We start from the raw sequence: 262,500 nt of genomic DNA on the forward strand, positions 1-262,500 counted from the left end.
GAGGGCCCGACGTCCACAGGTGGGGGTTGTGCTTACAGCCCAACACGGTGCAGGACGTTTGGCATTTGCCAGAGAACACCAAGATTGGCAAATTCGCCACTGGTGCCATGTGCTCTTCAGAGGTGAAAGCAGGTTCACAATGAGCACATGTGACAGATGTGGCAGGGTCTGGAGACACCGTGGAGAACGTTCTGCTGCCTGCAACATCCTCCAGCATGACCAGTTTGGCAGTGGGTCAGTAATGGTGTGGAGTGGCATTTATTTAGGGGGCCGCACAGCCCTCCATGTGCTCACCAGAGGTAGCCTGACTGCCATTAGGTACCGAGTTGAGATCCTCAGACCCCTTGTGAGACCATATGCTGGTGCTGTTGGCCCTGGGTTCCTCCTAATGCACGACAATGCTAGACCTCATGTGGCTGGAATGTGTCAGCAGTTCCTGCAAGATGAAGGCATTGATGCTATGGACTGGCCCGCCCGTTCCCCAGACCTGAATCCAATTGAGCACAATTGGGACATCATGTCTCACTCCATCCAGCAACGTCACGTTGCACCACAGATTGTCCAGGAGTTGGGGGATGCTTTAGTCCAGGTGTGGGGGGAGATCCCTCAGGAGACCATCCGCCACCTCATCAGGAGCATGCCCAGGTGTTGTAGGGAGGTCATACAGGCACGTGGAGGCCACACACACTACTGAGCCTCATTTTGACTTGTTTTACGGACATTATATCAAAGTTGGATCAGCCTGTAGTGTTTTTTTCCACTTTAATTTTGAGTGTAACTCCAAATCCAGACCTCCATGGGTTGCTAAATTTGATTTCCATTGATAATTTTTGTGTGATTTTGTTGTCAGAACATTCAACTATGTAATGAACAAAGTATTTAATAAGAATATTTCATTCATTCAGATCTAGGATGTCTTATTTTTGTGTTCCCTTTATTTTTTTGAGCAGTGTATAAATTCATACACAGCAGCCAGTCAGGAAAAACAACTGAGTTTCATTGGTAATTTAGATCTCCCAAACCAGAAGATCTTCCTTTCAGGCTTTCCTTTCCTTTCTAACCTCCTATACATGTTGGCCAGGAGCCAATCTGTCATGGCTCTTGTGCCAGGTTTACCTGGCACGAGCCAATCAATAATGCAGGGTTGAGGAAAATTTAAATTTATCACTTTATTTCCGATCAGAAGCAAAGAGGCTCTCTGTTAAGGTCAGAAACAAAGGTGGGGGGTGGAGTTGGGAGGAAGCACTGAGCAGAACTGTCATTCTATTTTTATACCTCAGGTTCCAGGAAATTCAAAACAGCAATGATAGGTTGCAAATTTCTTATCAATATAGCACGTGTACAAGTAATGCTGTTGAGCATGGAAAGCACGTATGCATGTCAAGCTGTTCAGGTGTTCTTAGCATGGCCTATTCCATCTAGACCCCTGCTTTCCTCACAGCCCAGGCTGCAACAAGCTTCTAGATACTGTTCTAATCGCATCTTGTGCGTCTAACTATGGTTTCGCTGTAAGGTCTCTTTCAGTGTTATTTATCAAGTGTGCAGATCTTGTTTGTGATCTGATTAAAGTGCTGGCAGCTTCCTGTTCTTAGTTTCTGTGCTCAAGATGAAAATAGACTGAAAAGAATTGAAAAGAATATGTTCCTTTTTAATAAATGGAAGAGCTTTCAAGGTTGGACTCTCAGGTCCTCATTGAATTGCCATTCTTTTTTGAAAACATGCTTAGAGAGACTTGTGGATTTTAGACATAACTTGATTTGCTCCAAGAATTCTACTAGAACTCCAGAAAGATTTATCTTTATGTTATTTAAATAAAAATATAAACTGCCCAAATAGCTGAGGCTTTCTGGGCAGTTTATAATAAAACACACTCAAAATAAAATTTGGATAAAAACATATATAATATAAAATCAAAGGAAATGTACTATGTAAAACCATAGAAACTAAACAGCAGCATGGCAGTAATTGAAAATCTGAAAAAAAATATGGATTTAAATGTGAATTTAACACTGATTTAAAAGTCCGGGGAACGGGGGGAATCTTCACCTAATGCCAAAATTATACTAATGCAGGCAACCAATCAAGGAAGGGAATTCTATAAATGGGGTGCCACCACACAAAAGGTTCTCTCCTTTGTATACCACACGTTCTTGGTACTGCGGGAAGGGGGGAACCAGGACGAGGCTCTTAGAGGATCTTAAAGTTTGGGTAATTCTATGCCACATTCTTTCAAGTAAACTGATCCTCAGATGTTTAGGATTTTAAAGGTCAATAACAGCACTTTGAATTAGGTCCAGAAACGAAGTGGTAGCCAGTATAGATGGCAAAGTACAAGCATATGTTCATACCAGTCATACCAGTCAATCCCAGAATCAATTTATTTTGAACTAACTGTACATTCTTTTCAAAGGCAGCTCCATATATAACCCATTGCAATAATCCAACCAGGAAATTAACAGAACATGATTAGCTGTGGTGAGACTGTCTCTGTGCAAATCAGGTCACAATTATTAAATAAGCCCAAATACGTTTAGTATTAAATTGGAAGAGTGTCACTGCTTCCTCAAATTAAGACGTGGCAAACAATTTGATTGCAACATAACAAACAGACTGGTAGAAGTAGCTAAGGGACGACACTCTAACCTTAACTTGAAATGAACTGGGTCAGTGCTTCAACACAGCCAACACTCTCGAATTACAGACATATTAAATTGACACAGAACTCTTGTATGGAAGTTACCAATCATTAATTGTGCTAAAGAACATTGATTTTGAAGAGCTAAAATATCTTTGGCTCCTACTTTTAAATCAGACATTCACAGAATGTATTGCATTATATAACATGCAATCAATGTCAAATGAAAAAATATTGAACTTTAAGGAAATGAAACATTAACCTTAATATGCTTTTCATTGCCGCATTATAAACAGATCCAAATCAGCAAATGCTCAGATTTCCTTTTCTCTGAAGTCTAGAAAAGAGTTTCAATTGTTCCCACACCCTAGTTTTCAGCAAAATGAATCTCATAATTGCAAAATTCTATCAGAAAGCATATTTTGTGGAATTAGCATCCTTGAGATTTAACATCGATCTATATTAGACAGGATTCATATTTTGTCTTTAGGAAAAAGGCAATATTTGTCAAAAAAAATGGGGTAAAGTGTTTGTTCAAATAGATATTAATGAGTTTGGAGTTTGGGGAGTGATGTGAAGAATCCTTGATATTTTTAAATTAACTTTTTAATCCTAAAATAAGTTTACATATACACCAATAGATGTTAGCCTCCATCTTGGATTTTTCCAGAAGAATAATGTGGAATCTTTGATGTTCTCTGAGCTTGTTTGCAGATAACAGATAACAGATAATCAGAGTTGGAAGGGACCTTGTAGGTCATCTAGTCCAACCCCCCCCCTCAAGCGGGAGACTCTACACCATTTCTGACAAATGGCAGTCCAATCTTCTTGAAAGCCTCAAGTGATGGCGCTCCCACAACTTCCGAGGGCAAGCTGTTCCATTAGTTGATTGTTCTCACTGTCAGAAAGTTTCTGCTTATTTCCAGGTTAAATCTTTCCTCATTCAGTTTTCATCCATTATTCCTTGTCTGGCCTACAGGCGCTTTAGAAAATAAATTGACCCCTTCCTCTCTGTGGCATCCCCTCAAATATTGGAAGACCACTATCATGTCTCCCCTGGTCCTTTTCTTTACTAGACTAGCCAAGTCCAGTTCCTGAAACCGTTCATTTTATGTTTTAGCCTCCAGTCCCCTAATCATCCTGGTTGCTCTTCTCTGTACTTTTTCTAGAGTCTCAACAAATGTTTCATTACCCAACTAGGTAACATTATCAGTGCTGATGTTACTTAGGCAGGCAATGAATTGTCTGCAAAACAAACAAACAAGCAAAAACCCAGCCAAGCTCAGAGAGAGTCAAGGACTCCACCGTTCAACTCTGAGCTATAAATGTTATTTTCTATTGGCAAATGAATAATGTTCTAATTAAGTAATAACTATTTCAGCTGACATCCCTCCCCCCTTCAATCCTCTAGCAGCTAGCTAGCTATTGAAATGTTAGTTTTTTGGTGCAAACATTCTACAGCTATTCAGCATTGTCTTAAAGCAGACAAGGTAATGAAATCCCAGCCGGCATTAATAAAGGGATAGACCCAAGATTACATGAAATTCTAGTACACTTTACAGAGCCTTAATAAGACCACACTTGGAATATTGCGTCCAGTTCTGGTCACCAGAATACAAAAAAAAAAAGTCAGGACTCTGGAAAAAGTGTAGCGAAGAGCAACAAAATTGATTAAGGGGCTGGAGGCTAAAAGGTACGAAGAACAGGAATTGGGTATGTCTACTCTAATGAAAACAAGGACTTGGGTGGAGGAGGACAACGTGATAGCACTGTTCTAATATTTGAGCAGCTCGTACAAAGATGAGGGGATCAAACTTCCAAAGCACCAAAAGCAGGAGAGAAAAAAATGGTTGGAAACTAAGCAAGGAGAGAAGCAACCTAGAACTAAGGAGAAATTTCCTAATGGTTAAAGCAAACAATCAATGGATCATGAGAGCAATTAATCAATGGAATAACGTGTCTTCAGAAGTTACGGGTGTTCCATCACCGAAAGCTTTCAAAAAGAGCCTAGACAGTCATTTGTCTGAAATGATATACTCCCTCACGAGCAGGGGATTGGACTAAAAGATCACTGAGGTCCTTCCCACCTTTATTATTCCATGTTTTATATTCTACAAATATTTTCCTTGCTTCCCTTTTCTTATCTGTGCAGGTGTAGCCCCGGATACGTATATAAAGTAATCATATTTTTTTCTCTTGGTTAGATCCAAATATAATATTTCATTCCACATATGCTAAAAGGAGGATTGCTATGTAATCAATTCCAAAGAAATATCATAGAAGAGAGAAGAAGAAAAAGTTACAAGTGAAGAAAGGTAGCAACTGGACTATTGTAAAAGATACAACCATTATGTGAAATAATAGTGATAGACCATGCATTGCAATCATAGACAACATATATATCCCTCTATCTTGATAATGCTTGCTCTCAAATTGAAGTGATATGAATACTGGAGGATTCAGTGAATAAACAAAGTACAAAAAAGAGTTTTCTATATAATGGATGGGTCCAATTTAACCCATGTTTTGTTCAACCACAGTTTATTGAATAAACTACAATTGACTGAGTTCACAGAATAAGCTAAAGCAAACTTTTAACAAACCATAGTATTTATGTCTTAGCAAGGTATGTAAATCCCACCAGTTTTTAGATAGTTAACTAAATAGGAAAATTATAATTCTCATTAATTAATTAATAATTAGTAAGAAAAATGATAAAGGATTCCCCTTGGGTACTAATGAAGAAGAAAATTTGTCTACAGACAATAATATTCTAGAGAGCCAGTTTGGTGTAGTAGTTAAGGTATCAAGCTAGAAACTGGAAGATTGAGTTCTAGTCCTATCTAAGGCACAAAGCCAGCCCTAGGACAAAGGAAATGGCAAACCACTTCTGAAAAACCTTGCCAGAAAAATTTCAGGGTCTTGTCCAGCTGGTCTCCAGGAATGGGACACACTGAACTGAAGGGGGGGAAAAGTACCTATTAAAATAAAGGCATATTCTACTAAAGTATTTTTTTACAAAATGACTATCAAAGTGATAACTTTATTTAAATTTAGTGCCATTTAAAACTTTTTTTGCGTGCTTGCCATACTACAAAATACAATCCTAAATGATGTCATGCAATTAATATTCCCAGGGGAAAAAATAATGCACATCAATAACCCTAATTTATCAGCTAGATCAGGGCTGTCAAACTCAATTTCATTGAGGGCCACATCAGGGTTGTGTTTGATCTTGGGCGGGGAGGGATCAGTTCTGTTTTCACTGACAGAGAGCTGCAGGAGGCCGTCATGGCCAAAAATGGGGCCCAAGGGGCCCCCGCGTGGCCCTCCCAAGCTCTATTTTCATTGGCAGAGGCATCGCGGGCCAGTTGTTTGCTGTTTCTGGGGCAGCCGCACGGACCAGATTTAAGCACCCCATGGGCCGGATTTGGGCCGCGGGCCTTGAGTTTTACACCCTTGAGCTAGATGATCAATCTTTTCCAACATTTGTGGTGAGAATTCCAGGATTGAATGACAGAAGAATATTTTTTTCCCAACAAATTTACTTTTTTGTGATGTTTTAATGCATGAACTTTGAAATGTCAAAAGGTATGTCTTGCATATGGATGATACGTCAAATAATAGGATCATAATTATTGATGTGTTAGTGCCCAAGAAAAACCTGAGAAAAGGGAAGTTAAAATTCTCAGCATCTTGAACCACAATAAGGTTGCAGATGTTGATATCACTAAAAAACAAAAATAAAATTAGAACATGGATTGTGATTTGCTTATCAGGTCATTGTGTAACTTGTTTACTCTGTGTGAAACCTGCACCCGTGCATGATGATTGCATAAAAGGAACAGCAAAGGCATTCTTCCAAAGGGAAGGGTAGCAAGAGGAAGGAAGGAAGGAAGGAAGGAAGGAAGGAAGGAAGGAAGGAAGGAAGGAAGGAAGGAAGGAAGGAAGGAAGGGTGTCCATCCATCAAAATGGAGTTGGGGGATTTCAAAGAGCTCTTCATCCCAATGAAATGGAGATGAATCCGAGTTTTCCAATACCATGGGTCTATCTTTGTCAGAGCTTCCATGCTGGTTCTCACAATAAGTATTAGTTCTCACACTTTGAACAGGTTTCACAGATTTCTTTCCTCTTTGCTTGGTTCCTTTCTGAAGGAAATAAAGCTAAGTTTATTTGAGCTAACCATGGAAGAAATATGTTTTCTTTAGCTTGCTTTCACTTATCAGCAATAAATGACAGTTACACTTTTGCATTCTTCACTCCAGAAATAGATACATAGGAAATAATAAATAGAAGTGAACAATAGTAAAGGTTTATATTGGTCAGGGATATTGGTGCAGGTACTTTTTTCAGCCAAATACTGTGGTCAGACTTATTGGCTGAATGCTTGACTGATATGTATAGAATGTTAAAGAGAATATAGAATACAACAAAAGGTGTGAACTTGCAAAGTAATATGTCAAAGTCCAAAGTAGATTTATCTGCTATGGAGAAGATATAGAGAAGATTTATGTATAAAACGGTAAAAAATAGAGCAATTGGATGGGTTTATGTATCTTTGCTTAATGTTTAGTAAAGAACTGGAGAGAAAACTTTAAGACATTGTGCAAATGTTAGTAAGAAAGTGATAGATAGTATATGATTCATTGTGAGAAATGAACATATATCAAAAATTCCTCTATATATGGATATTTTATTATTCTCATATTCTTAAATGAAAATAAGAGTTGGGTATGTCAGGACCAATATAAAAGTAAATTGAATGCAGTGGAATAGATAACATAAAAAGGATGTGTGATAAAATAAAAATAGATCAAAAGTAAAAAATGATCAGGTGATTAATAAATATGGACTAAATACAATAGCAACCAGAATACTAAGCAGTATGCTAAGATGGTTTGGTCACATAGGGAGAATTAATTACAAAACCAATATAAGAAGGAATAATGAATAAGGAAAGAGAAGAGGAAGACTGGGAAAGTCCTATCACAGTGATGGCTCACCTTTCCGTCCTTGCGTGTCCAAAGTGCATGCATGCGCCCATAAAAGTGCATGCCAGCACCTATAAGGCAATGCATGCAAGGGGGCCATGCCCCCTGTGCATGCATGCATGCATGACCCCCTGCATGTGCACCATGCATTTCTGCACATGCACGTGCATCTCCTGCATGTGCCTTGCCCTCCCAAATGTGTGGCAGCTATCAAACGATCAGCTGGCGGGCAGCATACACGCCTGCACAGTAGACCTACTCTGGGGTGACGGCTCGCATGACGGCAGAGATGGCTCTGAGTGCCACTTCCAGCACACATGCCATAGGTTTGCCATCACGATCCTAACAGGATGAAATTGCTAAAATCTCAAAAGAAGAGAGGTAAGCAGTTTAAGGAACGAGATGCCACATTTGAAGTATCCCCATATATATGAATGTGATAGGAGCAAGGGTGGTTTGCAAACTTTGAAAGATGTAAAGAAGATTAGTGAATCGTTGGTGTAAGATTTAGTTAGATTTAGTTTAGTTAGTGATCCAATTCTTTCATTTCCAGTCTTTAATTTCTTCAGCGTTTCAAGGTGCTTTTAGTATAAGACTAGAACAGGATAGGACATAGTGCAACATCAATAAATACAACACAAAATCTAGATTTAAAATGATATAATAAAGCAACCCCCTCATTGCTATATTTTTTAAGGATCCTGATCATACTGGATCTTTGAAGTTCCATGAAGACACTGTAATGGGGAAACTAGTCCTTTAGTATCCTGATCTGAAACCATAAAAGATATTGACCCTTGAAATAAAACAGAAGGCTAGAGCATTTATTTCAAGTTGCATTCCTGCATATAACATAGAATAATAGCATTGGAAGGGACCTTGGAGGTCTTCTAGTCCAACCCTCTCTCAAACAGGAGGCCCTGTGCCATTTCAGACAAAGGGTTGCCCAGATGTTTTTTTTTTTAAAGCCTCCAATGATGGAGCACACACAACTTCTAAAGTCCATTAGTAGTCCATTGGTTGATTGCTTTAACTGTTAGGAAATTTCTGCTTAATGCTAGATTGCTTCTCTTTGGTTAGTTTCTTGTCCATTGTTTCTTGTTTCTTGTCTTTTGGTGCTTTGGAAAATAGTTTGTCCTCCTCGTATTTGTAGGAGCCCCTCAAATATTGGAACACTGCTAACATGTCTCCCCTAATCCTTCTTTTCATTAGACTAGATATACCCAATTGCTGTAATCATTCTTCATGTTGTAACCGCCTCCCCCTAATCAGTGTTGTTGCTCTTCTCTGCACTCTTTCCAGAGTCTCAATATCTTTTTTATATTGTGGTGACCAGAACTGGATGCAGTATTCCAAGCTGATCGTATTAAGACTTTGTAAACCGGTACAAGAACTTCACGTGATCTTGATTCTGTCCCCCCATTAATACATCCTAGGATTGCATTGGCTCTTTTGGCTGCTGCCGCGTATTGTTATCTCATATTGGAATGCTTGTCCACTGGGTCTGCAAGATCTCTCTCAAAGTTATTGCCACTAAGTCAAGTTTCTCCTAATCGATACCTATGCAGTTGGTTTTTCTTGCCTAAGTGTAAAACCTGACTTTTATCAATGCTAAATTTCATTTTGTTAGATAGGACCAACCTTCAAGTCTGTCAAGAACTTTGGGGATCTTGAGGTTGTCTTCTGGGGTGCTGGCTATTCCTGTCAGCTTAGTGTCACCTGCACATTTGATGTGTTCCCCTTCTATTCCCTTGTCTTGATGATTTATGAAGCTGTTGAAGAGTACTGGGCCTAAAACAGAACCTTGGAGTACCCCACTATTTACTTCCCTCCGTGTGAATGTAGGTCCATTGAGGACTACACATTGTGTATGATTTGTCAACCCGTTACAAACCCATCTGGTGCTGTCTATCCCACATTTTCTAGCTTGCCATGCAGTAGGTTGTGATGTACTTTATCAAATGCTTTACTGAGTATACCTTGTCCATAGCATTTCACTGATCCATTAATTTAGTCACTTTGTTGAAGTATGGAGTAAGATTTGTTTAGCATGACCTGTTTTTGACAAACTCATGTTGACTTCTAGGTGTTATAACTTATAGCTTCTAGGTGTTCGCAGATTTGTTGTTTGATTATTCTTTTCAAAGTCTTCCCAGGTATTAATGGCAGGCTGTTTGATCTGTAATTTCCTGGATCTGTTTCCGCACCCCCACCCTTTTGGAACATGGGAACCACATCGGCTCTTTTCCAGTCCTCAGGTAGTTCCCCTGTGTTCCAAGAACTTTAAAAAATAAGTTTCAATGGACCTGACAGGTGTTCTCTTATCTTATTTTTGCATATTTTAATTTGTATTCCTAACCTGTCATTTACATCTCTGTTTCTGATGAGAAGTGTTTTCTTTTTGCATGAGAACAGATGCAAAGTATGAATTAAGCAGTTCTGCTTTCTCTCTGCTGCCTGTTCCTTCTTTGCCCTTTCCTGCCATTAGTGGACTGATTGTTTCTTTGACTTTTTTTCTTGCTTTTTGTGTTTTGAAAGAAACTTTTTTGCTTTTGATATTTCTTGCACGTTTTACAAAGTCTTAGTTTTCCTAACTTCTTTTTGCAGGTACAAGCTATTTATTGGTATTCTGCCTTATTTATGTGTCTGTCTTTCCTTTTTTTTTTTACTTATCCCTTTTTTTTCTCTCGATTGGTTTGAGTGTTCTTTGTGCAAACATGCTGGTTTTTTTTTTAGTGATATTGAACTGGACTGGGTTTTATAATAATATTTTTCAGAGTTTCCCAAACTTTTTGATTTCCCTTTTAAGATTTTCATCCATTGGATTCTTCCCAAGCTTTTTTTTTTAAAGTCTAAGATACTGGTTTGATTATGTTTTGTTGCTTGTGTCTGTTTTATATTGAATTTTAATATGACATGGTCACTCTCCCCTAAACTTCCTGCAACTTGAATTCCGTCTATCACTTCTTCTCTATTGGTAAGAATAAGGTTCAGTATAGCTTTCCTTCTAGTTGCCTCCTCTACCTTTTGGGTAATGAAGTTGTCAGCTTGGTTGGTCAGGAATGTGTTTGATCTTTCATCTTTGCAGTTTGCCTCCCAGTTGATGTCAGGGCAGCTGAAGTCCCCCATTACTACTGTGAGGTATTTCCTAACAGGTTGGTTAACTAATTAGCAAAACATCCATCTATTTCTTCTGCTTGTTGGGTGGCCTGAAATATACACCTATGGCAATATCATTTTCCCCTTTTATGTTGACCCATATGCATTCTAGAAGGCCTTCATCCTTTGTTGTATACATCTCTGTAGAGAGAAAGTGATCTCTAACATTCATTTTATGTTAGATCTGTTTCTTTTGAATAATCCGTATCCTTCTATCAGTACATTCCAGTCATAAATTTCATCCCACCAAGATTATGTAATGGCAACTATATCATACTTGCCCTTATGTACTAGTATTTCACCCTGTTTGTTGCCTAAACTTTTGAGTCTTAGTGTATGTATGCCTCCTGTATCTCCTAATTTGCATCTGAGGTTTTTTTTCTTTACTCCCTACCTCCTTATTTGACTGGTTATCTAGTGATTTTTGCTTGAAATTAGGTCCTAAAGGTTATGCAGATTAGTCACCTTCCCCCCCCCCCTCAATTTTATTGTGTACTGTATGTGTGTTTCTTGTGTTTCTTGTATTATTTGTGTACGTTGTTAGTATCTGCATGTTTATTGCTCCTATGATTACTATTAACAATTTTGTTGATACCTTCTGGAAGAATTAAAGTTTCCAAGTTGTCTCCAGAGATAGCACACCATCCAAACATAATGCAACCAAGCACATCTCGCTGCAGCTAAATGTTACATCGATCTGCAGAGTACAACAGAATGGCTTTTACACATCCAATCACAGTTTTAGCAATCAGCCAAGCTCTTCCACAGGATAGTACATTTCATACTTCCCGTTTCCTTCCCAACAGATGCCAAACGATTGCTTTAATCCTCATTTAGCTATAGGGGATGGGGCTGCATTATCTATATCATTAGTTTTGACCCACTGGATTTCTTCTTACAACTTTAAAAAAAAAAACCATTTCAACTTTTAGTGTGGTTCAGTAGTTGGTCACATACTCAAACTATCTATGATAACTCACAGTCTTGCAAAATGTGTGCCAACCTTATGTCCAGCAGAAAATTCATATTCTCATTGCTCAGCAACTGAAACAGAATAGCCAGGATTCGAGGCTAAGCGTATTCTTTATCTCAATTACTGCCACAGCGTATGGGATAAGGCGATGCTGGTTGTTGGGAGGCTAAATAGTTGATTAAGCTATTACAAACCAGGTGCCATTATCAGCAAATTTGATTAGCCAAAGCAAATGCTTCAGCATTTTAAATAATCTTTCTACAAATCTTTTTCAGCACAAAAGCTATAGTGCTAACCAATCTGATAACCAGCTAAGGGATTATAGGGCACAATGCCATTTTCACACATTTGTAATTCATCATTGCAAATGCCTGTAACTGTGCTTTTTTTATCTGTATCCAGACCTGCTTGTATTGTTATGTTATCCAATTTCCTGTTCATTTTGCAAACCCGGATCTTTTACAGGCAATCACTGAGTCAGTTTCCCAATATTTTATTAAAGAACCAACTGAGTTTCTGGTGACAGAATCTAGCAGCCTGAAAACCAAAAGGTTTCATCATTTAAAAATTGCTTCCACAATTTATGGTCCATAATTCATGATTTATAAATAACAGTGGCAGTGAATAGATGTGCACAATATGCTAAAAGCAAATAAATATGTTAGAACTTCTGATGTGGGAGCCAAACAATTTTGTTTGCAAATATGAGCAACATTAAGTCTGCTTGACAAATTTGGAGACAGCTGAGTAGGATGAAAGTTACAATTACCACTGAAACTTTTAGAAGTAGAATTATTATGTTGCAACAGCCCCTGCTTTTTCAACCCCATGAATAGTGGGAGTATAATTTATTTAAAATAATTGTATACTTCCAAACCAATTTAATTTGCAGATTGTTTAGAAGGCCTTTTGGATAAATTAGTAAAGTAATAACATTTAATAATTATTTATAACAGCATTTTTACTGATATTTGTTGATTTAGTATCTTTAAAATACCTGCCCATATTTATATACTTTTCCTAAATATATAGTGAAGGGTTATTCCAACTCTTTTACTTTCTTGCCAAATATTTATTAAATAATATTTTGCCTGAATTTGGCAATTTACACACCAGTAAAGTTTCATTTAAAAAGTCAGACACTGGGGTTTGGGGGAGGCAACAACTTTGATAAAAAAAATCATGAGTAGAAATATGGTAGCTGTGGCTACTTTGCCTGAGAAAAATAACATCTATAAATGCTCAGAAAAGCGCTTTTTTATTTGTACTACTGAAAATAAGTTTGATCTGTTTCACCGATTCAAGGATTATTATACATCCTTTTTTTAAGTTTGCTGAGAAATTTTCTTTATCTTGCATATTTAGATATAAGTTTTAAAATATTGTTTCTTGAAATTGCTTAACTATAACAAAGAATGCCTTAAGTTCTGTTCCTAAATGCTCAGGAGATTATGAATTATATGCACGTGCAATACAATAAATTCTTGTTAATCTTTAAAAATGAATTAAGAACATTAACATATAATTACAATTTGGGAGGAAAGAGCTGTAATTCTGCACATTTAAAATATTAGTAGAAAATTAATAAAAGATGGATGAAAAATTAAAGGGAGTGGAATAAACAATATATTGTATATTGTTGCCCCAAATCTATACTTATTTGGAATTGAACCAAGAAAGCTTATTTGGCTTTCTAGAACCAATACCAACTTGATATTTTGCTAAATGTGCCAACTGCAGCTTATTCTGGGTTTGAAATAACATTTGGAAATACATGTCTGGGTTTTTAAAGATATGTCTGCAGTCTTTTGAAGGGGAGATAGAGAGAAATAGTGATTCCATACCACCATATCTGTGGCTGACATGTTTGATTTCTTGCCATTTTTCATAGGACTTCTTTTAATGCATGTTGTGTTTTCAAGGTAGTTTGTATGAATTCTGTAATCCTTCTTATGAACTAGTTAAAGCTCTATTGTAATACCATCTGCAGTTGTACAGGGATTTCTGAGGACGGGAGGGAGGAAGGAAAAACACTCTTTTTTTTTAATTCCAAGCAGAATCAACACTGAGAAAGGCATGACTTCTTTCATTAAAAGCAAAGGAAGAAACAATCCCTTTTTGGTGGGGGGATAGGAAAAGGCTTTGTTCTTTTAAAATCAGAGCTAGAACTCCAGCAAAACAGGGGAAAACTTTGCTGAGTCCAAGCAGGGTATATCATTCCCCTAACAATTTTATGAACGTCTGAAATACCGTAAGAGGCTGGGGGAAGTAGGAAGGGGAAAAAATGGACAACTTTGTTTTGAGATTCAGGTTACCTTTAAGAAAACAAGGTAAATCAAATGTTCAGTTCTTCTGTGTGTGCTTATCTCTTTATTTACCAAAAACCCAACAGGGTGTGGGAGCCTTCCCCGCCCCGCTCTCATTCTCTGGAGATAAGGGAAGGACCGAAAGAGGCATCCCCTTGGAAGACAAGTAGTGGCAGCAGAAACTCCTATTCTGAACAGGATTCAGGGCCACTGTGAGCAAACCCAAAGGTTTTCTAGAAAAGGATGGGTGAGACCTCCAATCAGCTACCCGGTGATCTCACCCCCTGCTCACTCCATAATAAGGTAATGGGGTAAGTGGAGAGTTGAGGGCAATCTAGAATGGAGAGAGAGAAAAAATTGCTATTGATGCTGGAACACATAGGCAAGCCTCCCTTCTTCTTCTTCTTTTTTCTTAATATTCTCTTTAATTAGGAGACTGAACAGTGGATGGCCTCATCTGAAACCAATTCAATAAATGTCTATAGAGGGCATGCCCTCATCCAGGGCATGTTTGTGCTTTTCACTTCTCATCCAAGATGGTTCATCATTTCTGAATTGAAAACAATTCTTGGATGAGAAGCAAAACATTTTCAAAGGAAAAAAAAAAGTCCAATTGCCTTTTGGAAAAGCAGATTTGGGACAACCAGTCCAATAGTCCCAGCAGCTCCCAAGGAAGGGTGTAAGTTTTCAGAATATAAAGTGGTAAGGATCTAGAGCACTTTCTGGAGAACTGTAAAAAAAATTGACCATGGCTATTAAGATGGGGATAAATTAGTATGTGTGATGGTGGAGAACGGCCCATATGCTATTCCATTTGGAAATGATTTGGTAGAACATTTTGTATATAAGAGACAATTCCATCAGGAGAGAAAGTGTTCTGACCCAAGCCTTGTTCAAATTAAACAAACACAAACTGTGTATAAAGGCAAACCTTTTTTTTAATGCAGTGATGGGAATTCTGTGAATTCCCAGCCAAGAATCATTTAAACCTAATTGTCCAAGATAAAAGCAAGCCCTTTCAAGATTGTAAAAGGCTTCCAAGAACAGAAGTCTAATTACTGATAAACATCCACTGACACAAGTTTCAAAAACAAACCGGAATTAGCAGGGCTTCAACAAGGACTCAGAGTCTAAAGAACTTTTTTGCTTCCTGCAAAGAGCAGATTCCCGAGGGCTGGTTTTTATCCCTTATGGGAGGAGCCATCTTCTTCCAGCCTTACTCCCAAGTGGCTCTTGCTGCTTCAGCTGCTCTCTCCTTCAAGCAGCCCTGTGCACACATGCACTGGGCATAGGCTCCCCAGGGTCCCGCTTTACTGCTGCCAGATTCCAAAAGCTCTGAAGGCAGCACCCCATTCGCCAATAGATCTGGCTCCATCCCTGCATCAGATGCAGGACCCTCGTCCAAGTCCTCGCCAGACTTCCTGACTGGTTCCCTTTCGTCCTCGCTGTCAAAGACCTCTGCTGTCTGCACCTGCTGCTGGTGAACCACAACAGAAGGAGTCAAAATCAGCCAAAATGGACCTCCTGACACTGGCAGCAAAAGATCACCCAGAGCCTTGGAAATCCCAAAATTAGAGAAAGCCGGAGCAGGGGAAGCAGATCCAGGCTCCAAGTGAGTCAGTGAGATGAAAAGGATAGCGTGTGCTTCTGTTACTGTCCTCTTGCAGACAAAAGTAAAGGACTAGTAGGCGGCCTAAGCTTGCTTTAGGAAATTGCTTTGCAAAGATGAGGTTTGAATTTGCCATCTTTATGAACAAACAACTTTATGGCACTCTCAAAATCAGTGATGGCAATTCAAATCTCATCTTTGCAAAGTGACACATAGACAAGTTTCTTTCTGTGGTGATCTATGCCTAAACTGGCTTTTTAGGGGCCGCTATGGCTCACCTGGTAAGACACTGGGCCTGAGCATTGCTGAGGTCAGCAGCTCAATTCCTGTGAGAGAATAAACTGCACAGGCATAAGAAAGGAGCTTCTCCCAATTGCCTACCAGCATTCAGACATCCCGTGGGTAAAGATAACACCACCTGAAAAAATTCCTTGCACAGAGGCAGCCAGCCATCTCAGTGATCTCTAGCTGACACGCACCATACGCTAAAAAAACCAACAACAACACTGGCTTTTAAAGTCTTCCAATTTTTTTCATCTCCATTCATGGCCAACTGTAACTGAGTCCATCCACCTTGCTGCTGGTCATCCTGTTCTTTCCTTATATCTTTCCCAGCATTAGAGCCATCACTCAAAATTCACGGCCACCATGCTTACATTTTCTCATGTAAAGGATGGAGGGTCACAATTTAAAGAACTCTTAGCTGGATAATACCAATATATTTGTCAACAAACTGGATCAGTGCCATTAATACCGGTTGGTTGAGTGAGCCAAATGTCAGGCAACAACTATAGGGTAATGGCAGGGAAACAAGACTGTTTTGTTACTCTCTTTTCTGTCTGGAATACAATGGGAATACTATTAAACAGTAAGAAATGTACTGCTAACAAAAGAGGTATTAAATAAATCCATTGGGCAAAATTATGATTTGTCCATTCCCTGAAACAAAAAAGCTTTTTTAAAAACTCATATGCATTTGAAGAAATGAATAATTTATCATCCCTAATCAGAATAAGGGTGGAAAATATTATCCCTATGGTGCTATTCATAAAGAGGCATATTATCTGTTTGTTGTCAAGTAATCTATTTTGGCTCCAATATCCCTTTGATAATCAGTTTTAAAGAGGCAATTTGTTTCTCATATAGTGTCATTCAGCAGTTCCCAGGATTTAAATAGGGGAAAGATAGAACTTTTCAGCACTGATAATTAAGGTCATCCAAATGTGAATTCAGTGTTTCTAAAAAAAATTGGAAGCAATGATATCTTCATCAGATGTAATTTATAAGAGCAGGATACAAATTTTTATTCAATAAAACTGTACATAAAATTAATTATATTTGCATGTAATTTTTTTATAATTGAGTTAATAAACACGAGAATGGTTAAACCACCCTCTGTTCTGCTAGTTTATAGATTTCAGAACATAATGTTCTATTTTGTTTTTTTCTTAAAGGATAATTAGTAACGTTACTGAGTTTAGACTACTCAAACCTGGAATATCAGAAAATAAAAACTTATCTGCCTTCCATGACGATAGACCTAAGAAATCTAAAATGCTCCTATTTTAAAGGAAAATTATTTGGCGAAAAAACTAATCTTCCTTTCAGGTTACATTTAGTCACAGTTTAAATAAAGCACAACTAGCTGAATTGATATTAATGTGGTAAGGCACGGATCAGAATAAAAGATTATCATACTAAGCCAAAACCAAGTAAATCATATTTTGGCTAGTGCACTGGGCAAACTGGACCAATTCTCTGGTAATACTGGAAAGCAAATTTTATTCAGGCACTTCTGCACTTCCCTTATGTATCAAATGTACCGGAGTCACAAAAAGTTTCTGAATGACACACTGTCCTTTATCTCTCATTTCTCCTTAAGCCTCTGTTATTAATTAAACACCTAATGTTTAAATCAAATACTGATTCTGAGATCATCTAGAAATCAGTCAGTGTACAAAAAAAAAAGTAGAGTTTAATGATGAATTAAACTGAGAAGCCTTTTAAAAAAGTAAAATATGATTTAGGCCTGTCACTTGATGAATCACTTAAAAGATAATTGTAATCACAAGTTAAAGTTAATTAATCTACATATGAATAAAACAATTATTCTGGGGGAAAGGCATTTTGTCTTTGGTGATGATGTGCAGATCTTCATAAGCACTATTCCCTCCTCATATTCAAGGATACTTTCTGAAGGAGCCACCAGATTTGGGATTACAAGAATTGTAATTGGTGGCCTAACATCTTCAGCCCTATTCTGACTTGCTTAGAAATAACCACCCAATTCTATGCAGGAACAAAACCCACAACAAATTTCAGCTTGGACTATACTATAGGAATATTTTATTTTTTCCATTGGGAATATTTCTTTCTTTCTTTTTCTACATCGGAAATGGTCATTGGAAAGATTCACAAACTGACCCAAGAGCCCTTTGCTTATGTCAATGTCACTTATGGAACCCACAAGGCTGAGCAGTTTTCTCCATCTTCTGCATCACCCTGCGACCAGGTGAAACAAATCTTCTGCGCAGTGAGTCCCAGGCCCGTGGATCTAGAAGAGATTGGACTGCCCTTTGTCAGAAATGGTGTAGGGTTGGGGTTGGACACTTGGGGTTGGACAAGATGACCTATAAGGTCCCTTCCAACTCTGAGTATCGGTTATCTACACAAAGTGTGTCATCCTCTTCCTCCGATAACCACTAACTTGATGAGCCCCCTGATCGCCGTGGCAGGAATGCCATATCGGCGCCCCACAATTGCTCCCCAGCATTTGGGAGCGGTCAGTACGGAGCCTCCATTCACGGCTCTTATATCCGGACAAAAAAAGTTGCTTAACTCTTAAAAAAAAACAAAAAAAAAAAACACCACGCCGCAGTATCATCTAGCACGGCACGGCCAAATGCTGCACTGCTTTTTAAGGACGGGCGCCGTCGAGATTCCCAAAGAAAGGCAGTTAGAGCGACAACTAACATCTTTTAGCCGATCTGCTCCTCCCTCCCCTCAGCATTTTTGGAATACTAATTCCAAAGTAGGAATGTTGCCTCTCTTTTGTCCACGCGAACTTCACACTCGGAGCGGGGAAACCTATTTATTTTCGGAATTACTCCGCGTCCTTCAGCTCCTTTCCGCTCACAAGCGCACCCGCGCCGAGTCAGAAGTCTTCTTGCTGGGCGGCGACCTCATGCCGGGAGCGGTCACCCGGCTAGCAGAACCATTGTCAAGGGGTGGCGGCCCGGGAAGGCAAAAGCTTCCTCGCTCTTTGACGGGAAAAGGCGCGGCTTTCCGTCCTGAAAGAGTCTCCCCGGGAGTCACAAGCCAGCGCCGTCTCAGCCTGTCAGAGTTAGGCTGGGGAGGGAGGCGAATTTGGGCGCGAACTCGCGTCGGGCGGTTGAGGCGGCTCGGGAAGGTCTGCCGGTCGTCCTCTCTGCACTTCAGGCCGCTGCTGATTGGCTAAGCAAACCGGCCGGGCCTTCCAGCTCCGCAACTCTTTCTCCCCCCCACCACCCCCCCACCCCAAGCGCCCAAATCAACTCTTCGAGGGGACCCACTTGTGGCGCCGTGCAAGGCTGGCTCGCCTGCCCGTGAGCAGAAGCGGGGTGCGCGGTGGGTGGGAAGGGAAAGTCGGCAAGAATTCCAGAGGGCAACGCCGACTGTTCACCCTTCTTTCTTTCGGGCGCGCGGAAGGCGGGTCTCGAGCGCGCCGAACCCACGGAGGGAGCCCCGCGGAACTCGAAGGGGCGAGGGGGAGGGTTTAGTTTGAACCGCGCCGGGCTAAGGCTCGGTGCCTCCGCGTGGAATGGGCGAAGGGTGACAATTTAACTTAAGACAAGTTCCGAGAAGGACTGCTAGGGCGAAGCTCTCCCCCACCCCCACCCCCTCCACCCCCACCCCAGGGGCGGCGGCGGTGGCGGAAGAAGAAGTGGTTGGGGTTGGGTCGGGCCACAGCGGCTCGGTCGTTTCGGAGATGGAGTGGGGCAGCCTGGGTACTGACTCCCGCCAGCCCAGCTGCCGGGAAAGGTGACTCTATCGCCGGCCAAGTTCGAGCGGGACCGCTGCTCTTCCACCGGGAGAGCCGCCGCTTTGCTCCCAACTGCGCAAAGAAAGAAAGGAAGGAAGGAAGGCGAGAAGGCGCTCGGGCGGGAGAGGGCCATGGGGGACAACAGCACGAAAGACCTCTCTTTCAACAGCACCTCCCATCCTCCTCAACGGGACCCGGACCGCAACTACGCCGCCTTGGTCTTGGGAATCTTCCTCATCCTCTTTATCATCAGCGGCAACTTGCTCGTCTGCCTCAGCGTCTGCACGGAGAAAGCGCTGAAGACCACCACCAATTACTTCATCGTCAGCCTCGCCGTGGCCGATCTTCTTTTAGCCATCTTGGTGCTGCCTCTTTACGTCTATTCCGAGGTAAAGACACCCCCCACCACACACACACACACACACACACACACACTCCGGAGCCCTCTTTAACTTCTACCAACTCTACTGATGGTTTATGATGCGGTCGTTTTTTTCTTAAGAGGGGGAGGAAAAAAAAAAAAAGCTTCCTCTACGGTTCGAGATATGTTTTGTATCTGATAATTGAAGCTTTTAAGGTGCCCCCTTTTGACCCGGTAGGGGTAATCTGATGCAATTGTAAATAAGCATGGGATAGAGAGAGAGAGAGAGAGAAATAACTAAATCCTAAATATTTCATTGTGTAACTATAACTAAATAACTAAATCCCCATGTGGTTGTAGATTCCATTGAATTTACTGGGACTTGGGGAAGATGTATACTTAGGATACTGTACATCATGGCAACCCAGAATTGAAAAAGGGCTAAGTTGCTACCTTCCTTAAAAGGGTTGGTGGTTTTAATATCCAAACTCACATAATGTAAACATTATTGTTTGATTACATTTAGTGTGCGCCACTACTTGTTGGCTACTGTGGTTGACAGACAGAGCTACCCTGGGCTATATCGTCTTTGTAATGTGTAGGCTGCTGCACTCTCGGGACACCTGTAACTTTAAGGGAAAACAATGGGACATCAGTATTTCTGTCAATCCAGCCTTGGTGGAAACTACAGTATATCCTTGGAAGGTAAATCAACCAATGGAACAGGTTGCCCTCTGAAGTTGTGGGAGCTCCATCACTTGAGACTTTCAAGAAGAGATTGGACTCCCATCTGTCAGAAATGGGGTAGGGTCTCCTGCTTGGGGGGTGGGGTTGGACTAGATGACCTATCAGGTCCCTTCCAACTATGATTATCTCTTATCATCTGGCTGGTTAGGCAACTAGGCAGGGAACCAGCCCAGAGTGATTGTATTTCCAAATAAAGCTTTTCCCTAGCAAGTACCTTGTCTCATTCATGATGTTTACAGGGGTCTTCATCACATTATATTCCTTTTAAAACCCCTTCAGGTTTTTTCATTACTTCTTCCCTCTTTTATCTGTTCCTACTAAAAAGGTCACTAAAAAGACAGAGGTAACTGAACAAATTATTTCATTGGTATTTCTTTTTATTAAATTTATATGGCCATCCAATTCATACACAGGTGAGTTGCCCATAAAATTGCCACAAAAGACACTAAATACCCCCTATATAAGGACCTTTGTATCCTGGAAGTTGGTCTATTATTCAGGATGTCTCCACAATCTAAATGAAATAGCAGTTCTTTTTCTAGACTAGTCTAATTCTACAGAATAAATGCTGCAATTCTGTTGGGTCCTTAATTTGTTTTATTTTATAGTTTCTGTATGATGGCTTCTCCACCATAAAATATATTTTTCTTAAACATATTAAGTACATTTGCTTCCTACACAAGGACTACAGTTTGAAGGCACATGATATATTATGACCTTTATGTCAGAGTTAGACAGGTTCAGGTTTGGACTGTGCCAGAAGCTCCTGACAAACAAAGATGTGAATGAGCTTGTTCATCAGGAGATGGAAGGTTGGGTACTTCTAGCATTCACTGAACTCTCCCAATGGACAAAGTGATGGAAAAAGACTTGGCCAGCATGATTGTATTCATTACTTGACTCTAACAAAGGTTATGTGAGCAGAGTTGCTTACTTATGGAGAATAATTAGAGCAATGGACTGAAGTGTCAACTCAAAGTTGGAGAAATCTCTTTCAAAATTTCACTTGATAAAGCAGCTGTAGAGATAAACTTTGGTCATTCTGTCTTCATCCTTTCATACCCTGAAAATAATGTGAAGGAGTGCATGTGAATGTGAAACTGCACTTGGAAGAAAGTTAAGATATAAGCACAGTTCAATAAATACAGTTAGAACAATAATTAAAATGCCCACAGAAATAGTGTACCTATGGTCTTGGAAATTATATTAACAAAACATTAACTGGTTTAGGAGGAGGAGTTGGACAGATATATTATGGCTATCTTTTTAGATATGAGAAATTGAAGGTTTAAAGGTTTGCCTTAAGTGACCTTACTGTTTAGATATTTTTGGGCCAGGTGCAGTATTGCTTAAGTGCTAGCTAATCTTAAATAGCTAAACTGCAGTAATCTTTCCATAGCCTGTTGCACAAGCTTCCATTAAGTAATTTGAAGAAATGGGTCTCATAATACAAAACCTAGACCAATGGGTCTTTAATCAAGATTAAAATGCTGTTTCATAGAAACATGACTTAGTCCAAAACATGTTTACTCAAAAATAAATGCCACTCTAGGAAGTGAGGTGCTAAAGGATGTGGTCTAAAATTTCCTGATGATGGAACGAACATAGGTCTAATGGGAAACACCTGGATAATTTGAAATTCAGAAAAATTAAGAATCCTGTCGGATTCTTAATGATAATTATGATTAAGTCAGCGGGCTGATACATGAGATGTTTACACTAGTTGGAGATTAAGCATTCTTTAATAAATCTGCAGCAACAGGTGACTCTAATGTTTGGCAAACAAAATATGTCAAATGTTACCTCTAGCTATAGAAGACATCTGGTTCCAAAGATGAGCATTTGTAAGCCATGTAAGGGAGTTTCAGAGATAAAAGATTGTGAGTAGCTAGAGTGACTGGGGGAAATATAGTTGCCTTTCCTTTCTGATGTTCATTTTTTGGAGTAATGATAATTTTGTCACACTTCAAAGTATGTGCACATAGAAGGTTTCTGTTTTCAGCCTCACTAAAAATATGGTCCAAAATAGATGTGCCGATCCTTCTTTGATCTGATTCAGAATCATTTGAAGTTAATGGAAATCATGTGAGTAGATTGAATGTCAAGAATATGTATCAGAATGTGAATTAGAAACAATGATGCCACATTCACCGCACCCTATTATTATCCATTATCTTAACAGGCTGTTATTAGATGAAAAAAGCACTCATGTTTCCAAGGGTACATCTCATTTAAAGAAGAAAAGGAGCTCAATGAGTGCTAAAACATTATTCTGTGCATGTGTTTAACAAATGCCGGTATTCTATGATGATGTGACCTTTGATGTGGAGAGCAGTCTCGGATTCCATTTAAGTAAGCCAAAAGATGTAGCGACCTTTGAGTCCCTGTATATGTGTTTCAATGAATTTGACTCTGGCTTTCTGCAGTTTCCAAGGCTAAAGAAAATCAATACAAAGATCTTTGCTTACCATGGTTAGAATATACCACTTAGCTTTATTATAGCAGTGGATCTTTGAATCAATGCCTTATTTGTAAATGATATTTGCATGATGGTGAACACTGCAATGGCTAAGATAGAATAAAACCAAATCAAATGCTGCTTTGTAATTTTCAGCCAAAGCCAAATGCAATTCTGTACATTTAGAAACCAGCATGAGGACCAGAAAGATTTGCTAAAGGTTTAGGAGATTAGTGTGTCCTGGAAGTAAAGTATCAACAGCAAATTGGAGACTATAAAAGACAGAAGTGTGAATCATCTTGGTATTTGTTAGTTTATGCTGCAAATCTACTTTATGTCTATGCTGGCAAATTTGAACCATCTGTGGTTCACTCAACAGCGTGCAACCCATCAACCATTTCATTTGAGTTTTTGATAGTCTTTTAGGTTTCGCAGCCTTTGAAAAAAGAACTTTATTAAAATGCCCATGTTCAGTTCAGCAAATAACATATATATCTGTCCATAAAAATGCACCAGTACTTAAGTGGCCAAAACAAAGGAAGATTAAGGAAGGGAAGCAGTTGTGTTTTGGTTTTTCCTCCTAACCTTTAGAGAATATTCTAGTCTTTTGGAAACCTCAGTGCTCAAGTAGTAGGACTTCATGTCCCAATGCGAAGACCAATATCAGATAACACGAAGGACTGGTGGCATCATTTAATGGGGAAGGCAGTGAATACATTTACAAGAATATCTATGAGATAATTTATACCATCCTACACTCTTAAGAAAATACTTTTAATTCTGTACCAGTGGACAAATCGAGGAGGTTGTTTTCATACAGTGTTTTGTTTATTAAGGAAAGAAATAAATTCTGTTTGCAGTGCCTTCTCTAACTGATGGATGATGGTTGTCCCCACTTTGCCATGTGGATATTTCCAGAGGGAGTGGAATGCAGGGTGCATCATCCCAGGTGGCTTGTGGTTTTATGGCTGATGGCTGGTGTACATCCCTTGTGTGTCTGCAATTTGAACTGAATATTCTTTTTGACAGGGAAAGTACAATAAACTATAGCCATTTTTCCTGCAACTGGTAGCTGTATCCAGAGTAGTTTCTTCCCTGTCCTTTTTCTGGGATGCAGTTTATCTTCTTTAGAGAATTTACTTTTGTAACCATTATGTGTGAGAATGTTCTCCTTTTTTCTTTCAGAATAATTATACAGTATGAGCAAGGTGCGCCTTTTTTCTGCTGCAATGTTGTATAATATCATGGTTTTTTTTAAATTTGTAGAGACTCCTTCCCATCCAGAGTGGATTTCTCATTTTATACAGCTTTGTTTTTAAATATAGATTTTGAATGTGACTCTCTCATTTACAGGGCTGGGTTATTATCTATTGTCTTTGAATAGAACATTGGGTGGTTTAAAAGAAGTCTGTTTATATTTTTATTCATGCAGAATTGTAGCTTTCACAGGCATCAGTGAATATTATAAGCAACAATGCAACCTTGTTTGGAAATAGATGGATAAGTAGACTGACCTGGGAGTAAGAGTGTCCATTGGATTTTGCTCTCAGAGCAGTGAGCAATATATAATTGCAAGTTTCATGGTCAAAAATAACATATCAACTAAAATTACATGCTTATGCTGTGCTCTGGTATGTAGCACTTATTTCAGCAAGAGCAATACTGATGTTTAATCATCTTAGATGGATTTTCCCTCCTGAACAGATTATCTGAGCTAGCAGATTCAGAAGGTTGGCTTTTCATCACATTGCTGCACTGGGTTCATTGAGCAGCTTCCCCACAAATAAAATCCTACTTGATACAATAATTAATTTTTATTGGCTTGATTTGAGTTTCTTGAAAGAGTAAGCTTAGACCTTATTATACGTAGATCTTCCCAGTTTGGAATGATGTTTGTGAGAAAGAGAGAATAGAATCAGAACATTTCACAAGAGATATATCATTCATTGGTTGCCCCAGTTAATGTTGGTGTATATGTGAAACTGTAAGGCCCACACAGAAAAGGCATTTGTGCATTGTGCAAATTCCACTGCCTTTAATGCAGTTACCATGGTTAAGAGTGTCAGTATTCAGCATATTTCAATTTCAGAAACTTTTAAAAGTGTATTATTTTCCTCTCATCTGTGAGAGCTAAAATGTAGACTTTACACTGGGTACCTCAGCTTGGTTTGTATGTAGATGTGTGCGCTTTTCTTAGATAACACTCTGGGTCTTTAAATACCAAATATTACTGGCATTACAGTTCCATCTATAAGGGTTGACAGCTTTTCTGGTATCCCCAAAGTCTAATTTATTTCTTCGTGTCAGAGTAGACAAATTCTACTGCAAGCAATTTGGCGTAAGCAGAAATACATGATATGATTTTTCTCTATTAAGATCCTAGTAGCAATTTTTTATCACTGTACTGTGACTTCTATTAGTATTGGATAAAAGGTCAAGCCAGTGGGTGGTCAATTTAATACAGTCTTTTCCCTGCTAGGCTGCTACTTCCTATAGAGGCAAGTTTGGGTTAACTACTTAGGAAGTTATTTTTAATACAGTTCATTAGGAAAAAGAGGAGTGAATCATAGTGATCAGCTAAGCAATTCCCTTCTTGAGATTTTTAAATCTTTGCTTGCTAATAAGCAATGGACCTGGTTTAATTTGTCATTCAAAGGGAAAGTTTGATCTACCCAGCAGGAACTTGCTGGTTTTGTGAAACAGAATACAGGTACACTTAGTGTCATATATAAGCCATCACACTTTATCCCCCCCCCACACACACACACAAATGTAGTTTTATTTTACTCCATTTCTGGTACATCAGAGTTACTTTCCAAATAAAATTCTTACTAATAAATAGTTTATCTTTTGATTTCATAGGTGGGAAATGGCAAAGCAGATGTGGAGGAACTGGTGATGTGGAATTAGAGACTCTGAATTTGTTATTCAACCCAAAATACCCTAAGTTAAAGAGTCTTCAATCTGGGTCCCCAGAGGATCCAGTCTTAGAACTTGGTTCCAGAGAGACCCTAACATAAATTGTCTAAATTGTCTTATGCCATTTTCTTGATGGCGATACAGATCTGGTTTATTATCGCCGCCTTCTGAAATGTGCTTTTCAACTTTCCAATCTAGCCAACAGCTTTGAGAATCCCAGGCAGTTTTCCAACCAGCTATCAACTAGAGATTAGCTTCTGAGATCAATCTCTGTGTAGAAACACAGTAAACTTATTTAAATATTTAAAACAAAATACTTAAATATTTTTAACAAAACAAAAATATTTTTAAAGCAAAAAACAAAATCCTTGGTTTTAACTAAATTCCACCTTGAATTCTGGGCTCTGTCCAGGGTCCTGAAAATTTTCTCTTCCTTCACATATATACACAGAGCATTCCCCTTATCTGTTTTCAGGAAACTTTATCTTGACTGAGCACTGGCCATTTTTTGCCCTAGAGTAGACTCTTGCTTGATTGTACCTTCCTGGCTTAAATTACATTTGGACTGTCCTTTGCCAGGATGGATAAATATTTCCCTTTGTTAGCATAAGATAGAGATATTATGTCTGTAATCTAAGACTGTGTTAACTGTACCAATACTCAGAATTTTCAAGTCTCCAAAGGGGTTGAACTTCAATTTCTTTGATTTCCCATTGCATGCAGCTGGAGTGAAACCTGTAGAATACAGAGCAAATTATAAAATAATCATGGAAGAAGGAGGAATTTAGAACATCATAGACAGTTGACCAGAATTTTCTGGGAATCCACTCTTTCTTTCCTGGCTTATATTCAGCTTTCCAATTTAGTTCTCACCAATTAAATAAAAATAACTATTAAATGTTTTGCTTAACATCAGAATATTTGTGCAGCAAAATGGCTAGACATTCAGATATTTAAGGGCTTATTTGGTGGGAAAGTTTGGAAATCTAAAGTTTAATTTTAATTCTGTAGAAATCACTGTGAATATTCTTATCGTGTCTGACACCTTTCATCCCCAAAATATTTTAGGAGGTTCTTAATTTTCATTTAATTGAGCAGTTGAATCTAATAGTAAATAAAAGTCTGGAGTAGAATAAGGGTATTGGATATTTTATACGTGTGCAATTTCAGTTCCATGAGTTGGAGAACGAGGCTCTACTTGTTGTGCCCACCTTCATAATCCCTGTCCAATCTGTAACAAACAGTAGGTGACTTATCAAAATAAGCGTGTGTGTGTGTAATTTTTAAAGGAACAACCAGCTTTATACATTTTTCTTAACATTTGACATGTATAGAGTAAAAACAGTGCAAATGAAAAAGATGGAACTAGATGTGCTGCCTTACCCCCAATACTTAGGATCTTTTGGTGTTGAGTGAAGGAGTCAAAGGATTTCTACTTTCATTTGCAAGAAAATGAGTAGAAATAGTTTCATTTACATTATTTACATTATAGAACACTCCGTAGGAGAATGCAAAGTGACTATTTTGGAAAAGTAGGACTTTAATGGCCCCACTGAGTGAAAAATTGTAGAACTCACATATATCAAAGGGTTTTAGGAGATAATCCCAGAAGGTCTTAACAAACAATGGACATTTAATCCATCAATTTATTGGTGCCATTCTTTTTTTTTTACTCCTAGCAACTACATAGAATGATTTTTCCTATAATGATCTACCCCTGACTTGTCCCTTCAGATCTTGCAACAGTTGCATTCACCAACACTGTAATTGAATCCATTCACCTTACTGCTGGTCAACTTTTTCTCTTCCATCTTTCCCAGGATTAGAGCCTTTTCCATAATGTATCTTCCCATAATGTATCTGAAGTAAGATAATTTCAGCCTGGTCACATCTGCCTTGAGTGAGAACTCTCTGTTTAACGATCCATTTGTTTTCTGGTCTGTTCACTGTGTTCTTATAGTTTAGTCCTCAGTAGCAAACTTCCTGTTTTCAAACAAGATAAATTTGGGGATGTAAGAAATGGTATTGACATGCACAGCCTCCTTCCTCCCTTTATCTGGATTATTTTTTATTTGTTTGTGTTTTTTATCTAGAATGCTGCATTTTTAATTATGGTATGTTTTGAAAATTTTTATAGAGAGCCCCCAAAATCTGTAGTTGAGATAGCACACTTATTTAAAATGATTTTTTTCACTTCAAAGAGTTATACTTCTTTGTTACATATATTTATCTGGGTTATTTTTACACAGTGCAAGCACATACCTAAATAGAGCTTGATCAAGCCCTCTTTTGAACCTGCACACAAAAAAGCGATTGAGAGAATGGGTACCTACATCTTTGATAGCTGTATAAAGCAGGAATCTCAGTCACTGGGTTTTCCTTGTGTACCTATGCACAAGCCAGTTGTCTATTTTGTATAACTGTTATAGTACAAGAAGTGTTGTAGACTTTTTTGTATGTGATCATCCTTTTATCACACTTTTTCACACATTCAGAGGCAAATAGCCAGATACCAAAATCTAGCAGTTACCAAAACAGATAACAGGGTCACTGTCTATTCCATCAAAGACAGATACATCTAGTTCTTTGCTTTATGTGGGTAAAAGAAACAGCTGCAAGAATCTGGACTTAGATTTCACAGTAAATAGAACTCCCTTTGGATATACCAGTCTCTGGAATTCTTTTGGCTTTCTACTGTAAAGATACTTGTCAAAATTCTTGGATTCTTATGCACCTATTGAAATGTTTTCTATCCAGTCTATCCTGAAAATGCCTGATGGTGTTAATGGAAAGGGATGAGTGACAGCTGCCAAAGCATCATGCTCCATGAAAGGCTGCCTCCAGAATGCTGCCTGAAATTAGCTAAAAGTTCCCCTAGCCATCACTTCCATCTGCTGTCCAACCAGGAGCTGCAAGTGCAAGAAAACCCCAGATGGCATACTTGTTTCTTCCAGGGGAATGTGATGCCTTCCAGTGAGAGATCTAGCATAGAGCCAAATATTTCCAAACAGGCATAACATATTGTTGGAATTTAATTTAAACTGCCTAGTCAGAAGGAGCAGAGATAGTATAAAACAGGCCCTCAAATGTTCAACACCCACTGATTATCCCAAATTCTGCTAAGAGGTCAAGAAGGATCAGAAGGGTCATTACTCCCTCCCTCCAAGTCCTATAGTAGGTGGCTGCAAGTGTGATCAATGCAATTTTCATTCAATGCCCAGAGCTAAAACATGCTAATTTGCTTCACCCAGAATCTTTGAGTCCCCTGCTGCCTTTTCAACAACCTTCCTAAAAACACCAAGTTGAAAAAAGGACTCAAGTTGTTCAACTCTGCTTGGTTGACAGTTGTCTTCTTCATGAGGGAGTCCACAGCTATCTTTTTCAAGGAAGCATAAAAAGTAAGACAAACATGGTGATAATGTCCAATTCAGGCATGCTATTTCCTTAAAAGTCTTAAAAGGAAGATCATGATTGGCATGTGGTAATCATATTTTCAGCCTCAGTTTGTACATTGTCTTGTACTGACATAGTCAACAATCAGTTAACCATTTCGCCACCATGGTATTTTGTGCCGTCTCATTTTACTGTGAGATACAAAACTTACACAAAATGAATTTATTTGCAACGGCAGATTTCCTTGGACATCAAATCCCATCACTATGAGTTGGATGCAGATGATGAACAAATTATGCATAAACTGATGCATCCTTCTTATCACAACTCTGAAAAATCAGTTTTTCTCGATCAATTTAAAGCTGCAGTTTTGGGAAGCTGCTAAAGGAAAATGTGATACCATTTTCTTTTAGCACTGTGACACTAAAAAATATGAAATCGATTTGTCTGAAAGGAATGGGCTGTGCTCTTCACTAGAAGAATTGGAAAAAAAACTAACAGTTTTGTTGGTAGGAAAATATGCAGGCTTTTTATGTACCTAAAACATGAAGAAATTAAATGATGGTTTGAATCTATGCATATTTGTACCCAGAAAGTAAGGTTTTAAAAGGTTATCCATGGCAGCAACTGTGATCTGCGACTGCAGAGCTATTTTCGGGCTCTGAAAGTCATCATGTGTGCTTCATGCTCACCTTCCAAAAAAAGAAAAAAAGCAATCATGTATTGTATTGGTTGACATACTTACTGAGAAGCAATTGTACTTTATGGCTTCCACATGAAATACAATATTCTCCAGTATAGAAACATTTCCTAGATAACAAGGATGCAGGGAAGATACTTACAGGGGAAACTGGGATTTGAAAACAAGGAGATATCCTGGTGGCTGAAGGCTTATCTCTCCACAGCAATTTCTGATCACCCTATTTTTATAACAATAGGGAGGAACCAGGCTTCATAACAGTACACATGAAACAAAATTTAGGCATGTGAACCACAAATGCAGTTTGAAGTAATGCAGGTTCCCTATGGGGATGGGCAACCTGTGGTTATTGTTTGCCTTTTAATTTTTTTAATTAATTGATTTATTTTTTACAGCTCTCAGAATCCCTTCTAACTATTATCACTGAAAGCATAGCTGTCTGTCACCCCCAGCTTGGCTGGAAAATAGGTGAAGATTGTGTTGTATAGTGCAAAATAAGTCTATCACATTAGAAAAACAAAACAGGTGCCCCAGAGACCTCTGCACACTGAGCCTGCTCATGTGATCCCACTGATTCTGTGGCCATCCAAAGGTTGCTCAATTCTTATTTACCACCTCAAAAGAAAATTGGGAGGAAGGTCTACTGAGTTCCAATGCTATCATCCATGGAGAACAACACTGGGACGTTAAAATGCTGTGCATTTCATTCAGGAGACCAGAAACCAAAAATAATGAAACTCAGCTTGACTTGAGCAATAATTCTGAACCCAATGGTCTACCAGCATTTCAAACAGGAAATAATGTGTAATTTACCAAGAAAAGGAGACTGGAGGTGCCAATATAGTCACAACATTCTTTAGAACCACTCACAGAGGCTGATGTAAGCCTGTTGGGTTGGACTAAAATGATTAGGCCCAGGTCAATTTGTGTTTGATGAGGCTGGAAAAATCTTTCCTTGTTGAGTACTTTTCCATAAAGTTCAGTGCAAATGAATCAGCAGCCATGCAGATGACTTTTTAGGTATGCCATTATGAGTATTATGAAAGATAGTTGAGTGGTTATTTGCTTTGGAAAAAGAAACAAGGGAACAATCAAAATGAATGATGTTCAGTTAAACACATTGGTTCTTTCATATACCTTAGCCTTTCCTCTTTTTTCCCCAAATTCCTCAGAAAAAGAGATTGGTACATATTTGTGTGTGTGTGTGTGTGTGTGTGTGTGTGAGTATATGTATGTATCAGTGTTTGAGTATTTAACAAGCCTTTTGTTAAACTTTCTTATTGGTGGGCATTTCCCATTAGTGATTGGTAGCATGTCATTCCAACAGCATTGCCAAATAACATGCATAAATAAGGGCTTTTGTGTGAGAGGGATCGAACAGTTCAAGATGCCTGGCATCGGCAAAGTCTTTCCCCTTTGTATATGTGTGTCATGTCCATGCATGTTAAAAGGGACAGAACTCTGATCAAGCTTGTTAGCTCCACTTCTGTAAATTCCCTTGGAGACACTGTAAGGATTAGATTTTTGTAACTTGGCTGTGGCTGGGCGAAGCTATTAGTGGAATCAGGGGTGGTATTCAGCAGGTCCTGACCAGTTCTGGAGAATCGGTAGTGGAAATCTTGAGTAGTTCAGAGAACCAGCAAATATCACCTCTGACTGGAGATTTTAAAGTAGCCTTCCCCTGACATGCCCACCAAGCCACGCCCACAGAACCGGTAGTAAAAAAATTTGAATCCCACCACTGAGTGGAATGTTGTGTGTATTAAAAGCAGCAGCAAGCAAATTCTCTGCTTAAGTAATGAGATGATAAAATATGATTTTTAAAATTTTGACTTTGTGCAAACTAATTCATTTCAACTAATAAAAACCATACATTCCAAAATGTATGATATAGCCAATGAAGACTTATTCAATGAATTATCCCTAAACAAAAGAAGCAGTTAACCTTTTCAGGAAGAAACTCAGTAAATGTGTGAAGTGGGGCAAGTGTACTATAATTTTAAATTCTCAAGTTGAACTTTAAAAGTTGGTTGATCTATACCAAGGGTCTTCAAACTTGGCAAGTTTAAGACTTGTGGACTTCAACTCCCAGAATTACTCAGCTAACATGACTGGAGGAGGAATTCTGGGAGTTGAAGTCCACAAGTCTTAAAGCTGTCAAGTTTGAAGACTCCTGGTCTATACAGAGACTGCTACCTCTTGCTGTATTAAAGGAGAAGGCATTGCAGGTCATATGGAAATCGTAACAGATGATCTGTTAGAATGTATACAATTGCCCATATTAGCACAGTCAACATTTATGGCACTTGGTTCTAGCACAGATCTGCAGCATCAATTTCCCCCTGCCCTGTTTCTAGCATGTTAATAAAATCATCATAATAACATTTAACTTATTTCAATCAGAAAATTACATAAATACAATTCGAAAGAAAAAACAAGGGTATTCAGTATATCAACCACTGCCCCAATTTCTTCGCAGTAACTCAATACAGGTAATAAAAACAGTAACTTTATACAGGTAATAAAAATTTCCCGCTGGGTAGCATCACAGCAGGAGTAAGATACAACCACCTGAATGTCCCTATGAAAAATTACGTTAGGACAGCACAGGCTGAATTGTTTCAGAAGACCTATCCTGCAAATGTGCGGAGGGAAGGAAGCTATCACAACCATGTGGTTTTATCCTCTCACTTTGCAATGTGGTAGGAAGTTGATGCAAAACCCTCTCCCCGACTTACATGAGCCTTATAGCCCAGCAGTGTGATGGAGAGTCCTTTTTAGAAAACAGATGAATATACAGCACTGTAGGCTTTGTTTACCATATGTACTGTATGTGTGATAGAAATTTATAGCTGTATTGATGCAACATATCAGTAGACCCTGTACCTGCTAGGATGACAATGATTTGTGCAATATATTAAGCCTAATTATTTTCAGCCTTGATTAAGTTTTGTGTACACTGTATGCAACACAAATCCTGTCCATTTGGTTAATCTGTGATTCAGACTACCTGAACTAAAAAAACTTCAGTCACTTGATAAATGTATTGTATGAATGATCTAACACAGCTATCCTTATGATGCTATTTTCTCTGAAAACTTTGTTCCTCTGCCTTTGAACAGGACATAACTAGTATGAATATGTCAGTACAGCTGTTCACCAGCACAGAGATAGAAGGATGGAAGAAAAAAATGCATTTGTTTCTTTTCTTCAAATTGGGCAAATTGGAAAGGGTCTAAATTTCTTTTAGAAAAGATATGCTAACCTCAAATGGATTCGGTTTAGAAAGACAGTATGTAATTTGGCCAAATTCTCCCAAAACATACCCCAGTGTCTTATCTTTACTTATATAAAAATTGACTTGATTTTTTTAGCTTTTTCTCTCTGATTGTTAAGCACCTGGTGTTTTGATAAAGATTTACCATCTGATTTTATATTCAGCAAAATGGGAAAAATTAAACATTGTGCGCTATAATGGTTTCATATATCAACTGCAACCTTGTAAAGCAGCCTTTTTAAGTTGTAACTAAAATTGGAGGGAAAAGCTGATTAGTTTATTTAATCCTGTGACTCTTCCTCCATCCCATTTTAAGACTCAGGTCCTAGCTTCATCCAATCAGCTTTCCTTTTCTTTCTTTTCCTGCCTTCATTATTTTTTCTGAGGGAGAAGTGGAGGGAACCCTTAACGGATGAAGAGATTTGAAGATCTCAAAATATTATAAGATTAATCCTAATAAGACCATTATCTCACTGTGAATTCTAATTATTTTAACAATCATTTCCATGGTGACATAAAGAAGAACAATTAAATGCACACACCCTTTAGTTTTAGCTTCATCACATTTGACAGAAAGGTGTGTGTTTGATCACATGCTTGTGCGTTGTCTGCTAATGCTTAAACTGGGAAATCTCAAACTTTGCATTCCCTGAAAGATGACTGAGTCTCTGATTCTCATGAGTAAAGTCATGGTTTCACTAGAGTTAAGCTTGGATAAGAAATGAATTTTATATTTTTAATCATTACATTTTTATATTACATATGCTAAAGACCAACATTCAAAAATTGCACTATGTTGGATACCTCTTGGAGAAAAAGGCTCCAAGAGCTTCTCATCCCAAAATTTTTTCAGAACCTTCTTGGATAAAAAGTGAAACGTCTCCAAAGGAAAAATCAGGAAGTCGAGTTGCCTTTTGAAAAAGCACCTTTGGGACAATCATGACCTAGTTGACGGAGAATCTCTATAGACTACTGACTCCTATTATTTCTAGACACTTAATCATCCATTATCATGTAGCAGAGAATTGAATGTCTTTTTGTAATCAATCCAAGGTACATTTAGGTTGAGCTTCCTTTTCTTGCAGTTTTCCAAAATAATCTAGTCAGGTAGGAGTTGATCTGTTGTTCATCTGCTGTTCAGGCAGTTTCCCTTCTGCTCAGGTAAAAGAGATTATTTTCAATTAGATGCCGTTGGACTGCATCAGCCACCAATAAATTAGCAATTTAAAAGTTGTTGGTAAGCAGGTACTTAGCCTGTAGTTGCCTGATGCTACCCCTTTTATTGGATCTTTTATTGTCAGGTAGCTTTTGCCAGATGTTAACCAATCTTCAATTTAACCTCCTTGCAGTATGTTGTTAAATTGCTTGACATTGTTATTATCATTATTATTACAACCCATTGTGGCTTGCTTAAGCTGTCAGAAATGAAGTAAGGAGCAAATTTGATAGCTATCTCACTTAAGTCTTTTTTTATTTTTTAGAAAAGTTACTCCTGGTCTTCTGAGGAATCCCAAGTCACAGTTGGATAACCTTCTGGCAGTTAATGAGTGCTTGTACGGAGGCATTTGCCTTCTCCTAGCCTGACCCCTCAATCAGATTGAAAATTAAGAAATGACGAAGCTACAGTTTATAAGGTGTAAATAAGCCACCTCTCTTGACATCATTCCTAGCTGATATTTATAGCACCAACAGGGTGAAGATTAAGGGATATTAGCACAAGGCTTTGTGATTTACTTTCTTCCTAATATAAATCCAAGGTTTTACAAACAGATAGAGGAGCTACACTATCAGTGCATATGACAGTATTTATCTATTGATTGATTTGATTTGATTTGTCAATCGCTTACAAGGTAATAGGTATAAGTATAAACATGAGTAAGAATACAGGAAATAGGTACGATTAAATGAGGATAATAGGACAGGGACGGGAGGCACGATGGTGCACTTATGCAAGCCCCTTACCAGACCTCTTTGGAATGGGGTGACATCAATAGTGGTTAGTTTGAGGTTAAAGGAGTGGGGGTTAGAGGATGTAACTACAGAGTCAGGTAGTGCATTCCAGACATTGACCACTCTGTTGCTGAAGTCGTACTTTCTGCAATCTAGAATTCTAGAATGCTTTTTTCAATCAAGTGATTTGGTATTTACTGTTGGTTATAAAGATGTGCCACAGTTGCTACGGATAAAAATAAATGTTTTAGCTATCTTTGTACTGGCTTTGTGTATGTCTCTTCTGGAGAAATATTTCTCCTCCTGAGTCACAACACTTGATACATGGTCCAGGAAATAAAACTATTTTATACCACATCCTGGATATTTGATTTTCAAGGTTCGTGAGGTTCCCACCCCCCCTTCTTCCATCTATCTCTTTCCTCCCCTCATTTGTTTCAGCATGTAAGCCTCCTAGTATGATGTATAGCAACAAAGGAGACTGAATGATTGCCCTGAGACAGGCATGTGTGGGAGGAGATGCAGCTATTTCACCCACCATTACCACCTGATTGCTGGTTTTAGAGCTACAGCTCTGAATGCCTGATTGCAACCTGGCAACCCTCTTGATAGTGTCAGCCATTGAAGAGGATCTTCTCAAAAGAAAAAAAGTATCAGAGCCACAACCTGATAATCCAACAAGAATTGTAGCTAAAAAATATAGTGAAGGGAACACTCAAGTATGAACTTTGAATGCATTCACTGATTTTTCTTCAGTTCCAGGGAGGTGTTTGGTTTTTGGGCCCGGTCCTATGCGATGCCTTGATGACCATGGACGTTATGCTATGCACTGCCTCCATTTTCAATCTCTGTGCTATCAGCGTGGATCGGTAAGAAACTCTGCTCATTATGGCTTTTAGATACTAAGTTTCCCAACTCTTTCCAGTTCTAACACATGTCATACATACATATTTATTTAATCAGCTTTTTAGCTGCCTCAGCCACTGAAGAAACTCTAGGAGGGTTCTTTAGGAAAAAATAGAGGAAATGTAAATTTAATGCTGCCATCCATAAGGACTGTGAGCTTCTCATTCAGCATCTATAGAAGGTGTGGATAGATCAATAAATATCCACTCTGTGAAAGTTTACTATGTATTTTTTTTCTACATTCTGGCTTTAGAATGTACAAAAATGCATTGATTTCTCTAATCAACATACATATTTTTCCCTATTTTTCTTTACTAGTTATATATCTGAACATCCATTTCTCTAAAAGATATATGTGGGATATTGTAAACTGAATTGTAAAATTCAAATTTTGCAGACTGAAGAATGGGCGTTGGTAGAAGTTACCATGAACACCCTTTCTATCTATGCTGCGAGAGAGCCCAGGATGGGTTGACTCCTTCCTATGATGTCATTTAGCTGAGTCTGTACTAAGATATAAAAGCCAGCCCCTGGGAGAGACCCCAGCTTTGGCCTTGACAGACTGAAAGGTATTTCTGAAAGCACAAAATGAATACAGAAATATGTCTTACCCTCTCTGGACGGATCAAGGGAGGGGCTGGGCTCTCTTGCAGCATAGATAGAAAGGGCATTCACGGTAGCTTCTACCAATGCCCATTCTCCTCCATGCTACATCGAGAGCCCAGGATGGGACATACCAAAACTTGCATGCCCACGGGCGGGTCCTCATCCGGCTCATCACACCAACTGTTGAACCACTTATTGAAGCACCTGTCTGCCGAAGGCTGCAGTCACCGAGGCAAAGGCATTCAGATGGTAGTGTCTGATGAAAGGAGACAGGGATGTCCATGTGGCTGCACGACAGATCTCCTCCAAGGATGCTTGGGTCACCCAGGCAGCAGACGTGGCCACGCTTCTAGTAAAGTGCACCATCAGACCTCAGGGAACTGGAAGGGCTGCAGCTTTGTAGGCCTGCTCAATGCAAGACCTGACCCACCTGCTAATAGTAGGAGAAGAGGCCTTGTGCCCCAAGTGAGAAAGGAAAAAGGAAACAAACATGGCTTTCAACTTCCTGAAGGAGGAAGTGCGCTTAATGTATATTCTAAGAGCCCTTCTTACGTCTAGCGTGTGCCACTGACGCTCTACGTCATGGTGCGGGAGGGGGCAGAAGTCAGGCAACACAATGTCCTGGGATCTGTGAAACCAGGTGTTAACCTTTGGAATAAATGAGGGGTCCAGGCGAAGAACAATGATATCATTGTGAAAGGAACAAAGGTCCTGTCTGATGGAAAGACCAGCGAGCTCGGAAACCCGCCTGGCTGAAGTGATGGAAATGAGGAACACTACCATTAGAGTCGGAAATGGAGAGATGCTGTTCTAAGGGGTTCAAAGGGGGGCTTCATAAGGGCATTAAGGACCACATGAAGGTCCCAGGAAGGATACCTGTGAACCACCGGTGGGTGCAGGTTGGAAGCCCCTTTCAAAATCCTCCTAACTGAAGGGTGATGGGATAAGGAAGGAAGTGAACCCCATGACAGAACCGAGGAGAGGGCTGCAACCTGCCTGCATAAAGGTGTTGGGCGCCAAACCTTTCTCCAGATCATGCTGAAGGAATCTAAGAACCTCTGCCAACTGGGCTAAAGCGGGAGAGAGAAACCCTCCCTAAGGCACCATCGGGAAAAGGCCTTCCAGGTGGCATCATAGATGCACCTTGTAGAAGGTTTGCGAGATGCCAGGATAATGATGATAACCCTTTCTGGAAGATCAGCCTCCTCTAGCCGCTGTTGCTCAAGTGCCACATGGTCAGCTTGAGCCACTGGGGCTCTGGGTGGAGCAGAGCCCCCTGATGAAGGGAGATTAGATGGGCTGGGATCCTCCAAGGCGAAGCCACCGATAGGTTGACCAGGTCCACAAACCAGGGCCTCCTTGGCCAATAGGATGCCAGGAGGAGGAGCTCTGCTTGTTTTCCAACATCTTCTGAATTACTACCAGAATGATGGGAAGCGGGGGAAAGGCATAGAGGAGACCTTTGGGCCATCTGCACTAAAGAGCATTGGTCCCCTCCGCTCTCTGGCAAAGAAACCTGGTAAAGAATCTGGTGACTTGGGCATTTTGAGGAGTGGAGAAGAGATCTACCTCCAATGTTCCGAATCTGAGGGAAAGGTCCCTGAATAGAGACGGAGGAATGGACCATTCTACCTGATCGACTAGGCTCCTGCTGAGCCAGTCAGCCTGGGAGTTGTCGACCCCGAAGATGTGGTCCGCCAAGATTGACAACAGGTGTTTCTCTGCCCATAACTCCAACCGTAGATCTTCTCTCATGAGGGCTCTGGACCTTGTCCCCACTTGCCGGTTGACATGAGCCTTTGTGGCCATGTTGTCCGTAAGGACTAGAACATGAGAGCCGGTCACTGATTGCCTGAAATGCTTAACAGCCAGAAATATGGCTCTGAGCTCTAGCCAATTTATGGGAAGAGTCTGCTCTGATCTGGACCAAATGCCCTGAGCTATCTGACCCTGCATATGGGAACCCCAACCCAGGAACCTGTCATCGGTGGTTATCACTAGCCTGTCTGGGACCCTGAACAGGACTCCCTTCCAGATTGATGGGGAACGCCACCAATTGAGAGATCTCCGGATTTGTGGCGAGATTGGGACCTTGATGGATGAGTGGCTGGTTCCTGCTTGTTGGTAGGGAAGCAGGAACCATTGGAGCAGTCGGGAGTGGAACCGAGCCCACGGGACAATGCCAATACAGGAGACCATCTCCCCCAGGACAGCAGCGACAGGGGGACAGCTTGATGTTGCTGGATCTGGCTGATGATCTCTGCAAGGCTCTTTCCACGAGCTGGGGACAGGAAAACCTGGCACGACATGGTATCTATGACTGCTCCCAAGTGTTGTAATTTGGTTGTGGGAGAGAACTGACTCTTTTTGGTGTTGATAGAAAATCCGTGGCTCTAGAGATATGACAGGGTAATTTGCAGATCCTGATGGGCCACATGGATGGAGGAGGACAGAATCAAAATGTTGTCCAAGTAGCATTGGATCCTCACTGGAACAGAAAGCAGAGATGCCATCAATGCCGCCAGAACCTTCATGAAGACCCTTGAAGCCGATGACAGGCCGAAGGGAAGTGCTCCATACTGGTAATGGGTATTCTGATAACAGAAACGGAGAAACTGGCGATGATGAGGCCAAATGGGGATGTGGAGGAAGCCTCCATGAGATCAATGGAAGAGAGGAGATCATCCTCCTGAACGCTCTCTAAAATAGAATGCGGAGTCTGCATTTTAAATTGCCTGTATTTTAAAATTTGTTGAGAAATTTTAGATCAAGGATGGCTCGCCGCCACCACCACCCCGAGGCTTTGGGAATGATGAAAAGGCAAGAGTAAAGCCCACGTCCCCGTTGAGAGGGGTGAACAGGTTGAATAGCTCTGATTTCAAGAAGGTGTTAAATGGCCTGATTCATGAGGTCTTGCCTTGAAATGTCCCAAGAGAAAGGACAGATCAAAAAATTTTCTGGGGGTGGCGTTAGGAAGTCTAACTGTAACCCTGACCTAATAGTGCTGAGCACGTAGGCATCCGCCATTGACTCCTCCCATTTAGAGCCAAAGAAGGCTAGGTGACCTCTGATGGGTGGGAAGAATGAGGGATTACTTAGAGTGATGGAAGGAATGGCCCCCTCCCCCCCGAAAGGGCCATTTACCAGTAGAAGGTTGTTGCCTGCCAGATGCTTCCGCACATTGGTCCTGGCGTTGGGAGTACGACCTGTGAGAGTGGGGGAAGCAGGATGAGGTCTCCGCTTGAAAGGTAGGAGGGTGATAAGGAGCTGGGCAATAGTCAGCTTTCTTCCCAGAGGAAGAGAGAATTTTACGTTTATCTCTGGTTTCAATGAGATAAGGTTCCAGATCATCGCCAAAAAGCTTATCGCCTGCGAATGGAACTGAAGCCAGCTTCCATTTTTGGCGTGACTCCGCCTGCCAATTTCAGAGTCTTCTTGCTGCTACAGAAGATGCCATGGCCTTAGATGCAAATTTGGAGGAACTGAGAGTGGCATCCGCAGTGAATTCTGCTGCTGCGATAATCTTATTAAGGTCTTGGTGAGAACGAAGGTCAGATGTAGGCAATCTATTCTGGAGTTGGCGCAGCCATCGTATGGATGCCCTCGTGAAAAAGGATGCTGCCGTTGAAGCCCAAATAGCCCAAGCAGCAGCCCGGTGATTAAGCTTGAGGGTCTGTTCGGAACATTTATCATCCGGTTTCAGGATATCTTCTGGCTCCATAAGAGTGCCAGAAGATGAGAACGAGGCCAGAACCAGAATGTCAACAGAAGGCACTGGCAGGGCATTGTCCAGAGCTGCGCTGACGTTGTAGAAACGCTTATCCAGAGAAGATGGGCGAGGCCCTGCCGAAGGGGAAGTGCACTGTTCCTTGACCATGTCCAGGAACAAAGTGGGAGAAGGCAAAACCCCTGCGTGCACTACAGGCTCGGAGAAGAATGAGTCTCCCTGGCTAGAGGGAATTCCTTGTGGTTCAGGAGCCACTTCCTCCAGCGACAGCTTGGCAGTGACTAAGGCCTTGCTGAGTAATGGCCTGAAGAGAGTAAGTGTGAAGACCAACGCAGAGGATGTCTGCTCTGGGCCAGAATCCTCTTCCTCTGAAAGATTTTGGTCAAAAATCTTGCCCTCTTCACGCACTGAACGAGAGGGGTAACTGTGTTCAGATGGTGAAGCCCTTCCCTCCTCATCAACTTCCTCCCATTCTGATAGAGAAGAATGGACCCTGAGGTCCTGGGGCCTGTGTAAATCAGGGTGATGAGTCAAGGAACTTACAGAAGGAAGAAGGGCCTGAACCCTTTCCAAAGCTCAAAGAATTTGCTTGAAGCCTTCAGCCAATCCCTGCCTAATGGCCAATGAGACAACATCTTGGATATTCCCTGGTCTATGCTGAAAGGTAGAGGCAGAAGGCTGAAGGCCCACTGCTGTGGGAGTGAAGGTGGCTTCAGGCCTAGATTGAGAAGAGGTTCGAGGCCTGGAGGGAGGGGGAGGAGCATAGGGCCCAGGAGCCTGTTGGAAATAGGGCCCAGATCTGCTGAGATCCTAAGGATCTGATTGTTCTGCAAAAGCCTCAGGAGACCAGGATGGAGGATGGAAATGCTCATAGATAACTTCTCCTCCCCTGAGAGGGCTTGGCTGGGGCCCACGGGTATCACCTGAAACATGCTGTAGTTGCACTCCCTTTTGTTGAATAGTTCTGTTGAACTGCCTCTCCAGGGCCGCATGTCTGCACTTCTCTGCCCTCAACTCAGCCTGAGTTGCCTTCTTAGGGGCTAGAGCCTTAGCTCTGATTTTAGCAGCCAACTCCCTCTGGACTGATTGGGTGCGTTGCCTATGTCTTTTTCTCTTATTGAGCTTAAGAGACTGCTCCACTTGGGGGGAAATCTCTGCCTGAGCCTTATCTTGCTTCATTTGTAGAATAAAAGGCTCTTGTGTTGGAAAAAACTGTTTAGAAATTTTTTTTATTAAATCCTTTAGGGTATAAAATGACCCCCGGGCTTACAAAATGTCCGCTCACCTCGTGGTGGAAGGCCTCAATGCAAGATGGCCACTGACTAGGGGAAACAGACTCTGAGATCGAAGAATTGCTCCTCAGGCTATAAAGAGCCCCAAGCAAAGTCAGCAAAAGAAAAGGCAGCCGCTGGCCACATGATCAGCTGGCTGACACTGCTATCGGTTTGCCGATCATTTTTTACGATCGCTCAAACCGCAGGCGTGGGGAGGTCTGCAGACGCTGCCCAACTTGCCTGCACAGCACTCTGGCAATGCTGCTCCCAATGTTGCAGGAGAGAGAGAGCCCTGCTCTCCTGGAAGAGCAGCTGCCCAGATCCCCGGGAGCTGCTTGAAGAGAGGAAAAAAGGTACTGAAGATCGCTGGTGATTGTTATCTAACAGAAGCTTTCAGAGACACATCTACTGACTGAAAGGAGCTGAGTCAAAAGCTGGGGTCTCTCCTGGGGGCTGGCTTTTATATATTAGTACAGACTCAGCTATGACATCATAGGAAGGAGTCAACCCATTCTGGGCTCTCAATACAGCATGGAGGAGAATGTCTTTGTTTTAATAATTCATTTTTGTCTATACTGTATAATTTAGGTCTATTGGCTGAAAACGTAGAGAGAACAATGCTCTCCTAAAACACCCACTACTTTATCAAGGCAAGATTTTGTGGTTATAAAGCAATATTCTATTCAGGAAAGGCAAATGCAGACATGATCAACACCCTTCTCACTAAAAGACGCTGAAGAACTAATTATTCCAATAATTGCAGTTTGGAATTTTTCTTATTAGAAAGAACTCGGGCCTACCAAATAAAGGCAAGAAGGATACTGTGAAACTCTCGGAAACATAGGTAGCCTATATGTTGCTTCTGACTATTTTGTTTATCCTATCTGTTGCTAGGATCCCCACCCACTTTTTCCTGTTGTCTAGCTAATCAGATAAAGCTGCTTCCAATCCAAGAAAATCTGAACATCACTCCTAATGTTTTGTCACCATTGAGCAAAGAAGGAGGAAAGTGCCTTTTCTTCTTTTTTGAGCTATGGACAGTAGCTGAAAGAATAGAATATAAGCTATCTTATCCATACCAACTGAAGGCCATTGTAGTCATAACTCTCATAGATGGTTGCTTTCTACCAATTTTCGAAATAATTTTTGAATTATTAAAAAACTAAGAAGGCTGCAGTGACAATTCTTTTTTCTGTGGCTACCAACCAAGGAACTGCTGGTTTGTATCAACATTTAAAATGTCCTCTTCAATGTCCACTTCTCCTAAGACCGACTTTAATGTAGCTTTTTGGTTTTAGATGATTGGTAATCATTTTTTTTTTTAATAGCATTTATGCTGGTTCCTTCTAGGAGAGTTTTTAATGTGAGACCCTGAAATATCTGGCTTAAATTTTGGACCCTGCTATTTCCGCTACTTTCTCTACTTTTTGTAATCACTTCTTCAATGAAGTGTTCTGGGGAACACAAAAACTCATGCCCATTTAAATGGTCTCAGAAAGGAGGACAGAGCTGAGCCTACTTAGTATTTGAATCAGAGAGTTCCAGAAAACCTCAGTAGACGAGAAGGTGAAAGCATCTTGTCACCCTGTAGACTTGGGAAGATTGAAGCATACCTTGGAAGAAGTCAGAAAAAAAACATGTCTATTTTGTTGCCAAGAAAGCCACATAGAGACATATTTCTTAAAATTATCAAGAGTTGAGCTTGATTTAAAGGAAACTTTACTTTGGGCGAGTTTCAAAAATCCAGATAAAATCTAGAGATAAATGAAAGTGTTTTCACCTTGCTGACATCTAGCGATCTTTGCATAGAGATAAGAATTCTCTCCCTCTCTCCCGCTACCTTTAATAAAGATATTGCCCATTTGTGATTCATATATATTCATTTGTGGTACAGGGATAAAAATACTTGGGACCATGACAATCAATTCAATCAAAACCTCTGCTGAATGTATTCCTCCACATGCTAAAAATGTCCTCCTCTGGGTAGGAACTTGTGCGTTGTCCCTGCACTTTATACCACCATCTGCTCCATTGTCCCCAAATTTCACATCTTGAGTGTTAACTGTGAAAGAGTGCTGATGACACGCACAAATGCTTTTAAATCGTTTTGCATATATAACAGTCAGTTTGCATTAAGGAAAAATAAAAATAGGAGCACTGCCTGGGACTAGCATAAAGTTTCCTGTGCATTTGAAAGAAATGACTTTACCCTGATATTGGAGACTATGGGTATTATTTACAGTTTCACCTGGCTTCACAACAAGGCCCTTCAGCTGATACCATTTGCTACATTTGATTTGAAAAATAAACCAAAGTACAAGGCTACCAACTCTGAATAGAACTGAAATTCAAAGCAGGGAAATAAGATAGATCTATTTAATGGACAGAAAGGCTTTTCCAGTTCAAACTTTAGGGATTACCATGTTGATTTCTAACCAAGCTGATTTCTAACCAAGTTTTCATCTTATCAGGTCAAATATTCTTTTACTAGCTCAGAGTTTATAAGTACTATACCATGTTAAAGCGATTCGACTCCTGCAGGTTTAATCTATAAAAATACTCAATAGCTAGGTCCCTTTTTTCCTCTCTCTTATAAGAAAATGGCAAATCCTGCTTCATTTTTCCTAATCCTGCCTTGTAAAGAATGGGTGGTCATACAGGAATATTTTGGTTGTCAGAGCCCACCACCTAATAGTGACACACTCTGCTGACTTTTACAGAAGCAAATGTATATGCTAAATAAACGAGGTTGAGACCTATAAAATTAAAGCCCATTTTCTTCTGGAGAGGCCCAGTTTTTAGAATGTATCTGTCAGTGCAGTTGCAACCGTCCTTTCCCAACAGGATGGATTGATTGAAGGGAGAGAAGCAGTGCCATGGAGCCATTAGGAGGAGAATAAATGTTCCATAGAGCAGGCAAGCATGACTGATAATTGCCAAAGGTAATTTGCATGAGCAAAGAACTTGCACTGGGAAATGTTGATCTATCAGAATGGAGAAATCGGGGTAAAAGAACCTTTTGTGTTTGCCTTGTGGTGGCATAGCTGCACAATAATGCTGCATTTTCTAAATAATGAATGGGCAATATGAGAGGCAAAATGGGAATTTCAACCCAGTAGCACCTGAAACATCATACATTGTCTGGCTCCGTCTTCTAGAGTTCGTTCTGTTTTACCATTGTGAAGTAACCTGGTTCCCCAAGGAATCCCATGGTAACACCCTGTTTTCTGCCACCCAGATTCATTGCTGTTTCTGTCCCACTGAACTACAATCGGCGACAGATTGACCTGCGTCAGTTGATCCTCCTCTCCACCACTTGGATCTTTGCTTTTGCTGTGGCCTCCCCAATTATCTTCGGCCTCAACAATGTTCCAGACCGGGACCCATTGTTTTGTCGTTTGGAGGATCACAATTATATTGTATATTCCTCCATCTGTTCCTTCTTCATTCCATGTCCTGTCATGCTGGTCCTCTACTGTGGCATATTCCAAGGACTTAGGCGCTGGGAAGAGGCTCGGAAAGCCAAGCTGAAGAGTAGCATTTATTTGGGCAATAGGCAGGTATACGATCCACCACCTGTCATTGAGAAGAACCAGGAGGATATCAAGGCAGAGGAACTCAACCCCTATGCCTGCTCTGATTGCCCTTTACCCAGGAATTACAATAACAATGGCATTCAAACTATGTCCTATCCGCACAACACATATGCACCCAATGGAGAACTCAGGAGGAAGCCAGCCAAAATCAATGGCAGGGAAAGGAAGGCTATGAAGGTGCTTCCAGTTGTGGTTGGTGAGTATAAAATATTAAATGGCTTTCAGGGTTGTAAACCATCAGACAGTTTGATTTCAGATCCAGAAAGCTGTAAAACCAGGATATTAAAAAAAAGAAAAGGAATGCATAGAGAGACTTGGCATTCTGATAAGTACAGCATGACACACAAACTCATTTTTTTTTTTTTTTTGGTTCCTCATTTTGTGTCTCTTAATTGCACTTTAGTGGCTGATTAGAGAGATAATTCCAAAAGGACAAAGTAAGTGTTGCACATCTGATCATCCTCAGAAGACTGAATCCTCTGAAGCTCCCTTCATAGTATACATGTGTATTTGTACTGTACACTCGGGCGCACATTCCTCACCACTGTACCGTTGGGCTGTTGGGTGCCAGCTTTCCTGCCAAAAGACCCTTGTGCCTTTAACAGACGTGTGGCAGGCAGAATCTAAACAATTAAATCCCGTTCCACTACCACATTCGCACACTAAGACATTTATTGTACTTTTACTACAGCTTCATAATGGTTTGGAGGGATTGAAGAGTAAAAATGGTGCCCTGCAAAGATTCTCTGTGTTTAGTAGGAAAAACTCTCAACAAAATGGCATTTTTTAAGGAGACCTATAGAATGAGACAAAAATGTTCTTCAATATGGGAGTAGGAAGACCTGTTCAGCCGCTTGATAGGGATGCCAAATAATTCTTGCAACTATATTATCATGGATTGAATTATGTATTCATGGAAATGGATCTTCTGGGATTTATTGTTAATGCACCACAGCAACTGCAAAGGATAGTATAGGTAATCCTCAATTTATAACCACAATTGAGCCCGAAATTTCTGTTATTAAATGAGATATTTCTTAAGCGAGCTTTGCCCCATTTTATGACCTTTCTTGCCCCAGTTGTTAAGTGAATCACCGCGGTTGATAAATTAGTAACACGGCTGTTATGTGAATCTGGCTTCCACATTGACTTTGCTCATCAGAAGTTCGCCAATTGTGATCACATGACCTTGGGACACAGCAGTGGTTATAAATATGAACCAGTTGCCAAGCATTTGAATTTTGGTCATGTGACCACGGGGATGCTGCAAAGGTTATAACTGTGAAAAACGGTCATAAGTCCCATTTTTCAGTGCCGTCATAACTTCACAACAGTCACTAATCGAACTGTTGTAAGTCCAAGGACTATCTGTCGTAAACAAACACGAGGGAGTGTAAAAATAACAAACAGATGACATTTCAGATTTTGCTCAGTCCTACTTTTTGTGCCTATGTACCAGAGGTTGAGAGGAGTCCTGAGTGGAGGTGAGTATTACAGTGCTCACATTCCTGAAACAGAGATGAAGCTAGCTCAAAAAAGACACCCTGGCAGTTAACATTTTCTTCCCTGATAGGGTCCAAGGAGAGGCCCTCAGGCCACAGACTTTTTCTTCTTCTTTAGGCACAAAAATACTCGCCCATAGTTGCTCGGACATCTCAATTGAGAGAAGCAATTTTTCCCACCCTGGGTTTGTCCGATTAGTTTTATTTATTTATTTGATTTGTCAATCGCTTACAAGGTAATAGGTGTAAGTATAAACATGAGTAAGAATACAGGAAATAGGTAGGAATAAATGGAGACAATAGGACAGGGATAGGAGGCACGACGGTGCACTTATGCACGCCCCTGACAGACCTCTTAGGAATGGGGTGAGGTCAATAGTGGATAGATAGAGGTTAAAGGAGTGGGGGTTAGAGGATGTAACTACAGAGTCAGGTAGTGCATTCCAGGCATTGACCACTCTGTTGCTGAAGTCGTGCTTTTAGCAATCAAGTTTGAAGCGGTTTACATTGAGTTTGTACCTGTTGTGTGCTCTTGTATTGTTGCGGTTGAAGCTGAAGTAGTCATTGACTGGTAGGACATTTTAGCAGATATTTTTGTTAACCAGGCCTTCTTTAATTTATTGCTGTTTTGAGGATAATCTGAAAAGACAGGCAGGAGTTTTTCACCAAGTAACTTTTTCAGACATTCTAGTGGTAATTAACTCCAGGCATGATTCATGCCCTCTGAGATCTATCCAAATTCCCGCTGTAGGTTTTTGGCACATTGTTCTCTGGAGGAAAAAAAAGAGAAACCAGGGATCTCAATCCTGGATAATATACTGTTTATGAATTGATTTTGTCATTCATGCTGTATAGAGATTTCAAGCTGCATTGAGGAGTAGCAGAACCGCTGGGCTTTTTATTTGCGAAGAATGGACAAAAGGAGAAAACAATATGAACTTTAGATCCTTCGCTCTCTCTTTTAAAATGAAAGTACAGAACAAGGAGTCATGTTAATTTTGACATTTATGTAGCTGACTTTATGCTGTAATATCTTATTCTCAACATGTTCCAAATTTCTGTAGAAGCAGCTTAGGTACCAGGAAACAGATGCCGCTCATTTCAGTAGGAATTGTAACAACTTAAAATCTACAACAGTGGATTTTATGTTTCCTCTCCTATTGCCAAATCCTCCTTATAGCGGACTGATGTACACAACAGGAGCATACATAATACAGGTAGTCCTTGACTTACAACAGTTCATTTAGTGACCGTTCAAAATTACATTATCACCCCAAAAAGTGATTTATGACCTTTTTGCATACTTACAACTGCTGCAGCATCCTCATAATCACACGATCAAAATTCAGATAGTTGGCAACTGACTCATATTTACAACCATTACTGTGTCCCAGGATCATGTTATCACCTTTTGCGACCTTCTGGCGAGAAAAGTCAGTGGGAAAGCCAGATCCACTTAACAATCATGTTACTAACTTAATCAACTGCAGGGATTCATTTAACAACTGTGGCAAGAAAGGTTGTAAAAAGGGGCAAAGTTCACTTAACACATGTCCCACTTAGCAACATAGATGTTGGGCTCAATTGTGGTCGTACATTGAGGACTGCCTATATGTTGGACAACCAACAGAGAGTGACTAACCATTTTGACAAATACTTTCTAGTTTTCCTTCTACTGCCATGTAGTAGTATTTTGGATTTATACAGCCAAGATTTTGTCAACCACACTCAATTCAATGAAAGGGCAGATCTGTGAATGGAAAAGGGCATCTGCTGCAGATGAAAATGGCATTTTAATTTGGAAACTTTGGCAATGGAGCTTCTTACAAGAAGTTGCTTCCCTGGGTCAGAAAGCAGGCTCGATTGTGCAGACCTGGAGATGTGATGCTGAAGGAGGAAGGACCTAGCTAAGAAGCGCTAGGAGAAGTAGATGCTTTTGCTCTTTTCTTCGCTGTTTTGCACTCAGGTCCGTAAATAGAGCTGCCTGTGTAGTGGCTCGCTCACTGCATAATTTTTCCATTGTAACAAAAGCCTGGATAAGCCATTTGTGGTTGTGGATCGGAGTACTTCCATTCTGTCTTGGCATCTTAATGAAAATTAGATGACGTACTAACCATTTTACAGCTGAATATTAGCCACATTAAAGGTCTCCAGCTCCTTAGAATCATTTCCACGCCTGAGCCTCCCTTTGGAAGAATCGCATTTGGAAAATGATCTGCTGTCTTCTCTGGATGTGCTGTTTAGGGCTTGCAGAAATCCAGATGGAAAAGCAAAAGATATTCAGAGCACTCATGGGTGAATATAAGTGTTGAAGGTAGGGAAGTAGAACATGCATTATAATGCAAAAACTACGACATACGTAGTAGGTAAGAGTGGGCCGTGTGTGTATGTGTGTTGTCAATATGACTTAACCCCTGTTAGCCTATGTATGCATACTCAGGTTGCCAGCATGTACACATATGTTGCATTCTTGGTAATTCTGCAAAGAAACAACCATGTGATCACAGGAAAAAGATGTGTTTGATTTTAAAGAAAACACTAAGAAGTGGGTCCATATAAGCTGCAAATCACCTTTCCCCCCTTGCCTCAATATTACTGCAAGGTATTAGGATATCACATTTTTTACTTTCCACGTTGAGAACTGGGTCTACATCTTCCCTGAATCGGCAACACACTAATTCCCCACCCATCCAGCTACAGAGTGAGATTAAAAAGAGAAATAACCATGAAAACTAACATTCAATTTCAGGCTGAATCCTCCTTACATGCACTCATTTACTCCTTTTAAAAATGATTTTCACTGATGCTTTTTAAAAAAATCGTCCCCAAACAACGCAAGGATCGCGGGGTCCTTTATTCAGCAAGAAAAGAGAGGATCCACTTCTAATTAAACAAGGTAACTGAAGAATAAAACAAATGAGATGTAAGAAGTGCTCTGCTGAGCTCTGTATAAATTGAGGGGTGCAGATTTTAAAATGATTTCTGCTATTTCCTACAAAGTGCTGCCAACGCAGAAGCCTCCAGCTGGCTTGCAACTTCCCACCAGGGAGGAAAGTCAATTTTCCAATGAGACCAAGCCCTCCCTTTCTTACGTTCTCAGCATTCCCTATAGCAACTACAAGAAGACAACCAGTCAGGGTTTCTTGAATGCTCAAGAACTGAGATTTCCCTGAGATCTCATACAGACTTAGGACTTCCTCTGGGGGATTGCATGCATATTGGGTGCATTACAGAAAAGTTGTCTGCTGATTTGAGGTATCCCGGGAGGCTTTAGAAATTAAAACAAAGACAGTACTTCTCTTTAGAGATGAAACGCTCCCCTTCCCCCAAACTGCCCACTGAAGACTGAGCATGCTCCGAAAGTGAAGCAAAGGTAGAACAACAGATGGTATGATAAAGAGCAAGCAAAAGTTATTGAGAGTGGAAGGGTCAGGCCTAAAATTGACACGTGGTGATTCTTCCAAGCTGGATTCTTTATTGTTTTCATGCCTATAGACAAAGTCTTGCCAGATTGAGAACTCTACTGCCTGCACCTACAATATACTTTGTGAACTATTAGGGAGGGGCTATCTTCACCCTCTTCCTCTCACACACAAGATCCAGACTGAGTTGCCTCTTATTCCTCTGATACGCACTTCTTCTCACCTGGGAATCCATCTCCTCATTACATTTCATCACAGGAAGAGGCTTGTAGATATCAGAGACCCATAGATACATGCTCTACCCAGTCCCTTGCCAGCCAACACCCACCTGCTTAACTCTCTTTAGCTGGTCATCTGCCGGAGAAGAGATAACTTTATTCCCTCCTTATTTTGAGGCCTCTAGTTCTCATGTGTTCCTATTGTGTTTAACCTGGTGCATATGTTGGAATATGTCGACCCTTCTTGTTTTAACCTCTGAAATCTATTTTTATTTTATTTTGTTTGGTTTGTCAATTGCTTACAAGATAATAGGTATAAGTAAAAACATAGTTATGAATATATGGATACATATAAGAAAAATAAAAGAAACAATAGGACAGGGACGGTAGGCACATTGGTGCGCTTATGCACGCCCCCTACAGACCTCTTAGGAAAGGGGTGAGGTCAATCCCCTTCAAGGTGATCAAAACACAGTGAAACTAGGTATATTCTGCATTTTGGGGTCCCAGAAATGGTTTCTAGTAACCCAATTTGGCGAGACATTTTTGCATTGCAGAAAAAACTGACCAACCACCTGGTGTGCCTAGTTTCAGCTTTTGCAGAAAAATCTGTTACCAGCAAGGTAAACACAGACGCTACTGGAGCCGCATGGAATGCGCTTACACACCAGCTGCACTGTAACTTCCTGACTGCAGGATCCCTAAGGTCCTAGTGCATCAATTCATATGTAAATGGATATGCAGGTATCCATTTTTTAAAAAATAAATAAATAAATAGGCATTCCAAGGGACCTTGAGTTTATATATAAACTGATGTAGGGAGGTGTCTGCTATTGTTTCATTCAGCCAATGCTAAGTACACTTAAACTAGATACCAGATGCAGCAAGAATGGGGAAATTAAATACTGTATATTTCAGCATTCTTAAATGCAAAGGATTTAGACAGATCGGAAATGGCAACTTCACATTATTAAAAGGTAACCTCGGTAGATTTTTTTTTCCTTCCTCATTAAAAAAAAAATGTATATGCTACTATTCAAAATTGACATGTTTGCTTTTGAGAAAATAAGAAGTATGCAGGGGAGGACTGGCTCATTTTTTCCCCTCTCTCTTTTTCAAAGGTGCTTTCCTTTTCTGTTGGACTCCTTTCTTTGTGGTGCACATAACCAGAGCTCCCTGTAAGTCCTGTATCATGTCTGGCCAAGTAATCAGCATTGTCACATGGCTGGGTTATGTCAACAGTGCCCTCAACCCTATCATCTACACAATCTTCAACACTGAATTTAGGAATTACTTCCGCAAAGTTTTGCACATCTTCTGCTAACTCCGCTGGATTCTTTGTCTAGAACTGAACCCAGAAGAAAGGAGAGTATATTGCACAGGGCAAAGAGCCAGACCAATTATTGTCTTTGCATAGTTTAATAAAACTTTATTTCTTATTACATAGTTGTGTGCTTCATTTTTTTTCACTCGATAACAATACTGCTCTCTGGACAGCAGTCCCTTCATATTTGGTGAGAATGCAAAAATGGCCTGAAGGCAATGCATTGTTTGTGAGACTTCATGATAATCTTCTAAGTTGACTGAGAAAAATACTCCATTTGGGGTTTGCCATCTGTCCTCCATGCAAGCAGAGCATTCAGAAAAGCATTTGTGATGGTTGCCCCACAATAATGACAGCATTTTTCCCCAAAGAAATGTGGATGTATTTTATGAGTGATGCTGTAAGAATTTATACATGTTTTGATGGCTCTGATAGAGTCTAGGGATTCCCCCCCCCCACTTGTAAAAATAATTAACCATCAGAAGATGATGTATGTATGATGAATGATGAATCTTTTGCAAAGGACGTGACAGGTTAGAAAGTGAGAAAACAGAGATAGCGCCAGGAAAACAACCATGCTTGTCAGAGCTATTAACAGTTTGTGCATTTTGCTAGCTCAGAGAGTGCTGGCCAGTGTCAAAGACATGAATTAGATGTTTAATCAATTTGATCAAGCTCTATGTGCCATGGGATCAGAAAACTATTATTATGATGAGGATAATTTAGTCTGACTACAGCATGGCAAATATATATGTCTATGTTTGCTCATCCTCTAGTCCTGAGCATACACAAGAATTAATACCATAGTCATATTGTATTGATTTGGGAGAGGAATTCAATTGCCCCCCTTTGAAAATTCCCCAGAAAAAAGTTATGATAATACTTAAAAATTGAATGTCTTGATACACCAAATTATTGGCTCATTGGACAGATATTTGCTATTCTACTGAGGGCACCTCTCTTCAGGAAAGTTTTTAAAAATCCTTTGGATTTTTCTTTGTATGCTCAGACTCCCACAGAACAAGTTTTAACTTTATGAAAATTCTGAAAACACAACATATTTAGGCAATTGTACATATTTTAATAAGAAATCCCTCTTATGAAAATTTAATCTAAATATCTACATATAAAAAAAGTATCTGGGAATTAAGGACAACCCCCCCCAAAGAATAAAGGCAACAGTCCCACACAAAACATCAAATGAATATACCTAAAGTAATTAATGTGGTGCCTATTTGAGTAGGATCTTAGGTTTGAGAAGATATGCAGGGTACCTTTCATACAGGAATGATTTGAGAGAGAGCAGATTGGTCTCCTGCTTAGATGTTAATAGTATTCCTTTCTGTTTCTCTTCATTTTGAAAGCAATAGAACATGAACCTCTCACGAGAGGTTGACCGGACTGCAGTTTAGCCAAACATCTCCATTGTTCAATATAGCTAGCAAATCAAAGCATCAGGAAGTAGCTGAACTCACCTTGGTGGCCCTGCAGTTAAATACTAAAGAAATGGAAGAAGCTACAGTGTGTAAGAGATCTTATAACTATGTTTAAGGAAAGAAAATAAAATACAAATTAAGGTCTCTTATCTTCCCAACATGGGATGACTATACCAGATACTTCTGGGGACCTATTGGGATGTCAACATATGGGGTTGGTCTCCCTCTAGTCCAGGGGTCTTCAAACTCGACAACTTTAAGACTTGTGGACTTCAACTCCCAGAATTCCTCCTCTAGTCATGTGAGCTCAGGAATTCTGCGGTTCTTAAACTTGCCAAGTTTGAAGACCCTTGCTCTAGTCAGATAGGGATCGGATGAGCAGTATGATGGGGTGCAGTTCTGCTGCTGTACCTACAGTGGCTTTTTTGGTGCTCTTGATTAATGAGGGCAAACAAATATAAAGTCCTTCCTTCAAATGCCATTCACCTTCCCTTTACAATGTCTTACCAAATGCAGATTTAGGAACAACTGAAAATATACACATGATCAATTTATAAACACATTTCGGTGACTGGCCAGGAACATCTTCCACAAAACAGAAGCAATGTCTCTATAAAGTTTTTTCTTCTTCTTCTTGGCTTAAAACCTTTTAAAATATCTGTTGTGATTTTAACACTCAAAAAGTGCTATTTTCAAACTTAGTCTTCTTGCTAGGATGCAAGATTCTCTCTTCTCAAGTGAGATGCTGAGGAAATACACAGTTGCACCTTTGCTTTTATTTTTGGCAGTACAAACAGCAAGCTGTAAATGTGGTGCAAATGTTTAATTATTTGATCACTGGGTTCCAGAAAGATGGCCGAGATATTTTTTTCAACTATATACTCAGAAGTATGAAAATCAAAAAACAGCCATACTGTTCTTCCAACAACAGAAAAGGACCTATTTCCCCTTTGACTCACAAATAAATCCTAGAGAATTGATGGACTCCCTGGAACAAGACTTGAGACAAGGTGAAAAGAAAAAAGAAAAGATCTGTATGATGTTGGATGGAAATTACTGTTTTGATTCCATCAATTTACCATATCTGATGTTTTAAATTGCTTAAGCATCATCAAGTTAATGTCAGCTCTTAACAATCACATAGACTGACTTTCTCCAGGATGATTATTCCCACCCTGGCTATTCAGATCTGCCAATTGTGCCTCATCACCATTGTAATCAAATACATTCATTTTACTGGTCATCCTCATCTTCTTTTTCTTTCCACCTATCCCAACAGTAAGGACTTTTCAAGAGAGCTGGTTCTTCACATGTTTCACATATGATAATTTGAGCCTGATCATATGTGCCTTGAGTGAGAACTCTGGATTAATTTGTTCTATGATCCATTTATTCTTGCATATCCAGTTTTCAAGTCTTCTGCGTACAATACCACTGTTCAAAAGCTTCAATCCTTTTTCTATACTGCTTCTGATTTACAATATACCACAGGGCAATTTATCTATGTATTCTTGCAATCAGCTGTGATGTAATGACATCCTCACATCCTGTGACTGACAAATAAATACAATTGTTGCTTGTTCCAGTCCCCAATAGGACAAATTCTACCATTTCACTGGCATAGCAGGCAATTCAGTAATGCTATTTATGCTACTCTGTATCGTGGTAGATTGTTGAGAAAGTCTAGCAGAATAACAGGACTGTAGTTTGAAGTCTACAGGGTTCAGGAGCATGGACCATTAGTTTAATTATTTAATACAGAGTTCCCCAACCTTTTCGGATTGGGGACCGTTGGGCGGGGGGAGGGGATGGTTCTGCACGAGTGGCAGGCAAGGGCATGCATGCGTAGCTCCATTGGCTCAAGCAGAGGGCAAGTGTGCCAGCCATTGGTGCAAATGAAGCATGCGCGTATGCGCTCGCCTCCTGGTCCACTTCTGCAGCATGGTTCCAAACAGCTCAAGACCCGGAGATAGGTCGTGGCCCAGGAGTTGGGGACCCCTAATTGGTCCAACAAGTAACAGCATCTACTTGATCTGGATTGATCTTGAAATCCAAAGCAGGGTCATGGTACTTCACTGGGAGACAACAAAATCTGAGGAGAGAAAGGGATCCAAAAAATACTGAAAGGAAAGGTCCAAACAGTTCTGTATGTTAACAAAGAAGACCATAAGAATCTGTCCACATAGTTTTCAAATGCTGAATTCAACAAGGGAGATTTTAGCTTTGAATTTTTCTGCAAGACCTTCGAATCTAACTATTGAATAATTATTCTCTATAGGTATTCAAATGTTCCACATTTATCAGTGTAATAACTACAAAATGATACTTCATGATACTTCCAGTAAAGAAGAATTTTTATATTCTTTTATAAAGAATTTTTACCGTATTGGAGAACTTTTACAGAGAACTCCTAAATAACACACACAAAAAACTAATTAATAGAATCAAGATTCCATATGTATTTTAATTAAGATTTAATAGACATCAGGAAACTAAATTTACTGAAAAGTAAAACTGTTTCATATTTAAACAAGAATGACAGACCTTTTCCTGTTATCATTATTGAAACCTCATCAGAGGAATCTTAAAAGAATGCAGACCCAGAAGCTGCTTTAAATAACATTTTCAAAATACTTCAAAGAATACCCATAATCCATCAGAGCAATTGAATATACCCATTTGTTTTACAGCAGCTTTGTAGAAATGCTTGAAAAGATCCATCAACTTCTGAAGTTCCCTTAAAACAGTGGAGTTCCTTGATGCTCTTGTTCCCTTAAGGTTTAATTTTCTGCTTGGTTAGAGAAAATTCATATGTTGGCCCGCAACATGCAAGTAATACTATGCCTTCACCCTCTCTGTGAAGGGTTTTATTTATGTCTTCTTTTGTTTTGTTTTATTTATCACAGAAGAATTGCTGGTCCAGCCAGTTTGCTGCACCACACAATCCATGAAATTGGAAGAAAGAAGGTTTTAGACAATAACTTTTTCAATCACATTATCTGTATCATGATCTTCTTCTGTCTGAACAGTTACTGCGGGTGACTGCCCACACATATGCTGATGGTCTTTCCAATCCTGAAAATGAGCACAAAAAACAGACTGAATTGGAAGCAATTATTGAGTGAAGTAAAAGTACAGCAACATACAGCAGGGGAAGGGAATGCTACCGTTACATAATGGTATGTGGGGATGACCTTGGGAGACAGGGCAATATTATGCCACCAAGGGAACAGTCAAATAAAAGGCATCTTAGCCAGTAGCAGTAAAGTGGGTGGGGCAAGAGATGCAGAAGAGACCCTCCCTAGTTTTGGGGAAGCTGGTGGGGTTGGGGAGAGAGAAGTACTTTCAGTCTTGCAATATTCTATTAAGGTAACCTTTTAATAAGGTAGAATTAGCTCATCTGGCCATATTTCCTGTTTGTAAGGCTGATATCAGTTTGCAAATCTGAAAATACTTCTCTTCCCACCCTTCCTCTTTGCAGCTTCCCAAACTAGGAAGTCTCTCTTTGAACCTCTTACCCAGTCCACATTCTTCCTGTGAACCAAACTGCCTTTTATCTGATCATTCCCTTGGCTGAATCTTGTTGCCCTGTCTCCCAAGGACATTCTCACCTAGCATTACACACTTGATTTATTAATAAAGCATTACACACGATGACTCTCACATACTTGCATTCCCAAGTAATTCCTAAGCTCGCTTAGCAATTGGGTGCTAAAATCTTTGGTACGTTCCATCTTTCTTAAATACATATCCTAGACAAGTTGAAAAAAAGGAGAAAGCATGAACACCCAATGAAATTATCAGACTAAAAGAGAAATTTATTAAAATCCAAAATTAAATTGCACTAAATTGTAAATGGCAGCAAAGCACCATATTTCTGAGTTAAACTACCCAATTAAAAAGACCCTGTAGTGGCAATGTAGAAAATCATTGTTATTCTAAGGAAGACATATTTTGATTTTTTTTTCCCCCATATCAACAAAGGTCTAGAAGTTTAGAGCTTATTCTGAGCTAACCTGCTTTTGTTTTTTTTGCTCTTGTTTGATGAATAAAGGAGAAAGGAGAGGGAATCTTCACTGCAAATCTGTGAAACTCTCATACTTTTAGTTATCACTCAGAGTCAGATGCCACTCAGTCAATGTCAGGTCTTGCAATCTCATGACCATAGAAGCAGGACCATGAAGTCATGGTTCCAGGTTTTGATAGAAATCTTGGGGTGGTTGTGGTTTATGGGGAGTTTCTGCACAGAACTTAGCATTGGTTAATACTGCAATGTAAGCTGCTCAGAGATGCCTCGTGGTGAGATGGGTGGCCAATAAATTTAATAAATAAATTAAATTGGGTACTATGGCTGCCCTTAGAGTATCTCTGCTGTTCCTATTATGGACCTCCTGACAGCTTGTAAGAGTTGGGGATCATTTTACTTGGTACGCATGCTTTATATGTTACCCTTTTAAGTTTGTTTCCTTGAATTAATAATACAACTTAAAATTGCTCATTGTCTCTGGATCCAAAAGAACCAATTGCTTGGGCATCTAATCATTGCTGAGAGACCCGCATTTCTAAAAGTGTTTTGCTTTTATAACAAAAGGTGAAAACCAAAAGGAATAAAAACAAGAGAAACTTCATCCTTCATATTTTTTAGAAGGGAAAATCGCCCTTCTTTCTTGATTTAGTCTACGGCAGGGGTGTCAAACTCGATTTCATTGAGGGTCGTATCAGGGTTGTGTTTGACCCTGGGAGGGGCTGGGATGGGTGTGGCCAGCTCAACGTCACTCGTGTCAGGGGGCACCTGTGGTGGCCCGAGCACTCTGCCAGCGGAAACAGGTTCCTGAACTCCATTTTCAGCTGCAATGGCCTCCTGCAACCCTCTGCCTCCATTTTTACTGGCAGAGGCACCATGGGCCAGTCCTTTGCTGTTTCCAGAGTGACCCCGTGGGTCCTGCAGGCCTTGAGTTTGACCCGCCTGGTCTAGGGATACAAAGTCTGGTCTACAAACCCAAGCAACCACTACATGGGATCAAAAATTGGGGTTTTCTTTAACTCTTTGCTAAAGAGCTGCATTTTTCCAGCTCTAACCTAGTACTCCTAGTATAATCATTGTTGGTTGCTCAAAAGTACTAGATCATACATGGGCACTTGCTTCTTCAGCTCTGCAGGACAACTGTATTCATAAGGGGTGTGATACCTTCCGTTGACAGAACGTTGAGCAGTAATTGACTTTATGGCAACCGGTGCATTCATTCATTGCCTCCCGGCCACAGTTTACACAGGATTGCTGTGAGATTGCAGGCAAAGAATACATGTTAAATGGAAGTAAAAGGAGGTTGCACATGATGTATAAAAAAAGAAGTCATATATAATTTCTACTGCCCATGTACTGGTACAATTCTCTTAATACAGAAACTGGGCACTCTTCACAATGAACACAACTTCTCTAACTTTTTTCAAGAATCAAAGACAGCCCAAATTTATACTGATAATATGAAGTAGAAAATTTCATGTCTTTATCAGACTCTGGAAAGTATCTATTTGTCTCTGACTATAATGGCTGCAGCAAACTGAGAAAATAGGACAACTTATAGTGGATAAAAAAGCTCTGAAAAGCAAAAATACTATGTTACCAGCCATTCATGCATATATGATCCCATACACACATGCATTTGTAATTACTAGGAACTTTTGAGTGCCACTAATCTATGTTGTAAAAAGATTTTTTTAAATTGTAATTTTATTAAAAATTGCAATTACAATGATATATACAAAACTAAAAAATGAAAAAGAAACATTGAAAGTACAGAACAGAAAAATAGAAAAAAATAAGTATATACTAAGAGAAAAAGAAAAGAAATATATAATGAAATTACTTCCCCCTTCCTCACAACAAGTATAAACAATTTTACTAACATCATCTTTGCTTAAAATACAACAAATAACCTCTTCTTCCCATATCCCATTTCTTCTCTATAAATAAATCCTTAAAATACCATCTACTTTTTAACAAAACCATCTTCAATTTGCCTTTTCTTCCCTGGAAATCCCAAGAATTGAGATTGCACAATGCAAAGTTCTTACCACTAGACCATAAAAAGGCCATCCTTCTCCAAATGGACAGGAGAAAATGTAAAAAGGTCATATTTTTTTAACAATAAGCATGCAAGCAGGGAAAAAATATGAGGGTGCAACTGAATATGAGTACCGTATTTACTTTTTGCCTCTCGCTGGGGCAGGAACAAAAGCCTTCAAAAGTGTATGCAATTTGGCATTTCTCAGTAGCTGTATGATTAAAACATTCTAACAGGAAAGATGTATCAAAGTCTAATGATTCTGAATTGTTAATAACAGAATGCGGAATGATGGATAGAGAATGAAATATAGAACAGCACGAGATTAAGGAACTGGCCTCAAGATAAGCCAGACCTTGTTTTTAAGTTTACATGATTAATACCATCAATCTCTTATATTTCGGGTTTTATCATGGTAGGAAACCTCGGGAATTTGGAAAAATATCATTTTGTTTTGTATTTCTAACCTGTCTGTTCAAACAGCTCATTCAAAACAAGAGGAGGAAGATGGATTTACAGCTCAATTAGCTTGCAACTCATATCATTGCTTAGGCATGATCGGTGTCTCTGTACAAGGTGAGTACAAGAAGGAATTGTGAATAAATTGCCCTGCTGCAAAGCATTAGCGAAATATGCAGTGCAGAGAGATATATACTTGGTTTCAGACTCAACTGATTCACAATGATCAACACTAATTTGTTTGCACCTTCTGCCAATAAATTCTCTGCAAACTGAAGGACGGTGTCAGAGATTTCCCTCATTTCAGTGGCTGTATGCAAAGCCAAGCCTCAGGGATGCAATCCAATGAAAACCTGTCATGGCATTCATAAAGAGCTCGGTAAATAGAGAAAGAAAAAAGGACTAGTAGAAAGGGAATAGCTGTGAAGCGGGAGACCTGAGATCAGATTAACTCTTCCTCAGAGGAATTTAGACTGACTCTTTGAAAAAAAAATGTTCTGGGTTTTTTTTCCCTCCAAGCGGCTACTGCCAAAAAATAAAAATAAAAGCACTTAGGGGAGCATGGTAGCCAAATTTCAAGGAAGATTATTTAAACATGGTTGCTCATCCATTTGGATAGGCAAACATAACCGGGGGGAGGTAGTCCAGCAAATAAGCCTGGCCCCATGCTGTGGAGAGCTTTATAGGTAACCACCAGCACAATATAGTAAAGTCAAAAGCACACTGGCAACCAATGCAGTTCATGGAGCAAAGAAGTAAAATGTGTGGGCTGAAAGGCACTCATAATAGTCTGTACTGCTCCATTTTGTACCAACTGCGGTCCGCTCCCACCAAAGTGTTGGGGTATCACCTTCCGCTATTCATAAAGGCAATTCAGGGCACAGGCCACCCCCAGGTTATCCCCCAGGGAAAGGCCCCAAAGCACCAGTTGGTAAAAGATCACCTTCTACCAGTTCAAAATACACTGTAAAAAAACCACCAATCCATAGATTCCCATCTACCAGCTATCAGAACACCACAATAATGGATGGTACACTGGCTTCTTCAAGACTTGGGAGCTAAAGGAAAGTGACAAGATGGATGCCAACCCTTTATGGGAGATAAGGTGCTGTCTCAGGAACCAGGCCAGCTTAGCCACATCAGCATTAACATGTTCAATCTCACACCATTAGTCTGCTACCACTGAGAAGCCACCATTCAGTGTCAAAAAAAAAAAAGAACATGGAAATAGCTTGATAGTCCTTAGATACCATTCAGATTTAATCTTTGGGCTTACCTTAATAATAATTTCGGTTTTTCCATCAACATCTTCTGTATGCTGAAATAACTGGCTCTGATACTGCAAAAATTGAAAAACAACATAAATTTCTTTTTACAAGTGCCTCATGCTGCTCTTGGGAGGTATAGTTACAAAAAAGAGTTTTCTATTGGAAAGATGGCTGTGTGGAGTGCTTGTATCATAAATATGAGTGAGGACTTATTTTATTTAAGTAATATTAAGGACTAAAGATACATCAAACTATATATTCTGTGTACTAAATTATACACTATCATTTATCTTTTACATAGGAAAGAAATGTTTGAGATAAAACAAAGAGCTACATATATTTCAATTACTTCACAAATGTCTTTTGATATCGTGATTAGAAACAAAAACCCACAGCTGGAAACTGCACATCTGTAGCTTTGCTAGTCCAGAAGAAGAAGGCTTTGCCCAGAGAAGATAAAGTTTGTAGATGGTTAGTAACCTCCTTCCTTGCCCAACACTTCATGTCTGCTGCCATTTAGGTCCCCACATCTCTATACTGACAAGAAATTCTGTTGTTTCTTTTGGTTTGTTATATGCAAGCTAGCTCAACTATTTTGGGGGACTATTTGGAGACTGTCATTATATTGAACGGATTTGCATTCTAATAGCAAAAAATTCTTTAAAAATTTCCATGTGATCATTTTTTCTGCGCTCAAACCGTTCCCTCTCACATTTTCATAGAAATAGAGAACAGCTGGAAGAGGCCACAAGGATCATTTAGTCCAACTTTCAGCATCTGTGAAAGATAGCTGTCTAATCTCTACTTAAATGCCTCAGGGAGGGGGAGACCCACAACGTCCACATGTACACTGTTCTGTTGTATGGATTTAAACACTGTACAATTTCCCCCAATATTTAACAAATCTAAGCAGCTGCAATGCTTACACATTAACCAATTTAACCAATTCAACATTCATTGAAATCACTACATACTCTCTTTAACAATAGGTGGTGATATATTTTTTTAAAATAAGTAATAGGCACAAATCCAAGAATGCAGACGTAAAATGGCAGGTATAATTAGCAATAAAGGCCAACTGACATGTCCCAGCAAAGGATTCTTGAAGCTATTGGTACCTTCTTACAAAGCTCTCTGCACTAAAAGCAAATTGATATTATAGAAAATAAGAAATGTTCAGCACCCACATTTAGTTCTGACCATAGCATATCTAACATTCAATGTTTCTTTCTTTCTGGGGAATAGTTCTTAGCTTTTATTAAATGGCTAGAAACCAATGTAAAGATATTCCCAGCTGCCTCCAATCTCAAACACTATGAAAGAAAGTCCTTAGATTTTACATGCTTGAGTAAGAATTAAATCTTACTCAAACATCTAAATAAAAGAGCAACCTATTGAACCAATTTACAGCTGAAAAGCAGTGAGCTTAAGCCAACATACTTGGTGATCAAGTGACAAATATGTTCTTAAAGACTGCCTTGGAAGAGGAAATAATGTCTAGCCAAGGGAGGACACAGAATCATCTGGCCTCAGTCAGAAAGGAAGTAAAGTGAGCATCTTTCCTAGGCAGCAGGTGAAGAACAGTTGTTGAAATCCATGCCTCCTCCCTCCTGGGTCCTAGAAAGCCCAAACAAAGAAGGCTCCAGGAATTAATGCAGAGAAAGCACTTGAGGACAAGAGTGGGTGGACACAGGGCTCCTCGGGTGATTCATCTAAAAGCACTGGGGGGGGGGGAGAGAGAGATGCCCGGCTTGGTGGCTACATAAGCAGGCTCACTTTCATTCCCAGCACTGCTTGTAACTGAACTTGTGCCTTGCCTCACCACACTGTGAATTCTTAACTGAGCAACTGAATTCTGGATGGTCCTCGACTTTGCCACTTTATTGCTCCTTGAACTCATCATTTGGAGAATCTAGTTTTGACCCAAGTACAGATATAATCCGTGTTTGTAGCAAAGGCCTTTCCTTCTCCACTTCCCTCCTATCTCAAGTCTAGATCCGACACTGCCCAGCCTATAGAATTCATAACTTGCTACTATAAATAAAATAGACATGATTTAATACTTTCAATAGAAAACTACAGACAATTTCTAATTTGTAATTTGGTTGCAATCCTAATACTATGGGGAGAGCCCTGGTGGTGCAATGATTAGAATGTAGCATTGCAAGCTGACTCTGTCCACAACCAGGAGTTCAATCCTGATGGGGCTCAAGGTTGCCTCAACCTTCCATCTTTCCAAGGTCGGGAAAATGAGGATCCAGATGGTTGGGTGTCACATGCTGACATTGAAAACTACTCAGAGAGTGCTGTATAGCACTATGGAGCAGTAAACAAGTCTAAGTGCTATTGGGTATTAATGTCTAAAGTCTTCCAGTATTTAGGATCATGGCATATAGAGATTCTCCTCCTGTAAATTCCTCTCAGTACCCTAAAATAATCTTTGGAAGGATTACCCTGGATATTCTCCAATGGTGTAAATAGACCCTCAATAGTGTAGTAGGCCTGAAAGATTTTCCACTGTCTTCTGAATGACAGAGAAACATTTTTATTCTTGCAGAATGTTTAGCAATACACTACTTGTGACATTTATACACTACTGTGACATTTCAACTTCCTTACTACTGCTTGGATTGCTTATTTTATTATCTACCTTATTAATTTTATTTGACTCTTTTATGTAAAAGCTTATTTACAGTATATGTTAATATAAACTATTTTGGTGATATTTAATTGGCAAATGGTATATAAATTGCACAATGGAGGCGCAGTGGTTAGAGTTATACTGCCTTATATTTGGCAGTTCAAATCTCACCAGGCTCAGGGTTGACTCAGCCTTCCATCATTCCGAGGTGGGTAAAATGAGGACCCAAATTGTTGAGGGCAATATGCTGACTCTGTAAATGGCTTAGAGACGGCTACAAAGCACTGTGAAGCAGTATATAAGTCTAAGTGCTATTGCTATAAATACTTTAAATAATTAAGTAAATAGTACTTTATATGTATCTATTATGCATTTTAGAAGAGTTTCCTTTAAGCTGTCTCAGATCTGAAAATATTTCTGTTTGAACGTAGATCCTAGGAGTTCTAATTATTTGGGTTATGTTGCTTTGAATGCAATAGAAGAAATCCAACGTATTGTTTTAGAATGTATACTGCAGATCAGAAATGATGCTACCAAAAGCCAAAATCACTACATGGTTGCACTCTGAAATTCACCAAGAGAGACTATAGTAATGACTACATCCATATTGTCACTGTGCCATGCACCGGGGTGGGAGTTTTTCTCTTTCAACAGTGTCAAAAGCAGCGTAGGTAGTTTTAAAAAATGGCTATAAGATATTTGGGGCTAAGATTTTTCTTGAAACCCTATTTATTACCTCTTTCCTTTCTGCATCAGCTTGAAGTTTTGCTTGGGAAACAGCAGCTTCTCTGTAGGAAGAGCTGGCCTGCTTAGCTTGTTCGATCAGCGTCTTCAGCTGCCGAGCTGTGTTAAGCAGAGAATTGACAGTCTCCTCTAGGTAAAGCCAGTTCCGTTGTTCTGTCATTTCAAGTCCATTCATCACAGAAGAGGACATTGTCTTAGTGGGGGTAGCAGGTGGCACCGCCAGGGCAGGGAGTGAGGTCAACACTAAAAAAACCAAAAACCCACAGAATGAGGTTGATCCACTAGTAACTCTGCTTCAAAATTATCCAGATCCATCCTCTTTTGCCTTTGCCTAGTTGTCATCCACAGCCATGCAATTTGGTTGTGGTAGAGAGCCTGGCAGCAGATTAAGACTCTTAGTTCCATTCTGTTCAGAAATCAATAATTTAAGATGCTGCCACTGAATGTTTCATCATAGTAAAGTACTGGTAATTTCTGGTTGCATTACAAATAGCCATTACAAGAACATTTGAATATTTGAGATTTTGAACTGTTCCTCTTTTATGCAGTAGCTTTTTTTTTTTACTAGCCCAGGGATCTGGAAGCAGGATGTATATGTTTTTAATACATCTTAGAACTGAAGCAATCCATAGTGCAAGCAGACTGTAACAACTGCAGTGGACCCTATCAACAGTTTAACACGGAAGTCTCCAAACTTGAGTTGAAGTCCTCAAGTCTTAGAGTTGACAAGTTTGGGGACCCCTGGTTTAAAATAACCAACCAGCTTTATGGTTGCCACAGATTCTTTTAGCTATATCCAAAGTCAATAGGCTCCCAAAACTCCAGAGGACCAGCACAAGTAGCTTTAGACTTTAGGCATCCCGCGCACAAGCACACAATGGGTAGCATTCAACAGTTGTTTTTCACACACTTCCCCAGGTCTTCTCCTAGTCCTATTCATTCTAGATCACGATACTTTCTGAGCCCTAGTGCTAAAGAAAAGTTTTAGTGTCTCTTGGCACTTGGCTGCTTCCAGTAGTTCTATTTCCACCAACAGCAAAAAAACAAACAAAACCCCTCCCTCTCACTCCCAGAACAACTTCAACACACCAACAACTCTGCCACAACAACATACACACAGCTGCTCTTCTCTCAGCTTTTCTACCTGCTGGTTGCTGAGGAGCTGGGTTGGCTGGGGAGAGGTCTTAAAGAGGCAGGGCACCATTAGCCTAGATGCTAACCAACTTTCAGGAAGTCTGGCCTCTCACAATGTACTAATGAAATCCACCTCCTTAAGGGAGGGCAGCAATACACACATCCCATGTGTTCAGTTTTGTTTTGTTTTTTCAATCTTTGCAAATCCAGTTCTTCTAGTTTTCCACCAAGTCAAAATTTGTGGGAGCTACTAAATCTATGTAGAATGTTTCTTTCTTTCGCTACTTCTCATAAGTGGTGGTGGTAGTGGGCTCCAGGACTGAGGTGGAATCCAAGATTGCAGAGGGATCCACAATACCTGGCACCTGAAAGGCAAGATGGGACAGGCTGAGAGGCAGATGGGACAGACTGAGAGGCAGTCACTGCTCTGCAGAACACTGGAGAGAAATCCTCATGCGGGGTCAGGCTGGGTTAGAATCAAGAGCAAAAAGATGGTGAATGTCAGTTAGGGCAGCAGAGGCCGTGGGAGGTGGGGGGCCAAAGGGACATAGATGTGGGGGTGAAGTAGCCCTCAAATTATTCCATCACTCTTGCACCCTCATCTTGTCAAAATCTTTTTAAAATCTCATTGTATTCATGTAGGAACTATTCGTTATATTCGTATAACTAACAGGTTCATGGCATCTCTGTGTGAAGTTTTCCACCTCCTCCTAAGCCAGCAATTCATCTCTAAACCAAGGAATCAGATTGGGGGGGAAGGGCTGGGAGGGTATGGAGCTATGACCTAGATATTCCCAGAGAATCAGTGTTCTTGGTCAGTCAAGAGAGCTCCATTAACTTTTCAGAACAGGTCAAATCAATAGTCCCCATCCTGAGGAAACTGAAAGCTATGAAAACTGTACCTGAGCTGGCAGTGGCTTTAACACAACCACTATCAGGTTATAATGGTTCCCCTCTCCAAATCCGCAACCATCTGGCCTGTGTAGAACAACAGCTCTAGCATCACATAGTCCTTGGATTGGATCCTTGACAGTGCTGCATTCACAACCAAGGTTATTTTCATCCCTCCATCTATAATTCCCACTCTTTTCCTCCTACGTGAGGACATCAGCAGAGGACCTCAGTAGCACCCTAGCACACCTACACCACCCAGGTAATTTACTATTTTCCTGAAATATGCGTGTATTTACTCCCATGCAGAAAAGTACTGAAGTTATATAACTTAACAATGTGGGGATTATTTTAGAGACAAAAGAAGTCTTACCAATTTTGGGATGAGAAGTTGGCAAAGCTGCTTCGGGGAATGAGGAGATCTGACAACTGTCTTGATAACTTGGATAGTGAGGCTCTGGATGATTGACCTGACAAGGTTGCTGCTGAAGGCTTGTATCTTGCACTGTTGAGAAAAGTCAGAGTCTAAGGGAACTGGCTCGGATGTTGCATCTTGGAAGTTCACAAAAGGTAAGAAGACATTAAGGAAAATAGGACACTTCTGGAAAAGGAGTTTAGCAAGAAATATTGTTTCTTACAAGATCAAAATGTGCTCAAGTTCCTGCATTTACCGTTTAATTGAAATAGATTTCAGCTTCAATATTAATGATTAAAACCAGAATCAAGGGAACTGGTAATCTCAAAATGAGAATACCAACGAGATGGTCAGAAATAAAATGATTTTGTGATACATAAATCCATCCCACCACTGGGTAATTTAAAAAGAAGCACGCAGTACTTATCCTTAGGCAAGACAATGTGCCAAGGATTGCAGACTTTTATGTATTCGTGAGAGGTTTCTCCCTCATTCTTTGTTATAATTTTAAAAATGCCTCACATAAAAGATTCCTAATAATATTTAAATCTATATTTTACCCATAAAGGAGAATATTGTTCCTCAGGGTTGAAATGAGGGGTCCTTGGTGCTCTCTGAGCTTGATTGTTTTCGGCAGACATTTCCTGCACCAATGATGTTACCTAGTTTGGGTAATGAAACATCTGCAAGAAAACAATCCAGCTCAGAGAGGGCCCCTTTTCCAGCTGTTTAAAACATGCCTATATTTTGAATGTAATGCAATTTATTAAGTATATCCACTTGGGTGGCTTTTTTGCAAACAACCTTTTTGGATGGTGTTAAGCCATTCTTAATAATCTAGAAAAACGAACACTTCCTAAAACAGACAGAGAAACGGCCCATTAATACAATTCTGTCTTGTGAGGATTTATCTTTATTTATTTATTTCCCTCCTTTATTATTTTTATCAATATTTCAAGTTGGGAAATAAAGCCAATGTTCTTCTTCCTCCTATTTTCTCCACAAAAACAATCCTGTGAGGTTGGGCTGAGAGAGAATGACTGGTCCACAGTTATCCAGCCAGCTTGCATGCCTAATGAGGGAGGGACTAGAATACAATCTCGTTTCTAACCTTAAACGCTACACCATTCTGTTTGGTTTATTTGTTTTCTTCTAGCCTGTAACAACAGCAACAACAACAATAAAGAAACCTAGATGAAAATATGAAGAAAAATAAAAAAGCTAGCTAGGCCAATGAGCAATCATATTTAATTTGATATGAGAGGATGAAGATTTATTTGATCATCCTAACGCATGGGAGTATTACAACAGCAGCGTTAGACCAAATAACTCCACCCAAGGGAGAGAATTAAAGGAAACAAGCCCAGTGGACAAGAGTGGCAACCAGAAGCAAGAGATGTCAACTTTAGGCTATCTGCAGAGGCAGCATTCTCTGAGCTCTCAGGACAAGGAAATTGCAGAACAAAAACAAAAGGGGAGGGGGGTAGTGGATTATTGTGCCCTGCAATAAAACAAAAAGAATCTCGGGAGTTAGCAAAACAGAAATAAATACACACTGACCAGACCAATTGGCATATGAAATAAACCGCCTTCCAAGAGCAAAATCAAACATGTGACAGAGCATCAGGGCATATTAAGTCCACTGTCCTACAATTTCACCTAGGGCTAAAGGTATTGCAAAGAACAGCTAGAGATATATTATCAGTGACACTGAAGATCTAGAAAAGAAGCTCAAGAACAGATGGTGGTTTCATCCATCTTTGCAGTCTAGGGAAGAGGGCTGAAAACTAAATACTGCAGATTACTGAAGAGCTATGCAAGCAACATCAAGAGAAAAGGTCCATTATTATCTGGGCGATAAACTGCTGACTTGAAATGGATTGCAGCTCATAAAGATTTGTAAATAAGTCTTTAGCCAAAGCTGAGTAAACTTGATTGGAAGAACTTTAAATTGAGGGCAGATTAAACCCTGAAGTAAGATGTAGGATTAATTCTTGTGTGATCTAGAAGGAAGTGCCTATTAAACTACTCAATGGTGCCTATTAAACTACTCAATAGTAAAATCAGGAAGAACATTGGCCCATAAAGTTCACAGGCTTTGTTGTCTATGTCCTAATGCCAACAGCATAGGAAATAAATAAAATGAACTTAAATGTTTAATACAGGAATGCAACTGAAGTTTAATAGGTATAATAGAAGCAAATGATTTCCAGTATAGAAGTAAAACCACTGAAGAATACCATCTATTCAAAAGGAACAGAAACAACGAAAAGGGCGAAAGAATAGTACTTTATGTAGCGAGTATTCACATCTGTTCAGAAATCCAGGTAAACAAACTTTGTGGCATCATAGTCAGCTCTTGGGTTAAAATAATGGAAGAAGCAAATAAAAGCAATATTGTTATAATGTCTATTATTCTTGCCCAATGAAGGAAAAAAAATATGGATGCTGTTTTAGAAAAGCAAATTGCAGATCTTTCAAAGCAAATTGCAGATCTTCACCCTGGCAGCCCAAAGTTGTTGGAGCGTAAGAAAGTTATTGGAGAGCATGATGGATGACTCTTGGAGATGGATGTGTCCCATTGGAGAAGTCACATCCACGGGGTGGGGGGAAGACCAGGTTCAAGGGGGAAATGTATGATGTGATTTAGTACCAGCTGCATCCAACATGGCCACTTCTAATAAATCAATTTTCTTTTTTCTAAGATGCGGCTAGAGACTTTTGATTTGAATGGGGGTGGATTTGCTGGAGCTTTGACAGCCATCTTGTTTTGGCAATGAGTCAATCAGATCATAGTAGGATTCATTTATTGATGTCATGTATTGAAGCTGAGAGGACATTTGTCAATATGTTACATGATCAAGTTGATTGGGGTTTTTTTGTGTTCTTTCATTTAGTGAGCTTGTAATAAAATTAAAGTAATGGTGCAAAGAGTTGTCTGGTCACCCAGAAAGCGATGTAAAATAGTATTATTAAGTGAACAAGGCTACAGTTATAAAGAAATTAGAAGAAAAATTGGTGGAAACTTAACCAAAGGTGGCATTTCTACATTTTTGAAGAGGTATAAGGAGACTCAGTCATTACAAAACCACACTGGTAAAGGCAGGAAAAGGTATACAACAGCAAGTGATGATAGAAAAATTAAGACTGCCTACGTGACAGAAGAAAATCATTTGGGTGTATACAAGATGAAATGGTGCAGTGCAAAGTGAAGTTGAGTGCAAGGACGGTTCAGCCCAGACTGCAGAAATTTGGCCTAAAATCTAGAATTCCACAAAAAAAGCCACTTTTATCTCTCAAACAAAGGTTGAAAAGACTAAACTGGGCTAAAACCCCTGTTATCTGGACAGAGGAACAATGGGACTGTTATTTGGAGTGATGAGACCAAGATCTCCTGTTTGGTAGTGATGGCATAAAATACGTAAGGAGACACGTTTCCCAAAAGGTTTCCACAATTTTGGCCACTACTGTAGATGAGTCCAAGCAGAACTGCAGAGCCATCTCTCTGGATAGTTTTGATTTAAAGCCCTGCCTTGGAGAGTTTGGGGTCAATAGCTTAATGGCCCTTTCCAACAATATAATCTGTGGTTCATTCCTGAGGCTGGGCAATTGATTGAAGCAACTGCTTTGCACTGCAATCTCATACACCTGTATCCGAAAATAAATCCCACTGCACTAATCAATAGAATTTTCTATTTTTGTGCTATTAATCACATTTTTTTTATCTTCTTTCGTCACTGCCTGATTCCTCCTTCTAAAATGTAGGTTTAAAGAAGTATCCCGATCATATATGGATATGGATTTGTCTTACTCACCAGTGGTACCAGTGAAAACATCACCTTGGGATGGACTTTCTGAGATAATAGCTGTGGCCTCCACAGCTGCTGTACGATCAAAGGTCAAAGTGCCCGAAGTTGTAATCTGTCCTGAAGGAGTCACGGTGACTAAAAAATGATGAAAATATTTTCAGAATTAAGTAGAATGCTAATACTTAGTGATCAAGGGATCTCCCCAGTTTTGTTTCTAACCATCAGAAACACCCCACTGAGCTTTTAGATATAACTGTCCAAGAACAATCATACTTTTTCTCTGACTGAAAGAAACGGAGCAAGCCAAATTAATAAGGCTAAAAGCTTCCCAGTTTAACACAATAAAGAGACAGCTCGGGGCAAAAAAGAACATACTTTATTAAGATGGAAAGCAAACATTAAAATTAAATACGGAGGATAAGACTTTAAGTAATATTTGCAATGTTGATGTTATTATTCAAATTATAACCATCAGCTAGTAAATAAAGATCAAACAAGGATTAAGGGCGCCAAAAGAGAAATTTAAGATGATTTGCAATTTATACTGAAGTGACAAAGATGAATAGGAGGAAAGGCTGATTCTTACAAAGTGTACAATGACCACCGAACATTGAATTGTTTTTGAAACTGAATTTTTTTGTCATTTTAAAAACAATGTTAAATGACTGTTAGGATTCATTTGTGAACATATGGAACCCTTACATGTGGTGGCAGCGGTTCCAGGAAGCAGGGTGATGTTTTGGGGAGAATCCTTCTTCACTGGAGTTGTAGGCAATTCATTCTCCTTTTTTCTTCTTTTATAGGGGACAAACAGTCTTATGGGACCACTCTGATAAAGAGAAAGCAACCACTGTCAGAATATGGCAGTAATTCTTTCTGGAGATAGAATTAATGTTTGTTTGTTTTTTGCTAGTTGAAATAATCTAAACTTTGTATCAATTGCCCCACCAAAGAAAATATAAGTGACATCTTGACACAATGAATCTAACACAGGATCTAAAAGATTTCTATACTGCAGACAAAGGATCCCAGTCCAAAGCCATTCACACCTACCTTCTTACATCCACAATTCTGATAAATATAAAATCCTTTCATTATAAATATTATCAGACAACTAGCTAAATGCTCAGTTGCTACTGCTGCCATGCCTTACATGAGAAACTTCAATAATATTCAATATATTGAACATTATTGAATAATATATTGAATAACATATTGAATATTTCAATTCAAATAATATATTATTTTTATTCAGTAAAAAGGACAGCTCTGGTAATGTACTCCAAATTATTTTCATTTCATGTTAGACTACAGATTCTTTAAAGGAACACAATGTTAGTGAAATCTGAGAATTTTAAGGGCCCAATGTTTCTCTAAGGCTAGTTTTTCATGTACTGACTCTGAATTTCCCCCCAATGAGCTACTTTCAAGTGTGGTGGACTACAACTTCTCTCACTGCTTGCTCTGGGTCTGATAGCTACTGCAGTTTAACAAAATATAAAATACTGTACGCTGATTGGTTACAATCGACAAGAAGTGCAGTTCAGCAAATTTAGAGTACATCTGGATAGGGAAGCGATCTGCTTTACTGAAAGAGTAACGTTTTCCTTTTAATGCTTCTACACTGTGGAGTCAACTTTCTCTTGAAATTCCTGCCTGCCAATGACTAGTACCTTTACAATAATGACCAAACATCATGCTAAATATTTATTTATTGCTAGCACTTCTATGCCACTTCAATCAGAAAAAACTGCCCAATAATAACGGGGTGTGTGGGGTGTGTGAGGGTGTGTGTGAGATGGATTTCTAAAAGGGAGAGAGAGCCTTTCTATGTTTGGAATATCCTTCCCAGAGAGACTCAAGTGGCACCCACAATGACCTCATTTCAGTGTCAAATGAAGACTTTTTTCAATTTCCCCAGGATCTTTAGACTGCAGTTTAAATCATATAGTTTTAGATTTTGGTAACTGCTTTGCTCAGAGGTGGGATTCAACCGGCGATACTACCGGTTCGGTGATTATGTTTTGCGCGCGCATGTAAAATAACCTTAGGCTGTGCCACCCAGACAGCTGAAAAGTGCTGTGCGCAGGTGCGCAGTGTTCGAAGAGCCTCTTTTCCCTTGCTTTTTCAACCTCAGCTGTGCCGTGCAAAGCAGCTGAGGTTGAAAAAGCAGGAAATAAAGGACAGCCAAGAGCCCGGGCAGGCAGGTGGGCCAAACAGCAGCAAACACAGATTCTGTGTCTGCTGCTCTTCAGAGCTACCGGCTCTATAGAACCGGGCAGAACCAGTAGCATCCCACCCCTGGCTTTGCTGCTGCCTAGTTTGTAGGTGCTTTTACTTTGAATTTTACTTGATTCACCCGATAAGTTTAAATTTGAATTGTTCTTTTTGATTATTAAAAAAATGACTATAAATTGATTACTGGGTTGTTTAAAAGGTTAATAAATAAATCTAATCCATCTAATCACAAAATAACGTAAGCAGAGAAAAACCCATGATCAATAACATTACAACAGAATTCCCAGTACCCATAGCGACAACCTCTCTATTCCATAGGTAATTTTCTTTTACTCCTGAGTCCCTAAAGGCTCTGCAGAATAATCAGATTTCCAATAAATTCCAAAACGTAGTAAGGAAAGAAGCCGAAATCATGGAGGTGGGGGAAAGTAAACTGTTCAAGAGGAGGGAAGTTCCCCCAGGGAATGCTCATTTCTGACTGCCCTCTCACCATTCCACAAACATTGAGTTAAACTCCACAGATTTTTAAATACATGTTTAAAACAACCAGTGGATGCTTATTGTTCATAATCTACTACTCAAACTAAGTAAAATCTGATAATAATTTGTTTTATCTAAAAGCCTGCTACTGCAATACTTAGAGGAGTATATCAGTTGGAAATAGTGATAGGATCCTATTTGTTTCCTTGCTGCCCTTCCCTGTCTGACAAAGGAGCTTTCAGGCCACTGTATTTAGAAATCATCTCTGTGTGATAACCAGCATGTAGTAGTTCAGCACATCATCAAGTAATCCAAGCAAGCAGTTGTTACGACTCACCAAACTCATGTCATCACAACACGCAGCGCAAGTGCATGAGGCCGCATGGGGATTTAGTATTCCATCCTGGAATAGAATTGATGGGAAAGAGCAGTATTAGGAATCTTACATGCACAAAGATGGCAAGACATATTAATTCCCACAATGGAAGAATGGATGGTAAAGATGATAAAGTTGGAGAAGGTGGCAAAAGTTTTAATGAAAGAGAAGAATCTGTGTAGCGTTGTTGTCACTTGGAAATTGCTTCTGGACTTTGTGCTCGAAACTGAGGGTGGGGGGAAATGAAACTTTGAACTTATGTTTTGATAACCAGATTGACTTTGTTGTTATGGTCTGAAATGTAAGGCAAAAAGTTAATGTTGTAACTTTTACAGTATGTATTATACTGCGCTGAAAAAAGTTGAAAGTCACTACTTTTTTTTCTTTCTCTTTGAAGTTCTCTTCTTTCTTCTCCTTCTTCATCATTCCTGATTTTTTTGTTTCTATTTGTATTTATTTTATAACAAACTTTAATAAAAACATTAAAACCGGAAAAGAGCAATATTAGGTTGAAAAAACTGACACCCATCCAACATTAACACAAAGAAGCCCTTCCTAGCTCTCCAAGCACTGACAGCTTGGTTGGCGCACTGCTTTAAAGTAAAACTAACTATCTAATCTAGTATCCTATCTTGTGATCCTGTCCCCTCACCTCTGTGTCTACCACTGTCGTGCATACATTCGCCAGATGTGGTAGAACCATAAATAATGCAAATAGGGAGCTGTCTAAAGTACAGGCAATTTATGAAATGGTGTCATGAAATATAACTGTGGTGAAAAGAACAGTGGATATGAAAGGATGCTATTACCAGAAACTTTACAGTAGTTAGATTTTCTTTTCTTTTCTCTCATTTCCCATGTTCAATATATTGCTTATTAAATCCTTCTCTTTTCCTGTGTTTTAAGAGAATAACATGCTGGATATTTATATATGCATAAAGGATGTCTTACTAAAGTTTTCCATTGCTTCTTTGACTCCCACATATATCTTCTGGTAACTTTTATCCTAAGTAAGACCTTGCTGGAGGTCTTCTCCATTTTCAAGAAATACATTGTATAAACGTAAGTACAAATACAGCACATGATGAAACTCTTTCAAATGCCATAGTCCATTTGTGTTGATTTAGGAATCAATCCCACTGAATTCAGTAGGACTTATTGTGGCATATGTGACAATAGGAAGAGAAAGATGCTAAGGAATCTTACATGGATAAGGCACTGTATTGGCCTCCCAGCATAACGGATACTTCTTTTCCAGTCTTTGCTACTGGCTCTTCCAGCCATAGCTTCAAATTCAGTGGGGCTGTACCAGTTGTCCCCTTGCTTAATACAGCGACCTCGACCACCTAGTCCAGGATAAAACAAAGCAATAACTCCTGCTTAATAATCGCTTTATACAAATGAGGCTCAGAAGAGTCTACGAAAAGCTTTCCCTACAAGCTGCAGACTAACAGTTCCCTTCCCACTAAAAAAATGCCTTCCCAATATACTCTTAATGGTTTTGCAAAATGGAGCCTTCACGTTCATGATGATGCCACTTTTCCTTTCCCATTCACAGCTAAGCACAACGCTGAAAAGAATAACATGCAGGCTAGAAAAGAATGTCTTCTGGGCCCTTCATCCACTTTTAATTGCTAACATTGTTAATGATTTGGCCTGCTGTGTATAAATGAACTTGATATGAAACAAGTATCATATACTGAAACATGAGCAAGTAGCTATCATTTAGATGGCTTGATACATGCAATGACTTGTATCTAAGTTAGTATTTTCTCCCTTTGCTCTCACAACAGACTGAGTGGAATTGTGGAGGACAGGAGAACAGTGAATATAGGCAGGGAATTCTCCTTAAGTTATATTCCACAATTGCACTGCTATCCAATTTAAACACAGATCCTTTCATAACTCTAAGATTGACTTTGCTCCAAATTTATTGAAAAATTTAACTCTGAGTAAAAATCAATGCTTAATCTTAGCAGGTTAAAATTTTTGGCGGGTTCTTAATCACTCAGATGGACCAGAAAAATATAGGCTAAAATTCCTCACCTGAACCAAGTCGGTTTTTGTACAATATCCCACTGATATTTCGACATCGCACAGGCAGTTCATTATCATACACTGAAGGGTCCCAGTTATATTTTGTCCCACTTTTTTCTTGACCAGATGTTAACTGAGTAGGGGGGGACTGAGATCCTTCAAATAAAAGGAAAGGTAAACCAAGTCTTAACATACATTTTCCATTTCTGCATTTCCTTTAGACTTGAATGCCCAAACTGTGGTCCTTAAAATGATAGGTAGTCAATAAAAAACCAAAGAGAACAACTTATTCCTTTAATAGTTAAAAGAAGAAAAATGAATATTAAATCCTTTCTAAATAACAAATCAATTGCCTGATTTTTGAAATATGGAATCCATGTAGAAAGGATTTACATTGTCATTATCTGCCATACTTTTACTATTCTTCTCAAGAAACAATAGCACTGATAAGAAATATCTGCATCTTATAAATTCCATGTCATCTCCATACCTCAGCTATTACTGAAGCAACACAGGATGCTTACTTGTTTATTTCTTTACTTAAATAATAGGGCTTATAGACTACTCCAATTAGCCAACCTGAGCAGCATACAATTTCCTAGTATGTAAGTGGGATTAAACATAAATATGAAACAAATTAAAAACAACACTATATTTTACAATTACATAAAACTGGGAATTGTATTCAAAATAAACAACAAATAAGCCATCATCTGGAGGGATTGCCATAATGACCCAGCCTCCCTTATTGACCAAACAGCCATGTTATCATCCTTAAGACTAGAAGGAAGGGGGTGGATTACATGTCAGAGGGATACTATTCCAGAAGAGGGGGACAGTGACTGAAACACATTGTTTGTATATTACAGTATACAAACTGGCCTGAGTTTGCATATCTGCAATGGCTAATGAATAGGTAAGATGTGTTTGTGTCTTAATAGCTTCCATAGAAGACAGAAAATGCTGAGGTACTATCACAACAGACCAATGAGAAGCTTGAACTACAGGACTTGCAAGAGAGGCATGGCAAATTGAAGATGCCTCTGCAAAAGCAGAGCCAATGACAACAGCAAAGATTAAAGAATTGGTGAGTAATCTGGTTCTTTGGAACCTCTCCAGACAAGGAGAAGATAGCTGAAGATAGCTGAACCTCTCCAGACAAGGAGAAGATAGCTGAAGATAGCTGAACCTCTCCAGACAAGGAGAAGATAGCTGAAGATAGCTGAACCTCTCCAGACAAGGAGAAGATAGCTGAAGATAGCTGAACCTCTCCAGACAAGGAGAAGATAGCTGCCCAGATAGCTGAACCTCTCCAGACAAGGAGAAGATAGCTGAAGATAGCTGAACCTCTCCAGACAAGGAGAAGATAGCTGCCCAGATAGCTGAATCTCAGAGAAGACCACCAGAGTGTAGTTTTCTGTGGATTTGAGTGCCAGGAGGTATATTAGCCATGTTTTTCATTTATATTTCTTAACCACTCATCAACCTCAGAGATTGCTTGCAACTACAACGTAGTGTTTTAAAGGACATTAAGTTTGCAAGCTTTATTTTCTAATTGCTTTCAGAAATTGCCTATTAACCATCTTAAAGCTATTAGAGATCTTCAAAAACAACAAATCTGAAAAGTTACCAGGTAAGTTTAACATCAATTCTGAACAAATGAAAAATTAATTATAAACTTAAGAACTTAAAGTATTTGAAATAAACACCTAAAAGGTACATAAGATTTTGATCTGGAAAAGTTATAAACAGATTAATGGTTGAGCTAAATTTGTATTAACTTTTATTATAGAATTTTAGAATTAATTATAAAAAATGACTAACTTTTCATAGGTACTAGGTGTATTTTAGCTACTTTGGCTGCTGTAAATCATTGGATTACAGGACCCTCCTTTCCCGCCCAAGCAATTTTGAGATGGGATGGAATGACAAACAAGAAATTCTGCTAATCAAATATTAGTTTGCTTATGCACTGTTGAAAATAACAGTTCTAAATTTCTATTGTATTTCTATATGATATTGAAAAAAGGTCCCCCATCTCACATTTTACCTGTAGTAAGAGGTGCAGATGGCCCCTTCAGACCTGCACTCTCCACAATGGTGCCATCTGTGTGAACCACAATCAGAGTGGCTTTTTCAGCATTTAAGCTGTCCCCAATCTGAAGAGCTGTTCTTCCAGACTGAAATAAAAACATGTTTGTGAGTATAACCTACTGAAAGGATTAGATTTTTATGTTCCTTAATATGTAAGAATTCCTAACAAATTCCCATAGAAATATCAAGTTGCATATATTGAAGAGGGCAAGAGGAAAAGTCAAATCCCTCTCCTCCACATACAAATGTATGGAGACTAACACTCTGTTTTCTCCTTTCTTGATGAAAAAAAAAAAAGAATATTGGGTATACAATCATTAGCTATAGCACCCTGTTTGATACATTACTCCACTTTTATAAGTAACCATTAAGGAGCACTGTCTGGGTATAGACAATTGCAAATACATTTTAAAATTAATTAACTAATCTAATCTTACAGAATCACATAAATATTTTTCTCAAGTTTAGATATATTTCCAGTACAGTACTCCATAATCTATTAAATACATTTACTCATAAAAAATGAAATAAAGTTACGCTGGCAAGATTTCTTCATAAAGCCATGCTGACTTCTAATATTCTTGTTTTCAAAATGGTTATAGATTGGTTGCATTATAATTTATTTTCAAATCTTCCTAGATATTAATGCCAGACTGAATGGTGTATAGTTCTGTCTTCCTTTTATTCCCCTTTTGAAGATAAAGATAATTGACTTTCTCGAGTCAACTGGCACTTCACCAGTTTTATAGCATCTCTCAGAGACAACAGACATAAGTTTAATCAAAACTGATACATATGGTTTCGATCCCTTGAACTCATTTAAGGTCTGAAGATATTCATTACATTATGTAGTGAAGGCTGAGTCATACAGAAATAGAATTGCCGTTGTAAGCTCTATTTATTATTTTAGTCATGCCTATGGCATTTTATACTGAATCAGATAAAACCGCCTTGCCTCAGGAGATTTAGTAATCTAGACCTTGACACTACAAATACAACTTCTATGTTGACTAACATTCTGCGTTAGCCAGAGGAAAGGGACCCAGTGAAGATAATGGTATCAGGAGAACCAGATGTACCACAAGTATTATAATATAACATTAAGTATTATATTTATTAATACTTGTATAACACAAGTATTATAACATTCCTAATAAATTTATACATTTAGGCGCAGCTCTTTTCTAAGTGATACAGTTGAAATTTGACTCCATTTAACCGGAGAGACAGTATTTATTTATTTAAGTAATCAAAATTCTACATTGGCCATCTCACCTGCATGACTCTGGATGGTTTACAAATAAAACCATACAACCATATAAAACGTGGTTTAAAAAAAACACCCAAATTAGAACAAAATTAAAAAACAATAAACAAGTGAACAGTGGGCAGTAAAAAAGTTAAAAGGGCAGAGGGAACAAACCACCCTTCAAACCACCAGCCACCCCCAAGTTGCATGCCACTGTTAGAAGTTAGAACCCCATGCCAGTTGGTGGAGCCAGGTTTTGGTGGTATTCTGGAAGACAAAGATAGCAGGGGCCCACCTCTCCTCCAGGGGAAGGGGCAACTGCAGAGAAGGCTCTCTTCCTAGACCCCACCAGTTGAAATTGATCGATAGGGTCGGCAATATACTCTCTCTGCTTGAATGGGTGGAATGGGTCAATAAAATAAAGACTGTTCCTTGAGTAACATGGTCCCATGCCATGAAGAGCTTTTGAAATGATAACCAACATCTTGAACTGGACCCAGAAGCAAACTAGTATCCAATGCCACTCACACAAGAGAGATGTTAGATGCACAACTCTAACAGTGGCTAAAACTGTTCGCACCACTGCACTGTACACCAGTGTAGTTTCCGGATAATCTTCAAGGGTAAACCCTATGTAGAGTGCATTGCAATAGTCAATGTGAGAAATGACTGTGGCACAAGTGAGCGAAAGAACACTTTGTGCCTTGTGGCGCAGTGGTTAGAGTGCAGTACTGCAGGCTATTTCTGCTGACTGCCAGTTGCCTGCAATTTGGCAGTTCAAATCCCACCAGGCTCAAGGTTGACTCAGCCTTCCATCCTTCCGAGGTGGGTAAAATGGGGACCCAAACTGTTGGGGGCAATATGCTGACTCTGTACACTGCTTAAAGAGGGCTGTAAAGCACTATAAAACGGTATATAAGTCTAAGTGCTATTGCTATTGTGGACTAACAACAATAAAGAAGAAAATGTCACAAGATGTTAATCCATGTTTAACTGTGACTAAATTAAAGATTTATCTGGATTTATACAATACCCTTGAATTGCAAGCTAGCCAACCTAAGTAATGGCTAGCCTACCATATTTGGCAAATCCAGTTGTATTTATTCTGCTCATCTCTAATACAAGCCTTGCTAATACAAACTGGTGCAATTTGGTTACATATTGAACCTTCATAGCTACAACACACATTTACAATAGACACTTTGTACCACAAAGGAAATATTGAATATGCAAAAATAAAAATTGTAAGATTAAGTAAATCTGACCTTACCAATACATGTCCTGAGATTGATGCTGCATTTGCCACAGAAGTAGTGAATACATTGTCTGCAGAGGCACCCACATTGGCTACTGTTACTGTGGTTACTTCTGTAAAACATGATCCAAATAATATTTTCTGTGATACCTTCCTTCAGAACTACCAAAATCCAAGAAGCAAATATGCACATGTTCTGTTAAATGAGACATTTATAGAATGATATCTTAATATGGATTCTGATGGCACAATTTTCATTATCTTCCTATCAATTTATATATTTATATACAATATATTTATATACTGACTTTATTAATAGAGCTATTGATGATTCTGTGCTCATATTAATAGCCATAATAATAGCCAATTATTAAGGGGAAAAAAGGAATCCTTGCCCCCCCACCCCTTTTATAATCTGACAATCTTATTTTGGCTGATTTTTGTAGAGTTCAATTACTATTGGGTAAGGTGTCAGTGTGTTGTATTTAATCTTGTCTGCTGTTGCTCTTAAAAAGTTTTAATCAGTCCAATAAAATGCAAGCGGGTAGCTACAGCAATTGTTTTTCATCAAGTACTCCAACTAAATTAGTAACTCAGATGTAGATATTTTAAAAAAAAACAGGTCATGTTTCTCCGATACAAGGCACTGTGATGGAGAAATGCTAGATTTCTTTCTGTCTGACCATCGACAATGGCCACACCACAGTCCTGTCAGGGATAAGAAGCGACACAACTAAAATAATGTAGAGGAAAAGGTGGCACTTTCTGCGTTTCCTTGACATCATGGATGATGCACACATGTATGTATATATCCTCACGATGAGGTACTAGAGGTAAGTTAAGAAGATCCAAACGTTTCCACTAAAGGAGAGACGCTTGAATATAAATATTCGCGTGATGCACCATTCACACAAGCGAATGATTCACCACACGACCCGAGCTCAATGACCGGTGGGTGGCGTGCTTGTACGCATGCGCGCCAACCTGCAAAGGCAGCTGCCGCAGCAGCCTCGTCTGCACTCGGTAGGGATTCGGCTCCCATCTCAATGTGTTCGGCATCTGCCGCCATTACGGTGACAGCCGTCACCTCCTCTTCCTCTTGTGGCTCCGCCTCCGAACCGGGCACCTGTCCTCTGTGTTCGTGCTGCTGTTCGGATCCTTCTGCGGCTGCGGCCGCTGCTGCAGCCACTGCGGCTGCGGCAGCTACCGCCGCCGCCTCGGCTAAACCTAGTTGCTTCGCGGCCGAGTCCGAGTCCTCCATCCGAAGACACTTAGTGGAGGGGGGGAGTATCCCGTGAGGTTAGCCGAACTCTTCCGAATAAGAGTTATTTCTCCGATCTCTCCCGATCTCTCCTTAAGAATCCGAAAAGGGAAACGAACGGCCCAAGCCGCTTCCGATCTTATCCGAGTATCGTCGACGACGGGTGTTCCCGAACTCGTCCTGCAACCCACTTCGGTCTCACCCGAGTGATCCCGATCGGAGCCGACTTCTCCCGATCCAGCGAAAGTTCATGTTGAGGCGACTAGAGCGAGATCGGAAGCTCGCGAAGTTACCCGAATAGATGCTGGTTACTCGTAGACCTACGGCCGCTGCCGAAGAGGCCCGAGTCTTTCCGGCTGTGACCGAACCGAGATGGGAAGCAAAGGTCCGAAGAACAGCGAAGGCTTCGTCAATCCTCCCTTTCACAATCCGGACCCACCGGCGGTGTCCGAGGGGCCCCGAATATCTCCGAGGACGCGAACAATAAAGGCGATCGTGGAGTTCCGCTCGCGCGAAACCCGCCGAACGGCAATCCGCCCATGCAAGCCCAAGAGGCTGCGCAAGGGTTGTCGGGATGCTGGAGGAATTGGGGAGGCGGGGTGAGAGAGTATGGCGGCCGTCAGGCAAGGTGAGCGGAACTGGTTTGACTCGAAACATTGCTTCAAGTTTTGAGAACCGAGTTAAGACGTGGAAAGGGGAAGCTTAGAGGAATCCTGGACACCGTTGGCGACATCTCGTTGGTCATTAGGTTGCAATCTAGCCTGCTTGCAAATAGGTTACCTTGACAACAGGGAAACAGTTGCAAGGAAGTTCTGCTAATGAGAGATTTGGTGTAATCTTAACAAAGGTTATCCTTTATAGAAGGCAACTGATAGACAATAATACTGGAGAGGATATTTGTCAAATGCTTAAATCGCCATTTTCTAGTATATTGTGCATTTAATATATTTTGTGGTTTTAATAAATATTTTACAGAAACTCATTGTTCCATTTTAGTCAAATCTCATCTTGTATATTGAAATCTAGTTTTAAGAATATACAGAACTTGGAGCAGGTTCAAAAAAGGTAACAAGGATGAATAGAGAAGGAGAAACTAAATTAGGATAAGAATCAAATTGTTGGGGAAGCCTGGCCTTGAGAAAAAATCGCCGAAGGTTGTTATAGTATTTTCAGATGAAAATATATACCATCATCAACACCTATTTTCTTTCATTTCAGAGGGCATAAAGCTGAATAATGGATTCTAGAGAAAGGCAGATTGCAAAGGGACATTAAAGGAGGGAAAAAAGAGTTTCTGAGAATAAGGGCAGTTTGACAGTGGTGGAGCTAGAAAGGTGGTAGGCTTTTATTTTTATTCTAATATTCTGGAGAGATGCTTTGATTTGGATTCCTTTGAGGAAGGAACTGGATTACGTAAAAGACTTCTTCCAATCTGTGTTTCTCTAATTCAGTATTTATTGGCTATCACTTTTAACTAATTAACTGTTAACAACATATCAGTAACCACTAAAAAGTGAAACTTATACTTTAAATTTGCATTTGTGCTGAAATTATTACCAACTAAAAAAATCATTTCATGGTTATTTCGCTAGAGGGAGACAGAGGTACTCTATGTAATTGAAATACATTTCAATAAAGATGTCAAAAGAATTGTAAACTGCATATAGTCTGCCTTCCCTTACGCTCTGAGCAGAAAGATGTAGATGCTATATTATGTCATCTGTACCTAGAGGGAAAAATATCACACTGGATATACACTATAAATAGAGAAATCTCCCCCCCCCCCCGCCTTGTAGAGGGTTGAGTAGAGGTTATGTAAAAACTCATATATGAGGGTCATGACATGAGGCAATATTTGTATATTTCTGTTCTGAAAATTGAAGGGAGAGTGGACTGTATGTACCGGTCTGATAGCATATCTAGATATCCCTGCAATCATTGAATGAGAGGACCTGGATAACTCCTAAACCTGTTGCATTCTATATAGTTATCAGGCTGAGTTCAGTTCCCAATACAAATCGTCCTCGACTTACAACCGTTCATTTAGTGACTGTTCAAAGTTACAACGCCACTGAAAAAAGTGATTTATGACCATTTTTCACACTTAATGACCACTGCAGCATCTCCATAATCATGTGATCAAAATTCAGGTGCTTGGCAACTGACTTATATTTGTGACGGTTCCAGTGTCCCAAGGTCATTTGATTACCTTTGTATCCTTCTGTCAAGCAAAGTCAATGGGGAAGCCAGATTCACTTAACAACCGTGTTATTAACTTAACAACTGCAGTGATTCACTTAGCAACGTAAATTTTGGGCTCAGTTGTGGTCATACGTCGAGGACTTGTAGATAGCTTGAACCCCAAAGAATAACATCTGGCAACCCATACCTGAAGACTCTCAATAAACAACGAAACTGGTCACAGTGCTTCTGGCACTCCATATAAAGCATGAATAAAGATATTCAAGTTCAACATGACTCCTAGCACAGATATAAACATGTACTTAAAGAGATTTAAATAAGCCTAGAATTCATAACTTCTCGTTGTATTGCATAGCTCATTTTTTATTTATTTTTTTATCAGAATTTTGGACTATATTTTAACTGCTTAAATCTGAATAATTCATTCCAGTAATAAATCTGCCTAATGGTTTCATGAATTTATTAAGTAAAGTATTTAGTATTTTAACTCTGGGTCTAAACCAAAAACTTGCAGAAAATTATGTTAAGTAATTTTCAGTTAAGGTACCAGTATTATCAAAGGCTGATAGGGGTGCTGCAACTTTGAAACAAGTTGTGCCATGTTCTGAATTATGCAGCTGATTTACTGGAGGACGGGAATGGCCAAACTCTTGGCATCACGTTGTCAAAACATGAGGCATCCCAACATTTTTCCCCTTCACTAAACTGGGAGTAGGCATGGTCAGCACATGACTCATCCAGCCCAAGGGCCACGAGTTTGACACCCCTACTGTAGGACAATATTTCCTTTTCAGAATAATTAGAAGAATTTCTGCACACTAGCTTTTGTAACTTTTTCGCCTTAAAAGTTTAACTTTGGATAATTATTTTTGTCTTGTGTACAGGGAGATCATCATCTGTTGTATCCTTTTTCTTTTATCTGAAAAACCAAATCAACGTTGATCAATCATACCTATAATTTTCAAATGTGCTTCAGAGAGAGTTGGTATCTTCTTAGAAGTTTATGATGGTTCTTTTGAGGAAAGTGAATAATGGTGGATAAATTTCTAACATATACAGTAAATGCAGGAGACTGTTAGGTATATCTTACAGCAACTTTGCTGTTCATCTGATCTTGCATGAATAGCCTTAGAATATCATCTACTAAAATCCACATTAATTCCATGACAGTCTGTTGATGTGATTACTTCCAGAAACTGCAGAAATATGAGAAATGTAGCTATATGTCATTAACCTCTAATAAGTTTCATTTCCAGTCTTAATGTTTAAGGAGATGCTATGCAACTTAACAATATTGTTATTGACTATAGGCATTAAGATATAATTGATTGACATACTGTGAAATCAGAAAATGAAATATATAGAATAATAATATTTAAAGGAGGAAACTGCAAGACACGTAATACAACTTACAGAAAAAAATCCCTCCAAAAGCATTTGAGACGTAATCTTCAGCTATTTCTTCTACTGCAATCTCATTTTCATTTTCATTCCTCATCTTTTCTGTAAACTGTAATACATCTGTTATCAGTAGGTTTTAAAATGTTCAATTGAAAAGGGATTATCCTTTAAGTAAAATAGAAGCAAAATGAATATCTACATAACAAACAATAATACACAAATTCCTTTCAGATCTAAGTGGGTGTGGTTGGCTTCATTTTCCCCAAGAAAAGTTTGCCTTTCAGCAATTTACTGTACATGTTCTAGCAAGAGTACTGCAAATATTTCTTCAATGCAAAACAAATGCAAAAATAATCACACCAATTTAATTTTGCTGTTTTTAAAAGGCTTCTTGCCATATTTAGCATTCTATTGTTGATTTATAAAATTAAAGAGAACAAATAAAAACTACCAGATGTGTGCTTTTCAGTTATAATTCTAACAGATAGGTAGTTTAGCATAATGGTTAAGGTGCTGGTCTTAACCAGGAGACAGTAAGTTCTAGGTTTCCTTTAGTGTGAAAGCAGGCTGTGTGACTTTGGTCCAGTCACTCAGCCCAACCCACCCAGAGGATTGTTGTGGGGAAATAGGAGGCAGATGTTCTCTGCCTCGAGTTATATATAAAAATGTGGGATAAAAGTATAATTTTAAAATAAATGTATTTAATTTTGCATAATAACAGTATTTGTTATTTGGATTTCTATAGCACCCCATTTCAAACAGTTCTGAGCAATATGCCACATAAAAAGAAAATTATAAACTAGGTCAAATTACAATAGCAATCCCATCCACTTGGAGATATTTAACACTCCTCCAGGTCTTCTATCACACAGCCATGCTGTCACACAGCTCCATGGAAACTGGTGGGAAGTGATGGTGCATATTCTACAGAAGGGTAAATTCTACAGAGGAGGAGCTACCATTGAGAAGATATGACTACAAGGTCAACAGGTTGACCTTGATTGATTCGAGGTCTTCTCTCCTTGATCTCACTAGATGGATAGCCTTCAGAGCAATTATTCTTGAAGAGCCCAAGCCCTGAAACATATAGGATTTTAAAAACGTACCTAGCATACTATATTGTGCCCAGAAGCTGACTAGTGTCAATGCGGCTCTAAGAATAGAGATATTATATGAATTGATTTAAATGTTCCCCCAACTATCTGGGTTGCTGTGTGCTGAACCTGTTTAAGCTTTCAGTTGTTTTTCAAAGACAGTCCTGCCTAGAACAAATTGCATAATGCACTCTTATGCAGGAAAAAATACAACTGAGCACAAAGGCCGTTCTGATCATTGTTTCCATCTGCTTCTCAAGCAGGAGCTGCAAATCTAGGAGAATTACCCAGATTTTGAACGAGCTCAGTATGGGGATATGATTGCATCCAGAGTCATAAATGGACAATCTTTAGAATTTGGAAGATTAGGACCCATAGCCACTCTCTTCTAGGGGTTTAATCTGAATCTGTTCCTCTCCACCTAGATGCTTATTGCCTCCAAGCATCCATAACATCTGGCTACCTATGTCTAAGGAATCCCAATAAGGGCAAAACCGGTCATGCAACTGAAAATACCTCACAAGATGTACATTGTAAAAATAAATAATTCCCCTCTCCCCCAGAAGCATGGAGGTTATATAAGCCCCCATATAATGGATCCTGACATAATGTAACATTTGCCTGCTCGGGAAGAGCCTAACAGAAATATTAATTAAATTTAATTAATTAAGATATACCATTTTAATAATGCTTCTAGATACGGAACTGTGGAACTGCTGAATCCCAGAACCTGGATACTCCCAGTAGCCAATGCACTTTATATACACATCTAAAGTGTGTGGTTTGTGAATTCAATTCAATCCGAACTGCAAATAAACATGAAGTCACTACCTCATTAAGATGTGAAATCTCAATACCCCATTCAGATGTATAATAACATATTGCAATACAATGCATCTCTTGTGTATTATACTCGACTAAGCGTTAAAGTCAGTGTTGGATGTATATTTTGTGTATATTCGTAGATATTGTAGTCTCAAATTGCAAATGGAGACGTGGATACGCTTTCTTATCTTCATTTTTAAGTGCTTTGGTTTTATTGTATTGCGAACAGTTGCTGGGGTGCATCCATAGTTTCGGTGTACTTGCACAATGACAATAAAGTTCTTCTAATCTTCTAATCTAATTCTAATTGCTGATAGATGGTATGAATTTCAGAAAATAGCATCTCATCTGGCTACCTGTTTCTGAGGAATCCCTCAAAAGATGATACAGGTCATGTGGTGTGTCCTGGTTGTCTAAGTATCTGAGGTTCAGAAAAAAAAAAAATCCAGGCCTTTGCAGATAAAAGAAATAGTTCCAAGCATTTGAGATAGGAGAATAGAGAATGAGCCAGTATAGCATATCCCTAAAGGGGAGAAAGGATATAGCTATATCCTCAAATAAGACAGAAAGACGAGGCACAGTAGATGACGATTTAACTCAAAGAGTTAAAACAAATTTCTTCTGAAATTGTTCTGTTTGCTATAAGCAAGGATTAGCAACATGACAACTTCTAAGACTTATCACGTCACCTTGCAAGCATGTGTTCCTGCCAACACAGGTGGAGGCAAAGGATATTATAATTGTATTACGTTTGAGACTAAAATTCTCAAAAGGAAAGCTAGGATCTTGGAGGCTCAAGTAGTAGCCTTATCCATCTGTCCAATCCGTGACAGAAATCTGATGGAATTGCTATCATAGATGTAAGCTAGAAACTGAAGAGCAGAGTTCAAATGGAACATAAGCAATAGAAAGGGAGGAAGACTTCCATGTTACTGTAAAATATACTCATCCATGCTTAGAAAAGCAAAACCAAATTAATGAATTTGGTAGTATCATTAAAACAAGATCTACGACTAAGTAAATGAACAAGCAAAAGCAGTACTCTTGTTGGTATTGTTCATCTTGCTAAGAAAATATATAATTTTCAATAGCAAATTGCAGATTTTTCAAAGAAGCATACATTCATAAAGATAAAGATCTTTAATTATACTGTCATCTGTTAGGAGTCAAAATCTGCCAAACATAGCCTAAAAATTCCTGATGTGTATTCATAACAACTTTCTCCTTCAATGCATGGAAGATGCAGGAAAATTAGCTAGTTTTAACCTAATATTGACCAATAGGGTAGACTTAAGATGAGGAACTGGATGCAGCAGGAACGCTGGGGAAAAGGTTAGATTTCTTGATTTTTAGACTTCAAAAAAGCATGCCTTTTTTGGAAACAGGCTTGTTAATGGCACTGTGATTTGAAGTGGAGGCAATATTTAACTTTTAGAATCTTTAGAGGAGACACAGCTCTTAGAAATAATACTATCTGTACCATTTCTCCTAACTTAGAAATAATTCTCTATATGGGATCAGAGATTCTCTTATGATATTTTACTGGCTATTAATAGAGTACATAATTAGTGGACTCTTATATGTGGGTTAGTAACCTGAAATAGATTACAGTGGCACAGCTAAATAGACCATTAGCTGATTTTCTGACCTTATTCTCGATACCACACTACGATTAATTTGGTTTTAACTTTTCTAACCTCAGCCATTGTGTTTGTAAACTATAGTTTATGGCTTAATGTACAAATATAGCTGATTAAGATTTATTCATAAATCATGGTTAAGGAAAATTGTGGGTGGCTTAGTACAGCTTCTGAACCAGTTTGCTGTATGTGCCCAGTAGCCAAGCACATGCAACATTTATTGAAAAAGTTCTCAATTCAGTCTCTAGATGAAACAATTTCACATTGCAGTAGAAACAACGTCATGACTGGATAGAAAGGAAATGTAATGTTTTGAAGTATTCTAAAACGTACGTTTGGAATCACTACACAGTGATTCGGCAGGAACACTGGATCCACTCTGGAAGCAGCCATTCCTCAAAAAGACCATTAAAAAAAACCTGCTTACTGAAATGTGGTGTAGTTGAGTTAGCTGTGGCCTGTGGCTCCTAGTCAACTGAAGCACAGTTACTTCACTCCGGTATACTTATCCAAGCCTAAGTTTATTATCAATCTTTGGAAATGGATTACTGATTTAAATCAGTTTATACTGATTTAAATCAGTTTATATTGATTTAAGTAATTTATACTACCACTTGATAGGCTGAGGCTGCAGTTTTATAGTATATAACACTGAATTATGATCCAACATAAATAAAATGTGAAAAATGTGATTGTAATTTTCCTTGACAGAACCTGTTAGCTGTCATCTGTTCCCCTACAGATCCTTTTCTTTTTAGATGGAATTTATTATGTATTTTATTTTTTAGCAACACTTCTAATGATTATTTATAAAAGTAAGTTGTTTAAAATACAGAGTTAAGAGATGGTTCTGCTGATTCTTGACAACATGATATATGCTAACTTGATTTTTCTCTCCCTTTTATATTTTACTATCAGGTCAGATTTTCACTTATCCATATAACTTATTGACTCTTGATCTCATATTGCTGTTCTTTATGGCACTTCTTGAAGCAACCCGCTTGTACTTTGGTAAGCATTATGTAATTTACAACCACCCCTTAATATTAACCTGTATGTAAAAATATGAGTCCAACTGTGCAATTCAAGACAACTAGCCAATTATCTGATAAGCCTTTTAAATATTTTTACTGTTAAACATTAAAAGACTGGTCAATCTATTTGGGTGAAAGTGCAAATGAGACATTAATATAAAAATAAGATTTTTTTTCCACTGGCCAATTCAGTTGTTTTGCGCATATTAGCTCAGAAAGAGTTCAGTGGCACTTACTCTGCATAAAAGGACTACTTTAAAAATTATAACGATTGAAGAATGAAGACTATTGTATATGGCAGTATTTTTTGTCAAGGCCACTAGAGAAGAATGTAACAAAAGGAAGGACCTATTTTGGGGGGTTGGATAGAGATTCTTCAAACCACTTAAATAGTCAAAAGTGCTGTAGAATGGAATTGCGTTGTTGTGTCTGTCTGCCTCTTTTTTGTATGAAAGGCCACTGCTGGGCTCCAGTACTGTATCAGCAGTTTAAGCAGCCATAGGATAAATTGTACAGCTTAAATTATCTTCTTCTTTAATAAGCAGTGTACTTGCCACTATTATGAAATTTAACTGTACAGGTAGTCCTCAATGTGTAACCATTCATTCATTCATTCAGAGGGGGTCAACTATATTTCCAAAGCACCAGAAGGCAAGACAAGAAATAATGGATGGAAATTAATCAAGCAGAAGCAATCTGAAATTAAGGAGAAACTTCTTAATAGTGAGGACAATTAACCAGTGGAACAGCTTCCTTCAAAAGTTGTGTGTGCTTCATCAGTGGAAGTTTTTAAGAGAGTGAACAGCCACCTATCTGAAATGGTATAGGGTCTCCTGCTTGAGCAAAGGGTTGGACTAGAAGACCTCCAAGGTCCCTTCCAGGTCTATTCTGATTGATTTAGTGGCCAAAGTTACGATGACACTGAAAACAGTGACTTATGACCATTTTTCACACTTAACAATCGTTGCAGCATCCCCATGGTCACATGATCAAAATTTGGACGCTTGCCAAGTGACCTGTAATGACATTCTCAGTGTCCTGGGGTCATGTTTTGCGACCTTCAGACAAGCAAAGTCAATAGGGAAGCCGGATTCACTTAACAACTGGGTTACTAATTTAACAACTGCAGTGATTCATTTAAGCCAAGGACTACCTGTATTCAAGAGTTTCTCCTGTAGAATTCTAGACTGGATCATTACACACAAAAATTGTTCGTAACATGCTGCTACATAAGGGATAATAGCTGTGTAGCTTACAAGAAGCTGGTATCCCATAGACAAGGGGTGTCAAACTGGTGGCCCATGGCCCATATGTGTCATGTGCAGGCCACACCCACCCCAGCCCCGTGAATGGGGAAACCATCACGAAACGTCACATGACAGCAACGTGACGCCACAAGTTTGACACCTGTGCTGTAGACGAATAGGTTTTTCTTTGGCAATGAGCCTGCCAGGCAGAACAATGAACCACAACTGTTTCTTCTGCTCCATCTTAAGACCTGTCTAAATATGTAGCCAGATCACCTCTGCCTCTTTAGCATTACAAACCAATACAGCTGTGAAGGAAGAGCTGCTCAGAATCAATTGAATTGAAATGGGCAGCCAAAGAAATTGAATGAACAAATGAATTTATTAATTAATGAACAAATAAACAAGAAACATGTCTCCAGTTACACGAAAGTTCTTAGCAGAACCTTACTCAGCAGTACTCCAGCAATATGAAAGTTTTTGATCCAGCCATATACTTTGTCTTTAATAACTCTATAATCATTAGGGTTCAGTTTCTATTTAAGATTGCAGTATAAGCTATTTCCCCCCTCTTTAAATTCAATTATTGTTCAGTTTCAGAGTTCTACTGTTATGGTCTAACAGTCTTCATAAATGCCATCAGGTACACATATGTCCTTTCCCCCCCATTAGGTACGAAAGGCAACTTGACAGAAGAGGAAGTCCCCCTTGGGATCAGTCTTGGAGTCACTATTGGCAGTGTACTTCTATCAGTCTACTTTCTAGTGTGGCAAACATATATCCTGAGAGCAGATGTCATTATTAATGGGGTGTTACTTGTTGCATACGGACTTGAAGGAATTCTACAAATCATAGCAATTGCTGCCTTTGTCAGCTAAATCATGTTGACGCTTGTATACTTGATTTTTCTGCGTTTTCTTGCAATAGAAGCAACATTTAAAAATCACACAAAGGAGATGATCTGGCAATTCTGTTCCTTGTGACATACCAAAGTTTCATGAGACATTGGTAAAACAGGTTCTGCTGGCCCATTTCAGCATAGTATGTTTACTGTAATGACCAGTGGTTCAATGAAAGTTTGCAAGTTTGTGGCAAACAAGCTGTTTTTCAAGGGGAAAATATCTCTTTAAATACACAGGAGGAATATTTATTTATTTATTACATGTATATGCCACCCTCTCACTTTTTAAAGCAACTCTGGGCAGCTTGCAATTTAAATCATAAATATTAAAATATTAACAATGTATACAAACGGAAAAAAAACACATGGCAAGGATAGCACAGAGGTGGCATCTTCCCTATAAGTCCACTAGCCCCCTCCAACATGGAGCATCCCCATCAGGACCTCAAACCATCCCCATCAGCTGAAACTCTTTGTCCAATAGGATGCAGAGCCTGCTGCTTCTGCCAGATTGAGTGGGGCAGACCAATCCCACTGCGGTGAGATGGTTTCTCAGCTTACCTGGTCCCATGCCATGAAGGTCATAACCAACACCTTGACTTGATCCTGGAAGCAAAGTGGCAACCAGCGGAGGTTGCACAACACAGTATTACGGGTGACCACCTAGGATTGTGTTACTGCATTTTGTATGAATTGTAGTTTCCAAATACTCTTCAAGGGTAGCCACATATAAAACATTGCAGTAATCCAAAAGTATATACACTTTTATTCAAAGTTAGTATCTTAAAATTAGGTAGCCTCAGGTTTGCATTTTTGTGGCAAGTATAATTTTTTCTTGTTATATCTGCACCAGGCCAACAGATCATAGGTTAGACTACAATTAGAATTATAATATTTTCTAATTTTAATTTGCAAGGCACAGCATAAAGAGAAAAGATCAGATACTACATCAGAATCGAATCTACCATATCATAGACAGAAGTTACACATACTAAAATAAAAAGTGGTTCTTTCGCTTTTTGCTTAAAATGTGAGATATGTTTAAAAGCCATGGTTTATAATGTAGTTTAGTATGTAAATCCTGCTAATAAAGTCTCATTCAGTACATTACACTTTTTAAAAGATGTAGTGTGCTTTACTGACCTATCTATAATCTTTCTAATACCTGTTAGCATTCTTGTTTGCATAATTTCCAGTTAACCAAAATTACACATTTTAAAGTTTCATTTCAAGAATATTAGGTTGAGAATTATTCCACTTTACATGGAATACCTGGAATAATTCTTTTTCAACATGTTTACCCCGCTATTTTTCCCTTCAGATTCTATGAAATCTGTTATTTGTTTTGAGTATAGTTAAAAGCGTTTCTGAGGATTTTTTCATCCATTCATGTTTCTTGTGATCGTAAGGAAAAGCAAGATATAAATGAATTTTCTAGGAACTCTATATAACATTGTTTTACCTTTTATTTTTGTGTGTGTTAATTTGCAACATTCCAGTTTTCTTTTGTAAATACTTGTTTTGTGCTTTTTTCAAAAGCAGATATATAGATCTGATGACTTGTTTTTTTCTCCCAAAACTATTATATTTATATTTTTATATGTCTTTTTAATAAATATTTCAGAGATTGTATATATGTGTGTCTCTTATTGATCTTCTGATAGCAATGATAGTTGAATGTAGAATGTAAGTCCATCTTGTCTGTGCTATATGTTATGGAGTTCTTATAGATAATGGAGCATTGCACAAAAGGCATAGGAAAGAGAAATGTCAGGTTTAGGGTTTAGTGAGTCTATAGCTTTAATAACTTAGAATTATTTCAAATCTGATTGTACACATTTATCACTTTTGTAGGGCTGACACTCTGGAAGTGCCTTGTATTGATGTATTAGTACCAGAGATAGAGAGAGGAAAGTTCAAGCTTGTGTGAAGATTATTATGGAGAATGCCTAACATATATAATTATTTCTGACATTTCAGAACAATACAGCAGGAATGTTCAATTAATTAGAATGAGTGCTGATTATATCAGAATGAGCCAAACTTTGGAACAAGTAAAAGAGGAATGACATATAATTTTATAATTATACTTACCAACTCAACAGTTGTGATTTGTAACTCATTTTTGCATATGTTCAAGTGCATGCTTACATAAATATTTTTCATCATGATCAATAGCATTTACTACCATGGAAACATTGACTATATTACTAATTTGATTAACTGATTACTCTAAATCATTTTAAAACGATTAGTGCAGTGTATCATTTTATTGTGTTTTACTTCTCAACATTTAAGAGAGACCGAGTTTCTCCCACGTATATAGAGGTTAGAGCCTAGCAAACTAAGGCTGAATCCAATTCTCTAAACACTCCCGGAATAGGTGGATCCAAAATCTCCCCATTTTGGGGGGTGGATAGGAAGATTGCACAAACTTATTATAAACAAGATATAACAGAGTCACAAAAATGATTCACTGGAACATTTGTAAAAATTATAATATGCCAGTAATAAAAAATAGGTGGGAACATAGAATGGAAAAATATTCAAAAGCGAGCAGGTTAAAATGTGGGATTTGTAAAGACAAACTGATCCATTAGATTTGGTCCATTGGATTTAACTATAGTTAAAGAAGGAAGTGTGGATAATTGATGTGCCAATATTGGGATAGTAAGGCAGAAGACAAAAGAATTGAAGATCACAAGGTATCAATATCTGAAAATCAAAGTTGAAATATGGCATAAACTTGGTTATTTTGGTGCCCATGGTTATTGGCAAACTGAGTGTATGTTACCAAAAAATCTTGGACAACACTTAGAAAATCTATGCATTAGCAAAAAATTTGTTAATGGCAAAAAGCCACACTGTTTGGATCCTGATATATACACACAAATACATTATGACATGCTAAGTTCTTGGGAAGAACTTGATGTATATGACAGCCAACAGTAGCTAGAAAACTGAGAACTGTTTATATGTTCATATTTTTAATCTAGTATGTCGCATTAATAATGTTCATACTGATGCACTAAATGTTTTACAGATGGATATTGCTAAACTGTCAATTCTTTTTATGTAATCTATCTGTATAAAACAAAACATCTTTATGGCTCAGAAACTAATCTAAAGGGCATATATAATATTGTCCAATACAGAACATTTAATAAACGTTTTAAAGCAACCTAGTACCCTTAAGGTACTTTGTGACTGCAATTCCCGGCTAAATGTGAAAATTAGAGAGTATCAGGTTGGGAAAATTGGTTTACATTGCTAAGCATATTAGAAGTGCTTTCTTATATCAAAGTGAAATACTGTAACCTTAAATAATTTTAACTAAACCATGGAGTAGATTACCCAAGTATTTCTATGCTATGCTTCATCTGCTATTTTGTATATGAGCATGAATTGTCATGGTGAAGTCACAATAATTGCTAAACACACTAACATTTTGAAGTGTCTAATTAAAAAGCCTAGCCCTTCTAGAACAGGATAAGCAAGTTTAAATTAAAGCTGCATTAAAAATAAAGAAGCATATGCTTTTTAGATGTCAAAATCTTGCTTTGGGTGATGCTTGCTTCAAGGAAAAAACTTCATTCTAAACACAATTTGGTTAGCTTAATTTAAAATTTTGCTTTAAAGGGGAAAAAAACATAAGATGTCCTATAGAGTTAAAGCTATTTTTTCATTATTTTGCTACTTCCAAACCAAATGAAATTAAGGGAAATTAAAACAAAGTACTAGATTTCATAAGATGCAGTAAGCACATTTCTGCCCACAAGATAGTAAGTTATAGGTGCTTAAAGCAACTTAAGGGAGGACTCTCTTCACCTCAACAACACGTTCTGAAAAGTCTGAATATGCAGAAAATAAGAAAATCAGACCACACAGAAATCAGCCTACACAGATACAATTTCTATGTTCAAATCATAGATAATGCAATAAACACAACCTAATTCTGTAATTGGGAATCTGCCAACTACAGCTCTTCCTTCCACCTCTTATTAGAGGCATTTAAAAATGAATAGGATATTGCAAATTGATTCATCTATGGCATTATATAATTAATGTAAATAAATCTGTTCTATCCACTAATCTGATTCTGGGAGAGTAAGCATATGCCTAGAATTAAAAGATTTCAGTCCCTTCTTTCAGGGTCTCCACTGCTTGGGTTGGATTGTAAATCCCCAAATTTCTCTGGGCAGTATGTCAAATAGGCATCTCCTTTCTCACACTTTTCAAATTCCTTCATGCACCGAAATCATGTGGGTCTCTTGTATGCCTACATCTACCATTGTACCCTTGAGAAATCTGTCAATTTAACATGCTCTGAGCACATTCCCTCTCCCCTTGCAAATTAAAAAGACTCTGGAGGGATTGCGGGAACAATTCATACTGCTATTAGTATCAAGAAGCCACGGTAAGGTACTTTGACATGCATTTGGATATCACAATCTTTGAAGTCATTCTATTAACTTACTTCTTTCTTTCCTGAAAGAAGAGCATACTAGAAACTTATTAGTCTGAGAACAGCAGTTTGCCTTTATAACGAAAATCAAATTGGTTTCTAATTTGCAAGAGCAAATTGCTACTTAGTGAAGAAGGGCACATGTCATTGCTAGCACAGCTGTCTAAGCCTTATGGCAGTTTTTCAGTGCTCCCGGGAAAAGCAGTACCATAATAGCACTGTCACAAAAAAAGACACATGTACATGACTTCAATTTCAAGCCACAGCACCTTTCTGAGTGACAAATTGAAGAAAATTTTCTTTTTTTCCATCCCTGACTTTGGACAAGTATTGTAAACCAGAATAAACAAAACCGGGCAGCAGGATTGATGCAAAGTCCTCTACAGATTAGGGTACCTAATCATAAACAAGCAGTGTGTTGTTGTTTATTCATTGTTATTTACCACCTCCTGTCAGTGGCAGGAACTAAACAAATGTGGATTGTGCCATCATCCATTGGTCTGTTTAGTCTTTCAAACAAATTGGGGTTTTTATAAATTTACCTTTTGTTCTACAGTTACAATAGAACTCTCACCTTTCTGTAGTCTGTCCTGTCTAATCAAAATTATAAATCGAAAATTATTATTTTTTCTGTTTCACACAAAAGATTCAAACGGGGTTTCCAATTAATGATAAACATGCATCATGGATAATGTTAAAGAAAGGGAGCAAAGGGAGCCATCCAGCTCACTTCTTCCTTGTGGTAGAAGATGATCAACAACTGGCAGGCCACTTAAAAATGAAGTCACTCAGAATCTGAGATAGAACAGAACAGAATAACATAGTTGGAAGGGACCTTGAAGGTCCATGATGGCGAACCTATGGCACGCATGCTGGAAGTGGCACGCAGAGCCATTTCTGCAGGCATGCCAGAGGTTGTCCAGAAGAGCCCCACTGCGCATATGCACGTGCCACCCGCCCACCAGCTGATTGTTGAGTATCTGGCACGCATGTGCGGGGGGCGGGGGTGTGAGGGAGACACGCGTACATGCACAGGGGGCATGGGGGGCCTGCGCACATTGCCTTCTGGGTGCAAGCATGCTCACAATTTTCAGCACAGAAGCTTGGAAAGGTTCGCCCCCACTGTTGTAGGTCATCTAGTGCACATACACACCCAAGCAGGAGACCCTACACCATTTCTGCCATGCCTCTTTTTGAAGGCCTCCAGCGATGAAGCTCCCACAACTTCTGAAGGCAAGCAGTTCCCTTGGTTGACAGTTCTCGCTGTCAGAACGTTTCTCCTTATTTCTAGGTTGTTTAGTTTAACTCCTGGTGATTTCGTGTTTTCTTGACACCAATACTGACGTTTCTCTGACTTCCCAGTAGAATGTAATGGTATCCCTGAGCATCTCCCATCTAAACACTACCGTAACGAGGCTGACTCCGTTCGGCGTCAGCGTCAGCGTCTAGGAAACCAGCTACTTATACAGTATTAAACTACCCAAAGCAAGGGCGCTTCTCCGGGAAGAAACTAACGGCGTCAACTTTAGCCGGCCTCCTTCTCAGGAAATAGGCCTAGACTTGGGCTGTTAACTTTCTCCACCGCCTCCAACTCTCCGGTCCAGGGCAAGGCCCGCTGCGCTGAAAGGCAGCCTTGCCAACCCCGCTTTCATCAGAACCACACCAGGCTGGGCAGGAGCATTCCCTCCTCCCTCCCTCCGCCTGCTCTCTCCCCTCATCTCAGGCCCTTACTAGGCAGAGGCCAGGACTGAGCGGTGCAACGAGCCCCGGGGGAGCCCAGGATCCGGGCGCAAAGCTGGAAAACGATGCCCCTCGGGAGCCCGCCTTTCACGGCAGCAGCTTGGCGCTCGTATGGGCAGCGTTTCCAGCCGCGGCTAGCGGTGTGTGCCTGCGCCCGTGTGTAACTAACTCACTTTTCCTCCTGCGTAAAAAAGTTTCCCAAGACGGGCAAGAACGTGGGGGGGGGGGGGATTGCAAAGAAGTAATCGCTCCCCTCCCTGCCCCGAAAACTGGAGGAAATATAACGGGGCTCCAAAGCGGAGGCCAGCCCGGCACTCAGCAGCGCCGCGCCAGGGGTCAGCAAAGATCCCAGGCCGGCCTGGCATGGAAAGGGAGTAACCTGTGGCTTACGGCCGCGGCGACTCCTCCTCCTCCTCCTCCTCCGCCCCGCCTCTTTCCCTTGCTGGGCGAAGAAAGCCGCCCCCTTCCACCTGCTCGCGGTGGAGCTCGCTAGTCCGAACGCGGAGAAAAGAGGAGAAGCCAGGGGCGCCGGGGAAAAGAGGACGACACGGGCCGACCACAACCCTGCTTGTTTTTTTTTTTCCGGGAACGAGGGCCGAGGCATGGCAGGACTCTGGGCCGACTGAAGAGGACGAGGGAATCGCGAGCGGGGAAAGTGTTACAAGGACCGGCGAAGCAGGAGGGTCCCGCTTGCCTGATTCAACGGAGGTGAGTACTGTACTTTGCCTTCCTCCGCAAAATGGGGAGAAACTCTCGGAAGACCTTTTTTTTTTTTTTTGCACTTTTCTTACCTGGAAAAAGGAACGCAGCAGCCGAAACCCAACCTGGAGGAAGTTCAGTACAGAAAACGGGGGGGTGGGGGGAGGAGGGGGGGAGGGCAGCATTTTCTCAGCGTCGTCGATGGGCCATAATAAAACCATCCCTGCCGTACTGCTAAAGATCCAGGACAGCAAGTTTCCTGAGCGTGGGAACGTTCAGCCTCGGGGTGGGAAGCCTCGATGTTTTATTTTCGGGTTACACAACTTTGCCGAATATGGATCAGTTGGGATTTCTACTAGTCTGGTGGGAGTTTTTTGTCAAATGACCTTCTAGTATCCAGTTCATAACAAGAGGAGAAGCTTGAGTTTTATGAAACCCCATTTTCTGAACTTCGCAGTTATCCTTTGCCTGGGTGGCAATGGTGGTACATGCATTTCAGTAGCAATATTGCAAGATACGTTTCTCTCTCTCTCCCTCCCCATCTCTTCTCCCTCCCTCTCTCTCCCCCTACCCCCCCCCCCCATTTCTCTCCAGTAGAAGAAAGTTTTCTTAAATGTTTTCTGATAGGAAATCCTGGAATTAATGACTATATCATCAGACAAATAAAACAGTTGACCATAATTGTTGCTAGATTTTAATTAGGATAATTTGATATAAGGTTTAATAGCAGGATCACTCATCCATATTGAATATTTAATTGCCCAGAAGCATAAACACAAGAGTTTTCTTTTCTCACCCACAAATTATAAGCTTACAGTGAGTATGATTACACTTTTTGTACCTTGGAATTGGATACAAATGTCATATGAAAGAACAGGATATTTTTATAAATTATGATCTTAGCCTTGACAGGCTGCTCATTAGGCATTTTATTGAAGTCATACCAAGTATATACAGGGATGCTGTTAACAAATTACATGGATATGGATATTTCTGGCCAGGCACAAAAAGGAGAAGTCAAACCATAAAATAATCAAACTATTCAAAAACACAGCTAAATTTCAAAACTTCTGATCTGAAATGTCTAAGCATTCCGAGTATCAGAATTTTCTAAATATCACCCTATATTTTTATGTAAGTATGCTGCCAAGTAAAAAAAAAACATTAAGCATATCAGAATTTTCAAGTTTTCCAAAATGTTTTACTGTGTTAAGCTGATTTAATTCTCTGACTGTCTAGAGAAAAGAATGGCCCCATTTAGAAGTCCCGCCTGATTGCTATTTTTGGTTAAAAGGATCTGTTATGAAAGAAGAGGTTGGAACTTATTAGCATTGCTGTGGAAAAATATAAGAAAGGGTTCAAGATGGTCTGTGTACTAAGCAAAATGAAAACAAACTCAGGTCTGATTCATTTTCTAATACTGTAATATAGCAAAGCTGATTTTCTATGATTTCTTTGTACGTTGTTTTATTAAAGTTGTAAGGCTCGAATTATATGGTAGGGTAAAAAAACTGCAGCTTATTTTAGCACAATTGGTAAAAGCGGTCCACATCCTTGATTGGTCCTGGTTCCAATGGAATTGTGGCAATATAAGCATATGTTTGAAAAGTTCAAGGAAAGCATTTCTCATGTTACTTTAAGATCACTTACAACCCTTTTACACCTGATGGATGCAAAAGCATAACCTAGCCTTTCATTCCACTTCACGAGATGATTTTAAATAATGGCCTTCAGTTAGTTATAGTTATAGATGCAATATAGAAATTTACTGCTTGTCTTTCAAATTTTATGTTCAGGTTGGAAGGGTTCAAGATTTAGTAGGCCTTCTAGGTCTATTTTTTAAAATACTTTTTATATTGAAAAGAAATTATGCAGTCAGTGATAAACACTGTAAGTTTCTGGAACAATGTTTATCAACTGAGCCCCATAGCAAGTCCCCGCCCTGATATCAGCATGAACCGCCAAGTCAGGAGGATTGTTTAAGTTTAAGATCCAACATCATATTAAAATATGATCAGACAGCCAGAGCAGCCCAGTTGGAAGAGGGGACAAAACCTGTATAAACCTGTGTTCAATCCTTGTTCAGTCTTGAAGGACTTCAAGAAATTGCAACTTCCTAACTTTAGTACTTCCTCTATAAAATAAGTGTGTCAATGCTTTTCCAGGCTTTCTGCAAAGAGGCAAAGTGAGATAAGAATTCAGTCAGTCAGTTGATTGCATTGTTAGATCAGAACAAGTATGTCCATGACTGATCTCTGAACATTTAAAAATCTATCTCAAGAAACCAGGAAATTAAACTTGAGATAAAATTAAAATACATCTATAATATAACCTGGCAACTGTAGAATCACAGAGTAAAATCCGAAAGGAATACTCAACATCTAGGCTATAAAAGAGGTTGTGTCTAAAATTTCAAAAATGTGAAGACGTTTACGTTTTGTACAGAATGTGATAATATCTGAAGTTATATAACATTGGATAATACAGTGCCTAAAATTACAAAAAAATATGGATCCATGTAGCAGAAACCTGGCCTGTTAAGGTCCAGCAGAATACAAAATTTTCTACAGGCAGTACCTTTTATAAGAAATAAATATTTAGGCAGGCAGGCAGGCAGGCAGAGAGATTTGTTTTTAGCCTGACAAAATAACAAACCTTTTTTTAAAAAAAGCAATAACTACCAATAAATCACAAATACTGATTAATGTTTCAAATAATTATTTGGGAATCTTTATAAAGGTGCACTCTTATTCAGTTTTGTTTTATAGCTTTGATATCTTTTTTTTAATGGCTATAACTCTAAGTTGCACTTTAAGAAAACTTCAAGTACATTTGTGGTTTATGACAGCAACACATTAAAGTACCGTATTTCCCATGTATAAGCACCCCTTTGCATAAGCCACCCCCCAATTTTTGGACTGTGAAGTTTTGAAAAAAATATTTTATTAGAGAAACAAGTTATGAAGAAAGAAAATTTACAAAGAAACAAAATTCGACATCTAGATCTACAACTTCGGTCATGACGCCTCAAAGGTGCGGGCGATGCTAGCAATCTACGCATCGGAACGAGAGTAGGAACAAAGCATTCAGGCCGATGCCTAGCGTATGCATTTCTATCGCGTACTGCACTTCGTAATCGTATCGTCACGCACAATTTTTACAAAAAAGTATAGCATACTGCTGGAAAACCAGTTTATTCCTACTTTATTATTTTATGCATTTTCACGTATAAAAAGTGTACCTGCTTTGTATATGCCACCCCCTACTTTTGGGCTTGAAAATTTTGGAAAAAAGGGGTGGCTTATACATGGGGAAATACGGTATTTCTAGAGAATGGAATTTAAGTGGATTCATATGGAATGAGTAATGCCACTGCCTGTCTGTTATATACCTGCCAATCTGTTCTGTGATATTTGCATGTTTCAGTATGTCTCCATCGTGCTGTAGAAGTGGGATTATGTTGTCTCGCTATGGCTTGGTACTCTTATAATACTCCCAACAGAAGGTTACTAGTCTATCATTCAGAGCAATTCAAGCTTGCAAACTAGCAGTGAGCTTACAGTAAATTGTCATGGATCAAACTACTTTGCAGGTAGTGCTTCTCAGAGTGTCTCACCCTATTCTACCAACTGAGCAGAAAAAACTATGTGTAGGCAATATTGTTTCCTTCGCTTTACCTTTCCTCCCCTTCAGTGGTCAATCCACCCATATTTCTGATATTACGTATCTGTAGCTCTGATCATAACATGGAGCCACAGGCCTAAAGCTAAGCTTATTTTCAAACAGACAGGATTAAGAATCACTACAAGTACTCTTAGACTGACATGAGAATGTCTGATCTGCACCCAAGTCAGGTCAAGGAACTTGATGGCCTCATTTTTTTGTGACCTTGAGATATAAATAGTAGGTAGCACTGATGAAAAGATGGAAAATGCCTACTTTTCCAGGGACAAACATATTTTTACCCACACCTACAAAGAGATTGGACAGATTCGTCCTTAGCATCAAGACATAATTCTGCCTTTTTGATTTTGGAAAGCGGTGTGAATCTTGCCAACAATGGCTTACTCAGTAATCCACAATAAAATAAATCATTTCCCACCTTCTTGGTGGATATTCTGCAATAAGAAGAAAGGCAGAACAAGTGATGAAAAAAAGAAAACAACACCACTAACTAAAATCTGCATATACATTATGTTTAGTGCCTCGACATTATTGTAAAATACTAAGTATCCCTTTGGACTCCTTTCCAGATATTGTGCAAATTATATCCAGCACAGAGCAAGATAGTAATTGCAGGCTTGAAGCTAAAATTAAATGGACCAGAAATGATGTAATAATAAGAAGATGGATAATTTGCTGCCCCTCCTTTCTGCCCCCTTTGTAGCATATAGAATTTATGTTTACAGTTGTAAAACTTGTTTGGGTATTGGCAATGCCGGCTGCTATGTTGGTGCCCTGGAATATTTGCTCAGAGACAAGCACAATAAGCACAACTGTGGCAAAGCTACAGAACCAATAGCAACTGGTGCTATCTTATCTGGGCTTGCAGTCTTTATTTGAAATGCATCAGGGCTTCAGACTTTATCTGAGTTATTATTCCTGAAGGTTGAAAGGAATGTTGTTCCCACAACAGTAACAAATACAGGTGATTAATCTCAGGTATGGTAGAAGTAGATTCATATCATGAACAGCTTTCTTATTACCACAAGCCATAACATGTGTAAGACTTCCAGGGCATCCAGCAGCTTCTCTTCTGGAGAACATTTGCTAAACTAGAGAAACTTGTCAGAGCCCAAACAGAGGGAGGCAGTTCTACTGAGCATTTGGGGTTGTCAATATATTCTGCCCAACTTTGAAAAGTTTCTTAAGTATACCAGGTCTGCTATATACTTTGGTTTGCAGTGTAAGCCACAGTTGGCTGGCCTGACATATGCTAAATCACAATCCTGGTTTACAATTCATAGTAGTTGAGTTTATGCAAATCAAGCCCAAGTCAAGCAAATCATATTTTGGATTAGTGTAATTTGTGTACTCAGTCTGACCTGGTTCAATTAAACTAAGCCCAGGGTCTTTTATGAAGAGTAAAATTGCTCCAATTGTTGAAACCAAACCAGGTTGAGTTAGATGAGGAATACCATTGTGAAAAGAAAAGATAGAAAGGGAAGCATCTTTTTTGAACTTGCAGCTTCTAATTCTGTTCAGTCTCATGGCCACATGAGCAATGAAGCCAAACTTTTGGATTGCAGTGAGCTTGTCCATTTTTTTTGTTTTGATAATGTGACCATCATTTACTGAATTTCCTGGTCTGGAGCTATAGAGAAAGATTTTTGGGCTGTGTCTCTGCCTTCCAGTTAGTTTTTAACACCTACCAGCTGCCTTGCCTTGTCATCTTCCTAAACTATGAATGTTAATGATCAGGCTTGGCCAATCCATTCCTTTTATTCATCTGGAGACAACTAGCCCCTACAGTTTTCTTGACAAGGTTTTTTTGGAAGTGGTTTGCCTCCTTCCTGGGCTGAGAAAGAGTGAGAGGCCCAATGCCCTTCAACTGGCTTTGTGCCTAAAGCAGGAACAGAACTCATGGTCTCCTGATTTCTACACTGTTGTCTTAAGCCACCATAACCAAACCGGTTCTTACATAGAAGTTAGGAAGCTAAATTTGTACCAAAGGAAGATAGTATTTGTAGCTCAAAGTTGAAAGGCGGGGTCTTTAGTGCTCTCAGAATTGTCTCCAGGACAAACTAGATTTTGATAATTCTGCCAAACGTGAATCTGGTTCTAAAAGATTGCATGGGGAATTTACATAGTCCCCAATGGGAAGCTGCAATTGGAAGAAGTAAACAAAGATCATATATTTCCAGGAATTCCTATCTTTGGACTTGAACTATAACCTATTGCAGTGCAGCACTTAGCAGACATCAATGTTCAGCTCCATGTCATGAAAGTTTTGATAATAGCTTTCTGTATATTAGATCTCCATTATTGGCTTGTCCAGGAGAAGACATAGTCAGTTGGCAAATTTGTCTGCCTTATTCAAACTATTGATTAGATAAAGCAATATTCAGGGCTCATGGGTGGAATTCATCCTTTGCGGGTGAATAAAAGGAGTGGATTGGCCAAGCTCGATTATTAACATTCATAGTTTAGGAAGAAGACAAGGCAGGCCAATGGATGAGTAACATATTGCTCAAATCAGCCTTCTCTGGTCTAACAATTAGTCTAGTTTAAAAGAGGTATTGCATGGTACATTGTGAATGACAGGCTCCATACAAGTCAGTTGATTAGTAGCTATTGAGAAAGTAGAATAACTGTACTTCCTACTTGGCTGGGTCATTAGAGGTCCCCATGCTGCAGGGACAGCAGAGCCCCTGTCAAAACTAAATTCTGATCCTATTTTTAAGGCAATAAACTTGCAAAGAATAATAATAAAGTCTTCAAAGATTGGGAGAGCAATTATTATGGGTTTGGTGTTGATCATGCAACTCCGAATCATACTAGAATAACATCAAATCCTATACTTGAAATTGAACAAACAGAAAGTTACAGTAACTCAGTTTGAAATGTTTTTCAGGGTCTGGAACTTCTCAAACATGATCAAGTTCTAACCATAAGGAACTTTGTTTGGTGGACACTTGCATCAAAGTGAGGAGGGTTGGGCTATGGCAGGGGTGGGCAATTAATTTTATCAGGGGGTCATATGAGAAACACGGATTGTTTTGGAGGTTCAGACCAATTGGCTGAAGTTAATTATATTCCATATTAATTTTATCACATTATACAAAGCAGTTAATTATATGGTTTTGCTTAGCTGCTGCTGATAAGAATACATGTTACATCTTATTTACATTGGTTTCTAATTTCTGATTGACCTCATGTGGGCCAGACAGGGAGAGCCAAAGATCTGGATGTAACCTAGGGGCTGTGAAATGCCCTGGTGTTCAGTCAGAGTTGTAGTTAAATCAACTGGAAGGTACCAACTTGGGGAAGGCTGCCTCTTGAGCTCATATTCAGGTTTACTAAAGTTCTGTGCAGGATAGCAAGATGATAACCTGACTTTGAAAAAATTATGAAATCAAAGACAACCTATTGGCATAATTGGAGAGTTCTTGATAGCTGAGGTCAGTTGCCAGGGCAACAAGCTTCTCCTAAATGTTTATGGTATGTGACACACAGCCTATACAAAAATCAATCAGCAGAACAGGAAAAGCTGGTTGTCTGTACTAAGTCCTTGTCCTCTGTGAAGAACGTATCACAGCAATGACTGAAGGATATTTTGAAGATGTTTTGTTAAGAACAGGAGTTGTCATGCAGAAATTGGAACTTGTTGGTTTTGTAATGCAAGCATGTCGTGCTTTATGTCAGATAGAAGTTTTAAGCAAGGAAGTACTGTAATTCTTGCAATCTCTGTGTTTTGTTGACTTACTGAGATTAATTGTTACTTCCATTGCCCTTTATGTAAACAAAAAGCTTATTGGCATTGTGTATTGAATCTCTGGTTGAAGCTAGCAAAAAAAGGAATGATCAAGAGTATCACTCATTGATTAGATCCTTGTGCCTTGGGGATCTATTGTCTTGTGGACACAGACTGGAGTGCTTGTGTCATGCCAAGAGCTCCATGCCCAAAATGAGTGGGCTCATTGCACTAATGTAAATTAATGATAATGAATCATATTACTACAACCCTGAATTATGTAATCTCCTGGCAGCTTTCTATGTAGCATAATTATCACAAAGGACACGTTTTGGATAAGAAAAGTCATGAAATTTACACTCTAATTATGCATAGGGATCTATGTATTATTCAAGCATAGAAGATTGAACATCCCAAATGCTTTCAAACAGATGTTTATAGCACACACCTCTATTTGAACTCCTCCTCTAGTTTAGAGATAGTATAATATGATAAGGCGTAAATCATAATATTTAATTCATTGTGTCTGGAGTTCCACAACCTGCTAATAAATCAGAACTGAACAAACATATTGAAACATTATATAATGTTTATACCTAGTCACTAAGTTCAGTGTTGTTTCGATCTGTTTTATGGTTAGGCAAACATGTGAGTTCAGAAAAGTGGCATATGCCAGAAAACATATCTAGAGAAAACCCTGATTTAAACTGGATTTAAACAGGAAACAATGACTCTGTCAATCTTTTTAGATTTTTCTTGAAGCCATACCTGCCAGAGTCAATATGATGACCCTCTGCTGTTGAGAAAATCAGAAAAAGAAATCTGTACACTTCAAATTCTTCACATCAGACTGGGTTGTATTAATTTGGATCAATTTAGAAAATTTAGAAAACTGAATGGTGCATATTTCTTTAGAAAAGCTATCACCTGTTCTCTGCTCAACTGTGCTGCCACCAAAATTATTGATGTATGTCACACATTCTTCCAAATGATAATTTTCTTACATTTTTTGGGGTCTGCCTTGGTCACTCCAGCTATCCTGTAATTATTTATGCTCAGTCTCAGAATTGTTCTTATGCTGCTTTGACTCAGGTAGCTATAAAGATTTCCTATGAGCTGGTGCAATTAGGTATAGCTAGCTAGAACTCTGGGAAGTTAAAATCAAGTCCAATAATTTCTTCCATGGTTTTCCTCAAAAGTGGAAGTCTGATGTTACAGCAGATTTTGTCTTATCAAGAGTGGCAGCGCATATATAAAAATGAGACATTTGTGAGTTGAATGAGATGTTAGAATACCAATAGCAGTAGCACTTAGTCTTATATACATACCTCTTCACAGTGCTTTACAGTCCTCTCTAAGGGGTTTACAGAGTCAGAATATTGCCTGCAACAAACTAGGCCCTCGTTTTACTGACCTTAGAAGGATGGAAGGCTGAGTCAACCTTGAGCAGGTCAGGATCAAAGAGTTAAAGCAGCTAGCAAAGGTGTACGGTGATCAGTTCTATTTCAGAAAACTAAATGACTGGAATCTTTATCACAATCTCTGAGTGTGTTTGTGTTACCACTAAATGTACTCTTACACAGAAGCTGAACTGATCTGTCCAGAAACAAATATCTCATTTGTTAAAGTTCCATTAAACATTCACTTTTAACCTTTGGAATTGGTTAAATTCCATTTGTTAAACTTCCATTTCAAACATATGCTGTTTGAAATGCACCAAAGTAGCAGAGTATGAAAGAAAAGGAGGACAAGAATAACTAAAAGTCTCTGAGACATACCATATATCTGTTCAAGATTGCCTAAGTCCACCTTTCTACCCAGACTCCTGCAGATGTGAAATTAATTAACCACTCCTATGATGCTCTCCAGTTCAATACATTTAGAGGGTACCAGTTTAGAAAAAAAGCTGGGTGTTTTTTTGCAGATCCTGGCGCTTGTTTTTATGCTTCAAGTTGAATCTGGGCTAGATGGACCTCAAGGACAGCAATTCAGAAGTTTTTTTTCTTGAAGTGCAAAATGCTACGTCTACAGAATTGATCATAATCCTTTTGGTATCCGTTATAAGCACATTTTCTCTATGCAGTTAATTATACAACATGGGCTTTTTATATAATAACACTGAACCATTAGTTTTTACATGCATGCTTTGACTAATATATTTAGGAGAGAATAGCTCTTTTTCCTTATCCCATTGCCTTGCATGTATTTCAGATCTAAAATGATTTTTATCCCATAGTTTTCCTTGAGGAAACAGCACTTCATATATATAATTGACTACAATGCTGTAGGCCTTCTCCCAGGTAGGTAGAGATTGGAATATAGGATTGCAGTCAGAATTTAATGAACCCCATGAGAAAGTGGCAGTTGTACGGGATTAAACATCACATGCAGAGAGAGTGAGAATGGGTTGTACCAGACATACTTCCCTTCTTGCTCATCATCTTAATATAAGCGCCACACCAATCCCTATAACAAAAACAAAGGGTGAAGGTGTTTGTGATAGTCAGTTTGGGTGGCATTAGCCAAATTAAGGCTTGCTATGCAAAAAATATGTAAAGACTGAAAAATCAAACCTTGCCGATTCTCTGCAGTAATTAGGCAAGATTAATTTTAGGAGCATTATTCATGAAAATTCACTAGAGAAACAGATTTATCCAATGCTTACCTGTGAAATCAGATCAGAATATTATTATTTTTAATTGCCGATGAAATAAGATCTAGTGTTCCATTTGAAGATGAAGGCATCTTTCGCCAACTGCTAAGTAAAAATCACATCACATAAACTGACTAATAATCATTAGCATTTTTTCTTGCTCTCAGTGCCAAGCTCAGTAATCTGTAGAAACTAAGAAGTATGGTAACTAGTTCATTGTTCTCCCTCTTAGTACTCTCTAAATGTTTGGGAGGTGCTAGCTGTCAGAATTTTTCTCAAAAGGCTAAGCAGACTCAAACCTAGTATTTCTGGAACAACTCATTAGAAAATGCCTGGGCTGTATCTATCCCTAAAAGTACTAATTAGATTAGTTTGGAAGTAAAAAATATATCCTGAAAGTGACAAACCATGTCCATATTTATACTAAAAAGATTACATGGACATGTTGGTGAAGCAGGAGTGAAATTCAACCACTTTGCACCACCTCGCGGGAGGTGGTAGGGGCTATTTGAATCAGTTGGCCCCATCCATGCCCACCTGCCTTCTTCCTTTTAGAGACTGAGTCCCACCAAGCCACGCCCACAGAGCCATTAGGGAAAAATTTTGAATTTCACCCCTGTGGTGAAGGCTTCAAAAGTTAACTTTAACATGAAGGATAATTATTTTATTGTGATGAGGCATGGCAGGTGATCTATATATTCAGGAGGGTGATCGGTATATTCAATAGATGTGATGATTTGTTATGTAAATGACTTCCATTTTGATTATCCATGTGATTCTGTTTGCTGTTCAAAAACAAGCAATCCGATAACACAGCTGGGTCCTATAACAGTGCTCTGAAGAATGATAGTCATGCTCAGTGATACCTGTATATTCCCCTAGTGGGGATTGCAATTGCTCTGTGAATAGAATTCTAATTGTAATTGTCCTAGGAATACAATTCTTTTTACTGCATGTTCTCAACATCACAAGAGGGAGACCAAGTCCCATTTGCATCTTTATTAATAACTTTAGTTCAAGGATAGGAAAGCTATCATCTGCCAGTACAGACGACGTTGAATTTAAGTTCTCAGGATCCCTCTCCATAAGTTGTGCTGACTGGACCCGTTGAAATCCATGGGATTCCAGTTTTCCAACGGAAGCAGGTCTTGAAGAAATTTAATGTGATAAAAATAATGGTTGAAGTAACATCATAAAGAGAATAGTTGAGAAATGCACCTGCAAAATCTGCAAGGCTTCTAACCATGTGAGCTTTGGCTTCATGATCTCATCTGCACAGTGTTGTTCCTGTTTAGAATTGTACAGACATGAATTTTAGGGCAGATTGTAAAAGTCCGTGCTCTTATTGAGCAATAGCCATTAAAACCTAACAAGTGAGAACCTTGCTGTAGGGGATAAGCTTGGCACAAATAGAAGGAACCTAGTTTTGTTGGGTCATATTATATAATTCAACAAAACCCAAACAAGCTGCCTAAATATATCCGCATTCTGATGTTCTAACTTGTGACATTGTGGTAACTCAGAGGTGATCCTCCTATGCAATCAAGTATCTACCTTTGGCCAGGACATCTGGTTATCATTATGTAACTTCAGTGAAATTGAATTCCCACCAGTTGAAATTGAAAGCCCAGAGATTCAGGGCAATTAAATGTTTGTTTGACTGAAGGATAGAATTTGTAAGTATTGCTGCTTAACATTAAGCATCTTACATTCCATTTTAATTGTTATTGTAGAGACAACAAGTATAATATTTTGATAACCTCTAGAATATGTAACTCTTAGGATTTTTAAATATAAGTAATTGAATGTGTTTTTTTAATTGTATCCTCACATCTCACCACCACCATCCCCCAAAAAGAAGCCCCACTCTTTAGAGTTGGGAAGACTAACTTGTTTATTTTGGCATTAACCCTGAACTGTTGTATCTCCATGTTCCTGAAATTCAGATCTTCAGCTGCTACATAATAGAAAACTGATTGTAGGAGAGGACCAGGCTGAACCTGAGGGAGGGGTCAAATGCATCACCAGTCTTGAGTCCCTAAATCCACAAAAGAGACTTAAGTCAACTCTGCTTGAAGTCCGTTGACTTTTACTTTTGCCTTGACCATTAGTAGATCGGATTTGTGTTCATAGGTTACATGGAATAAAGTCTCAGTGCTTTCTGAACTCTTTCCTGGCTCCTGGTCTCTTGCACCTGACATCAACAGGTGTCTATATAGCCACCAGGAGTTAACTTAGAAAGGGACTTCATCTTTTATATACCAAGCCAAGAGCATTGGACCAACTAGTTCAGTATGCTGCTAGTATGAATTGGCAGCTGCTGTTCAGGCAAATGTTTTGCCAGTATTACCTGGAGAGGTCAGAAATTAAATCTGGGATCCTCTGCAAAGAACTGTGGCATAGATCCCCTGATGCAATTGCGTTCCCTGATAAAGCAAATGTATGATCTAAAGCAGGGTGGGGAACTATGGCCCTTTTATGACTTGTGGACTTCAACTTCCAGAATTCCTGAGCCAGCCCTGCTGACTCAGGAATTCTGGGAGTTGAAGTTACAAAGTCATAAAGGGGACATAATTCCCCAGCCCTGGTCTAGATTTTAGATTTAGATTAACAGATTGGAAGGGACCTTGTAGGACATCTAGTCCAACTCCCCACCCAAGCAGGAGACCCTATATCATTTCTGATAAATGGCAGTCCAATCTCTTCTTGAAAGTCTCAAGTGATGGCGTTCCCACAAATTCTGAGGGCAAGCTGTTCCATTGGTTGATTGTTCTCACTGTCAGAAAAATTCTCTTTATTTTTAGGTTAAATCTCTCCTTGTTCAGTTTCCATCCGTTATTCCTTGTCTGGCCTACTGGTACTTTAGAAAATGGTCTAGAGAAAGTACAATGGCTCGCCATCTTATTTTTCCAGTGAAAATGTCCAATAAATACAATTCCTTTTGCTGAATCTCCAAGGGGGAACCACGTCACATTTGATAATGTTTTCTCTCTTTGCAGACACTTTAATTCCAGGGGAAAAATGCTCTTAAATTCAGAATCAGTGGGGAAGAAATTGTAAATGAAAGAATAATTAATGACACTGCCTGCTTTCTCTTTCCACCAGTGGCGTGAAAATACTTCATGAATAGAAAGAGGCTGTCCATGGAAAGGACATTAATATTATGATTGTTAATTGGATACTAAATACGCAGCCATTAGTATAAGTATAAATAACTTATAAGTAAATAAGTATAAATAAATAGACAGCTGTCACTGTATAAGCTTAATTTGCTGAGAAAAACTTACCTGGTTTGAAAATTTCTCTAATTCTTCTTTATTCTTTATCTGAAAAGAGTTTGGTTTTTTTCTCTTGTCTTTTCTTTTTTAAGCATTTTGAATTGTATTAAAGCCTCTGATAAAAGCTTTGCTTACATCCAAAACTATTTTTAAAACATTAACTTTATCTAAATTATTTTCAAATAATAATAATAATTTTTTTTTGCCAATCCTCCATTATTGCTTTTTTTCTGTAACAGTTATAAAAATTAATCAGTGAAACGACTTGTCTCCAGGTGTCGGACTAAAACCCACCTCCAATGTCATTTCCAACTGTTGTTCTGTTACTCTGTATTAACTAGTGCTGACATACTTGGACATTTAGTATAATGAAATTAGGCTTTGCCAGATTATGTAATGTGCAGCGGCTTTCTTTTTGAAAGAGGGAGGCCAGCGCTGTAAAAGGAAAAGTGCAACTTTCAAACTGATTTTAGTTTCCTAGAATCTCTGGGTGCCCTACATAAACAGCTGACGAGTTTACAGAAAATAAAATTTATGACTGGCTGCAGGGCTTCTTCATGTTAAAGACTATTCAGCCTGATGGAAAAAGGATAAAATAAACATAAGCTGGAGGCCTAGCAAGCAGGGAATGAGGGTGGAGGAGGAGAAGCGGAAGAGAATATTATTTTACAAGGTGTAAACTGCAGTAACAAGCATGTCTTTGAGAATATTTGCACTTGCCTTTGGGGATATTTCTGTTAGTGCATTTTATTTTAATTTAATAGGTACTGGATACTGGGAAAATGAAGGTCTGGTGAAGATATGGCTTAGACTGCCTTCTCTTTGTCTCTTGAGTTTTCTAGTTTGTCTTCTGAGGAATGAGCAGAATATTGCAGATTCAGAAGATGTTCCTAGGTTTTGCATCACAGACCTCTTCCCCGCCTGTACTTAATTTTGAGTAGGGTTTTTTCTGGTTGTTTCAGCATTACCAGTTTATCTATGGAAAATGAGTATCTCATGCTTGGTCCTTGATAGAGAATTCCTAACCCTTGGCAACTATTCAGTGAGATCATGCAGAAATTCTCGTAATACTGAATGTTCTTATCAACCCAAAAAGTTTGGCTTGCTTTTTCAAACCAAATGAGCAGAAGGTAATCCTCACATGTTCTTATGTCCGTTTTATAACTGACAGCTAAATCTGAGTAATGTCTTTGATGAAAGTTAAAAAATATTAGTTAAGAACATCTCATAACTTGGGTCCTAGTTTTTGTTTGATTCCCACAAAGAGTTTCCATTTTAAGAGGGGCAGCTTAGCTTACTGAGGGATCTTAATGAGAAAAGAAAGATCCCTTTGTAGATGAAAAAGCCCTTACAGGAATACAAGTTGCTTCTGTTTCTGGACTACAAAAATATATGATTCAACTTACTGACAGGAACACATCTTTTTTCTAGACGCCTGACCTTTGAGTGGTATGCTGTGCACTGTATCTCATAAATGAAACTTGATTCAATTTACATTAAATGAAAATGAGATGCAATTAATATAATTATACTTGAGTCATTTTATTTAGTACTTTACCGACAGATTAAAAATTATATATTTTTAACAACTTTGACAGGGCTCTGCAGATCAAACCTACATTTCTGACGGATAGATAGCTTTGTTTTTAGCTAAAAATGCCTCTTTTAAAGTCATGATTTTCTACTTTTTCAACTCTTGAAAAATTGGCAGCGTTTATTTATATTTAGGCTACACACACATAAATTCATTGTTTCTAATACAATCTCTATCCCTTCACTTTGAAAGACAGGAAACGTACACACCATGCCATTTTTCTCTTTTCCAGGAGTTGCACAGTACCACCAAAGGCTGTGGGTGGGGAAGCAAGGAAGTGAGACTGGGTACAACTACACCCTTTTTTTAAAAAAACAAAAACATGTTTTACAGTCATTAAAAGTTTTGGTGACTGCTCTGGGTGGGTTATTCCAGCCTGATTGCATGTTTCATATATTTAAAAGAAAAGTCTTCCCAGGCTTCACTCTTGCTTTGCATGAACTCCTAGGTTTTTCTCTGGTTGTAGCTTAGAACAAGGGTTATCATACTTCCGTTTTGCTTTGGCAAATGATATGTGAATGTTTTCTGCTTCTTTTTTTAAAAAGGGTGTCCATAAAAGTGCTTGAAGAAGCCCCTGAGGGCAAGGGATTTAAAAAACTTGGCCTGATTTTGAAAAATCCTTCTTCAGGAGCTGACTGCCCTCAAATGACCAGACTAGGAAGCGTGGGGTATATAACAATTCCCTAACATGGATACCCTAAAAGATGTAGACTTCACTTCTTGGAGTTTCCCATCAATGTGGCTTTTGCAAAGAATTGTAGACATGTTTTCCTCGCATTAAGAAAGAATGGGTAGAGCTATACTTAACCTGGTTTGCCACTGAGTGTACATTTAGTGTATACTATTATTATACTGAAAGATTTCATTTTGCCGGTTGCCTTACCATATAATATGATGTCTCTCTTTAAATATACTTTGAAGATACGTTTTTTTCCAAAAAGCTGTACATTAAAATATTTTTCTGTTGCACTTGAAAAATTTTCCTCTCCTCTTTACTTTTTAATTAAGTTCCCTTTGTCTGGTTATTTGATGAACAAAAGGAAGGAAAAAAGCATTGTCTCATAAACATACATCTTGTGAATTTTAGATGTACTGAACAGTATGCTAATTTTTTCCCCATTGCTTGTTCCTAACCTGGTTTGCATGTTCCAATAAATAATTATTTTTAATCATAGTTTAACTTAACTTGATTGCAGGAAATACGACTTCAGCAACAGAGTGGTCAATGTCTGGAATACTCTACCTGACTGTGGTTTCTTCCCCAAACCCCAAAAACTTTAACCTTAGACTGTCTACTATTGACCTCACCCCTTTCCTAAGAGGTCTATAGGGGGCGTGCATAAGCACACCAACGTGCCTACCGTCCTTGTCCTATTGGTTCTTTTTATTTTTTTTATATGTATCCATTTCATGTATTCATAACTATGTTTAAACTTATACCTGTTATCTTATAATTGCTTGACAAAATCAATCAATCAATCAATCAATAATATGAAGGAACTAAATTCTATATATTCAAATTGCTTTGCTGTTTTTATCAGTTTATATATCCTGTTGAGAACAGTGCAGAATTTATTAAAAGAATTTAAAATTGTTTTTATATGTGAATATGATTTTTTGTATGTGAATATTCAACTTTATGTTTACAAACTGCAAAATTAAATGTACTTCTGAGGGAACAGTTAAAAGAAACTTGGGGGGGGGGAAGCTGTCATGAAGCTGAAAAGAATGGAAAGATTCTGAATAATCTATAGTCCTTCATCTAGAAGAAAAGTCCTCAAATGCCCTTTCTCTACAGCTAGTATTTAATTGTCTTTCTTGTCCTTCTTTTTATAAGCTAAGTTTTAGTTCTCATACCTTTTTCAAAATATCTACTATATGAAATACTGAGGGAGTTAGAGGTTCAACCTTAATCCTACATTTCAAATGTGATTGCTGAGCCTGCCCAGTAGAGCAAAATATTATTAGACCTAATATGTAATATATTTAGCTTGATATGAGTTCTAATCTTTCTGTAGACCATTTGGATAAAGCTCAATTTGAAAATAAAGATGAAAAAAAAAATTAAGGACCTTCACACCCTTGCATCTAATTATATACTAAAAACATGTTTTGGCAACTCTTTTTATTTTAGGGTGAGTCCGTGATGCTGGTTTCATTTCATTCTCATCCCATGAGTGAGACAAGCTTAAGTCAACTTTAGCTATTTGAGGTTTGTAGTGATATTTCCTCTTATCCTGACAGCAGTGCATAGCAGTGCTTAAAATCCAAAACGTTTCACCCATTGTTCCAATGATGTCCCAGTCGGATGGCCCATGAAGGGCAGAGCAGATTGGTGTTATTGGCACTTAAGGTTGATGTGATGGACTGATGGCATCATCCTTCTCCTTGGATCCTGGGCCTTTTTGCCTGCTGCCATTCTTTTTTTGCCCTCTGGATGGAAAGAGCTGGGCACAGCTGCCAGCTGTATCAGGTCTTAGCAGCATCCCTTAGTCCACCAGATAATTGAGTGGCTAAGAAAAAGGAAACTGAGGCAGAAGAGTGGTTCTCTCCAAAGCTAGCAGCAAAGTTGCTTTTATATAGATTAAACACTCTTCTGGAAGAAAGCTAAACCTGCTGTCAAGATCAGTCCGCCAGAGAGCTGATTGAGGGAACTAGTTCTTTCAACTGATGACGCAGCTTTCCCAGTTTTGACAGATATGCTATCCTGCTTTCATCCAGACAGGGTCAAAGGAGAGGCCAGTCAGATATCTGTTGAAAGTTACCTCCTCCTGCATCGTTGTCCTGACTGGCAGATCATTTCCTTCTTGCTATATTATTCAGAAAGTGGGAAGACACCAAAACCAGAGGATTTCCCCAATTGCTTTGCTTATCTGCCCCGTGTATGTGAAATTGGAACACAAGGTTTGGGCAGAAAGCCAAAATAGAGACTATAAATGCAAAACAGAGACTAGCTATTTTCTACCAAGATGGATAGTAATACTTTAACTCAGTGGTTGAGCAAGCTCTTACAAAATGATTCGGAAATTACAAATGCCTGGTTGAGCTTAAATTCAGTGGCCAGGACGCAGGCAGTACAGTACATCGGGATCCCCAAGCCCCAGTCTGTAGACAGGTACCAGTCTGCGGCATACCAGAAACTACTGTGCGCAAACAAGAGAAGACCCATCTATAGCAGTGGCCCCCAACCTTTTTTGTGCCACGGCCAGGTACCGACATCAGCACGCATGACAAGGCAAGGCGAGCCGAGCGACTGGCCAGCCAGCCGTCCCCCACTTCTCCCCACCACCTTCAACTCCTCCTTTGTACCTTTGTCGATGGGCTTCGCTTTGGGACGGCTTCGGAACGGTCACTCGGCTCGCCTTGCCTTGTGTGCTGAAACAATCCTCGCGCCTTAGTTTCGTTCGAAGCCCCCCCTTCGATGAAACTAAGGCGCGAGGATTCCTTCAGGACCCAAATGCCGCTTTCCAACCAGAAATGCTCACCCGGAAGCACTTTCTCGTCAAACAAGATGGCAGCGCCCAGCAAACCGGCGACCTGATAGGAAATGTTCCATGGACCGGTACCGTCTGCGGCCCAGTGGTTGGGGACTCCTGATCTATAGGATACTGGCAGCACACAAAACCACAGTCCATGGGGGGGAAAAACTTTCTCCATGGAACCGGTCCAAGATGCCCAAAAGGTTGAGGGCCACTGCAGTATAGGACATTTCTGAAAAAATGCTTAAAAGTTGTTCTGCAAGGAACCTTTCTGCATACCTGTTTAGTTGGCATACTTCCTGGTATTAAAATTATTCACCTACAGCAACAGATTTCAAATTCATAGGATTAAGAATTCCCCAATTTAGGAATTCTGAATTTAAATTTGATTGTGTGTGCAAACCCAATGAGTATGGGGTGAAAATAGGATTCACTGAACAAACCTAGATTTTTTTTTTTTTTTGGAAGTAGCAGCAATAATATATGGTTAATGTTGCGGTAATGGCTATCAAGAAGAAGTCAAATGTATTTTGTGTTTTTAAATCAACAAGAGAAAGATTTTGTTTTCTTTTTTTACTTTTAAACTCCATTTCTTTCCCTCATTTGTAATTCTTAAATAAAGTTCAATATTCAAATCCATATTAAATTGAGTAAGATAAAATATGAAATTATTTTCCAAATTCTGTTTGCTTTATTTTCAATCAAAAAAACAGGGTTTTTTTCCCCCACGCCAAAAGCAATAACGCATGCTGCAGCACAATCATCACGAGTTATTTCTTCAATAAAACCCTTTCATCCCAGAGAGTTACAGTGAGCTTTTATATGAAGATGTTTGTATATTTTTTCTATGACAGCCTTCCCCCTCCCCTCACAAAAAAAGATCTACCAATATAATGTACCTCCTTTTTTGGACTGTTCCCTTTTACAGTGCTGAATTACCAAACTCACGAGAAGGTGCCACTCTCTATTTTCCTCCTTGGAAACTAACTAAGCCTTGCTTGCCATACTCAAAAAGTACTTTATAGTCAGTTCTTGAAAAGTGATTCCCTTCAGTAAATGACTCTTTTTGTTTGTGGAAGGACTGATACGAGAGTTTCACGAATGAAGGCCAATATCCGTGTTCCAGGATACTGTTGCAGGATCCAATCTGGGTCGGTCATCAGAGGTTTTGTCTTCCGAGTTTTCAGACTCATGCTGGAATGGGCTCCAGAGCGATCCAAATTGGATCCTGCGACATGACAGATTAGCTTAACTCAAGTTTTGAGGAAGAGGGATTCATTCAGGTAGCTTGTGAAACTTGAATGGAGTTATTACTGAGCTTCGCTTTTCGGCTACAATCCTGTACTCGTTTGATGTAAGTCTGGTTGTACTAAAATGCATCTGGTAGTATGTGACTACATTACAAAAGTGATTGTCTTCTACCAAATTTGGTATCTATACTATACTATCTATACTATACTAAGCCATACTGTTGAATAGGGGTGTGGGTGTGTGGTTTCAAAAATACATCCTTTTGTTTGTTTGTTTGTCTTGCTGTGATATATGAGTTTACTTTTTGCTTGACTAGACACCAACTCAGGGCAACTCCATGCACAGAATTTCTGCTGTCTTGTGATTATCCCATGTTGGTGTTTCTCCTGACAGATGAGTCCATTTACTTCCGCATCAACTGCAGTGCAAGAGAAACATCTTGGATCTACTTTGCAGTCAAAAAAGCTAATGCTGTGCCAAGCTGTGAGGCAGTCTGCTTTCCCTTTCGGTGGGAATTCTCACCTCACCTTATGTCTTGCCTCATTGTCTCTCTCCCCTCCCCACAGTTTTCATCCCCCTGCTGGACATGGCCCAAAATTCAGTAGAGCAAAAGCACTTTTTGTTTGGCAACTGTTTTTCATAGCAATTGCTTTGGCTCTTTAGAATCATCAAGCATTATATTTCTTACAACATGGAATCATTACTCATTGGACATGGATAAGGAAGCTGTCTGATGCCGGTTGGTGTGTTCTCCTGCTGGTCACTTCCTGCCATATGTCAAGGTCAGCTGCTGAATTGCAGGATTAGCTATCAACTGTTTTGCACAGAGAAACTGTTGCCATATGGAAGAGATTTTGCTGGATTTCTTTGGTCGTTTGTGAAAAACATGCTGCATTCATTCAGAAACGCTTTATGACTGAGCATACAGGCAGAGAAACAGGGGAAGCCCAATTTATACTTGTCCTTTGAAGTTTGCCTTATAGAGTAAGTCTAATCTATTAACGATATTAAAGATATTGCATTTGTTTTAAATATATCATTGAGGCACAGTTTTCTGAACTAATTAGCAAATAATCTTATAGCATTCCACTCTTGGGAAAACAAAGAAACAAACAACAGGATTAGCATCCATATAATTTCTTGCAGTTGATTGATCTCAGCCTTACCAGGTAAAGCAGACAAGTAACACAGCCTAATAAGATAATTTTACTTTATTATTGTAAAGCCATGTTAACGAGACTTTTGCACGTCTGGAAGAACAATTCTCCCAGCATCATGTTTACAGCCCAGTGACTAAGGGAGGGTCCCTCCTGAGCTTCTTGGTCTGTCCATTATGCAGCTGTGAGCTATACTACCTTTTATTGGCCCGTTTCCTAGGCCACATCTCTTCGCCCAGCATCCTAAGGTCATTCCACAAACCATTACACTCTCTGGTGAATCCAGACTTGCAGGGAATATACTCCAGATACTACTAGCTGGGAACAAATATTAAACAAGAACATTTCCATGACATTTTACTTTTCAGTTTCCCAGGAACTTATAATTGGCTATTGCTCCAAGGAGAAGCACTTGAAGAAATCCTGTTGAGGAAAGCTTGCTTATTTATAGTTACTGCCCCTTTTCCAAATTTGGTGCACTCTCTGTTGCGTTCCATTACCAATGCCATATTTTCCAGCCAACATAGCTGCCAAATGGCAAAGGTTTTGAGAGGAACTAAAAATACCAGGAAGTGCTTTTAATAAGGTTGTTTATTATCATTTCTCTATTGCCGATATGATGTCTTCCAACATGCTTAGTTTTTTTTGTGGCACACCCATCATATTTCACTTGCAGTTTGGTTTAATTTCATGATTCCATTATATTTAATTTCTGCTAAATGTCAGCAATGTGAACTATTCTTGTTCAAGAACAAGGTGTACTGGTTTTGGGTTTGTAATAAGACCCACCCTCTTTCTTTGAATGACATGCAAGTTCCTTTTTGTTGCTCTAAGGTCACAAAAATTGTTCCCTGAATGGTGGATTTTGTATAAATTCCTAAATTCTGTGTATACCCAACAAAGGCCAGTGAAAGACCACTGTTTTCAGTAAATAAAAGTGGTGCTTTCTAAGGATCAGATTGCCATGGTGGCAACAGACAGGATGGATCGGAGATATGGAATACATCCCCTTCAGTAGCTGCTTTTCTGATAAACAGACTCATTTCCGGCATCAGCTAGTATTTTAGAGGTTCCTCCCACCTTCCACAGATAGAAGGGAACATTTTTTCAAAACATAGGTTAGCTACAAGGCATGTGTGTATGTTAAAAACTAAGTACAAGAACTTTTGTATAACCAAATATATTTGAATCTCATACAATAGATCAGTTAAACTTTCCTTTAATACAACTTTCCTGTAATTGCCAGTTGCTTTTGAAAAAGAAAGTCTCCATGTTGCTTATCATTTCCCATTCAATGTGTGGGTTTTAATATCATGTGCAAGTTTATTTATTAGGCAGCTCTAGCCAATCTTCGGCACAACATTTTGTTTCAGTCATGACTTTCATATGCTTTCCAATAGGAAGAGACTCAAAAATTGGAGACTCATTGTGTGTGAATAAAGCAACCCCAAGCATGATGCAATTTGTTTCCTATACGTCCCTCCTTGCGAAGGATGCCCCACGATAAGGATGCCCCACAATGTGGCCAACTGAGATGTCCGCAAAAGGGTGACTTTGAAGGGAATTGTTGTAGGAAAGGTAATTCAGTTGTAAAAGAACTAATTCACTAATTCATGTTAGCGACTATGCTTCTTTTTTATGGTTTGAAGAAACTGTGTCCCATACATCAAATTGACAGATTTATAAGAGAAAGGCAAAAAGGAAACCAAATATGTTACAGTAATGCTATCTAAACCAAACCCTGTTAATATTGTACAATAAGATTTGTATGGGGAGCAAGCATTTGTGGTTTATTCAGTGTTTTTGCTGGTCATCTGATTGTTCACTCACACCCAACTTTCAGAGACTTTATGTATTGGCTGCCTCCGGTCTTTCTCATGATTTACAACTTTTTCAATGTTTCCAAGTTTAAACCTGTATCTTGTTCGATGGCATCAATCCAAAATATACTTTACTAGGTTTGTTTTTAGCATCTCCAACCATTCCAAGCATGATTGGTTTTTTTGAAGAATTTGATTACCTGATATGACCAGAATAAGACAGCCTTGTATTCTAGTCATATTTCTGGATTGATGCAGACTAAAATACGCTTGATTGTTTATTTTTGTTCTCCAAGCTGTGCATAGTACCCCATTTCCAAACTCATAATTTGAAGGAGTTTTTTCTTTTATCTGCTTTTTTATTGTCCAACTTTCACAAATATATGTAATTAATGGGAAAAATAGCTTTAACTATTCCATATTTGGTATTAAGAGTGATCTTGTTTTTACAAATTATCTCTATGCTAGTCATTGCAGTGCAACCAAATCAGGTTCAGTATCTCCTCTTTGAGTAAACCAAGAAAAATAAATAAAATCCCGAACTGATTCAATGTGTTTATTGTCACTTATTACTATGATGTGACTTTGTGTTTATAGATACACCGAGGAGAAAAATGTAAAATATGAATAAATTGGGTTATGTGAACTACACAAGATTTGATTTATATGTCAGATTTGGTTTGCATTTTAAAATGTATGTGCCAGATTCTAACAGTATTCCATATGTGTTATTTTGAGAATTGAGTTTTGGTAAATGATTATAAACTGTAATGGAATAGTATGATGTCTGCTTCAATTTTTGGCAGAATGGGAAGGAAATATAACATATAGTGATATGTTACCCTGCAAATTTTCAGCCAGATAATTTAAAGAGTTTCGCTACAGTGGAGTTTTGAAATATCCTCCATGTATTTCTTATGAGGCAGAGATATGAGGACTGAAGAATGACCAATAGCCATTTGAAAATAGTCCATCAAAGAGCCTGTACAGAAGATGTCATGAACCAGTGCAGAGAGTGTCCTATTCCAATTAAAAACAAAAATGTTAAAAAGCTGCTTTTAAAAAAATTGAAGAGTTTCTTGTTCTATGAATAGTAGTTATTCTGGTCAGGCAGGTTTTTGACATGGCTGATGGGCAAGATTAACCTCTTCTGGGAATTATTTATTACGTGCTTCCTCCCCAACCATTAATAAGAATGTTTGAGATATGTTATTTAACTACATTCCGATAAAAGTATCATATGCAATGAACAGTAAACACACTGTCTTAGACCCATTCAAACAACAAAGAGGATCTAATTCACTCCGGGAAATGACAGAATGAGATAAGTGTCAGAAAGAAAATAAGAGGATTTTTAAAAATAAAAATTGATGGGAAGAACAGAGAGGAGGTATCCTTGGTGCTCTCTGAGCTCGGTTGTTTTCTTGCAGATGCTTCATTACCCAAATTAATAGCACCGATGATGTTACCTGATTTGGGTAATGAAAAGTCTGCAAGAAAACAATCAAGTTCAGAGAGCACCAAAGACCCCTCATTTCAACCCTGAGATGCAAATATTCTCCCTCGCTGAGAATAGAGAGAATTAAAAAGGAAGGAACGGAGGTACAGAAAAGCTGTAGAGCTGTAAACATTCTGCATATGGAGACCAGACATGGGATTCCACCAGTTTTACAACTGGTTTGGTGATCTTACCTTCAACTGCAGCCCCTATAAAGCACAGGAAATGAGTGGGGCCCTTCCTCATCACACCAAACTGGTTCGGAGCGAGCTGAACACGGGAACAAGGTAGAATCCCACTCCTTATGGAGACTTACATGGAGACTCAGAAGAACTATGACATAGTTCATCAAAATAGATTCATAGTTAAAGAAAGATAAAGATAAAACATAAAGCCTTAGGAGAATGAGAATGTTTCAGACAAACAAAAGCAAAGAGGATTTTTAAATAATCCAATGCTCTCCCATCTCACTGTAAATCAGGAATTTATGCTTAAAAAAATAGGTTTCGTTGTAATAAAGAGATCATTTTTACATTTTTTTTATGAATAGTCATCCTGAAGAATTTGCAAGTGATAGTTTCTATTTCATCAGAAAGAAATTCTAAAAATAGAAAGAATGGGGCTTTGTTCTTTGGAAATGCCAAAAGTTTTCCTTTATATAGGAAAACTGTATATAGATGTTACTATATACAGTTTTCCTATATTATACTGTATATAGATGTTACTATTTTCGTTTGTGTTGTGAACTGATTAATCTTTAGAAGATATCCAGCATCTCAAAACATATTTAAAATTTATGGCTTAAAAATTGTTTTGGGGGTAGTTTTTTAAAAAAGGGATAATCAACTGACTCCAACATAAAGTAAAATATTTTTTCTCAAATGTGAATTCATTAATAAGCTTCTAAAAATAGCATTAGTTGTACTTTGCAGGTGGGGGTAGTTTCACATCTGACTTTGGCATAAATTATAGATTAGAATATAGTTTTTATTTTTTTAATACTATGAAAGTTTTAATGTAGTACAATAAGCAAATTAATTTTAGCTGGCATTTCATCTGCAACCAATTGTCTTCCAAACTGATTATTCCCTTATGTATTTAATTTAAGTGTATATTTATTGGTTGGATGGTTGATCAGTTGGTTGGTTGGATTAAATTTGATACATTACTGGCTATTTAATCTCTTGACATCCATCTCAGGATAAAAATGTATTTAGTTAAAATAAAGGATACTAAAAATGAACTAAAAAGATCAGCAATTTTTTAAAAAAGACTGCCCAAAGAGACACATTTTGAAGACCCTTAACAGCAGAAATCAGTCAGTCTTATCCACTCAGCGAGGAGGATTAATCAAAGATGTATCCCCAAGAAGATCCCAAGGCTGTTGTGGAGAAAGTCTGTAGGAATATCCACACTTTCTTCTTGGCCCATTGTTAGAATGGTCCCCTCAATCTTTTCTGAATACAGGAATAGAGGATGCCCTGTTAAATCCGGGAACTGCATTACACACCAGAACAACTAGACACAAGATTTTTTCCCGAAAGTCATCAATCTCTGCTAAACAAATAATTCCCTCAAACCTGTTCAACTATTACAAAGTCTGCATTACTATTACTGTTAATCTTCTCATCACTCCTTATCACCCATCCCCTCCCACTTGTGACTGTATGACTGTAACTTTGACACTTGTATCCTTACGATTTATATTGACTGTTTCCTGGTATGATTGATTGCTTATTGTACCCTATGACTATCATTAAGTGTCGTACCTTATGATTCTCGACTCCTGACGAATGTATCTTTTCTTTTAGGTATACTGAGAGTATTTACACCAAGACAAATTCCTTGTGGGTCCAATCACACTTCGCCTATAAAGTATTCTATTCTCTCAGTGAACCTAAAAATCCATCTTCCATTCCACTTTTAAATCCCCCAGTTCTTTGAAAGAACAGTCTGTTCCTTTTGCATCAACAGGGCTATAATGGTACCATAAGGGAGAAGCAGGGGTGGGATTTGAATTTCTTAACAACCGGTTCTGTGGGCATGCCCTAATTTGTGGGTGTGGCTTGGTAGTCATGTGACTGGGCATGGCTTGCTGACTGGGCGTGGCTTGGTGGTCATGTGACTGGCTGGGCATGGCTTGTATGTAAATATTGTAAGTGTTTATGTACATATTGATTTTTTTTATATAAAAAAGAGCAACTTTTACCCCAAATGAGGCAAAGCAGGCAGGCAGATTGAGTTGCTGGCAGAATCACAGAGTCACTCGGAGATCTACCTTTCTGTAATCTGCTGCCTGAGTCTGCACTGAAAAATAGAAGCTTCAGTCCTAAGGGAGGTTCAGCTTGGCTCTCAGGCCAGTCGTGCAAATTGCCGGTTCTCTGAACTGTGCAGAATCGTAACAACCAGTTCTACAGAACTGGTCTGAACCGGTAGAATCCCACCCCTGGGGAGAAGGTTTTATGGTGAGTATAGTCCAGACTGAGCACCAGCCTGATCCCATTGCCAGCCCACCTGCAATTATAGGTAGCCCTCGACTTACAACCAAATTAAGCCCAAAATGCCCATTGTTGTTAAGCAAGATGTTTGTTCAGTGTCATTTTATGACCTTTCTTGCCACGGTTGTTAAGTGAATCACTGCAGTTGATAAGTTAGCAACCCACTTGTTAAGTGAATCTGGCTTCCCCATTGATACTGCTTATCAAAAGATGGCAAAAGATGATCACATGACCTTGGGACACCAAAGCGGTCATAAGTATGAACCAGTGGCCAAGCATCTGAATTTTGATCACATGATTATGGGACTGTTACAAAGATCAAAAGTGAAAAATGGTCCTAAGTCACTTTTTTCAGTGTCATCATAACTTTGAACGGTCACTAAATGAACTGTTGCAAGTCGAGGACTCCCTGTACACTGTTGTAATTTGTGAGACAAATGTTATATAGATAAGCAAATCAATGATGACAATGTAAGCAGGGCAGCCTCTCAAGTAATCCATCTTGTTCTCTTGCAGGTGAATATCCAGGAAGCAGTATGAGCCAGAAAGGATCCATAGGCAGCCACTCTGGCTCTGCAAAGTAAGGAAACTAATGTTTAAATGGAACTAAGTGTGGGTGAAGGAGAAAGCAACTGAAGAGGTTCACAGTTCTACAATCTGGATTGTCATAGAAAGTATATGGAGGATATGTAGAGGGCAAGTTTGCAGATGCTGAAAAGTAGAATTGTGTCTTGGGTAAAATAGTAATTCTGCTTTCTTATTTCTGGTTAGATGGGGTGGATATGAAATCCTCTAGTGCAGCGGTTGCCAACCAGTGGGGTGCAGCCACTGGTGAGCCGTGAAAATTTTTTGCTGGGCCACAGAGAAATCTCATCCCCAGAGCACCCCCCAAAGCAATTAATCCAGGATGTGCAGAAACACAAGGCTGTGACACCCACATGGCCCGCGGGAACCTTCCCCACCCACTCTCTCCTTACCCAGCAAACTTGCCTCCTAAATTGCTATTTTTCCCTTTTCTGACCATCATCTATTCTGCTGTGCTGGGAGATTTAGATTAGCTAGGAAGCAGGAAATGGTTGGATTTCTTGCTTTCTACCTATTCTTTAGATATTTGGCCCTGCTTTTAAGCACAGCCGAAGCTCCCTTAGGACTGAAGGTTCTATTATTCAGTGCAGAGTCATAGCAAGCAAATTTGAGAGACTGAGCTAACCAATGGCAGATAGATAGATCATTGAATGAATCTGTGATTCTGTGAGCAACTCAATCTGCCTGCCTGCTTTGCCTGATTTTGGGTAAGAGTTGCTCTTTTTTATAAAAAAAATTCAATATTTACATACGTGGTGTGTTGTGAGTTAATTTTATGAGTTTGCTTGCAAGCAAATTTTATGTGTCAGACTGAGCTAGCCAATGGCAGATAGATAGATTCCCGAATGAATCTGTGCTTCTGTGAGCAACTCAATCTGCCTGCCTGCTTTGCCTGATTTTGGGTAAAAGTTGCTCTTTTTTAATAAAAAATTCAATATTTATATAAATATTTATAATATTTACATACAAGCCATGGCCAGCCAGTCACATGACCACCAAGCCACACCCACAAATTAGGCCATGCCCACAGAACTGGTTAGTGGTCCCTGGGATCTAAAATTATGAGTTTGCTGGTCCCTGAGGTCCAAAAGGTTGGCGACCGCTGCTCTGGTGGGCCACTGGAACATGTACAGTTTACATTTCTGATTCCCTTTGAGTAATGATAGGAACAACTCAATTGTTTTTCTGTCCCCTAAAACAGTGGTTCCCAACCTTTGGGGACCGTGGACCGGCAACAGTGACGGCAAGCAACAGCAGGGGTGGGTGGGTAAGAGATGATTGCGGATGCATAACCTAATTCCGCACATACACAAATAAAGCTTCTCGTGCTCACCTGCCACTTGCATGGACCGGTTCCCAATGGGCCATGGACCAGTCCTGGCCCATGGCTCGGGTTGGAGACCCCTGCTCTAAAATTTTATAATTAAGTACGGGACTTGTAGCAAACGAAGTATCTGTCAAAATGAGTATTATTTAAGAGACAAATCCCGCTTCTGACAGCTGACACAAATACTTAGGCGAGTCATGGTATTTGCATCATGATTTTATGGCACATGTTTCATTCTCATGACATGAAGTGGTGGTGACACTTTGAGAGCTGTAGGCCATTTCATTTTAATGTATGCCGATTAGTGTACATTCAAAGTTACAATAAAGTTATTCTAAGTCTAAGCATTTGTGTGAGAGTGGGGAGCATTGGTTTTTGTGTGGAAGGACTGCAATCCCCATTAACTTTGGACACACATACCCCTCCATAGTGCTTGTATATAGAATCATAGATTTGGAAGGAACCATTTAGTAGACTTGACTATGAGATGGCAGCAAACAGATAAATAATAGTCAACAACAACAACCCACCAATTCAATGGAGGAATCCAGATTAAAACATCCATAGCATAGGACAGCCTAATCTCTCTTTCAACTCATCTACTAAAGGGGAATACAGCGCTTCTCTGAGTAATTGGTTCCAGTGTTAACTCCTCTGTTTGGGATTTTTAAAATAATTGTCAATCTGCTTTCCTGTAACTTAGATGTATTAATTCATGTCCTCAGTTTTTAAATTGCAGAAGACATGTCTTGACTTCTTTTGCTTCAGGTTCAGGATGGAGACTTTGAGTTCTAATCTAGTGAAAGACACAGCAAGTCGTATAGCCTGAAACCAGCCTGCTGCTGATTTATGTCACTAAGGGATTACAGCTCCTTAAGAACATGGCAATTTGTTCCCTTTTATTCTTTTATTATGTCATCAGCAGGGGATTTAATTTAATGTATTCAATTTAGGCACCGCCTGATTCCAAATTCTGACTCTAGGCGGTATACAATAAAAGCAAGCAAAAATAGAAAATACATTATAATAAGATTATTTTAAAAGGTTGGTAACACAGTAAGTGACAAAGAGTCAGAGCTGTTGCAAAATCTTTGCCCTATTTGAAACCTGAAAATTATAAGAGGCATAAGAAGTCAGCATCAAGTGAGGAGAATTGATAGGCTTATTGTCCAGTCTCTAGGAGAAATTGCTACATTTATCTGTTTGAGGAGTGAGAATTGGGAAAGGAAAAATTGAAAATGCTGTTTTTTTTTAATCTCATGATATGGAAAAAATGGAGGACCTTGCAGTCAAACCTTGCTTAGGATTCTATGTCCTGTTTTCCCACATAGGAAACTCCTGTCATAAGCACAATGGGGAAAAATGGTGAATTTTCTCAAAGACAGATTAAAGTGCTCTTGTTTCATCTAACTGCTTTCTCTTTTTCCAGTGGCAGCATGGGTAAAGGAGAAGGTCCTGGCAAAATGAGTGCAAAAGATTTATATGGTAAGTCCACAGTTTATGCTTAACAAAGCTTGTTTAAGCAAGGAAGGTTAGATCTAACAAAACAAGAGTTAACTTACAAAATGATGAAAAATGATCATTTGTTGGCAATTTAAAGAAAATTATTGATTGCTAACATAACATACACTGGGCAGTTTTGAAGAAAATTGCCTTTCCATTTTCAGTATAGAGTAATTCAGCCAATTAATCCCTAATCCACAGGACCACAAGTGACAGGCTAATAAAAGCAATCACCTCTAAAAACAGTCATCATCATCTATCCTTCTGAAACTCAGGGGAATTTAAGGAATAATATAATATAATATAATTCTTATATTAAACATATATCGATATTGCCATGTGTGGACTAGGTTAATGAACAATTTGTACTGCTCTCCAGAATGAAGTGCACTTCAGTCACTCCCACTTGGCTCTTCTTGCTAATGCAAGCAGTTAAAGTAACTATCTGTGATTTATTTGGAGCAGCATCCATGCTTGCTAGGAATTCTGTTGGTTACTTGTGGGATACCTGGAAAACAACATCATGTAGCAGAAGATTGTCCTATACAAGGACAAGAATTATAAGAAAGAGTTGCCAGAAGTTTAGATTAATCAAGAATCTCCTTTTAAATATGTAAAATAACTATTAGTTTGTAAGTGTTAGCCTTCTAGTCGGTTCTTGGACAAAGTATGCCATGAATTCTTCAGTTGCCAATTGTTGGTTTTCTAAGCAGATCTTGTGTTGAGAAGTTAATATGGTCAGACTTCTTCTGTTATAATCTGTTAAACTGAACTTCTTCCAGATAGTTGGCCTGACCAACTATAGACTCCTTACTTTTGCTTCTGCAGGAGCATGTCCTTTGCCGGGCCAACTAGGCCAATGTTTCCAGCCTTTTTCATCACAGAAAAATTTGTATCTTTGCCCCAAAAGTGTTTTTTCAAGAGGCAACTGGGCTTTCTGGTTAACCAGAAAGTCTAGTTGCCTCTTGAAAAAACACTTTTGGGACAACCATGATCTGGATGACTGAAAACCTCCATAGACAATTTGCATCCGGGTTTCTATCAGCCCAGTTGGTCGGCCTTTTAGTGCCTGAAATTTGGCATTTCAACTCATTTCCCCCCTCTCTCCCCAAATACATGGGTTGCAAGAGTTTGGTGGACTCTGCATGTGTTGGTAGCTTTTATTACCCTTCTAGCATGTGTAATGCACAATTTCAATTTTCTCTCTTTTCACATCCTCTAGTTTCTAATGCGGTGTTGTCTTTGCTGGTGACACAACACATGTTTGATGGGAAACACACCAATTGTCCTAAAATTACCTTGCACTGGCACTGCCAGCTCATTGCTAAGGTGCAATAAAAGATAGGCTGTGGAGAGAGAAGTTTTTCTGTTGGCATACTGTCCTACCTCAAAGATGGGACGAAAACACATAGCTGTTGCTCTGTAGATAAGCTCTGGGAGGCACGGTTGTAAACCAGGAATCCCCCTGATGCAAAATTCATCTCTACTGCATTGAACTTGCTAATTAAGAGTGGTCTTAGAAGCTTCATGGATATTTATTGAAGTTCACTTCAGGATGCAGAAATATAATAAAACACCTTTTCAGTAGCTGCTCTCATAGTAGTAACAGGAGCTGATGAATGACCCTTCTTCCTACCTGCACGAATGAATGAATTGTCCTTTGCCTGCCACAAATGTTTCTTGTCTTCCCTTGAGGTCATTAGGGTACTGAATGCTCTTTGCCTTTGGCAACAAACACCCAAGCTTCTCATGTGTTAAGCTCCATATTCTAAAAGATTCGCCACATGCTTGCTGAAAGATCTGTAGGCTTACAGATCCAGCAGGTAGATCTCAGGTTTCTGCTTCATTCAGTACACAGCTGCCAGCTGAATAAATGTTAATGTAGACCATGAATAAATAAAGTCACTTCTCTGCTTACTGACTCCTGTTTTGAACCAAGATGAAAGGGCATTGAAGGGAAATCCATTATATTCTTGGAAAGTCTGGTGGGGGGAAGTATTTCAGAATAATTAGAGGTTTGTACGAGAAGCCCATTGCTGTTTTTTCTGTAATATTAGCAATACTCCCCCTCCTTCCCTGAACTTACAGTAAATTTTTAGTAAGGCTAAAGTAGTAGCTAAAGTACCGCCTGATCATTTTGCCTTTTGAATTCTTCTAGAAGGGAAATAAGTCCAGATCTCTGGATTTATTTTTATATGTAAAAAATCCATTCCCTTCTGGAGGTTCCATTTAGAGATATGAGCTGTCCACATGGTCAAAGTGGCTCTCGGAGCCTTCTCAGATGATGCGTTTGCTGTGGCATTAGGTTCTGTTGCTCAGACAAGTGGATCATCAAACAATTCGATCCAAAGTTCTCACTTGAGGCACAACCCACCCGGTTCAAATTATACTACTTTGGACACATTATGTGAAACCCAGCTCTCTTGAGACCTCTGTAATGCTGGGAAAGGTAGAAAGAAAGAAGAGACCAACCCAATCAGCAGCAAGGAGGAAGGGCTCAATTACAGTGGTAATTTTCGAATACCTAAAAGACCAGATTAGGGATTAATTATCATGGAGGAAATCTATCTATCTAGTTGCTGAGAGTCAAAATGACTTAGTAGCACATAATCAATTAACTTTACACAATGGTCCTCATGTGTAATGATGTCAAAGAGAAAGTTCTTTGCTAGCCCTTCTCCCTTGTTTCCTCTTTTAACTTTTCCAGCAGAAATCACACAAAGAAAAAAACTGAAACATGCTCAGTATGGCCAAACTGTTGCAGAATGGGATGTTATAACTGCTGTCATGCAAAACTAGAGTTGTGAAATCTGCCTTAAAATACCAATCAGCTTTGAACTAATGAACAGAGAAAAGTGTCTTCTCCAATATTGTTCAATGTAAGTCCTAGAAGGCCCAACAAACCTGGCTATTGATTTTGGTAACTTCCTGAGAATTCTGAATAACTTCCTGAGAATCTGTGGAGGCCCTCAAAGTCATTGAATGTTCTCTAGTCCAGGGGTCCCCGACTTTGGCAATTTTAAGACTTGTGGACTTCAGCTCCCAGCCAGCTGGCTGAGAAATTCTGGGAGTTGAAGTCCACAAGTCTTAAAGTTGCCAAGGTTGCTGTAGTCCATCTTTTAAGCTCATAGCAGAGGAATTTGTCTACCAGCCAGTCAGATAATTTTATAACCTTAGCATTTAAAATCAAGATTTGTTTAACATCTCCATAGGTTTTATTTCCATAAATGAAACTACGTGACCACAGATAGCTATAAAATATTGGAGTCATGGATGGCTATGGCTACCAAGAATAGATTCGTCAAAATGTTCCTTTTTCTGAAGCAACAGCAAAACAACTCTTTGAGTTAGGTGAACTAGGAAATATCTCATTTCAAATAGCTTGTTGAAGATGCTTGTGAAGATGCTTTAGTAATCTCTGTTAATTGTCAGCCCTTAGCATCATATTTATCTTTTAAAATAAATGAGAAAGGAGCAGATAAACAGAAGCAGATGAACTCTTGTGGTTGCAATGAAAATGCTGTCACAGAAGTTATTTTGCATAGGGAAGAAAAATGAGATCTTCGACCACAAAAATCTGGGTTTGTTCATTGGTAGACTTTAAAGTACTACAAGATCTCTTGTTCTTGTGTGTGTATGTGTGCGTGTGCGCACACACACACACACACACTCCTACATGTTATCTGAGAAGACTAATAGAGTAAATTTAATTGAATGGATGAGTTCAGATCTCCTTCCCCCTTTCCTTGAATAAGTCTGAACTGAGCCAGTTTAGTCTAGGGATTAAGATACCAGGCTACAAAGCAAGAGACTCTGAGTTCAAGTCCCACCTTTAGCTACAAAAGCCAGCTGGGTGACCTTGGGCCAGTCACCCTCTCAGCCCAACCTTACTTACAGGGTTGCTGTTGTGCAGAAAATAGGAATGTTGTGTTGATTATGATCATCACCTTGGGTTATTTATACAAATAATAAAGGCTGGATATAAATAATCAAATAAACAAACTCCACTGTTTATTTTGATGTAGTATTATCGTTTCAGTTTCTCCTTTCAAACTATTTCCCTATTGTGGATAACAGCATCAAATGAGTCTCAGCTCTCTTCTGATACAGAATTTGGTTCCCTAATCCTTTTTTAATGTTGTTATTTCTTCCATATCATTTTCAGAAGAGAATAATTTAAATCCCAGATTTATTTTTCCTACTTTTGTATTTGGTTGAAAATGAATGCAAAGAGGTAAACTAATTACCTGAAAACATAAAAATAATGTTGCTGCTTGTTTATCAGTGCTAATATATCACTTAGCAAAATAGCCCATAGCAAATAGGCCTGGATGTGAATTTTAGAAACACAATCTTCCCTTCAAATTGTTCTCATTCTCCATTATTAGACATTCATTCCCCTGGACAAATCCACATTTTTGCTTTTATACTCCTCTGACATCTGTAATTGTGAACTAATATAATTACTATTATGCCATGCCCTCTTCAGGTTGCAGGTATTTGAATTGTTATATTCTAAATGTTGCAAATGTCCTTATTTTTCCCCAATAACACTGAAACATAATTTTTGCTTTTCCTGTAGTGCAAATTATAAATCTAATATGGTATTGCAACAGATGTCCAACTATGAAGTTCTTGGTGCTAAGCTTGGTTGTGTGCTTGCATATATTTCATTACTCAACTAGGCAACTTCATCTTGTTGGATACTACTATTACTACTACCACAGTCATATCGGGAGCTCTGAAGCCCTTCCAGGCTGGAAGGACTGAACAGTGACAATATCATTGCTCGGGAGAATGCCCAGTTGGGGACTCCTTTCACAAACCCCATTAAGTTGCTCACTGACATGGTACCCATTTATCTCCTTGCGGTCACCTGCTTCTGAACTGCTGAATTGACAGGAGCTAGAGTGTGTGACAAGAGCTCACCCTTCCCATGGCAGCAACTGAGTCCTAAATGTGAGCCTGTCGATAGTCAGCCCAGCGTCCTAATCTCATGATCCATCATGTTCGCAGTTGGGTAATGAAACATTTGCAAACAAACAACCAAGCTTAGAGAGCAGCAAGAATTCTATTTCAGAAGCCTTTGTGTAAAAGTTATGAAGAGTTGTGTCTCCTGTTTTGTAGAAATATAGTCATACCTAAGAATGTGGCACCTTGCATAATCTTATAATAGCATGCTGTTCTTGGTGAGTTTTATTTGGCCAGCTGCAGTCCTAAATTCTAAAAGTTGATTTTCAAGGTAACTATGTACTTTTAATTAGTGATAGGTGAAGCTGTCCAGAGATCTGCCCAAGTCATAAATCTGTCATGCCATTAACTCACAAAAAGTAGCCAAATCACAGCTTTTAGCAGCCCTCTACTGTTCCATACTTGCTTACAATCATGGTGCTAACCTATGCTACTCTTATACCTTATAATAATACCAAATTGTTACAGATGGACATGTTCCAATAGAAGAGATGCTGTAGCTCAATATCTGTTGAACTGTCAAACTCTTGATGCTCTCTGAGTTTGGTTGTTTATTTGCAAATGTTTCATTAGCAAATGAGGCAATGTTACCTAGCTGAGTAATAAAATGTCTGCAAGTACACATCCAAGCTTAGCACCAAGAACTTCCCAGTTGGGAATATGTTGTGAATCCATACTAGCTTTACAATTTGCACTGCGGGAAAAACAAAACTGATGCTTCAGTGTTATTGGGGGGAAATGAGAAAACTTGCAACATTTGGAATTTCAGGATGCCAGGAATATTGAGACTAGGAGGGGAAGTTCCCAAGCAAAATCATATCTCTGCCAACATGTGTTCTTTTCAGTTTTCCTGTCTGCAAAATGAAAAATAATGCTGATTTACCCAACAGTCTAGTTAGCAAGCATAATGCTTATAAAACATTTTGAATCTTGAAAACACTGTACAAATACTCGCAGTTGAAGTTGTGTGTTTTGACAGGCAATCATTGCTCTGGTGTTTTCACCACATGGAGATTTTTCCTAAGAAGGAGGAAGCGTTGGCTGCATCGGTGTTTGCTTTCTTTATTGGCTTTATCACATTAGCTAATAAACAAAGGAATGCAAAGCACTTTACACTAATTTCAAAGTAAACATTAAACATGAAGGAAAGGAATTTAGCTGAGAGATTCCTCTAAAGGCTTGCCAAGCCAGTATCAAGAAAGCAGCGGATTGGTATTTGTGTAGTCATTACAAAATATAAGTCACAAAGGTGCCTTTACAGGAGGCAACTGGACTTTCTGGTTTTTCTTGGAAGATGTTTCACTTCTCATCCAAGAAACTTCTTCAGCTCTGACTGGCTGGTAAGGAATGGAACGATTTATACTCCTTGCAGATGGCTGGTCATTTGCATTCTTTTAGTGAAGGTCACTTGGAGGTTTATCTGTGTCATCAGGGTCACTTGAGTGGTGCAAATGAGTGTGGAGCCTTCTTGGAACTGTTGAAAGGACTGTGTTGTAGATTGGAGATAGATGAGGTCGTATGCCTCCCCCTCTGTTAAGAGAAGGCTGTTCAATTTTGCCCTGGATGGCCTCTTTGACCCCTCTTTCAAACCAGCAGCCCTCTCTGTCCAAAATGTGGACTTTGCTGTCTTCAAAAGTGTGGCCTTTGTCTTTTAAATGGAGGTGGACTGCTGAATCTAGTCCTGATGTGTTTGTTCTCCTATGTTGTGCCATGCACTTATAAAGTGATTGTTTTGTTTCCCCAATGTACAGATCTGCACATGGCTTGCTGCATTGTACTGCATATAGCATGTTGCTCAGTTTTTGTCTGAGTGTTTTATCTTTGGGGTGGGCAAGTTTTTGTCTTAGTGTATTCTTGGATTTGAAGTGTGCACATATGTGATGTTGGCTGAAGATCCTCCTGAGCTTTTCCGATATGCCTGCAATGTACAGAATGACAGTGTTGCTTCATTTATTGTTTTCTTCATTATCTGTTATGGAGGAGCTCCTGTAGGGTCTTTTTTGATTTCATTCCATTCCCCACCATCCACTCAGAACTAAAGAAGCTTCTTGGATGAGAAGTGAAACCTCTTCAAAGAAAAACCAGAAAGTCCAGTTGCCTCTTGAAAAACCATCTTTGGGACAACCATGACCTGGATGACTGGGAATCTCCATAGACATTTACAGAATTATACACAATTTTCACCAAAATTACAGTGCAGGTGATCACCATGTCATCATCACTATGATCTTAATATTAGCATGCCAGTGAGATGCTTCAGATGACCCCAAGTGTGTAAGAATTGTGTTCTTTCTACAAGTTGTATTTCTCTTACCTGTAACTCACCCTGATGTAATATTTGCTTCCTTATTGAATAAGTCATGTTGCCTAGATTCACACTTAGGTATGCTAGATCATAAAACAGGGCTTCCAAACTAACATGATTAACTTGCTACAACGTGCTACTCCAGATCAAATACATTTTGGCATAGTTTTGCATCTATGATCAAGCATTGAAGAAAGGAGTTATTGCTGAAACAAATTTGCTTCTCAGGTTATATATGTAAAATTTTGTGCTGAATTTTTTCGGGCTATTTCTTGTTTTCCAAATATTATCTATGTATCATAGATAATCTGAATCCATTCTATGAGTTTTCATGGTGGTTGTCTGAATTGTTATAGCCCATATATTGTGGGCCCAAATATAATTCAATAATAAATTTGACTTTTTCATAGAGCAAAGGCATAGTCTGAAACTGGGAGTATATGAGATATTTGCATAATCGCGGCTGATAATATTTCCTCAATGCTTCATCCTTAAAGTTTAATGAATAATAGATATTTGCTCTTCTTTGTTTTTGCATCATTCCACTTGCCTCACTTATGTAACATTAACAAAGTTTTAAGGAAAATGTGTGTAATCACAATTAGGTTGGATACCTGCATTGCAAGAGTAATTAAATATAGCTTTCTCTGGTGTCCTAATTTCTCCTTCTTCTCCCTGAACTTGTGCTAATAAAACAGTACGATGGCATAATTAAGAACATTTGATACAGGGTGTTCCGTAAGAGGATCCATAACAGAAAAGCAGCAACAATTTGTAGCCAGACTGATATTGATTTGCTGTCACCAAACATGTGAGAAGGAAATTTTTGTTGGCAAGCAATGTCTCGGGTATATCTGGGGAGTCATACATCCTACAAGTTTGTATTCTTTCACCAAAGGTTTGTACTCAACGTGAGAAAGACCTTGATTCATTTAGGCCAGGGTGGGGAACTATGGTCCCTTTATGACTTGTGGAGTTCAACTCCCAATTGCCAAGTGTCCAAATTTTGATCACATGACTATGAGGATGCTGCAACATCTTAAGTGTGAAAAATGGTCAGGTCACTTTTTTCAGTGTCATTGTAACTTCAAATGGTCACTGAACATGGTTGTAAGTTGAAAACGTATAATTATACACTGTATATAATTGTACACAGTATCTGTGTATAATTTTTATTAAATAATTTTTAAAAGAATAAAAACAACACAAATATTGAAAAGGAAAACTAAAGAAAAGTAATGTGAAAAAATGCAAAGCAAGACATAGAAAAGAAAAAAATATAAATATGTGGCTTTTGGTTTTAATAGCAATTATAAGTACATTTATATCCCCCCCCTTACAATATAATTTCCTTCTTTCCATAGTTTACCTTTTCTAATTATCCACCCCATAAATCATAAGTTCATTTTTTTTCTTTTTTCAGCAAAAAGTCTATTAGTGGGCTTCCAATTGTTAATAAAAGAAGTTATTGTCCTTTCTCTAACAAAAAAACAGTCATTTTTGTATCTCTGCTAATTCTGTCACCCTACTAGCCAGCCACTCTTCCATTGTGGGTTTTTCAGAGACTGTCCATTGTTATGCATATCATTTTAATAATTATCATATATAAAAATAATCTAACTCCTTTCTAATTGTCTGTTATTACTCTCAGCAAGAACAGTTGTGGTTTCAATGGAATATTAATCTTTAAAATTCTTTGTATTGTTGTATGGATTTGGATTACCAGCATTTCTGGAATTTTTGCAAATCTCAAACAATATTTTTTTAAAATCCTAGCTTGGAGACATACTAACTGATGATGATAAGGTTCCAGCCAATTTGAGGAAAGGGCACTGGCACCAGTTTAGGGAAACAGATGAAACCTAGAAAGCTTTCCTGGTTTTTTTTAAAGTTAGGAATTTAAATCAGAAAGTTACAGCATAGCTGGGCTACAGTTTAGGTTGATTAATTTCCTGGATACCTTAACAATACAGCAATACTGAGCATAAAGATACAGTAGCTGAAGAACAACTCCCAGCTCCCCTCATCACTGACCATGTTGGCTGGGATTGCTAGGAAATGTAACTCGCATCCAGGCAACCAAAAGTTGGCCATTCCATTGTAGATAATGTAAAAGGAACTTAAAGGCACCACTGTTTTCTTGGTTGGTGAATGATATATTGCACACATCCTTTTCGTAGAATGCTTTTCTCTTTCCAAATAAGGGTAGGAACATTTCTCCTTTTCTTTTTCTTGCAGAGAAATTGTCTATGGAGATTCTCAATCATCCAGGTCATGGTTGTCCCAAAGGTGGTTTGGCAACTGGACTTTGTTTTTTCTTGAAGATGTTATGCTTCTCATCCAAGAAGCTTCTTCAGTTCTTGGATTAGAAGCAAAACATCTTCAAGGAAAAACAAAGTCAAGTTGCCTTTTGAAAAAGCATCTTTGGGACATGCAGAAAAAATAATGCAGAAGTGCACTGGGGGAATGAATTCCTCTTACAAAGTCATACCAACTGCAAAACCAATGTGGTAGTGATTAAGATATTGGACTGAAATTTGGAAGACCAAAATGAAATCTACCATGGAAACTCACAGGACAGTCTCCCTCTCTGTTCACGTAGCCTACCTCGTGGGGTTGGTTTCTGGTGGGTAAAGCTATATGAGCTCCTGGATGGAAGGACAGATATCCTAATCTTCCTTATCTAAGGAAAAGGTCAATTATTAGTAAGCTAACAGGTCAAATGTTGTCAAATTTATAAATAAAAATGTATTTTTAATGGGATTAAGAAGTGCATTTTGAGAACAATTTTGGCAATAGCATCTTACACAGGTGAAGTAATGTTGTTCAAGCTCTGTCATGTTTGAAAAGGAAAGAATGGTTTTGCTTTCCTCTTGCCTTGCCCATTGTAGGTGTATGAGTTCTGAGTTGGAGATACCTTTCATTACAGATCTAAGACTTGGAAATGCCTTTCTGTATATTACTGGATTATTTGAACAGCTGTGTGACCACCTTGAAAGTCCTGCAAATCCAACATACTGTGAATAATGTGAGATTGTTGAATTTTGCAAGGGCTAAATGCCAGAAGACTTTGGGATGAGGGAAACCTATTGCCTTTCCTGGTTTGCTTTGAATTCTCTTTTCCAGGGAGATTTTTTAAAGCTGTAGCCACCGATATATAAAAAAAAAGTTTATGTTCTTATGGGTCAAATGGTCACCAATAGGTAATAATTTGTTCTTGTCTTTTATCTGAATGATTTTATTTCTGATTTCAAAGTTTGTTTGAGATTTACTCATGTGGTGAAGTCCAGCCAGGAAATCTACTGTCTTGTAATAGCGGAAGATGTTCTTCTCTGTGTTGTACAAAAGTCTCATTCTGATAGTTTCATTTTACTAATGTAGATAAAATGTTAATGTATATTGCTAGTCCATGTAGGATATGCCATACATTAAGTAAATAAATAAATAAAATTGTAAAACATACATATATGTAAAACATACATATAAACACATATATGCACAAAGATTGCAGCATCCACAAAAAAGATCAGAACCCACAATTGATGACATTTTTATTAGAACAACTAAATATTACAAAAAGTGTTAGAATCTCAAGTTCTTCACTGTTTTTTCCTCTCCTGAATGGGATCAAACTTTGCAGTTCAGGTGTTCTTCTCGGTGTTCTTTTTTTAAAAAGGAGTATGATAGGTAATTGAGGTGTATATAAACAATAACTGTATTCTTAGATGCCTGGAATTTATTCCAGTTAATTTTAGCAAAGTTGCACCTAAGTAAACACAGTAAGTTTTAATTGATTACATTAAGATCCATGGACATATTTTTCCACCTTGTTCTATTTCTCCTTTCTCACCGTATTTTGTTTTTGTTGCAATTTAGTATTGTGGAAGAAAGTCAACTTATTCCTGTAAAAGGATTTTTCTTTTCTTTGTAAAAGGAAATCAATCTTTCTTCATATGTGCCAAATTTCATGTTCTCCATTGACCCCATCATTTCAGTAAAGCTAAAAAAAACACCACATATTTACTTTAATTCCAATGTTACTCCTAGATATTTGCTGAATGTTTGCTGAAGGCCATGTTTACTAAACTGTTGGTTAAATCCTTTATTGTACTATACACTGTAAATTCCAATCACCCGCTTCATGGGCTGACAGGAGAGAAATTGGTTTTCTGAGATTCTATTAAATACAAAGCCTATTGCTTTGAATGTCTGAAAATAAAAAAAACACACAGGAATATTAAAAGAAAAGCTGCCTTGTAAGGTTTTTTTGCTAGTATCTAAAAAGCTTCTCATATTTGAGAAGGAGGCCAAATTCTGAGCAGGATTGAGATCCACATTTAGGTGTCTTCACATCCTTAGCTGGTAGATTCAGATCTCTCTAATACTATGATAGAAATGTTGGGGAAGCAGTTTTGGAAAATTTTGCTAATCTAATACAGACTGGCATTCTCTTAAAGACCAGGGAACTTAGCAAACATTAACACCCTGAAAACATAATTGACCCAAACAATATACAAATGAAATCTTAAAATGCTATTACTGAAACTGAAGTATCCTTTACTGTCCAGTCCTATCACCATTTATCTTTAAATAGCTAATGATAAATTCAGTCAGGCTTACTTCTAAGTAGCAGTTGTAAACTGAGCTCTTACTATTCATATCATAGTGCCCACTTATTAATCATTTGAAGTAAATATTGTTTTTATTTCACCATTTCTGTCAGACTTAATTTTAAAATAAGTTAGATTAAAAAGAAGAACGAAGAGAATACAAGAAGACTATTTTAACTTTAAGTAGACATATGTAAAACTTTCTGTAGCAAAAAAAGTGAAATATAGGGCTGCTCAAAACTACAGGCAGTGTAGGATCGTCAAAAGAAAAAAATAAAGGAATGTACTGTATATATTCGAGTATAAGTCATCTCGAATATAAGCCGAGGCACCTAATTTTGCCTCAAGTATAAGCCGAGTTTTTCAGCACATTTTTGGTGCTGAAAAAAAACCCCTCGGTTTATACTCAAGTGAGATTCCCTCTGAAAAAAAAAATGGTGTGGAGCTCCGGAGCTGGGCAGCCGCTTCCCTGCTTCCGTGTTTCCTTTGCAACTTGTAAGCATGGGGGTAATCGGAAGCAGAAAAGTTCTTGCATGAGGATATATTGTTTTTTCTTTATTTAACTGTTTTTTTTGGGGGGGGGAAAGACCCACCATCATGTGAGAATGCTCAGACACGAAATCTATCCGCCTGAAAATAAGTGTGTGTGTGGGGGGGAGGATTTTAACAGAGGGAAGACATAGGGAGAAGGCAAAAGTGACGGAAGATCCTTCAGCCCTAGCTGCTTTCAGTCCCCTCCTCCTCCCGAGCAAACTGAAAGCAGCTAGGGCTGAGGAAACGAAGCCACCTCGGCTCGCGTTGTTTTCTGCGATCTCAGAAAACAACGCGAGCCGCTGCCACCACCTCCTCCTCCCCCTCCTCCTCCCGAGCGGACTGAAAGCAGCTAGGGCTGAAGGATCTTCCGTCGCTTTTGCCTTCTCCCTATGTCTTCCCTCTGTTAAAATCCCTCCCCCCCCACACACACACACTTATTTTCAGGCGGATAGATTTCGTGTCTGAGCATTCTCACATGACGGTGGGATTCCCCCCCCCTAAAAACAGTTAAATAAAGAAAAAACTATATCCTCATGCAAGAACTTTTCTGCTTCCGATTACCCCCATGCTTACAAGTTGCAAAGGAAACACGGAAGCAGGGAAGCGGCTGCCCAGCTCCGGAGCTCCACACCATTTTTTTTTTTTCAGAGGGAATCTGACTCGAGTATAAGCCGAGGGGGGTTTTTTCAGCACAAAAAATGTGCTGAAAAACTCAGCTTATACTCGAGTATATACAGTAAGTATTTATAATAAAAAAGGTTCTGAGTAGATAATATTGATATGCTTCTAATTTAGAGAAAAGCCTACATTAGATAGAAAAGTCTGCATTAGAGACAAAAAAATTGTAATTGTAATTGTAATAATGATTTTAAGTACTGTGTACACTTCAAAGTGAATCAAAAGATCTAATTCATTGCTAAATGTTTACCAGTGCTTTAGAGACAAAGGATCATTGCAGCAAACTGCTGGCTTTGCTTCTTTTTCTGGATTTTTTTTTTTCAGACTAGTGTAAATAAGAAGCATAATTCTGAGATTTAGAAGAGAAATGTTCCTTCCAAGCTTCTGTACCCAAATTGTGGCTTAAAGTTAAATGAACAAACCCCTTTTTCTCTCCAGAAGAAAAGCAGGGGGTTAAGTGCTCTTTTTATATTAAAGAGTGCTCTTTACATGCTAAAGAAAGCATCCTTCAGTCAGACTGAATGTTGATTCACTGAATGCCTGACCCTGTCTGGCATGGGAGACTTGGACGGGTCGCAATTGCTAAAGGCTATTATCTGTGACATTTTGCACTAAAGCATGTATAAACTTACCCTGGTTTGTTTGTAATGGACTTCTCAGTTGGCAAAGAAGGTGGCAGAAATTTGTAAAATTTATAGGGCCAGAAAAACTATATATTCCTTCTATATTGAGGATATTAGTTTCAGTCAGCAGTCAGCAAGAATCCACGCTCTAATGAATATATTGACAAATGGCGTGCTAAAGTGTGCACATCCAGTTTCAGAAATTCTATAAGGCAATTTCCTTTTTTTTTCTTTCAGTGAATGTGGTTCATAAGACTGAATAGCTAGGCTTCTTGCAAGATTGCTGCTGGGGCACATTTCAGGGTTTTTCTAGGCATGTAAGGTTTGTCTCCAGTTGCTGGTAGACTAGCAGGTAAACATCAGATGGAATATGCTCTGCAGTCCAAGTTTCTTGGATCAGAATTCTATTTTGTTGGAGTAAAAACGTGGTTGCATCTGCTAGGGCCAAAACCCAGACTGTGATGCCTCCATGTCATTACCTGGATTCTACACTGATCTCTGGATTGTCAAAGGGACATAGCAAAATCTAAGGTCTGGAATGATGCAACCAAATGATTTGAATTTTTAACTCCAATTTTTAACCCTAAACGTTAATCTCTTCTTTAAAATTAGACTTCTCTTTGTATTTGTTAGTGACCACCCTTTCCTGGATTCAGGGCTAATTTTAGCTATTTCATGGCTCAGGATTTTAAGCTCTTAACTGTGTTTAATTGTTCTGTACTTTTCCTGTTCTATATACTTTTATGTTTTCATTTTTATCGGTTCTGCTTCTAGTGCACTTTGTGCTGGTCTTGTCCTATTTCAGTCTTAGTTCAGTCTTTTACACCAGTATGAAAACTGGTCTTGGATCACAACAATAAAGATTTATTTGCTTTACCCCTGAATGGCTTAAGTTCTGACTATCTGTGGAATCTCCTAAAGTTGCTTGGTTATTCCCACTTGATCAGCAGAGAAATCCCTTCTGAAGATACCCCCCACTTGCCAGTCTCAACTCTCTGGTACTTGGGAAAGGAGGAAAAGCTCCTAGGAGGTGGAATGCACTTCTCAGAGCAGGGGTGGACAATTATGCCACCTTTATGACATGTGGACTTCAACTCCCAGAATTTCTGAGCCAGCATAGTTGCCCACCCCTGCTCTAGAGAGAGCATTTGGTCCCCATTTTCCATATATTGTACAAGTTGTTAAAAACACATCTCTGCTTCCAAGCTTTTTATTCCTAATGAATGTATTTGAATGCTCAGTTCTCATTTGGCCTTGAATTGTATGAATGATTCTTTGTTTACATTTTTCTGTTGTAAGCTTCCTTGATTGTCAAATAGATAGAAAGGTAGGGCTTCATCCTCTACGTTCAGTAGCACATAGTGTGACAGAATAGACTGATTATACCAAAAATGGTGCAGCTAATGAAGTAAACAAAGAATATCACTGTAATGGAAGTTTTCCTTAGGGCCTGGCTTATCTTTTGTGGGAAGAACTTGCTCTACCTCCTTCACAAGTAGAGAAATCTACTTGTGAAGGAAGTGGAGCCTTGTGAAGGAGGTACAGCCCTTTTCAGTATAGGACATGGACAACAAATTTTGTCCTGTTCTTAAAACCCTTTCTTTATGGACTTATCTTGGATCTAGAAGCATAGGCCTCTTGTGTCATAATGACTACTACAATATGATGTGCTACTATTTCAGTGATATGTAACAAAGAGGGAAGAATTTGTAATTTCCTTCCCATGTCTCTAGTTGCATGCCACAATATTCAGGTATAACCAATGGAAACAAAAAACTAGATACAGAACTGTCTCTCCCACCCCCTGACCCCCAAAATCTCTTCTCCCATCTCTGTTATTCCATTGGTCTTTTGTGCTCTTTAAAGATAAAGGAATCTCTGTTCACCTCCTTATACTTTTAGGTTTATTCTGAAGTTCGGATTTCTCCAGCTTGCCATTTTGTGTGAGTTATGTCTTTATTTTTATTTTTTCAATAATAAATATTGAAAAAGAAACATTTCAATATCAGATTCATTGAATGAATATTAAACTTTAATTAACAGTTTGGAATTCAAAGACTTCTTTATAAATAATATGAGGGATCTTGGGCCACATAAGATTTTTTAAAATATTTTCATTTGAAGGGCAAAGACTTTAACTTTCATAATCCTATACTTATATTCAGAATGTTACCTCAGGTCTTGCAAGTTTATAGTTAGCTAGTATATAGTTATTTGGATCTTTACCTGGCTGGCTCAGGTCAAGATTTGGGGCAACTAAATTGGCTAAATCCAGCCACCCTGACTTAAACCATTTGGTTGTTCTATAAAACCAGAATATTTTTTTTAAACATCATTCTGTCAAGAAAGAATTGCTGAGTATAAATATTCTTTTTGTTTGTCTTCTGTTGTGCTAATATCTCAGCTTTTTACTCCCTTGACACTCTGGCTGTCATGTTATGAAGTACATAACTTTCCTATTTATGTCAGTAACATTCTTTCCCTGGGGTTCTTTTATAATATGTTTGCCTTTGGTCTCTTAGCAATCATTTATTCTTGCTTGTGCATTTTATCTTTTTTTAGTTGAATTTTGTGCTTCGGTTGTACAGAGCACAGGATGTTTTTAAACTTTAAAAATACATATTAAAATGTTTTCTAACTTATTATGATAACACGTCAAATTAATTCATACATACTATTATTAAATTATTGTAAATTATTTCTAGTTTACTGATGGCTAGGTCAGCCAGATGTAACTGGATAAGAAAATAATGTAAATCTCTCCAGTCATCTGGATGTATCTTATTCAACACAGACAACTAAACAACATCTTATTTGCAAGTTTGCATAATCATTGTCAAGTAGATTTCTCATGCAGACAACTATGAATCTCTTCTCAAGTTTGCCAGGACAAGGGTGTCCCGGGCCACCTGGCAAGAAGGATGCCCAGGAACATAGCAATAGCACTTAGACTTATATACCACTTTACAGTGCTTTACAGTCCTCTCTAAGTGGTTTTACAGAGTCAGCATATTGCCCCCAACAATCTGGATCCTCATATTACCCACCTCGGAAGGATGGAAGGCTGAGTCAGTCTTGAGCCTGGTGGGATTTGAACTGCCAATTTGCAGGTAGCCGATAGTCAGCAGAAGTGGCCTGCCATATACCACTCTAACCACTGCGCCACCAAGGCTCAGTTTTCCCCCTGGAGCTTCCGTTTATGATGTATTTTGGAGAAAGCAAGAAAGCAGAAAGCTCTTCAGAAATTTAAGAGAAACATTTGATATTCCTTTTTTCCCCCTCATCTTTGTTGGAAAATACAGTAGAAATCCTAAGAAAGAATGAGAATATCCCCTGCTCTTTTTTTCCTTCTATTATGGTCCAATCATTGTACTTCACTGATCTTTCTAGTACCTATATTAAAATAGCTATAGATCCCTCGCATCCTGGACATAAACTATTTCAACCCCTTCCTCAGGAAACCGCTACAGGGCATTGCATGCCTACTTGACACAGAGTTTTTTCCCTTGTGCCATCACTCTGCAGAACACCTAATTCCCATAGTACTATCTTATGTATAGGTATATTTACTCATGTAGTACGACTATATTACTATTATCTTCTCATCTGTTCCACCACCTTCTCTTATTGATATCATTATTATGATTATTATTAATTTGTTATTATGATTATTTTACTCTTTTGCATGTACATTGAGACCTTCTGCACAGGAGACAAATTCCTTGTGGGTCTAATCACACTTGGCCAATAAAGTATTCTGTCTTCTATCTTCTATTTATGCATATATAATAAATACAAGGGATAGATCTTGGTGGCTTGGCAGCTTTTCCTTGTCTCAGCTGCTCAAATTATTGAGCAGAAAAATTAACACAACATGAACTTAAAATAGAGACAGGGAATGCTTCAGTGCCAGGTTTTTGCACTCTGGTATTGATTAGGTGGAAGTAAATATATTGGGCCTCAATATTCAAATCAACAGCAATGAAAGCAATATTTGGTCAGACTCCTTTTGAAATTAAAAAAATAAAAACAGTGTGGAAATGACCCAAGGGAGGCAGTAAACCAGATTATTTTTTAGCAGGAAGCTGCAAGTTATTTCTTAAGCAAACCTTTTCACATCTAGGGTCTTTTCTGCAAAAGTTGTGGAATGACATCCAACAAAGTTCTTAATGCAAAGTTCTTTATTTACAAAACAAATATAAATTACAGAATTATACACCTGACATGCTAATTGTAGCAATGAAAAAAGATTTTGGAGTAGTAGTGATTAAAAACTGAGAATGAGTCAGTAGAGTAACAGAATAGAGCTGGAAGGAACCTTGGAGGTCTTCTAGTCCAACCCCCTGCTCAAGCAGGAGACCCTATACCCGTGTTGGCAAACCTATGGCACGCATGCCGGAAGCGGCATGCAGAGCCACTTCTGCCGACACATGAGAGCTCGCACGGAAGAGCCCCACTGCGCATGCGTGCGCACCGCTGCCCGACAACTGATTGTCGGGTATCTGGCACACATGCGCTGGGTGCGCGGGAGATGCACGTACATGCACAGAGATGCACAGTCCACGTGGGGATTGGTGCGCATGCGCAGACATATGGCATGTGTGTGGGAGGATCGTGCACACATGCGCAGAGATGTGTGGCACGCGCAGGGGGTTGCGCGTGCATGTGCAGGCGGCGTGGGGGGGCCAGCACACATTGCCTTCTGGGTGCTGGCACACAAGCATGAGCATGCACGCAATTATCGGCACGGCAGCCAAAAAAGGTTAGCCACCACTGCCCTACACCCTTTCAGAGAAATGGTTGTCCATTCTCTTTTTTAAAATGTGACTACAAAAAAATAGTGATTGCTGTTTTTTAGGCTGCATCAATAGAAGTATAATTTTCATATCACTAGAAGTGAAGAATTGCAATGGTATGTGGGAATGACTGTGTGTGTGTGTGTGTGTGTGTGTGTGTAGGGGAAAGATGCTGCCTAGGGAACAATCAGATAAAAGAGGGCACAGCACATAGTTGCATAATGAGTAAAGAAAGAAACTCCGAAAGGAACCGTCTTAATTTCTCAGGCTATAAAAGAGATGGCTGATTTGCAGTATTGATGTCAGCCTTCCCAAGTAGAGCAGACCAGAAACTTGATCAGATGAACTAATTCTGTTCTTAATATGAAGCTACATTAACAGAATCTTTCTAATTCAACTTGTAAAGTCCTAAAATGGACTGGAGCTGAAATATTAGAAAAAATGCCTGTCATATACTGTATTTCCCCATGTATAAGCCACCCCTTTTTTCCAAAATTTTCAAGCCCAAAAAGTAGGGGGGTGGCATATACAAAGCAGGTACACTTTTTATACGTGAAAAATGCATAAAATAATAAAGTAGGAATAAACTGGTTTTCCAGCAGTATGCTATACTTTTTTGTAAAAATTGTACGTGATGATACGATTACGAGTGCGAGTACGCGATAGAAATGCATGCGCTAGGCATCGGCCTGAATGCTTCGTTCCTACTCTCGTTCCGATGCGTAGATTGCTAGTGTCGCCCGCACCGCTTTCGGCGTCATGACCGAAGTTGTAGATCTAGACGTCGAATTTTGTTTCTTTGTAAATTTTCTTTCTTCTTAACTTGTTTCTCTAATAAAATATTTTTTTCAAAACTTCACAGTCCAAAAATTGGGGGGGGTGGCTTATACAAAGGGGGTGCTTATACATGGGGAAATACGGTAATCCTACTTGTTCATTAGTTTTTCAAAGAAAGCCCTATTCCCAAAAGCATCATTGTCAAGTACTGTACATAGTGCAATTCCAAATCTTTGTGATGTTGCCCCAACTTTTAAATGCCCTTTCTAAAAAGATGGGACGAACACCAACTTTGCTTTTATGTGACACTAAATGACAATGTTTCTTTTTTTCCAGGTATTTAAAAAACATTTTTTTAATTAACTGGTTGGTTGGTTAATTGATGGAAAATGTGTTTAATGCTATATAATTTGTAATTTTATTGTTATATAATATTCAAATGGTTTTTGCATTATGTATAATGTTCTGAGATTCCTTATGATGGAATGGCAATTTTTAAACAATAAATAAATGAACAGTTGTGGATGGTTGATCTTTTTTTGATATTCAGCATTAGCCAGTAGAATCTTTTCGACCTGAAATCAAAGCTTACTTTTTCTTCCAAATACATAATTTCCTCTCCTCTCCTCTGCCCTCTCATTTCATCTCCAAAAAACTCATATAGAACTTTTTAAAATTCATTAGTCTCTGATCTTTGAATGTCAATTATTAGAATTCCCCAACCAATATTCCCATACTGAATGTCTGCTATTAAAGTGTGATGGTTATCTTTTGAAGGAGGGGATTGTTGTGATTCACTGGCAGCCCGTGCAGACAGCAGCAGAATCAGACAGTGGGGAAGAACGGGGACCAGTCAGGGAATCTGGAGAGGACTCGGATGAGGGTCCTGCGTCCGATGCAGAGATGGGGCCAGGACCATCTGGGAGTAGGGTGCTGCCTCCGGAACCTTTGGGGTCTGGCAACAGCGAGGCAGAGGACCCAAGGGAGCCTGTTCCCAATGCGCATGTGCGCAGAGCTGCTAGAAGGCGAGACCAGCTGGAACAAAAGGAGCGACTCAGGAGTAAGGCTGGGAAGTGATTGCCCCTCCCATAGGGTATAAAGGTCAGACCAAGATGATGATACCTTTGCAGGAAGCAAAGTAGTTCGATCGGTTCAGAGTCATTCTGGAAGCTCTTTGTACTTCGGTTGGTTTTTTTTTTTTGTACTCCGGTGGTTTCTTTTCCAGTTCATTTGATACTTCTGTTTTTGGCAGCACTTCACAAAACTGAAAGGTGTGTGCTTATTTCGTGGGACTGTTTGAGATTAATTCCGGCTCGGAATGAAAACAATTCCCTGCATTACAATAAAATAAGTCTTGTTTTTAAAAGATGTGGGTGCTTAATTACAGTTTGGAAGCCTTGGTCAGAACAGGGATGTAGGAGTTACATCCTAACCATATCTAGTGAGCACTAATTATGGGAAAACTATATCAGGAGGAAAGACTGTCTTTGACACTGAGTGATGGCCTCTCTTTCTCTGGATAATGAAGAAATTGGACTGTGTGTTTGCCAAGAAAATACCTACTTTGAAACTTACTTAAATAAATAATACCCGTGCAAGTTAGAATGTTGCTGTTATTCCAGTAGAATGGTGTGTAAAACCTTCTATAAACCAATTAAATAAAACTATCAATAATAAATAAGCTACCCTGAAAGAAAAAAATACATTTTTTGAATGTAGTCTAAAAAAGCTAGCCAACGTTGGAGAAATTATTATCCTACATTTTTTTTTCTCCCACAGAACAAAGGAAGAAATACTCCAACTCAAACGTCATCATGCACGAAACATCTCAGTACCATGTCCAGGTGAGTTGGAAACTCCTTAGCAATAGGTAATGGAATTGAGTCAACGGGTAATCTCTTTCCACAACTGCAATCACAACAGGAAGATAATCAGATAATAAATCTAACAAAATAAATACTTTCTTCAAAGTTAACACTAATAATGCAGCCCTAGAAGTTCAACGGGTTCATTGTGAGCAAGCAATCAACAGAAGAAGGCAGTGGTAAACAACTTGGGAAATCCTTCCATTTGCTTAATTTCCCCCTCTTTTCCCCCAAGATTACTTGCGGGGCAGGCAGGGAGGTGAAAGATAGCTGGTTGAAATCAATTCTTAAAAAAAGGAAAAACCTAGATTTTCTCCATGCCACCTATGTTCCCATCATTTAGGAATGCTTCACAGTGTACCAGTGAGGCTTTTAAGTAATAAATTAAAAAAAACAAACCTTCTATTGGTGCCTTTGTAAAAGAGAATTGCTCCTGGTGGGGAATCAAAGGAAAGTTTTCAGCTGGAGATAGAGGCACTGCTGGTCCCAACAGGCCAGAAGCCAGATTTCCGCTGTGGTGTAGCCCATTCAATGGATGGAAGAACGGAGGAAGGCCTGCATTGGGAATCCTACTTCCCAGTTGCATGTTCATTCTGACTGCGTGCTTGCTCTGGGCTTCCTATAAAAGGCTGGGATTATATATTCAAATGCACCTTTGTTTAAAATAAACAAATTTTCATTTGTGCCATATTTAAGGTATTTGAGCTCTCAGAAGGCCGGAGTTGGAACCAGGGGTGGAATTCTACCAGTTTGCACCTATTTGCTAGAACCAGTTGTTAACATTCTAAGCAGTTCGAAGAACCAGTTGTTAGAAGAAATTACTGGCCTAATCCTGTAAGGAAGGCAGGAAGGAAACATTCTGGTGTTGCTTACAGAAACTGCCTCTCAGTTAACCCTTATTGCATTCTTGGCTGTCTCAGGAACTTCTCTAGAGTTTTTTCCCCCTCCTTTGCTGGTACTTTGCTTGTGTGGAGTGACCATTCAAAGTTACAATGGCACTGAAAAAAGTGACTTATGACCGTATTTCACACTTATGATGTTGCAGCATCCCCACAGTCATGAGAGGCCAGGCAAGGAGATACGTACCTCGATGTGAGTGATATTGAGTTGGCCACACCCAGCCAATAACATGACCACCAAGCCATTTCCACCCAGTCACATAACCACCAAGCCATGCCCACCACCTAAGCCATGCCCACAGAACCGGTTGTTAAAAATTTGAATCCCACCCCTGGTTGGAACTACACATATGACTTAAATTCTGGTGATTCCTTTTGGAACTAAGCAATAAGATGATTGTAAGCATTTCCACAGGAGTGATACCTTTGATCTTTCAGTTACCAGAATATATGCCTCTCCTTATCATGTTTGTTCAGGCATGAAGTGATCTTTCATCTTGAACTCTAATCAAATAAAATATGATTGGCAGTACACCAAGTTCTCATAAGTAATTTCTCTTTATTAGTATGGATACATATCAATACAGATATTATGTCTAGAATTCCAAGCCAAGGTCTTTTTGGTTCTTAGCAAAAATTTTGTTGCATGCTGGCTGGGGAATGCTGGGAGTTGAAGTCCACACAATTTAAAGTTGCCAAATATGAGAAACACTGTACTAGAGCATTTCCTGCCTGGAAGCCTAGCAGTAATTTTGATGCTTGGAAATCATTCCTCCAAGGGCTACCAAAATGCCCATGTTATTACCAGAATAAAGGTCCAGTTCTCTCTGATGCTCTATCAGTTGAAGTGCCATTCTAGCATGTCCTCCTCCTTTGCAAAAGCTCAGCGGGAATACGTCCTTTGCAGCTATGAGGGAATTAAAGGGAAAACGCTGCTATGTCTTTTATTTTATTTTATTTTATTTATCAATCGCTTACAAGATAATAGGTATAAGTATAATCAGGAGTAAGAATATAGGAAATAGATATGAATAAATGGGGACAATAGGACAGGGATGGGAGGCACGATGGTGCACTTATGCACGCCCCTTACAGACCTCTTAGGAATGGGGTGAGGTCAATAGTGGATAGTTAGAGGTTAAAGGAGTGGGGGTTAGAGGATTTAACAGCAGGGTCTAGTAGTGCATTCCAGGCATTGACCACTCTGTTGCTGAAGTCGTACTTTTAACAATCAAGTTTGAAGCGGTTTACATTGAGTTTGTATCTGTTGTGTGCTCTTGTATTGTTATGGTTGAAGCTGAAGTAGTCATTGACTGGTAGGACATTGTAGCAGATAATTTATCTGCTATAATAATTAATTTATTTAAGATAAAATAATTTATCTTAATTTATAAATATCACTTCTCCACTTGCAAACATGGCCCAAACTTATTAACCAACTTGGTTTCCTGGCTTTACTTTCAAAAGGGATTGAGGAAACTAAAAAGGTTTTCAACCTCTCAGGAAAAATCTTACTGTTCCTTTTCAGATGGACAGAATTCGGCAAGTATGAGTGGGGAATTCCACTATCCTGGCAGTAGAAAGTATCGTCCAAAGATATGATAGAGTAGAGTAGAATCAGAATCAGAGTTGGAAGGGACCTTGGAGGTCTTCTAGTCCAGCCCCCTGCTCAAGCAGGACAACCTATACCATCTCAGACTAGTGACTGTCCAGTCGCTTCTTAAAAACCTTCAGTGATGGAGTGCCTAATAGTAGAGCTGTTATACTTTTTTTCTCTGTATGATTTTCTGCAGCTGTTTTGTTTTCCCTTAAGAGATGGTCCAGCTTTTTAGAAACGATGGAAGGAATAGTGGGGAACACAGTGGAGATGCAAATAGTCCCGGCTTGCTATCAAATTCCCTCTTCAGAGCAGAGCAGTTGCAGGATAAATAACTTTATCCAGAACTTTGTCAAGTCAGCAGAGTGCAAAATTAAGTGAATGCGTGTTTTGCTTGCTGGATTATGAGGAGAAGGAGGTCCACAATGGGCAAACTTCTAATCCGAGAAGCTGGCCTTTTCACAGCAAGCACGGTGGTCTAATTGAGTTTCTTAGGAGAATGGATTAATGTAATTTTGAAGGGTCTTTACACTTCCCTCTGCAGGATGATAAAGCCATAGTGGGAGCACATTGTGTGATTTTTTTTTTCCTGAGCCAAGGAAGAACAACTTCTTTTCATCAGCTAACAACAGCAGGCAGATGGAGATTAACAAAAGGCCCCCTTTCCTGTATGTTTTGTTGCACTGTTTGATAACAATGTTCTTTCTCCTGGCATTATTATCATTAGGACCTGCACAAAAATAGCTCATGTATGCAAATCCTCACATCTAGAAAGCAAACTGTTGGAGTGGGTTGAGTCAAGGAGGGCTTTTCCCCCTTTAAACTAGGGCAACAGGTTTTGAGCTGAGGTGGAATTATTACAAGTCCAATCATGCCTGGCTGTTGTTTTTTTAATTGCTTGCTGAATGCCTTCTTGTGGTTTCAGTATAAATGACTCTGCACTAAAGAGAAAGAACTAACTAAAGGCTACCACATATGTTTAAATATATAGGACTTAACAGTTCTTCAAAACAAGACCTAGTCCTAGAATCCTCTACTCATTGCAGAATACCTTATGCCACCAGACTCGAAATTCTAGACCTAGAAAACCTAGAACCACGCCACCTTCGGTCTGATCTAAGTATAGTATATAAAATCATACATTGCAAGGCCCTACCTGTCAATGAATGCTTCAGCTTCAACCATAACAACACTAGAGCAAACAATAGATACAAACTCAAGGTTAATCGCACCAAACTTGATTGCAGGAAATACAACTTCAGCAACAGAGTGGTCAATGTCTGGAATACTCTACCTGACTCTGTGGTTTTTTTCCCCAAACCCCAAAAACTTTAACCTTAGACTGTCTACTATTGACCGCACCCCTTTCCTAAGAGGTCTGTAGGGGGCATGCATAAGCGCACCAATGTGCCTACCACTGTCCTTTTGTTTCTTTTATATATTTTTTATTTTTCTTATATGAATCGATGTATTCATAACTATGTTTTTACATATCTATTATCTTGTAAGCAATTGACAAATAAAAATAAATAAATAAATAAATTTGGCTGCAGGTCCTTGTCAGATCACATAGCTCTTTTGCAAATTATCTCCTATAAAGCAAGATTTGAGAGCCTGTTGATGAACAAAACCATCAAATCTATAGCAGTGGTTTCTTTTATACACTGGCAGTATTTGCACCATAGAATTGGGGAAGAGTCAGAATCAGAGAGCCAGCCCGGTTTAGTGTAAAGCACCAAGACAGAAACCAGGAGACTGAATTCTAGTCCCATCTAAGCCATGAAAGCCAGCTGGGTGACCTTGGGCTGGTCACTTTTTTCCAGCCCAACCCCTCTCACAAGGTTGTTCTTGTGGAGAAAATAGGAGGAGGAAGGAGTATTAGGCATGTTCACCATTTTGACTAATAAAATAATTCACAAAGTGTTATTTCTGCTGTTTATCACCAGTAGAATCCAGAGTTAGCTGTCTCTATGAACGTGCATGTACTCCATGAATGCAATCAAATTCTGGAGTTAAATTGTTTATCATCCCTGTTTGACCTTTTGGGGTGTTCCCCCCATTTCCAGCACCTGGCTACCTTCATCATGGATAAAAGCGAGGCCATTGTAACAGTGGAAGACGCTGTCAGGAAGCTCAAACAGCTGAACTCCAAAGAGAAGATCTGGGCCCAAGAAATGCTGCTGCAAGTGAATGACAAATCTATTCGACTGTTGGATTGTGGAACTCAGGTGAGCAGCAAAGACCTCTTTTTGGAGGGTGATGATGAGGCAATTTGCTCAACGTACATTAGAAAGACTAAGATTTACATAAACGTATTGCATATTATTTCTCAATGGGCTGATGAATTGCTGCAGGCTTTCCTAAGAAATTCTGTTTCTAAGAATAAGCTGGATAGAATTCATGCTCAGGCCAACCACAACAAAAAGTCAAACTCTGCCCAGTTTCTTCCGCCTACGTGCATGGCAAGCACCTTGTTGTCTTGGTGCCTTGTATTCCAGTAGGGATGTAATCAAGCTGACTGGGCAGAGTGATGAATAGCACATTAATGGAAATGCTTTCTGTTCTGCCAAAGCATTGGGTGGTGGACAAGAGAGGTTATTTACATTACAATTAGAATAATTGGTCTTGATAGTTTAGGAGCTGCGTTGCTAAATATCTTGTGAGAAACATAATAATACAAGCCAGCTACAACCCCTGATCTGGCACTGGTTGGACCACAGTTCCCATATAATGGTTGGATCTAATAAGATAATGTATCTGGCAGAAGCATTATGATGATAAAATCTGGGCTCCCAGATTACGTTAAGCCACAGAGTGATTTATTTGTTCCTGGGTTAGCATTATGTCCAAGCAAGACAGGTAAATAAACCCATGTTTTCTTTGGGGATAATAAAACAACTATCTTGTCAATTGTGGTTGTAGCTTACAGGAAATATGAGTGAGGAAGCATGGTTTATTTCTGATCTTCTGGGTCACCATGATTCGTTTTTGTATTCTGCTCCTGCTTCTAACCCTAACTAAAATGAACAGGAAAAGAAACTTGGAGCAGATTAAAAAACTAAGTCTAGTTATGGTCATCCTTGACTTATAATCACAACTGAGCCCAGAATTTATGTTGCTAAATGAGAAAATTGTTAAGTGAGTTTTGCCCCATTTTACAACTTTCCTTGCTGTTAAGTGAATCACTGCAGTGATTAATTTAGCCACAGGGTTGTTAAGTGAATGTGGCTTTTCCTCATTGACTTTGCTTGACAGAAGGTTGCAAAATCACCCCTGAATGCTGCAACCTGTCATAAATAAATATGAGTCATTATCATTTGTGGTGGACGTGTGTGGAAGCCAAGAGATACTGGACTAAAATTCATACATGGCTTGAAAAAAATGACAAAACAGCATATAGATTTGAAACCAGATATATTTTTATTGGGTATCTTGCCTGAAGGATACAGTAGAGAATTGACATATTTGATTATAAATGTGTTAACAGCGGCTAGAATTGTATTTGCTAGAAATTGGAAAAGTGAAAAAATTCCAGTAGAAGAAGAGGTGATTAAGAAAATGATGGAATGTGCAGAAATGAGTAAATTGACATTAGCAATCAGAGAGCAAGAAAATAAAGAATATTACAAAATCTGGAATCTATTTTATCAGTGGTTAGATAAGAAAACAGAGAAGTAAAAGGTGTTATAAAAAAGGAATGATATAATATGCAAGATAATACAATGTAATGATATTATATAATTGAATATAATGAAATGAATTGTATGTTCTCAGATTGGTTAAAACTGAGATTTGCTCGATACGAATTATGTGAATTTGTAGTTGAGTCGAATGATGATATAATAATAATACAATATAATACAATATAATATGTATAGTTGACTTATGAAATATGAACGTATGTTTGGAAGGGTAAGACTGTTGATATTACGACATTGCACAAAAGAAATGTACCAACCGACACGCTGTATTTTGGAAGATGGTTTTATGTTGATATTTTATGTTTGTGTTTGTTAGTGTTTGTCTTTAAAAAAAATAATTTTTTAAAATAAATAAATAAATATGAGTCAGTTGTCAAGCATCTGAATGTAAATCATGTGACCATTGGGATGCTGCAATGGTCATAAGTGTGAAAAATGGCCGTAAATCACTATTTTCAGTGCTGTTGTAACTTCAAATGGTCACTAAATGAATTGTTGTAAGTCGAGGACTACCTGTATGGTACTTGATATGATGTGTGAATGAAGCTAATTTCCACCACAAAAAAAAATGGTCTTTAACTTTATTTTCCAAATAAGAAATAAAGAAACTCTAAGGTAGTGCTCAGAATAAAATACTGAACTTCTATGAAGTTAAACTAAAACATGAAGAGCTATGCCCACCTTTTAGAAAGCTCAGAGCAATTTTATTTGAATGCTCACAATCAGCTCTTAGTCAAATGTATAAACTGAAAGAACTACACTTTTGAAGGGTTATGGATAACTTTTCTGGTTGGCATCTGAGAGAAGCCATTATTATTATTATTTTAAATAAACTTTATTAATTTTACAATTAAAACAGACAAACAACACGTACATAAATGTGAAAAAGAAAAAAGAACAGAAAAAGAAAAGTAGAAAAAAAAGATCATTTTCTGATCTTTTCTAACTGTTTTCTGAGAGAAACCATTATTAAGGCAAGATGTAAACAGATGGTTACAAAAAAGTTACCTATCTTCATCAGTTTTTTTTAGTATGTCCCAATTTATCACAAGTACCAAGAATTATGCTTCCTTTCTTTCAGTCCCTGCTGAATAATGTGCGTCAGCAATAGCGTTGCCACTCTGACATTGAGTATGTGGCTGTTAATGGATTTCGAGTCCTAAGGGCAAATCAAATGCTCCTGTGTTCACGGTCTCCTTTTGCAAAGAGCCATTTCAATGTGCAAATGCAGCCTCTAGCTGAACATTCCTTTATGTATATTTGAACCACATTCTCTTTGGTGTTTGCTTTTCAGGAAGAGCTCGAAGATTTCCTCCTGCCAACAGTCCAGCACTGCCAGACTGTGCTGAATCAGATGCGATATCCCTCCATCCTCCTGTTGGTGTGTCAAGACTCTGAACAGCACAAACCTGACATTCACTTCTTTAATTGTGATGAAGTGGAGGTAAACGGTTCTTATTGAATAGGAGATAAATGGGGTTATGAGAACTTGGACTCACTAGAGCAGGGGTGTCAAACTCAATTTCATTGAGAGCTGCATCAGAGCTGTGGTTGACCTCGGGGGGGGCAGGTGGGCATGGCTGACTGGGTGGGTGTGGCTAGTTTGACGCCACTCCCCAAATTGCTGGCGTGTTTCCTCTTTGCATTGGGTAGACCGGGCTGAAGCCAGGCTGGCCTGATCTTTCCTCTTCACATTGGGTAGACCGAGATGGCCCCGCAGGCCTCATCCAATCACATCACAGGCTGGATCTGGCCCATGGACCTTGAGTTTGACACCCCTGCACTAGAGTTAAAGTTCTAACCAATCCTCCAAGTGCAAGGTTGGTCTAGATTTTTGAGTTATAGAGAAGAGCCCTCATTTTTTAAATTTTATTTTATTATGTTTAAGATTTATATGGCTGTCCATCTTAAAACATAACTCTGGGCAGCTCACAACAGAAATTAAATGCTGATCTATAAAAACCATAAAATACACCTTAACTTGGTGCCTTGGTGATTTCCTTGGGATGCCCCAAAACCCACCCAAAACAGTTTCACACTAGCCCAGTACCTGCATAAAAAGCCAGGTCTTGATGACCACCCAGAAAATTATAAAAGGATGGAGTCTTTCAGATTGCTGAGAGGGGAGCATCCCACAAGATAGAGACAGCTGTGGAAAAAGCTGGTCCAGCTAGATGGCAAGATTTCAGAGAAGGGGCCTAGAGAGGGGCAATCCTGTAGCATGAATATTTAAAGTTTCATAATTCTCTCATGCTTGGAGAAGGGAGGATGAAGCCCTACGAAGAGTTCCATGTCCACAGAAGCACCACACTGAAGTTCTCCTCTGCCGAAACAAATGCAAACAAGAGGCTGTTTTCAGAAATAGTGGGTTTTGCAAAGCTGTCCTTAAAAGAGGAGATGTTTACAGAGCAGGAAAACACCCTCCGTGATTCATACAGCAATATATTTGTTGGCTGAATTTTGAAAGTTTAAAGCTTTCCAGAAATTACCTTTACTTGAGGATTGAAGGGAACCTTTGCTTCATATCTGAATAACCTCTCTGTTTAAATTCCACTGCTAGCAACCCTCAAAGCCCCATGAAACATTTCCTTGATGCCCTGTGCCTGTATGTTTCCCTTTTGTACTTTGTTTTTAAACTGAAGGCATACATCATCAATAAAACCTAGATTTAGGGCAGTCGATTAATGCTGTCTAACAGACAGGTTGCGTGCATTTTTCCATTACATCTTTCCTTCCCCAATCTATTTCTGATTCTGTGTTTTAGGCAGAGATGATTCATGAGGACATAGAAAGTGCACGTGCTGACCATAAGTTTGGAAAGAAGATACGGCCACAGACCCTCAAGTAAGTGGCTTCTGTATATGGACAAACTCTAGCAGGGAGCCCCGGAAAATGCATTTCTTGGACTACAGGGGTTGCAAGTTTCCATGTTTGAGTTATTGCAGTTTGAAAATGGGTGGTGGGAGCTCACTTGGAGTAGCAAAACTTTGAGTAATTTTACCCATATTCCATGAAGATGGAGGGAAGAATTATCTCTGGCAGTAGAATTGCTCTTTCTCTCAGGAAGACATCCTGAAACCCAAATCTAATGAGTGAGAATTGGCTGAGAGTCTTTCAGACAGGTTTCAGTAACAGAGGAAATAGCCTAAAATGTAAGTGGAAATTTACTGCTTAATGCTATCACATTTCAGCCCAATTGTTAAGAAATCATTCAACTAAACTTCATTGTGCGGGATTTTTTTCATCAGCTGGAGAATAATTGCAGGTCATTGTGAATCAGTTTCTAGGACTGGGAATTGGAAAGCAGTGACTTTGTGCAAGCGGCTAAATTTATCTTGCTGGAACTTAATAGGGCAGAGATGAAGCCCTGCTTAATGCATTTGTAAATGAAAAAAATATTCTAAAGTTGATAGGATTAGAGATAGTTGCACACTACCTTCAATTCCCATGAAAATAATTTGAACCACAAAATTTGGGGATTGTATACCAATGAGTCCATCCATGTTCATCCATCTCCCTTCCAATTGACCAAAGGACACTATCCAGTCAGAGTTTTGTCTGGACCACTGGTTGCACTGGGGTAACCGAATCCCCTCTTCCCCACTTCAAGTAAAAGGGGAATAAAAGAAGTCAGTACTACCTTTTCAGGGCATGATGTCTCCATTTATTCAGCCATTTTAACAAACATGTCAAAGCAGCTGCTTTGAGGAGATACTTAACTGGCTCCCCAGCTGACATCTGTTGCACATTTAAAAGGCTCTTGCTTTTTTTTCCCATGGTAAAATGCTAGTATGTCAGCAACTTTATAATCAAGCATTTTATCCTCCTACTTGTAATCTTGATTACATATTAACTACAGTGCAATGCATGTAACAAGGCAACTATTAGGAAGGTAAACGGTATGGTAGGTGAGTTGGTGAGAGAGAACAGTGGCCGCTTGGTTCCAGAAGACAAGATGATGTGTTTCTTCTCATTAGTGAAAATGACATCATCCACAAACTCTGCAAAACCACAAGTTCAGAGGGAAAAAATCACCTGTGCTCTGGTTTCAGACAAACTACCACAGAACTAGAAATAAATTGACTCAGTTCCCCAAACCAGCTGATGCTATCAGATCAGACAGAGATGTGAACCAGTTTGGTTTAGTGGTTAAGGCACCTGACTAGAAACCAGTGGGTTTTAGTCCTACTTCAGGCATGAAAGCCACCTGTGTGACTTTAGGCCAGTCACTTTCTCTCAGCACCCCCCTCCCCCACAGTGTTATTGTTGTGGGAGCAATAATGAAGGAAGGAATGTTAGATATGTTTGCTGCCCTGTTATTTATAAAAATAATAAAGGTGGCATAAAAATAAATGATAAATCTGGAACTGATATAAAGGTGGCATAAAAATAAATAAGATGAATCTGGAACTGATTTTGAGTTTATGCAAAACCCTTGTGTCCCATTTCTATGGAAATTTTACCTGAAAGTTCTCATCAATTGGACTTATGCCTTATGATGCCCACTGGTTTGCTTTTTCCCAGCACCTGAAAGGCTTGATCATTAAAGAAGCATAAATTTATCCATATCAGTCCCTATCATCCATAGAGGTGCTGTGTGCATTTCATGACCCTTTGCAGGCAGGGGGGGAAAAAAGCACAGGATGTGAAAGGACTGGTCAAGCTTAGAAATTGCACATAAATCATAGATAATCTTGAAAGTATTTATCAAATTTATGTAGTTGCCCATCTCCCTACAAAGAGAGGATGCACTACAATAAACAAAACAGCCAACAAAAACAGATAAAAATATAAAAGTCACAATAATAAATACAACATAAAAACAAAAGTACTAGCCTGGACAAAGAGATGATAAAAATGGCCACCTCAGCAATGGTGCAAGTATGTTGATGTGCCTGTGGAACTTTAGAAACCAAAGAGGGGTCTGAACTGGTTCAACAACCAGTTGTGGGCCTAGTCTGACACCTCGACTGACTCTTTGCTTGCTAAGAGAAGCAAAGTAGAATGGTGATTTTATCCACACTTATTTATTTAGCATTAAATCCAGCTGAATTTAGTAGGATTTCTACAGTGATCAACCTATGCAGATCAGCTTAGTGTGTACAAGTGGATGAAAATGAAAGGCGTTGTACTGTTAGATCACCCATAATTGAGGTCTATATGAAAAGTTTTGTACTCTTCCCCTCCATAAATAAACATTGCTCTTAATCCAATAAAATCCAAATTAATTAACACTGATTTAAATTCATTTGCTCTGTGACTGCTATTTGTGTGAATATTACATCTTTTAGTTATCAAAACAATTCCTGTTTTCCTTTCCTCCCTTCTAGGGCGAACCAAGAGAAGATCAAACAGAGGCAATCCATCCTCCCCCCACCTCAAGGGCCTGCACCCATCCCTTTCCAGAATGAAAGCAGAGGCTTCCCAAAAAACAACCAGAATCGTGTGGTCCCTCCGTCCCAGTCAGGTACAGGAATTGTCAGTGCTCTATCAGGCCCCAAGAACAAAAAAACATAAGTAGAATTATTTCTCTGTAGTTTCTTTTATTGTTCCTCAGCTATAGACAGAAATCTTGCCAAAATAAAGCAATTTATTGAGTTTTTGCATCACTATGAGTATTGCTAGGGAGGAGCCTTCTTAACTCTTTTTTTCTCCCAGGGAACAAATGCTTTGTTACCACTACCACCTTTGTTACCACTAGAAGGCAGCCCCTTCCTCCTGGGTATTCCACCACATCCATGAACACGTCAGACAGTACACCAAGTCACCTGCACTTGAAGGCCAGTTCTGCCAGCATTTGCAGGAGCCTGTCATTGCCACACTAACATGGCCAGTGGAAAATCAAGATCATGTCATTCTTGTCACTCATGTGCATGTCTTAAAGGCCCAAGAAAACAAGGCATTCGTGAATATTTTCATGTGATAATTAAAACACAGCATGCTTAAATCCCATTCTCCTCAACCTTTGAATAGCCTGAATTATGCCTAGTGTCTTCACTGTACTAAAGAAGGTGATGGCAGGTGGTTTTTTCATCAATAGTTGGGGAAGGAGGCCTTCAACTTTGTGACATTTTTGTTTTTAGTAGAACCCTTGGGCTTTACTAGAACCCCATATAAAAACTGTTTATGTATAAAAACAAATAGGCCATCATAACTGATCTGATTCTTGTTGATCAAAACAGAGGTGAGATATAAGTCTTTGGTGCTGTTGCCATTAAAACAATTAAGAGTTAGTGATTCTTGCCAGTCTGTTATAAATCAACCACAAATCTATTGCTGAATCTACAGCTACCCACTCGATACATGGTCTATTTTCTATCTCACAAACCTTGTGCACACTTCCGGCTGGTACTAGCTACTGATTAACTGATACTAGTTTTCTAACATTTCCCGGTGTTTGTCTAGGGACACCCCCTCTCTGTCCTGGTTTCCGTTTCTCCTCTAATCCATTGCCTCCTTCTGGGGAACAGCACAAGAACCTATTTGCCCCAGTGAGTAGGAGGCAGTGGATAATGGGACTGATTACAGCGAAATTACCCCTCCCTGCATATGCTGGGGTTTTTCCAAGGATAGCAGAGATTTTTGCCATGTGAATTAGCAGCAACCCAACGCTAAAGGAAAAAGGGTGCTGTAGCTCCATCAAGAGCACAAGCATTGCAAAAAGAAATAAGGGAGGTTAACCTGTCTGCTACTTTACAGCAATTTATGCAAAATGGGTGGATATGCAGATTTCCTTCTTAAGGAGCCAGAAGGACCAGAACAGAGCCACTGCCCTTTTTAATTATTAGGAGCTTGATGCAACTATATAATTGCATCATGGATAGCACACTAAGAGATAAACTTTTAGCCAATCTGGTGATAGAATGCAGAGGAAAGCTTCATCTGCTGATTTTCTTCAGAGAGGCAAAAGTTACAAAATTTGAGTATCAGTTGTCTGACTAGTGAACCCAAAATAAGAAAACACTCTCAGGAGTTTTGAATTCGCAAAAGTAAAACTTTATTGGATACATCATTTGGGTCCTGAAGAATCAAAACCAGCTCTGGTGTTCCCACGCAAATGCTTGCTTAATTAAATGATATTTTCCCTTTCTTCCTACCTCTGTCCAATTATGAGATGTCCTTTTGTTATGGGAACAGTCAGTCTCTTTCTCAAGCACCTGCAGTGGTGACCTTGATAGTTGCCAGGCTCTCACAGTCCACGAACACATTCTCAGTATTTTATTTCCCCTTTCCCTACCCCAGTTAATTGGCAAGTTGAAAAGCATTAGATTTGAAAGAAGCAAAGCAGTTCAATCTTGACATAGAGTTTTTCTCCTTTATTGGCAGCTTTTCCTGACTTGATGCCCTCAAACATAAGGAACTAGAACCCACCATCCCCAGCCATTGTGTCAGTTTGACACTGAAAAACTTGTTTAATTGAAGGTTTAGAATGCTTTAAACTTTATTGGATAGAAAACAATTTTGTTTGGACTTCTTAACAGACCTATACTTTGATCCCGAGAACTAGAATTCTATTTTAAAATTTAGTTTTGCAAAACAAAAATAATATCCAGTGATAAAGAGAGATGGCCTTTGTGCATGCTTTTTAAAGCAAGTTATGCATTTGCGTTACATTTAATCAACCACATTTATCAAACGATGTATCCCAAAAGTATGAACTTGACTATTAGCCAGCTTCCCACCTTAGTGTAGATTTGTATGTTGCAAGTTGACATAATGTTTCTAGAAACATACTTTGTAATTATTTCATGGATCTTGCTGCGTATTAGATGAACTTGTTAGATGAGAGCACCTGGATTCTGGACTGTGCTAGATATAGCTAGATCCACACAGTATTTACTTTCAAAACCTGGTTACGCTGATTCTTTTCTTTCCAAAAAGTCTGTTTGAAAACAAGTCAAATTCATATTTGCTGCAAGGATGGCTAAAAAAGGACACATTTTAAAGGCTTATGCTCAAGAACAATTTCATTACAGCTCTTATCTGACAAATCTTTGGCAACGAGGCCCACACAGCTCCTTCTGAAAAACAGAATCTGGAATTGGCCAAATCGATGAAATTCTGCCAAAATGTTCTTAGATGCATGATTGTTACATCCAGAGCAATAAAATAAAAAACTATGTGATGCTTCCACCTTCTGAGTTTTTAATGAATACATTTAGTTCCCAAACTATTCCTTCTGTTATCTTTGACAGAATCCATTGATCTACAGTATGTTCATAATATTCATGTCAAAGAAAGCTTCATAGGGTAGCTTGATACAGGGAATGTTTTTAAACAAATAATTTAATTCCACTCCTGTTTTGTTTTCTTTCTGTTGACAGGTAGTCCTCCATTTACAACCACAACTGAGCCCAACATTTTTGTTGTTAAGTGAGACATTTGTTAAGTTAATTTTGCCCCATTTTATGACTTTTCTTGCCTCAGTTGTTAAGTGAATCTCTGCAGCTGATACTAACTTAAGTGAATCTGGCTTCCCCATTGATTTTGCTTGTCAGCAGGTTGCAAAAGGTGATCACATGGTCTTTGGACACAACCACGGTCATAAATATGAATCAGTTGCCAAACATTATAATTTTGATTACCGGAATGTTGGAAAGGTCATAACTGTGAAAAGCGGTCATAAGTCATTTTTTCAGCATCGTTGTAATTTTGAACTGTCACTAAAGGAACTGTTGTAAGCTGAGGACTAACCGTACTTTGCTTTTTGTGTTTTTGGCAGAGTACGATCGACGAAGTAGTAGCTCCCAGGATTCTGAGGAGTCTCGTGCAGCTTTAGCACAGAAGATTGAAAAAGAAACGGTTAGTGATAGTAAAATTTTTTTTTTTAGAGTTATATGGGAGGAGCTGAAGTAACCACTTGATGATAAAATCTATTTGTTGATTGTCCATGTGTTACCAAAAGAAACGTTTTTTTGAAATGCAAATAAGAACATAGCAGGGAAAGATGCCCTTGTTCAAGCATTTCTCTCCACCTGGTCTGGAGGCGGCTCACAATTTCCTAGTGGTGATTATTTAAAACAAAATGTACCTGCTGATCACATTGAATGCTCATGATTAAAGCGGCAATGAACATTTTGACTCTTAATCGGTGAGATGCATAGTAAGTTTGTGTGAGCATGATGGATGGCTTCTGGATCTTGGTTTTGTCTCTTTTGTGTGTTTGCAGCAAATACTGAATTGCACCCTCGATGACATTGAGCTCTTCGTGGCCAAGCTTCAAAAAGCAGCAGAAGCATTCAGGCAACTGAACCAAAGGAAGAAGGGAAAGAAGAACAAGAAGAAAGGACCAGCAGGTATCCACAGCTAAATCACTGGCTGTAGGAGCAACTGAATATAAGGCTCTTTAGAGGGTGCATATTGTTAGATTCAGGGAATTTTCCTCCTTCAAAAGGGAAAAAGAGAGCATCCTTAGTTTATGTCCAAAATGGGATGACACAGGTTTGGAAAAATGTACATGAGATAAAGGGATAATGGCCTATGGGACAGCCTTTCTATTTTGACTTAGCGCACCCTGTGCAGTTTTTTCTGCAATTTCCAGAAGGACTTGATCATATTTTTGTTCTGCTTAGGGGTGATTAATGATATAAGGGCTGCCTTTGTTGATTTGTTGGTTTGAAAAATTATATGACTGCCCAACTCTCTCATGGTGACTCTGGGTGGCTCACAGAGTACAAAACCCAATAAACACTCGTTTCCTGGTGACGACAATCAGATCAGCCACTTGAAGGGCTCCAAATCACTCTGGGTCTCCAAGCGTGTTGGTAGAACGTATCTTCAGGGCCTTGCAAAAAAATATCAAAATTGGGCCAAATTTATCTCTGGAGGGATAATGTTCCACAAGGAGGGAGCCACCAATGAGAAGGCTTTTCTTTTTGGCCCCTTAAACATCTCCTTAAGAGAGAGGACCCATAACAGATGTCAGTATTAGAGTAGGTGTGATTTTTATTGGCTTTGTGGCTTTGTTATTCTTTGAAATTTTTTCTTGTGGAGCTGGACAATGAATTATTTTACAAATAAGCAAATTGGCACACAGCCCAGGGGTTAGAAGCACTCAGCCAACCCGCAATTAATTCTCTCTTGCTTTGGTGGCCCTTGCAGTTTTTTATCAAAATAAACACAAATGTTTTTTCCTGAAAATTTCAGCTGAATGAAAATGAGATTTTGTGTTCATTTTATATATCATTACATGCACATCACGCAAGTGAAAGAAGCAGCAAATACCAATCTCAAGGATTCTTTCAAAAGCCACATTTGTTTTTTTAATGATGACCCCACTGCACCACATGATGTAGTTTATTATTATTAAGCCAGTTCTGTTAAGTGATGCCTGCTTTCATATACAGTGCATTTAGAAAGTATTCAGACCCACTTTGCTTTCATCATTTTTGTTATACTGCAGCCTGATTTTATAGTTGCTGAAATTCATTTTTCCCCTCATTAAACTACACTCAGTACATCATAATGACAAAGTGAAAACAGAAGTTTAAAAATGTCCGTAAATGTATTAAAAAGAAAAACTGAAATATCACATTGGCATAACTATTCAGACCCTTTGTAACAACACATGAAATATTGTAATGACGAGGCAGTCGAGTTGTTTGATCATAACAACTGAATCATGATTATCTTTACTGGAGTCTAGTCTTGCATTTATACACATTTTTAATTATCCACCATCATTGATTAACTTTGGTTACTCCTTAACTTTTGTTACTGTTTAGCATAGTAATCTATACAATTAATTATCTCTAGTTAAAGTCTAACATGTTTACTTCCTCTCTCTAATCCTCCTTTAGATTAGTGACTTTGTTTACCTGAGTTGTATTTGCTTGGAAACATTCTTTATCTGAGGTTTGCCATCTGAGATTGGAACATTCCTGCAATTACAACTCTACAATGAAATTTACCTCCAGTGCCCCCCATTTCTCTTGATCGTTGCTGACATGTTTCTACACCTTGACTGTAGTCGATCTGTGGTAAATTAAATTGATTGGACATGATTTGTAAAGGCACACACCTCTCTATAGAAGGTCTCACAGCTGACAAGACATACTGTAGCAGACCAAAAGCCATTAGGTCAAAGGAACTGCCTGTAGAGCTGAAAGACAGGATTATTGCAAGGCACAGACCTGTGGAAGGCTACAATAAAATTTCTGCTGCACTAAAGGTTCCTAAGAGCCCAGTGGCCTCCATAATTCTCAAATGGGAAAGGTTTGGCACAACCAGGACTCTTCTAAAAGCTGGTCACCCAGTGAAACTGAGCAATCGGGAGAAGGGCCTTACTAAGAGAGGTGACCAAGAACCTGATGATCACTCTGACTGACCTCCCGAGATCATGTATGGAGATGGGACAGAGGTCCAGAAGGGCAACCATCACTGCAGCTGTCCACTGATCTGGACTTTATGGCAAAAGGAAACCTCCCCTCAGTGCAAAACACATGAAAGCCTGCTTGGAGTTTGCAAAAAAGCACCTGAAGGACTCTCACACTGTAAGGAACGAGATTCTCTGGTTTCATGAAAACCAATATTGAATTGTTTTGCCTCAATTCCAAACATTATGTCTGGAGGAAACCAAGCACTGCTCATCACCTGCCCAATATCAACCCAGCAGTGAAGCATGGTGGTGGCAGCATCATATTGTGGAGGTGTTTTTCAGCAGCATGAACTGGGAGACTGGTCAGGATTGAGAGAAAGCTAAATGGAGCAAAGTACAGGGATATCCTCAATAAAAACCTGCTCTGCGTTGCTCAGGAACTCAGACAGGGTTGAAGGTTCACTTTCCAACATGACAACAATCCTGAGCACGCAGCCTAGATAACACAGGAGTGCCTGAGGGACAACTCTGTGAATGTTCTAGAGCAGGGGTGTCAAACTTGATTTCATTGAGGGTTGTGTTTGACCTCGGAGGGCCAGGGTGGGCGTAACCAGAGGGGCATGGCCATCATGATGTCACTTGTGTCGGGGGATTTCTCTGGTGGCCCAAGCACTCTGCCAGCAAAAATGGGCTCCCGAGCTCCATTTTTGCTGGCAGAGACACCATGGGCTGTCCTTCACTTTTTCCAGGGGGGCCACACGGGCCAAATCTAAGCATCCTGCAGGCCGGATCCAGCCCCTGGGCCTTGAGATTGACACCCCTGTCCTAGAGTGCTCCAGCCAGAGCCCTGACTTGAACCCTATTGAAGGAGGGACTGAAAATGGCTGTCCACCGATGGTCGCCATCTAACCTGACTGAGCTTGAGAAGATTTGCAAGGAAGAATGGCAGAAAATCCCCTAATCCTGGTGTGCAAAGTTTGTCACGTCATACCCCAAAACACTAAATGCTGTCATTGCTGCCAAAGGTGCTTGAACATAGTACTAAGTGAAGGATCTGAATACTTACACCAATTTCTTTTCTTTTTCATAAATTTATAGACATTTCTAAAATTCTGTTTTCACTTTGTCATTATGGGTTACTGAGTGTAGATTAGTGAGGAAAAAAATGAATTTCATCAACTAGAATTAGGCTGCAACATAACAAAATTGATGAAAGCGAAGGGGGTCTGAATACTTTCTGAATGCACTGTACGCTCTATTCCACCAGGCTTGAAGGATCCAGTTCAAATTCTGAACCAAGCCAGTTCTGAACCCCACTCCCCTCTTTCCTTGCTCCGTTTCTCTCTTCTTGTTCAAAACTAAAAGCCACTGGATGAAGATGAATAAGGGTCCTCTTTTCATTTCTAGCTCTTTCTTAGTCTTGACACCTCTCAGGTTTTGAGGTGGAGGATAGGAACATTGGCCATTCCCTGTCAGGATGGGGTCATTTTTTCCCACCATTGTGACGTGGGTTCAAGTTCAGTGATTCAACTCTTTTAATTAGGAATAAGCAAAAGCACATAGAGATGTAATAAAAAGCATCGCTAAAGACCTCCAATGTCTCCAATGAAAAAAACCCATCTCAACATGTCCCAAGAGACTGGGAAAATATTTAGTTTTGCCTATAAGGCCTTTGAGAACCAAGCAATCCCCAAACCCACAAAGCTCTGTTTCTGATCAGCTTGGAACATGAAGAAAAAATATACTAGTATTTTGATCACCACTGTTTATAGAGGTAGCTTTTACTTATGCTTTGAAAGGGATAGGTGGCTGTTTCTTTGTAAACTGTTTCAGCCTTTTCTCATATGGAGACTCTAAATATATTGAACTACAGATCCGGCCTTTAACAGATTGCAGAGCTACTGGCTGTCCCCACTGGCTGTGCTGGCTGTGGAATGATGGAAGTTACAATCCATTGCACTGAAAGGCATCCAGATTGGCAAGATTGGTATTTCAAACACTAAGTGCCCTCAAGGAATGTAGATTATTATGGTTCAGCATGTCACATTAATGTTTCTTTATGCACGGGAGTGTCAATTTATTTTTAAATGTGTTTATTATTTTTTGGTCTAAAGAGGGAGTTCTGACTCTGCGCGCAAAACCTCCACGTGAAATCGAGTTTCTTGACTGCTTTCAGAAAATCAAGCTGGCATTAAATCTTCTGGTAAGAAGCACAGGGTGTTGGATATAATTTTCTCTTATCTCAGTTAGATAGATAATGGCATAGTTCAGTGGTGGCTAACCTTTTTGGGCTCCTGTGCCAAAAATTGTGCGCACCCTTGCACTTGCTGTTTGCATGCCAGCACCCAGAAGGCAATGCATGTGCCCCCCCCGCACATGCATGCGCAATCCCCCCCGCCGTCCCCTTACCTGCACTGCGCCTTCCAGCCCGTTTGAGGCCTTTTTTGGCCTCCCAGAGGTTGATGAAAGCTTCTGCAGGCTTTGCAGGCCGAAAAAATGGGTCTGTTTCATCACTTCCAGTATTTCTGGAAATACAGGAAGTGATGAAACTGGCCTATTTTTTGGCCTGCAAAGGCTCTCCTCAAGCCTCTGGGAGGCCAAAAAAGGCCTCAAACAGGCCAAAAACCAGCTGTGAGGCGCGCACATGAGGCGCGCACGTGAGGTATGTTTGCCTGTGGCTCGCATGCCGGCACAAATGGCTCTGCGTGCCATGCGTGCCACAGGTTCGCTATCATCGGCATAGTTGTTTGATTCATGCTGTTATTGGAAATCAACCAAATATTATGCTTATATAGTCAAAGATTTGAGAATCTTAGTAGAAAGTAGTAAACAACTTTGCAAAATTGCAAAAAAAAAAAAAAAAGCACAAGGTGGTGTATTGCAGCTGACACTTTAAAAAGTCACAAACTCAAGCATTAGTTTTCCATTTCATAAGATGCATTGAGAATTAGCCACAGAGAGACACTGTATGTATATTACTACTGGAAAGTAGGAGCTGGAGAACAAACAATCAAAGTCAATATTAAAGGAAGATCCAAAAAAATATCCATTCACAAAGTATCAGCATATAGGACAAATACTCTTTTGCACTGGTAAATAGTGCAAAGCTTGTATACATGTTACATGTCATGTCATATAATGAAATCTCATTTCAGCTTCTACATTTGACTGTAATATAGAAGAAAAAATGTATCAATCCTTTCTAAAAAAAATTTCTTGACATTGTAATCTTGTTGTACATGAGGGGAAAAAAACAGAATAGGTTTCTCCTCCATAGCATTTGACTAAAAATGTACTGAGAGAGATAGAAACTGTACAACACCAAATAATATGTGCGCCATGTGCAAGATCATTACCCTTTTGGCAAATGTTGCACTATTGGCAAATCACACAGTTAATATGCTAGTTCAATACCTGTGCAGATCTTAAGGTAACCTTGCATGTGTGTCATATAAGATAAGATAAGATAAATTTATTGTCATTGTACTCAGAAACCTGAGAACAACGAAATAAGGTGCTCCTTCACAACATACAACTGAACAACACCAAAAGACATACAAATAACAATGTAAAACAAATTAAAACAAATAACACTTAAAAACTGTACAACCAGGATATATATATATGTTAAGACCACCAGATTCATAACTCTGCATTTAACCTGATCACAGCACTTGGGTAAAAGCTATATTTAAATCTACTTGTCCTGGCTTTCAGCACCCTATATCGTCTTCCTGATGGTAGGATCTCAAACAACGAGTGGCCTGGATGCAAAGGGTCTCTCAAGATCTTTTGTATCTTCCTTCTACATCCCATGTTATACAACTCCTCCAATGAGGGAAGAGGACATCCGCTGATCTTTTGTGCCCTTTTTATCACTCTTTGGAGTGCCCTTTTCTCCGCCTCTGTACAGCTCCTAAACCACACACAGAGGCAATAAGATAAAATGCTCTCTATAGAGCTTCGATAAAAGGCAACCAACAGACTCTCTGGCAGTTGTTGTGATCTTAAAAGTCTTAAAAAATACAGTCGTTGATGAGCCTTTTTTTCTAGGGCTAAAGTATTTGCCCCCCATGTTAGATCTTGTTTCAGGGTGATACCTAAAAACTTACATTCTGCCACCTGTTCTACCAAAACACCATCGATATGCAACGGCTGGATATCCGAACTGCTCTTAGAGATAGTGTGGTTCAAATTTACCTTCAGTCCTAGAAATTCTTCCTTCCTTGGCAAGCCCTGCCTGATAAGGATGTTATGTGGGAAAAGAAGGTGGGTGGAAGAGTGCTTTGTAAAGCGTCTTGCACTCTTGAAGGAAATAATCTCAAGTAGATGGGTAGGTAGACAAATGGATGATGGATACAACATCTGTTTTTTACTGTGTTGTGTTATTTGTTTATTTATTAATCAAACGCATAGGTACATATTACAACCTCAACTGAGCTCAACATTTCTATTGCTAAACAAGTTGTTAAATGAATTTTGTCCCATTTCATGTCTTTTCTTGCCACAGTTGTTCAGTGAATCACTGCGATTGTTAAACTGGTAACAGAATTGTTAAGTGAATCTGGCTTCCCCATTGACTTTACTTATCAGTAAGTCACAAAAGGTGACACATGACCCCTGGGACATTACAATATTCCTAAATATTGATGCCAAGCATCTGAATTTTGATCACATGACCATGTGGATACTGCAATGGTTGTAAGTGTGAAAAACGGTCATAAGTCACTTTTTTCAGTGCTGTTGTAACTTCTAACAGTCATTCAACAAATGGTTGTAAGTTGAGAACTACTTGTATATGGCCGCCCATCTTATAGAAAGTGACACACTGTGATTTACTACAATGTTACACTGATTCTTGCCAAATGAGAGAGGTGTCAAGGCTACACGAGCAGTTGCCAGACTGCTTCTATCTATCTATTAAGTCTTGTGAAAATAGCAGCAAGGTAGCCCATTATTTCCAGTATAACAAATAGATCTGTCCATCTCTCATATCAATACCAAGGAACAAAGCAACTCATAGGGTTTCCTTTGCAGTTTAGCTCCTTCAGGTGCTACATTGCTGAAGATTCAAGCTTTGGCTGCCCAGTGGACTGCAATCAATGCAGGTTGCTATAAAGCAAACCCATTATACAATTTAAATAAGCTTTTGCTAATTAAACAATATTTGATTAACCATACAACTGTATGTTCCTTATAAACCTCAAAAGAACTCTTCTGGATTAAGTGAGATCAAGTTAATCTTAGTCATTCCTGCAATAGTTGATCTAATGCCAAGAGGCCAACTGCCCACTTGATCATGGGAATAAGGTAAAGTCATAATACAGTCCTGTGACTTTGTACAAGAATCTGCATGTATGATTTATGTTATTTTAGAGAGAAATAATTTACACCATCTGGATTGAAATATGCTGGATATCTTCTTGGACATTTCTTGGAGTTGCTAAATGTTGCTAAATTTTTCCGTTTGCATTTTATTTTTGAACAGTTTTATAACATAATCGAATATAAAATATATTTAGATTTAACTTGTTTTTCTTCTCTCCTCAGGTCAAACTGAAAAAACATATTCAGAATCCAAGTGCTTCAGAATTAGTCCATTTCCTGTTTGGACCACTGGAACTGGTATAAATTACCTTCTCCTTTATTCAATAAATTTTAATCCAGCATTCCTCATCTAATGGCACCCAGATATGTTGACTTTTGATTCCCTGAATTTTAACCAGCCATGTTGCATGCAATTTCTGGGAGTAAGTTTGAGAAGGGTAACTAAATCAGCGATAGGCATGTTTTTCACACATATTACATTTTTCTAGCCTGTTTAAATATTCATCTATTCCAGGTTAGGGACTGATTTACAGTGTTCCCGAAGGAGTAACCTGGGAGTTTGAAAGGTCATAACAAGTTGAGAGGATTTACTTCAGTCTTCTCACAATATCTGAGTATAGAAGCAAGGCTGTCATATCCTAATAAGTCAACACATGTATGACTCTGGAGAGGCACGTGACTATTTGGTGCACCACCAAAAAAGCAAAGAAAACAAATTTATCTTTCTTAAAAGAAAAAATAAATATGTGGTAATTACAGAGATTTTTACAATTTCCAAAAAGGTAGTTGTATTAGTCTTTTCCAGCAAAAGTAGGACTCTTACAATACAATACAAGACTCTTACAAGAGTCGTGGTGGCCCAGTGGTCAGAATGCAGTATTGAAGGCTAACTCTGCCGACTGCCAGCAGTTTGATACTGACTGGCTCAAGGTTGACTCAGCCTTACATCCTTCTGAGGCCAGTAAAATGAGGACCCAAATTGTTGGGAGCAATATGCTGACTCGGTAAACCACTTAGAGAGGGCTGATAAGCACTGTGAAGTAGTGCATAAATCTAAGTACTAAGCCTAAATGCTATTGCTGTCTTAAAGCACAACATGAATTGTTGCGAAACTTTTGGGGGATCACAATCCAGTCATAGACATTCATTACTAACTGCAATGATGGAAAAATAACAAGACATAGTAGTCAAGCCCTGTAATAGGAAGATAGTCTGGGGTAAATACAAAATCTTGATAACTATACAGTGCGTTGAATTTCCCAGCCTCCTTTATACTGGGTTCTTTTTAAGGTAGAATCCTTTTGAATGGTTGAAAAATGGCTTTGAATAACTCAGATTTCTCTCCACCTAAATTTAAGCTGCCATTTATGGGATAAGCTATCAACTGACGCCCCCTCTATCTCTTTATGCACCCTTTCCAGCCTTTCCATAATCTCTCACAGATGTGATTCCACAATACAACCATGCGGCAACACAATCCCTCCTTTAATTGTGCCCCCAGTACATAAGCAACAGAGTTTGAGTTGTGATGGCAGAATACACCTTTGGATACTTGCTCCCCACTGTTCTCTTTTGCAGACACACATGAACCCCTCTCCATCCAACCCTTATGCAACAATAATAGCATTTAACGTTCTTCGTAGTTAATTTTTCAAACATTGATAAGCCTAACATTAGTCATTCCGTAATTGGAACTTTTGATCTTGGGCTCTTAGCTGGTACAGAGTTATATAGAAAATTAAATGACCATACTTTTGAATGATAAAACTGAGTAAAATTGGAACCGCACCTGAAATGTGTTTATTATTAAAGTGGCTTAAAACTTCACTTCACTTCCCTTATCTGAATCTCTGCTATTGCCCTCAATGGCAACATTCTTAACATCACACCTTTTCTGGAGGATCAAGATGGCACCAACCCATTCTCTTGATTAGCATAGTGCATTTTGCACTCAATTGTGTCTGTACTGCAAATATGGACTTTAGAAAAGTAAACTTGCTGTGAACATCCAGTAAACAGTATATTAACTCCTATTTATCACCCAAGTACTATTTAAAAGAATACCTTGGCATGGCACCAACCTGGAAGTGAAAGGCCATGACTAAGCTTTGATTTCCAGATATTTTCCTAATCCAGCAGTTTAAGTACAGGTAGTCCTCGATTTACAACCATTTATTCAAAGTTACAATGCCACTGAAAAAAGTGACTTATGACTGTTTTTCACCCTTATGGCTACTGTAGCATCTGCATGGTCACACGATCAAAATTTGGATACCTGGCCACTGGCATTTATTTATGACAGTTTCCCACTTTTGCAACCTTCCAACAAGCAAAGTCAATGGGGAATCCAGATTCATTTAACAACTGTGTTACTAACTTAACAACTGCAGTGATTCACTTAACATCTGTGGTCATCAAATGGGGAAAAATTCACTTAGCAATGGACATTTTGGGCTCAATTGTGGTCATAAGTCAAGAACTACCTGAAAAGGCCTAAAGATTGATATCTCCCAATGCTTTAACCATAAAAGATTTCTGGAAATTCTCATTTGTGATTTCTTGTTTGTAATCCAGATTGTTAACAGCAGTGGAGGCCCTGAATTTGCAGGGTCTGTTGTCAGTCCACTTCTTTCAAAGGATACTACAGATTTTCTAAAAGGGCATCTAACACCAAAGGAAATGGCATTGTGGGAATCCTTAGGAGGCACCTGGACAAGATCAAGGTATGTAAATAAAGCAGAAGAGGAACCCAAAGAAGGATTCTTCCAGACTAATGTTATGATTGAAAACAATAAAAGCAACAGCAAATACAAACTATTAAAAATACAAGCAGTAAAATGCAAAAAGAAAAGAAGTGTGAAAAAAAAGAAAACAAAGATTAACTTCGCCCTTTATCCCAGCAACTAAAGGCAATTTTAATAGTTTATTCCATCTCTAAATATATAATTTCTCTTCACTCCGTAGCACATCTTGTAAATAAAAACCAAGATCCAAATGCTTTGTCAATTGTTCTTTGTTAACAAAAGTCCAGTAAGGGAACCAGATACAACTATTTTTTCTCTTTTAGCTTTGATTGAATAAACTAATTTTGTAAACCTTCCCTGAGTTTTTTAAGAATCTCATTTTTAGTCCTTTCGAAGAGTCCCAGAGCTAGTTTTTTATTCATGTTGGAGCCACAATTCTTTCAGAACTTTAACAGATTTTATTTTTTGTGTATTCAATAAATAACATTCATCCTTTTGTTTGTTCCCCTCCCAACAGAATCTTACAAGACCTTAATAGAGTTCTTTTGTATATATACTAATAAAAATTATTGAAGTCTATTTCCTGGTTCAAAAGTTGTATATCTACTTTAGGGAACATTTGTCAGTGTTATTTGTCAGTTCCATTTGCACGTCCATATCTTTCTCTATATCCTTCTTGTTTTTTTTATCACAACTAACATAAGTCCCCTTCAGTATAATTTCAAAATTATCCATTGCAACTTGTTCTTGTTCTCTAGCATCATTGCAACATGCTATGTCTTTCTTGTTAAGTTTACCTATTTTATCAAAGTTTGACAGAAATGTTCCAATATTCAAAATATTCTGTGGACCCTTAATCCATTATTAACTCCATATTCTAAATACCCTTTTACTGCATAATTGAAAATTGTTTATGTATTTATTTTTATTTATCTAATTTATATGGCCAACAATCTCACAAGCAAATTTGGGTTGCATACAACAAAACTAAAATCACATTTATATTAAGGAGAAGGAGATTCATCCAATGAATACAACTAAAATACAACTTGCTGATCCAGAGGGTTTTAATCAATCCAGTATAATAAAAAAATAATATATCCAAAAAGTGATTAGGAAATGAGGCTCAATTAAGCTTAGTTTCCATAGGAAGTTCGTTATGAGGGTGAGTTTGATGGAACCCTGACTTGTAGGTATTCAATTCATAAGCTGACTGCAAAACAATAGTTTATATGGTCTACTTACAAGGAGTGGTTGTCCACAGTCATGTGGATAATCTCAACAACCTCTCCTTCCTCCAGAAATTTTGCCACCTGAATCCTGCATCCACCTGTGATTCTCCTTGCGAATATGGCCCTGTTACTAGCAGGACATCAGATTGCCATGGTGGTCACAGGAAGTCTCATGTCTTCCTTGGCTGAAGTTGGTGAAAGGCAAAATTCCCTAAAATGCTATCTGAACAGAAATAAAGTAGACTGAAGGCAAGAATTTCCCTGATTTAAAAAGTGAGGCCCTTAGCAATGAAGCAAACCTTAACTTTTCTTCCTTGCTAGTGCCTCTCCTCTTGAATTTAAAACCATAGAGACCCAAAAAACACTTGTGAACCACAGCCAGGAAGTGGGGTGGTTATCCATGTTGTGAGCAATGGTTGTTTTGTCTCTAGCTTTGTAAGGTCATTGGTAGCATTTGTATGTGAGCTAAGCAGTCCGAATGCTGGTGTTCCAAAAAGATGCTCAGCTTTGAGGACTAGTAATTATAGTCTGAAATGGGAAAAGGCTGCGTATGTTCTTGCTGCCTAGAAAATAAACTTATTTTTAATATCTGTTCCAAGAGCCGAATGGCCAAGAGATGCCAACATCCCAAGATATGTTCCAAAGTTTCACAATGGATGGGAGCCACCCCTGGAAATCTTTCGTGGGGCTCCATGGGAAATTGATATTGGCCATTTGCAAGAAGAGGTACTTTCTAGATCCCCTTTTCCTTCCTTCCTCCCTCCCTCCCTCCCTCCCTTTTAGCTGTTTATTCAAATTGTGAATGTTGTTGTTCAAGTAGATAAATCTATGAAGGGTTCATTTAAAAAAAAATAAAATTGAATTGATCATTCAGGGCATGTTGAACATTTTTAATACTTAGCTAACTTGCAGCAATCTAGCTAAGCACTCCCTAGGCTCATCCATGTGATTTATTTGCACTGTTCCAGAATCAATCTGCATCTTTGTGTTCTCGTGTCATTGTTGTGTATAGCAACTGAGCTGATTTATTTGTGACTTGCCAAACAAACCAGGAAAAAAACTCCTCTTTTTGTTTCCAGCAGTGAAATTCTCAAAACTTTATGAGTCTCTGCTTTCCTGCTGTTGGAAATCTTACCTCATTTCACCTCCCAATGGCTGGGCTTCAGCTAACGTAGCATTCTATTCTCCCACCTATAAAAGGGAAAGATAACTAACCTTCTTTAAAATAATCACTTAGATATTTCTGTATGTGACCAAATGCAAGTTACCTTGATCATCATACCACTTTAAAAGGAAGAGTTGATTTGCATTGTTTTGATCCAAGAGCTTCTTCAGTACTGATTGGATAATATAAACCTTTCCATTCCTTCCATTCCCCACTATCCTGTCAGAGTTTAAGAAGCTTCTTGGATGAGAAGCAAAACATCTTCAAAGAAAAAAACAAGAAAGTCCAGTTGCCTCCTGAAAAAAGCACCTTTGGGACACCTTTCATATTATGATTTTGATTGATAAAAATGAGGAACTTTCTTTGGGACGTGCACATTTCCTTTATTAATAATATTCTGGTCTCTTTCTTCTCCTCTCCTTGGAAGCTGTCATCATCCAATGGGTGTCTCAATCGCCACTTGAAGCCAGTCCAGACTTCAGACCAAAAGCAAGCAGTAGATGCCTTTGCTCAGCATGTTACTCAACATGTAAATAGGTATTTCCCTTTCATTGTTTCATTTGTGGGATGAAAAAATGTGAGCAGCTGATGTCACATCATTCTGGGTATCTGCCTTTTCACAAGTAACACAACTTTAGGTTGACAGGCCAAGCTGATGATGCTAGGGTAAAAACTACTGTACACACGACTTGATTTAGTATTTGATATAAATAAAGTGAATTTAATCTGATTACCATACTCTTTGTGTATTGAATAGTTTTCTCTTTCTGTCATGTGATACCATTCAATGGTAATCGTGTTGGGACTCTATATGAAGTTTGTGGCTAATATTTTGAATAATTGCAGCCTCTCTGGAACCTCAGATTGTACACCCAACCTTAAAGGACATATTGTGGGGCTTAACTATGTAATTGTGGAAGGATGAAATAATAGTCCTCAAGTGTTTTATTTTCCTTTATTTTTTTAACTGAAGACATGAAGCAAGACAAAAAAGAGTTTTAAAAAGAGTTTTAAAAAAGGCAAAGAAACCAGAGAAAATAATAAAAATAGAAAGAAAGAGGGAGAGAGAATGAGAAAGAAAAGGAAGGAAGGAAGGATGTTCAGAATATCAGTATATGTGTGATCTTAAAATCTTAAATAGGCTTAAATATCCATGTTTAGTACTATATCTAAAATGACATTCATACGGATGAAGAAAAAATACTAACAATAATATTGTTAATATAAATCAGGGGTCTTCGAACTTGACAGCTTTAAGACTGTGGACGTCAACTCCCAGAATCAGTCATGTTAGCTAAGGAATTCTGGGAATTGAAGTCCACAAGTCTTAAACTTGCCAAGTTTGAAGACTCTTGATATAAATGAATACATGATGACTAAACCCTTCACAGTAGGGTTCATGAGTGATTCAGAGTAATTCGGAATATTTTTGAACAGATTTCAATGCCAATGATCCAATGAAAGCATTCTCCTAGTTCCACCATTCTTTCCGGTGACTCATTCTGTTTACACCAGCTTAAATATCGTTCTCCTTTTCTTATTTGTGCTGCTCTATGTTTCTCTTGTTGGGAGCCACTTCTGGAAAAGATTACTACCTTTTCTCCTGGTAAAATGATGTTCCCTGCATTGGTTTCAAACCTCATGGAAGCTAATGTTTTCTCTTTTATCTATTCCAATGTAATACAAGCAGGAAAACAGGGAGTCCAGCTGCTGTCTTCTAATTGTTAACTCTGTTCTTTTATACACTTGTATGCTGCCAAATTTCATTTCAACTCCGGGAAGAATTGGGGTTGCAGTTATTGTCTTATGATGTCTTGTCAGAGGTCTGGCTTGCTTACCTTAAGAAAAGTATTTTGTAATATGAATTAAACTATGTTCTGAAGGATTATTGCTTTAATTACTTTTACAGGCAGACTTCATTATTATTTTGTTTTGTTGATATAATGTGTAATTTAATTTTTTGCAGGAACTGTAGCACATCAGCTAAAGAAAGCTGGAAAAAATGTACTGGTGTATCATTTAATTTTTAAATTAGGCCATGACTTATTCTGATTAGTAATGGAAGCCTGTGATAATGCCATTATATATTTCTTGCAAAAAAATAAAAATAAGAAGATATTAGCATCATCTTCAACTAGGCAGTTTGGTTAACATTTGAATTAAATTCTGACTAGAGGATTGTTAATTGACAAACATGCTACCAACATTTTTTTTGCCACAGTAGACTAACCTGACTCTTTTCAAACATTATCTTTCTTGCAGGAATTTTGAGGCACAAGGTATAGCTCAGTCAAAGAGATATGCCAAAATTCTTTATGATTTCACTGCTCGAAATGCAACTGAACTGTCAGTGCTGAAAGATGAAATTCTAGAGGTAAAAGAATGAATCCAAGTTCCTTGCAAATAACTGGAAAGGGAAGTGGGAGGCGGGCATGATCACATGAGCTTTAAATGGATCCTTCAATCCTCCACATACAATATTCCATATGAGATTTTTCAGGGCAGGTAAGAGAGAGAAGGAAACCTGCACTTTAATACTCTGTAGCACTAACTGGTTTATGATGGAGAAAGCACCTATGGGGGGGTCTGTGACAATTCTCCATAGCCAGCTCGCCATGGCAACTTGTCATGGCCAACTTGCCACAACCAACTCGCTGTGGGACAAGATTTACACTAATATCAGAGAAATAGTGGAATAGAATCATTAAAGGAAGGATGCAAAATGAGGGACAGAATGAAAAGTGAATGGCAAAAATTAAAATACTTTTTAATTTATTTTAAATAATTAAATAGAATTGTTAAATTGTCCCACAGCAAGTTGTCGTGCAGCGAGTTGGCCCTGGTGAGTTGGCCATGGCAAGTTGTCCCATTTCGCTATTAAGCTTTCGAGCTCACTAGTCATTCTTAAAGCTGAATGGGCAGGAAGCACTGAACATTGGGGAAACTAGGTTAAAAAGCAAATAAGATGGGATTTCACTTATTTGCTAGTAAGTTTTTTGTGTAAATTATTTGGAAGTGATAACATATTCTCAGGGAGGAAAAAAACATTCCAGAGTATTTACAGAAGAGAAATAACTATGTGCTCAAGAATGTAAAGAATTATTGGTAGTCCTCGAATTACACCGAGAATTTCCATTGCTAAGTAAGGCGGATGCTAAGTGTTATGATTTATGCCTGATTTTATGATTTTTTTTTGCCATGGTTGTTAAGTGCATAACTGCAGTTAAGTGAATCATATGGTTGTTAAGCAAATCCAGCCTTCCCCCATTGATTTTGTTTGTCAGAAGCCAGCTGGGGAGGTCACAAATGATGATCACATGATTCTGCAAACATCATAAATGCCAAGTTTGTGACTCTGGAGACCCTACAATAGTTGTAAGTGTGAGGACATAATCCTAAGTCACTTTTTTCAGTGCTGTTGTAACTTCAAACATTCGCTAATTAACAGTTGTTAAGTCAAGGACTATGTGTAAGGTAAAGATTCCAGAGGGAGAACCTAGAATAGAACATAATCTTTTGTAGCAGATAAATTGATTTTTTTTTATTCACAGGTGTTGGAAGATAACAAGCAATGGTGGAAGCTGAAAAACCGAAGTGGACAGGCTGGTTATGTTCCATATAATATCTTAGATCTGGTGACTCTGGAGGATTTTGCAGCAATGGAGCAGGTCAAATTTACAGTAGTTCTTAAATTAGATATCGTATTTCTTTAAATTAGACACAAAATTGCATGGGTGACTTTGATAGATATGCTTCCCTAAATGATTCCGGCTATTAATTTTTCTTAACTACAAGGAAGTCATGTTTTAGTCACACACACATGCACACACTCTGCTTTAAATTTCTCTTTCTTTAATAATTCTTCCTTTATTAAAACAACAGTGGAAATGGCAATAATATGTGTCTTCATCCCTCCATTTCTTCTCAAAGCAATCCTGTGAGTAGAGTAGGCAAAAGTATTCATTGACCCTAAATTGACCTTCTAACCTTCATGTCTGAGTGAAGATTTAAATGCAATATTTTTGCACCACATTATTCAATTCCTGGTGAATGTATGAACAATCACTTGCCACATTCTTTACAAAAGTAGTTTTAAAGGATAAAAAAATTCCTAAAGAATTAGGGTGTTACCTGGGCATACACAAAAAAAGTTTCATGCAATAAAGATGCAGACTGTTTTTTTAATTGTTTTTATTATACATTTTCATTTATTATTCATCACGTTTCCATTTCTGCAACGCCAGTGTACCAAATCTCATATAAGTGTACATACACCCTGATTGTAACAATTTTTCTCATAATTATACAATGTAATTTCTTTTGAATATACATATTATTTTACATCATAATTATAACCATTATTCTCATAGTTATACCATATAGTCTTCGCCTCTAGTCACTCTATAGACTATAATGATGCAGACTATTAATTCATTAAATAAATGAATCATATTACTCTTCTCACAAATACTGAAAGAAGTATTCATTTATGTGGAGGACTTTCATGATAACATTTCCTTAGAGAATCAAAGTCTCTGTTCTGTTATCCACAGAGATATCTGCCTATATAGATAGATATTATTGTCCATCATAATGGTCCAGCATATCAGCATCTCAGCTAAATGCCAGTAAAAGCAGATGTCCTAAGCAGCTGAAGGTTGAAATTATCTCATAATAACATCAGAACAATGGTAGGAATTTTGTAAGTGGACAATAAATCAAGGATTTACCTCAGTTAAATGGTTATACTTTCTTATCAAGCAATAAGGAATGAAGGATAATAGAAATATGATTTTACACTGAATAATCACAAAAACAATCATTGGACATTTTGCAGAGTAATCAGAAATACCGAGACTTGAGTCCACGAGCATCTGGATCTTCCAGCCCCTCCCATAAGTTACCTCCTAGTTATGCTGGCGACAAATGGGGAAGTGAAATGGCAGCCCACAGTTCTTCAGAAGCCAAAGGACGTAAGTATCTATGCAATCTAAACCAATGTATTTAATATATTAAAAGAAAGGTGCATTATTAATACTGGCCAAAATTTTCAGATCTTTCAACTCAGATCAGTTGAAAAGTCAGTACCAAGAACCTTTGAACTAAGAATTAATCTTAAATGTGTAATTGGGTTACAATATGCAAGTTTAAAAAAGGCATTATCATCAGGGGTGGGATTCAAATTTTTAACAACTGGTTCTGTGGGCATGGCTTAGGTGGTGGGCATGGCTTGGTGGTCATGTGACTGGGTGGACATGATTTGGTGGTCATGTTATTGGCTGGGCATGGCCAACTCAATATCATTCACATCAAGGCACGCGTCTCCTCTCCTGGCCTCTCATGACTGTGGGGATGATGCAACAGTCATAAGTGTGAAAAATGGTCACAAGTCACTTTTTTCAGTGCCACTGTAATTTTGAATGGTCACTCCACACAAGCAAAGCACCAGCAAAGGAGGGGAAAAAAACTCCAGAGACGTTCCTGAGACAGGAAATCTAGTCCTGCCAAGAATGTAATAAGGTTTAACGGAGAGTCAGTTTCTGTAAGCAACACCAGAATGTTTCCTTCCTGGTTTCCTTACAGGATTAGGCCAGTAATTTATTCTAACAACTGGTTCTCCGAACTGCTTAGAATGTTAACAACCGGTTCTAGCGAATAAGTGCAAATTGGTAGAATCCCACCCCTGATTATCATACTTTTATAGAAATTAAATTATGTATTGGAAGTTTTGACCCTTTTGTAATTGTTTCAAGAAGGCAAATGTAACTCTATAAATAATAAAGCTATCTCAAGAAGCCATCTCAATCTCAAATCTGCCTTGAAATGATCTCATAGCATTTCACTGGTGGACAATCCTTGTAATACTCTTGGTATTATCTTTTGCTTTAAATTATCCTTACATTGTAGTTGCTTGTCCCCAAGGTAGGTAGGAGTGTTCATCTGTTTCTCTCTCATATTTTAATGTTTTCAATAGTAGGCTTGCAAATTTAATGCATCTGGAATACAATTCAATGTATTGCATGTCTACTTGGAAATATATTCCAATTATTTTGAAGGCTTACTCCCAAATAAATAAGTATAAAATAAGATTTCAATTTGATGGTTTTTAGATTCAGTGGTTGAGAATTAACCTTAAAGGCTTTGGGGGAAATGCAACTTGCATGGAAGAGACTTAAGAGCACACTTCTCTTTGGAAGAAAATGTTGAGCTTTGCCCGCAACTTACAACCACAACTGAGCCTCAAATTCATTGTTGCTAAGTGAGACAGTTGTTAAGGAAGTTTTCCCCATTTTACGACCTTTCTTGCCACAGTTATCAAGGGAATCAGTGCAGTTGCTAAGTCGGGTGTTAAATGAATCTGGCTCCCCATTGACTTTGCTGATCAGAAAGTCGCAGAAAGTGATCATGTGCCCCTGGGACAGTGACACCGACATAAATACATACAAGTTGTCCAGAGTTTGAATGTTGATCAAATGACCCTGACTATGGTAATAATAGCAATAGCACTTAGACTTATATACTGCTTCACAGTGCTTTACAGGCCTCTCTAAGTGCTTTACAGAGCCAGCATATTGCCCCCAACAATCTGGGTCCTCATTTTACCAAATTCGGAAGGATGGAAGGCTGAGTCAATCTTGAGCCTGGTGGGATTTGAACTGCCAAATTGCAGCAGCCGGCAGCCAGCAGAAGTAGCCTGCCTGCAGTACTGCACTCTAACCACTGCACCACCTCAACTCATAAGAGTGAAAAACAATCATATAAGTCACTTTTTTTAGTGCTGTTGTAACTGTGCACAGTTACTAAAAGAATGGTTGTAAGTTGAAGACTACCTGTAGCTGGAGATGGACATCTTTAAGTGTGCATTTATATGTAGCTTAAATACAATCAAATAATTGATGAAGAGACTTTTTGCAACAAAAAATTGCTTTAAAAGATTGATAGGCCTGATGTCTGTTCTGAACTTGCATAATTTTTCCTCCGTTTTTTTTTTTAGAATTGATCCATCACATGGACGAGGTCAATGATGAATTGCTGAAAAAGATCACAAATATCAAAATCCAGCAACCTCAAAGGAATTTTAAAGTAGAGAAGACCCAGCAGGTTCATGTTCCCTTAACCTTTGAATCCAATGCTATGGAAGTCAGAGTGTGGCTAGAAGCAAATTCATTCAGCAAAGCGTAAGTGGCTCTTCTTTTTTTATGCCTCCCCAGATGTTTTCTTTTTTATTTCTCGCAATTCTCCCTTCCCTTCCCTCCAACTGTAAGCTAAGGATAGTGGAAGTAAGTCTAATGCAACCATAGGGCAATAGATTCATTTTTGTTTCAGATAATGTAAAATGATTGGGATAGCAGGATAAAAAAAAGTTAATTGTTAATTGTTTCTTAACTATTAGGTTTCTTGCAGAATAGGGAACAGGAGAAAATGCACAAAAACATCTTCAACATTCCATATTATACGTCCCTCAAATCTTTGTCAACTTTTGATACAAAATTTAAACGATCAAAATTTAAATATTGTCTACATTTTTAACAGGGTCAGTTAAGTGCCACAGCAATGAGTCAGCATCCTCTCAGATTCTTTAAAATCAGGAGGTGGTGAAGGAAAAGAGAGAAAAAATATCCCCCAAATTATGATGGTTTGTCACAAGATATTAGATTACTCTTAGCATCACCCTGGGATGAAACTGATTGAGTCCCCAATAAATCTCAGCTGTCAGTAAGATCTTGCCTTCGGGTGACACAAGGATGTACTGTTATGCCCAGAAAATAGAAAAGTTTGCACATGTTCTGATCTGACCGTTTATTGTAGTTGGTGCTAATAATGATATTGTAGAATTGGATTTTGGATCTGTTCTTCTCATAGAGCAGCTTGGCTGTCTTAATTCACAGGAGAAGCACATTTCATTTGTACACGCTAGGCAATAGTTTCAAAATCTAAGGGACTGGTTTGGACAAAACTCAAAATCACTTTTTCGTGCAGCTATTGATAAAAATAGGTTCACCAACATTATTGCCAACTAACATACATATACTATATTAATCAGTGCTTAAAGATTACCCTCCTGAGGAAAAAGTTAAGGAATAATTGTAAAGAAACATCTGCAGATGCAAATCAAGTTTCTTTTTAATAAACTTTGTTACTGCTGCTGGGCACATCTTCTTCAATTTCAAAGGAACTTTCTTCTGTAAAGGGCATTATATAAATATACTTTTGATTTAGAATAGCCAAAATAATCTCTACTTACATTTGGATGTTCTACTGATTAGGGCAGGATTTCCAGCAAATCATAATGTAAAAACTATCTGCGGATCACTTTGTTTTATTGTGCTTAGTTCTATTCTAGCTAAAAAGGAGAATGGTGTTCTGTTATCCCCATAACCACTCCTAGATTAAAGCTTACATAACTATATGACAGTGATGACTAGGTCTTTGAGTAGTTTGTCCACTACTTATGTATGTCAGTAAAGCTTCTGTTATACTTGCTCAGAATAGCATTGGAGGAAGAGGCAAAAACAGCCTGATCCGAAAAGGTTTAAAAAATGTAGAATGGAATAGAATAGAATTATTTATTGGTCAAGTGTGATTGGACACAAAGAATTTGTCTTGGTCATAAGCTCATAAAAGAAAAGATACATTCGTCAAGAGTCAAGAATCATAAGGTACAACACTTAATAATAGTCATAGGGTACAATAAGCAATCAAATCATACTAGGAAACAGTCAATAAAAATTGTTAGGATACAAGCGACAGAGTTACAGTCATACAGTCACAAGTGGGAAGGATGGGTGATAAGGAGTGATGAGAAGATTAATTGTAATGGTAATAATAATGCAGACTTTGTAGATAGTTAGACAGTGTTGAGGGAATTATTTGTTTAGTAGAGTGATGGCGTTCAGGAAAAAACTGTCCTTGTGTCTAGTTGTTCTGGTGTGCAGTGCTTTATAGTGTCATTAGTTTAGGTCCAGGATGTGATGGGTCTGTAAATAATTTCATAGCCCTCTTTTTGACTCATGCAATATACAGGTCCTTAATTGAAGGTAGGTGGGTAGTAATTGTTTTTCTGCAGTCCTAATTACTCTCTGAAGTCTGTGTCTGTCATGTTGGGTTGCACAACCAAACTGGACAGTTATAGAAGTGCAGATAACAGACTCAATAATTCCTCTGTAGAACTGGATCAGCAGCTCCTTGGGCAGTTTGAGCTTTCTGAGTTGGCACGGAAAGAATATTTTTTGTTGTGCTTTTTTGATGACATTTTTGATGTTAGGTGTCCATTTTAGGTCTTGTGATATGATAGAACCTAGAAATTTGAAGATCTCTACTGTTGATACTGTGTTGCCTAGTATTGTAAGAGATGGTAGTATGGGAGGGTTTCTCCTAAAGTCTACCACCATTTCTACGGTTTTGAGTGTGTTCAGTTCCAGATTGTTCCGGTTACACTACAAGGCAAGTTGTACAACCTCCCATCTGTATGCGGATTTGTTGTTGTCTCGAATGAGACCAATCACTGTTGTATCATCTGCAAACTTCAGTATTTCAACAGATGGATCATTTGAGATGCAGTCATTGGTATATAAGGAGAAGTGGAGAAAGCACACAGCCTTGGGGGAGGGGCCCCCTGTGCTAATTATGCAGGTATCAGATGTGATTCTGCCTAGCTTCACCTGCTGCTTCCTGTCTGTTAGGAAGCTGTATTACTGTAATTTAGTTTTAGTTTAGTTCAGTTCAGTTCAGTTCATTTTTAAGAAACTGGTCCATTTTTCAAATTTCTTACACTTCATGAAGACTGAATGCAGACTTTTGTCAGAGATGAGATCAGGGCATCCTTTTAGAAACCTTTGGAGCAGATGTCAAGGATACAGAACTAATTACAATCTTCTGTAAATTTAGGAGAAACTATTTGACCTATGAAAAGTGTCAAGTGCCTTGTACATCTTTAAATAGTGTTTTTTCTCCTTAATATGTTGTTTAGAACTGTGGATCATCTTGGCATACTAACAGGAGCACAGCTTTTCTCCTTAAACAAAGAAGAATTGAAAAAAGTATGTGGAGAAGAAGGTGCCCGGGTATTTAGCAAAATCACAGTACAAAAGTCTATTCTAGAGGTAAGGTTCTTAAAATAGCAACTCTTTGATGATCACATCCAAAATTTAAATGATGGGTAGTGAGTCTAGTGACATTGTAGCAAAGTTCCTAATCGTTTAAGACTGTTAATACTTTGAGGGCAACCGCAAAATCCTGGGAAGATGCTGATGCTTTAAAGCATTGTAGATAAACTAGCAGACTTTGTTGCTGTGCTAATAAGCTAGTTCAGTAGTTCTCAACTTGTGGGTTTACGATGTCATCACAGAGGAGTCTGAGAAGGTTTGAAGAAATGTTATGATTTAAATCTCGAGTTAAATCTTGGGGGTCCATTGGCCACAAAAGGTATTTAAAGGGGGTAATATTTAAGAACTGAATATAACTTCCAGATAAAATGCATTTTTATAGGGTTAGTAAAAGTAATTTAACAAAAATCCCTAAATTTTATTCTGGTTCCCGCCCCCCTTTTAACTTTAGGCCTTTTGTCTATGCCATTTTGAAAGCAGCTCTGGACCTTTGTGATCCTATGATCTCAGCAATGTTCAATGGCAAAGACAATTATTCCCAGATCAGATGGATTGTGTTTAAAACCATAGTCATTTTCTCCAAATTAATTGTTACACACCACTATTCCTGCAAAATTAATGGCTTTAACATTAATCAGATGAGAGGATTTGGATATCTTAAGTGTCTCTTTCCAAGCCTTGATAACCTTGAACAAATAAGGAAGGGCTAACCTGCCCCCAGCCCCAAAAGTTTTCAAATACCATCCTCCATTTTGCGATTATGAAGATAATAAGTATGTTTAGTGCCATTAAACGTTTCAGTGCAAAAGTCATTAATCACCTGATATATGATGCATGGATGTTACCGTAGTATTTTGTAGCAGCTCTATGAAGATAATTCAATTCAAATTTATAAGGGTTTTGCTTCAAGTAACTCATCTTACTCCCTGTTGATACTGGAATTTGAGCTAATTTCTTTGGAGACCAAATGAAATCACTGGGTGAAGTATTAGACCAGGGGTGCTTAGATCTGGCCATGGGCCCCACCTGGAAATAGCAAAGGACCAGTCTAGGGTGCCTCTTCCGGTGAAAACGGGGCATGGGGAGGCTGCAGGCACCCCTATGCACCCCATTTTTTGCCTCTTGCAGCATTCTGCCAGTCAAAATGAGGTGCAATAGGGCTGAAGCCCCACCCCCACCCCATTTTGGCCAGTAGGGTGTTGCAGGAGGCATCTATCCCCCCGGGCCAGCCTGCGGAGGATAACTACAATGCTGATCGAGTCCTCAAAAAAATCCAGTTTGACACCACTGTATTAGATCAATTTACACTTCTTGGATAGTACCACCTTCCTGTAAGGAAAAAGACTACATAATATTTCTCTGCAAAAACAGCTTTGTCCAAGTTCATTAGAAGAAACAATTTTATATATCCCCTTGCAATTCCCTTTTATATGACATAGTGGTGAATTAATAGCACCTCTCTCAACTACAATCATGCCTAATCAAAGGGGGGAAATTATTTTCCTTATCTTAGCTGAAAGATTACAAATAGATTCTCCAGATGGGCTGCTAAATTTGTTGCAGTAGTTATTTCTGCTAATTATTTAGTTGTCTATTGAGCCTAATAATTTATTTTCTCTCCAAGGACATTTGCATTTTATGTCTATTTTAAATCTCAATTGTTAACTCTCTATATGTACCCTTCTTATAGTTCATGTTTTTGCCATGTACTGTAAAATCACTTTTTAAAAAAGAATTTTTCTGTAGTAAAACTGCAGATCTATCTTTAAAGTAATAATATGGCTTGCATCTTTTTTAGCTTGCCTTCTGAGGATCCACCAGGATATTATATGTGTGTATATTTCTGGACCTAATGCTCACCTTGAATCGTGGTTTTGCAGTTGGTGGCTGCAACATTTATTTCATTTTTGCAAGAACAGGAGTAACGAGATTTTTGTTTCTGCAGGAACTGCAGCAGTTCAGGACCTAGTTTTGAATCTCTGGCAAGTCAGATCTTGACAATAGTTCTTTGTTTAAAATTGTGAGATTGCTGGAAAAGAAAACAATTGCAGGTCATCTCAAATTGCTTCTGAGAAATTGGAGAGAAGAAACCATAGAGTGAACTCACTCTCGAAAATGCTAAATTACCAAAGTGATTTGCTTTACGTAGGTAATGTTTTTTTTATTAAATAAAATTCTTTTTTTTTCTTAACAGAAAAATAGAGAAAAGTCAGAACTTGAGGAAATCATGCAGCGACGCCAAGAGAGGATTGATTCTTCTATTTAAGTTATTTTGGTTTATTTCAACTTGTAGTCAGATACATTTACTTGCAAGAGAAAGGGAAAAGAGGAAAAATATAATGGAGTACCTCTTCAAGTGAGACTGTTGGGACTATCAATGTGCATTGCCATTCAGACCAACTGTTCCATCAGCAATGTTGACAAAGGGAAGACTAAACTCCCTTTCCCAATGCATTGGGAAAGAAGCTGTAGTATTGAATGAAGTATTATATTTTGATATTGCTATATTTTATACAAGATGTTACGTCTATGATTTCAGAGCATGAGGATGACCAGATTTTTGCTCTAAGCAAAGGTTGGGTTGAAGCAAAACAACCCAATCAATCTACGCAGTACGTTTTCTCTGTGACCCATCAGTGCATCCAGAACTGGCTGGAAATACCATTTTGTTATAAGCCAGCAAACCCATGTGCTTTGCAGCCTGCATGCTTCCAAATCTTCCTCTAGTTTTGTACAAAACCCAGTACAATCTATATCTAGCATTCAGTAGGGAATCTTCTGCATCACCTTTGTTACATGCAAAAGCTTATCATTAGCAGTCAAGACCTTTAAGTTTGCCTGCATTTTTTCCCCCTAGAATTATTTTTTTTCCCCAAGCCGCTTTAAAAAAAATGACATGCAATCAAAAAAGGGTCTTGGGAAAATACTTTGTACTGTAGTAAGTTGGGTTCACCCAATGGCAGTTTAATGATTAATTGAAATAATTGAAATAATTCATTCATATTGAAAGTGATGGCAATCTAGTTTGCTTGCAAGAACACATCTCTCTTTGCATATGTTTTTCTATAGGCTTTGTGTATGTGTGTGTGCGCGTGCACACACACACACGACTTGAATCAACTGGAATGCTTTGCACTTGCCCAGGCTTGACCCCACATACCTCTATTCTGATCCTGAAGTGATCACATGAGGCATCCCTGACAATTTCAGCAGCAAATCTAAATAGTCACAGTATTCAAATTGTCTTGTGAAAAGGAATGTCAAGGCATATAAAAGAGTGCATAATTGAACTGGCCCATAGCCACGTATATAAAAACTTCTATTTCTCATTCATTAGTATGAGGAGATACCTGGAATTCTACAGCCCAAGCCTGTACACACACACACACACACACACACACACACACACACACACACACACACACACACGTATCTGTTTAGAACCAGAGCCTCATAGGAAGAGCTCTCAGACTGCTCTGACAGTGGACTCTCTGGCAGCTCTGCAAATATAAATGCAGCAAGGTAGAAGAGAGAACAGCATTTCATTTGTTTTTATTTTTCCCAAGCCCGTTTTCTTTTATGCCTATTCACTTTTAAACCAACTGGAGGAAGTTGTTCTCCACTATCTATAAAATTGGTGTAGATTAAGGTTAGGTTTAGGGCATGACAGGGCCCCCGCAAAAGGCTACCTGTATGTTTTCAGGATATTCCCTGCTTCCATTTCCCACAACACTGGACTTCAGGTGTTAACAAGCAAATTTTAAACATTTTTTTCAGAGGTTGGGAAAGAATATTCAAGGTTAGATCTCGCCACTCAAGAGGTAAATTGAAGAAGTCTCCCAAATACTCTTACAAGGGAGTAATCCAAAGAAATACAATTTAGAAATCAATGTGTTTCTTTGTTTTAATCCATTATCCCTAAACTGTATTCAGACCAAGCTTTAGAATGAAGGGAACTATTCTCAGTAACATATGGCAAAAATATTCAGAGTAAAGGTGGACTAAAATAAAAGCCAAACAAATACATTCACTTTTGCTGTTTGGCATGGCTTTAGAATGCTTTTCTTACTTATCCATTTTATCCGAGGGAAAGGACAAAATTAGCTCTTTGTTTGGGCACTCTTGACTCATAGGCAGCTTCAGTATCACCCAATTAATAATGATTAATCAAAATACTAGGAAGAACCCAATATATAATTCCAATCTGATGGGATTCTCAACATTCCAAATACATTCAAACTATGCAATTTGTTTTAATTTGGGGAAGGATACCCAATGTGTAGTTCATGAGACAATTTATTTTAATTCCAGGAAATCCTCTAATGATTTTCATAAAAATTAAATTTATGAGCCATATGGAGAGGAAGAAAATGAAATATGAAATTAGAACATAATACCTTATGCACTCAAGACACCATTAATTACCCTTTTATAATTTTTTAAAATCCAGAACAATGTTGGTGAAAACTTATATTTGGTGGCTAAGTTTTTAGTAGGTTCATTATACTAAAGTACAGGTGCCGCTATGTCTCCTACCTTTTGTAAAGTGAAGCTTCTCTTTGCTTAATTAGGCATAAGCCAAAATCCACAACCAGTTGTGATTCTCAGATGCTTTTCTTTTTCTGTCTAAATTATGTAATTGGCTGCTTACATCCACAGTGGGAAGCTATTTACCCAAAATCAGAGTATGCAAATGAAGTGGGATTGTAGACTTATGAAAATTGCTGTAGTCAGTGTTGATGAACACAACTCCATTCAAATGGCAAATCAGTATATAAGATATTGGCTGCTAAAACTTCATTTACGTATATTTTGAATCTGAAAATATATAAAGAAGAAATTATTAAACATGAACTGTGTCTGGTATATATCACTTATTCCAAAAAATGTGTATAATTCTGCATGTTTGAAGAAATTTGCAAAACCGAGCCTTTAAAGAAGGCATACTTTGTTTGTACATTTGTACATTAGCCAGAATGGTTTCTCTGTACATAACTATTTAGACTAAGTTCTTAACAAAGGCAAAACAAAAAGCTTTTGTGGAGATATTGCTAAATAAAAATATGCTCATGTTAAGTATTTTAAAGTTAAGTATTTTTTGCAGAGATAATTTAAATCATACTTTAAAATCAGAATATATATATATATATATATATTATATGTGAAGCTGACAAATATGTAAGCAGCAGCAGATGCACTTACTTATAGACCAGATATAGAGCTGGCAAAATTAACTATCCGCTTATCATATGAAATATTAATAGTACAGTAAAGCCAAACAAAGTAATATAGATATTGACAACTCCTAATAGGAAGATTATACAATAAATATAAGTAATAAATGGCTATGTTCTCACTTTAAATGTACATTAATAGCTGTAGATTTTAGTTTGCTAAAGATACATGATTATCACCATTAAGGAACAATGCCAGGAGAGAGGAAGAAATCAAAGTAACAAAATTATTTTTTCCGTACATTGTATTGCCTATCTATATGGTAGGACTGAAGTGACATTATCCCGTCTTTCATTTGACTTCTTACAACTCTGTAAACATCTTTTCTCTTAACTGAAGTGAAATACATTTCTCTGGCTCTTATTTTCCAATGACATGTCAGAACAGAAGGGGTTTAGATCCTCTAAATCCACAGCCCGCCTTGGCATGTTTGACTTTATCTGAAGGTATTAGAGTATAAATAATTCCATCAGTGACTTTTCTGCAGTAGCCAATAGGAAGCTTAGGAGACTGAATCGCCTTCTACTTGGAGGAATCACTTTCCTCTCTGCCATTGGAGGAGGAATGCCAAACACACACTATGGCAGATGTAGTTGCAAGACTCTCCTGTATCATATTAATGAAGCAAGCACAATCCTCATTTCATCACAAGCCCCGGAAAACTGCTGTAGAGAAACAAGTCTCGCTCTTGATTAATTTGGAAGTATTTGAAGCGTATCAAATTGGGTATATATACATATATCTGCATGTATAACCAAAGATGCTTTCATTAGTGTTGCTGAATTGTCTGTATGTACTATAAATGAAATGGAAAGTTGGTTGAAAATTAATATTAATTTTAAAATGTATCCTTATGTAAAATATGAATGGAAATTTTAATGCTTTGCTTAACTGTATCTATGCTTCATTTGTTGCACAATTTGCATGATTTCAACCAAAAATGGGAAATTTGAGATTTTTAATACATGTCCTCTCTTGCATATTAAAACTATCTACCAGCACTGTTCAAACTGGGGGCTGTCTCTTATAACTTAATATTTTAGTTATTCTATATGGAAAGCCTTCTGCGTGTATTTGCTTAATATACGGACATGACTAGCCCTACAGCTTATTTTCATTTGTGATCAATTATCATATATTGATAGGGACTGGGGTCAAAATATTTTCTGGTGAGATAAACTATGCAATTGTAGCACTGTGGTAGTTACAAAGAAGTTGAACACCTTCTCACCACTCAACTTTGAGTTTACCTCTAGTTTTTATTCCAAGTCCAAACTTAAAATCTTACAAATGATTTTCTGTACTAATGTGCAAAATGTTTGAATACGGGAAAAAATGCCCTGCTTGTTTAACATTACAAACAGGTTGTTTTGGTCATTTAAGTCTTGAGTTAGAAACATGACGTCGGGCTGCAAATGCTACTGAACTGGCCAAAACCATCAACTGTAGATGTAAAACAGCTACTCTGCACTCAGAACATTTTTTGAATTCAAAAGAGACATTTCAACTTGAGAATGGCGCTTTGTACATTCCTATTCTGGCCTTTATACTGCATATGAAGTAGGTAGCGGCCCAATTTGAAATTTTGATCAAAGTAATAGAAATCTGCAATTTGTTCCATTTTCTCAGGCCGTATACCCTGAGAAGGACTGTTTGTAATCCCGTTGGAAGAAAATTGGCCAATTTCAGCAAAAACCTATACTGAATGAATGACATGTCTGCTAGGCTGGATTGAATTTTGAATGTCAAGTTAGGGAATTCCTCTCCCAGAAAAAAGAAACAGCAGTATATTTTGTTTCTACTAAAAAAAATCTCTTTTTCTCTGATATACATTAAATGAGTACTCCAATCCACAATATGTTAAGAAATTAATTAGACAGGCAGTATGAGCTGATGCATGGGTGTTTTAGCATAGCAGAGATTTTCTTTTTGGCTTTGAATATTGTATCAAAGAAATACCTAATTAGGATTATAATATACCTTTTCCAATTAGCTATTAGTGTTCAAGTAATCAGTTGTTCTTCCCAGTTTCTAATGTAAGAGCACAAAGAACACCATTTGCCTGATTTTCTTTTCCCCAAAAAATAATTCCTCCACAGGGAGTCCTCATTTAGCAACTGCCTCAAAAAGCAACTGTTCATAGTTATGACAGGGATGAAAAAGGAACTTTGCAACCAATCCTCACACTTACCACTTTTGCAGATCTATAAAGCAAAAGAAAACTATAGGTAGTCCTCTTTTAGTGATCACAATTGGGACTGGCAACTCAGTAGTCATGCAAAGCAGTCGCCATCTCAGTGACTGCTTTGCATGACTACTTTTAATACAAAGCTGGTAGCCTCACACTGCAACGCATTCAGTTTCACAGCTACTACAATTGTTGCCAAGCAGGGACAAAAATAGCTAGAGAAATTATTGAAGCCTGGGAATCAGTCCCTTATGAGTCAACAGGAGTGCTGATTTATGACCAGCTTATCAGGTGTTTAGGACCTGGCAGTACAAAGGAACAACGATCAATAACATAATAGCCGGCAACACACTAATTAACAAAAGCTAGACACAACCAGCACTGTTAGATATTCAATGGGGAAGTCAGTGACATCAGAAAGAAATCCTTTCCTTCTACCGTTGTCCTGCCTCTTCAATCTAGCCCATATCTAACACTGGCAACGAGGATGGGATTCTAGAAGAGAACAAAGGAAACGAGGTGAAGACAGAAAATTCTAACAACAGAACACTGCTATCACCATGCTGATCATCAGAATGTCCACCCACGCTCAACCAGAACCTTTTGATCCAAAAAAGCATGACTGGGTCGCATACAAGGGACAATTTTGAATGTTTTTAGAAACAAATTCACTGCAGGATGCAACAGAACAGAGGAAGAGAGGTCTATTCGTGGGGTATTGTGGAAATCGCCTCTACAAAACGGCTAGAACCCTAGCTGCTCCCAGAGATATGGAAACAATGGAATGGAAAGAATTACAGAAGATGTTAGAAAAACATTATGCTTCTGCTGCATTGTCACTGGCTCACTGACTTGACTTTTACTGCAGAGAACAGAAACCAGGTGAGACCATAAATGATTACCCTTACAAACCTACAAGATATTGCTGCAGGCTGTGAGTCTGAAAATGTGGAAATAACTGTGATAGAGTTGTAGTTGGAATGAGGGACCTGAGATTGCAAAGGAAGCTGATAACTAAAAAGAGCATCTCTTTAAAAGAGGTAATAGAGGAAGCCCGAGCAGCAGAAATCTCGGAAAAAACAGCAGCTAAAATTGAGAAATCCGAGAGTGTTCGCTCAGCTTGGGGGCTGACCAGCAAATATCAGGGAGAGGGGGAGATTGGAGAACTCTCCGAAGAAGAGGAGGAAGAAATACATAGAGTAAAACCTGATAGAAGATCAGGGCCCCAAGGGATGAGCCAGAGACCCCTATGGTGTGCAGGCTGTAAAGGAAACCACCCCCGGGCGGTTTGCAAATTCAGGGATACAATCTGTGGCCAATGCGAGATGCATATTGCTGAAGCATGCAGAGCAAATCTGCCAGCATACCCCAGTCAAAGATAAGCAGGGTTCCCTAATCACCCACATGGCCCACAACAAAGGGGATTTTAGAGACCTCCTCATTCAAATTACAGGAGGGAAGAGAATAGAATGGAGAAGGACAGAGACTATGAACACACAACAGTGGGGCATTCTGATCACCATAAATCAAAGAAATTCAACATCACAGTGATAATAGGAGAAAAACCTTGTGATATGGAAGTTGACTCCAGATCCTACATATCTATGGTGTCCTGGACAACTATAAAAGAAGCAATCCCTGGCATAACTCGACAACAACTATAACCACAACGTTTAATACTAAAAGATTTCCAAGGGAATAGAATTCCCGTGTTAGGAAGAGGAATTTTTCCAGTAAAATTCAGAAACTTCACCAGTGAATTGCCTTTAACCATCATGGACAAAGAAGTACCAAGCCTCCTCAGAATAGAATGGTTTAAAGCAGGGGTGTCCAACCTTGGCAACTTTATGACTTGTGGACTTCAACTCCCAGAATTCCTCAGCCAGCTGGCTGAGGAATTCTGGAAGTTGAAGTCCACAAGTCGCAAAGTTGCCAAGGTTGGACAACCCTGGTTTAAAGCCATAGGAGCGGAGGTGATCATCCACACCACTCAAGCGGAGGAGCACAATCAAATGAGAGAGGACCTGCAGACTGAATTCAAGGATGTGTTTGACAGAACCCTAGGCAAGTATAAGGGGACCCCTATTTCCCTCAACCTTGATCCAAAAGTTCCCCCTGTCAGAATAAAACCAAGGCAAGTCCCTTTCTCCTTGAAATCCAAAGTGGATGAACAATTAGATAAACTCATAGCCCAGGGAATACTAGAGCCAGTTGATCACGCTAAGTGGGAGACCCCTATAGTCACTCCAGTTAAGCCAGGTGGGCCAATTAGAATCTGTGCTAATTATAAAATTTCACTTAATACTGAATTGCAACAGAGCGTATACCCAGTGCCAGTTGTACAACATCTGTTGCATTCAATACGAAAGGGGAAAATTTTTGCCAAATTAGACTTGGCTCAAGCCTATCAGCAGTTACCTGTGGATGAAGAAACAGCAGAAGCTCAGACCATTGTAACACACGGGTGCTTTCAAATGCAAAAGACTGCAATTTGGGGTCAGCTTAGCCCCTGGACTATTTCAAAGCTTAATGGAACGCCTACTACAGGTCATTGTGGTGGTGGTACCTTATTTTGATTATGTCCTCGTGGCAGCAGAGGACAAAGAACAACTTAAACAAAGACTAAGGCTTGTCTTGAGCAGATTTCAAGAAGCTGGCCTTAAACTCAAAAAAGAGAAATGTCACATAGCAGTACCAAGTGTTGAATTTCTGGGATATCTAATTGTTGAGACAGGTATACACCCCACTGATAGTAAAATAAAAGCAGTTAAGGAAGCTCCCGCTCCAACAAACAAAACAGAATTACAAGCTTTCCTGGGACTTTTAAACTTTTACAGTTTACAGAAAGCGACAGTTGATGAACCACTTCACAGACTTCTTGATAAAAATGCAGAATGGACTTGGGGGCACAGAGAAGCAACTGCATTTGAATCCACAAAAGGACTCCTAACTTCTAACAGTGTTCTAGTACAATATAATGAAACATTACCTCTTTCACTAACATGTGATGCATCTCCTTTGGGGTAGGGGCCATTCTCAGCCATAAAATTCCTGAATGGCAGAGGAGCACCCATTGCTTTCTACTCAAAAACTTTATCCAAAGCTGAACGGAATTACAGCCAGCTAGATAAGGAAGCACTGGCTGTAGTAGCAGGCATTAAGCATTTTCATGAATATCTTTATGGGAGACAATTTGAACTAGTCACAGACCACAAACCACTCCTAGGCATCATAGCAGGAAACAAACCAACACCAAAAATATTGTCCCCTAGAATGACATGATGGACTGTTTTCTTAGCTGCATATAACTATCGCCTTATACATTGACTGGGCAAGACCATAACTCATGCAGATGCACTCAGCCCTTGCCCCCTTCCGGAACCTGTTGAAGACCCAGCTCCAGCCACATCCATACTCCTCATTGAAGACATCGCCACCGGCCCTATCACAGCATCAGAGATAGCCAAACACTCAGCCAAAGACAAAACTCAGGTGCGTATTTTAAACTGGGTGTTGAGGGGATGGCCAGAGGAAGCGCTGGAAGGTGACTTTAAACCATTTAAAATTCGGCAATATGAATTGTCTGTAATTAAAGGGTGTTTGCTGTGGGGGGGGGGATAGAGTTGTGATACCCGAGACGCTGAGAGAACAAGTCTTAAGAATGTTGCATGAGGGCTAGTAAGAATGAAAGTATTAGCCAGAAGTTATACTTGGTGGCCGAGAATGGATAAGGAAATTGAAAAATGGGTTGCAGGTTGTACACCTTGTCAGGAATCTGGACCCGCACCCCCTTCAGCACCAACCCTAGAATGGGAATCACCAAAACCACCTTGGTCTAGAATACATACAGACCGGGCAGGGGCAATGTAGGGGCAAACATTTCTAATAACTGTTGATGCATATTCAAAGTGAGTGGAAGTAACAATCATAAAATGATGCTGTGATTAAGATATTGAGGAAATTGTTTGCCACACATGGGTTACCAGATGTTGTGGTATCGGATAATGGGCCCCAATTCACAGCAAACAATTTTGAATGTTTCCTAGCTGAACAGGGAATCTGCCACTCATTATCAGCACCTGGACACGCCCAGAATAACGGGCAGGCAGAGAGAGCCATAAGGTCCACAAAGGAAACCTTAGCAAAAATGGGATCAGGGGATTGACAAATGAAAATAGACAAATTCTTAATGATACAACATATCACACCTTCGGCCGCCACACACAGAAGTCCAGCAGAACTTTTAATGGGGTGGAAGTTAAGATCAGAGCTAGATAGATTACACCCACACTACAATCCAAGCACACCCGCAGATTCGATGAGTAAATGCAGATATTTGAACATAGGTCAATCGGTCTATGCTCACAACTATGAGGGGGGGGCATGGGTCCCTGCACGAGTAGTGCAAGTCACAGGCCCCCGATCTTATAGAGTAGAACTAGAAGACAGGAAAATATGGAGCAGGCACATAGACCAACTCCGGGGATGATTGGAACAGAATCTGAATGACCAGAAAACCTCAGAAACAGAAACACAACATAGAGAGGTAAGACCAACCCTAACAACTACAAATACTGAAAACACAAGCCTCCCCACTCTAGGGTGAGCCTCAAACTCAAGTACACCGCAGGATAATTTAGCTGAAGGGGGAAAATCCAGCAAAGAAACTCAGAGCCCTCTGTTCCGTCGGAGCCAGCCCTGCCCCTGAAAAATCCTGAGGCTGGCTCTGGAGTGACAACAGACCCAACTAGTCAGTTTGCCACCGGGGTGGTGGTGGTGGTGTGTGAACTGTGAAGGTCCAGTCACACTCACAGGAGTCCCTCCTACTTATGTAATTATGTCTGTGAGTGAGAGCTGATCAGATGAATGCTTCTTCTAGGAGGGGAGGGGTGTTAGATATTCAATGGGGAAAAGTCAGTGATGTCAGACTTCTCCCATTGGTTCATTTTCCAGGCGGGAAAACGAACCAGCCATAAGTGGCTGAAATTGTGGACAGCAGCCTGCAAAAAGAACAGCAAGCACACCAAGCAGCAATCTTTTGTTCAGAGCTAAATAAAGAAATCCTTTCCTTCTACCATTGTCCTGCCTCTTCAATCTAGCCCATATCTAACAAGCACTATATAAATATAACTTTAGTACCGCTCAGTGCACGTATTCTGGAAAAAGGGAAGTTCCCTGAGGATGGGCTCCAGCATGAGCCTCAAAGCTTGGAAGTATAAACTTTTGGTCCAGACTGCACCTTGCAACAAAACTCTTTGTACAATCCATATGTTAAACAATGTATGAAATGAAGTAAATCATGTGGGACTCTCTTGCAAGCCTACTCCTATATTTTTAACAAACTTTTTTCTTCTTGGGGTTTCCCCCCAATGCATGATATGCTTTTTCTGGCACAACCTAATATTGACACATGAGTTGTGCTCCTGAACCTGACATTGTAGGCTGAGAGTGAGTGACCAGGCCAAACTCGCCCAGCCAGCTTTCATGCCCAAGGCTGGACTAAAATGCACCATCTCCTGGTTTCTATCCTAGGCCAAACTGGCTCTCAGAAGCTGTCTTTCAAATGGTCAGTGATATTTTACTTGATTAATTCCTCAGTTTTAAGCCATTAAGGACTCAAAAAAGCATATTGTGTCCATTCTACATGCTAAATATAATAATAGATGGTTAAGAGGGATTTGAAGATTAGTGTAATGTTTAGCTCAACCTGTTGGCTGCTTTTTCTTCTCTTTACATATTTATGAAGACAGAAGAAAAAGCATTCAACAGGTTGAGCTAAACCTCTATGTGTTTTCCCCCAGCACCCAGCCAGGGTGGATCCTACCTGTTAAATTTAATGGATTAAAATTTAATTGACCATTTTTTCCTCTATTTTTTTTATTATTATTAGGATTGAAAGTATATTTCTGTTTTGTTTCGTTGCTTGTTTTACTGTTTTGTATTTTATTTTTTATAATACAACAATATTAAAAAAAAAAACATATTAGGTAAAACCGAGGAGTCCAACGCAAGATTGCAGGCGGGGAGGGGGAGAAACGAGGCTGATTTATGTAACACCTTGTCTCTCAAATGTGCCCTTTCAATGCTGAGAATTTAAATTAAGGCCAAGGCACCGCCTGCTCGTCCGGCAGCCCAGAGCAATCCTGATTGGCTGCCGAGCAGGAAAAACCAAAGGCTACAACCAATCGCCTGTCTCCCCATTGCCCAGGGCAGCCTTTGCGCACCCCGGCGCTCTTTGGAAGGGAGAGAGAGAGAGAGAGAGAGAGAAGGCTCGAGAGGCGGGGAACGGGTTCCGTGATGACGTAGGCGCCGGCCTCTGCCTCTGCCCGCCCTTCTGTCTTCCGCCAAAGAAGCCCGCGGCCGCTTGTCTCACACACACACGCGCACCGCTACACACCTTCGTGCGGCGCAAGCCCGGAAGCCGCGTGCCGATCCCCTGGATTTCCCGTCCGAGGCTACGGAAACGACTCAGCCGCGCCTCCTGATTTCTTCGCAACCGCGCGCGACCATGTCAGTTTCCCCCGTGAAAAAGCAGAAGATGGAGTCGGCGCTGGAGCAGCTCAAGCAACACACTACCGTGGTGGCCGATACGGGAGATTTCCACGGTGAGGGGCGACGATCCCTTTTGGGGATCCGGGAGAGGTCGTCAGGAACGGGGGGGAGAGCTCCTTTGACCTCTGGGGTTCCCTATCGAGTCCGATCCGGCTGGATTTCGTGCCCTTTCCTCATGGTTTCTTCCGGGCACGGTTGAACTCCCGTCGCCTTTATCTCCCCGCCTGAAGGCAAGGCCAGTTTAAGAGGGGAGAGATGGGGAAGTCGTGTTTTTCGTAGCCCGGTGCAATGCTTATTTTTGCATAAACAGGCCTAATAATAAGGCTACCCACTCATTTAGAACAGGGGGTCTTCAAACTTGACAGCTTTAAGACTTGTGGACTTCAACTCCCAGAAATCCTCTACCAGTCATGTTAGCGCAGGAATTCTGGGAGTTGAAGTCTGAATCTTGCCAAGTTTGAAGGCTCTTGATTTAGAAGCTCTCTGCAATGTTGGGATGTTCATAAGCTTTCTCCGACTTGACTTCAAAAAAGGTGCTGTTTTATTGGATTCCGATTTTGTTTTCATGGGCAATTTAAGGCTACCCTGTTTATGAGGGAGCTTGGAAAAAAATCAAACTTAGTTAATACTTGAATGGGAGAGGCCACCAGAAGGTCTCATAGCTATAGATTAAGCTAAGATGTTTTGGGGGGCAAAAAAAAAATCTCAGAAGAAGAAATTGACATTCCACTTCTGTTTTGTTGCCAAGAAAACAATGTGGATTAATTGCTCTACCTTCTGTGCTTACAAATACTACATGTGTGTCAGGTCTTCATGCAATTGCTGTATTTTGCTGCTGTCATACCCAATTTAGTTCTAGGGATTAAGGCAGAGGTCCCCAAACTTGGCAACTTTAAGACTTGTGGACTTCAACTCCCAGAATTTTCCAGGCTGGAGATTCAATCAATCAATCAAATCAAATCATTCAGCACAGCTGGCTGGACAATTCTGGGAGATGAAGTCCACAAGTCTTAAAGTTGCCAAGTTTGGGGACCCCTAGATTAAGAATTTTACTTCAATTCATTCTAAATGCAAGGCTTTACAAAAGTTTACATATTACTAGTATCCAGTAGCATTTTTAACACTGCCCAGTATTCCTTTCCACAAGGAGCAGCATCAAAAGCGTCCCACCTCTGTTATTGTGGAGTGATATAAGCCACTTAGAAAACATTATTTACACAAAAGCAGAAGTAGTATAGATAAGTGATAATTTGTTAAATGTACTTGCTGCCCAATAATTGTCAATTATTAAAACTTTGTATACATATTTAAAATCTTTCAGATAATCTTTTAAACTCTCACAGCTTAACTCTCTTAACTGTTAGTCTTCATAGTTTTGCAAGTAATTGATATTTATGTTTTTCTGGAGGATATACCTATTGATTTTTTTCAAATCCTAGCTTAATTCTTCTTGGACTTGGCTGAAAAGAATCATAATATGGTTTTCTATTAAATGCTATTAAAATTGGCTCTTAATATGCTTTTCTATTTAAATGCTATTTAAAAATCAGCTTTTATAAATAAGTAAGCTGATCTGTTTACAGAGCTCCTATGTATTCTACCACTACTCTGTCTATAAAATTGCATAAAATAGTATTGCTTGCAAAATTTAATATTTCGATCTATTGTTTAGATTGCCAATGTATATTATACATGGATAGTAGTCATTTCTCAGGGTAAAAGTTGCTCAGATAATCTAACCTAACATGAAATATTAACTAATACTTAATAACCATTATGAACTATTATGTAAATGGTCTTATGAAAGACATTTCTTCTTCCTGTTGCTTAACAGGTGATGGAATCTTGCTGTTGGACTATGAGTTAGCAGATTTTGACAAGAAAAAAATATTTTTAACTTGAGAAAAAAACTTGCAGAGCAGGAAATTACCCTCTATATGTGATGGTGTTAAATATTTGATGTAAAAATACTTTTGTACATTTTCTATGCAAATATTGCACAATATATTTAAGAATATCACATGGCTATGTGGGTTTCTGTGATGCCACTTGGGTAACTTTGCAAAGTACTTTGGTATGGTATGTCCTCCTTAAGTAGTTGGAGATGATTACCAGCATATCTAAGTTCAAATCACCTACAGGGACCTTAACCATGAAAAGCACAATTTTCTAGCCTGCCTATGTAGCATTTTGGAATGTAAAAATGTACTTAGACAAGCCAGTTCAGAAATAGTTATTTCTACATTACAGTGCATGTGCATTGTCATACACAGACATGAATTTTACTTTTGGTAGATCACCCTGCAAATTATTTGAGTCAGCCTTTGAATATGGACAGGGTAATAGTCATATGCATATGCACAATATATCAAAATCTATTTTATTTTTTTGCAAGTGGATGTGGGATAACACACATCTGGATCTTGATATGGTAAGAACTGCAGATATTGGCTGTTTACTGCACAGTGCTTTCTATTCAAAGGCAAAAATGTGCTCAGAGTGTAGATGATACAGATGCAATATTTGTCTGTAACTTATTAAATACACCTGTTTACTGTAAGAGAAAGTTCAAAGTTACGATGGCTGAATGAGCGGAACTTACAACCAGTCCTTGAAGTTCTGGTCATCCCAGCACTTCTGGGGTCATGCGATTGCAATCTGGGTGTTTGTTGTGGCATTCTGTAGTCACATGGTCGCCATTTGCGACTTTCCCTGCCGGCTTCACATAAGTGAAGTCAGTGGGGAAGCTGGCAGCGAAGACTAGAAGATGCTCAGATAATTCTTCCACATCCAGCAGCAGCCAACCCAAGCCTCACTGTGTTTGTGTCACACAGCACTGGCCAGCAGCAGCCATTTTCCTGTCTCCTGGCCAGCTTGCAAACCACCTGAGACTTGCAACTTTCTGCCAGCTTCCTCACTGATTTTGCTTGTGGGAAGCTAGCAGGAAGTTGCAAGGAAGGTCCTTGTTTAACGACGGCAATGGGGATTCTCAGGATTGTCATCACTAAATGATGCAGTCATGTAACATTGTTCTTTAAAACCATGTCACTTGGTAACAGAAATTCTGTTCCCAATAACTTATTAACAGAAGACTGCATTGAAATGTTGAAAGAGGGAATGGAGTAAATAGTACTTCCTAAATCTACGTAAATGAAGAAGTTCACAAAAAACAGTTTGCATAATTGGGTATCATTTTGATCTTAATTAAATTCTATTCTATGACACTTGCTATTCAGAGGTTTGAAACAAAGCTGTATTGCTTTTTATGCTTTGAAGAATACTGGTTACTAACCAAAGTTACACTAAAAGTAAAAAAAGAAAAGATTAACCAGGGTTAATTTAGTCTCAAATTTATGGTAATTGGCTGCTTATATCTGAACAATTAAAAATTAGTCCTCAGATTTGTAGCAACTGAACAATTGGATAGACTTTTAATCAAACATTGGTTTTCAGGATACACTGGTATTATAAGTAAAGGCAGAACCTAAGCTATTCATTACAAAAACCTGAGTTTTATGGATTTATTCCAAAATAAAAAGCTTTTGAGCTCCAAATATATATAATTACATGCTTGATAGACTGTAGGGAACACACATTAATTTGAATATATTGTCAAATGGGCAAGCTGAATTATCCATTTGTATTCTTGACCAAGGTTTTCTTTAGTGAAAAGTACTGAAACAGGTAATTTATTCATCAGCACTCAATTATATTTCACATTTTTTCACAGCTTAAATATTGTTTTGACTGAAGATTGAGCAGTCTTCAATATACAGTATATCTTCTATTATATAGAGATAGTTCTCGACTTAATGACCACAATTGAATCCATTTCCGTTGCTAAGCAAGATAGCTGCTAAGTGAGTTTTGCCCCATTTTATGAGCTTTCTTGCCATAGTTGTTAAGTGAATCACTGCAGTTGTTACGTGAATTGTTTGGTCATTAAGCAAATCTGGTTTCCCCCATTGACTTTGCTTGCCTCATAAATACATACATGCCAGTTGGCAAGCATGACCATGGGGATGATGCAATGGTCATAATAGTGTAAGCTGTTCATAAATCACTTTTTTCAATGCTATTGTAATTTTGAACGATTGATTGTAAGTTGTAAGCAACCTGTATAATTGATTCCGTATAACCTATCAAACAAGCTTGCAAACTCCCAAAGTGATATTATAGCAATAGCATTTGAACTTATATACGGCTTTACAGCCCTCTCAAAGCAGTTTACAGAGTCAGCCTATTGGCCCCAACAATCTGGGTTCTCATTTTACCCACCTCAGAAGGATGGAAGGCTGAGTCAACCTTGAGCCTGGTGGGATTCGATCTGCCAAACTGCAGTAGAAGTAGCTTGCAGTATTGCACTCTAACCACTGCACCACCGAGGCTCATACAGCAGATGTCATTTTAAAAATGCCCCCTTGTGTAAAAAGAAACAAATTAGAGAATACATGGAAAACCTCTAGATTTCTTACCAACCCTGAAACTTTCTGAGTCTTTGCCTCAGAACTTTTCCTCCATAGGAATACGTTTCATTCTGTTGGGGTTTTTCTTTTGTAGATTTTTCTTTTCTTTTCTTGTTAAATTTCTATTTTTGTTCAACTATATTTTCATTAATTATTACACTCTGAGTTAGATTCACATTGTAGATCTTGGTTTGACTGCATATTTTCACATTATGAATAAGAGGTCACTTAACTGAAGTGCTTTTTTATTAGGGATTTCTCTTTAGTAACGTTCTCACTGACACTAACTTGAATTTGCCTTTTACGTCGGTGCCAAAGACATATCATGTTTTTCCAGATTATTTTTTTTCTGTTGTTACATTGCTCTTTTTAGACTGATTTCATTTAGTGGATTGTATCTGTACAGCATATTGAAATCTGTTTGCACCATGGTAAAAATCATGTTAATCAATAGAGGACATAACAAGAAAGATGTTATGGAGAACAGCCTAATATCCTAATATCAACTTCCTACATGACTTTGAATGAGTCTTTGAATAATATACCCTAGCTGCTAATTTTACTAAGAACTGTATCTGTCTCTTCTTAATTATTAGCTCTCAATCATATTATATGCAAACATAATTTCTGGCATTTGAATAACTACATGAATTACATTGCTCCATCTTATTGCATACCCTTAAAAAAATTCTTATCAAACTGAGAGGCTAACATCCATGCCCCCAACCTTTTTATTCTTGTTTGTTGCTTTCCTTTCTACAGCTATCGAAGAGTACAAGCCTCTAGATGCTACTACCAACCCATCCCTGATACTAGCTGCAGCTCAGATGCCAGCCTATCAGCAGCTGGTAGAAGATGCTATTGCGTATGGAAAGAAACTTGGTGGGTGAGTAAGTTTGCCAAGGTTCTAGTTTTGCAGTTTTGATACTTAGTTGGTATTATCAATATGTGTCCTCACTCTGTTATCTTTCACCTTAACATAAGATACTGTCAGATTTAAACCAGGATAAAGAAATAAGAATAATAACAGAATAGAGGAAGTCAAAGCCCATTTTGCAAACTAACAGCCACTCCCAGTTCTTTCTCATTACAGAAGGAAGAAGGAAGAGAAGAATAGTTGGCTCAAGTGCACCACTAGGGAATGTGTCAGAGGTTTAAATAGAGGCCTCTATTGAGGTTGCATTAATCACTTTTGTCCTAGGAGCTAGAGACTTAGATTAATGTTGATAAAGCTCAGAACATATGTATATGTACATGTGCACACCTTTGAGTCAGTGATGACTCCTGGTAACTGGCTTGGACAAGTCCCTATGGTTTTCTAGGTAAGATTTCAGAAGTGATTTGCCATTGCCTTCTTCCTAGAGTTGAGAAGGTGACTGGCTCAATGTCCCTTAGCTGGCTTTATGCTTAAAGCAGGACTAGAATTTATTCATCTCCTATTTTCTAGTTTGGCATCTTAACCACTGCATTAAACTGACTGTAAACTTCAGAACATTGTGCAAAGAATTAATATTACTGTTCCAATCTGACTCATTTATTTTTATAGATTGTCACATTTTTTCCTCAGTACATGAACAACTACTTTGGTTATTATACAATTCTAGGTCAGAAAATGAACAAGTTACAAATGCTTGCGATAAGCTTTTTGTACTGTTTGGGGCAGAAATACTGAAAAGGATACCTGGCCGTGTGTCCACAGAAGTAGATGCAAGGTGAATATTTTCTGAATTCATCAAATATATTATTTATATTTGTTTGTTGGATTGATTGATTTATATCCAGACTGTACTTCAGGAAATCAAAGTGACATGCATCCCCCATCTTATTTTTTCCCATAAGAAGAAAAAAAAAACAGATAGGCTGGCCTGACTATCTGACCCAGAATACCTGAGCCTGAAGATGGACTTGAATCTGGGTCTTCCTACTTCTAGTCTAACTTTGTAGCTCCAATACTACATTGGCTCTCATAATGTTGCCTATGAGCCTGTGAAGATTATCAGTGGAGGTATGACTCTGAGTGGCTCACAGCATAAAAACAGAACAGATAACCCATTCAGATAAAAATATAACAAAAAACAAAAACAGATGGCAGATCTGATCAACACAACAAATCACATACCCAACAAGGGGCTCCAGCCCAAAGCCCTTTTTTGTTCTATTAAACCAGTTAGTCTCTCTTGCATGGATTAGAGAGATGGCCATCCTCTTATTTGCATCTATGTACTGGGGTCTTTTGTTTTGCTTACCATTCATGGTTCCTCTGAAGGCTTCCAGCTGAAGATCTTGTTTAGAAAGGCCTTTGAATAAGCCCTTTGTTGTCCTATTATTATAAAGATACTAATTTTCTTAACGGTATTTGTTTCTTTAATGTTATTCAAATTATTTTATTTGATGGGATGTAATGTTTAAGACAATTAATGCAGAAGTAGAAATGGCGCATGATAAATAGATATTCCAAAGCTGGCAATTTTAATCGTGTTTTCACCTAATGACATCGACTTCTTAAGCAGAAGACTGAGGTTGGCAGTGGTATAGAAAGGCATGAAAGTTGCATCCCATATCTTTGCATATTTGCCTACTTGACTAGTTTACACAAATTATAATGAAACAAAAAATATATCTTTTTATTTTAAAGGTTGTCTTTTGATAAAGAAGGCATGGTTAAGAGAGCCAGACAATTCATAGATCTTTATAAAGATATAGGAATTAGCAAAGATCGTATCCTCATCAAGCTGTCATCAACATGGGAGGGCATCCAAGCTGGCAAGTAAGTGTACCAGGAACAGTAGTACGGATATAAGACTCATTTGATAGCTATTTTATATTCCCTGTTTGTCATTTTTTACATAGGAATTTCTATCTTAATCCTATCTTGACTACTTTCACCATATACACTTATTAAAATAGCTTATTCTGATTACATTCATCTTTGAGGTTTCCTCTGACATAGCCAGTTTTCATTTCCATTTAACGTGGGGGAGGGGGGGAAACATGCAGTTAAAACAGTCATTTTCATTTCTTTCAAGATACATTTTTTTCTTGTCCATTTGGCACTGGTGATGAGCTGTGATAGTGGGTATAAAAGCAGCTATTCTTATGTCTGATAATCATGTTGCTGCTCTATGTGTGGTGAATGACGTACTTTCTATTCTCAGATATTTTATTCCACCTATATTTTAATGTTAGAGCTTTAAAGATTCACTTCCGTTTTCTCTTTGATATGCTCAAGATACGTTTCCAGCTCAATATAGTATAAATCAGGTGAATAGTTCTGCACATCTATACACCTATTATTAAAGGGGTTAGACACTTTGGATTAGGTAAACTGAGGAAGGAAAAAGGCTAAGATTTTAAAATTATTTAAAACCTTAATCTCTTTGCTTTTCCATTATATAGAATTGGAAATCACCAATATCACTGGCTTTTTTCCTAATTAATAATATGGAGAAGGGTTGCCTGCTTTCATTAAAAATAAATTGAAATTTATCTAAATCTGCTGGAATTACAGTCTTTTTTGTTAGGAAGACAATATGAAAACACTTTTTTTTTCCTTCGAAGAGATCTGCCATGCATCATCTAATACCCCAATTTATAGAAACATTCTAGCAAGGTACATAAATTCATCTACTTGCTCTAATTTTTTTGCTAGGTATCTATAATTTGCAACCATCCACTCCATTTTCTCTATCAGAAATGTTATATTTCAATATTATATTTCAGTTTTCAGACCTATAGTTTTCCTTGGAATATTCAGTATCTATGATGATGCTGTCTATTCAGTCAGCTCTGATTCTCGGCAATTCTATGGACCAGTTCTCTCTATGGTTTCCTAACTTGTATGGCTTCTTTCAGTTATTTTATAGTCTTCTTTCTTTCTCTTCTTTCCTTTCTTCCATGTACATTTTCCCAGGATTCACTCTTAATATTACCCAAAAAGCATTTTATTTAACATTCAGAACCTCCTTATTACCTGTGCATCCTTAATTGATTCTCTCAATCTTTATTTATCAATGAATAAATAAATCATTTCAGATTTAATTTTTTTCTTTTGCCATTTGACCAGATGAATATGTTTAAACAATGTGTTCAAACCTTGGAGATGTTTTTATAAGTAGATACTGACCAAGCAATCATTCTAATGTGTTGCTGACTCAGTTTTCATGTACCTTTTATATTCCTGTTCATCCGTTCATGTTGACTAACAGAAGAATTTGCCCTGCAGCATCACATTCATTTATCCCTTCCTGGATCACATTACAGTCTGAGTTGCCATTTCCATATGCTGAGATCATTGTGAGATGAGACCATTTGACCCATCATGTTTCATCAGTCAAAACTTTCACAGAACACTTTGTAATAAAAGAGAGAAGTAGTCATAGTCATGTCACAAGTAGCCTTCCCTCCTAATGCTATCAATAATACCAGTCTATCTTGGCATGTCTTACTCTGTATGCCACAAAGAAAGCTGAAATTCTATTTTGTTCCAATTGTCCTTCTGCTATTCTATGAAAGCTAGGATCTATAACACAGAGACCACTTGGCAACATACTGTTGCCCATATCCCACTAACCACAAAGAAAACAAAGTGTCCTGATCCCTGATAAGACATTTCTTTTTTTTTTAAAGTAACATTTAAAATAAAATTGTATATACAGCATTGAATAAAATTGCATGCGTAACAGAAGTGAGGCTGATAGGAAAAAATCATTTGCTCTGTTTTACCTCATAGGATCCTTGAAGAACAACACGGGATTCATTGTAACATGACCCTGCTCTTTTCCTTTGCTCAGGCAGTTGCTTGTGCAGAAGCAGGGGTCACCCTCATTTCTCCTTTTGTTGGCCGTATTCTGGATTGGTATGTTGCAAATACGGACAAAAAAACTTATGAGCCATCAGAGGACCCAGGTAATTGAATAAGTGTTAAGAAATTAAGTTTGCAATTGAATCAACCTGCAATGTTTAGTATTTGAAAATAAGCCGTTCTGAGAGTTCTTTACCCCTGAATAAAGTTGCCGTAATTGCTTTAAATCAGGGGTCTCAAACTCAATTTTACCTGGGGGCCGCTGGAGGCAGAGTCTGGGTGAGGCTGGGCCGCATAAGGGATTCCACAAAAAAACTTGTTAAAAAAATATCCTCAAATGTTATACTTTCATATCACGGTGGGGGCCACAGGATATTGTCCTGTGAGCTGCAATTGGCCCGCGGGCCACGAGAATGAGACATCTGCTTTAAATAGTTACCTTATGTTCTCTTTTAGGGGTAAAGAGTGTCACTAAAATCTACCATTATTACAAAAAGTTTGGCTATAAAACTATTGTAATGGGAGCTTCTTTTCGGAACACTGGACAAATCAAAGCATTGACTGGCTGTGACTTTCTCACCATTTCACCTAAACTTCTGGGAGAGCTCAGTAAAGATAACAGCAAACTGACCCCAAAGCTGAGCGTCAAAGATGGTAAGTTTTCTGCCTTATTAACATGTGGGGTCCAATAGCCCTAAACAAACACTGCTCAATACAGTTTAAATACAGATTAAAACACTTTAATTGTGATCTTTTACCACATCATCTCAATGTGTAAGGATTTACTTTTACTGAAATATCTACAGAGGGCTGTATATGTATAACGGTTAATTCTTTCGGTGCTCAATAGGTAAGGTTCACTTTCTGAATAACTAATATCTCAAAGAGATACATTAGATACAAAGAGATACATTAAATATATTTACTGTTCAAGAATCTGTAATACTTCTGCTATGGGACTGAAAGGATAATATCAATACCTACGTATTCATATTAGTTTAACTGAATGGTTTCTGTAAGACGTTGAGATTCAGCATTCCCTGTGATAACTGTACAATTTGTATCACAATAAAGTATACCATTGCCTACTTCCATAATTGGTTACTTCTATCATCTTCAATACAGCCCAGGAATCTGACTTGGAGAAGGTGCATCTGGATGAAAAGACATTCCGTTGGCTTCATAATGAAGACCAAATGGCTGTGGAGAAACTGTCCGATGGAATCAGAAAGTTTGCTGCTGATGCAGTGAAACTGGAAGTCATGATAAAGGTAAGATTAAGGGATTATTGGCTTACTAAATATATTTCTAATGACTTTAGGTATATAAATTCAAAAACGATATACGCTCAACTATATATAACTTGCAAGTTATTTTCTGGTTTTCAGTGCTACTGCATATGCTGCATTGGCCTTAAATAGGTTAAATCCTATTTGTCAATCTTTTCTTGTACATTAAATAACAATGATTTCTTAAAATGTTTGCAACCAATGTGCCTATTTATATATTTTTTCTTCTTTTTTAGGAACGGATGTTCGGTACTGCGAATGGAAAGTAGACATGGCAAATTTAATGGATGCTAAATAGATGTAAAGATTTACATGCTGCATAGGAAAAGATTTTCTGTATTCACAGATTTCTGTATGAATTTGCAGAGAAAAGATTCTTCGGGTCTGCTGTGCTTTTATATATGAGGATTGTAATATTACAATTCTGCATTACCAATTTTTTTATTCTTCACTATATTGCAGATGCATAAAGGACCAATTGCCTTGCTTTTTTCTTCAAGGTACTACTACTAATAATAATGATAAAACATTCTGATGTATAAATGCATTCCAAAAGAATAAAATGTACTACATTTTATACAGCTTTGTTGACTCCTATTGAGGCAAGGCCTCCATTTGAAGGATTTATACACGCTATTTCTACAAACAAAATCACTGTAAGAGTTGAACAAGTGTGTTTTATAAACATTCCATTCTTAAAATTATGAGGAGCTTCCCTACAGTTCTTGTAGAATGAATGATGTCTCACAGGGTTATTGCTGTGGGGGAAAAAGGAGGAAGAAAGATTATGTACACGGTTGAATTGTACAAATCAAAGATTTGGATATAAATCCAAATTGTAATGCAGTCTCAATCTATAAAATTTCAGGTAAGTGTCTAATTAAAAACATCCAGTGATGAAGCACCTACAACTTCTGAAGGCAAGCTGTTCCACTGGTTAATTGTCCACACTTAGGAAGTTTCTCCTTAATTCCAGGTTGCTTCTCTCTTTGATTAGTTTCCAACCATTGTTTCTTATCCTGCTCTCTGGAGCTTTGGAGAATAATTTACCCCCCCCCCCTTTGTGATAGCCCCTCAAATACTGGAATACTGCTATCATGTCACCCATAATTATTTTCTTTAGAGAAGCCAAACCCAAATCCTGCAGCTGTTCTTCATGTGTTTTAGTCTTGTGGCCTTTGATCGTCTTAGTTGCTCTTCTCTGACCTTTTTCCAAAGTCTCAACATCTTTTTCTGTAGAATTTTAAATGAGAGTTTCAAACAGTAGCAAAGTCCTTTTCAAATGGCCATTAATACTGCACAATTCCTTTAGATCGAACCCTATCAGATATAGTACAGCACTTCTAAGGGCAATACTGGGGATGAGATCCCAGTTTCGCATAATTGTGATTTTAAAATGTAGTGATGACCAAATGACAACCAGATGACTGCAAGAACTATCAATCCTTTCATTCCCCGCCATTCAGTCAGAACTGAAGCAGCTTCTTAGATGAGAAGCGAAATGTTTTCACGGAAAAACATAGTGCAGTTGCCTTTTGGTGGGGTGGGGGGAAAGCACCTTTGGGACAAGGTTAGTGGAGGTATCTAATGGCAGCACGAGTCAAGAAAATTCATATATTTCATTGAGCACTTCTAGGTGCTGTGTAGCAGTTTTAATGTATTATTGATACATCAGTAACTTGTTTCTAACTTGTTTCTCCCCCTTGTCCACTTGGCAAACAGTGGAGCAATTTCTACAAAATGCAAGCTTTGTCTATTATACAGTGGAGTCTTTGGTACTCTGAATGCGGTTGTTTGCTTGCAGATGTTTCATTACCTAAGTAACTTCAGTGTTGAGCACTAAGGAGTCCACAATTCAATCCTTGGCTACATTTTTTCTTATTGGTTGTGTATTGGAATCTAAAATAAACCAAAGCTCAAGTACTACTGAAACTTTTTAGGTTTTGTAATTCTAGAAACATTGCTTTTCTTTTGGTGTTGCGTGCAAATGCACTTGAGAAGGTAGTCTGCTTTTTAAAAAACAAACAAACAAACCCCAATGGAATGTGTTCTTCCTCTGGTTCCTGTGCTACAGTAAAACTACTCTATGGCTGTCTGTGTTATCCAACCAAGTAAAAAGCACAATCATAAGGTGACTGTGGAATATATTTGCCTAGACTACAGAGGTTGCCAGCATATTATTTAGTCTATTATATGACTCTAAACCTTGATTCGCAAACTAGTTTGCAGGAAAATCTCAAGTACTTCTTCAATCTTGAGTCAAAATTATAATCTATGCAAGTAGGGTACTATTTCTATCGTTAACAAATAAGATCCACAACAGACAACTTGAATATAGTTAATAAGATAGTATGAAGCCTTCATGATTTATTTCAAGAATAAAATGGAAAAATTATATACACAAATATGGCTAATCACTAATTGTGTGTTAGACAACACAAGCAAATAAAACCTGAAGTAAAATTTAATCAAAAGCCTTCTATAGTAGGCAAAATAAATGAACCACTATTGTCATGCTACAACAAATGAACACATGGAAAACACTAACCAACTTTAGGAAATAAATTTAACCTGTCCCATTTTAAAAGTAAACATTTTACAGTTAATCGTTCCTTTTCTTGAAGTTTACATCTTCTGTTACTAATAATATCAGTAATCTTACTGTAACCTTTACAATATACTATATATTCCTATATGAGAGAGAAAATTACTATATAGTCCTATAGCTTGAAACTTAATTCACAATCTGAAATGATAAAATGGAACTAACAGATTCACCTTGCCTTATTAGATAACTTAGTCCAGATCTTACACTAGTTTTGCCCAGATCAGGCACAATGGGAAACATAGCTAAGAAGAAAAGATTTCAACATACTATAGTTGATGGAAGTTCAGAAACACAGGGAATTGTGACTGAAATCTTTCAAATCAATTTAGCCTTATGAAAGTGAGAGGGTAGGAAGAAATATCCTTAAGACTCATATAAACTACGAATATCTATGAATACTGGTACATCTGATAACAGGCAGGGCTTACTATATGAATTAATATTTGCTTGTTTATAAGCTGCAAAATATCACTTTTAGAAATCAGCTTTTCTGTTGGTTCATAAATGAAAGGTTAGCAAATCAAATAACTCTTCCATGTTCATTTGTTCTGCTCAGCCACGGGGATGTTTCCGTCATTTTCTGCTGAAAGAAACATTACATCAAATTAATCACTATAGAGATATTTCCATATGATACATTTAAGGAATAAAGTGCTTGAGAATCCTCCTATCTCTTATTCTAGTAGTAACCTCAAATTGATCAATTCCAGGGTAGGGTCAGAGAATGCTGACACAAATTACTAAAGCTGGTTACAGTAATACAGAGATGCATTTGCAAAAAACAAAACGTCTGTATTTTACTAGTAATGTCACCTGCCTTTACTTACCTGCCACTGCAGAGAAAAATAAGATTCTGTACAGCAGCGACTGTAGAATTTTCATTTTGTCCAGTGACAAGGTGTCTGTCAAGCACGACATGAACTGCATCTACCTTGCTGGCTGCAGTGGAAATATATGTATATTCACATCTTAATTTACACTTGTAAGAATAGATCCTTTTTCAAAAACCTAAGAAAAATGTTACCTGTTTTTTTTTTTAATTAATAAGAAATGCTTACTTTTCTTTCTTTACAATGTGTGAAATTCACAATTGTATCCTGCATTGGTAAGATGTAGGTATTAATAACAGCCTTCTAAAAGGCCTTTAGAAGGTTAAGAGGGATAAGGTTGAGCCAAGGCAGGGGTGTCCAACCTTGGCAACTTTAAGACTTGTGGACTTCAACTCCCAGAATTCCTCAGCCACAAGTCTTAAAGTTGCCAAGGTTGGACACCTCCGAGCCAAGGTAAGTCTTGTGCTTTCTCAATATAAGGAAGGAAGAAAAGTCAATTTCCTGGTTGGATATCACCACCTTCTCTTTCAGATAAAGAAGGAAAAGACGAATGATCATCACACGTGGCAGTTTATTTCACATAGAGTATTATCTAAAGCAGGATTTCAAGCTTACAAAGTGCATGAAACTCTCAACCTTATTTTGTGTGGTTTGTACCCCACACACTACTTGATTATTATCACCCTGGTAATCTTTAGACTGATTTTTTTAAAGATGAAGTACAGATCTGTGCCAGGATAGGACTCTGCAAGGAGGCATGAAGCCATACTTTACCTCTGATAGAGAGGAGACTGTAAGCCTAATGCCTAGTTCAAGAGTAGCTATGCAATTCTTACTGCAGATTGCCATTCTACAACACATTGCCCTTCCATTACATTTTAGCATCAGGAAAGCGGGGGCGCAGTTGATGCTAGTGTGATCTTTATCCTGAGATTGCTACATTGCAGACTTCACTATTAATCAGCAACATCACCATTTGAAGTGGATGCCACAAGCAAGAATAAAGTGGAGTTTAGTTTCCGAATTTAGGAAAAATGCCTCTCTTAGAGCTTTTTAATTGTAGGGTGGAGAGGCTGCGGTGTAACTATCATTGCTATGACCACTGCTGCAAATCTGATGCTATTAATCAGAAGGGCAACCAGGTCAACATTTATTTATTTATTTTATTTATTTTGTCAAACAATTATTAGATAACAGGTATAAGTATAAACATGGTTATAAATACATGAAATGGATACGAATAAGAAAAAAAAAGAAACAATAGGACAGGGACGGTAGGCACGTTTTGGTGCGCTTATGCACGCCCGCTATACTTTCTACATACTTGAGAAAACCTCAATTGTCTCACTGTACTTTACTCTTAAGATCACGAGGTATGTAAAAAGAAATCCTTGGTAGTCATCCATACTTTAAATTCCTATAAATTATTATTTTTTATTTACAAATTTTATTAAATTCATTATTTAAAAACATTGAAATCGTATTTGACATATCTTTTTGACTTATATCTTGTAATGTATACTTCTTTTATATATTTATACATGTTGAATCTTTTTTACATTTAATGTTCCTTTAATACTAAATTCCTATAAATTACCACATGATACTGTCTACTTTAAAGTGTTCACAAAATTATTTAGTGATTCTAAATGCATACTGATTTTAACAAGTATTAATAAAAATCGAAGTCAGCAGAAAATATTAAAAAGACATACCACTAAAAGTAGCTCCAGAATCTTTTGAAAAGTCTTCAACAATAATGGGTAAACTAGAGAAACTAGGAAGTCTTACAAGTTCATAGACAGAAGGCTGGAAGAAACAAAACAACAGAAGTAAAATTTTAACATTGTATTATAGTGAAACCTATGCAGGAAGAATTATGTTTTGGTTAAAGAACTAAGTAGCAGGCAGTTCCTAGAAAAAAGTCAGGATCACTTTATATGAAATACAGAATTAAATGCATTACTGTTGCAAATGATTTCTCTAATGATTACTAATTCAGTAATTCAGTTACATTGTAGCTATAATTGTATTTATACTCTCTGCATGTGATTATCTTAAGATTACTAAAGTACTTTGAAAATCTCTTGTATATAAAGCTAGATTTCAAAGGTCTTTTTAAAAAAGCAAATATACTCTTTTTGTGCTCACAAAATTAAATGCAAGTAAATGAGATGTGCTTCAGCAAAAATATAAATCTTGAGGAAGATCTGTGACTTGTAATATGAGAAATTCAACCATATATGGAAAACAAAAATAAACTACTTCATATTGCCTGGATATTTAGCAGCACCTGGGCAATCTTGATCCATTTCCAAAAATGTAGCAGGATCAGACCAGATAGGAGAGCATAGACTAAACATTGAAAAGTATAAAAATAAGATAATGGAAATACAGATTACTACATAGGTAAGACTGTGAAATTATAGAAAAAATTTTTTATTCAAGGAGACTTTATATCACATAGGTTTCTATATAAATTTTTCAAGAGAGCGATCCATTGTGAAAAATGCACAGTGTTGAGGTAATTCCCCATTAGGAGAATGAGTACACACAGGGAGAGGTAGTGAGTGTGGTGAAGAATAACACACAACCAGCACACAGATACACTGTATAGTAAAATGTAGGTTTTTACTTCCAATAAACAGTTAAACAAAGTCCAATAAGCAGTCCAAGTCATACACAGTTAAAGCAGTCAGTTTTTCAGTCCAGAGATAATCCCAATATCAAAGTCCAGTATCATAAACAGTTCAGTAACAGATTTACAGCAATCCAAGAAGAATGACGATCAGCAACAGTAAATAGGAAAAATTCAGGAACCAAAAACAGCGAACATCAGAACATTGACCAACTAGCAACTATCAACAACAGGACTAAACAACCTAGGTTTCTGGCTCCATCTTATGGCCGTTTGAGGAACCACACCCAATTACAATTATAGCATTCCCTTAAAGAGACAGTATTAAATGTCTATTCCCGTTCATATATTTCTAACCCAACTGTTAGATGACTATCAATTCCTAACACACTGTTCCTTCAGCATACATTACCTACCCCTGTTAAGCTGTATTCTTGAAACACCCAGGATTTGTCTTCATTCGTGGCACAACATAAGGCAGCAACTCCATTTCCAATAGCACAAATAGGCTCTGTTAAAAAAGAAAACTTTATATAAAATCTTTATAGTTTTAGGAAAATGCTATTTTGAAATGGGTCTTTCTTTCAAAAACAGTATATCAGTTGCTGTATAAATGCAGTGTTTATTATTTCCTATTGTACTTTTTAAAAAAAAATGCAACCGGGAAAAAGGGATCAAAAAGGTTAAAAGGGGAAGATACAATATTGATGAGAACAGAATAAGCAATGCATATTCAATTCTATTCTTTTCATGCATTCCTCACAATTATTGAGAAGATTGTGTATCTGATATGTTGTCCAAAATCTTTTTAAGGATTAGAAGAAATATTAAAGGTAATATGGTATGTGTATCTCATACATTAATCACCACTTTTTGCCACACTCTTCCTGTTCTATGATGTACACAATAGCACGTAAAACACCAAGGAAGTTTACCTACTGTTCTCCGAACTGAAATGCTGCAATATTCTAGCTAAGTAGCCACTGTTTGAAAGATCTGTCAAAGCACCAGGACAGTCAGGGATCAACAAAGCATGGTATCTTGCACCTAGGTAGGAAGAACAGACAACGCTGAGTTCTATTATTAAAAACCAGCAGAGGCAGAGATGACTCAGAAGACTAGTGGACAGTGCTCTAAGCATTTCCTGCTGTCTTATTTGCTCTACTTTCAATAGCAATATATGAAGGTCCCATTGCATAAAAATATAAATCGATTTTTAAATTAAATTTAACTAAAATAAAAAGCCTGTCTGACAATAATTTCTGCAACCCACTTAGTATTCCCAAACAATGTTCAAGTCCAGGACAAGATTAATGTATCCCGGAGGTATGTTCAATCTGCCCAACTTTTCTGCTATAAGAAGAAACTGATTTGCTTCCCCATTTGCCCCTAAAAGCTCGGGGCACTTTGGGATAAATGTAGCTATCTGTGAGAAAGGCAGGGAGAAAACAAGCAAAGGCAGCACTGCTCACATATTAGCCATCCTTTAAAAATACAATCATTATACCCATCCCATCATCACTACTGCCTAAAGTCTCAAATCTGTACTTACCTGTTCCAAAAACAAAAGGGAATCTGAAAGAAGCTTGGTTGTAAACTGCTCTCAATTATTAATAATATAAAGAAACTATTAAGCTAGTTTGGTTAGATAAAGGTGAAAACAAACTCCTAAAATATGTCAACGGGAAATATGAAACCATAGCTTTTATTGAGTCTGAAATATAAAAACAATCAAAGCTTTGAGAGCAAACTTTATCTTTTCCTCCAAAAAATACAAATGGAACAATGATAGTTTCAAAGCAACTTGATTATCAATTTAAATTATCTTTATTTTAAACTGCAATATGTGGTAGAATTGTATCCAGATATTGAAAAGACCATTAATGTGTAGATAGCTAAAGGAGATACACCCAATCATATGTCAAAAAATATCTCACCATCAGTTGATTCCAACTTGGCTGGATTTGCGTAGGATTTCATCCGGAAATCCTGGATCCAACGCATATTTGCTTCATTAACTCCAACAAAATCAATTGGCTTCCCCTACAACAGCAAAGCCCAATTAATGCATCTACATATACTAAGCCTTTGGAATAAACATTTAGTGAAACAAAAAATATTTGAAAAAAACAAACAATAGCCTGTCTCCATGAAGTAAAAACTGTGTTATTGGTTCTAAATAAAGATGTCATTTTTCATGTGAACCAAAATGGAAATACAAGCCAACATTCAAACAAATACACCCCAAAATATTGTACATTTACAACTTGTGCACTCTTTAGTTCAGCTGGATTTAGTTGCTTTTTAATAAAACAATGCATTTACCGATTCCTGCATTTTGAGACCCCTCTAGGACAGAGGTCTCCAACCTTGGCAACTTTACGACTTGTGGACTTCAACTCCCAGAATTCCTCAGCCAGCAAAGCTCCATAAGTCATAAAATTGCCAAGGTTGGAGACCCCTGCTCTGGGAAATTGCATATGGAAACAAAAAAGAGAAAAATATATGAAAATAATGGTGGATAAAATTTATTTTCCACTATTTCACTAAAAGCAGGTCAACATTACCTGTAGGTGCCTAGTTTGGAACATTGCAACTTCTGATTACATTCCATTCTAAGACCATTATTGAAGGCCATCATTTCCTGTAACAGTTACTTCCTTCCTCTTTTTTTAATCTTGTCTGGGGGAAGAATCTATTTCATCACCTACTTAATAAAACTAACATGGAACATTTACATTTACTTACCCCTGGGGTAGCAACTTGTAGATTAAAAGCAGAGCTGGCCAATGTAAAAGAGTGGAAGAAAGAGTCAGCTGATACACCTGGTGGACAGATATAAGCACATTGTATTTGTAGTGAGAGCTTCTATATGGAGAAAAAACATTGGTATGGCTACATATCTAGGGAACAAAATCTGGATTTGATCTATAGCAGCAGACATACTGAAAAAGCTACTTGGCTTTTTTGTAATACAAATATGGGAGCCTTAGCATTCACTGATAATTCTTACTAAATATGCAAACTTGATAGCCTTTTCATATTCCTCAAAGTAAAAAAGACAAAAGACTTAATATCCTAAAGGTGCTTTTTCAAGAGGCCACTGGACTTTCTGGTTTTTCTTTGAAGACATTTTGTTTGTTAGAGTTGAAAAAGCTTCTTGGATGAGAAGCGAAACATCTTCAAAGAAAAACCAGAAAGTCCAGTTGCCTCTTGAAAAAAGCACCTTTGGGACAACCATGACTAAAAGGTTTTGTAACAAGAGGGAAGGATATAAAAAGAGACAGTATGTGTGTGTATACACATATACACACACACACACATATGTATATGGTGAAGAGATAAAGCTGTTGGAGTATCATGAGGAGAGTTATATTGAAGACCAGCTTTTATTTATCAAGGCTGCTAGATGAGCTCCTGAAGGGAAGTATACTTTCAAAATAATATAAATAAAATATTAGATTAACCAAGAGCGCTAATAAGCCACAAAGAACAGCCCAACAGCACTGTAACTTCTATGTTCTTGCAGGCAGAAAACAGAAATCCTAGCTAGGGCTTAAGGGAAGTGAAACCCAACATGTTTATGAGACTTTAAAATATGTTAACACTATGTAGAAATGACAGCATGACAACTATGGAATGCCGATTATGTCCACATAAAATGCAACAGACACCTAACTAGATCCTCGATGTTGGCTGGTTAAAAAAGAAGAAAGGGCCAGGTTCATATGTGGATGGGAGACCACCAAGAAATCTCAGGGCATTGGAAACGTCATCCAGGGTAGGAGAAAAGAGCTGCATATAACTTCCGCGCTGCTGTCAGGAACATTATACGAAACAGCCCATGTAAACAGAGAAGCTGTACTCCACTTGAAGCAGAGTTTATCTTTGGCCTTAGAGATCCATCAGTCCGGCGCAGCCAGATAGACTCCGCCCGCAATTACTGTATCGGTCAAGCTGCCCGGAATAGCCTTCTCCAATCTCCTGCGTCCAGCTGCGGAAGAACCAGTCATGCGCATAGCGGAGGATCAAAAGTCGGAAGAGCCACTCTCCCCACCGGGAAAAGCGCTGTTGCCCCTGACAACATACGTCTTTCGGGGGCGATTCTCTCAAATCTCCCGCCGCCCCCCGCCTCGCCTTCCCGTTCAGCTCTCAGGTCCGCCCTCACCCGGAAGAGCGAAGAAGAGGGCGGCGAGGGCAGAGCCACCCGGCCTTACCTGCAGCAGCGGCGCTGGCCACAATGAGGCACGTCGGCTTGCTGAGCCTCTCCGACATGTTGGCAGCGGCGGGAGCCTCTCGGGGAAAAGAGAAGCGGGCAGGGGCCAACCTGAGCTTCGCGGCTGGGAAGGATAAACCTCGCTGCGCTTTCCGCCCACCAGCCCGCCCAGTTTTCCCCTTGCGCAAGCGCCCTCGAGTCGGCCACCCTCTTAAGAGGGTTACCCGGTTGTGGGGATGGGGGTGGGTTGTTTGCAACCCCACAGCTGCTTTCTTCGCCGGCCTGGGTTTGGCCCCCTTTTTGTAATCTGACGTGACGCAACCCTTGCAGCCTTGGGGGTCTTTTTCTTGTAGCCAGAAATCCTCTAAAATAAAATCCATACATTGTTACCATTGTATTGCTTTTTTCCTTCCCCAGCGCAGCTTACTTTGAAAGATAGCTTTAAAATATGATTATTATTTTTTTACTGGTGAGTCGATATTGAAAAGGGGTCTTTTGATGTTAACGTTTTCTGCATTGCTAAGAATTCCACTATTTTCAGCATTTGCTGCATGCTCCTCTCATTTCTTGGAAAAAAAAAAAAGGTTCCGTCTTAGGCCCAGTACTCTTCAATATCTTCATTAATGACTTAGATGAGGAAATAGAAGGGGAATTTACCAAATTTGCAGATGATACTAAGCTGGCAGGAATAGCTAACACCCAAGAAGATAGGCTCAAGATCCAGATGGATCTTGACAGACTAGAACACTAGGCCATATCTAACAAAATGAAATTCAATGTAGAGAAAAGTAAAGTCCTACACTTAGGTAAGAAAAACCAAAAGTACACATATAGACTGGGTGAAACCAGGCTCAATAGCAGTAACTGTGAGAGGGGTCTTGGAGTCTTAGTGGACAACCAGCTAAATATGAGCCAGCAGTGTGCAGTAGCAACCAAAAAAGCTAATTCAATCTTAAATTGTATTAATAGGGATGCAATCAAGATTAAGGGAGGTACTAATACCACTCTAAAGCCTTAGTAAGACCACACCTAGAGTACTGCATCCAGTTTTGTTCACCATATTATAAAAAAGATGTTGAGACTCTAGAAAAAGTACAGAGAAGAACAACCAGGATGATTAGGGGACTGGAGAGTAAAACATATGAAGAATGGTTACAGGGACTGGGATGGCTAGTCTAGTAAAGCGAAGGACCAGGGGAGACATGGTAGCAGTCTTCCAATATTTGAGAGGCTGCCACAGAGAGGAAGGGGTCAATCTATTTTCTAAAGCACCTGTAGGCCAGAAAAGGAATAATGGATGGAAACTGAACAAGGAGAGATTTAACCTGGAAATAAGGAGAAACTTTCTGACAGTGAGAACAATCAACCAATGGAACAGCTTGCCCTCAGAAGTTGTGGGAGCGCCATCAGTTGAGACTTTCAAGAAGAGATTGGACTGCCATTTGTCAGAAATGGTGTAGGGTCTCCTGTTTGAGCAGGGGCGTTGGACTAGATGACCTACAAGGTCCCTTCCAACTCTGGTTATCTGTTATCTGTTTAACTTTCTTAGGGCAATCTCAATCTCTCAAATTGTATGTTACTGTTATAAGATAATGTATGGAATTCCTGCAATGATCCGGCTGCATAAAGGACAGGTGTGACACACCTGAATCTGGGAGATGAAGACAGAATATAAAATAGACTCTAATCTCTAGATTGAAGCTTGGGTTTATAAAACATTTGCACTATCCAGATTAGAAGATTGAAGAGGTAGAGATTGCAAAGGGCATCTCTATTTATATTCTTGGATCAGGGGTCATATGTAAATCATAATGATGTTTAGTCACAATTTATTCTTTGTGTAAAATAAAAAAGTGCACTATCTGTACTATGAATGTTCTGCTCTAGTGGAAAATTCTATAAAATCTTGAAACTCCTATGCTATATTTAAGTATGAGCTGAAAGGCAAGCCCATTCCTAATCGTTCATATTACTTTGCAATAATTTAAGTAAAAAATAAAGTAGAAGAATACATTTTGGCGCCATTGGGTCTTTGATAAGAGGATGATATGAGAAGATGGTACTTTGTTTATCGTGGATGTTTTTTTCTGTCTTAAAGGAGATAAAATGCCTCTATAATAGTCTGCTTGGCTCCTCACATTAATTTGGCTGGCCTGATATCCACTTGAGGCCATTTGGTTGCCGTGGTATTTAGCTGCTGCTGCTGTTATACTTTTATTATGCCTTTTTTTACCCAATCTCAAGGACATGAACTGTCTCTAATCAGAATGTTTACTGGCAAGTAACCTAGTAGATCTCCTCCTTTCTAAATGGTCTAGTGCAGAGACTGGGAGGCCTCCTAGGACAGATCCAGTTGCTCAGGTTTGTGATTGATCAGCCTCAGATGATCTCTGGCTTTGTCCTTCCAGAAGCTGATATTCTATAGGCTCATCTGGAACAGCTTCTTCAGCTTCAGACTCTTAGGTTCAGAACCTGGCCCATTTACAGTCATTTATTCTGTGGATCAAAAAGTGTACATTGCAACCATGGAATTCAATGCAATTTGATTTCTCTACAACAGGGTTGTCAAACTCAAGGCCCGGGGGCCAGACGTGACCCATGGGGCTGCCCTGCAAACAGCGAAGTAGCGGCTTGTGGTGCCTCTGCCAGCCAAAACGGAGCTCACAAGGGCTGCGCATGGCCCCCTGAGCTCCGTTTTCAGTGGCAGTGGGTTGCAGGAGATTGTCCCAGCCAAAAACGGAGCTCATGAGTGCTACACGTGGCCCCCTGAGCTCCATTTTAGCTGGCAGTGGGTTGTAAGAGGAAGTCACAGCCAAAAATGGAGCTTGGAAACCTATTTTCTCTGGCAGAGCGCTTGGACCACCACAGGCACCAACATGAGTGACGCCATGCTAGCCATGCCCACCCTGGCTCTACCCACCCCAGCCCCCCAAGGTCAAGCACAACTCTGATGCAGCCCTGCTCTACAAGATTAAAATAAATCTGGTTGAGCTATCACCAGCCAGCAAGTTGAACAATTCTTTTCATTTTTTGAATATGGGCTGCTTTGTACTTTGTTTAACTGCTCTTAAGATGAGGCTATCCCATTTATTCACTTTAAAGATTCATGTACAAGAACAGGTTTTGATGATTTTTTTTCGAAAACTGGATTAAAGAACAGGAATTGTACCTCCATTCTAGTCTTTCATCAACAGAAAGTCTTTGAAAACTGTTTTTGTTATAAGTGGCTTTTATCACAGCGCCGTCCCTCTCATAATGGGAACTGATCTGGGCACAATATAATTATCAGGGTAGCATTTATTGATTGACTTAAATTTTGTTGTATTCCCAGAGATACATACTTGTGGTATTTTCCATCTCACATGCTTTTGATGTTCTGCCCCTTGATTTGGACAGATAAATGCCATTTGTCAGTCCATACTGTCAGCCAACTGCCTTGGCTGAAATTTGGTACTGTATGTATAAGGGCTGATATAATCACATGCCTAAAATATTCTGGAAAGAGGACCTTTTAAAATTTCATCCTCCAACATGAGACATGAGCTGTAATCTGGATTGGTGAAATGCATAAAATGGACATTTACTGTAGTATGTTATAATCCAATGGTAAAAAATATTGTCTAAAACTGGAAGTTTTAAAATCTGAAAGATGAAGTGCAATGTTTAACTTCGAGGGGGATAATATCACACAGAGTAATTGAAACTGCATTTAATGAAATAATAGATCATAGGAGCTCCATGGATCTTTATATAGCCTTAAAGATGTTTGTAGTTCCCATCAGGAATGTTTCTGTACTTGTAGAATGCATGCTGATTTCCTGGGACAAGGGCTGAATATACTAGTAATTTTTCACCTGTAATTTCATCACAGTCATATGATTTATAGTACAATTCTGTCTTTAACTGCACTCCGCACACGAAAAATGAAAGGACAAACTGACTGTAAAGAAATAAATTTTGAAATAATTGCATGCCTCTCCTATATTTCCTTTATTATCTTTAGAAAAGAAATGGTTTCAAAGAGGAGAACAATCCCTGTCCTAAAAACTTTACCCTTGCTTTTAAAGGAACGAGAGGAAGGCATTTAGATTAAGTGAGGCAACAGGATTTTTAACTGTTTTACATTTAAATTACTGAATTGTTTACAGTGCTCTATTTACACATTCTCTCCTGTATGATTCTTAGAAATTAAATGCCTGTGATTTGGTGCTTCCCCAGGAAAGGGTTAAATGATAGAGTTCTGCAAAGCATTTGCTTTGTAAAGCCATCTTATTCATCCATGCACAACTGCATCCTTTTAGCCTAGCATAGGATTTGCACGTACAGACAGGCACAAAGATACCTGGGAAAGCTATCAAAGAGAGCTATCCAAAGGACACAGATTTTTAATGTTTTGAGGATATTTTTTTATAAAGCACCTCTTTCATTGACTTCAGCATTATGTAAAATTTATTTTTGCAAACTTATATTTCCTTCTTGAACCTTATTTACTCCTATTATTATAACATACTTTTATTGTTGCTATGGCCTTTCTCATGCAGCAAGCTATCTGGCATGCAAACACATTAAAAACACTTTAATGTTCCTTTTTTAAAAAACCCTAGAATTTTTTATTTTAAATTATGGGGAAGAATTTTTCCTATATTTTTTCTTATTCTTTTCTTGCAAGTAGAACTACATTAGGTGCTATTACAGGTAGATATTTTTTCACTTGCAAAAACTGTATGGCAAATCCTTCAGAAGTAGGGAAAGATGTGGCTGCTTTAATCATTCAACAAGAGGTGCTTTTTAAAAGCTCTCACAAATTGCTTGTTACTTTAGATCAAGAGTGTCAAACTCCCGCCATCATGGTGACGTCATCTGACATATTGGGACTTTTTTCCCCTTCGCTAAACTGGGTGGAGGCAGGGCCAGCATGTAACGCATCTGGCCTGTAGATCGCGAGTTTGACACCCTGCTTTAGATGATAAGTCATCATCTTGCTATAAAAGCCTGATATAAATGTCTGATATAGATATTGGCTACAAAATATTTTTTATTTGACAGTTGTAATTGTAAAGAAATAGAAAATTACACAGTGGACCTACTTTACATTTTAAGTCATTTTTACATATTTGTGTCATTCATATATATAGTTAAATTACTATAGTGTTTCTACTACTTTCTCTTTTTAGGTCATAATTTCAATATACTATGCATGTTCAAAACCTTTATATAGTTAATGTAAACCAAAAGTATCTCGTTCAATCATTGCAAATTAATTCAGCATTTGTCATAGACAGATGTAATTTAAAATAACTCGCTATTTAGTCAAGAAGGAAAAAAGAGTAACGTGAAAAAGTCCTTAAGTTGTATAACTGCTTAGTAATTCCATGGCCTTTATGCAAGATTATTTGACTTAATTTGCCTCCAATTAAGAAGGCAAATTCCAATTCTAATTTCTTCTTTGGGTCTGATTTCCAAGACCATATTTCTCATGGCCTAGAACTGTCATCCTGAAATATTTTAGAAAACCTGGATTATCTTGAAATGTCAAAAACAGAGGTACATGTAGGTGTTTTCAGAGAAAGACTATACCAATTATTATGTTGGCATAATTGAGATCCAGACTTAATGCTTGTTACTCAGCTGTTGACTCACAATTGCTATCCAGACTAAATATGAACAAGGACTCAAAATAAGCTTTAGCATAGGCCTACACTTCCCTGTCTTTGCATACTCCTAGATTCATTATTTATTTCTTAGAATGAATTCATACATTAAAGGAAATAAAAAAGGATATTATGGTTTACTAACCTAAGACAGAACAAAAGCTGAACATATAATTCTAGTTGTTTTCTCCCTCAGATTTCTCATTTGTGACAAAATCTGGTTTGCCATGGAGAAAAATAACAAATGTTCACCTCCTCCATGAAGTTTCATTCCAAACGTATTTGATTTTGAGCTCATTCCACTTGCAGTACTTTAGTCCATATCACCTTCATGGTTCTTGCGAAAGACAGGTTTTTCAATAACATGACGGGATACCACAGGAATCTTTTTAAGCATTATGAGAAAATTCAAGAGCACTGAAAATTTAGTTCTTATACATTGCAGGAGACCTGCACTTGGAATAATCTGTTCCAAAATGAGCTGTCAACAAATCAGTGGTGATGATTAGAAGTGAAGGCCGAATTCCTATTCCCAAGCTAACCGATTTTGTAAAGAAGATATTACCTTTCAGCTAGAAATAGAGGTACACAGTTTACAGAAGTGCCATATAGCTGAAATTATCGCAGAGGTATTCTCCTAACTGCAACAGTCTCAACATAGTGCTTTAAAATGACTTAAATTTCCTCTGCTCCTGAATCATATGATTGTTATTTTAAAAAAATGCTTTGGAAATGTACTGCCAGCAGCATTGTTATAAATATGGTCCTATATAATTCCCAGGCCCTTAAGCTATTTCTACTATTCTTTGCTATCATTATCCCTGTATTATTTCCTGAAATTATATCAGGGAAAAATAAAGTATAGATAACGCAAGCCTAAATTGGAGAAATATTCATATTATAGAACTTTGTATTTTGTTTCCTGAATTCACTGCCTCAAGGGTCTGTTTGCTGGTGGATTTAAATAAGAGTTATAAACAAATATCAATTTTGATTATGCATTTGTCTAATTTGTAATTTTTTGAGTACAGAATTGCTCCCTTTTTACGATCCTGTAATCCCTTAATTCAGGAAAGATTTGGGCTGACTGAATGGAGCTGAGCGTTTACTTCCTGATGCCATGTGGAATTCACAGCAGACAGTTTTTTCTCTATGCCCTAGGAGAGAAACATCTGCCTCTACCTAGGATTGAACTGTCAATCTTCTGAATGGGAGGTGTCTTCATTAGTAGGCCACCAAGATTGCTGTTACTGCCCTAACTGATAAATCATTCTTGATCCGTGTTCAGAAAACACTCTTACCCTAATAAGTTATGTGTTAGTTTTCTTTTTTTAATAAAAGGATTATACTGAAAATAAAACATAAAGATAACTGTAGGAATTATACAATATACATGTATATCTATATAGATATATATAGTTTATTTCACACAATCCTGATAATAGTTACAGGTATATTGGGAATCATTTACAGTTCCATAGAAAATGGAGTGGCTATGTAGCTTCTGATGCAAATAACATACTGTGTGTAAAGCATACACGTTCCCAATCAACCCACCCCACCATTCACACAATGAATTTTCAAAGCTAAGACTAGATTCAGCTATGTAGGAAAGCCTTGAGAATGCTAGGATACAGTGTTGGGTGTCATACAACACTGTAGGTCACAAATGGGACAAGCTAAACTACTTTAATTTTCAGTCTAATAGTTCTACTCTACCTGCATTATTGCATTTATACGCATTTTAAAATTCAAATAAAAGAATACTATATGGGAAAGGAAAAATTATTTGCCATTTTAAGGAGCTGAGCTGAAGCCCATACAAAGTGTCCATAGAAGCATAGGCAATATCAGAAGATTTCAAAAGGTTCAGATTTATTTTCTAACTTAAAGTGGTGTGATTTCACATTTGCTTTGACAAAAGGTAGTCTGCAACAGCTGACTTCCAAATGAAAAAAAGAAAATGCCTTAATCTCTGTTATGCATAGGCCAACATAATTTAAGTTTGCAATTACCAATTTTGTTCTTTCCAATCGTGTTGGACTATATCTTGGAACTGGGTGGGTTATAGCCTAGGACCTATGGAGAATCTCAAGTTCTTCATGTAAGTGTGCCTGTTGAGTAAGGGAAATAATTAATATTATAGACTACTCAAATTAATGGGGAGACTCTTTAGTAATGTTACATAATTTTTAGAAAACTTTTGCTGTGGAGTACGTTTTGTATGATTTTGTTTTTTTATTCAAATGAATCTAGAAGCAGATAGCAAACGTTCAGATTGAATCAACTAGCATTTCCCATCTACAAGGATTATTTTTGGCCTTCCCTTAACCATAAATATAGGAAAAGATATAAGAAATATGAGGGGGTGGGAGATCACCTCAAATACATTTACGAACAAGGACACAGGAATATCACAAAAGGGGTATTCTCCTTGCATTTTTGGTCACTTGGGAAACTCATTGAAGCTTCTATGATTGAAAAACTAGCAACTGATTAGACAACTTTAATTGCACCATGTAGCACTCATCAATTCTGCACAAGTTATAATGATGGAACTGTCGCTGCTAGCTTATAATCAAGGCATGGGAGATTGAAACAGAAAATTATAACAGAACTATCTTTTATATCCCAGATGCTTTGGGCCATGTTTATATTAAGAAACAAGAAATATTAAGTGATTACATCAACCAATGCTTTTTTCCTCATTCATCCTAGATTACAATTCAGTCATAATTTAAAATGACATTGGAGTCAGACTGAAATGGAAACTGTTTGGCAGTGTGTGGGAGGTTCTGTGTTGTGGAGAAGATGAAGTGGGCCTTGTACCCTGGGCATCTTAATAGATGGTTCGGTGGGGCGGGGGGGAAGGAGTGCTATAAGAAGAATGGAAGATAGACAGAGCCAAAACATTTTGGGTAGAAGTATAGTCTTAACATTTGCACACTTGTACATACTATATATTTGTCTAAACTAAAACACTTTTAATTTTTAGATGCTAGTTCTTATCATTACATTTTATTGTCCCAACACATCTAAAACAACCATCCAGATACAACAAAAATGGCTTTTGGGGGTGAGAAGGAGTTTCTTATCCTTTTACTACTTTTCCCTCTTTCTTTTTTCACATTTTAGTCACTAAAGAAAGAAACACCAACCATTTCTGTAAACTTTACAGGGGCAATACTTAAAACTAGTCAAGAATGTAGTGTAGCTTCCTCTAACTCATTTTTAGTATTAAATAGTAAAATCCGAGTCTTTCTTTCAGGTAAAAAAGCAAAATATTATGTTGGGAAAAACCTTACACAATGACTTCAAGTATCAGCAGGAATGAATTACTGATATAGTTGAAGCATCGCTGCAATTATAGCTGCGTCACCTTGAATACTCAGTTCATGCATAAGTTCCAGTATGTTTAATAAAGTAACCCTCTTGAATGTCCTGTACAAGGTTGATAAAGGCCTGATCTTCCTGACTCTAGTGATACAAGTTTATGGCCAAATTGAGATTGCTACTGTGTCTTAATATTTTGTACTAAGAAGCTCTGCAAAGAAGGAATGTGATGGAACTGTCTTTCCAGATTTATACGCAGAATGAAAACTTTTGTATAATCTCCATAAAAATGAGAACTGATATATTCCCCACAAATAAGCACATATAGAAAGTTTGGCCTACTGGATGTGGATTTTTTGATAATACATGATAGACTTACATTAAATGTGTATACCTTTGCTAGCAGGTTATACATGGACATCCACAGGGTAGATTGGGTTGAGAATGACAGATGTATCATGACATCATCAAACACATACAAAGGCTGTGACTTAACTACTTCAGGGCTATCAAATTTACAGCCCGCGGGCTGGATGCATCATACACTGGCCATGGCCATGCAAAGGGGGAAAAAGTCATGATACATTACATGACAAAGCTGTGATGACGTGTTTGACACCCCTGAGCTAGTTGCATCAGATATTGTGACATCATGAAATTACTGCATCGTAACACATTTTGCTATTATAGCAGTTTGCTAATGAATTTGCTGGAGCTACCATGTCTTCTCAGTGTTCAAAGACTGTCTCAAGGTCAGTTTCCCCAATTCCATTACATTAAAATTAAAGATGGGGCAAGGATAACAGTTCCAATATTAGCAACAAAACTATCTATAACTAAGAAGTGTCCAATTATTTTTCACATCCTCGTGTCTTAACATTAGCTCTAGCTGCGTTTATACTCATATATGCCATTTGATATAGGAAGTACCCAGTTGGAGCAGACATTTAATATTAGTTGACCCTTTCTTACTCACAGAAAAGGCTGTACTCTCTTATTTTGTAAAAAGAACTTAAAAGTCAATGCAATTTCCTCTAGAATGTACTTTCTGAGGATTGCACTGTCACAGAATTGCCTTGATCCATTCATTCTCTATCTAAACAATGGAGGAGGGCTGGTATGTAAACTTGGAGGGGTAGGGAAAGGGTAAAAATACCAAGTATAAAACCAGTTAGTTGATGAGTTGTATAATAATCCAGCTGATCTGCAACAATAAACAGAAACAATACAATTTTGCCTGTAGCAGTATGGCAAATATTGAAATTTGGAGGAGGGTGGGGGAGATCCATAAAAAACCAATAGAAGTCAGAATTCACTCAATACGTACAAGGATCCCAGCTGAAGATGATTAGCTTTCTGAAGGAAGTGTTTTGTTACTTTATCACTAATTATAATAGAAGTGTATCAACAGCCTTAGAACTAGAGAAATGCTTACATAGGATTGTTGTACGAAACATAGCCAATATTAGTATTGTCCTGTCAAACTTAGCAGCAATTTCCCTGGTGCCAATAAGCAGCAACCAAAAGCCACTAAGTAAGGAGACAGGACATATGAGGGGTTGCACAAATCAGGATGCAATGCAGGCTGATTTGTTCCACCTTTAAAAGAAACAAACATAAATGTTGACACACATTCAAAAGCTTACATGACATTGCTTACCAAATCGAGTCATAATTAGCCTTTCTACTGCAAGTTGCACATTTCTATAAAGCACAAGTTCACTAAGCTTGGTCTACATAAATGAACACTTTTTCCAGATGCCCACTATTCAAAGCAAAAATGAGGAAGCATTTGCTGTGATTATTATTGCAGTGGAATAGACTGGAGATGTATTTGTGGAGTATACATTAATACATGCAGCAAATTAGCCCTATTCTGCATCACTATCATTTTCCTAAGGGTTAATTTGGGGCAAGGGCAAAGATGATATACCACCACTAGGTTTACCTTAAATCTCAAGAGAGAAATAAGCTTGCATATGTTATTATCACACAGATCCACAGTTACATCATCAGGATTCTTCCTTTCTGCTCCAGACTGTTATCAATTGCTCCAGAATAGTTTGGAACATGTATAAGAAGCAAGCAGAGAAAGTTCTTTTGTACGCACAACAGTCCATCAATCAGAGGGGTTCCTTACACGCACAAGACGGATTATTATACATTCATCAATTAGCTAAATGTATTTCTGTTTATTGAAAGGAAATCTTGGTTTTGGCTACTGTACAATGGAATGCAAGTGGCACAAACACAGACACTTCGCGTGAATGCAGGTGTGCAGATAAATGGTTGCATTCTGCTTTTCTACAAAGAATACAGATTTTATAGCTTTACAAAAATTATAATGTATATACACATATTCTCAAATAAGGCAGGGTTAGGAAAGCTTGTACACATATACACAAGAATACAGGTTTTCAGATGGGGAGCAGGTTCTGAAAAATTATTCAGAACAGTGGGATATCACAATATTAAACAATGACTGCCAGTGAATGATTCCCTTATAGACCTAACCTATAAGATCACAGCCATAAATGCAAGAGAGAGATGATTTAATTGTAGCTTAGATCAGCGTTTCTCACTTTCGGCAACTCTTGAGATGTATGGACTTCATCTCCCATAATTCCCACCCACCTCCAACCATGTTGCCGCACATCTTAAAATTGCCAAGATTGAGAAATACTGGCCTAGACACTACGTTCATTTTACTATACTTCTGGATTGATAGTTTGTGACTTTAAAGTGAGTGGGGCTCAAATACAAAGAAATCTAGTATACGGGTTAGTTTCTATACATGATGAGATGAAAACATGATACACACACACACATCAATCTTTTACTAAATCTGATCGAATTGGTATGGGTGTGTTGTATAATTAATACAGACACACACACACGCAATGTTTCACACTAGCATGGTCCAAGCAGGAAAAAAAAATCCTAAATAAGGGATAGTCATTCAATCACCTGACATTATAACCAATGCTCCAATGTCCAATTTTTTTCTGTGTTGTGGAAATATCTTTAGTATATGTATCAAAGACAAATAACTGTTTCCCACCCACATCCCAAAAAATCTGGTTTTAATCATTTCAAGAAGACCACTAACACAACAAGGCTATTTCAAAACAGGAAATTTCCTCTCATCTTCAGCATCCCAGTTCAAATCTATGGGGAAAAAATAGCTCCTGTGGGTCCGTTTTTGTTATTGATTTGCATAATTTCCAATGAAATACATGATACCTAAATCATTCTTCTGGTATATCTTGAATTAAAGCTATACAATATTGAAATGAAGATCCTCCATTGGGTTCAAATTCTTGCACTTGGGCAGTTATTCCATATGCAAATTTTCTTAAATCCATATTCCAGATGAAATAAAATATACACACTTATTCTTTTGGGGTTCGTTGTTTTTCTTGACTCCCCTTCATAGCACAAACAGGTATGTAACTTTATATGGAGAAGCTTCAGCATTTGTTCAAAATCCATACACACAGATGAGCTCATCAACTTTTCTCCAAAAGTTTAAATCACATAGATTTCAATATCTGATTTTAAAAAAAAAACTTTCAAAAATGTATCTAAATTCTACAAAGGGTACTTGGCCAATTTACAGCCAGAGTTGCATTTGACATGCATTTAAATGGTAGACAAAGACTACTTTACTATGTTCCAAAGCTATTCCAATCAGTAGCTAAACTATATTTAGTACCATGCTTTGTAGACATTGTGTGATAAGATGGTGAGCCAAGATGTTGCCTTCTGGGCTTTAGTTAGTAATCTCAGTCGGCTAAGTTTGCTTCTTGAACTCTGACAGCTTCTCATACTCCGAAGAGAACTTTGTAATTTAGGTGAGAGTTATGCTTTGATGCTTTGACAACGAACTGAAGTAGATGAATACTAGATGGGACCACATGGTCATCAGATTAGTGAAGATGCTGCCATTTTATGCATCTTTGAAAGTATTTCAGTGAGCTGGATACAGGATACTAGACGGTCCTCTTGAAGAGAAAGTGTTTATTTCATCTGCTCTTCCATGGCCCAACTAAAAGCAAAGGATTCTGAAAATGATGCTGGAACCAAGTTTAAAGCTGACCAGAAAGTAGGATGGGGAGGAGTTATGGAAAGAAAACACAAAATAGCATCTATTGACCAGGAAAACAAATCTGTTTTTTTTTTCAGGACCCTGGCATACTAACCTTAAGCAAGACCTACCTATCTCTCTCTCTTGCTATATACTGCATATTTATAAGTATGTATAGAAGTGATTGCATGCACTGATGTCAAAAGGAACAGTACACAACCCGGGGGAAATTCTGTTCCCTGCACTCCTTAGGTTTCCTATTTTTTCCGAGCTAGGATGGCTACTCCTACGATCACAGCTATGGCAGCTACTGCTGCCCCCCCAAAGATGAGCAGGGGCTTGATGTTCTCAAACATGCTGCATCCTGGCAACTCTTCCGCACTGTTCTCTTTATGCTCAGAGTTGGCAGGATGGGCAGTGGCCTCAGGCCCCTCGGCTGCTGGCACTGCGGTAGGCTTCAGGTTGCTATGGTCATTCAGCATGGCTGCCTCACTGGGTGCTGTGGCCCCCTTTTTTGCAGGGGTGGTGGCAGCAGGAGTTGGCTGCTCCTTGGGTGCTTCCTTCTTATCAGCACTTGCCGCCGGCCCAGAATGAGGTTTCTCAGACTTTGCTGAGCTAGCAGTCTTGGTATCAGTCTTGTTTGCACTTCGGGTGCTTTCTTTAGATTCCATTCTGCTCATGAGAGTGGCAACAGGTGGATATCACCTAAACTCAGCTCAAACCAGAGGGATGTGAAGCCGGTTGTTGAGGTGGCTCTCTTCCTTTGGCCCAAAGAGAGGTCCTGTCTCTCACTTCTGGACTTTGGGATAGCTGCGGCTCTGTGTCTCAAAAGGTGTGTTGCTCAAAGGGTATCTTGCCTGAACATAGTACAACTCCTGCAAGATCAAGCAGAAACACCCAGGTCAGAATATACAGTAATACCCATATAAAGCATCATTCTTCACACTTTGCATTTGGACATGATTTTTCATTTTTTATTTCTCTTTGTACTATGGCATATTTATGCTATGCACCTGTATGGTGATACAAATACTGCTGTTATAACAAACTGAGTTATGCTCCAACATTTTCCCCCCCATTAATAGTATTATGTCGTTTCACAATATTCACTTTTCTTTTTCAAGCCCTGGACCATAACTAGAGCTTTCCATTTCAGTCTCCTGCATAATTTCTGAGCCCAAAATTTTTTGTTGCTAAGAGAGACTTTTGTTACGTACATTTTGTCCCATTTCACGATCTTTCTTGCCACAGTTGTTAAGTGAATCACTGCAGTTATTAAATTAGTAACAAGGCTGTTAAGTGAGTCTGGTTTCCCCAGTGACTTTGCTTGTCAGAAGGTCGCCCAAGGGGATCACGTGACCCCATCATAAATGTGAGTCACTCGACAAGCATTCAAATGTAAATCACGTGACCATGGGGATGCTGCAATGGTCATAAGTGTGAAAAATGGTCATAAGTCACTTTTTTTCAGTGTTATATCTTTAAATGCTAACTGAACTGCTATAAGTCGAGGACTAACTATATAGCAATTTGTATCAATGCCAGTTCTCCAGGACCTGTTCCATACTTTCTGTCTTCAGGCATTCATGGAAGAGCAGACATTCCATTTTTAAAAAAGTCTGGACTTAAATTCTCCTGCATAATTTCTGAGGGCATTTCAATGATCAATCCACAAGGTTTCCAAAATCTTTATACTGCTAGTCTCAGATCAGGAATTTGAACCTAATAAAATGTGGACAATCACTTCCTAGGGGCAGTTATTGGGAAATTGTAAGAGATAGGCAGCACACAATCTTTAAATGTGAAACTCCCCATGATAGCTGGCTCTATTAATGAGTTGTACAGAAGCTCTTCTCTGGGCTTTGAAACTCTGACGGCTCAGGAGGACCTAATAATGCAATTTTTTTTACAATACTCCTGATTCGTAAGCATTATCTGTTCATATGCCAGCCTTCCTTAACTTAGAGGTCTTTTCAAGTACATAAGATTTTAGTTTCCAAAATTCTCAGCAATCGTCATGTTGATAGGGAACTCAAAAAGTAGAATTCATGTATCTGGGAGAAAAACTAGACCGGGGAAATATACCATCCAATTTTTATTATTATTATTTACAAAGACATAGCTCTAAGTCTGCACAGTAATCTGTAATGTTGGGAAAGGTGAAAAGAAGGAGAAGAGGATGGCCAAAGGCAAGGTGGAGAGACTCAGTTGCAACGATGCTAGGTGTACCTTTGGAAGATCTGAAAGATCACGTTGGGGGCAGATTATCCTGTAGAAAATCTATTTGTGTAGTCACTGAGAGCTGACAAATAGGTAGCATATCACTCCAGCTTTCTATTTGTATAATATGCTGTATGAGCATAGAGATGTTCAGCAGATGAACTAGCTGATATGTGTACATGCCTACGTACCTCCCAACTCCTCCATAAGCTCCTTTCCTTTTGATCTGTTGAGTGAGAAAGCAATAAGCAGTAAAACCCGGGTATGGTCATTTTCAACGCATATTCCAGCATGCTCTTTTAATCTGCTTCCCATCAGTGGTGGGATTCAAATATTGTTGCCACCGGTTCAGTGGGTGTGGCTTGGTGGGAGCGCTTTGCATGTGTGCACACACTTTGCGTGCACGCACACACCAAACACGTACTTTGCGCAGGCACATAGGTGTTTGTGCAGGCACAGAGGCGTTCTAACTCGCCTCCTGCAAGCCTGCACGATCCCGCGGCTGCTGCTGCATGGCACTATTCTATGCTGTGCAAAGCAGCTGCGCTTCAAATTCAGCGGATAAAGGTGAGTATGGGAGCCCAGGCGGGTGGGTGGGCCCCAACAGCAGAGAGAACCGGTTCGGTCTCTGATGCTCATCGCTCCTACTAGCTCTCCAGAACCGGGCAGAACCGGTCGAATACCTCCACTGCTTCCCATCATGATTTTTTTAACAAGCTAAAGTCTATCTTGCAGAACAGCAAAAAAAACATTTTTTTTAAATTGCTTTGCTTTTATAACTGGGTGAACTGGGTTGGGAAAAGGAAGGATTGGGTTTTTTATTGTTTTGACTGGTTTGATCATTTCTAGGACTTAAAATTCAGGTATTTTAAAGAGAATAGTAGTGGGAATATAACATAGAGAGCTTTGATGATTGTTTAGAAAATGCAGTATAAGGCCAAACGATTATGGATAGAATTGCAAAGCCTAAGTAGTGTGCTTCAAAGTATATTTACAGTCCATTTTTCCATTTTAGCGATCTGTTTGTATCTCTAAATTGCTTATAATGGGTTCAGAATGTGTTTGGTTTATAAACCAAACAAAAAAAGCTATGACTTAATACCAAATCTTGAAATTGAAAGAATAAGATTCGCTCAGGCAGAACTAGAGAAGCTTTAAGTTTGGTCCATCAATGTACTGTTCATCTTTGGATGAACAGTAGAAATAATTCCTTACATGTTCAGGTAAATGTTTGTGAATACCTTTCATACATCAGACTTTAAGCATCAGATCAGTTCATGCATTCAACTGCACATGATGAAAAAATAGTGATTCATATCAATAAGTAAATAAAATCACCAAAATCTATGAGCATGTCTCTGGGACATGTCAATCATCACAGAGCAAACTGCCAGAATCATTGGCTCACCAATGACTATCCAAAACTAATCTAATGCTTGATATACTGTTTCTATAGAGCTATAACACAACACCATCTAAATTGTACAAAGGTTGATTTTCCAAAGAGCCTAATTTTGCCTGGGCAAAAGATGAAACTAAACAATTCTATTTTGTATCAGCTGACTTCTCTCTGCATTTTCTTAATTATGGAAGTAGAGCTGGTACCTGGAATAGATTTTTAAGAATGCTACAGAACTTCTCTTCCCCCCACCTCCCAACAATTCCTCTTTCGGTCCATCTTTTCCCATGTTTCAGACTGACTGGCAAGCAATTCACATTTTCTCCATTGCTTCAGCATCATGTACTGACGAGAGAACCCATAAAACAAGGCTTGCAAAGCCAGCCATACCCACTTTCCTTTTATTTAGTATTCTGCAATAATATTCACTTTTGCTATTGAATTCTATTAAACTTCCTGCAAAAAGGAAAAAGCAGAACTTACAAAGCAGATAATTTTAAAAAAAGGAAAAATAAATAAACCCAGTGGAATGCTATCTTCAGGGTGAAGACTACTTTTAAAGATGTGTACAGCCGAAGAAGCAGCTAGCTAAGAGACACAGGAGACATGCAGAAGAAGAAAAAAGGGGATAGAATAGAGCAATCCTGTTCAGCACAGAAAAGAATAATTCTTCCCTGCTTTTCATTAAATCATGTCAATTGACCCTGTTCAATTCCAGCTTCTTTTTTTTGATGGGGATGTTATTCTGCATTCAATGGGCTAGAGCTCTCCCAGTGATTCTTCATCTTATCCCTATTCTTATAAATTCCTCCTTCCCAAAAGAATAGAAATGAGGCATACTTTTTGACCACAATGTTGGAACACAGTTACTCTGCAACAAATGGATGACTCATTCTATTTTTCTTATAGACTTGTTATTGTAAATAAACATTTCTTTTACAAATACTGTCCTCTGTGTCCAGTACTTGTTTTCTCTCTAAAATATACCAGATTAACAACAGGGATATACACTGTTCCAGACAACTAGTTTCTGTATTCCTGATCAGCCTGCATTTTGGTATTTAATTCAAGTCGCTTCAGTCTTTGACCAGAGTGCTCTATCAGGCACGACTCCTTAATATAGCAGAAGTCAAACAGGATAGGAACTTTGGACTCCATTAATTGAGGATTAACTTGATTCAATTGAAATCAAACAATATTATTGTTTCCATATCAGATAAAAGCACTGGAAAACTTATCCCTTTGATTACAAAATAGCAATCACTTAATCATCCTGCTCCTGCATCTTGGTATTCATAGGTAAAGTAAAATTGATAGGGTTTGTTTTTTTTTGTAGATACTGCTAGGTTTATCACATTCAGCCATAATTTCTACCCAGGATTTGCTGAACAAGCCTCAAAGGGCAGATTATTATTACGTGTTGTACCTTATGATTCTTGACGAATGTATCTTTTCTTTTATGTACACTGAGAGCATTTGTACCAAGACAAATTCCTTGTGTGCCCAGTCACATTTGGCCAATAAAGAATTAATTCTTTCTTTCTTTCTTTCTTTCTTTCTTTCTTTCTTTCTTTCTTTCTTTCTTTCTTTCTTTCTTTCTTTCTTTCTTTCTTTCTTTCTTCTCTCTCTCTCTCTCTCTCTGTTAAGCCATAAACCATGGCTTACAAGGTATAGAATTTGACAGTTGAGGAGAAAGTTGAACCCACTCATTGATTATGTTAGCTGTCCCCAATTTGTTCTTCTTCAGGGTTCTAACATTTCATATCCAGGACAAAGAATCAAAAATGCTGTGGGAATTTTAGTATTCAATCAGGGGGATTAAATTTGCCAGTCTTGTATGCTGTACAATTACTTATATAAGCACTTCACCTAATAGACCAACTATATCCTGTTTTTATTCTAAAATTCAAAAACTAGAAGTTAATAACTTTATTGGGATATTTTTTTAAGTCATAGAAGACTATGAAGGCTTTCAGGTTTTCTAGAACTCTTCATCAATCAAAATGGCAATGAAATGGGATACATTCTACTTGATGAGGAAAATAATTTTATATACGTATTAATTATTAGGCTTACTACTTCAGAACTGTAAAACTGACCCACCTAGTGGTCATCTGAAGTGTTGCAAGCCTGATAGGGCAGAATTGCTTTTGTCTTTGTGTTTTCAAAATTCTCTCCCCCTGGAGGTTAGGTATGACCCGAAGTTAACAATAGAATAGAATTCTTTATTGGCCAAATGTGATTGGACACACAAGGAATTTGTCTTGGTGCAAATACTCTCAGTATACATAAAAGAAAAGATACATTCGTCAAGAATCATAAGGTACAACACTTAATGATAGTCATAGGGTACAATAAGCAATCAAATCATACTAGGAAGCAGTCAATATAAATCATAAGGATACAAGTGACAAAGTTACAGTTATACAGTCACAAGTGGGAAGGGAGGGGTGATAAGGAATGATAAGATTAACAGTAATAGTAGCGCAGACTTTGTAATAGTTGAACAATGTTGAGGGAATTATTTGTTTAGCAGAGTGATGGCTTTCCAGGAGAAAAGTTAACAACCTGCAGCACTAATTAGATATTCCGTCTTCAGGATGATGCTGAGCTGAAGGTTTCATGGTTTAAACATTTGGCTCTGGGGAACTTCTTCTCTCTTATGCTCTTCCTTTTCCCCCTTTTTTGACATCTTACCTAATGAAACATGTTGGAGAATTCAAAATCTTCCACATGCTTGGAATCAATCAAATTCTTGCCATCCCTGCTCATGGCTATAATTGTTCATTATGTGTGCCTATTTTATTGTTTTCCTTTTTCCTGCCTGGGTCTCTTTTCCTCTCCTTTTATTTGTCATAAATTAATATGTATTGTGCTGTTAAATACAGTGACGTTTACAAAAACATTGCTAAAAATCTTTTTCAATAAATACAGTCAAGTACCTGTATTAGAAATGCTAGCACAGTAACTCTGACTAAAATTAAATAATTCACTGTATTTTAATTTTATTTAAGGTTCATTAAGTAAAACAGCTGACAGTGAAATCAGAATAAAAGTCATTGGCTGTTAGGATGTATATCACCAGAAATAATCCAGTAGAAATATATAGCTGAAGAGCCAAAATGTCAAAGGCATTATAACGTACAAAAGTTCTACAGTTTTTGCAACAAGGGAACAAGAGATGCTCCTGATGCAAATGACATCATCATGGTTTGGATTGGGTGCCTCTGCATGTAGCCCTGCAGATACAGACACGGTTCACACATAGTGCTAAGCCATCACCTTAACTTTCTTTTTTGAATTAGCTGCAACTGCCTATATTCTTGGAACACACTAACCCAAAACCAAACCATGTTCTCAGCTCAGCTTGTTTGAACAAGATTCCAATTTCGGCCAGGGTCAAAATGTATAGTTACATCTATGGAGATCACTGTGTAAACCTACCAATGGAAAAGTCAGTTTGCATCTTTTTGATCAATTGGTCCACTGACTGATTACATGACATCAAATCAGTGTGAGAGGATCAGTGACAACTCTCTTGGCCCTTTCCTGCATATGGCTTATTACATGTTTTAAAGGTAATTTAATACAAAACTAAGAAGATGACATGCTTCAAATAAACAGAAGGGCCAGCTTTCAGCATCTCCTTTATTTCCCAGAATTTCTCTGGAGCCCAAATGGGTCCCATCAACTTTGTTAGAATAATAATAATGTTGGCAAGAGGACAAGAGATGATGACAAGTCATGCACAGGTAAAATGGTACCGCAGTCCCCATGAAAACCCATGTTGTGAACAGGCCACTCTCCTCCCACCACTTTTTTGCTGGAGCATCCATGATGCAGCTATAAAGTTCCACAAGTATCTAGTGGTTCCCAAATGCTTTTGGCTTACACGAAGTGTAGTCTTAGTTTTCAAGTTCAGGAAGTTCCCCGAACAATTCAAGTACCTTTCCAGACAAAGCCTGAAATGTGAAAATCACCTCCACCCTCTTGTTTTCTGGTGATGCCATTGATTCAAATGTATGCAGTGGCTATTTTTACACAGTCCAGCTGATCCAGTTTTCTCTGATTAACTTGCCCAGGGAAGAGCCATTTTCTAAATCCCCCTCAGCATTCATAGGGGCTGTCAATTCCATTTATTCTGATCTAGCAGTTTTAAAATACAGAGGGTCAATTGGGATTAATGCAATTGCTGATGGGTTTATATAGCATTTACCCATATCCTCCCCATTTTTTCTATTTTTCACAGCTGTTCCTTTCATTATGAGGGATTTATGTATGCAAATAGAGAAGGAATTCCTAGAGACACTTTGCAAGCTATTGAGGACAATTTGCAACTAAAATTAATACCTCTGTGGTAGATGTTCATTCAATATATTTATTTCCCATCTCCAACCCCCCATTATCCAATTAAGTGTGTGATGTGAACAGGGCCTGACAACACTGTTGTTAAAGAACACACATAATCTATATGTACATTTGTACTTATATTGGAAACACTTTGTGTACATAAGTTATATAATGAATGAAGCCTCTTTCAGGATCACATATATATTTGTGTAGCATCTGCAGAAATGTTTTTGCAAACCCATTTTTTCAACTAAGCACTGATCATTAAGTTTCTCGAACCACTAGTATTTCCCTCTCTCAAAAGATCTCCCTTCCTTTGGAATTGTGACATAGTCCAGAGTCAAATTTTAGCAATTGCTTCTGCAAGCTGCCTCCTCCTCAGAAGACAGAAACCTTGCCCTCTCAATTTGACCAAACATGCTCAAAACCACCCGGTACTGGCCCTATGGAAGTTCCTTGAATTACTCAGTCTGACAGTGTGGGGAAAAAGTTCCTTTCCTTAATTATGCCAAATATTGGCTCTGCAGGACAAATTTAAATCAGAAAAATCAACTGCTTCCCGTTTGTCTTTCCCAGAAGTGATTACCCACCAAGTATATTCCTTTATCTTGCCCAAAGACTAACTCCTCACAGATGGAAAACTATAATGTTGGGAGAAGCATCCAATCTTGATATCCTATTTTTCAGTGATCTGAAGTTGGTTCCCATGGTGCATCAAATGCAAACAGGAAAAATCATTCCTATCAGTAACCAAGAACAAAAAACTGAGTTCATTTATTGATAAAATAACGCTCTGCTCCATCAAAGGATTGAGCATTGTTGGTGAAATGCAGAAGGAAAATTACCAAACAGCAGCATAGTTTGGATTCAGACATTATGTCAAGCCAAAATTAAATAATGTAAATTGCAAGATAGTACAGCAGAAATATGAACATCTATTTTTATCTGTAAATTGTTATTACAGTATCATATTAAATATATCCTGGTGGTTAAGCCTTAAATTATAAACCATTGTTGAAACATGTGTGGTAATTGTCCACACACGTGGGCTACATTTATTACTAAACCTATGAGAGCCATGTAAGCAATTTAAAATGTTCTTGTAATAAAACATTCACAGCAAGTTGAACTGCCCCTAAGTGGCAACAGGGGGCATCAGTCAAGGACCTATGGTCCAGTAAACTAAATTACTTATATTCCCTGACTGTACCTCACAGATAATATAGCTATCACAATGACCTAATAAGACAGGATAAGTTTACCTAAAACATTGCAATGTCATGCTGTAATTTATACTGTGTTTGCCTTTTTCTTTATCTTGCCTTAGAAATGTAATAGGCTAAAGATATATAAGCTGTGGCTGTTTTTACCAAGGGTTGCCCAACAAACTGCCTATGCTTTCCTGGAAGCCCAGTGTACACTGTATTGTTTGCATACCTGTGTTGAATCTTCAAAGTGATTTGGTTGCTTTAGGTGAGCCATGGTGTACTTTGAAGGATGAACTCAGCCACGAATCCACTGACTTTGAGAAATGGGACATAAATTTATGCCATGGAAACTAACTGGAAGAAATCCCCTTGGGTCATATTACATCCCACAATACAAAAGCTCGACTGAAATGGTAGTACAAAGCAAGAAAGTGTGGCCAAGATCACTGGCACATTTGACAGGCAGACCCAAGGTCAAGGAAAGTTTCAGATGAAAATATTGCATGAATGAGTGCACTGATTCACAGCTTGCTCCAGCAGCTTGCTCTGTCTTTATCAATTTAAAATGGGCATTGGTAGAGGTTACCCTGAACGCCCTTTCTATCTATGCTGCGAGAGAGCCCAGGATGGGTTGACTCCTTCCTATGACGTCATTTAGCTGAGTCTGTACTAAGATATAAAAGCCAGCCCCCGGGAGAGAGCCCAGCTTTGACCTTGACAGACTGAAAGGTATTTCTGAAAGCAAAAATGAATACAGAAATATGTCTTACCCTCTCCGGACGAATCAAGGGAGGGCTGGGCTCTCTTGCAGCATAGATAGAAAGGGCGTTCAGGGTAACTTCTACCAACGGCCATTCTCCTCCATGCTGCATTGAGAGCTCAGGATGGGACACACCAAAACTTGCATGTCCATGGGTGGGTCCTCGTCTGGCTCATCACACCGACTGTTGAACCACTCGTTGAAGCACCCGTCTGCCGAAGGCTGCAGTTGCCGAGGCAAAGACATCCAGACGGTAGTATCTGATGAAAGGAGACAGAGATGTCCACGTGGCTGCACGACAGATCTCCTCCAAGGGTGCTCGAAGTGGCCGTGTTTCTGGTAGAGTGCGCCGTCAGACCTCGAGGAACCGGAAGGGCCACAGCTTTGTAGGCCTGCTCAATGCAAGATGTGACCCACCTGCTAATAGTAGGAGAAGAGGCCTTGTGCCTCAAGTGAGAAGGGAAAAGGAAGCAAAATGGTTTCAGACTTCCTGAAGGAGGAAGTGTGCTTAATGTATATTGTAAGAGCCCTACCTACGTCTAGCGTGTGCCAGTGCTGCTCTAAGTCATGGTGCAGGAGGGGGCAGAAGCCAGGCAACATTATGTACTGGGACCTGTGAAACAGGTGTTAACCCTTGGAATAAATGAGGGGTCCAGACTGAGGACCACCCTATCATCGTGAAAGGAATAAAGGTCCTGTCTGATGGAAAGAGTAGCAAGCTCGGATACCCGCTTGGCTGAAGTGATGGAAACGGGGAACACTACCCTCAGAGTCAGGAAACGGAGAGATGCTGTTCTAAGGAGTTCAAAAGGGAGCTTTGTGAGCGCATAAAGGACCACATGAAGATCCCAGGAAGGATACCTGTGAACCACCGGAGGGTGCAGGTTGGAAGCCCCTTTCGAAAACCTCCTGACTGAAGGGTGATGGGATAAGGAAGGAAGCGAACCCCATGACAGAACCGAGGAGAGGGCCTCAACCTGCCTGCATAAAGGTGTTGGGCGCCAAACCTTTCTCCAGATCATGCTGAAGGAATCTAAGAACCTCTGCCAACTGGGCTAAAGCAGGAGAGAGAAACCCTCCCTAAGGCACCATCGGGAAAAGGCCTTCCTGGTGGCATCATAGATGCGCTTTGTGGGAGGTTTGCGAGATGCCAGGATAGTGATGATGACCCTTTCTGGAAGATCAGCCAACTCTAGCCACTGCCACTCAAGTGCCACATGGTCAGCTTGAGCCACTGGGGCTCTGGGTGGAGCAGAATCCCCTGATGAAGGGAGATTAGATGGGCTGGGATCCTCCAAGGAGAAGCCACCGACAGGTTGACCAGGTCCGCAAACCAGAGCGTCCTTGGCCAATAGGGTGCCAGGAGGAGGGGCTCCGCTCATTCCTGCAACATCTTCCGAATTACTGCCAGAATGATGGGAGCAGAGGAAAGGCAGAGGAGATTTTTGGGCCATCTGCACTGAAGGGCATTGGTCCCCTCCACTTCCTGGCAAGGAAACCTGGTGAAGAATCTGGTGACCTGGGCAATTTGAGGAGTGGAGAAGATCCACCTCCAGCATTCCAAATCTGAGGGAAAGGTCCCTGAATAGAGAAGGAGGAATAGACCATTCTGGTCAACTAGGCTCCTGCTGAGCCAGTTGGCCTGGGAGTTGTTGATTCCGGAGAAGTGGTCCGCCGAGATCGACAACAGGTGTTGCTCTGCCCATAACCCCAACCATAGAGCCTCTCCCATGAGGGCTCTGGACCTTGTCCCCCCCTGTCAGTTGACATGAGCCATGGTGGCCATGTTGTCCATAAGGACTAGAACATGAGAGCCGGTCACTGAGTGCCTGAAATGCTTGAGAGCTAGAAAATGGCTCTGAGCTCTAGCCAATTTATAGGAAGGGCCTGCTCTGACCTGGATCAAGGTCCTGAGCTATCTGGCCCTGCACATGGGAACCCCAACCCAGGAGGCTGGCATCGGTGGTTATCACTAGCCTGTCTGGGACCCTGAAAAGGAGTCCCTTCCAGATTAACGGGGCCAACACCACCAATTGAGAGATCTCTGGATTTGTGGCGGGAGTGGGACCTTGATGGATGAATGGCTGGTTCCTGCTCATTGGTAGGGAAGCAGGAACCATTAGAGTGGACAGGAGTGGAAAAATCCGTGGCTCTGGAGATATGACAGGGTAATTTGCAGATCCCGATGGGCTGCATGGATGAAGGGGGACAGAATCAAAATGTTGTCCAAGTAGCATTGGATCTTCACTGGAACAGAAAGCAGTGCTGCCAGAACTTTCGTGAAGACCCTTGAAGCCGATGAGAGGCCGAAGGGAAGTGCTCGATACTGGTAATGGGTATTCTGATAACAGAAACGGAAAAACTGGCGATGATGAGGCCCAATGGGGATGTGGAGGAAGCCTCCATGAGATCAGTGGAAGAGAGGAGATCGCCCTCCCGAACGCTCTCTAAAATAGAATGCAGAGTCTGCATTTTAAATAGCCTGTATTTTACAAATTGGTTGAGAAATTTTAGATCCAGGATGGTTCGCTACCCCCCCTGAGGCTTTGGGAATGATGAAAGGCGAAAATAAAGCCCACGTCCCCATTGAGAGTGGGGAACAGGTTTGAATAGCTCAGATTTCAAGAAGGAGTTGAATGGCCTGATTCATGAGGTCTTGCCTTGAAATGTCCCAAGAGACAGGACAGATAAAAAAACTTTTTGGGGGTGGCATTAGGAAGTCCAATTGTAATCCTGACCTAATAGTGCTGAGTACGCAGGCATCCGCCGTTGACTCCTCCCATTTGGAGGCAAAGAAGGCTAGGTGACCTCCAATGGGTGGGGAGAACGAGGGATTACTTAGAGCGATGGCAGGAACGACCCCCACCCTCCCAAAAGGGCTGTTTACCAGTATAAGGAGCTGGGCGATAGTCAGCTTTCTTCCCAGAGGAAGAGAGAATTTTACGTTTATCTCTGGTTTCGATGAGATAAGGTTACAGAGCATCGCCAAAAAGCTTATCACCTGCAAAAGGAACTGAAGCCAGCTTCCATTTTCGGTGTGACTCCACCTGCCAATTTCAGAGCTATAAAAGTCTTCTTGCTGCTACAGAAGATGCCATGGCCTTGGATGCAAATTTGGCGGAATTGAGAGTGGCATCCACAGTGAATTCCGCCGCTGCAATAATCTTATTAAGGTCTTGGTGAGAACGAAGGTCAGAAGCAGGCAATCTATTCTGGAGTTGGTGCAGCCACCGTATGGATGCTCTGGTGAAGAAGGATGCTGCCGTTGAAGCCTGAACAGCCCAAGCAGCAGCCCGGTGATTGCGCTTGAGGGTCTGTTCGGAACGTTTATCATCCAGTTTCAGGATATCTTCTGGCTCCGTGGGAGTGCCAGAAGATGAGAACGAGGCCAGAAGTGGAATGTCAACAGAAGGCACTGCCAGGGCATTGTCCAGAGCTGCGCTGACATTGTAGAAACATTTATCTAGAGAAGATGGGCGAGGACCTGCCGAAGGAGAAGCGTACTGTTCCTTGACCACGTCCAGGAACAAAATGGGAGAAGGAAAAATCTCTGCATGCACTACAGGCTTGGAAAAGAGCAAATCCCCTTGGCTAGAGGGATTTCCTTGTGGCTCGGGAGCCACTTCCTCTGGTGACAGCTTGGCAGCGACCAAGGCCTTGCTGAGTAATAGTCTGAAGAGAGTAGGTTTGAAGACCAATGCAGAGGATGTCTGCTCTGGGCAAGAATCCTCTTCCTCTGAAAGATTTTGGTCAAAAATCTCACACTCTGAAAGAGAGGAGTTCAGATGGTGAAGGCCTTCCTTCCTCATCAACCTCCTCCCATTCTGGTAGAGAAGAATGGACGCTGAGGTCCTGAGGCCTGTGTAAATCAGGATGATGAGGCAAGGAACTTATAGATTGAGAAGGGGGAAGGGCCTGAACCCTTTCCAGAGGTTGAAGAATTTGCTTGAAGCCTTCAGCCAATCCCTGACTAATGGCTGATGAGATATCTTGGATATCCCTTGGTCTATGCTGAAAGGTAGAGGCAGAAGGCAGAAGGCCCACTGCTGTAGGAGTGAAGGTGGCTTCAGGCCTAGATTGAGAAGAGGTTCGAGGCCTGGAGGGAGAAGGAGCATAGTGCACAGAAGCCTGTTGGAAATAAGGCCCCGGTCTGTTGAGATCCTGAGGATCAGATTCTATTGCAGAAGCCTCAGGAGACCAGGATGGAGGATGGAAAGGCTCATAGATAACTTCTCCTCCCCTGAGAGGGCTTGGCTGGTGCCCACGGGTATCACCTGAAACATGCTGTAGTTGCACTCCCTTTTGTTGAATAGTTCTGCTGAACTGCCTCTCTAGGGCTGCACGTCTGCACTTTTCTGCCCTCAACTCAGCCTGAGTTGCCTTCTTAGGGGCTAGAGCCTTAGCTCTGATTTTAGCAGCCACCTCCCTCTGGACTGATTGGGTGCGTTGCCTACAACTTTTTCTCTTATTGGGCTTAAGAGACTGCTCCACTGGGGGGGGGGGGGGATCTCTGCCTGAGTCTTATCTTGCTCCATTTGAAGAATAAAGGCTCCTACGCTGGAAAGAAACTGTTTGTAAATTTTTTGTATTAAGCCCCTTAGGGTATAAATTGGCCCCCGGGCTTACAAAATGGCCGCTCACCTTGTGGTGGAAGGCTTCAATCCAAGATGGCCACTGACTAGGGGAAACAGACTCCGAGATCAAAGAATTTCTCCTTAGGCTATAAAGAGCCCCGAGTGAAGTTAGTAAAGGAAAGGGCAACCTCTGGCCACACGATCAGCTGGCTGACGCTGGTATCGGTTTGCCGATCGCTTTTTACGATCGCTCAAACTGCAGGCGTGGGGGAGGTCTACAGACACTGCCCAACTTGCCTGAACAGCACTCTGGCAACGCTTCTCCCAACGCTGCAGGAGAGAGAGAGCCCTGCTCTCCTGGAAGAGCAGCTGTCCTGATCCCTGGGAGCTGCTTGAAGAGAGGAAAAAAGGTACTGAAGATCGTTGGTGAGTGCTATCTAACAGAATGCTTTCAGAGACACAGCTACTGACTGAAAGAAGCTGGGTCAAAAAGCTGGGGTCTCTTCCGGGGGCTGGCTTTTATATATTAGTACAGACTCAGCTATGACATCATAGGAAGGAGTCAACCCATCCTGGGCTCTCAACGCAGCATGGAGGAGAATATTTTCCTTCATTCTCTGGAACTCCTGCCCAGAGGAAAAGTAGCAAGTTTATTTTGCAGACATAGTTCCTTTCTAAGTCTCTAAATTTCTACTGTGTCACACTGGAAATGCATCCTCTGAATTTCAAGAAATCAACAAACATGCAAATAAAATTATATGTAAATAAAACTTGGTTGTGGTGCTTAAATACACGACATATAGATTTTAATCTTAAAACACTACTGCCTTACTTTCAACTCAGAAATAAAACTTGAAAGAGATACACAGAGGTCCTATGGCAAATCACCCAGCCATTTTGCCCCAGGACATGTCAACATATCTCTACTTGCATCCTGTCCCCAGATTCTCTCCCAGCTGGGGCAGCCGGAGAAGAGCTGGATGTGCTAGATTCTATGAGTTGTGTTTTCTCTAATATCCTATTTCAAGCAATGAAGTTATGACGTGTATTGTAGAGATGGGATGAAACAATGTGCTTTGTCCATGCAATGTTCTGGCTCCAGTCCCTTTCTGTGGGATCATTTCTTTCAGTCTGAACCCAGACTTCTTTGCTCATCCCACAATCCTTTTTGGAGACTGGAAGTTCAGCTTCCAAGCCATTTATTTTTACATAGGTTGGGCAACTGGTTGACCTAGAAAGTGCAAAAGCTTAAAACCGACCAACCTCAGCCTGATTAGTGCGTGAAATAGTGAAAGGTATATTCTAGGTCTATTCTGGGCAGGGAGTTCCTTTCCAGTGAGCCTAGAAAACAGTGAAGACTCCTGGCTTTCTCTTCTCATGTTATAGCAATAGCATGTAGACTTATATACAGCTTCACAGTACTTTACAGCTCTCTCTAAGCAATTTACAGAATCACCATATTGACCTCCTCCCCAACAATCTGGATCCTCATTTTACCGACCTTGGAAGGGTGGAAGGCTGAATCAACCTTGAGCCTGGTGAGATTCGCCAAATTGCCGGCAGCCAGCAGTAGTAGCCTGCAGTACGGCGTTCTAAGCACTGTGCCACCACAGCTCATGCTCTCATGCTTATGCTCTTAAGATGGTTTAAAGCTCCCACAGTTTGATCCATTTCTCCAATACTAGCCTTCCACTGTCATTTCCCTACTGGTTGATGATCACTGTTCCATTTCATAGTGCTGTGATGACAGACCTATGGCATGTGTGCCACAGGTGGTTCGCAACATCCTCTCTATGGGCACACAAGCCGTTGCCCCAGTTCAGCTTTCCCATGCATGCGCATGCGCCTCCCTCTGGCCAGCTGGTCAGCAGATATCTGCCACCCATGCACAGGGGTGGGGCATGTGTGGAGGCGCATGCGTGTGCATGGGGGACGGGTGTGGAAAGACTGCACGCAGGGGGCAGGGGGCATGCGGGGGCACCATGCGTGTATGCGCAGGGGTGGGCTGTGCGCAGGGGGTGCACATTGTATTATGGGGGTTCCACGCTTTGAGCACTCAGTCTGGAAAAGGTTAGCCGTCACTGCCATAGTGGATGTACTAAAAAAACAAAACCTTATTTTTGTTACTGCCACCTGGTGGTCATTATATCAGATAACTGATTAGTTAATCCATAGTTTCAAGAATGACTGAAACAAACTAAAGGTTAAGTTGGTCTTTATGCACAGAAGTAAAAATTTAAAAATATACCATGTGGCTGCAGCATTGTACAGGCCAACTGAATGTGCCTTTTCATGTGGCATTTCAGCCCAGGGAACCACCACCACTCATGGCTTTGAATTTTGCATTGAAAACCTGTGTGGACAGATGTACAGCACACACGTGTCCCAGTCTACAGTAAGGGTTGGTTTGGGGATAGCAAGAAATAGTGTGGCATGATTTCCTGCTGGTTTCTGGGTGTGAGTGGAACAACTGTGCAGCTGTTTATGAATGTGGCCTTAGTGGGATGAGGTGGTTCTTGATACTAAGTGAATGAAACTAATAAAAATCTAGCCTGGGTCTGTTTACATAGCAGCCTTCCCTAATCCGATGCATAGGCTCAGATATGTGGGACTTCATTCACATCAATTTCAGTAAGCATGGCCAGTCCATATAAAGTACACCAGGTTGAAAAAGGCTGGTCTGAATTCTGGATGAATTCACTCATTGTATTAAGCTGTAATATTGCTGGTTTGATTTTGGCCTAATGTGCCACTGAATTCAGCCATTATAACTTACAAATGATAAGTTTACAACATAAGAAACTTGTGTAAATTCAGCCTATTATTATTTTGTGGCTATCCTTAGTTTCTTAGTTACCAAACAGTTGAGAAATACGTTTGGTCAGATGGAAGTTGAATGCCATTGGTGATTGGTTCCTATTTCTGTATGCTTCCCTGAACTGCATGTATTCCTTCTAGCCAATTCACAATGAAGAACTCATTTATATATAAAAGTCTTGTCACAAGGCTCAGTCTTTGGCTCATAGATTAATATTCTTGGCAGGTTGAGCCAATGCATTTAAAATTACAATTTCTGGGAAAAGGTATGCACACTCAATAAGACTCAATAAGACTGTTGATGCTTTAGGATGCCAATACTCTTATATTCTCTCTTATCCACAAGGGCAAGAGCAAGATAAATAAGTATACTATATAGAGCATAGAGGAATACAAGAGTCAAATGGGTTCTGATCACTCCTGATTTTTATTGCTTGCAACAAAGTAATTTTCATTACCCATTTAAGTGGATTTATCTCATGCTACTCTTTAGGGTTAATGTTTAACTATCTCCCAAACATTGTACAGAGAGAGGCAGTTTAAATGCAGAAAGCTACTACTATATTAACATTCCAGGTGTGACAAGGTTGATTGCAGAAGTTAGAGTTTAGATTTCCATCAGCCACTATACTGATTTTTTTTGGGGGGGGGGGGATGTCTTTGTTAAATACAGAAATTCAGAGCACCATAAAGAAAGAACAAAGCTTTCAGTGTTGTGACACTGAGCAGTAACTCTACAGAGAATGATAGCTTTTTTCCCCCTCATCAATATTTCTAGTAACTACTAGCTCCTTCTGTTTCCATCTGACTACATTCCAAACAATGCAGTGGCCCAGATGTCACCAGCCATTCCTCTATTCGCTCTGTCGGGTGAAAGCAAAGATTGGGCAGGATCTCACAAGATGTCTTTCATAGGCACCAGTCCAAAGCTACTGTGTCGCACTGGAAATTCAAGAAGCCACTGCAGAGAAAGATCCTGACTCAGCTTGAAGCAACAATCTTTAACAAATAATAGCACACAATCAGTGGGAGGGCCTGGATTCAACAGCCTTCTCCTGCCCCATTCCCCTGTGCAAACTGAAAGGGCATGTAGTGGAAATTGTGCATCTCTAAGCTACATAGCAGCAGAGGCTTTCTGAGATGGATGATTTATTCTTAAATGATCAAGAAACAAGAGGGGGGAAAAAAGGAGAGCAAAATTGTCTTCCTGTTGCAGTGAGCCCTCAGTCAACAATCTGGCTAAAAAGAACTGAATACTGGAGCAATTTAAGCTTGCCAGGGATGGCAGTGGCAGAATGCCAGGAAGGTGGGTGGTAGCAAAGGGAAGCTGCTGCCAAAGAAGGCCCAGCTTCTATATGAGTCGTGACATTTCTATGCCGCACCTATAGCAAGGAGATCTGAAAGCATCCTCCAAATGTGAGAACAGGTTCCAACTAACTAATCATGAAGGCCTACAGAGAAACCAGCTGATTTCAATCCATGTATTTCTTAATCACTCCCACGAATCGCCCATGAGAGCTGGAAAAAAAAAGGTGAATAGCCCCAATTTTTGGTATCCTCTGCAAAATAAATCATAATATTGAATGCAAACTACAGTCATAGAAAAGAATAATCTAGTACCTTATTTGCATAATTATTTAAATAAGGCTGTCCAAAGGAAAATATAAAAACTATCCTGTGAAAATTAGATATTCCCCCTCCCCCTCAAATTAAACATCCAGTGCATTATACTGGAATTCTATTTCAATCTTGTTATGCTCTGTTATAATTTTAGAAATTTTAGTCTAAGCACATATTGTTGTTATGCTCTGAACTTTCCAAATGCATAGATTTCTCAATATTTAGTCATAAACAAAACTACAGCAGTTAAAGTTTATGAAAAAAATATTTATTTGCTTATCTATTACAGATATTTTTTATGCAGCTCTAATCTGAACAGCTCTGAGCACTGCTCTTTGATCTTCTCAAGCAAGATACCGATAGAAAAGCATCCATTTCTGGAGCCCAAACCCCAAAATTTGACGTTGAATTCACTGTTTTCTTTGGAATTTCAAGCAGTACAGGAATGATAAAGGTAAAATTTGTTAAAATAATAGCAGATATTAAACAGGTATTAAAGAGTATTTACAACTGCTACCTACAACTAATTAGTAAATTCATTTTTAGAAAGCAGCAAAGAATAGCTATTTCTTAGTTATTAAGCTTTTTTTCTTTTTTCTAATGAACTCAACTGTAATTTTTTTAAAAAAGTTCTCATAGTGCCATTTTTCTAGCAGAAAGTATGTTTGCGTATGTATCTGTAACAGAGTTCTTCCAAATGAAGACATTACTTTTGATAAGATAATTACATTTTCTGTACAAACCAGCATTCAGCCTTTATCACATCAAATAACAGGAAATTTAAAAAAAAAATCCCAGTCACAACAAAATTGCAACAAAAGGCACAATTAATCAGATTGCTACATACTGAGACAAACCTTCATTGCAAAAGGTGCCTTTTCCCCCTTTGAAGTTGTGTGCCAAGATCCTAAATTTCTGCCTGTTCCTCTCATGGTTTAATTTAAACTAAGCCTAGGTATGTTTTTGGACTATGGCAGTACTCTTTAGTTGGCCTTCTATTTCTTGGAACCAGATACAACATTTTCCCCAGGAAAACCAATTATAGGATGAAATATTTCTGAGCACCCAAGGAAACCATTATGCAGAATAGTCCTATCTGCAAATGACTAATGCAAAAGCACATGATGCTCTTCAGCCATTGAAGCCTAATGTTAGCTTGTTCGTGCCTGCTCACACCCATAATCTGACCTTCACGACAGACAGTAGGACATCCAGTATCCAAAGACACAATCTTCATTTTAATGCGCTCAGGTGCCAGGATCGGGTTAATGGCCCCTCGATGACTACAGCTGTATATCCAAATACTTTTGTCACAGCAGCGGCGGTCCAATGACCTCTCTTAAGAGAAGGGATAGCACAGATAGGCCGCAAACTTCCAGACCATCGCTAGAGGGCAGCAAAAAGGTTTTGGTTTGTTGGTTTTTTTTTTAAAAAAAATCTTAATTATTTGCTATCATCTAACTGCCCTCCTGAGTTCTGCAAACCCTGATGTCTTCCCCATCTTTGAGCCTCACACACCCTTTCACCAACACTGCCGGAGCCCTGGCTCGCTTCTCCGGCGTGCAAAAAACCATTCCCAATCCCGATTCTCCTCCCACGGCACCTCAAAATATATATTCCCTACACTTTGGAGCCTTGTCGCGTTTCAGAAAAGCCAAGAAGAAAAGCCATCCATACCTTCACTCCCACCTTCGGCTCCCGGCTGCTGATGTCACACCTCGCAAGCCAGATGCTCCGCAGAAAGGAGGAACGGATGGACGGGAGAGGGCGGTGGAAGCGACTGGGAGTTTCCCACAATGCCTCGCTGCGGGTCCTCTGCCCTAAAACCAAGGAGCCGAAGAGAGGCGGGGAAAAGGTGGAGCGAAGGGAATTGCTAAATGCGGGGCTGGAAAGTAGATGCGGTAAAAAAAAGTTGGGTTTTTTTTTTTTGGCCACCGGGTCGCTTCAGCTGACCTGCCCGCCGAGAAAACAGGGCTAATGACACCAGGGTGGGTGGGAATAGGCCTGCTCGGAGAGCGTCGGATGATGGGCGTTTTTACGTGCAAAGCTTGGAAAAAGGACCGGCTTGACTTGCCAGAATTTGATTTTGGAGGCAGATGGTGGGGTGGGGTTTTCAGAAGATGTTGCGCTCCCAATTTTTCGGAGCAAAGTACTCGGGATGCGTTTGTTCTTAATAGAGCCTCTCGGCATTAGTCAACAAGGCTGACTAAGTCAAAAGCAGATTGTATGTATGTATGTATGTATGTATGTATGTATGTATGTATGTATGTATGTATGGTTGACGAACACAATACAGAAGCCCAATGATGGCAGATGAGATTCTGCCGAAACGTTGCTACAACTTTAAAAGCACAACTATAATGACGGGGGAAAATACCCGAACAAAGCTAGTCCTTTAAGCCGGGATGATCCGCTTGTGAGATTTCACAGGGCTTTGTTTGTGGCTGAGAACAGGAGGAAACGGGACTGTCCTCTAGCCGCTTCTCCAACTTCGGTTCTCTTCCAGCTCTTCCCCCCCACACCCCCATCCCCGTGTTTCACTTCTGCGGGCTGGCTTCAGGTCACGCAGACCTTTTTGTTACAGCCCTGAAGCCTGATTCAACATTGCACCTGTTGAAGTCCCATTATGGCCCCTAAATAGGGGCGTTTTATGGTGTAGTCACAAGGTGACGCTGGGCTTAATTTTGCCCGAATGGAATCGGTTTCATTATCTTCCATCCATGACACGGAATAATATAACAAATCACCTAATAGTTCTAAAGAGCTAGTTTGGGTTTATTTAAAAGGGAAGTCTTACTTTAATAAATTTACCGTGGTTTATTTCATTGGGGGCGTGCCTTTGGGTCAATCCTGTCAGTTGACCTTGCCTGCTTCCAAGGGCGAGTCACTGGCCTAAAGTTATCTGGCTGACTTTTTGCCTAAACTGAGATTCTAACCTGGTGCCTTTACCATTACACCAAACAGGCTCTCTAAAGTAGATATTACCCTTTTCTATCAAATGGAACTTCATGGTTACAAATAGAAATTTCACTGGGTCATCCAATGTTATTTGAATTTTATTAGCAAGAAAGCTTTAATATAATTAAGTTATTAAAAATGCATGTGTTCTCTTTTATCAGCCTGATGTTTTCAAGCCACAAATTTTGAAAAATTACTAGTTAAATAGATTGCATATTATGCTGCTTTTATTGCATTTGTCCTTTATATAGTATCCAAACAGTACGGGACAGGGAATCAAACCTATCTTTTGGAAACTTATTTTGGCAGCTTAAATCTGAGAAAAAATGTTTTTAATATGTGTTTTATTGTTGTTTGGTTTAATTTTGGGTTTATATTGTAAATCTCTAAAGAAATATTTAAGTCTATGCTGTGAGCCACCTGGAGTCACTCTGTAAACTGAGATGATATACAAGTAAATAATAAAATATTGGTTGACATTCATTTAAAGCTGATCAGTTTCGCATTTCTCCAAAAAGCTTCAAGTATGTGCTTTGCATTACTGCAAGGAATGATGGTTTGATCTGGACACACTTCCTTTTCTTCTTCAAGTTTATCAGTGATACATGGTGGTCTCAATTTAGTTCCTTAGTATAGTCCCTTTCAAACCTCATTTTTTAAATTTACCTGAATGGTAAAAATAAATATACACACAGAGGAACAGGAAATTTAAGAGTGGTCACAAGATGGTAGTACGCTGTGTGGAAAGAAAGAAAACAGAGGGAGGGAAGCAAACAGAAAAAAATGGACCCTGTTGCTTGTGCAAAGAGATCAAAATTCAGGCAAGGGAAAAATAAAGACAATGAAATCACTGGGTCATGATGAGAATCAGTTCATGAAATTACTAAAATTGTGGCTTGTTCTTTTTAATCTTTCTACATGGATCTGGGAATCCATCAATGGGGAAATGTGGGGGCTGTGGTAAGTAGCTAGCTTGTGACAAACAACCAGCTAGCCCTAACCCATACATATAACTGGGTCTTCAGGGAAATAGATAAACCGGATCACATAAAAAAAGTTCCCAGAGTTGCTAAATTTGGATTGCTGTATTAAAGTGATTTATGAATACTCCAAATGGTTTTGCTTGATTTCACAAAAACAAACGGAAATTTGATCTTCATCTCCATCTTGAAATTTCACTAGACATTACCTTAAATGAACACTTGAAATTTAAGTTCTCATGTTGTTCACTGCTATGTAAAAACTGAAAACTCTGCCTTTAAACTACATATTCAACAGGTCTTAAGCAAACTGTGCTCAAATAAGCTCACAACTGAATAATAATAATGAACTAATATAAAAGGCGGATTAAAATATTTTCAGTCATTCTTTATTATGCCAAAGAGAAAGAGGACAACATATATTTGATTTGCATTAATAAGTTTAGCAAGAAAGCTTTAATGTAATTAAGTTACATTATATTAGTTAACTTTAGTTAATATTAGTTAATTGTCCTGCCTAGGTTTTACCACTAGGCAAGAAAGACCAAAGGCCTAAAACCAATTAGGCAAAACCTCACCCCAAAATAATAACTGTGAGAGGGACCTTGGAGTCCTAGTGGATAAAACATGAGGGGACTTAAACATGAGGGGGTGGGGAGTGCAAAGAAGAGCAACCAAGATGATTAAAGATGAAATGAAGAATGGTTGCAGGATTTGGATGTGGTGAGTCTAGAGAAAAAGAGAACTAGGGCAGACATGATAGCAGTATCCCAGGAGCCGCCACAGGGAAGAGGGGGGTCAACTTATTTTCCAAAGCCCCTGAGAGCAGGACAAGAAACAATGGATGGATACTAATCAAGGAGATAAGCAACCTGGAATTAAGGGGAAAATTCCTAACAGTGAGAGCAATCAACCAGTGGAACAGCTGGCCTTCAGAAGCTGTACATGCTTCATCACTGGAGATTTTTAAAGACTGGGCAGCCACCTGTCTAAAATGATATTGGATCTCCTGTTTGAGCAGAGGTTTGGACTAGAAGACCACCAAGGTCTCTTCCTGACTAGATATTAGTTATTAAAGAAAGCATGTGTTCTATCAGCAAGTTATGTGTATATATCATCCACGTGAACGGGCAGGAGCTACCGCGCGCCTCCACCTTCAAGTACCTGGGAACTACTCTTGGGGAAGAAGGCCTACTACAAACTGAGGTGGCAGCCAGGATCAATGCAGCGTGGGGCAAATGGAAGTCCGTCACGGGCGTCCTCTGTGACAAGAAGATGCCGATGCGCCTGAAGGCGAAAATCTATAACTCTGTGGTGCGCCCCGTGGCCATATACGGCGCAGAGTGCTGGCCGACGACCAAAGAAGTCGAAAGCAGACTCCAGATAATGGAGATGCGAATGCTCCGATGGTCGGTAGGCCTCACCCTACTCGATCGCATCAGGAACGAAGAAGTGCGTAGACGGTTCAACGTCGTGCCCATCCCCACGGTCATGAGGCAGTCCCGGCTACGATGGTTCGGCCACGTGAGCCGCGCCAAGGAAGAATCCATCATCAAATCTGTAATGAAGGTGACTGTCGGAGGAGCGAGACCGCGTGGTAGACCTAAACAACGCTGGATGGACACGATCAAGGCCGATCTAGAGATCGCGAAGGCAGACCCGACACACGTGGCAGACAGAGAGGTGTGGAAGCAGTACTCAAGGACATTAGCGGACCTCGCCCGAGCGCGAGACAAACGCTGAAGAAAAAGAAGAAGAAGATACAGTATATTGTTTGTTTTCTTAAGTTTTCGTGGGTACTTACATGTATGGTATTTAGCTTTGTTCGGGTATTTTCCCACATCATTATAGTTGTGCTTTTAAAGTTGTAGCAACGTTTCAGCAGAATCTCATCTGCCATCATCAGGCTTCTGCATTGTGTTCGTCTGTGAGTATATTGTTTGAATATATATATATATATCTCCAAACAATATATTTGGGGTGGAGGCTCCAGTTTTGGGGAATCCTTGTGTGAAATTTCAATTAGAATGTATCTTCTGAACTCACCATTGGGCAGTTGTTATAGGTCAATAGTCACTGATTTAACTCAATTTAATAAACTCCTATGTTCCTGTTAATATTAGGATGACTTAGTCCAACTTATTATCTTTAGTTTTCCAGTCTGAAGAATACACAAATTTTTAATTTAGGTAATTACAGTACTGTGAAGATCACAGATAAAAGTTAAAAACCACAAGAAAAAAAATCACAAAGAGCACTGGAGAATCAGATTTTAATTCTATCTAGATATTTATTTTACATGACAATACACAAAAGTACTTTTCAAAACTCTCCAGGAGAAAAAAATAATTTTCCTTTTAAGTTTCATCTTTAAGCAGCACTTTTAAAAAAGCACAGTACAAGTAGTTTAAAATTCCTATTCAGCAACAGGATATACTAAAATTGTAATCTGAAACTTCATTCAGGAACATCTCAGAACAAAATAGGTGTGTGCACAAACACGCATACACACACAGAGTAAATGGAAACATGAAATGTTATTTTATTGAACAAATGAGTGTTTAAGATAAGGAAAAACAAGATCTTTTCATATCAGAAACTAAATAGGGAACATAAAACGACATAAACTTGTCAATTGACATATTACGAACAGAAATTGCCACTACTAAAAACAGTACAGTACAGAAAAGTTGGTTGGTCCTTCCTGTTTTCAGACAAAGAAAGTGGATGTGTCACAATTACATTCCTAACTTAGATTAAGAGTGAGGAAGTTTATCCAAAACCATTTTACCATGTTAATTCCCATCCCTCAAGTGTTATATTGGACACAAAATCACACATACACACTAAACTGCACTATTTAAGAAACAGTTGTGGGGGCCTGAAAAATACAAGGAAACAAAAAAGCCAAAGCAGGAGAGGAAGCATCTATGGTTTTAGCGGGTGGGGGCGGGGGGAACCTGTTCTACTGGTTCAAACAAACTCACTGATGGAACAAGGAGAGTTGGTGGCAGACTTGGAAAAATAATTTAAAAAAATAAAAGTGATACCCCTGCCCCATCCCGCTACCCCACAAAAGTTGTAAGCACAATATCAAAACATTCCCATCTGGAACTTCCAGCAGCACGCATTCTTGCACAAAAATACAGCCCCACACAAAAAAAGCTGAACTCTGCATGCCGAAGAAGACCTCACACCAAGAACTCAGTGATCACTGCGTACATAACTTAACATAAAATG

The 262,500-nt window shown here is 38.8% G+C and overlaps 7 protein-coding genes and 1 long non-coding RNA gene across 16 annotated transcripts; 5 read left to right on the forward strand and 3 right to left on the reverse strand.

The window, feature by feature from the left end:
• Nucleotides 1-19,042: 19,042 nt before the first annotated feature.
• On the forward strand, nucleotides 19,043-52,192 carry DRD4 (dopamine receptor D4). The gene is made up of 4 exons (XM_026706498.2): nucleotides 19,043-20,084; nucleotides 36,257-36,369; nucleotides 45,252-45,805; nucleotides 51,873-52,192. The coding sequence occupies exons 1-4, from the start codon at nucleotides 19,827-19,829 to the stop codon at nucleotides 52,073-52,075; spliced, it is 1,128 nt and encodes a 375-aa protein (XP_026562283.1). The 5' UTR covers nucleotides 19,043-19,826; the 3' UTR covers nucleotides 52,076-52,192.
• A 3,741-nt stretch (nucleotides 52,193-55,933) lies between these two features.
• Nucleotides 55,934-82,476, reverse strand: DEAF1 (DEAF1 transcription factor). Of its 4 annotated transcripts, XM_087920924.1 has the most exons (14): nucleotides 81,651-82,409; nucleotides 80,682-80,779; nucleotides 78,119-78,248; nucleotides 76,078-76,224; nucleotides 75,238-75,377; nucleotides 73,993-74,058; nucleotides 71,640-71,766; nucleotides 70,944-71,072; nucleotides 67,087-67,218; nucleotides 64,681-64,931; nucleotides 61,312-61,374; nucleotides 58,700-58,789; nucleotides 57,180-57,263; nucleotides 56,332-56,586 (listed from the first exon to the last, which is right to left on the reverse strand). In XM_087920924.1, the coding sequence occupies exons 1-14, from the start codon at nucleotides 81,925-81,927 to the stop codon at nucleotides 56,482-56,484; spliced, it is 1,839 nt and encodes a 612-aa protein (XP_087777050.1). In that variant the 5' UTR covers nucleotides 81,928-82,409; the 3' UTR covers nucleotides 56,332-56,481. The 4 variants fall into 4 exon arrangements, with proteins under 4 accessions (XP_026562411.1, XP_026562412.1, XP_026562413.1 ...); XM_026706626.2 differs by lacking the exon at nucleotides 57,180-57,263 and having other exon boundaries at nucleotides 55,934-56,586; nucleotides 81,651-82,476; XM_026706627.2 differs by lacking the exon at nucleotides 57,180-57,263 and having other exon boundaries at nucleotides 55,934-56,586; nucleotides 58,643-58,789.
• Nucleotides 82,439-93,903, forward strand: TMEM80 (transmembrane protein 80). 2 transcript variants are annotated; one of them, XM_026706631.2, is made up of 5 exons: nucleotides 82,439-82,555; nucleotides 85,014-85,030; nucleotides 89,811-89,904; nucleotides 90,008-90,100; nucleotides 92,043-93,903. In XM_026706631.2, the coding sequence occupies exons 1-5, from the start codon at nucleotides 82,537-82,539 to the stop codon at nucleotides 92,246-92,248; spliced, it is 429 nt and encodes a 142-aa protein (XP_026562416.1). In that variant the 5' UTR covers nucleotides 82,439-82,536; the 3' UTR covers nucleotides 92,249-93,903. The 2 variants fall into 2 exon arrangements, with proteins under 2 accessions (XP_026562416.1, XP_087777051.1); XM_087920925.1 differs by lacking the exons at nucleotides 85,014-85,030; nucleotides 89,811-89,904 and having other exon boundaries at nucleotides 82,454-82,555.
• Nucleotides 93,904-98,101: 4,198 nt separating this feature from the next.
• EPS8L2 (EPS8 signaling adaptor L2) lies at nucleotides 98,102-194,725 on the forward strand. Of its 2 annotated transcripts, XM_026706624.2 has the most exons (21): nucleotides 98,102-99,184; nucleotides 126,334-126,397; nucleotides 129,159-129,214; nucleotides 150,306-150,370; nucleotides 154,954-155,115; nucleotides 157,883-158,032; nucleotides 159,353-159,432; nucleotides 161,919-162,055; nucleotides 165,311-165,390; nucleotides 165,758-165,884; nucleotides 170,020-170,108; nucleotides 173,456-173,530; nucleotides 175,808-175,956; nucleotides 177,809-177,935; nucleotides 178,802-178,911; nucleotides 180,637-180,748; nucleotides 181,926-182,042; nucleotides 183,212-183,347; nucleotides 185,369-185,552; nucleotides 188,345-188,477; nucleotides 190,675-194,725. In XM_026706624.2, the coding sequence occupies exons 2-21, from the start codon at nucleotides 126,354-126,356 to the stop codon at nucleotides 190,744-190,746; spliced, it is 2,205 nt and encodes a 734-aa protein (XP_026562409.1). In that variant the 5' UTR covers nucleotides 98,102-99,184; nucleotides 126,334-126,353; the 3' UTR covers nucleotides 190,747-194,725. The 2 variants fall into 2 exon arrangements, with proteins under 2 accessions (XP_026562409.1, XP_087777053.1); XM_087920927.1 differs by lacking the exons at nucleotides 126,334-126,397; nucleotides 129,159-129,214 and having other exon boundaries at nucleotides 99,066-99,184.
• Nucleotides 194,726-202,158: 7,433 nt separating this feature from the next.
• TALDO1 (transaldolase 1) lies at nucleotides 202,159-213,588 on the forward strand. The gene is made up of 8 exons (XM_026706630.2): nucleotides 202,159-202,508; nucleotides 207,684-207,807; nucleotides 208,526-208,633; nucleotides 209,557-209,688; nucleotides 211,651-211,826; nucleotides 212,179-212,376; nucleotides 212,848-212,993; nucleotides 213,248-213,588. The coding sequence occupies exons 1-8, from the start codon at nucleotides 202,412-202,414 to the stop codon at nucleotides 213,278-213,280; spliced, it is 1,014 nt and encodes a 337-aa protein (XP_026562415.1). The 5' UTR covers nucleotides 202,159-202,411; the 3' UTR covers nucleotides 213,281-213,588.
• Nucleotides 213,589-215,344: 1,756 nt separating this feature from the next.
• On the reverse strand, nucleotides 215,345-223,488 carry GATD1 (glutamine amidotransferase class 1 domain containing 1). 3 transcript variants are annotated; one of them, XM_026706622.2, is made up of 8 exons: nucleotides 223,305-223,488; nucleotides 221,836-221,912; nucleotides 221,025-221,130; nucleotides 220,027-220,134; nucleotides 219,504-219,598; nucleotides 218,165-218,258; nucleotides 216,447-216,558; nucleotides 215,345-216,202 (listed from the first exon to the last, which is right to left on the reverse strand). In XM_026706622.2, exons 1-8 carry the CDS (start codon nucleotides 223,360-223,362, stop codon nucleotides 216,193-216,195), a joined length of 660 nt encoding a protein of 219 aa, XP_026562407.1. In that variant the 5' UTR covers nucleotides 223,363-223,488; the 3' UTR covers nucleotides 215,345-216,192. The 3 variants fall into 3 exon arrangements, with proteins under 3 accessions (XP_026562407.1, XP_087777054.1, XP_026562404.1); XM_087920928.1 differs by having other exon boundaries at nucleotides 215,345-216,199; nucleotides 223,305-223,468; XM_026706619.2 differs by lacking the exon at nucleotides 215,345-216,202 and having other exon boundaries at nucleotides 216,443-216,558; nucleotides 223,305-223,468.
• Nucleotides 223,489-224,538: 1,050 nt separating this feature from the next.
• On the forward strand, nucleotides 224,539-227,270 carry LOC148128089 (uncharacterized). Its single transcript, XR_015740875.1, has 2 exons — nucleotides 224,539-226,003; nucleotides 226,086-227,270. It is a non-coding gene; the product is annotated as an uncharacterized LOC148128089 (long non-coding RNA).
• Nucleotides 227,271-230,354: 3,084 nt separating this feature from the next.
• On the reverse strand, nucleotides 230,355-257,173 carry CEND1 (cell cycle exit and neuronal differentiation 1). Of its 2 annotated transcripts, none has more exons than XM_087920929.1 (2): nucleotides 257,000-257,173; nucleotides 230,355-237,249 (listed from the first exon to the last, which is right to left on the reverse strand). In XM_087920929.1, the coding sequence occupies exon 2, from the start codon at nucleotides 237,052-237,054 to the stop codon at nucleotides 236,632-236,634; it is 423 nt and encodes a 140-aa protein (XP_087777055.1). In that variant the 5' UTR covers nucleotides 237,055-237,249; nucleotides 257,000-257,173; the 3' UTR covers nucleotides 230,355-236,631. The 2 variants fall into 2 exon arrangements, with proteins under 2 accessions (XP_087777055.1, XP_087777056.1); XM_087920930.1 differs by lacking the exon at nucleotides 257,000-257,173 and adding an exon at nucleotides 242,486-242,642.
• Nucleotides 257,174-262,500: the final 5,327 nt, after the last annotated feature.

Source organism: Pseudonaja textilis, chromosome 1 (genome assembly GCF_049901715.1).
Source record: "Pseudonaja textilis isolate UNSWEBS1 chromosome 1, rPseTex1.2, whole genome shotgun sequence".
Taxonomy (NCBI): Eukaryota; Metazoa; Chordata; class Lepidosauria; order Squamata; family Elapidae; genus Pseudonaja; species Pseudonaja textilis.

Coding starts and splice junctions, on each gene's coding strand:
- DRD4 (XM_026706498.2), top strand. CDS start 19,827: ATGGGGGACAACAGCACGAAAGACCTCTCTTTCAACAGCACCTCCCAT. Junction 20,085..36,256: donor CTCTTTACGTCTATTCCGAG/GTAAAGACACCC, acceptor ATTTTTCTTCAG/TTCCAGGGAGGTGTTTGGTT. Junction 45,806..51,872: donor GGTGCTTCCAGTTGTGGTTG/GTGAGTATAAAA, acceptor TCTTTTTCAAAG/GTGCTTTCCTTTTCTGTTGG.
- DEAF1 (XM_087920924.1), bottom strand. CDS start 81,927: ATGGAGGACTCGGACTCGGCCGCGAAGCAACTAGGTTTAGCCGAGGCG. Junction 71,073..71,639: donor TGGAACCGCTGCCACCACAT/GTAAGGGTTCCA, acceptor ATCATTTTTTAG/TCACCGTGACTCCTTCAGGA. Junction 57,264..58,699: donor CAACGTTCTGTCAACGGAAG/GTATCACACCCC, acceptor CAACTTGTCTAG/GATATGTATTTAAGAAAGAT.
- TMEM80 (XM_026706631.2), top strand. Junction 89,905..90,007: donor TCTAATGATTATTTATAAAA/GTAAGTTGTTTA, acceptor TTTTACTATCAG/GTCAGATTTTCACTTATCCA. Junction 90,101..92,042: donor AGCAACCCGCTTGTACTTTG/GTAAGCATTATG, acceptor CCCCCCCATTAG/GTACGAAAGGCAACTTGACA.
- EPS8L2 (XM_026706624.2), top strand. CDS start 126,354: ATGAGCCAGAAAGGATCCATAGGCAGCCACTCTGGCTCTGCAAA. Junction 162,056..165,310: donor GGTCCCTCCGTCCCAGTCAG/GTACAGGAATTG, acceptor TGTTTTTGGCAG/AGTACGATCGACGAAGTAGT. Junction 182,043..183,211: donor ATTTTGCAGCAATGGAGCAG/GTCAAATTTACA, acceptor GACATTTTGCAG/AGTAATCAGAAATACCGAGA.
- TALDO1 (XM_026706630.2), top strand. CDS start 202,412: ATGTCAGTTTCCCCCGTGAAAAAGCAGAAGATGGAGTCGGCGCTGGAG. Junction 209,689..211,650: donor GAGGGCATCCAAGCTGGCAA/GTAAGTGTACCA, acceptor TTTACCTCATAG/GATCCTTGAAGAACAACACG. Junction 212,377..212,847: donor AAAGCTGAGCGTCAAAGATG/GTAAGTTTTCTG, acceptor TCTTCAATACAG/CCCAGGAATCTGACTTGGAG.
- GATD1 (XM_026706622.2), bottom strand. CDS start 223,362: ATGTCGGAGAGGCTCAGCAAGCCGACGTGCCTCATTGTGGCCAGCGCC. Junction 221,913..223,304: donor GGCCAGCGCCGCTGCTGCAG/GTAAGGCCGGGT, acceptor TCTGTCCACCAG/GTGTATCAGCTGACTCTTTC. Junction 216,559..218,164: donor TTCTGGAGCTACTTTTAGTG/GTATGTCTTTTT, acceptor TTTCCACTGCAG/CCAGCAAGGTAGATGCAGTT.
- CEND1 (XM_087920929.1), bottom strand. CDS start 237,054: ATGAGCAGAATGGAATCTAAAGAAAGCACCCGAAGTGCAAACAAGACT.